Here is a 269560-nt window from a genome sequence, read left to right as displayed (position 1 = left end):
TGCCGAGAGAGAGAGAGAGAGAGAGAGAGAGAGATGGGGAGAATTTTTTTTTTATGTCCGCCAGAAATGATTTCAGGGTTAAATTTCCACTTGACATCATTCCTTCGGACATGCGCACTCTAAAAATGCAGATCCTTCAGCACAAAAAACGTTACATGGTCCATCAAGGCATTTCGGCGGACGCAAAAAAACGGATCCAACGGATGGCCATCCGTCAAGATCCGCCGGTAATGCAAATCAATGGGGAAAAAAACGGATCCGCCAAAAAAACGGCGGATTTTGACTGATGGTCAAAAACGGAAGCGTGAAACAAGCCTAACAGAGATGGACATATATGTTCATTCACCACATTAAACTAAGCGGCCTTTGCTATTTTTTCTGTGGTGAATGAACATATACGTGTATAATAAATAGACACTTTCTCTGCATATGAAATTCTCTCATGAATGCGACTGATTTCTTTCTACTTGATACATTGGAGTAATCCAGCCCAGCCTGCACCACCGTTGCTCACGCTACTTTATGTTTTCCAGACAAATGGGATATTTAGATCAAAATACAACCCCTAAGGCTTGTCAAGACACCTGTTCCTCGAGAGAATGAGACCACCCAGGTAATAAAGACATTTATTGTATATAGTATGTATGTATATAATATCCCAGGTTGGAGTGATCACCTCAGCATCCCCTCACCCTATGACATTTCTGCTTATTCTTGTTAAACAAGTTTTGTTTAGTGTTTTTTATTATGGATTTTTTCCCAAACTCGATCACTTGTGCTAATTGTTCGAGCTCCTAGTGTTAGTTCAAGGTTTAAGAAGTGCCATTAAAATTACTTGAGGATATTAGTATTTAACCCAATAGCAAAAAAAAAACAGAATGAAAGGCATGGAAAGAGATATAGGAGCCGTGTGGCTATCCGTGCACCAGCAAAAAAAAAAAAAGAAAAAAAAAAGCCTTCTATATCTGGTGATAAATGCGAGAGGACACACGTTTCCATGCCCTGATGATGGTTTGTATGACCTAGGACGAGAAATCTGCCTTCCTCAGGACAGCAGAAAAGAAAAAAAATCAACTACTCTCATGGAGATTTGAAAAAAATGTGTGAACATGCAAATCCCCTTAAAAACAAACAGTTTATTAGGATAATTACTAAAAAACACCTTCCCAGTGAAAAACTGGCAAATGCCAAAAATAGAAAAAAAAAAAGACCTGGTCTAAAGTGCTGCACAGCCCTATACTAAGGCTTAGCTGATACCTTCCTGGCTGTGGAGGATGGCACCCTAATAGTACGATATTGGCGCCCCCACTCAACGAGGACTATCCCTCGCTTCCCTAGTAATCCCCTAGATCACAGAAGGGAAAACAATTCTCAGATAGTGCAGAGACGAAAAATCATAATGCCCTAGGACTAGTGCAGACCAGACACAAATACCAAAATATAACGATAAAAATGCATATTAACCATATCATGATATCATGTGACCTAAAATATCCTTCAGAGGCATGATAAACAGCTGATCCCACATGGGGGGATAGATACAGTCAGATATACTGAATTAACAATAAATGGTCACTTATGTCTATGGAGAACCCTCCTGATATTGTTGCTGCTTCTTGCCTGATACCACGATGATGGCATTTGCCAGTTTTTCACTGGGAAGGTGTTTTTTAGTAATTATCCTAATAAACTGTGTTTTTAAGGGGATTCCTCAGGACTGCAGCCTCAACGGCTACGTCACTAAATTGAGAAACTGAGAATTCTGATGGAAGAGGGGATCTTGAGAGAGTAGATCTGGTCGGTCTGGGCGTTTCCAAGATACACCAGTGATCAGATTGAACAACTCTGCATACCAGGCTCTTCTGGCCCAGTCTGGAGCCACTAGAATGACGGGAACTCCTTCCGTCTTGAAGAGTCTGGGGATTAGAGGAAGAGGTGGAAAAAGGTAGATAAGTCGAAACAGACCAGGAAATGATCAAGGCGTTTTAACCTACTGCCAGTGTGTCGCGAGACCTTGTGATTCATCAGACGCCTTCAGATTAACATCTGGAGTGCCATATTTTTTATCAAATACAGATGCGTTTAGAAACCACTCGCCCAAGAAGAGGCTCTGGCGGCTTAGGAAGTTGGCTGCCCAGTTATGCACATCGAGAATATGTACCAATGATATTGCTGGTAAAAACCGCAAGACCCAATTTAGAATCTGTGAAACCTCTATCACGATGGATCTGCTGCATGTCTAACCCTGGTGGTTTATATAAGCCATGGTCGTGAGGTTTCAAACTGAAAGAGAAGCGGTCAGTCCGCTAGAAGGTCTTGCCACTGGAGGACAGAGAGGTAGATGGCTCTGATCTTCAGAAGGCTGATGGTATAGTAGGCTTCACAAGAGTTCCAGCTAACTTTGACTGTGATGAAGACCGCTCCCCATCCGAGCATTCTGGCATCCGTTGTGACAGCCTGCCAATGAAGGGGAACAAAATGATCTCCCCAGCCGAATGGAGGGGCAGAGATTCCACCATGCCAGAGACTGCCTCACCAGACAGGGCACAAGTACAGGATGATCCAGAGAAGAGTTCCTTTTGGCCCAAGCTGACAAGATGGCCAGCTTGAGAGGCCGGGAACGGAACTGCACAAAAGGAACGACTTCCATTGCAGCAATCATCTTCACTAGCACGCTCATGCAGAGACGAAGAGAGCATGGATATGGACAACAGAGAATGAATCCCACATCCTGGATGTCTACAGACCAGAGAAGCTCCAGGGTTTCCACAGAGGCAATCACCGATCAGAGATTCCATTCGGAAATGATGTCGGTGCACCTGCCGATTTAGTAGCTGGAGATCCAGAGTCGACCGGAGAGAGCCATCCTTCTTTGGGACCACACAAAACATTTGAATAGAAACCAGAGAAGCGTTCTTGAGAGGGAACTATGACGCCTGCCTGGAGAAGAGAGTCAATTGCTTGAAAAATGCCGGGAACCTGTCACGTGATCCTCAGAGGACACGACATGAAAACTGTCTGAATAGGAGAGAACAACATTCTATCTACCTGACCCTGACTGGGAGTTCTGTGGAAACTGTTTGGGTAAGAATACAAGGACAGAACAATGGAAAGGACACCATTGTAGGCATTTACTACAGGCCGCCTGTGCAAGCTGAAGCTATGGATGAACTCTTTATGCATCAAATGGCCAAGTTCTCCAAAAAATATGACATAGTTGTCATGGGAGATTTCAACTATCCAGACATTTGTTGGGAATCTCTCTCAGGCAAAACTAACAGGTCAAGGAAATTCTTATCCTCTCTTGCTGACAACTTTATATTCCAAAAGGTAAGGGAGAAAACAAGGGGAACTGCTACCTTGGATCTAATCCTTATAAACAGGGAGGAAATGGTTGAGGAGGTAAAAGTGGCTGGGACCCTAGGAGGTAGCGACCATGCTATTTTAGAATTTTGGATAACTAGAGGCGGAAGACCTGTGAAGACTAAGACGTCAAGGTTAGATTTCAGAAAGGCAGATTTTAAGGGATTCAGAAAGAGAATTGGAGGGATCCAATGGCTGGATATCCTTAAAGACAAAAATGTCCAGGAAGGATGGGAAATCTTGAAAAATGAAATTCTCAAAGCACAGTTGTTAACAATTCCGAAAAGAGGGAAGAATAGGAAGCAGTTAAGGAAACCAGGATGGATGAACACAGAACTTAAGCACATGCTAAAAAGGAAGAAAAAAATGTTTATAAAATGGAAAGAGGGAGGCATATCTAAAGAAGAATATAATGCTGTCTGCAGAACCTGCAGGGCACAAATCAGATTATCTAAAGCTGAAAATGAATTGAGGCTTGCAAGAGATGTCAAAAGCAATAATAAAGGATTTTGGGGATATGTCAAAAGTAAAAGAAAAGTCAAAGATGCTATAGGATTTTTACAGGATGAAAATGATGAAATGGTAAGACAGGATGTTGAGAAGGCTGAACTTTTAAATTCCTATTTTGCATCTGTTTTCTCTCAGAAAGGAAATGTAACATCAACTGTTATTCACTGTCCTATTAAGGGAATAGAAGAATCCAGGATATCTATAAACAGAAAGATAGTGAGGAAACACTTAGCTAGCCTAAATGAATTCAAGTCTCCAGGTCCAGATGAATTACACCCCAGAGTACTGAAGGAGATAGCAGAAGAAATTTTTGAACCCCTCTCTATAATCTTTGAAAATTCTTGGAGAACAGGAGAAGTACCAGAAGACTGGAGAAGAGCAAATGTTGTTCCTATCTTCAAAAAGGGGAAGAAGGTGGACCCAGGTAACTATAGGCCGGTGAGTCTGACTTCTATACCAGGAAAGATCTTTGAACAAATTATTAAACAACATGTATGTCAATACCTGGATAAGAATGAAGTGATTAAACAGAGTCAGCATGGGTTTGTAACTAATAAGTCATGTCAGACTAACTTAATTTCCTTCTATGACGGTATCACTGATTGGTTGGATCAAGGAAATGCTGTAGATATAGTATATCTTGACTTCAGCAAAGCATTTGACAAAGTCTCTCATACAATCCTTATTGAAAAAATGATTAAGTATGGAATGGACAAGGCAACTGTTAGGTGGATTCATAACTGGCTTAGTGATCGGACCCAAAGAGTGGTCGTAAATGGCTGCACATCCAGTTGGAAGAATGTCTCAAGTGGGGTACCACAGGGCTCTGTCCTGGGCCCTGTATTGTTCAACATCTTTATCAACGATTTAGATGAAGGAATTGAGGGTAAACTGATTAAATTTGCTGATGACACAAAGCTAGGAGGGATAGCTTATACTAGAGAAGAGAGAGAGAGGATTCAAAAAGATTTAAATAAACTGGAGAAGTGGGCAGCAACTAACAGAATGGTTTTTAACAGGGAGAAATGCAAAGTACTACATCTGGGCAATAAAAATGGAAAAAGCATATATAGAATGGGAGGAATAGGGCTAAGTGACAGCACATGTGAAAAAGATTTGGGTATAATAATAGATCACAGACTGAATATGAGTCAACAGTGTTATGCAGCAGCAAAAAAGGCAAATGCAATTCTAGGATGTATTAACAGAAGCATACAGTCTAGATCACGTGAAGTCATTATTTCCCTCTACTCCTCTTTGGTCAGACCTCATCTGGAATATTGTGTCCAGTTTTGGGCACCACATTTTAAAAAAGACATCAATAAACTGGAGCAAGTTCAGAAAAGAGCGACCAGAATGGTGACCGGTCTGCAAACCCTGTCTTATGAGGAAAGGTTGCATGATTTGGGAATGTTTAGTTTGCAAAAGAGAAGACTGAGAGGAGACTTAATAGCTGTCTACAAATATCTAAAGGGCTGTCACATTGTAGAAGGATCAACTTTATTCTCATTTGCACAAGGAAAGACTAGAAGCAATGGGATGAAACTGAATGGGAGGAGACACAGATTAGATATTAGAAAAAACTTTTTGACAGTTAGAGTGATCAATGAGTGAAACAGGCTGCCACGAGAAGTGGTGAGTTCTCCTTCAATGGAAGTCTTCAAACAGAGGCTGGACAGACATCTGACTGGGATGATTTAGCGAATCCTGCTTTGAGCAGGGGGTTGGACCAGATGGCCCAGGAGGTCCCTTCCAACTCTACGATTCTATGATTCTATGACCCAGGTGTCGTCTATTAAGGTGAGCCATGTGGTCCTGGTAAAGAGGAAGATGGCCGCCCACCCCTAGAGGATTCCCAGGTAGGTGTGACCTGCCACGCAGAAGAGAACCTAAGGGCTGCTCTGCAAAAACCTCTGGTGTCCAATCCAATAGAGTGCCAAAGTGGAACGGGTTTGAAGGAAGGTTTCCTCCTCTCACTGGCTCGTGGACCAGTCAGATTGGGAAAGAGATCCCAGAGGAAGAGAAATGGCGAAAGCGATGAAACTGAAGAGAGACGTCTGGTAAATGGATGCTTGGGCTAGGGTACTCCTACCACTAGTGGCGACCGAAATGAGCTGATCCAACTTAGACCCAAAAAGACATGAACCCTGAAAAGGTAAATTGGTAAGAGACTTTTTGGATGCCGGATCCGCATTGCAGACCTTGAGCCAAAGAATTTTGCGTATAATTGTAACATTACTGATATAGTGTACGGAACAGCTGGGGGCGTTGAGAGAAGCAGCAAGTAAATAATTACCTGTGTGGGCAATCTGGTGCGCTAAATCCGCCAATTCGTCTGGTGAGGCTGCAGACAGACTAAATACCACACCGAAGGAGCTTTGCCCAGACAGAGACCGAGTTGCCTACCAAGGTGGAAGCCATCAGGAAGTGACAGAACCGACTTGGTAGACGGGCATGAATCTGGCTGATCCACGGCCGGAGTTTCAGTCCATTTTCTGAGATGACCAGGAGAGAAAGGATATAGGATATCCAACAGTTTTCTGCCCGGGAAGCGCTTTTCCGGGTGTTCCCAATAAAGGGAATCTGTCATCCCTTTTTTCGAATATGAGCTGCCGGCACCGACATCAGGGGCTTATCTACAGCATTCTACAGCTTCGGCGCAGGCGCACTGCTCTGTTGAGGATAAAGCTGAAAACTGCAGTGCGCAGGTGTCTGACCTCTCCTGGCGCTCAACAGGGCACAGCAGTGCACCTGCGCAGGAGCCACGAAAGAGGAAAGTAGAGGACGGCATTGTATGAAGATGGGAGGCACCGGATCGGACAGCGACACCCATCTGACCGGACCGCCCCCTGGTGAGTATAATCTTTTTTCTTAGCTTTCAGGTTACATCGGGGGCTTATCTACAGCATTATAGAATGCTGTAGATAAGCCCCTGATGTCGGAGCCGGCAGCTCATATTCGAAAAAAGGGGTGACAGATTCCCTTTAATATTGAGAGTCTGATTGATGGCAGATATGAGGCTGTGGGGTTTTGGTCCTTAACAGGATCAGAGTTCAACTGAGAATCAAAATTGGACCCCAGAGCGACCTCAGGAGAGAAGTGTGACACTGAGGGCATCCTGGAGGATGTAGAGGTGGAAGGGGAGCAAGTTGATGACCTAGAGAGACCACTTCTTGAACTTTATCGTTGTCCTGTCATGCCAAGGTTGAGACACGAGTGCCTGCGGGTGTACTCCCATCCCGGGCAGCAGGGGGCTCCTGTGAGTCTTGAATGGTTGAAAGAGAGCAGTCTAAGTAGGGCTGCTAACTTTTTACACAGGACAAAGACATAATAGTGGGGGAGGGGAGTGAGTCTCCCTTGCTCAGGGCATATCAAGGGACCTGGGACTGAAGAAGACTGCTGAGGGGAGTTATGCCTAGTGCCAGAAAAATAAAAAAAAGGAGAGGACCAGCCTACCCTGTGTTCTGAGAGATGTACCCCAGTCTGTGGCTACTGCGTGCTTGATGAGAGGGAAACTGGTCCTGCAGGAAAGTGCACGGTGCTGAGGAGAACTTGTCCTGATGCAATGCAACAGAGCTGAAGAGAATGAAGGGGAGGAGATTAGATCAAGCACGCTGAAGGAAAAAAGCCTGTGCTATGGAAAGAGAAGTGCTCCCATAGGAGGAAATGCACACAAAAAAAAATGCTTTTTTGCGCTGTTTGGCTGATGCGCAAAAGGGGGGAGAAAAGAAACTGGAAAGGGGTGGTGCTAAAATAATTAGCCGAGCGCTCCCATAGTCCAGGGTTCACATACGGGAGCCCTTACACGCTGGGGCACAGCCAGAAGTGGAGGCCTGAGAAGCCGTGCAGTAGATTCATTAAGGGTCTCAGCGATGCAAGGGGAAAATTGTTGAAACATGTAGCTGCACACCATGCCACCGTAGAGAAAACTGAAGGAGGTGGTACCTGTCTGGACGATCCAGAGGACGGTACCAGGAGCCCTTAAGGTGAGGGGGGGTCACTGCAAACAAAACTGGGTGTCCTCCTCCCCACACGGTCGTGGGTCCAGACGACCGTGTGGGAAGGAGGACACCCAGTTTTTACTTGCGTTAGCAAGTATGCGTTATTTCCTGACGCACCCTCTAACGCTGCTTGCAGCGTTTTTGGGTGTGCTGTCATTAACACACAGTCATAGAAATGTATGGGCTAACGCATGGTAACGCTGGGTACCGAAGTGCTACCATGCGTTAACGCATACCGTTAGCGCTATGGCGCTAAAGATAACAAAAATGACATTAGCGCTAGAGCATCCGTTTAACGGATCCGTTAAACGGATGCCCTAACGCAATGTGAACCTAGCCTAACTTTTTTTGCCTAGTGCCAGCCTCCTAGGGACAGACGCATACACCCATGGTTACCCATGTCCCTTAATGAAGCAATAAAGAAAAATATTTTTTAATTCTGTGCTGCTCTATAAAAACCCTTACAGACATACGATGTATTAATATTTCATATGTCTGCTACCTGTATTTGATGCAAGCTCAGGAGCCAAGCCTGCATCTTCACCAGCAGATGACAGCTGCGTTATTCAACCATCAATCTCTAACAGCCAGGACAGGTTAATCTAGGACAGCTGCATTTACAGTGTGCACTGTTTTAACTGCCCATTGGCACCCCCACAACATAACTTATCAGGGTGCTGATGGACTGCCATGACAGCCAGGGGTCTGCTGAAGACACATGTTCCTGATAGGACGGTGCTCCTAAGAGGGCCAGCTCATGGCGGGCCTTTATAGGAGACCACAATTTCTGCTATATATAGCAATATTGCTGCGTACAGTAACAAGCAATCAGGCGCTTGCACATTTAATTTCTTTTTTGTGTTTTTCAGCTGCTGCTGTTTGTTATACGGTATTTTCATGGCCATAGCTATGTTAAACAGTAAGGCTGTGTGCACACACTGCGGATTGTGGTGCGGATTCATCCGTGCGGATTTTGTAAAATCCGCAGGTGAAACCGCAGGTCAAAAGACCTGCGGTTTTACCTGCGGATTGCTCTGTGGTTTTGCCCTGCGGTTTTTCATCTCCTCAATGGAGGAGATGGCAAACCGCAGCAGAAACCGCAGAAAGAATTGACATGTCAATTCTTTCTGCGGATTGAAAACTGCAGATAATCCGCACGGAAAATTCAGCACCGTCTGCACTGCGGTTTTTGGTTCCCATAGGGAATCGTGGTACTGTACACCGCAGCAAAAACTGCTGCGGGTCCGCAGTGGCCAAATCCGCTGCGGAACCGCAGCAAAATCCGCAGCGTGTGCACACAGCCTTACAGCTCTTGAAAAAAGGTGAGGAAGAAAAATGAAAGCGCAAAAGTGAAAATAAAGTGCCATGTAGGGAAGTGGTTTTAAACAATCAAATATGATCATTAAGACAAGGCTACAAACTAAACAGTCATACAAAATGTTTATAATGTCCCTTAACACCATCTACAGACAAAGCGGTTATTAAAAACCAAAAGGTGCACAGGGTGAAAATTTGCTAGAAAAAAAAATCTGCAGTAATTCTGCAACATGACACCTTTATATTTATTCTCTCATATATTGCAATTTGTTTGACATGACCTTCATGAGGGACACATTTCAGCAAAACCATATAACATACAAACATATCCACAGAAATAAAACCGTACAGTGGGTGAAAGTCCGGCCAGCATGCAGATCAGCAGCGTCTTACAGCGAGAGCAGCTAGCCCTCGTTTCATTGTTAAAAGCCGCACACTTATGTAGCAGAACGGCGATAATCTGGAATCAGCTAGCCAACAAATGAGAAACACTGGATACTGTGTATATATTCACAAACAAGTAATTTAAAGAACTTAGCCTCTCATTACGATCATTCATCTCACCAAAAACTAAACATCCATAAGAAAAGAAAGGCCGTATGTTTGCTACATAAGGACACTAGCTGTAATAGAAGAATGTTACCATTAGATCCATGTAAGGCTGTCTCAGGAATAAGTGTGAGCGCGACTGAGGACGCACCATCTCGCACTCTACAACTGGAGCCAGTGACGAGCACTAGTGATGATCCAGTCATACAGGTTATAGGATGCTATGTAAATACCACACACAGAAGATGGGCTGACTCACACAGAGGTCAGAGCCCCAACATAGTGTTTAGGCAGCATACAGAGCACACACTCATCCTGGGAATATTTAGATTTCACCCTTTCTTGTACTATGACAATCTCACATTTTTCCACCCTTTGATCTTCCTAGCTCTGCACACGTTAAAGGGAATCTGTCACCTTTTTTTTGACTATCAGCTGCCGGCATTGACATCAGGGGCTCATCTACAGCATTCTGTAATGCTGTAGATAAGCCCCCCCGATGTAACCTGAAAGAAGAAGAAAAAAAAAAAAAAAAGTTAGATTATACTCACCGGAGGGGGCGGTCCGGTCCGATGGGTGTCAAGGTCCGGTCCGGCGCCTCCCATCTTCATACGATGCAGTCCTCTTCTTCCCTTCCTGTAGTGGCTCCGGCGCAGGCGCACTGCTCTGCCCTGTTGAGGGCAGAGCAGAGTCCTGCAGTGCGCAGGCGTCGGGAGAGGTCCGGCGACTGCGCACTGCAGTATTCTGCTCTGCCCTCAAAATGGCAGAGCAGTGCGCCTGCGCAGGAGCTACTTCAGGAAGGGAAGAATAGGACGGCATCGTATGAAGATGGGAGGCGTTGGACCGGACCACGACACCCATCGGACTGGACCGCCCCCTCCGGTGAGTATAATCTAACGTGTTTTTCTTATCTTTCAGGTTACATCGGGGGCTTATCTACAGCATAACAGAATGCGGTAGATAAGCCCCTGATGTCAATGCCGGCAGCTGATAGTCAAAAAAAAAAAGGGTGACAGATTCCCTTTAAGTATTTTGTGCTCTTCAGTTGTGGTAACAGCAGAGGCTTCTTATGTCCACCATACTTGCCAGCACAGCCTTCTGAATATCCAGAACCAAGGTTTTCATACACCACCACTTAGACTGGCAACAGCAGCCACAGAGGTTGTCGTTATGACATGCCTGCTGCAGTCGATCATCAATGGTCTCGGGTGATGCAGACTGAGATGGTACAAGGTCCTGTAATGGGGAACAGGGGTAACTTAGCAGTTGTGGCGACATCTCAAGACTGGGGGAGGGCATGTAATGTGCAGCTTGTTTCCTACAGCTGCAATCCAAATGGGATGACAAAATGAATTCCTGGACAAACCTTTTAAGAAAATCTGGAATCCTTGAAGTTGAAGAAAAATTGCTAGAAATTTTATTTTAAGTATGTTTTCAGCAATTTTTCTACAAAAAGTGCAAATTCTAAATACCCCTAAAAAATATTGCTTAAAGCATTAAAATAAAAAAAAAACGCAACACAAAAAGGTATATAAAATTCACTCACATTAGGGAATAAATAACCGTTACAAAAGCAGGTAATACCAGGTGGCACTGCGATTACCCAACCGATGGATACTATATGCTAGTACTGCCTAGCTGCATGGGCTGGCACCCTAAATTCATTAGCGAAAATGGTGCTCCTGCTAAATGATCCCACTCAAGCTAACATGTGCAAACGACAGCTCTGTGAGGAGACAACATAACTTTACTTGTGTCTGTAATGAAACCAGGTTCAACTCTGCTGTACTGTTAGTTATAATAAGGCACAGCTCTGCAGGAATACCAACAGCAGTGTGAGAGGACAAGCGCTCCTGTAAATGCCTGCAATGAGAAAGCTCAGTTCGGCTGTGCAGAGTGGAGTGTGATTATAAGAGCCTCTGCCACAGGTTTATTTTTCCTGCCAAGCACCATCCTCTTGAGTTTGATATAGAAATTCTAATCACCCCACATTATTAAAAAAATAGAACGCTGAAAAAAAAAAAAAAATGGTATCTCTAAAATCAGTAAAAATCTGATTAATCAAAATATAAAATTAAATAACCAGACCTAGGCAATGTTTTTCTGCCACTGCAGCCCCTCAAAAATTGCAATAGGAAGCAATCAAAATGTTGTAACTACTGACCAATATAGTATAAAAATGTTAGCTAGCAAGAAAAAAAAAAAAAAAAGCCCTCACAGCTTCATTGACTAAAAAATGAAACCGCTCAAGTCATGACAATTTTTTAAACAAGATTTCCAAATTTCTTTTAGCTCATTAAAATGCAAAACCAAAAAATGAAAATGTGTGGCATATTAGTAGTAGGATTCTCTAGGTCAGCACAATTACAAAGTCATATTTACAGCACAAAAAAGAAAATCCAAAAGAAATAAATTGGGGAATTGTGTTTTGTGCAATTTCACCAATTCACAATCTTTTCCCCATTTCCTAGCATATTGAATGGTAAAACGAATGGTCTAATTTAAAACATCAAACTTCTCACAAAAACAATAGCTCGTACAGCTATGTGAACGGAATAATAAAGTTATGGCTCTTGCAAGTATCCTCTTAATATATTGCAGTCATCATGTTATATACCACTGTATACTTACAATTGCTCATTTTTCCTTTCCACTAGGCCAGTTCTCTTTTCTATGTAGAAACAAGAAGTCTCTTGTCCCTGCCTTGATCATTCCCCTCTTCAACTCCTGACCCAGCTGCTCCCTCTGCTAGGAACTTTTGCAGTGACTCACGCAGGGAAAAGACTTCCTATTTCTACATAGAGCTTAAAAGGATTCAGCTAGTCAGTTATCAAGTGAGGTCATAGACCTAATGGAAAAGAGAAGAATTAACTGGGTAGTAGTGCAAAATGAGTACACAGTGCTATATATAGGACATCTGCAATATATTTAAAAGGATAAAAATTTTGATGGGAGTGTCTCTTTAAAGGGAACCTGTCACCAGGTTTGGCCGATAAGAGTTATGGCAACGGCCTTTCAGGGATTATATATAGCATTCTATAACGCTGTACAGTGGGGACAGAAAGTATTCAGACCCCTTTAAATTTTTCACTCTGTTTCATTGCAGCCATTTGGCAAATTCAAATTTTTTCTCATTACTGTTCACTCTGCACCCCATCTTGACTGGGAAAAAAAAAAAAAAAAAAAAAAAAAACACATGTAGAAAGTTTTGCAAAATTATAAAAAAAAAAAACCCTGTCCAATGAAGGAGTAGAACCGTCTCAAGGAGGATCACAAAAAAATGGACAGCATGTGACTTAAATATGAGTGTCTGAGCAAAGAGTCTGAGCAAAGAGGCAAACTCTCATCAAAAAATTTTTAAGTGGTCTGAATACTTTCCGTACCCACTGTACATCGGCCCCCAATCCGACCTGTAAGAGAAGAAAAATAGCTTTTATTGTACTCCCCTGGGGGAGTTGTCTGATCTGATGGGTGTCGCTGGTCTTGGTCCGGCACTTCCCATCTTCTTGCGCTGCCATCCTTCTTGGTTCGTATGGATGACGCATCCCTGCATCACCCACACAGGCTCCGCTCCTGCGCTAGTTTACTCATCTGCCCTGTTGAGGGCAGAGCAAATTCCTGCAGTCCACAGGCACTGGGCCTCTCTGACCTTTCCCGGCGCCTGCGCACTGCAGTACTTACTTTACTCTGCCCTCAAACCTGGCAGATAAGCACGCCTGCGCGATTCCAGGGGAGCCTGTGTGGATGATGCAGAGACGCGTCACCCACACGAACCAAGCAGGAAGATGGTGATCGTAAGAAGATGGGAGGCACTGGACCAAGACCAGCAACACCCATCGGACCGGGCCGCCCATCCCAGGTGAGTATAATAAAAGCTATTTTTCGTCTCTTACAGATCGGATCAGGGGCTTTTACTTCAGCATTATAGAATGCTGTAGATAAGTCCTGAAAGGTGGTGGCTATACATTATCGGCCAAACCTGGTGACCGATACCAAAAAACAAACAAAAAAAAAAAAAAACCAAGACTGAAAATCTTGTTGTCAGGAAGGGATTAAAGAAAAAAAATAAAAGCAACCCAAATCTTGTGAAGCAAAACCAATTTTCCCTGCTCTAACACACCTCTCCCCATCCTTTATATAGCTGATGCTCCGGAGATCCTCCTGATCTTGCAAACAATAAGTAGCCTTAAGGTACTGTCACACTTAGCGATGTACCAGTGATCCCGACCAGCGATATGACGTGGTCAGGATCGCTGGTACATCGCTAAGTGGTCGCTAGTGAGCTGCCACACAGGCAGATCTCACCAGCGACATTGCTGGGGACGGGGGTCGCTACTTACCTGTTACACTAGGCGATCCTGCGTCCTCCCTCCCGCGTCCACGCTCGTCTCTCCACAGGAAGCGCTGCAGGAAGGTGACGACGAGAAACGGTCCAGGACGTTCTCGCGCGATCAGCGATAACCAGCGGGGGAGCCGGTCGTAGGTAAGTATCAGACACAGCGATATCGCTAGCAATATCGCTATAACGTCACAAGTTATAGCAATATTGCTAGCGATATCGCTTAGTGTGACAGTACCTTTAGAGTTCACATACCATCACCACTGGCATCATAGCTCCCATGGATGAGCAGACCACAGTAGCAGTAAGATCCAATTCATTACTCTATTTGTGCCTTTTTTAAGGCTTTTATATGCGCCCTCGAAATTCATGAATCGTGTGTGCCATTTTGAGAAACTTGTAGACAAAAATAGGCAACTAATAGACAAAAAAAAAAAAAAGGAAAGTGACTTAAAAGACCTCCCAAATGTAGTAAATTTGGTAGCAATTTAAAACCAGTATTCGGAACAGATTTTTTAAATTAGATACACTTTAAATGTTTAATAAATGAAAAAGAGAAAAAAAAAAATGCAAAAGAAAAAAAGAAAAACTATGCATCCTTTTCCTAAGACAATACTACATCTGCTTGACAGACTGACTACAAATTATACTCCCACATAGGTAGACATCTTTCATTGATAAATGTCAACAAAATTCAGCATCTCTGAAAATGTAAAGTACCTCACATGCCAGGGGCACGCAGAGTGAGAGATTCCAGTGTATTAACACTTCACACACTAAAGATTCTGGCACATTTCGTATGATTTTTGTTGTGCCTTACTCGGACTTGCTGTAAAACTGCACTACTACTTCACGCATGGTTTTGCTGCACAGTTCTAAATCGAACTGCACACTACTACATTTTAAAACAGATCTTATAACAAACAAACTCCACAATTGGATGTGTTTAACCCCTAAATGACCAGAGCTTTTTTCGGTTTTGCGTTTTTGCTTTTCGCTCCCCTTCTTTCCAGAGCCATAACTTTTTATTTTTCCGTCAATATGGCCATGTGAGGGCTTATTTTTTGCGGGACGAGTTGTATTTTTTAACGACACCATTGGTTTCACCATGTCGTGTAACAGAAAACGGGGAAAAAAATTCCAAGTGTGGTGAAATTGCAAAAGTGCAATCCCATACTTGTTTTTTGTTTGGCTTTTTTGCTAGGTTCACTAAATGCTAAAACTGACCTCCCATTATGATTCTCCAGGTCATTATGAGTTCATAGATACCAAACATGTCTAGGTTCCCGTTTTTCTAAGTGGTGACATTTTTTCCCCCAAAGATTGCATAAAAAAAAAGAAGCACAATTTTCCGAGACCCGTAGCGTCTCCATTTTCGTGATCTCGGGTTGGGTGACAGCCTATTTTTTGCATGCAGAGCTGACTTTAAAGGATACCATTTATGTGCGGATACGATCTTTTCGATTTTTTCTTCCCACTACGCCGTTTAGCGATCGAGTTAGTCTTTTATTGATAGAGCGATTATGAATGCGGCGATACCTAACATATGTATGTGATTTATTTTATTGTTTTATTTTGAAAGGGGGATGATTTAAACTTTTATATTCATATTTTTTAAAACTTTTCTTTTTTTAAATTTTGGCATGCTTCAATAGCCTCCAAGGGAGGCTAGAAGCATCCACAACTCGATCGGCTCTGCTACATATAGGCGATGAGCAGATCACCTATATCTAGCAGAATTACAGGATTGCTATGAGCACCGGCCACTGGGTAGCGCTCATAGAAATGCTTCATCAACAACCATAGAGGTCTCTATGTGACCTCAGGTTGTTATGGCAATGCATTGCTGACCCCAATTAAGTGATGTGGGTCAGCGATGCGCTCATTTCTGGCCGCACGGCCAGAAGCTCTAGTTAAAGTTCGCTGTGACTGCCGGAGCCCACCTCAAAGCCAGGGATACCGACCGCTGCCGCAATAGTACGTCAGCGGGCGTTAAGGGGTTTAACTTTTATGTTTATTTTTTCATATTTTAAAAACTTTTTTTTTTTTTTTTTTTTTTTTTACTTTTGGCATGCTTCAATAGTCTCCATGGGAGGCTGGAAGCTGCCATAGTTTGATCGGCTCTGCTACATAGAGGCTATGCTCAGATCGTCCACTATGTAGCAGAATGACAGCATTGCTATAAGCGCCGACCACAGGGTGGCACTCACAGCAATCCGGCATCAACAACCAAAAAAGTCTCTCTGGTTGTTATACCAACGCACTGATGACCCCCGATCACGTGACGGGGGTCAGTGGTGCGCGTATTTCCAGCACAGTGGCCGGGTTATTTAAATGCCTCTGTCAGCGACATTTAAGTAGTTAATAGGCGCGAGTGGATCGTGATTCCACTCGTGCCTATTGTGGGAATGTCAGCTATGCTAAACAGCGGGGGATACTGCCAGCTGACATACTATTATGTCAGCTGGCAGTAAGGGGTTAAAGAAAAAAATTGCTCTTGTACTGAGATAATCTTATAAATGTGCCCCTGCTTGTACTGTGATTATCACAGCTGACACCCGGCACAATGTGTCAGGGGCGGTCACGGACCGCCCCTGACACGTTAACCCCTTGTACACCGCGATCAAACACGATCGTGGTGTACCGGGGTTAAAGGGAAGCGTCGGCAGGGAGGGGGCTCCCTCCGTGCTTCCCTGAGCCCCCCACGGCAGCGCAATGTGCAGCGCTGCTGCAGGGGGCTCTTTCCCTACAGGCCCCCGGATCCAAGATGGCGACGGGGACCTTCGGGGGCCTGTAGGGAGACGACTTCCTCACTGCCTGCAAAGCGCAGGCATGAGGAAGTCTGCAGCAGTGCTTGTGACAGATTGCTGATCTGTCACAGTGATCTGTGATGTGACATTTCAGCGATTGTCACAGGACAGTGATGTCCCACCTGGGACAATGTAATAAAGTTTAAAAAAAAAAAAAAAAGTAAAAATTAAAAAAAAAAAAAAAAAAAAAAAATTCCCCAATAAATTCATTTTTTGAAAAAAAACAAAAACAATGAAAGTACTCATTTGGTATCGCCGCGTCCGTAACGACCTGCCCTATAAAACTGTCCCATTAGTTAACCCCTTTAGCGAACCCCTTAAAAAATAAAGAAAAAACGGAGCAAAAAAATAGGTATTAGACCTACCGGTAATGATGTTTCCAGGAGTCCATCCTGACAGCACTATGGAGGACGTCCTCCTCCTCCTTACAGGGACAGGAAAGCACACGAGAGGTTAAAAGGCCATGTCCCACCCCCTTTCCCTCAGTGATTTGACAAGTACCACAAGGTGGATGATGCTAGTAACGGTTTAATGAAACAGTCATATTACAGCATATGACATAGCATAATACAACATAGTATAACATAACAGGGAGGGAACTACCCGTGCTGTCAGGATGGACTCCTGGAAACATCATTACCGGTAGGTCTAATACCTATTTTCCAGGACGTCCACCTGACAGCACTATGGAGAGTACCAAAGCACCTCCTCAGGGTGGGATTACTGCTTGGAGAACTTTTCTCCCGAATGCGGTTTGTTGGCCAGCTAACACATTTGATCAACTGACGCCCCTGCCCGCTCGGCCCATGAGGCCGATACCGCCCTTGTAGAGTGGGCTTTTAAGGAATCAGGCGGGCTGGCGCCTTCAGCCTGGTAGGCGTCCGAGATTACTGAGGTAATCCAACGCGCTATGGACGCCTTAGAGGCCTTCTTCCCTTTATTCCTACCACCAAAGAGAACGAACAGGTTCGGGTCGATACGCCAACTATTGGTGGCCTCTAGGTATTCTATAACTGCGCGCCTCACGTCTAGCGAGTGGAGCCGCCGCTCCTTCTCATTTCGGGGATTATCACAGAAAGAGGGTAACACTACCTCCTGGTTCAGGTTTCTTGTGGAGGCTACCTTCGGGGTAAATGCCGGGTCTAACCTAAGGATTATACTATCCTCTCTTATCTGGAGGTATGGATCCTTAGTGGATAGGGCCTGGATCTCCCCTATTCTTTTGGCCGTGGTAATGGCTACTAGAAAGGCCGTTTTACGAGTGAGAGCACGGATGGGTATCTTCTCACTAAGGGCGAAAGTGTCCGAGCAGAGGAACCGAAGTACCAGGCCCAGGTCCCATGGCGGGGTGAGCTGCCTAATCGTGGGACGCAGGCGTTGTGTGGCTTTTATAAACCTTATCACCCAGGGATGTGCAGCTAACTGATAATCAAAGAAGGCGCTCAAAGCTGAAACCTGGACTTTTAGAGTGCTGGGCTTGAGGCCTTTATTAAAGCCTGCCTACAGGAACCCTAGTATGTTAGGGAGATCCGGGGTACCTGCCACGAGCTCGGACCTGCCACCCTCCAGACAGAATCTCCTCCATATCTTCCGATAGATTGCCGACGTCACCGGCTTCCTGCTGGCCTGTAGGGTGGATATGACCTGCTCCGACAATCCTTTTGCCTTCAGGATGTCCCTCTCAGGATCCAAGCCGATAGATGGAGTCTTGCTGGGTCCGGGTGGTGGATCGGGCCCTGGTGGATGATGTTCTTCCACAAGGGCAGCTCGACTGGATCTTCTACTGCCATGGCTCCCAGAAGGGAAAACCAGCTTCTCCTCGGCCAGTATGGCACTATCAATATCACTCTTGCGTGGTCCTCGCGTATCTTTCTGAGCACTGCCGGTATGAGGGCCAGTGGTGGGAACGCATAAGAGAGGGATTCTCCCCAAGTCTGACTCAGGGCGTCTACGCCCTCTGGATGGTCCATCGGATTTAAGGAGTAGAATCTGGGAACCTTCGCGTTCTTGCGGCTTGCGAAGAGATCTATACTGGGGTTCCCCCAGCGCTGACAAAGCTGGTTGAAGATCTCTATGTTCAGTTCCCACTCTGTCGGGTGGATTTGTTGTCTGCTCAGGTAGTCCGCCACTTCGTTTTGGGAACCTTCTAGATGTACCGCGGTCACGGATCGAACTGTCCGTTCTGCCCACGTGAATATCTTTTCCGCCAGTGCCTGAAGTGGTTGATGTCTGGTTCCTCCTTGGTGTTTCAGGAATGCCACCGTCGTCGTATTGTCGGATAAAATGCGGACATGACGACTCTTTAGTACCGACCGGTTTCTCCGCAACGCTTCCCAGACCGCGAAGAGCTCCTTGAAATTGGAGGATCTGGCCTTGATGCTTGCTGGCCACTTCCCCTGGAAGATCTTCCCTTCTATGTGGGCTCCCCATCCCCACGCACTTGCGTCTGTGGTGACTACCACGTATGGAGAGGTTGTCCAATGCACGCCCACCTGAAGATTCCTGGCCTGTAACCACCAGCGAAGGGACACCTTTACTCGTCCTGAGAGTCTTAGGGGTTTGTCTAGCGACGCCTGACTCCTGTCCCACCTCGCGAGAATTTCTCTTTGTAACAACCGCGAGTGGAATTGGGCCCAACGGACACACTGGATGCAGGCTGTCATAAGGCCCAGGACCTCCATTGCTTCCCTTATGGAGCATTGACGCTTCAACAGACCTCTGGTTCTGGCCTGAATGGACTTCTGCTTCTGCTCGGGTAGCCAGGATATTCTGTCGGCTGAGTCTAGGAGGACTCCCAGGAATACCTTTCTGGTGTTTGGAGTGAGGTCCGACTTCTCCCAGTTGATCACCCAGCCCAGGAACTCCAACACAGTAGTTGTTCGGATCCTGTCTCGGATGAGCGCTTCCTTGGATCTTGCCACCAGTAAGAAGTCGTCCAGGTACGGCACAATCACAATACCCTGATCTCTCAGGTAGGCCACCACCTCTAGGTTTATGATGGTGCGGGCCTCTCCGGATTTTTTTGTAATTACAAACAGGGAAGAGTAGTGACCTTTCCCTCTTTCTGATGGTGAAACTGGTATTATGACCCCTGAGTCTAGCATGTCCTGAAGATCCGACCACATTGCGGAGTCCTCCTGGACGACAGTGGGGGCAATATATCTGTCGGGGGGAGGAGAATAGAGCTCTATCCTGTAACCCTCTCTGATGGTTCTGAGAACCCACTGATTGTTGGTGACTCGCGACCAGTTTGCTGCAAAGTGACGAAGTCTCCCCCCAATGCCTATGGCGTCATTGTCTCCTCGACCTAGATGTTGATGCAAAAGGGGGATCTCTGCTCTTCCCACTTTGGCTGAAGGAGCCTCTGTAGGAGCTTCTATTAGACCTCGCCCGGCCCCTAAACTCTGACTGTCCTCTGAAGAAGGAGCCTCTCCGAAAGGACTGGGACCGTCTGGGCTTTTCTTCCGGGAATCCCTTATTCTTATCAGACACCAGCTCAAGGATATTATCCAGGGCTGGACCAAACACCCTCAGACCCGAGAAAGGGATGGCACATAACTTGGCCTTAGAAGGGTTATCTCCCGACCAGGATCTAAGCCAGACTGCTCGCCGGGCCGCATTAGAGAGGGAGCTGTTTCTGGCCGCGAACCTAACTGATTCCGCCGACGTATCCGACAGGAACGCCGTGGCTGATTTCAAAAGAGGAAGAGATGCTAGAATCTCTGACCTCGGGGTCTTGTTGGTTAGGTTTTCCTCCAACTGCCCCAACCACAGGAACATAGACCTGGCCACCGAGGTGGCTGCTATGTTGGCTCTAATCAGGGCCGCCGACGTCTCCCATGTTCTTTTTAACAAGACGTCCGCCTTTCTATCCATTGGGTCTCGAAGACCGGACGAGTCCTCGGCTGGGATAGCCGATTTCTTCGTAACCTTGGCAACCGGGACGTCGATCTTAGGGACCTCTTCCCACGCCCGAGTTTCCTCGGGATCGAAGGGCAGTCTATTTTTAAAGTTTCGGGAGAGTGTCAAGCGACGCTCTGCTTCCTTCCACTCCTCCTGGATCATTGCTTTGATGTGCTCGCTCACAGGGAACACCACCTGTTTGCGGGACACCAGTCCTCCAAACATTAAGTCCTGTCTGGACTGTGGCTTAGGGACTTCTTCCATCTGCATGGTATTTCTGACCGCGTGTACCAGCTCGTCCGTATCCTCCAGTCTGAACAGGTACTTTCTGTTCTGTTCCTGACTATCCCCCAGGATCTCGCCTTCTTCCTCCTGATCTGAGCTCCGGTAATCGGATTCCTCGCTAGGGCTCGCCTCTGATACTGGGACTGGTTCCCACCTCGGACGCTTACGACCTGGCCCAGGGCTGGGGGATCGACGCCGGGACGTAGAGGCCTGAATCTCTTCCCTTATCAGCGACCTCATTTCGGAAAGCAGAGATGGCTGTTCCTCGCCTATGACCCTGGAGGTACAGGGACCGCATAGGGTCTTGCTATAGGTGTCTGGCAGCTTTACTCTGCACACCGGACATCTGACTGATTTGGCGGTAGCTTTCGCCGGGTCCTTTCCCGAGGGGGACTCAGCCGGGGTTCCCTTTTCCTAATAATATAAGGGGCACCTCATCAGATCTGGGCTGTGGGGACGAGTGGGGAGGGTGGTCTGCGCTATGCGCACTTACCCCTCCACCAGATGCAGTGTTGCCTTCCATCCCCTGGCGTCCGATGCAGTCACACAGCCTGGAACCGCCTGAGCCGACTCTGGAGAAGGCTTTGGACCAGGAGCGCGCGCGCCCTGGATTTGAAACCGGCGTCTGACGTCACCGGATGTGACGCTGGTAAGCCGCGCCTCCACTTCCTGCCGGGCACCTGCGCGCGACCGCGCTCGGCGCGAGCCCTCCGGCTTCCACTGCCCAGCGTCAGCGTCGTTCTGCGGGCTCGGCCCGCCGCCCCGCTTCTGTCAGTGCCCGCATGGCCAGCCGCCTGCGGGGAGCCGACCTGTCCTGGAGCCGAGAGCCCCCCCACCGGGAGGAACGGCTCCCTCCAGGAGCGCCGTCCTGCTCCTGGCCTTTGGAACCGAGGGACTCCCCACCGGGAAGTTTCGGCTCCGGGACCTCTTGACAGGGGAAGGATTGGACCGGCCGCACGATCCCCTGGGTCCCTCCGGTAAGCTCTCGCATGTCCCTCCGTGCAGGGACAGGAAAAACACTGAGGGAAAGGGGGTGGGACATGGCCTTTTAACCTCTCGTGTGCTTTCCTGTCCCTGTAAGGAGGAGGAGGACGTCCTCCATAGTGCTGTCAGGTGGACGTCCTGGAAATAATGATTTATCATACCACCGAACAAAAAGTGCAATAACGCTCGATCAAAAGACGCATATAAATATCCACGGTACCGCTGAAAACGTCAGCTTGTCCCGCAAAAAACGAGCCGCCATACAGCGTCATCCGCAAAAAAATAAAAAAGTTATAGCTCGCAGAATAAAGCGATGCAAAAATAATTATTTTTTATATAAAATTGTTTTCATTGCATAAAACCGCCAAAACATAAAAAAAGACCTAAATGAGGTATCGCTGTAACCGTACTGACCCGAAGAATAAAACCGCTTTATCAATTTTACCGCATGCGGAACAGTGTAAACGCACCCCCCAAAAGAAATTCATGAAACGCTGGTTTTTGTTCATTCTGCGTCCCAAAAATCGAAATAAAAAGTGATCAAAAAATGTCACGTGCCCGAAAATGGTACCAATAAAAACGTCAACTCGCCCCGCAAAGATAAGACCTCACATGACTCGGTGGGTCAAAATACGGAAAAATTATAGCTCTCAATATGTGGTGATGCAAAAACTATTTTTACAATAAAAAGCGTCTTTTAGCGTGCGACATCTGCCAAACATTTAAACCTCCATAAATAGTAAATCAAACCCCCCGTTATCACCCCCTTAGTTAGGGAAAAATAATAAAATAAAAAAAATGTATTTATTTCCATTTTCCCATTAGGGATAGGGATAGGGTTAGGGCTGAGATTAGGGTTAGGGTTGGAGTTATAATTGGGGGTGTTTCCACTGTTTGGGCACATCAGGTGCTCTCCAAATGCAACATGGCGTCTGATCTCAATTCCAGCCAATTCTGCGTTGAAAAAGTCAAATGGTGCTCCTTCCCTTCCAAGCTCTGCCATGCACCCAAACAGTGTTTTACCCCCACATATGGGGTATCAGCCTACTCAGGACAAATTGCAAAACAACTTTTGGGGTCCAATTTCTCCTGTTACCCTTAGGAAAATAAAAAATTGGGGGCAAAAATATCATTTGTGGAAAAAAATGATTTTTTTATTTTCACGCCCAGGTGTTATAAACTTCTGTGAAGCACTTGGGGGTTCAAAGTGCTCACCACACATCTAGATAAGTTCCGTGGGGGGTCTAGTTTCCAAAATGGGGTCACTTGTGGGGAGTTTCAATAGTTTAGGTACATCAGGGGCTCTCCAAACGCACATGACACCCGCAGACCAATCCATCAAAGTCTGCATTCCAAAACATCACTACTTCCCTTCCGAGCCCCAACGTGTCCCCATACAGTAGTTTTCTCCCACATATGAGGTATCAGGGTACTCAGGACAAATTGGACAACTTTTGGGGTCCAATTTCTCCTGTTACCCTTGGGAAAATAAAAAAAATTGGAGACTAATTGATCATGTTTGTGGACAAAATACGATTTTTTTGTTTTCATGCCTGGGCATTATAAACTTCTGTGAAGCTCTTGGGCGTTCAAAGTGCTCACCACACATCTAGATAAGTTCCTTAGGGGGTCTAGTTTCCAAAATGGGGTCATTTGTGGGGGGTTTCCACTGTTTAGGTACATTAGGGGCTCTCCAAAGGCAACATGACACCTGCAGACCATTCCATCAAAGTCTGCATTCCAAAACGTCACTACTTCCCTTCCGAGCCCCGACGTGTGCCATACAGTAGTTTTCTCCCACATATGGGGTGTCAGCGTACTCAGGACAAATTGAACAACTTTTGGGGTCCAATTTCTCCTTGTACCCTTGGGAAAATAAAAAAATTGGTGACTAAAAGATCATGTTTGTGGAAAAAATATGATTTTTTTATTTTCACGCCCGGGCGTTATAAACTTCTGTGAAGGACTGGGGGGGGTCAAAGTGCTCGTTCCTTGGGGGGGGATCTAGTTTCCAAAATGGTGGCATTTGTGGGGGGTTTCCACTGTTTTGGTACATCAGGGGTTTTCCAATCGCGACATGGTGTCCGATCTCAATTCCAGCCAAAAACGTCAAATGGCGCTGCTTCCCTTGCAAGCTCTGCCATGCGCCCAAATAGTCATTTACACCCACATATGGGGTATCAGCGTACTCAGGACAAATTGCACAATAACCTTTAGGGTCCTGTTACCCTTGGAAAAATAAAAATTGGGGGTGAAAAGATCATTTTTGTGGAAAAAATATGATTTTTTAATTGTACCGCTGTACGTTATAAACTTATGTGAAGCCCTTGTGGGTTCAAAGTTCTCATCACATATCTAGATAAGTTCCTTGGGGGGTCTAGTTTCCAAAATGGGGGTCACTTGTGGGGGGTTTCCACTGTTTAGGTACATCAGGGGCTCTCCAAACGCGACATGGCGTCCGATCTGAATTCCAGCCAATTTTGCATTGAAAAAGTCAAACGGTTTGAGGTCAGTTTTTAGAATGGTGTCACTTTTGGGTATTTTCTATCATATAGACCCCTCAAAGTGGCTTCAAATGTGATATAGTCGGTAAAAATAAATGGTGTTGCAAAAATGAGAAATCGCTGGTCAATTTTTAACCCTTATAACTTCCTAACAAAAAAAAAATTTTGGTTCCAAAATTGTGCTGATGTAAAGTAAACATGTGGGAAATGTTATTAAGTTTTTTGTGTGCCGTATCGCTGTGATTTAAGGGCATAAAAATTCAAAGTTGGAAAATTGCGAAATTTTCAAAATTTGCCAAATTTCCGTTTTTTTCACAAATAAACGCAAGTTATATGAATGAAATTTTACCACTAACATGAAGTACAATATGTCACGAGAAAACAATGTCAGAATCACCGGGATCCATGGAAGCGTTTCAGAGTTATAACCTCATAAAGGGACAGTGGTCAGAATTGTAAAAATTGGCCCGGTCATGAACGTGCAAACCACCCTTGGGGTTTAAGGGGTTAAAAACAGGCAGTGAAGTGTTTTACTCACAGAAAGAATCATATGTGATCTTGTGCTGTCCTATCTGTATAATTCTTTGCTCCCCCCACCTGCCCAGGAGTTGTGGTATGATCAGATATGGCCATTAACACAGTACGCAGCAGGGGCACATTTATAAAGATTATTTCAGCACAGGAACAGTTTTCACATGCAATTGTCGAGTTTATGTTTATTCCAAGATCTGTTGATTAACCCCTTTCCAACATCAAGGAAATAAATGTATGCCGATATCGGACTCCGGAGCCCACATCTTTTCCGGCATGTCAGCTGTTTTGAACAGACCCCCAAAGTTGTTGTGCAATTTTTCCTGAGTACGCTGATACCCCATATGTTGGGGTAAACCACTGTTTGGGCACACATCGGGGCTTGGAAGGGAGGGAGCACCGTTTGACTTTTTGAACGCAAAATTCGCTGGAATCACTGGTGGCACCATGTCGCGTTTGGAGATCCCCTGATGTGCCTAAACAGTGGAAACCCCCCAATTCTAACTCCAACCCTAACCCTAACTGGAAAATGGAAATAAATACATTTTAATTTTATTATTTTTCCCTAACTAAGGGGGTGATAACAGGGGGTTTGATTTACTGTTTATGGCAGGTTTTTTATGTTTGGCAGCTGTCACACGCTAAAAGACGCTTTTTATTGTAAAACGTTTTTGCATCACCACATTTTGAGAGCTATAATTTTTCCATATTTTGACCCACAGAGCCATGTGAGGTCTTATTTTTTGCGGGCCGAGTTGACGTTTTTTTATTGGTACCATTTTTAGACACGTGACATTTTTTGATCGCTTTGTATTCCGATTTTTGGGACGCAGAATGAACAAAAAACAGCATTTCAGGAATTTCCTTGGGGGGGGGCGTTTACACCGCTCCACGTGTGGTAAAATTGATAAGGCGGCCTTTTTCTTCGGGTCAGTACCACAACAGCGATTTTGCATTTATATTTTTTTAATGTTTTGGCGCTTTTATAGAATAAATACAATTTTATATAAAAAATTATTATTTTTGCATCGCTTTATTCTGTGAGCTATAACTTAATTTTTTCGCTGATGACGCTGTATCGCGACTCGTTTTTTTTTGCAGGACAAGATGATGTTTTCAGCGGTACCATGGTTATTTATATTAGTCTTTTTGATCGCGCGTTATTGCACTTTTTGTTTGGCAGTATGATGAAGCATTGTTTTTTTGCTTTGTTTTTTATTTTTTAAGGTGTTCACTAAAGGGGTTAACTAGTGGGACAGTTTTACAGGGCGGGTCGTTACGGACGCGGCGACACTAAATTTGTTGATTTTTATTGGGTTTTTTTTTTTATTTACAAAAAAAGAATTAGGGAATTTTTTTTTTTTTTTTTTTTTTTTACTTTATTTTATTGTCCCAGGTGGGGACATTACTGTAATGTGTGTCAGATCACTGATCTGACACTTTGCAGTGCAGTGTCAGATCAGCGATCTGACAGGCACTGCTGCTGGCTTTCTCAGCACCTGCTCTCCGCAGGCACTGAGGAAGCCAGCTCCCTGCAGGACCCCGAAGGTCCCTGTGGCCATCTTGGACCTGGGGTACTGCAGGGAGGAGACCCTCAGAGCAGAACGAGCACATCACGCTGCTCCCTCCCTGCGCGATTCTTCCCTGTGCCCCCGGTATACTGCGATCATGTTTGATTGCAGTGTGTCGGGGTTAATGTGCCGGGGGTGGTCCGTGACCACCCATGGCACATAGTGACGGGTGTCAGCTGTCATAATCAGCTGACACCTGGCCGCGATCAGCGGCGCATCCCCCGTGAGCGCCGCTGATCGCGGTGACGTACTATCCCGTCCCCAGTCGTACGGGCCCGGGTACCATGGACGGGATATTACGTCAGATGGCAGAAATGGGTTAAAAAAACAAGAAAAAAAAAAAAAAAAAAAAACTGTGGGATTGCACTTTTCGCAATTTCACAGCACTTGGAATTTTTTTTCCTGTTTTCCAGTACAAAACATGGTAAAACCAATTGTGCATGTCAGTTTCTGCGGGTCATACACAGTTCCACATACAAGGGATTTCTAAAAATCCCATCCACTGCTGTAACATCTGTCCTCTGCGGTTTTGATGCTGCACAAATAAGCAATTCCTGAACTGCTGATTTTTGTTCATTCTACCTTTTAAAAATCAGAACAGAAAGCGATTAAAAAAAAAAAAAATAATAATAATAAGTTATGCGCCCAAAAACGGCACCAATAAAAAAAAGTTAACATCCTTCAAAAATAACCCCTCACATGATTGTAAGCAGAAATAAAAAAAGTTTCAAACTAACTTAGCAAAATAAAATAATGCCTTTAGTGTGTGACAGTACATAAAAAAAATATAAATCTAGTATTGCTGTAATTGCACCAACCCAAAGAATTAAGTTGTCTAATCACTTATACCACAAAAGGAACGGCTTAAGAAAATACAACCAATCCCTCACCTGCTGACTTGATTAGTTCATTCTGCCTTCCAAGGCTTGCAGTAAGACTCTGCTCACATTTATCCTGCGCTCTATGCTGAACACTTACACTGGGGTTTCTGTGTAAATCTCAAATACATGATCCAGATGGAAACCTTGAAGGAAGATTCCCTATTGTGAGGCACAGAGGCATTGTGAATGCTGTCTGGCCTATGATCTGTCTAAGCATGGTCGACTACAGTTTTGTGCACTTTTGAAAAGTAGGACACCACTGAACAGAGGCCAGACGCAGTCCACAGTAACTTTGCAGCTTCATTATAGTGAATGGATCGCTCAGGGGTTTAATCTGCAGGACGGCACTTAGATTTTAGATGGAAACCCTAATATAAATGATCAGCATAGAGCATCGGACAAATGTGATCCAAAATGTTATGTAAAATGTTTCCAATAAAAGCTTCAAATCAATCCACAGAAAAAGCAAGTCCCCACTCTGGGCCGTCATCTGTTGATGGAAATTTAGGGGGCTTCCACGTTACTGGTAGTACAAATTGCTCTGGAAAAGCGAAATGGGTTCTCCCCCCCCTCTATAAAGAAATCCAGTGAATTCTGCGCTCTCAAATCCAAATGCCCCCCTCCCTTCTGAGCCCCACAATGTGCCTAAACCACATTTAGCGTCCACGTTTGGCATTTTTACAGCGATGAGAGCCCACTTCATTTACATGTAGCACCCATCTGCAATTTTCACTGATGTTTGTCTAGAAACTACGCATGATGTCAAAATTACCACTGTAGATAAAATCCCAGAGGGTTGTACTTTCAAAATAGGGGTCACTTCATCGAGGGGGGGGGGGGGGGGGGATTTTGCTCTTCTAACACTTGGGTATGGAGTCTGCAAAGGATTCTACTATAACTTCTTTCTAAGAGTCAATAGTAGTCTGTCCCTCACCGTGTGGCTAAGCAATACTGTGCAGCCATATAGGTGGTTTGGCCATGTTCAGCAGAAATTGTGATTTGTGATGTCAATATGATCACTGCACCCCTAGATGAATTCATTGAGAAGTGTAGTTTGTAAAATGGGGTCACTCAGAGGCTCTCCCAGTGGGTCATGGCACCCACAAAACATAACAGAAAAATCTGCACTATAATATGGTTCTCCCTCCCTTCAAAGATTTTCACTGTGCCAGAAAAGTAGTTCCCAATTACATGTAGGGTATTGATGCAGTAAGGAGAAATTGCACAACACACTGAGTCCATTTTTTCCTATTAGCCCTTAAAAAAATTAAAAACTTGGGGCTAGAACATTTTAGTTGTAAAGATGCCATGCTTTCTCGACCAGTGGTGTAAAATTCTGTGAGGCACATGTGGTGTCAACAATATGAATTCATTGGGGTGGTGTAGCTTGTAAGATGGGGTCCATTATATTGAGGGGGTGGGAGGATTCTCCTGTTCTGGCACCTCAGAGGCTCTGCCAATGTGACATGGTACCCATGAACCAATTCCAGCAAAATGTGAACTCCAAAATGTCACTCATTCCCTTAAGAGCTTTCCACTGTTCTTCAAAAGTAGTTTCGACCACATATGAGGTAATGGCGCACTCAAGACGAAATGAACCACAAAGTATGTTTCACAATTTCTCCCATTATCCCTTCTGAAAATTAAACAACTTGGAGGCCAAAGCAACATTTTAGAGGGTAATTTTCCATTTACTCAACCCAATATTATACAATTCTATGAATCACCTGAAGGTTAAACATGCCAACATCCCTAATTGAATGCCTTGAGGTGCAATTTCCAAAATGGGATCACTTGTGGGGGTTTCTGCTGTTTTGCAAAGTCAAATGTGGAACTGTTCAAATGTGACATGGCATCCGCAATCTATTCCAGCTAAAATTGAGCTCCAGAAGTCAGTTGGTGCTTCTTCCCTTCAGAGTTCTTTCATGTGCCTAACAGTAGTTTTCCCACCAAATATTGGGTGTGTGTACTCGGGAGAAATTACACAACAAATCGTATGGTCCATTTTCTGTTAACAATTAAAAATTTAGCGCAAAACAAGCGTTTTTTGCTGGAAAAAAAAATAATTTTTTTCAGTTTCACGGCTCAACGTTAAAAAGTTCTGTGAAGCAACTGTGGGGGTTCAGGGTGCTCCCCACACATCTAAATAAGTTCCTTGAGGGATGAAGTTTCCAAAAAGGGGTCACTTGTGGAGAGTTTGCACTGTTTAGGCACATCAGGGGTTCTGAAAACACGACATGGCATCGGCTAATGATTCCAGACAATTTTGTGAATCACAGAGCTTCTTTCCGGCCGAGCTCCCAAAAAGTAGTTTTCCCATCACATATGGGGTATCTGCAAACTCAGGAGAAATTGCACAATAAATTGTATGGTTCATTTTCTCCCGCTACCCTTGTGAAAATGCCTAATTTTGGTGCTAAAAGACCTTTTTTGTTAAGGATTTTAATTTCACTTTTTCCTTTTACATTGCTTTAATTCCTGTGAAGCACATGAAGGGTTAATAAATGTATTGAATGAGGTGTGCAGTTTTTAAAATGTTGTCACATTTTGGCATTTCCTGTCACAGACCTCTCAGTCACTTCAAATGTGATGTGGTCCCCAGAAAAATTGGTTTTGTAAATTTTGTTGAAAAATTGAGAAAATTGTATATCAACTTTTAACCCTTCTAACTAAAAAAAAAAATTGATGGTTCAAAAATGATGCTGTTGTAGACATGTGGAAAGTGTTATTTATAGTTATTGTGTGATATAATTCTCTGGTTTAAGGGCATAAAAATTAACAGTTTGAACATCACAAAATTTTCGCCAAATTTCTGATATTTTCACAAATGCAAAAAATATTAGCCTAAATTTTCCATTAAAAGTACAATGTGTCACAAAAAAAAATAAATCTCAGAACCACTGGGTTATGTTGACGTGTTCCAGTTACCACATAAAGTGACACCGGTCAGAACTGTAAAAACCTGACCTGGTTAGGCCTCTTTCACACATCAGTTTTTTGTCATCAGTCACAATCCAGCAGTTTTGGAAAAAAAACGATCCGTTGCAGATTGTGAAAAACTGATGTGACGGATCCGTTTTCTCGCTGGATCTACCTGGTAATCATAATTGGAGCATGCTCAGTTTAAGAAAACCGGAATCCGTCGCTGGATTCAGTCATTTGATGGACAGCGATGGATCCTGCGCCCATAGGCTTCTATTATAGCCAACGACAGACGGCGCTGGATCCGTCGCTGTCCGACTTTTCGACGGAGACAAAAAAACATTTTGTCCGTCTCCGCCCGACGGACACAAGATGTCTGACGGATCCAGTGAACGACCGACGAAATGTGAGGCCATCCATCGCAATCCGTTGCTAATACAAGTCTGAGAAAAAAAAATGGATCCAGCGGCATCAGTCGTTTTCTAAAAACGACGGATTGCGACTGACGGCAAAAAACTGATGTGTGAAAGAGGCCTTAGGAAGATGAAAACAGTTGGGGTTAATGAGATGACTGCTCGGTGTAAAAACTGCAATATCAGTTGCCAATTCATCTAAGCTTTCACAGCATAATTCAAGGGTCGCAAAATTTTGGTGCAACTGGGAATTATGCCTAAATTTTGCAACTTGACATCTTCATGACAGTTTCTCCTACTTCCACTAAACGACCGCCGCTCAACAAATTCATGCCCATCAGCAGACTTGCAACATCACAAATCATACTCTAGCATGGTAACAAAGGTGTTTACAGCGACTGATTCATGAAGAGGTGCTTCTTCATGACTCAAAAGCCTCAGATTCCAGCACGCCTCTTCATCAAGACCAGAGTGAAGCACGCCAGTCTTGATGAGTCAGGCCCATAATATATTAAAGGTACTCAGTGTAGTTTCCCTATTGATATGGAAAAAAAAAACAAAAAAAAAAAAAAACTAAAATCACACAAGACTCAACAGTATGACTCCCAATATGAGTAACAAATTAATTAAAATATTTGGTTTTGGAGACGTTCCATCATGTAATTTCTATTTCATTTTCTGTTCTGAGACTTCCACAATAATAAACTTCTTTATGTTTGCAACATGATTTCTGCCTAAACCGATTAATGGTTCATGCAGACACATTCCGCTTACTCCAGTTCAATGACAATTCTGCTTTGAGACAAATACATGTGTACGTAGAGAGAGAATGGTTACTAGTGATGTGCTGCTTAAAAACCTTACGTAAAAGAACAATGATTGCCAAACAGCGTAAGCCTAACACCAAGACAGTCAGGCAAAGGGATCATGGTGAAGACATAGAAAATGAATGATGACCAGCATGAGCAACACCACTCACCATCACAGTGCATGGTTCATGGTGTTAAAAGGAATATCATCAGGTTGTTGCTATCCCATCTGAGAGCAAAATAATATAGAGGCAAAAACCTTGTTTGCAGAGGTGTTACTTACTGAGCCACTTGCAGCAGATTTGAGACGATCATGTTTTTCTCTGCTGCAGATCTAGCAGTTCACCAAATGCTGAGCTCTGTATAATTCCACCCACCCAACTGACTGGCAGCTTTGTGTACACTGTGCATAGGCATAAAGCTGCCAATCAGTGGTGGGGCGGGGTTATATGCTCAGGAACATGGAGGACCACATGGCAGAAGGTTTTCTAGTCCTCTCCTGATAAAGCAGCGATTTTATCAAAACTACAAGCAGCAGCCCAGTAACTGACAGATTGCAGGATTCAAGGCCTCTGCCCTTACAGTATACCGCTCTCAGATTGTCTGGTAAAAGTCTGGGGCCAGATTCACCTTAAATAATGTCACAGCATGGCCAAAAAATGCATAACTTACTTGCTAGTTTTGCCTGTAATCCTGAGGGTCCAGGTTTCGAGGACTCAGCCTTAGAAGATCCCGGAAGGGAAAGTTTTGTTTTAGGAAGGCTGACTTTTGGGCTGAATCGAGCTGCCCAATCAAACTTTGAAGAGCTGCTGGCTTTGGCCTGTTCCTTTTCTCGGCTGCTCCTTCGAGGGCTTGGACTTGAGGCAGAGCGTGATCGTCTAGCCTTGTTCTGATCCTTCCCTTGTTTCACTCGAGCTCCTGGGGGTGCAGCAGAAGAGACCGAGGCGACAGCAGAGGAAGAGGAGGAGGAAGTAGAAGCAGAAGATGAGGAATCAGTAATGGTGCTACACCCAGCTTTGGCTGAGGTGGCTGATTTTGAAGCCAGCTTGGTAGGTTTTGGAGGTTTGTCTTCTGCACCAGTCGCTACTACGGCTGAACTGCTGCTCTTTACACTAGAGGAATTATCTGTCCTTTTCCTTTTGTGCAGCGGGGAGGTACCGGGGGCTCCACCCTTCCTGCCGTATGCTTTGCTTGTTGACGGCAATGATGTGGGTGGAGCTGAATGCTCCTGGTCAAACTGTCTCTTCTTAGGTTTATTATTTGGTCGCCGCGTCCCAGCAGTGGGATCGACGTGCTGAAGTGCTTTGGGTTTCTTAGCAGAGCTAGGGGAGTTGGTCCGGCTATAATCAGGGCTGGCGCTACGTTTTACCCCACGGGAGGTTTCTTTCTTGGGTCTCTGAATTTCTGAGGAGTTACTTCTTTCTGGATCTTCAACTTGTGGTATTAAAACAGAAGATGAGGTACAGCCCCTGAGAGGGAGAGAAAAAAAATTAAAATAGGGTGTGGAACAAAAAAATCTATATCTTAAGTTTTTTTTAATAAAAAGAAAGTGACAAAAAAGGATCAGCTAACAAAATTATAAAAACTACTAAAGGATAAAATAGAAGAAAATGCAACATACAGTAATTAAAAGAAAATCCATTACTATATTGTAAATAAAGACACCAAGAATAAAGTCCTTTATTTGAAATCAAAATGAAACTTCCATTTTTCTTTAAAAACAAAAAAGTTATACTCACCTAACACCTATTCCATTGAAGACAAGGTCTCCTGTAATAAAAAATAAAAAACTATCCCTTACCTGTCCTACGTTCTGTCCCACACTGTAATCCAGTGTTCCCCAACTCTGGTCCTCAAGAGCCACCAGCAGGTCATGTTTTCAGGATTTCCTTAGTATTGCCCAGATGATAATTGCATCACCTACACAGGCAGGAATTCCAACACCTGTGAAATACTAAGGAAATCCTGAAAACATGACCTGTCAGTGCGTCTTGAGGACTGGAATTGGGGATCACTGCTGCAATCCATGACTCGCAGCATCAGTGAGCTGTGGTGACCTCATCGAGGTTATCGCGGGTCACGGAGGCTGCGTTCCCAGCCGGGCTGAACTGTGGTGACCTAAGCATTGTGAGAAAAAGTCAGTTCACTGCAGTTCAGCCAGCCTACAAATGTAGCCTCAGTGGCCTGAGGTAACCTCAATGAGATCGCTGCTCACTGATGCTCATTCATTAGTGGTTCTTAGCCTGCACAGTCACATCTTGGCACCGGACAGGTTGAAAACTATTTATCCCCGAACATGGATTACGGCGTGGAACAGAACATCGGACAGGTGAGGGATGAGGTTTTTTTTTTTGTCAATGTGATTTTATTACAGGAGACGTTGGCTTCAATGGAATGGGTGCTAGGGGAGTAACTGAGTTTTGTTATTTTTAAATAAAAATGAAACGGTTTTGTTTTGATTTCAAATAAAGGACTTTATACTTGCTGTGTGTTTATTTACAATATAACCATAGGATTAGTAATGGATAGGCATTTTATAGACGCCTCTCCATTATTAATCTCTGGGCTTGATGTCACCAGACAATACGAAGATGACATCAACCCGACAAATAAAAAATTATTACCCCATTTGTCATAGCTAAAGGGCAAGTGTGAAGAGCCAATCAAAGCGCCAGAATTGGTACATCCATTTCTGGGTGGCTGCGGGCTGCAATTTTTAGGCTGGGGGGGTGGTCAATATCCATGGCCCCTTACCAGCCTGAGAATACCAGCCCGCAGCCACATACTTTAGCAAGGCTGGTTGTGAAAAATGGGAAGGGGGAACGCCACGCCGGTTTAATTAATTTTTTCTTTTATAATAGAAGAAAAAAAAAAAAAAAAAGAAGAAGAGTGGGTTCCCCTCTATTCTTGATAACCAGTTTTGCTAACGATGACAGCTCAGAGTTTTTGCGCCTGGCTAGTTTTCAAAAATTGCAGGAGTACACAGTTATTTTTTTTTTTTAATTTCTTTATAGTGCAGGCGGTGGCTGATGAATAATTCCATCAGCCACTTGCTTTCACTGTTATTAGCGGCAGCAGGTGTAGACTGATGGGAGCAATAGTCCCATTAGCCGCCGCCTGGTCTTGCTGTTATCAGTTGAATATAACTCAACATTTTCTGCTGATCACCGACAGAGCAGGGGAGACCGAGGACAGCGGGTCTTCGGCACTGGGAACAGAGCTAACATACCTCTGCTTCCTAAGCGCTGGTACGTGTCACACTGACGACACACGGATGTCATCAGTGTGAATGGGTGCTGAACGGTTTGTGGCCCGTGCTGCTGTACAAAAAGGACGTCAGCTTACTTTGCCCACAGACACAAGGTCCGTGAAAACACAATGACGTGCACAGACCCATTCACTTGAACGGGTCTACGTGTGTAAGGGTCTTCGGTACAAGTGAAAACCATTACCACAAGTACAGTACAGACGTGTGTAAAAGGCCTTATCAGCAGTAGATTGTACAAGTAGGATTTGTAAAGCTGCTGCTAGGTAGTTTTCATAAAACATGAGCTATGCATAACCTCGCCCCCACAATTGATTGGGCAGAAAGCAGCCAAACAGTGGTGTGGGTGGGGTTATACAGAGCTCAGCATTTAGAGAATTGCTAGATCTGCAACAGATAAAACAGGTATCAAAATGACAGCAAACAACTCAGTAAGGGTGGTTTCACATTAGCGTTTAAGGCCGCAGCGTCGGCCTGCGCACGGCCACCGCTAAGCCTCGCCCCCTGCTGCGCCTCCGCCGGTAGCTCCGCCTAGGGGCGCATGACACTGCATGTGTCCCCTAGCTTTAGCACTGGGGACGCAGGCCGTGCACAGGTATGCGTTTGGCGGCGCATGCGTCCTTTTGACGGGTGCGCCGACCAGCGCCAAATGCAACCTGTTGCAATTTGGTGCGCTCGGAGCACCGTCAAAAGGATGCATGCGCCGCCAAACGCATACCTGCGCACAGCCTGCGCCCCCAGTGCTAAAGATAGGGGACGCAGGACGCATGCAGCGTCATGTACCCGTAGGCGGAGCTACCGAAGGCCGTGCGCAGGCCGACGCTGCAGCCTTAAACGCTAATGTGAAACCACCCTAAGTGATACATTGCTTGAATCGGAACTCTGCCCCTACATTACTAGCTTTTAAGTGGGGTAGCAAAAAGCTGGTGACAGATTCCCTCTAAAGTCCCAGAATAGCCTTTTATGGCCAAAAGAGGGTTAAGAACAGAAAGAAACCCCGAAACACTTGGCAATACCTTTGAACCTTATGTACCCAATAAACAGCGAATATGCCATTGTGGTGGTCATTCCTAAAGCTGATAAGGACCCATTGAATCCGGAGTCCTACAGACCAATTTCACTCCTTACGGCAGATGTAAAGATTCTGGCGAAGGCATTGGCAAACAGACTGACCCATGTGATTGATAAAGTAATCCACCCAGATCAATCGGGATTTATGCCCAATAAATCTACAGCAATCAATTTAAGGAGGCTATATTTAAATATGCAAATTCCAGCCGAAAATGCTGGAAAGAGAGTAGTAGTGTCTTTGGATGCCCATAAGGCCTTTGATTGTGTAGAATGGAAGTACTTATGGTCGGTTTTGATGGGCCTTGGGTTTGGGCCCAAGTTTATATCGTGGGTGGGGTTGCTATACTCCTCTCCAACGGCAAAAATTAGAGTGAATAATGAATTATCTGATAGTTTCTGATTACATAGGGGTACGAGGCATGGATGCCCGTTGTCTCCGTTGCTGTTTGCCCTCGCCGTGGAACCTCTGGCCACTAAAATAAGGGATGCACAAGAGATAAAAGGATTTGTTAGCTCCTGCACCGGTGACCGACCCGAACAGAGCCCAGAATACTTACCCCACCTTCTGATGTCGGCTAGGAGGACCAGGGGGAATACGTCCGCGGGCCCCTCAGCACCCGACAGCACTCCCAGAGGCATTTCCCGCTACCTTGTAGGAGCGGGAAGAAGGAAGGCCGCGGGCGCCATGACAGGTGTGGAGACCGGAGCGCAGCAGGCCCCGCCGCCACCAGGAAGTAAGGCGCAGGCGGGAGGAGAGAAAACTGGTGAGACTGCAGCCGGAGGGGGACCCCGTGGAGTCCTCCTAATAAATCCTCTGGGGCCCAGGAGATCCGTCAATCACAGGGGCACCACGCGGACGATCCCGTGCAGATACAGGCCGGCGGATCAGATAAGAACCCCGGGGGGATGAGTGCAAAACCCCCCCGTGTCACAGAGAGGCGGCAGTGTCCCCCCAGACGTCGACATGGCCACTACAGCTGTCCCTGCAGACCCTATGATGATGGACACCGCAGCATCAGATATACAAAATAATGTAACCCGCCGACCAGACGCACTCCTGACACCGCAACACGGGAGATCATTCTCCTCCACGACAGGGTGCTCCGTGACACCCATGGGAGCTGATTTCAGCCTATTATACAATAAGATAAAAGATATCCCGACGAAGCAGGATATGGAGCAGTACATTGCTCGTCTGGAATGCTCCTATAAGGCTGAACTTTCCGTATTAAGAGATGATATCCAGCAATGTGGTGAGAAAGTGGAATCTCATGACCAGCTTATAGCCTCCCTAACCGAAAGAATGGAGGCTCAGGAAACTGCCACAGCCGCACAAGCAAGACAGTTGCAAACTCTAGCTGAAATGCTGGATGATTCCGAGAATAGGGGACGCAGAAACAATATAAGAATAAGGGGATTGCCTGAGACTATATCCCCCCAAGAGTTGAACACCACTTTGAGAGATATCTTTAACTCGGTACTAGATAGGCCTCAGGATGCCCAACTGGAACTGGATCGTGCCCACAGGTCCCTGGGCCCGCGTCCCGGCGAGCAAGATCCACCAAGAGATGTGATATGCCGGGTTCACAAGTACCAACTTAAAGATGCGATCATGGGAGCAGCCAGGAAAGCAAAATCTATGAACCACTTGGGATCTCGTATACAGCTCTTCGCAGATTTGTCCAGATGGACACTACAGAGACGCAGAGCTCTCCGCCCCCTCTTAGACGAACTACAACGACGAGGCCTTCCCTATACTTGGGGTTCGGAAGGGAGGTAGAGTGCATTGTTTGAGTCATCCTGGCGGAGTTCCGGCGTTCTCAGCTGCCTTGGATCTAACGGAGGTGGATATACCTGACTGGCCACCCCTGCCTTCATACTATGGACTTCAAGGTCTCCAAAGAGGCCAGATCCCTCAGCAGCAACGTCGTCGCAGGGGTCGGCCCAACGGTCCAGGGCACATGCATCCTGTAGACGACGAGGCTGGATAGTATGCCTTGTCCTAAATTGCAGGTGGCCCTGCGGTGTTATGTTTTGAGAGTTAACTTACAGTCTAGTAGGTTATACTGGTTTGTTGTTTAAAAGCGAAGTATTTATAATACTATCAGTGCTGTCGATATTGAAAATAGTTGAGAATTGGGGCATGTTTTACTAGCCTATAATTAGCTGTTACACGTATATTCTCTATCTGTTCAGTTCCCGTTATAAAGGGAATACGATGGTTAAATCATTGCAGGGTCGGGAACCGGGGGAGTAGGTGTCTCCAACTCCTCTTTTTGCTATACACTTAACCCCCGGAGGCGCTGGGTTGCCATCGAGGCACGCAGCTGTTATATTTTACCTCCAACAGGTATTCCTGGAGTGTGCTTACTTACACTCGTATAGTTAAAAATCCTATTTCTTTGTCTCCTTTCTCTTTTTCCTTTTTCTAACCTCTCGTCTACTTTCTTTGTTAATACCCACTCCCTTCACTAGCTCTCCCTCCCTCATCAACAACGGGCGTAGGACTCCGGAGCCGATCCATCTTGTTGGCCGTAGCCTGCATCCTTGGCCTCACGCTGCAGATACAATGTCGGGTAAGAACACTGTACAAAAGATAACACTGGGCTCTTTGAATACTAGAGGCTTTAATACTCCGCAGAAGCGGTCACATATTTTATATGGCATGCATAAGAAAAGAGAAAATATAGTAATCCTACAAGAGACACATTTTAAAGTCGGACACATCCCTAATATTCACGACAGACATTACACGACCTGGTTTCATAGTGCTAACCCGGATTCACGCTCCCGCGGGGTCTCCATAGCGCTCCATAAATCCCTCCAGCATACCATATTGGACACATTGGTTGATGCGGAGGGCAGATACGTGCTTTTGAAAATTCAAATTTTTTCAACCACATATACTATAGCGGGTTGGTACGCTCCCGGCCGGGACCAAATACGAGCTGCTAGATCTTTCCCGAAGATCGTGGCTGAGTTTGCCGAGGGGGTGGTCATACTGGGAGGTGACTTTAACATGACTCTTAACCTGACTCTAGACTCCACGGCAGCGAGGTCATATCTTTCATATCGCCAGCTATCCTCACTGAAAAGGGATCTCCAGGATTTGCGACTCACTGATGTCTGGAGACTTTGTAATCCCACTGAAAGACTACACGTTCTTTTCCACACCGCACAACTCTTATGGGATGATTGATTTCTTTCTCCTTAGCCACTGTGCATTGGCCTGGAACCCGAGACCTTCTATCGGGAGTTTTCTATGGTCGGATCATGCTCCAGTGTTTCTGGACATTAGCCCTCCTGACTCGGGGCAGCGGCAGTGGACATGGAGATTGAACGATAATCTTTTAAAAGATAATACTTGTGCGGCCGACATCAAGTCTACCATAGCGGACTTCTTACAAGACCATGCACACGACACTACTGCCATCCCTGTTAAATGGGAGGCCCTTAAATGTGTTCTCAGAGGGGTCCTCATTAAGCATGGATCTCGCTTGAAACGAATAAAAAGTAAAGAGATTACAGACTTGACAGAAAAGATATTGACGTTAGAGACGAAGCATAAAACGGACAAGGACACGGAAACGCTGATTGACTTGATCAAATACAGAGACGATCTGAAGTCCCTACTGAATGAGAAATACCGACACCACAGAAATCGCTTTAAAAGTATATTATACGGTCAAGCTAACAAATATGGACATCTACTGGCCAGGTTCTTACATCCGCGTAACCAGACTACATATATCTCTTCTCTCCAGCAAAAGGGGGGGGTCGAGCGACGTCGAACCCGACAGAAATTTTGGACATAATGAGGCATTACTATCATACATTATATAATATTGGTGGAGATTGTTCCCCTCAGTCACCTTTGGATCCTCAACCAAGCATAGAATCGTATATTCACGACACCGCTCTTCCCACACTGGCCACGGATTTAACCATCCCGTTGGATTCGGACTTTACGACAGAGGAGATTGTTGAAGTCATCCAAAACACTCCGGCTGGTAAAAGCCCGGGACCGGATGGGTTTTCCCCTCATTTCTATAAGATGTTTCAGGAACAACTTAGCCCTATTATGACGGGGGTATTTAACTCCATCACAGCTGAGTCCCCGTTTGCCCCACAGTCTTTAGAGGCTTTTATTACGGTGTTGCCAAAGCCGGGCAGGGACCCTAAATTAGTAACAAATTATCGCCCAATATCTCTCATCAATGTTGATGTAAAATTATACGCCAAAATACTGGCTAATCGTCTGGCTCCCCTCTTGCCCTCGGTAATACATTCAGATCAGGTGGGGTTTGTGCGAGGAAGGGAGGCGAGGGACGGCATAAGTAAGACTCTCAACTTGACTGCCTATGCTAAATCGAAATGTAAACCGTTGGCTGTACTGTCGATGGATGCGGAGAAAGCCTTCGACCGTGTGCACTGGGGCTTCATGTTTTCGGCCCTGCGACAGCTGGGCCTAGGGAACCGTTTTCTGCATAGGGTCGCAGCCCTATACTCTGGCCCGTCGGCCAGGGTCAAGGTAAATGGAGCAATGTCGGGCTCTATGACCATTGGGAACGGGACCAGGCAGGGATGCCCTTTGTCGCCCCTTCTCTATGCGATAGTTATGGAGCACTTAGCAGTGGCGATCAGGAAGAATCCTAGTGTACACGGTCTATGGGTGGACGAGATTCAGTATAAAGTCTCTCTTTATGCGGATGACCTCTTAGTGTATATATCCCAGCCACACATAACCCTTCCATCATTGATGGAGGAGTTTCAAAAATACGGAGGTCAGTAACTTCAAGATTAACTTTCAGAAAACTGAAGCCCTAAATATATCCCTAGGACAGGCTGAACTTATAAGACTTATGGGAAATTTCCCCTTCCGGTGGAAGACTGGGGCCATTCAATATTTGGGCATTCAAATCCCTACTGACACGACCGACTTATATAAGTTAAATTATGTGCCTTTGTTGGAGTCGACTCTGAAGCGGTTGAGGGAATACGGACGGAAGACCATCTCATGGTTTGGTAGGATGAATTCATTTAAAATGGACATTCTTCCAAGGTTCTTATATCTATTCCAGGCGGTCCCGATAGTGCCGCCGAAGACATTCTTTCAGACCATTAGATCTGCGTTAATACGCTTTGTCTGGCAGACATCTAAACCTCGTCTTAAATATTCTATTCTAACCGCCCCGAAACCCAGAGGTGGAGCGGGCCTCCCTGACCTGGAACTCTATCACAGAGCTTCCCTACTTGCACGTCTGTTTGACTGGCAGTTCGGTCATCATTCTAAACAATGGGTACAATTGGAACAGGTATCTTTCGGCGTCCCATTGCGTCATCTCCCGTGGATCAGACGAACTGAACAGGTTGCAAATGACTATAAGGGACCAACAGGTTTCTTGACTCGAGAAGTTCTACGGGTCTGGAATCGGGTTAAACATAAACAGAAACTGATCAGTAATTTGAACCCACTGTCACCGATATTTGGTAATCCGGGCTTTCCCCCAGGGTGTCACAGAGACCAATTTTTGGGTTGGCACAGGAGTTCTGACTTACGATTGGGACAGACACTAATGGACGGAAAATTTCCGACATGGGACGCCTTACGGGAAAGTTCCCAGGTAGGACATTCTCCTGGTTGGAGTATAACCAGTTGCGATCGTTTATACGGGGACGTTTGGCCGACTGTACTTCTCGCCCTCCCATGACGCGGTTGGAAGCTCTCTTACAAATGCAAGACCCTCCCTCACATTTGATTTCCTTTTTATATAAGGAACTTCACTCAGGGGATTCGGAAGGGGTTCCAAGTTACATCCGCGCATGGGAGGAAGAGATGGGATGCAAGTTCTCGAAGGAGGACCTTGATAAAGCTTTTCTTTATACACATAAAATGTCTCCGGCCGGGGGCGCTCAAGAGAAAAATTACAAGATACTGACTAGGTGGTATCTGTCCCCCGTTAGATTGAAGTCCATCTTCCCGACATTGGATGATACATGCTGGCGATGTGCAATGGAGAGAGGCACGCTATACCACATATGGTGGCAATGCCCTGCTATACGACTCTTTTGGGAGGGGGTTTTTCGGGCATACCAGGAGATCTCTGGGAAATGTGTCCTTCCCTCCCCACAAATTGCCATTTTATCAATTCTTCCGGGTTCCATATCAACACAAAAGAAGAGCCTTCTCCGGTTTTGTATTACTGCAGCAAGGATGGTGATCCCGCGCTACTGGCGTACAACGACAAAGCCAACTATAGCAGAGTGGTTATCAGAGTTTATAGACATTTTTCGTATGGAGGAGTTGATGGCTGAATTGGAGGGAGATAATTCTCGCTTGATTCGAACATGGCAGCCCTGGATAGTGTTCAGGGAGACGCCTGGACTACTTCGGTTAACTGAAAATATTTCTTAGAGACCGGCTCGGAGATCCGTAACCCATCCCTCAGTCCCCCCCTCCCCTCCCTGTGAGTTATCCTTTTCTTTCTGTTTCCTTACCCTATCTCTTTGATACTTGTAATACACCCTCACAGGTTATGGGTAAAATGTTGGCGAATCCGGTATGGCTTGGTGTATAACCATGTATAATACTGTCATCTTGTCATCTGCACCTCAAAAACACTTCTAGAATTCGACCTTTTCTTACTTTTGACTCTGCAAAAACTCTTACTGTTTCTCTTATTCATTCTCGTCTCGACTATTGTAACTCTCTTCTAATCGGTCTCCCTCTTACAAAACTCTCCCCTCTCCAATCTGTCTTGAATGCTGCAGCCAGGATCATATTCCTCACCAATCGTTACACCGATGCCTCTACCTTGTGCCAGTCATTACACTGGCTACCCATCCACTCCAGAATTCAGTATAAACTTATTACCCTCACCCACAAAGCCCTCCATGGCTCAGCACCACCCTACATCTCCTCCCTTGTTTCAGTATACCACCCTACCCGCGCCCTCCGTTCTGCTGATGACCTGAGGTTAGTATCCTCAATAGTCAGAACCTCCCACTCCCGTCTCCAAGACTTTACACGTGCCGCGCCAATTCTTTGGAATGCACTTCCCAGGTCAATACGATTAGTCCCCAGTCCCCACAATTTTAAGCGTGTCCTGAAAACGCATTTATTCAGACTGGCCTATCGCCTCAACACATTAACCTAACCTATCCCTGTGTGGCAGAGCCAAAAATTTTACCATAACCAGGTTCCCAGCATCATGTTCCCACATGCTTTATGCATCCATTAGCCCTCTGTGTCTGTACTGTTACACACTTAACATTATGGCTGGTCCATACAATCAGGGCAACTGTTACCACCCACCTTTCGTGTCTACCTCTTTCCTCATAGACTGTAAGCTTGCGAGCAGGGCCCTCACTCCTCTTGGTATTTGTTATAATCTACTGTATGTGATTATTGTTATGCTGTAATGTCTATTGTCTGTACAAATCCCCTCTGAAATGTAAAGTGCTGCGGAATATGTCGGCGCTATAAAAATAAAATTTATTATTATTATTACTGTATCTTGTACCTTATGTCTTGTTTGTTATATGTTAAAATCTTTTAACTTCTTCAATAAAAAAGATTCAACATAAAAGGATTTGTCTATGGAGTGAAGGAGGAGAGGGTGTCTTTGTATGCCGACGATATTTTGCTATTTTTGGAGGACTCAGGGGAGAATTTGGATAACGCAGTGGCATTAATTGAGGAATTCGGGGAATTTTCCGGACTCAAAATCAATTGGGACAAATCGTGCATAATGCCCATTGATGAGGTAGATGGGGATATGGAGGAGGTGGAAAGGTCAGCAAAATTGAAGGTAGTTTCAAAATTTAAATATTTGGGGATACAAAATCGCCCTTCCTTTGACTAGGTTTGAAGAACTTAATCTAAGCCCTTTGCTACAAAAAATTCGTTCCAAAATATCAGCATGGAATAAATTACATCTTTCGGTAATTGGAAGGGTGAACCTTCTAAAAATGATTGTGATGCCACAGCTGTTATATGTACTGCATAATTCTCCAATTTGGATCTCGCAGAGTAGGTTCCACAAAATTAAATCGCTGTTTGGCGAACTAATATGGGGGGGGGGTTTAAACAAACTTTGCAGAGGCCGAAGGAGGAAGGAGGATTGGCGCTTCCCAACCCCTGGGTATATTTTTTATCAGAACAATGCCAGCATATTGGAGGATGGGGGGTGGAGACGGGACAGGGACAATCGCCCAGTAGTTTGAGATATTTGTTTGGAAAATGGCCTCTGGGAGAGAGTTTAGAAGGGGGGGCAGTTTTTAAAATTAGGCTCTCTGTTTCCTACTGTTCTCCTAATTCATAAGGTATGGGAAAAGGTAAACAGATAAGGGGTGTCACGGGCCTTACCAAATACTCTCCTGTATGGGATAATATAAATTTGCAAGAATTCGGGCAAATGGAAGGATTTGGGCCCTGGAGAGAGGCAGGAATCAGAAGGATGGGACAGCTAATGGGTCAGGGAAGACTTAAGTCATTTGTGGAGCTGCAGACAGAATTCCAGTTACCGCATTACCGAGTTTTGTTAATAAAAATTTATGATTATATGTGAACTGCTTGATGTCATATGATATAATTGTTATCATTTAATAAAAATTTATCTGATTAAAAAAAAAACAGCGAATATGATTTTATAAAGCAGTTGACAGCCCCTTTTAAAAAGTGGCTTAGTGTGTCAAGGGTGGTGGTAAAGCACAAATATACTTCCTTACCAGACCAGCAGAGCTACTCCATACATGCTCTGATCAAGAGACCAAGCTGGCTTTCCTCATTTGGTAGGGAGATTGTCAAAATGTGATCTCTGCAGTCGCTCAGAAGCAGTACAAAGCAGCAGCACAGGTCACATAGATCATTTTTTGCCACCATGTTTAAATCTGACCAAATGTATACAATGAAACACCCATGTAGATTCCCTAGATGAAAAATATTTCTGCACTGAATTAAATCTAAACTATAATTTTGTTTGTGAACATCTGTCAATCTTTCACCCTCTTCCCTTCCCCATGCTTCTAGACATATAACTTGGTCACTTTATTGATCGGTAGCACAGACCTGAGTGTTTTCTCTCCATCTAGCTTAGTATGTAGAAGTAAAATTATCCAACATACACTCTTCAATAGCAGGATTGTTTATGATCTGTACATTTTTTTAAATTTAATTACAAAAGAAAGACGTAATATTGGCAAGGCTTTATGGCACCACATTTGCATTTGATATTACCTGTCAGACTTTCACCTATTGGTTTAAGAAAAGAATTGGAAACTAAAACAGACGCATAAGTAATGAATGAAAATAGGATTTCTCAAACTGCATCATGTGCCTGTAAACACAAAAGCCCAGTGGAGCAGAATCTTAAAGGCAAATCGTATACTATATTTAAGGGGATTTTCCATTACATTTCAACGTTAGTCACTTCTTTCTTGCAAAGTAAATAAAAAGTAGCATTACATACTACAACCATTCGGCACTTCAGCGTGGTCACTCCAGTGGTATCTCACAAGCCCAGCATTTTTGAAGTCGTGTCCATTTAGTCAGCTGACCACTGAGATCAATGACTGACTGCAGGATCAGGTGACAGATGGACAACAAAATGTTACTTCCAGTCCCAGCCGAGGCTTGGAGTGGCAAGTATATTCTATAACAAAACTCTACCCTTTGGCAAAGCTGAAAAGTAATGAAAACACCTTTATGTGGGTCATATGCATAAGATAGTGAGCACTTGGCCTGTATCTAAACCAACAGCTATTGCTCCTGACTGAACCATAATTCTGTCTTGTGTGTCTTTTAATGCAAGAGGGGAATATTCAGTTGTCGGAAACCTCTGGCAGTGACCTTTCCTTTACAGGACCAAAGGATCAAGCATGTTGGAATCCAATAGGTTTGATCCATTCTTCGGCAGGCAGAAGAGAGCTGTGACTGCCACCATACATAAAGATGGCCACTCCTGCTGAAATCAACAGCTACAAAACGTAAAAAGGTCTGAAATGTAAATAACGCATGAGGGAAAAAAAAAAAAAAAAAAAAATCAGCGATTACAACACACGACAGACATACAAGAAATGTTTAGTGTATTAAGCAAGGAAATAAAAGCAAGAAAAAGAAGCAAGACATGACTACTTCTAAAATAAGAAAACCTAAGCATATTTTCACTTAAGTCTTGGCAAGAAAAAAGACAGTTCTGAATCCTTTACTACATCTTGGCGTATTGCTCCACCAATAGTACTAGCAAGACATTGGACTACCAATTCTACAGTATACAATTCATAAAGTAGTTAGTAAAGTTACCTTTTAGAGCTGTGTCCCCTGGACTGGCCAGTAGCTGTATTAGACTGCACTTTGGGGGTCTTAGAAAGTGACTTTCTGCTCTCAGGAAGGCTAGGGGTCTTATGTTCTGCCTGATCTAACTGGGACCTGTTGCTGGAAAACCAAGAGAGAACTGCATCAGAGCAAACAGGACACACAGATCCCTCCTGCTATGTTCAGCATAGAAACATGACTTGGTAGTAGCTATGATAAAGCTATGGTAAACTTTTGTAACAACGTTGCAGGAAAAAAGAAAAAATTACAATCTTCCTTCAAGAAACAATTGGTCAGGATATGCCCTTGCGTTAAGAGTTAGAAGTTTTAGAGTAATCAGCAAGATCAAGATAGATATTAAGATTGTAAACCTTAATTGAGAACACCCGCAAATGAATGAGAATAGACAACATCAACAATCCAACAAAAAGTCAAACAAGAGTAATCTGCACCAAAGTACACCTGTCTGTACTTAACCAAGGCAACCAAATCACTCCACTGTGTATAAAGGCTTCTTTTTGTTGCAGAAGCTGGAGATATAATTTTGGATGAGCAGTATGTGACCTTCATAACGCACAGCAGTGAGGCTTCCTTACCTTCCTCCAGCAGTGTCCTCTTGCGGCTGGGCCCCAGCAGTGTTCCTCTGTGAACGTCGCAGTGACCCCCCTGGATTGTTATTAGGCCGGCTGGACATTGGCACCTCTCTCCTGAAGGGACATACCCTTTCTAGACACTACCATTCACTGCAAAAATAAAAACAGAATAAAAACAAATGTTTTAATATTGTTCCTCTCAAATACAGCAAACTATACAGATACAAACAAACACTGACTAAGGCCCAGTCCACACTTTGTCTTTTACATCAGTATTTATAAGCTAAAACCAGGAGAGGAAGAATCAGAGGAAAAGTATAATAGAAACACGTCACCACTTCTGTATTTATCACCCACTCCTGGTTTTAGCTAAGGCCTCTTTCACACATTCGTTTAGCGCCCCGTCAGGCGAGATCCGGCTTTTTTTTTTGTAAAACCGGATCCAGCGAAATGCAATGCCGGATCCGGTTTTTCCCCATTGACTTGTATTATCGGCGGATCGCATTGCGGTTCGTCCGTTTTTTGCCAGATCCGACTATTTGGCTCATTCCGGCGTCTGGAAAAAACGGCTACTGTAACTTTTTTTTGTCTCCGGCGAAAAAGCCGGAAGCGCCGGATCCGACGCTTCCGGCTTTTTGCCACAATGAAAGTCTATGGGCGCCGGATCCAGAAAAAGACGGATCCAGCCACCAGATCCGTTTTTTGAAGTCTGCGCATGCTCAGATCCAATTGGCCAGCCCCCAGGAAACAGATATAACCTGCTAGATGGATCCGGCAGAAAAACGGATCCGTTTCTACAGTTGTCTAAAATTTACGCCGGATCCGTTTTTTCTAAAAATAGCCGGATCCTGCCTGACGGCAAAAAAACTGATGTGTGAAAGTAGCCTTACAAATAATGATGTAAAAAACTGACCAAATACAGAACGTGTGGACATGGCCTTAAAGTCATTATAGTAGGAGACAAACATAGTGATATGGTCCAAAAGGAGAGAGAGAAGCTGCTCCAGACATTCTGCAGTTCATGGTCATGGTGCAGCATGAAGACTGGATTGTCCATGCTAATGGACCTCTGAAAGCCAGCACACAACGTTATGTTCCTCCACATATTTTGTATTTAGATTATTACGAGGCACATTTTAATTGTAAACTTTTTTAAAATCACGACACAACTGGACTAGCTGAGGACATGACTGCATGAGAGCGTTTCAGAAAGGCATCTCTGCCTGAATGAGCGCAGTGTATAAAGCAGTTCTAACACTTCTCCTGCCAGAGATTACATGATCGCCAGGAAACCTAAAGGTGCAGGACCTGCTGGTGTGAGCAGACAAGGAGCAGATCTTCAGGCCAATTTTGGCCCTTATGTTGAACCATTGTTTCCTCTAATTTTTTATGCATTCTGGGAGCCATAACTTTTTTTTTATCTTTCTCTCAAAGTAGCTATATTATGAACTAGCTGAAGAGCCCGGCGCTGCCCGGGCATAGTAACTAACTGTGGTTAGTTATAACAAATTATAATTATCCTCCATCCCATAGTCCAGTGCCCATATACCCATCATACATATCCTCCATCCCATAGGCCCGCGCCCATATACCCATCATACATATCCTCCATCCCATAGTCCCATGCCCATATACCCATCATACATATCAGGGCTGTGGAGTCGGAGTCGTGGAGTCGGAGTTAGTTTTGGTTGGAGTCGGAGTCGGTAGAAATGTACCGACTCCAGCTTTAAAAAAAATGTATTAATATTTCATAATTGAACTTTCATATGAATTTTATAAATGTTACTCAAATATATATGTTCTATCAAACTATGAACAACAGTGATAAGCAGTTCTGCTGGAGATAGAGACATTTCTTACTTCTTGTGTGTCACTGTTCTCCACTGCCCTTATCTAATCTTATACTTGGTTAACCTCATGCTGCCCCAACCCCCCTACTTACAATGTATGAAACTGAAAGTGAAAAGGTGTTGTAAATTCTTAGTAGTAAAGCTCCTCCTCTAGACTAGATCATACTAGGTGTGCGTCTTCCAAGCATCTCACAGCTGCCTGCTACTCAGAAGAGGAAGACTGTAAGAAGTATTATCCTTTCAACAAACTTTGCATCAGTTAACTGTGAGTACATGAGGAATAATAACAGTATTACTGACCACTATATCAGTTGTACGACCTGGCAATAATTTTGTACAATTGTTTTTAGGAAAAACAATTGTCATTTGGATTGTGAATGCAGAATTAAAAACCTGAGAATGTCAAAGAAGCATCACATTAAATCAGCTGTATTTGAACATTTCACCATCACTCAAGATAGAAAACATTATGTCTGTCAGTGTATGACAAATGATCCAGACGAAAACAAATGCTGTGAAGCCAAGATGAGTGCATATTCAGGCAAAGATAAAAATGCTCCTACCAGAGCTTCTAATCTAAAGAGACATTTACAGCGCTTTCATCCAGAAGTACTGAAAGCAGTGGATGAGAAAGACTGCATCCAAACCAATGAACCAGTGCCCAGCTCTTCCAGCCAAACAAAGGAGCAGAGAACTTTGCAGCCATCAGTTGCAAGATATTTTGTCAGTGACAAAGTTACTGTGACAATGACAGTAGATACATTTAAAAAACAGATCATAGAGCTTGTTGTAAAGGATAGTGTGCCTATTTCATTATTTTCACGACCAGCTTTTATGTGTCTGAATGGGGAAATGGCCCGCAAGCTTGGTGTTTCTCTGGAGAGAGAGAGTATTAGAAAATTAGTAATCGAAGAAGCTTTTAAACAAAAGGAAGAACTTATAAAAACTCTCAAGGGACGCTTTCTGTTTCTTAAAATGGATGCCTGCACACATCACAGAGTGAACTATTTTGCCATCAATGTCCGATTTGTTTGTGACAAAAATGAAATAGTTACCAAGACATTGGCAGTAAAAGACACCAAAGCTCATCACCAAGCTTTCTCCAGGTCTTGGTGGAAAAGGTTCTGCAAGACTATGAACTTAAAAAAGAGCAAGTTCTTTCTGTCGTAACTGACAATGCTTCAAATATGATAAGTACTATTAAGCTAATGAATGAGAGTAATGATGGTGACCAGCAGCTAGAAGAACATTCTGGGTCCACAGAAATGTTTGAAATAGAGGAACACAGTATTGTAACTGAGGAGCAAACTGAAGTTGCTTCAGATGAACAGCAACATGATAGCTTAGATGATCTTGTTGAAACGGTGTCAATATTTTCTTTCATTCATCACATGCGCTGTGTTGTGCATACGCTACAGCTGGCTATAAGAGACAGTCTACAAGAAGGACATGCTGCTGCACTGATTGGCAAGGTGAGAAAATTGGCTACTGTTGCCAGAACCCCTAAAGTTGACTCAATTTTGAAGAGACGTGCTGGAAAAGGGGCAATTATTGATCAAGCCACATGATGGGGCAGTACTTACTTAATGATTCAGCGCTTGGTTGAACTGAAAACCTTTCTTGTAGACATGGCTAACCCTCAACTGACGCTAAATGAAAGTCAGTGGAATCAAGTGACTGAGCTGGAAAAATTGCTAGAGCACCCATTTACAGTGACTAAAAAATTACAAGCAGAGGACTTAACTCCAGGTATTTTCTTAAAGGAGTGGAAGAACCTGATGTTTCGCCTGTCCCAAAGAGGAGGGTTAATTGCAAGTGGCATTGCTACATCAATGAAACGGAGAGAGGAGCTACTATTACAAAATAACATTCTTTTGGCAGCTGGTTATGTAGACCCAATGCATCGGATTCTTCTAGATGATCAACAGCTAAGTAAAGGAAAAGAAGCTCTGTTTGAAATAGCAGTAAGGATGAAAGGGTTGCAGAACAGTCAGGAGGAACAAGAAGAATTTGGTCGTCCTGCCACATCTTCACCCTCATCATCAACTGATGAAGAATTTAATTTCGAAAAATATTTGGATCACAAGGACCGTGCAAAGCGTTCCCGCATAGAAGAGTCATCCCCATCAAGGAACACAGCCAGTACATTTCAGAAGAATTTTTCATGTGCACTAAAAGAAATTGAGAAATTTGACCGTTCATCAAAAATAACAGTGCAACAAGCGATTCCTCTGTATCCTGACATTGTCAGAGATGTTGCCCTAGTGGTTACTGCTTTGCCACCAACACAAGTTAGTGTAGAGAGGTTGTTCTCTGCTCTCAAAATAATTAGATCAGATTTGAGGGCATCCATGAAGGAGGATCTGACAGAGGCAATACTTTTTCTGAGGACAAATTTATAGATTTCTTCTTATTAACTGCATAAAAGTGTTTATTGCATATTTACTTACAGTTTAGAAAAGTTTATAAAAGTTATTTGCTATATTCTAATTGTATTCTAATAAATGTAGTTTTTGTTCTAAGTGGTCTGATTACTTATATGATGGTGAGAAACTGAATAAGCACGATGTTTAATATTTTACAACAGTAAATTTTTTGTTATGAATTGGCCATTTATGAAGGAGTCGGAGTCGGAGTCGGAGCCGGAGTCGGAGCCTGATAAAATCCAGGAGTCGGAGTCGCAACTGTGGCTTACCGACTCCACAGCACTGATACATATTCGCCATCCCATAGTCCCATGCCCATATACCCTTCACACATCCTTCATCTCATAGTCCCGTGCCCATATACCCATCATACCTATCCTCCATCCCATAGTCCCGTGCCCATATACCCATCATACATATTCTCCATGCCATAGTCCCATGCCCATATACCCATCATACATATTCGCCATCCCATAGTCCCATGCCCATATACCCATCATACATATTCGCCATCCCATAGTCCCATGCCCATATATCCTTCACACATCCTTCATCTCATAGTCCCATGCTCATATACCCATCATACATATTCGCCATCCCATAGTCCCGTGCCCATATAACCATCACACATCCTCCATCCCATAGTCCCGTGCCCATATAACCATCATACATATCCGCCATCCCATAGTCCCGTGCCCATATACCCGTCATACATATCCTCCATCCCACAGTCCAGTGCCCATATACCCATCACACATCCTCCATCCCATAGTCAACCATTATGACATCATAATGAGCGGCGGGGCTTGCAACCTATGACGACATCAGCGTCGCCATGGCAACCATTGTGACATCATAATGAGGGGCGGGGCTTGATACGCACACACTTTCCCCCCCCCATTATGTAGACAGGGGCAAAATTGTTTGGTGAATTGGAACGCACGGGGTTAAAATTTGGCCTCACAACATAGCTTAGGACGCTCTCGGGGTCCAGACGTGTGACTGTGCCAAATTTTGTGGCTGTAGCTGCGACGGTGTGGATGCCAATCCCGGACATATACACACACACACACATACACACACTTTGAGCTTTATATATTAGATTGTCTTTTATCGAGGATAAGGTGTGTTTGTTAGGCCATGTGCTCACGATCAGGAAATAGCAGCGTTTTGGACGCGGTGCATTTTTGCTGCATCCAAAATGCTGTGTTCTAATCAAGAAGGTAGATCTGCATGTGTTCATTGAACCATCTATCATGACGGTTTTTAGATTTAGCAGAGCCACAGATGATGGCCCAGACCAGAGGTCTCAAACTGCATTCCTCAAGGGCCGCAAACAGGTCATGTTCTCAGGATTTCCTTAGCATTGAACAAGGTGCTGGAATCATTATCTGTGCAGCTGATACATTATCACCTGTGCAATACAAGGAAATCCTGAAAACATGACCTGTTTGCGGCCCTTGAGGAATGCAGTTTGAGACCTCTGGCCTAGACATTAATATCTTTTTATACAGACCCTAACACAACCGCCCCAATTAAACAGTAGACATGTCCTCAATTACAACAAGGGCTGTGGAGTTAGTCTGTGTTAAATGGATCGACTCCTAAAATATATATTGGGTACAGTAGTACAATGCAGTATGTACTAAACATTTTTTTCATAATTTGGAAAAGTTCTGAAAATGTCCTATAATGTCTGTTCTATTCTTGACCTAAAGATGAATCTGTGCTGCACTTCATGTACATGCTCAGCAGTGAGGCCGTGCTGCGGAGTCGGAGGTTTGGCTTACCGACTCCACAGTCCTCATTACGACTGGACTAATTCATACCCCTGTGTCTTTCTAGCAGCCAAACAAGCTGTTATATGACAGTCTATCACATTAATGTGTATGATCTAAGAATGGAAGTGACAATTTGTTTTCTGCCATCAGATAACAAAGTAGTTGAAACACCAAAAGTAAGTGCTGTAACCTGTACAGACGCTGTTAAAGGGAATCTGTCACCCCATTTTAGCCCTATAAGCTGCGGCCACCGCCATCAGGGGCTTATCTACAGCATTCTGTAATGCTGTAGATAAGCCCCCGATGTAACCTGATATATAAGAAAAAAGTTAGATTATACTCACCGGGGGGGGCGGAGTTGGGTGCGGTGGGTGTCGGTCCGGCGCCTCCCATCTTCATACGACGTACTGCAGTACGCAGGCGCCAGGGAAAGAGGTCCGGCACATGCACACTGCAGCACTTTATTCTGCCCTCAACAGGGCAGATATAGTACGCCTGCGCAGGAGCCGAGGGAGAAGCAAGGAGGAGGACATCATCGTATGAAGATGGGAGGCGCCGGACGGGACAGCGACACCCATCGGACCAGACCGAACGCCGGGGTGAGTATAATCTAACTTTTTTCCTCTTTCAGGTTACATCAGGGACTTATCTACAGCATTACAGAATGCTGTAGATAAGCCCCTGATGGCGGTGGCCACAGCCAATAGGCAAAAAATGGGGTGACAGATTCCCTTTAATATTTGATCCTGCAAAGGATCAATCAAAACTTGGCCACATGGGTGCATCTTGTGCCTACAGGTAACAAGGAGAATGACAGAACATGCTATCTCTATTAGAAGAGGAAAGCTGCAAGAACTCTTACACAAGCACTAGCCTTACAGATTACTTCCTACACATAACTACTATACAGGACTCTGGCCTGTACACAGTATCATCGAACATGCAGTATTCACCATCATTTATCTTTCAAACTACTTTAAACAGCAACATAAAGCATGTTAACATTTCAGAAAGAAAATATCTGGAAAAACTGTGTAATAAATCAGGGAGCACATGTTCCACACAATCTGTAAAGTTCATAGCCACCTACAGTGGAAAATAAGCTGGTGACCCCTATAACGTACAGGAGGCCACTTCAAATCTTACTATCACTAAACCTGTTGGCGCATTCAGGCCCACATCACCACAAGAGTCTACAGATACACAACCACGTCTATCCCCGCCAAGCTGACTCACGTCAGCTTCCTTTGGCAATTACACAACTCTGCCAACAATAGCAGGGACTAGTTTATACAAGGTCAGTCATGCCATAAATGTGCATATCTGTAAAGGATTTTCAGTAGGAGTGCTTTCATAACTAACACTACGGAGAAAGCAGACTAAGATCGCACTTACTGATGACTGCATTATGGCTTCAGCTACATCATGACTGTGGCTGTGTAACGTGGTGCAGCTTGTAATGGACACATCCCACTTAAAAGCACAGAGTCAACCAAAGTGCAAATCAACAAAAACTAATCAGTGATAATCATCAAGCCTCTCTTGGAAGAAAAAAAACAAAAAACAATTAGGGCAAAACAGCTTTTACTTGTCCTTGCCACTCCAGCAGCGCCTCTCCTGCAGCGGTGACGTCGCAACTAGAGCACATGGCAGCTGCAGCCAAGTGTTGTCATCATGGCATCAACGACTAGGAGGGCCAGCACAGAGACAGCGCGTACTAAAGTGGCAGGGCTAATTAAAGGTCGATTTTTTTTTTTTTTTTTATAAAGCAAGTATGTGCCCCCAAAGAGACTGGCAGGGACTACAGTATTACGGCATTTAGGATGAGAGTAAAGGATTAATTGAGAGGTGTAAAAAAAATAAATAAATAAATAAAAAAAAGAAGAAACCATCTTGTACTGAATCCAAGAAAACACCTCTAAAGGCCATTGTTTTATAAAAAAAAAAAAAAAAAAAAAAATATATATATAGTGTGAAGTTGGAAAACAGTTTTTAATGATCTAGGATTGCATGAAGTTCCAGGGATCAAGCCTAGAGCTTCATTACAGACATAACTACACATCCTATGGCGATTACCGACAGGTAAAGACAAGGATATTTAATTCAAATTACCACGCACGTCAATGGCCGCACAAAAAAATAAAACATTTTCATGAGATCCACCAGCCACAAAAACAAGAAAACAAAAACCCCACAGAACTGAAAAGTTTGCGCTTGTAAATTCAATGAATCACATCTCAGCCTTGAAACACAAGGGTCTTCGTTTCCAGCCCTGCCAGTTCCATTTTTGTTTTCCTCAAAATATTTTACTCTAACTTCTGTAGAAGGTTAAGGCTGTGTTCACACACAGCGTTTTTAGCGTTTACCGCGGTTTTCACTATAAAACTGCTAAAAATAAGGTGCACAGTCATTTCTATGCATTTTGCACTTTGTGCACATTGATGTGTTTTTTACCGCGAAAAAAGCGCATCGCGGTAAAAACCGCAGCATGCACATTAATTTTGCGGTTTTTTCCACGGTTTAGGCTTCTCCCATGCTTTTAGAAACCGCTGCGGTAAAAAACGCATCAAAAACGCATAAAAACCGCGCAAAAAACGCACAAAAACCGCCGCGGAAAAATAGGTGCGGTTTCTGGGAAGGGATTCAGGTTTTTGTGCAGAAATTTTCTGCAACGTGTGCACTTAGCTTAAGTGTACAAACATTGTACATGGGCTGCGGTTACCAAAATATAAAGATATCATTAAAAGCAGTTATATGTTGTGCAAAGTGCAGAACATGTACGGAATGGCAATCTTGCAGACTCAAGCTGAGCCCCACCGCGATCGGGCGGCAAAATCCAAGCCGATCTCAGGCGTTTATCCACTCTGATGCCGCTGTCAATAGTGACAGCGACATCGAGGAGCATTGCACAGGGAGTGAGCTCCCGGTCTGCTCCGATGGTCTTCACGGTGACCCCAGCTAAAAGACGTCTGCAGGGTCCTTCAGGGAAAGCTAAGAGCAGGAGCTGACACACATCCTCCCCTGCCTGTCAGAGGCTGCTCTGATGCACTGCAGAGTATAAGATCAGTGATCTGTTACTATAACGTGATGTTCCTTCCTGGGACAATGTGTAAGTAAAAAAAAAAAAAACACACACACCTATCTTTTACCATCATGCCACAGAACATAAAGTGCAATAAAACGATCAAAAAGACGAATGTATATAAATAGGTACCGCTGGAAACGTCATCTTGTCCCGCAAAAATACAAGACTCCTTAAAGCTGTGTCAGCGGAAAAATAAAAAAAGCTCTCAGAATAAAGCGATGGCAAAATTATTATTTCTCTGGTAAAATAGTTTGTGTAAAAGTGCAGAAACATAGATAAAAAAAAAAACCACACAAAATAAGTGTGGTATCGCTGTAATCGTATAGACCCGAAGAATAAAGCGGTCTTCTCAATTTTATCACACCCGTAACAGTATTAAAAAATAAATCTTAAAAAAAAAAAAAAAAATTCCTGATTTGCTGGTTTTTGTTCATCCTACCTCTCAAAAATTGAAATAGAAAACGCTCAAAAAATGTCATGTGCCCAAAAATGGTAGCAATAAAAACGTCAACTCGTCCCGCAAAGCCTCACCTGTGGGATGAAGTATGGAAAAATTAAAGCTTTCTAAATATGGCGAAGCTCAATAAGCGGTTTTTAGTGTGTGACAGCAGCCATACCTAAAATACCGATATAAATCTGGCATCATCGTAATTGCACCAACCAAAGAATAAAGTCGCCTAATCACTTATACCGCACAAGGAAAAGCGTAAAAAAAAATAAATAAAACCAGTTCTTCACCTGCTGTTGGCCAAAGATCGATCGCAGTAAGGCTCGGCTCACATTTAACCTGCACTCTGCGCTGAGCGCTAACATTGTGATTTTCGTGTAAATCTCTGAAATACGTGTTTCAGATGGAACCTCTGGTGTAAGAATCCCTATAATGAGGTAGATGGAGGCACTGTAGACGCCACAGGACCTGTGATCCGGCGGTGTCTGTCTTTTTAGGCGTGCATAAAAGAGCGGTCGACCACAGTTTTGTGCTCTTCTAAAAAGAAGGACAAGAGGCGAGACAGAGTCCAGAGTAACTCTGCTGCCTTATTATAGTGAATGGATCCCTCAGGCGTTTCATCTGTCACTTCACTTGGGAGACTTAGGTGGAAGCCCCAAAGTAAGTTATTGGCTTAGAGCGACGGATAAATGTGATCCTAAATGTTCTGTAAAATGTTTCCAATAAAAGCTTCAACTCAATCCACAAAAAAGCAAGATCCACTCAGGACCGTCATCTCTGTTAACAGAAAATTAGGGTCTTCCACGCTAAAGGGATCAGAATTTATGCACAGTAACCTACAGACAGTGTCAGGTTGGCACCGTTATACGGAGTAAAATGATACCTTGGTTGATGTACTGTGTATATAATTAATATGCTTGTGGTTATCCTGATATTCAAAAAAAAAAAAAAAAAAATCCATTTGAAAATGGCGCTCGCCGTGCATGCGCAGTAACAGCTATCTGCCAATAGCCATCTTGCAAATATTTACTCCTTCAAGATGGTGCCGCCTGCGCAGTAGCAGCTATCGGCGATAGCTACTGCGCAGGTTCGATTTTCATTTCATTTTTTTTTTTAAACATCTGGATAACCTCAAACATATTATATACAAAGTGCATACGCGATTATGCTGCAGTGCAGGTGCCACGGCTAGTGCCTGCAGAAGGTTTTTTTTTTTTTTTTTCTTCAATATGTGATATAGATAGATATATTATTCATTATGTAATCTAGGGGGCAGGTCAGTGAGGGATCAGGGATATGTCATCAGTCTTCATTGTGAACACTTAAGCAGAGCACCACATGATCGCTGGTGCATCGCTAAGTGGTCGCTAGTGAGCTGCCACACAGGCAGATCTCACCAGCGACACAGCAGGGGTTGGGGGGGTCGCTACTTACCTGTCAGACGAGGCGATCCCAACGTCCTCCCGCCTGCATCCACGCGTCGCTCGTCTCCACAGCAGGAAGCTGACGATGAGAAATGGTTCAGGACGTTCTCGCGCGATCAGCGATGAGCAGCGGGGGAGCCGGTCGGAGGCAAGTATCAGACATAGCGATATCGCTATAACCTCACAAAATCGGTGACTTTATAGCATATTGCTAGCGATATCGGTTAGTGTGACAGGCCCTTAAGAGAATTTGTCAGCAGGATTCCACAACACAATCATTTATATGCACAAGTAGCTCATTCACAGTAAAATCCAGCACTACCTTTATATGTGGCCTGTATGATCCTCCATTACTGAGAAACCAGCGTTTGAATGGTTATAAAAAGGATGCTTTAAAGCTATGGGGAGAGCTGAAGTCTTGGTCACTCCAGCTCTATTCCCTGCCCAGCACAGCCTCCGATTTGACTGCCATCCTCTATGCTGTGTGACTTCAGGCAAAGAGGCAGTCAGTCAGCAGGAGGTGACTATATAGACCATCATGCCCCTTAATATAGTCATATGTAAATATATTTATCCATGATGCACTATATTTTTAATTATTGCAATATTAACTACTCTAAGAGTGAAAAGTATAATGTTACCTATGATAACATACAAATATTCTGAAGTATATCTGTAATCCAGTAGAAGCAGAAGTGGGTGCAACAAAAAAAAAAAAAAAACCACCCCGAAATTGTTTACATTGCGTAGTAAAATTTCAAAAGGGAAATCGAACTTGCTTTATGGCTCATTGCAGTAAATATTTAGCAAGCCTCCCAGAAAGCTTATCCATTGCACCTTGACTTCTTAATCATATTCAGTCTGACAATTTTACAAAATGGTTGAGTCTTAGTGTAAATGACTGTAGTCCACAGAAAGCTATGTGAACAATTCTGCATCCCTGTAAAGTGACAGCGTGCCGGCAGGGCAGAGGTTAATCCCCAGCAGTATGGCCACTTTTATCCAATGCAATCAGTCAGACCCGCTGCAAGTTCACACGTGGAGCATAAATATTGGATGCAGATCGCAACGTTAAAAATAGAACAGCAGCTAGCCACAAACACCAAGGGCTTCACGGGGATTAAAGGCACAGAGTCTGCACAGAAACCAGCCACCTTTCATACATACTGACGCCTCATCTTTAGAGCTTCCTCCCCCCATGGACACATTTCTTATATTACACAAACATTTCTATATTAAACTTTTAGATTAAATAAATCCGCTAAAATCTCATACAAAAAACCCTTTAAAAAAACCGCAGAAAACAAAATGCTTGAATTGTACGGCTCAGTAGAAAACCAAATACAAAAAAAAGTGGGGAATGGCAAATAAAAAACCTATAGAAACACCAGGGTGAAGGTATCAAGTTCTCTGGTACTGTAATGCCCAAATAGATATTTATTTTTATATAGCGCTAACATATTCTGCAGCGCTTTACAGTTTTGCACACATCCCCGATGGGACTCTCAATCTAAATTCCCTATCAGTATGTCATTACAATGTGGGTGGAAACCCACGCAAACACAGGGAGAACACACAAACTCCTTGCAGACGTTATCCTTGGTGGGATTCGAACCTAGGACTCCAGCGCTGCAAGGCTGCAGTGCTATCCACTGAGCCACCATGCTGCCCCATTAGATAGATAATTTACATATATACATTTCACACCAAATACAAATCTGAAATACCTGTAAGAGAAATATACAAAATAAAAAGACCTATATGAATAAAGCTTAAAGTAGAAGCCAAATGCACGGTTCAGCTGCCCTTACAAGGTTCGTCTAGCGTCCCTCACTTCTGTATCAGGTGACATTACCTATCGATACCTATATGCAGGTTCCCCACACTAACAAGGCCAGCACAGCACCTAGTCGCACAATTAAAATGCAATATTGTATACTTCTACCTTAACTATCTCCTGTGCGTTTCACACACTTAATGGGCTCATCAGGGAGACAATAACAAGGTCTCACATGTCACGCTTCTCACCGCAGTGGTCACTAAAATGAGGTCACCTCCAGCTGATGGCACCACCTCCAAGTCAGTGGTCCTATCGCAGCCTATAGGCCTACACCTCTGTGTCTACTCCATTGCAGGACCCTGCCCGGGCTACATGGCATCACTGTCCCCATGGAGACTAAAGCCCCCGTCACACACACAGCGAGATCGCTGCTGAGTCAAAAGTTTTGTGACGCAACAGCGATCTCACCAGTGAGGTCGCTGTGTGACACTTATCAGCGACCGGCCCCCCTGCCGGGTATCGCTGATCGTGCTCGAATGGCCTGGACATTTTTTTGATCGTTGGTCTCCCGCTGGCCAGCACGCATCGCTGCGTGTGGCAGGCGGGAGACCAGCGATTAGCGAGCTGGTAACCAAGGTAAACATCGGGTTTCTAAGCACTGTGCGCCGCTTAGAAACCCGATGTTTACCTTGGTTACCAGCTCCCTGCACCAGCGCGCTGGTATCTAACGTACACAGTGGGTTTCTAAGCGACGTGCGTCGCTTGTTACTCGCCTGCCGTTGTCGTGATCGCTGCAGAGATCTGCCTGTTTGGCAGCTCACCAGCGATCATGTAGCGACACACCAGCGATCCTGACAAGTTCATATCGTTGTCGGGATCGCTGGTGAGTCGCAATGTGTGACGGGGCCCTTATACGTGTCCCAGCTTGTTCCTAAACTGCCCCCTGAAAATGTCATCTCACTGTATAAAGCTGACCATTAGGACAACTGTATCAACAAATCACCTTAGTAGTGGACATGGGATGACAAACACCTCCATATGCATCAACAGGACACAGACTAACTCAATAAGGGTATGTGTACACGCTGCGGATTCTGCTGCGGATCCGCAAGCAATGTACAGTACCATGTTAGCCAATGGGATTTCAAAACCACAGTGCCCACGCTGCGGATTTTTCCCGAGCGGATTTTCTGCGGTTTTAAATCTGTAGCATGTCAATTCTTTCTGCGGATTCCACAGCGGTTTGACACCTGTTCCATTGTCCAGGTGTCAAACCGCAGGTCACTTTACCTGCAAATCCGCGCGGAAAAATCCGCAGGTGAATCCACACTGTGTGCACTCACCCTAATTGTGAGACCGGAAAATTCACAGGTTAAGAGCTGTGAACATGCATTTAATACAAAAAAATGAGGGTGGAGGGAAGAGAAAAACCTATCTACACAAGACTCAATTTAGTTCCCAAAGTTCAATACACAACGACTCAGCGATTCTGAACGCAGCGATACCAAATATGTGTATATTTGATTTTTTTTATTGTTTTATTTTGAATGGGGCAAAAGGGGGGTGATTTGAACTTTTATATTTTTTTCTTTTTTTTAATATTTTCACACTTTTTTTTTTTTTTTAACCTTTGGCATACTTCAATAGTTTCCATGGGAGACTCGAAGCTGCCATAACCTGACTGGCTCTGCTACATACAGGCGATGATCAGATCATAGCAATCCGGCAGTGACAACCATAGAGGTCTCCAGGAGACCTCTGGTTCTCATGTCAACCCACTGGAGACCTGCGATAACGTGACGGGGTCACCGATGGGCGGATTTCCGGCTCGATGGCCAGAAGCTCGTGTTAAATGCTGCTGTCAGAGTTTGACAGTGGCATTTAACGGGTTAATAGCCACGGGTGGATCGCAATTCCACCCGCGGCTGTTCCGGGCACGTCAGCTATTCAAAACAGCTGACATGTAGCGGGAAAGATGTGGGCTCAGCACCGGAGCCCACATCAAAGGGAGAGAAGTGACATGCGCAGTACTAGGATAGCGCATGTCTAAAAGGGGTTAAATTTCCTACGATAATTCTCGCTCTATCAAACGATTAATAAGGTTATTATAATCTGAACATATACTTCAAATGTCCATCGGATAAGACCCTATTTTGTGCAAATTTTTCCCAGCTTCTTCGTTTGTCCCAGGATTGACATTTTAATTGTAATACAAGACAAATTAGGATTAACGAAAAGCTGAAAAATTAAGGTGATATGTATTTGGTGCATTTTCTGTTTAGCGTTGCTTATCCTCAGAAGGACAGCATACAAGCAATACAATAAGATCAAAGGAGTCACGTATGAAAACGAATATTGTCCATCAGCGCTGAGAAGTCGAAGTCACGGAATCGGAAGAAATATACCAACTTCCGGTATATATTAATCCAGGGCCATTTTCTGGTTTTGTGTTTTTATTTTTGCTCCCCTTCTTCCCAGAACCATAACGTTTTTATTTTTCGGTCAATATGGCCGTGTGAGGGCTTTTTTTTTTTTTTTTTTTACGGGACGAGTTGTACTTTTGAACTACACCATTGGTTTTACCATGTCGTGTACTCGAAAACAGGAAAAAAATTCTTAGTGCGGTGAAATTGCAAAAAAAAGTGCATGTCTAGGTTCTTTTTTATTTAAGTGGTGTAAGGAAAAAATACAAAATGTGAAACAAAAGAAGTGGCGCCATTTTCTGAGATCTACAGCATCTCCATTTTTTGTGATCTGGGGCAGGGTGAGGGCTTTTTTTAGCGCCAATCTGATGTTTTTATTGATACAGTTTTGATGTAGATAAGATCTTTTGATCGCCCGTTATTGCATTTTATTGCAATGTAGTGGCGATCAAAAAAATGCAATTCTGGAGTTAATTTTTTTTTACATTGACAGATAGGGAGATTCTGAATGCAGCGATACCAAACGTGTATATTTGATTTTTTAAATTGATTTGAATGGGGCGATTTGAACTATTTTTTTTTTTTTTTTTTTACACATGCTTCAATAGTCTCCATGAGAGACTAGAAGCTGCAGCACTTTGATCACCTCTGCTACACACAGGCGATGATCAGATCGCCTGTGTGTAGAAGAAATGCTCACTTGCTATGAGCGCAGACTACCGGGCGACGCTCATAGAAATCTGGTAATCACAACCACAGAGGTCTGCTGCAGACCTCTGGTTGTCACGCTAACCCATCGGTGACCTGTGATCATGTGATAGGGTCAGGTCACCAATGGGCGGAGCCAGTGACGCGCTTACAGGAAGCGCGAGTTAAATGCCGCTGTCAGAGATTGACAGCGGCATTTAGCTAGTTACCAGCCATGCGTGGATCGCGATTCCACCCGTGGTATAGATCAGCTGTCATGCGCCCGGAAATGTGCGCGCTCAGCGTCTGAGCCCCCAATCTTACAGTGGGATTCCGACATGTGCATATTATGGCTCATGCCGGAAAGGGGTTAACAGCATATAATATTTCTAATTTTCAGAGGGAAAAAAAGTATACTAATTTAAATATATTTTAGGTTCTTCAATTTAAAGAGATTTTTCACTAAAAGTTTCATGTTGAACTGGACACAATGTAATAGAGGCTGCAGAGCTGAATAACAAAAAAAAAAAAAAAAAAAGTTATGTAAAAAAGTTATGTCACTGCTCCATTGTGGAGATATTAGCAAACAAATTATTTGGCCCCTAATGAGTTACCACTTACTTGGACTTAAAAGATATCAGAGAACTTTCACTGGGGGCGTTTACTTCTTCTCCCTGTATTATGGTGACCATCATAACCTGGCAGCAACACAACAGGGAGGAAAAAAAAAAAAAAAAAAAAAAAAAAAAAAAAAACCAGGACACACCATAGCTTAGAGCAGATTTCTCAGCATGTGGGAAATATGACAGACAGCCTGATCTCCTTATTTAACCTTCTGTAAAGGGGGTTTTAAACATAGCGATATCACTAGCAATATCGCTATAACGTCACCGATTTTGTAACGTTATAGCGATATCGCTATGTGTGATACCTCTGACCGGCTCCCCCGCTATCTGTCGCTGATTGCGCGAGATCGGCCAAGCTCCATTTCTCATCGGGCGCTTTCTGCTGGGCTTCCTGTGGCGCAAACGAGCGACGTGTGGAGGCGGGAAGACGTCAGAATCGCCGCGTCTGAAAGGTAAGTATCGTCCGCTGTATCGCTGTGAGATCTGCCTGTGTGGCAGCTCACTAGCGATCATTTAGCGATGCACCAGCGATCCTGACCGGGTCGTATCGTGGTCGGATCGCTGGTGCATCGCTAAATGTAAAAGGGCCTTAAGACTAGAAATCACAGATGTGAACACCTTCCAGATAAGGCCCCTTGGGGATGGGAGAGTACAGCTCAGCTGAGTTTAGCTGCTACTCATTACAAACACTTATGTGCTTGAAGCAACTTGTAATTGCTCAACAGCGAGATCAGAGCAGTCTCATTACATTCCACAAAGGAGTAGCCCAGAACTGACTACTTGAGAGTACAAAGCTGCATGCAGACAGCAGACATTACATCTCACACAGGAGAAATCTGCTGTAAACTATAATGGGAAGTGTTGTCTGCATGTGACAGTGTCATAAAGTGGAAAGTACACACCCAGTGAAAACTGATAACCATGGGTAAATCGAAGTTGGTGTTAACTCATTAGGTACCAAATACTAATTTCAACAGGTGAAATTTAAAAAAAAACAACAACATTTTATTCCACTATAGTGTGTAGAGCTCAACATGAATAATTTAATGAAAGGTCCTCTTCAAGGTCCCCATTTAGCAAAAAACAGAGGATAACAGAAGTTAATTTGTTATCAGCTTTTTTGGACATCAATAAAGGTGTCAGGATCCAAATAGAGGAGGCTGACCTTTGACTTACAGACTACACGCTCCTGATGGCCAAAGAGTTGGCTGAATAGGATTAGAGAAGGTGAGAGGAAGGTTCATATTGTCACCAGTAATTGTTCACAATTTATATGTACATGGTCCTGGTTGACAAATCCAGGAATAGGGGAATAAAAAAAAATACAATATTATGAGGTCTTGCATTGTCTTTAGAGAGTGGTGCAAAATCAACAAGACCATGGCATGAACGATGTCAAGGGACTCCAGATCTAAGAGCTACATGGGGGTGGCAGAAGTAGGATTCACAACCGTAAGAGCAGAGATTTACGGTATATCATATGACTGAGCGCTGCTCTCTGCCAGTGAGGAGCCGAGATGGGGAGCTTATGCCATCATTTACCTATGGTGCATCTCCTATCCAGCCGTAAGTGTGAAAAGGAGAAACTGGAAGACAAATGGGAACAGCTACGCAGTAAGAACCATATATGTATATTGACAACCTAAACGCCATAAGAACGGATATCAGTCTGCACCTGCATTGTTAGGGGAATACCGCTTATCAACTAAGCAAAACAGGAATGACCGATTTAGTTTCTGCATCCCTGGCATGGATATGGAATAAGTCACGTGACAGTGCCATAGGGAAAACGTCTCTAGAGAATTTCACTTACAGAAATAGAAAGTAAAATATTATGCTTTGTTCTCCAAATTTACACTATGGGATAGAAAACTGCTTGTAATGAGATGTACTTATCATACGGTACCACAAGCAGGGACGTTGGGTGATCCCATATAGATGGGATTTATTAACACTAATGTCTAGTGGTGACATTTAACACAAGCATGATGCATGCAGGATAACGGTGGCAGCTGAGATATTATACTAAAGGGTTTTTTTTTTTTTGCTTATAGCTCAACCTAAACATATCAAAAAAATAGCGCCAAAGAAAAGTAGAGAATTTGTCCATTAAGGTTGTAGTTCTCTTCACCAAGAGAACACTAATCTCATTAGTAGTTATGGGTAACCATATGCAAAGGAAAAATAGAGCGGTAAATAGTAGGGTGCCAGCTGTCCTCTCTCTATGGTTCCTTTTGTACATAATCACTAACCAAGTTACTTTCCTATCCGATTACAACAGAAGAATTCCCAAAAAGTCTTTATAATAGCTGGAAGTTTTCAATGGAGAAGACTTGCCCTAGAACCAACATTGTCCAATTTCTTTCCCCCACCATCTACTCTTAGGAAAGATGTGCTGATGGCATTTGTGGGTTTAAAGGGGCAGCACGGTGGCTCAGTGCTGCTGGTTTGCAGCGCTGAGGGCCTGGGTCCAAATTCAATCAAGAACAACATCAGTAAAGAGTTTGTATGTCTGAGTGGGCTTTCTTAACATTCTCAGATTTCCATCCACAAGCCAAAGACATCAAAAGGCTACATGCACACGTACAGTATTTGGTCAGTATTTTACATCAATATCTGTAAGCCAAAGCCAGGAGCACGACTGTAATGTCCGATGATTTAGAATCATACAGACTGTATTGCATTTTCTTATACTGTTGTCATTGCTGTGTATAGATCTGTCCCTTTTAGAGGTCGTCTCCTCCCCCCTTGCATGTGACTCATTTCTGTAACCCCTCCTTTCTCCATCTTTGAGTCTATCTTCATCTTGGAGATGCACATTTTATACAGCTCTGTATAAGGAAAGTCTCTTTTTACCTACTGTAACTGTGCATTATGCAAGGATTCAGCTGAGAATGAGCCTTCTACTGGACTCTTCAAACGTGCTCTTTTCCAGTCGAGTTAACCTATCTGCGGACATCACTAAATGTGAGTAATGGTAAACAGACGCCATGGGATGGCAGTCGAAGCACCCAACCACTTACGGCCCCGTCACACACAGCGAGATCGCTCGCTGTTTTGTGACGTCACAGCGATCTGCCAGCGACATCGCTGTGTGTGACAAACATCAGCAACCACCCCCCACCCGAGTATCGCTGATCATGCAGGATCGTCCTGGGCCATTTTTTGATCGTTGGTCTCCCTCTGGCCAGCACGCATCGCTCCATGTGGCAGTAGGAGACCAACGATCAGCGACGCTGTACGCTGGTTTCTAAGGTAAACAGCGGGTAACTAAGAGCCGTGCGGCTCTAGGAATGGATACCCGCTGTTTACCCTGGATACCAGCTTGCTCGCTGATCCTGACCGCTGGTGAGTCTATGTGACAGGTCACCAGCGATCAGCCTAACGATGTCCCAGCGATCCCATCCACGTCGGATCGTTGGTGGGATCGCTGGGACATCGTTGTGTGTAACGGGGCCTTTACAGTTTAGCCATGGAGACAGAATAGGGACAGAGGATAAGTATAATAGAAACACGTCACCACTCCTGTATTTATCACCCATTCCTTATTTTGGCTTACAAATACTGTGATAAAAAACTCAAATACTCAACGTGTACACGTGGCTTCATGGGAAATTAACTGATATGGAATTTAGATTGTGAGCCCTAGTGGGGACAGTGATGACAAGATCTGTAAAATAGTGGAATGGCTGCATAAAAGTAAGAATAAATAGGCCCACATGTGACTCCCCAGCATTACAGATATTGCCATAGTCAAACCAGACAATGTGTCAAAATAAATAGATCATATAAATGTACAGCATTATACACATTTACATAACGTATATATATTTTTATTTTACCACTGATGCACATTTCACCCTTTGCTTTGCAATGCCACTGTTCCAACCAAAATCTGCAGTCGCTTAAGTTAACACTGTGGGTTTATCCACAGTTTACAGGTGAGATTTCTTAAGCCCCAGTCACACACAGCGATCTCGCTAGCGAGATCGCTGCTGAGTCACAAGTTTTGTGACGCAACAGCGATCTCACCAGCGAAATCGCTGTGTGTGACACTTATCAGCGACCGGCCCCCCCCCGCCGGGTATCGCTGTGGAAAGGGGTGGACTTTTTTTGGTCGCTGGTCTCCCGCTGGCCAGCACGCCTCGCTGCGTGTGGCAGGCGGGAGACCAGCGATCAGTGACCTGGAGCTTGTAACCAAGGTAAACATCGGGTTTCTAAGTGCCGCGCAGCGCTTAGAAACCCTCTGTGTACCTTAGTTACCAGCGCGCTAGTGCAGGGAGCTGGTAACCAAGGTAAACAGTGGGCTTCTAAGCGCTGTGCGGCCCTTAGAAACCCGATGTTTACCTTGGTTACCAGCTCCCTGCCTCAGCACGCTGGTAACTAAGGTACACAGCGACGCTCCCGCTCGTCGTCGCTGGTGCTGATCGCTGTTTGGCAGCTCACCAGCGATCATACAGTTGTGGCCAAAAGTATTGACACCCCTGCAATTTTGTCAGATAATACTCAGTTTCTTCCTGAAAATGATTGCAAACACAAATTATTTGGTATTATCTTCATTCAATTTGTCTTAAATGAAAAAAACACAAAAGAGAATGAAGCAAAAAGCAAAACATTGATCATTTCACACAAAACTCCAAAAATGGTCCAGACAAAAGTATTGGCACCCTCAGCCTAATACTTGGTTGCACAACCTTTAGCCAAAATAACTGCGACCAACCGCTTCCGGTAACCATCAATGAGTTTCTTACAATGCTCTGCTCGAATTTTAGACCATTCTTCTTTGGCAAACTGCTCCAGGTCCCTGATATTTGAAGGGTGCCTTCTCCAAACTGCCATTTTTAGATCTCTCCACAGGTGTTCTCTCTCTCAAACCATTTTCTAGTGCTTTTTGAAGTGTGTTTTGGGTCATTGTCCTGCTGGAAGACCCATGACCTCTGAGGGAGACCCAGCTTTCTCACACTGGGCCCTACAACTGTATAGCGACACACCAGCGATCCTGACAAGTTGATATCGTTGTCGGGATCGCTGGTGAGTCGCTATGTGTGACGGGGCCCATAAGATCTCGTCTACAATACAATTACTGTAAGGCCCCCGTCACACATAGCAACGCACCAGAGATCCCGACAACGATATGACCTTGTCAGGATCGCTGGTGCCTCGCTATATGATCGCTGGTGAGCTGCCAAACAGGCAGCTTCACCAGCGATCAGGACCAGCGACGACGCGGGTAACAAGCGCGCACGTCGCTTAGTTACCCGCTGTGTACCTTAGATACCAGCGTGCTGGAGCTGGTAACCAAGGTAAATAGCGCCACGCTTAAAAACCCGCTGTTCACCTTGGATGCCAGCACGCTGGTATCTAAGGTACCCGCTATTTACCTTGGTTACATGCTCCAGCTCGCTGATCGTTGGTCTCCCGCCTGTCACATGCAGCGATGCGTGCTGACCAGCGGGAGACCAACGATCAAAAAATGTCCAGGGCTTTCGAGGACGATCAGCGATACCCGGCGGGGGGGCGGGTCGCTGATACCTGTCACACACAGCGGTATCGCTGGCGAGATCGCTGTTGCGTCGCAAAACTTGTGACTCAGCAGCGATCTTGCTAGCGATCTCGCTGTGTGTGACGGGGGCTTTAGACGCAGTATGTATACTTGCATGGATCTGTTGTGCCTATGTCCCCCATAGGAACATATTTATTTTGGAGGAGGAGACAATGAACTTTAGTTATTTTTCCCTTTTCTACCATTGTTTTCTCCTGACAAAGGATTGGTTGTTATAATTCTATGAAAAAGTATTACTTTCTTCTAGGCTTATTCCGCATGGCAGACCTGGGGTCCTTGTATTCAGCCCCTCGCAATGCCATGGTAACCCACAGCACTAACTGGGGTTGTTGTAGTGTGAATGTGCGCAGTATTACCTTTACCTCATCTCGTCACAGCTGCACAGACATCGGCCAGTAGCATCCATAGAGCAATGGATCAAGCTCTTAGTCAGGATTTCCACTATTAGGGTATGTTCACACGTTGCGTTTTTGATGCGCTTTTCCAGCAGGGAAAGCCTGCTCTCTTGGCAGTAAAGAAGCAGGTTTTGCTGAGTGTTTGCAGCGTTTTTCTTTTTTTTTTTCCTCCAGTATACAATTGCTTTCATTGGGTGAAAAACAGTGAAAAAAAAAACGCTGAAAGTGACATGCTGCATGTTGCAAAAAAGCAAAACAGTCAGGAAAAAAAAGCAAGGTATTTGCATGGGATTTCTGAAATCTCAGGGCATGTGTCCACGATCCAGAACTGGCAGCACTTTGGACGCATCGCACATTTGCTGCGCCCAAAGCGCCGAGGTCTATTGAACGCAGGGGAATAGCATGTGTTCACTGAACCGTGCATAAGGACGCAGCGTCCAACCCGCAACGTTTACTGATCGTGGGCACATACCCTCAAAGTTTGCTGGTGCTGTGAAACGCAGCTGGAAATTTGAATTAAAACAAACAAAGACGCAATGTGCGAACATAGCCTAAAAATGGATCGCATTACAAAGATGTGAACACGGACCTAAAAAGTTCTCAGGCCATTATTTTGCTTTCCTTTAAGTTTTTTGTTTTTTTTTTTTAAATTGCACAATGTGCTGCATGTATTTAGGTTTTTCAAAAGAGGAAAGCTGAAATCACATGTTCTAAGGAAAAATAAAATACAAAAACAAGAAAACCCCCACACAACAAAAAGCTATCAAATCGCATTATGAGAGGCTTTGCTTTTATTCGCAGAAGTTTGTTTTTTAATTGGTCAGTGTTTTTGTATGGGTTTATATAAAATGACTATGTAATTTTACATTTCTTGTGAATATATAAACAAGAAATTCCAAATTTTTAAACTATCCATGATTTACACAAAAAAAAAAAAAAGTACAAAATACAAACAAAATATGCTTTAAACATTTTGGCATACTTATGATTTTTTATTATATAATATATATATTTTTATAGGGAGGGGGGGAGGGTTGGTGGTTATTTTTCTTTTACCGATGGCTCGCTCACACAAGTACTATTCTATGTTTTATAGCACTTGGAGCAATGTTATTCTATGGGTTAGGGCTGATGAAGGTTTTTTTCTCATTACCATTCGACATGAGGAGAAGAGAAAACATTTAAAGGCAGCACTCGCAACTAAAATTGGGCTGACACCTGTATGTTCGGGTCCGACGGGATTGGCGGAACAGTTACAAAAAAGTTTGGGTACCAGAACAGTATCCAGACCTGAACCCCATTCAAGTGAATAGGGGGCCCGAACATCTAGTGTTTGCCATGCTGTCATGTGCCTGACAGCACGGCAAATTCCGGCTCTATCAGTGGGGAAATCCTCCCTGGTATAGTTGGTTTTCTATTTCTGGTTTATTACAGGAGATCAAGATCTTCAGTGGATTTTGGCAAGGTTATAAGTATGATTTAAGTAAGATTATTAAAAGGAGTCTGTCATTCTTTGTGGCCTGTTATTTTTAGGATAGGGGTGAGCAATATCCATGGCCCCTTATCAGCCTGAGAATAGCTGCCCCCGCTGTGAGTTTTGCCGGGCTGGTTGTCAAAAATACAGGTGAGACCACAGAGTTTGTTTTTTTTTTCCCCCATTTACTAGCGCAGGAGCGACTGATGAATACTCCCATCAGCCGCTCCTGCTCTCACTGTTATTAGCGACAGCAGGTGTCGGATGATGGAATCAGTAGTTCCATCAGCTGACACCAGTGACCGGAGGTAAAGTTTATACCTCCGATCACAGCTGCACTCTCACGCTGTCTTTTGACAGAGTGGGAACCGTGGCTATCTGACCCGCGAGGAGGATTTCACTGCCGATCAGAAGCGGTGTTTGCCTTGCTGTCAGGCACATGACAGCGCGAGAAACACCCGGTGTTCGGGTAGCCGAACCCGAACAGTAACAGACTTCCTGGTGAAGTCCGTGTTCAGTGTCCGTGCCCGAACAGTAGGTATTCAGTACTGACAGCAAACTTTACTGTTCGGGTTCGCCCATCTCTAATCGCAACACAATTCAGATGGCCTGAGCTCATTCAAGTCTAGGGTGCGTTGAAAATATCGGACTACACTCGGAAGACATCGGAGTGCAGTCTGATTTCCACAGACTCACACAATGAAATTTTGTTCTCCATCTTCTCTGAGAAAAATCACACCACATTAACCTGACACTGATCAAACTGATTAGTCACTACCATAATCGATCAGATTCTCTCAAATGAAAGAATCTACGCCTGGGTGACCCTGGCTTTATGTTTGGCGTTTACAAATATTTGATAAATTGGTCCCCCAAGAGATGGAAAAAAACAAAACAACTAATCTGGGTCTTCTAGGACTCACAAGCTCTATTATGTGCCCAGCAGACACTGCGTGATCATGGTATTGCTGGGTCCAATAGGAGCATTGACATTGCGAACGCTTCTATTCAACGTATTTCTCCAATCATCAACTGGTTCCTTCTCCTGGGTGATGTGTTACAATAACAAAACAAAAATTCAAAAGACAGCGAGTGGTATGCAAAGGGTTAAGAGACTACAAAAACTGGCTCAAAAATGACTGTCAAGAGGCTTATTTTTTTCCTGGGCATGTACTCACAGTGCTTTTTGCAGCGTATTTTTTTTCCTCATGAAGAATGTAGAGTATTGGCAGGGGGAAAAAAAAACAAAAAAAAACACTGTACATGTGGGGTTTTTTTTATGTATTCAATTGAGAGAATGAAAAAATAAAAGAAAAACATTGAAAGAATTAACATACTACAGATAAAAGAAAAAAAAAAAGTGTGTGAATGAGATTTAAGAAATCTTGCTTGCGGTATTTTGCTGGCCCTGTAAAATGCAGGGGGGTTTTTTTCCCCCCCCCATAAAACGAAAAGACATTTGCCTTAGGGTACGTTCACATGAACGCATTTTCTGTCTTTTGTATACAAGAGTGTGTGAAGAGTATATTCTATAAAAAAACGTATTCATGTTGAGTGAGCCCCTGCCTACACAAATTGATGGGTATGCAGAAAAAAAAAAAAAGGAAAAAAAAGTAACATAAAAAGTTTTTAACCCCTTTACTCCCAAGGGTGGTTTGCACATTCATGCCTGGGCCAATTTTTACAATTCTGACCACTGTCCCTTTATAAGGTAATAACTCTGGAACGCTTCCATGGATCCCAGTGATTCTGACAATGTTTTCTCGTGACATATTGTACTTCATGTTAGTGGTAAAATTTCATTCAAATAACTTGCGTTTATTTGTGAACAAAACGGAAATTTGGCAAAAATGTTGAAAATTTTGCAACTTTGAATTTTTATGCCCTTAAATCACAGAGATATGGCACACAAAAAACTTAAGTACCATTTCCCACATGTTTACTTTACATAAGCACAATATTGGAACCAAAATTTTTTTTGTTTGGATGTTATAAGGGTTAAAAGTTGACCAGTGATTTCTCATCTTTACACCACCATTTTTTTTTTTTTTTTTTTTTTAGGGACCACATTTATTTATTTTTTTTTAGATAGCGCTAACATTCCACAGCGCTTTACAGTTTGCACACATTTTCATCACTGTCCCCTACGGGAGCTCACAATCTAAATTCCCTATCAGCATGTCTTTGGAGTGTGGGAGGAAACCCACGCAAACACGGGGAGAACATACAAACTCCTTGCAGATGTTGTCCTTGGTGGGATACGAACCCAGGACCCCAGCGTATTGTGCCTTTGCATTTGAAGTCACTTTGAGGGGTCTATATGATAGAAAAAAACCAAAAGTGACCATTCTAAAAACTGCACCACTCAAGGTGCTTAAAACCACTTTCAAGAAGTTTAATTAACCCTTCAGCTGCTTCACAGGAATTTTTTGAATGAAAAAAAAAAAAAAAAAAAAAAAAGATGAACATTTAACTTTTTTAAAAAAAAAAAAACAAAAAAACACTTCAGGTCCAATTTTTTTTTTTTTATTTTACCAAGGGTAACAGGAGAAATTGGACTGCAAAACTTATTGTGCCATTTGTCCCGAGTACGCCGATACCCCATATGTGGGGGGGTAAACCACTGTTTGGGCGCATGGCAGATCTCAGAAGGGAATGAGCGGCGTTTGACGCAAAATTGGCTGGAATTGAAAGCGGACGCCATGTCGCATTTGGAGAGCCCCTGATGTGCCTAAACAGTGAAAACCCCCCACAAGTGACCCCATTTTGGAAACTAGACCCCCCAAGGAACTTACCTAGATATGTGGTGAGCACTTTCAACCCCCAAGTGTTTCACAGAAGTTTATAACGTAGAGCCATAAAAAAAAAAAACAAAAAAAAAAAACAAAACTTTTTTCCACAAAAATTGTATTTTTGCCCCCAAATCTTTTATTTTCCCCAAGGGTAACAAGAGAAATTGGACACCAAAAGTTGTCGTGCAATTTGTCCTGAGTAGGCTGATACCCCATATGTGGGGGTAAACCATTGTTTGGACGCATGGCAGAGCTTGGAAGGGAAGGAGCACCATGTGACTTTTTCAACACAGAATTGGCTGGAATTGAGATCAGACGCCATGATGCGTTTGGAGAATCCATGATGTGCCTAATCAGTGGAAACCTCCCCAATTCTAACTCCAACCCTAACCCCCAACACACCCCTAACCCTAAGGCTGTGTGCACACGCTGCGGATTCCGCTGCGGATTAATCCGCACGGATTTTGCAAAAACCGCAGATAATCTGCAGGTCCAAAGACCTGCGGATTATCTGCGGTTTTGCCTGCGGTTTGGTCCTGCGGATTCACTATCTCCACAATGGTGGAGATAGGAACCCGCAGCGGTTTCCGCAGAAAGAATTGACATGCAATTCTTTCTGCGGATTCAAAACCGCAGCAAATCCGCGCGGTTTTTTCCGCAGCGTCGGCACAGCGTTTTTTGTTTTTCCATTCAAATGAATGGTACTGTACACCGCAGCTAAAACTGCTGCGTGTCCGCAGCGGCCAAAACCGCTGCGGAAACGCAGCGGAATCCGCAGCGTGTGCACACAGCCTAACAGGAAAATGGAAGTAAATAAAAAATTTGTAATTTTATTATTTTTCCCTAACTAAGGGGGTGAAAAATGGGGGATTTGATTTACGATTTGTGGTGGGTTTTTATGTTTGGCAGCTGTCACACGCTAAAAGACACTTTTTATTGTAAAAAATACCGTATGTACTAGTGTATAAGCCGACCAGAGTATAAGCAGACCCCCCTAATTTTGCCACAAAAAAAAAAAAAAAAACGGGAAAACTTATTAACTCACGTATAACCCTATGGTGGAAAATGCAGCAGCTAACGGTAAATTTCAAAAAATAAAAATAGATACCAAGTAAAATTAATTGAGACATCAGTAGGTTAAATGTTTTTGAATATCCATATTGAATCAGGAGCCCCATATAATGCTCCATACAGTTCATGATGGCCCCATAAGGTCCTCCATACAAAATACACCCCATATAATGCTGCAAAGGTTAATAATGCCCCCACAAGATGCTCCATAGATTATGCCCCCAAAAAATGCTCCATAGATTAAGCCCTATATGCTGCCGCTGCAGGTTATAAAAAAAAAAAAAAAATAATAATAATTATGACATACTCACCTCTCAGTCGCTGGGGGCCAGATGCCGGTGTCCTGAGCAGGCGGGGACACCGGCCAGTGTCTCCGCAGGCTCAGGGCCCCGGCACCTCAGATATTCACTTGTCCCCGGTCCACGACTGCCGCTTTGTTTTCCGGGTCCTCTGTTAGGGATGTTCAGGCAGCAGAGGACGTGGCGCGCACTAACTGTCACCACGCCCTCTGACCTGAACTAAAGGTACTGTCACACTTAGCGATGCGCCAGCGATCCCGACCAGCGATATGACGCTGTCAGGATCACTGGTGCATCGCTAAGTGGTCACTAGTGAGCTGCCACACAGGCAGATCTCACCAGCGACATCGCTGGGGACGGGGGGGGGGTGGTCGCTAATTACCTGTCACACTAGGCGATCCTGCGTCCTCCCGCCCGCGTCCACGCTCGTCTCTCCACAGGAAGCGCCGCAAGAAGCTGACGACGAGAAACGGTCCAGGACGTTCTCACGCGATCAGCGATAACCAGCGGGGAGCCGGTTGTAGGTATCACACACAGCGATATCACTAGCAATATCACTTAGTGTGACAGGCCCTACAGCGGCGCGCAGCGATGAACCGAAGAGGTGAATATTGCATATACTTAACCCCCTCCTGGAGCGGTCTCTGCAGCCCCGCTTACCCACGGTCTCAGGCTCCTTCCTTCAGCAGTCACGTGGTACGGCTCATTAAAGTCATGAATATGTGCATATTCATTACTTTATTGAGCGGTACCACGTGATCGCTGAAGGAAGGAGCCTGAGACCGTGGGAGAAGCGGGGTGCTGCAGACACGCGCTGGGGGGGTAAGTATGATCTGACACTCGTGCTCCCCCGCCGACCCCCTCGCGTATAAGCAGAGAGGGGGACTTTCAGCCCAAAAATATGAGCTGAAAAATCTCGGCTTATACGCAAGTATATACGGTAGCTTTTGCATCACCACATTTTGAGAGCTATAATTTTTCCATATTCTGTCCCACAGAATCATATTTTTTTGCAGGACAAGTTGACGTTTTTATTGGTACCATTTTCGGGCACGTGACATTTTTCGATTGCTTATTGCGATTTTTGGGACACAATGAACAAAAACAGCATTTCATGAATTTCTTTTTTTTTTGGGGGGGGGGGGGCGGGGCGTTTACACCATTCTGCATGTGGTAAAATGGTTTTATTCTACGGGAAAGTACGATTACAGCAATGCTTCATTTATATCATTTTTTATGTTTTGGCGCTTTTATACAATAAAAACAATTTTATATAAAAAATAATTATTTTTGCATCGCTTTATTCTGCGAGCTATAACTTTATTTTTTCACTGATGACGCTGTAGGGTGGCTCGTTTTTTGTGGGACAAGATGACGTTTTCAGCGGTACCATGGTTATTTATATCAGTCTTTGATCGCGCATTATTGCACTTTTTGATCGGCAGTAGGGTGATAAAGCATTGTTTTTTTGCCTTTTTTGAAGGGGTTCACTAAAGGGATTAACTAGTGGGACAGTTTTATAGGGCGGGTCGTTACGGACGCGGTGATACTAAATATGCATACTTTTATTGTTTTTTTATTTACAAATAAAAGTATTACGGAATACTTTATTAATTTTTAATAAATTTTTACAATTTTTTTTTTTTTTACTTTATTTTATTAGGTGGGGACATCACTGTAAAGTGTCAGATCGCTGATCTATCACTTTTCAGTGCACTGTGTCAGATCAGCGATCTGACAGGCACTGAGGAGGCTTCTCAGCGCTTGCTCTCAGCAGGCAATGAGAAAGCCACCTCCCTGCAGGACCCTGAAGGCCCATGCGGCCATATTGGATCCGGGGGCCTGCAGGGAGGAGGCCCTCGGAACAGCGCGATCACATCGCGCTGTTCCGAGGGGCTCAGGGAAGCACACAGGGAGCCCCCTCCCTGCCCGATTCTTCCCTGTGCCCCCGGTACACTGCGATCATGTTTGATCGCAGTGTGCCATGGGTTAATATGTCGGGGGCGGGCCGTGAACGTGCCGGGTGTCAGCTGTGATAATCAGCTGACACCCCCGTGAGCGCCACTGATCGCGTGTGACGTACTATTCCGTCCATGGTACTTAAATCCCTGGTCACATGGACGAAACAGTACATCCAATGTAAGGAAAGGGTTAACCGATTCGTTGCAAAGAACCAATTCATACAAAAATTAAGAGAGTGTGTAGTGTTCGGATGCCATCTGTCAAAGGAAAAAAAATATATATAGATCAAGCTTTTGTCATACAGAAAAAGTGCTTCATACCCTTTAATAAACCTATAAACCTAAAGGGCATGATGTCGCCGTCGCAGAGGTTTATAGTATTTTTTTGCCAATTTTTGGCATGAATATATATAAAGTTATATATATATATTTTAATGTTTACACCGGTGGCCACTTCTCGTTGTACCCGAGTCAGGCGTATCTGAGCTAAATGCTCCTGAATCACACATCACAAAAATCCCATATGGAGAAGCTGACACCATAGCTCCATCTACTCCAAACTTTTACCTCAACCCAGAACCTTACCTGCAGATAAAGTCTCACGTATGAAGGGAAAACTGTCCTTTTGTCCACAGCAGCCCACCTGAGCGCAGCTCCCGTCCTCATGTGTGGTGGGCACAACAGCCCACAGGCTGACAACTACCTCAGAGGGCCGCATCACACAAGGCCTGCTGTGCAGCCTCTACCTTGTATTCTGACCAGTACAGATACAATGGAGGCTCTAGGAAGTTTAAAAAAAAAACAAACAAAAAAAAACTTTATCCTTTATTCACTTTCAAGGAAACCATGCAGAAAACCTAGAGAAGCTAGAACTGCCACAACAGCCAATCAGCCAATCAGCCAATCAGATCACAGCTTTCACTTTCTATGCTTCAATGGAAAATTAGGACTATTTCTTTTTTATAAGCAGAAAATGCACAGACTGCACCAGATTATACAAGAGGCCTCCCAGCAGACGCAATACCCGCTGATAACAGAACAAAGCACATACAAGGCCGCACAAGTCACTCAGAAACAAGTACACACAAGTGTTTGTCTGTGCACACTCACAAAGATACCATGCACAATGTATATACAGAAAAATATTTGTGGACACGCACATAAACATACCAATGTATACAAACGTGCGTATATGTGTGTATTTATCTGGATGCATATATGTGCGAGTCAATATATAATCACACACATTTGTATGTATATATTGGTATGGGGCATACAGTAATTTTGAGCGATAACTAACTGGTGTGACTGTCACCTTGGATAAGATTTTAGTCTGGGCCTAAATAAATACACATGCCATGGACACAAACAGGATTTTGGAAAATTTGCTCCAGATAAAAAAAATAAAATCACTATGTAAATAAGAAGCCCATCACAGATTCTGGACAGAAACAGCCAGAATTAGGCCCAGTCAATAGGGTCAATCATTGGGCACATCTGCTACCCCTGCGCCTCAGAAGGTACACTACAGTCTTCTGCTTCTCTTGCTATATTATATATGAATAATCTTTGAGATAACCACCTAAAATTGCAATGAATAGTGCTCTTTCACGGGGTGGGTAACTGGAGGTCTTCTGAAAGAAGAGAGCCAGTATGTATAGTATGTGATAGAATGGAAAGCAGATCTGTTATAAGGGGGAAGTTAATTTGGGAAAATTACACTGCATGTACAGTAGGTATGGAAAGTATTCAGATCCCTTTAAATTTTTTACTCTGTTTCATTGCAGCCATCTAGTAAATTCAAAAAAGTTCATTTTTTTCTCGTTAATGCACACTCTGCACCCCATCTTGACTGAAAAAAACAGAATTGTAGAAATTTTTGCAAATGTATTAAAAATGATAAACTGAAATATCACATGGTCATAAGTATTCAGACCCTCTGCTCAGACACTCATATTTAAGTCACATGCTGTCCATTTCCTTGTGATCCTCCTTGAGATGGTTCTACTCCTTCATTGGAATCCAGCTGTGTTTAATTAAACTGATAGGACTTGATTTGTAAAGGCGCACACCTGTCTATATAAGACCTCACAGTGCATGTCAGCCCAAATGAGAATCATGAGGTCAAAGGATCTGGCCAAGGAGCTCAGAGACAGAATTGTGGCAAGGCACAGATCTGGCCAAAGTTACTAAAGAATTTCTGCAGTACTCAAGGTTCCTAAGAGCACAGTGGCCTCCATAATCCTTAAATGGAGGATGTTTGGGACCACCAGAAGTCTTCCTAGACCTGGCCGTCCAGCCAAACTGAGCAATCGTGGGAGAAGGGCCTTGGTGAGAGAGGTAAAGAACCCCAAGATCTCTGTGGCTGAGCTCCACAGATGCAGTAGGGAGATGGGAGAAAGTTCCACAAAGTCCACTATCATTGGCACCCTCCACTAGTCAGGCCTTTATGGCAGAGCAGCCTGATGGAAGCCTCTCCTCAGTGTCAGGCATATGAAAGCCCGCATAGAGTTTGCTAAAAAACACATTAAGGACTCCCAGATTATGAGAAATAAGATTCTGTGGTCTGATGAGACGAAGATAGAACTTTCTGGTGATAATTCTAAGCGGTATGGATGGAGAAAACCAGGCTCTACTCATCACCTGCCCAATACAATCCCAACAGTGAAACATGGTGGTGGCAGTATCATGCTATGGGGGCGTTTTTCAGCGCAGGAACAGGATAACTGGTTGACATTGAAGGAAACATGAATGCGGCCAAGTAGAGAGATATCCTGGATGAAAACCTCTTCCAGAGTGCTCTGGACCTCAGACTTGGCCGAAGGTTCACCTTCCAACAAGACAATGTCACACAGCTAAAATAAAGGAGTGGCTTCAGAACAACTCTGTGACCATTCCTGACTGGCCCAGCCAGAGCCCTGACCTAAACCCAATTGAGCATCTCTGGAGAGACCAGAAAATGGCTGTCCACCAACATTCACCATCCAACCTGACGGAACTGGAGAGGATCTGCAAGGAAGAATGGCAGAGGATCCCCAAATTCAGGTGTGAAAAACTTGTTGCATCATTTCCAAGAAGTCTCATGGCTGTACTAGCTCAAAAGGGTGCTTCTACTCAATACTGAGCAAAGGGTCTGAATACTTATGACCATGTGAGATTTCAGTATTTCTTTAATAAATTTGTAAAAATTTCTACATTCCTGGGTTTTTTTTTTCAGTCAAGATGGGGTGCAGAGTGTACATTAATGAGAAAAAAAAAGTGAACTTTTTTTGAATTTACCAAATGGCTGCAATGAAACAGAGTGAAAAATTTAAAAGGGGTCTGAATACTTTCCGTACCCACTGTATATGGCTCTAATCATGCATTTTATAAGTGCACATAAGTGTTACTTAGTGGACATGTGCCCCAGGTGCAAAGTTTAAGGGGATGACACCAATTGCCCTGACTGTAAGATTCTAGCTGTGACCGGCTATTGCAAACACAGGACCAGCATCCATACACGGGGAACTAGGGCCCACATGGTTCGGATGTCCATTGGTAGCATGCACACATTGACCAGGTTCAATAGCTGACCACAATCCATACAGCGAGGATGATTGCACCCAGAAAACTGCTGCAATCAGATCTTGATCTGTCCAACGAATTTTAGCTGCTTAGATCCTTTCAATGGTGACAGAGTGAAAATGTGGTGGGTTTCCAATCAGACCACCATTGGCTACGAGATTGGGGTATGCTGATGGCATTTTTACAGCTGTCATATGCTACTGAAGGGTCAAGCCCCATCTGCCATGTTTGTCCATCAATGAAGCCTTAGGCTATGTGCACACGATGTGGATTTGTTGCGTTTCAGCGTTTTTTCCTGCGTGGAAATGCTCCAGAAACGCAAAGGATTACTAACGCAAGGTTGATCAATGACAATCCAGAATTGTGTACATGATGCGGAAATTTCCGTCCTTATTGGCAGCGCTTTATTTTCCACAGCTTGTCAATTCTTTTTGCGGATCTGCAGCGTTTTTGACCCATTGAGTCTCTCAAATCTACAGCAAAAATACAGGTGTAAAAAGGTTTGCGGATTTGGTGCAAAAATGTAGCATATTTGTCAAAGGACATGATGGCAGAAGGAGGAAGAGTATGGGTGGAGAATATAGAATAGAGCCCATCTTGGCTGAATCACATCAATAATGGAGGATGCACTTGTAAATGACATCTTTATTTAGCTAACAATTCCGCATGTAAATCAGCATCAAAAATGTATAAAACCCGCGGACTTTCCACTACGTTTTCTGCCAAGGGATGCAGAAACCGCGCAGAAATTTCCGCAAGAAAATCCGCAATGGGCGCACATAGCCTTAGGATAGGCACCAAAGGAGATCAGTAATTTTACATCACACTGCAATAGTGCCTACAAGTGCTAAACTGTACAAGTCCCCAAGTAGTAGTGGGAACAAGGAAAAAATATTAAGTTTAAAAAAGAAAATCTAACAAAGAAAAATCATCAATGCACGTGTAACTTTCTAAATAATATCATAATATATCATACAAAATGCAAAAAAATACATACATTTTGGAATCCGTGTTTAAGGCCTCATTCAGAAGTCTATATGTCACAGCGCTCTATGACCGTTTCTGACAGATAGGTCACGTCCCCATTATAATCTATATAACTTGCTCCCGTCCTTGCTTTTTTGTGAAACCGCTTGACCGCTTTGATCCAAGTCATGGATCAAAATCACCCAAAACATGTCTATGGCTCAAGACAGCGCCCGGATGGCATCAACGTACAATCCGTGCGCCGTACAATGGAAAGAAGTTTGGTAGGTTTTTTTTTTTTCTCCTCCATGAGGATGAAACAATGATGGTAAAAACCTGAAACTGAGGGAAATCGGATCAAAACCATAGACCAATGGTCCGACGTGGTTTTATGTGAAAAATCATAGCTGTCTGAACGTGAGGCCTTATAGTCATGCCCTCACCCCCCCTCCCAAAAAAAGTAAACAGATCAGAGTGTCATATGAACCCAAAAATGTAAATAAAAACTACAGCTGGTACCACAAAGAAAAAAAGTCAAAATACAATTATTCACAGAAAAAAAAAGTAATAGTTCTTGGAAGACGAGGAGAAAAAGAACAAAAGAAAGTGAAGCTGGGCCATTATGTGCAGAAATGTGGAGCCGGCCAGGTGTAAACACTTCCTACTGTGCCCCATTACCATAGCTTTAATATTACATGAACACAACAAAGGGGTCATATATGATTTGGCTGATAGTAGCGGCACTGTAAGACCCCCTAATATTTTTGGCATATGCTGCTTCTGATGTAGTAGTACTCCATTCCTAATAGGACAGAATGAGGGGGGGGCAGGAGAAGACTTCAGCACTATGACCCTCCAGTCTCTGGTGGGGGGCCCCCAGGAGGATGCAGAGCTGTGTGCCCCTTCTCTGTCACTGCAGCCTCCTGCACCAGGGCCACATCACCGTCACACTGATGTCAGGGCCCTGGGTGACATGCCAAGCACACGCATGGCAGCCTGCAGGACATGCCACCCGCACCGTGACCAGACTGAAGAGCGGGCTGGGATCAGGTAGAGCACCAAATCCTGACAGAACAATAACAGGAAGCTGTATGTGACAAAGGCAGCCGCCCCCTGTATACAGCTAGTGGGGGGGTCACATCCCATAGATGGGACCACTATCATGGACGTCACATCTGTCACAGGAGGCAGCCGGCAGGCAAGGGGTTACTACCCACCACACAATGCCATGGTGATAACAAAGGTAAGGAATACCCCAAGTCCTGGCCCCCAGAATGTAAGAGGCTTGCTGGAGTAATGCCATCCTCCTGCGTGCACACTGGGGGGCGTAGTGGCCTACACAGGCCTGTATCCCCAGAGCAGGGCCCAGCCATGACCTCCTGAGTGCAGCAGGCCCCAGTGCTGGCGGTGCCATGTCCTCATGTATGGCTATTGTATGGCACTGTGTACAATGCCTGCTGCATGTGTTGTGGGGCCGTACACAGCGCGCTGCCAGAGCCGGGTGTACCTCACACCGAGACGTCTGAGCGCCTGTCAGGCCGGCGCGGGTACCTCTGTCTCCGCCGCACTCCCCACTGATGTCTCCGCTGCTCTCCGGCTCCTTCTCACCGATCAGCTGAGGACGCGAGGCCCCAGATCCCTCCGCGCACTACTTTACAGCTCTGGATCCTTCCGCAGTGCAGCACTACTTCGTTAGCCCCATAACTCGGGCCTAGCCGGGATCCCTCCGCGAACTACTTTAGAAAATAAAAAAAGATAAAAGGAAACCGCCGACCCCGGAGAGAAGTACCGGATCCCGGGAAGACTATGGCAGTGATAACGGCGGCCTTCTCACTTTCTGGGGGCTGTAATAAATACCCTGCCGTCCGCTCGCTGAAGGGATTTTTTGATTTCTCTTATAGATCGTCTTTATTTCCCGTCAGGTTCGTTGACTCACTGAACCCCTCCGCTGCGTGAATTCGCGGCTTATTTCCGCCAGGGTCACCCTTGCCGAGCGGGCGGTTACTACACAAGATGTGTCGCTCTGCGAGTTCCCCAGACGAAGTGTTATGTGTCCAGAGCTTATTGTTCGGGGATGTATGCGAGGCGGACGGATCTGCGCAGAGGCTCTCCGCCTTCGGGGCGCAGGGATCCCAACGAAGTGTAGGTGTAATCCGCCCGGTTTCCCAGGCAACCACTTCAGCGTCTCAAGATGGCGACTCTGTTGCCGGAGATTCTGTACGAGTGTAACAGCCAGGCACCGGCCCCGAGCAAAGATTTTTACCAGCTGATAATCAGCCGCAGCGAGGTCAGTGCGGGAGGCGGAGCGGGAACGGCGGGCACGCCGAGGACTAGTGTGCGTGCGCGGAGGGGCCCGAGGGATACACGGGGAGGAGGGAGAGGACGGACTACACTGATAACGCAACGCGAAGAAGTGCCCACTAAAGAGCTCTGATCCGTGCGCCCGGGCACGGAACTAAGACTAGCGGTAGCACTAGTGTCAGGGCCCAGCCCCGGCTATAGGAAGGCGGCAAAGTAATCCTGGACGAATATGCAGCATGAACAGGACCTGGTGTCAGCGGAAACTCCGCCCAGGACTGCAATGTACTTAACAAGGGGGTGGAGCCAGGCACTTACACTTAACATGGGGGTGGAGTCAGTTAAGTACACCTAACAAGGGGGCGGAGCTAGCCAGCTTCACTTATACAAGGGGGCTGAAGTCAGCTACACTTAAACAAGGGGGCGGAGCCAGTCATTTACACTTATACCATGGGGTGGAGTCAGATAATCACACTTAACAAGGGGTGGAGCCAGTCAATCACACTTGTATAAGGGGTGGAGCCAGTCAATCACACTTGTATAAGGGGTGGAGCCAGTCAATCACACTTGTATAAGGGGTGGAGCCAGTCAATCACACTTGTATAAGGGGTGGAGCCAGTCACACTTGTATTAGGGGTGGAGCCAGTCAATCACACTTGTATAAGGGGTGGAACCAGTCAATTACACTTATACAAGGGGTGGAGCCAGTCAATCACGCTTGTATAAGGGGTGAAGCCAGTCAATCCCACTTGTATAAGGGGTGGAGTCAGTCAATCATACTTGTATAAGGGGGAGGATCTGGTCACCAACACTTCCACACCTGGGTGGGTCTATATAGTTGGGCTGACCCTCAGATGTCAGTGTGATCGGCTCACTATCTCATGTGCATAGCACCTTCCTACACCCCCTGATGTCAGGGGAGGAACCGTATCCACCTGTTGTAATTCAGTGGTGCCGGAGGAGTCTGAGGGTGAGTGCACACGCTGCGGATACACCTGCGGATTTTTCTGCACAGATTTGCAGGTAAAGTGACCTGCGGTTTTCCTGCGGATTTGCCAGCGGTTTTCCCCTGTGGATTGACACCTGGACAATGGAACAGGTGCCAAACCGCAGCGAAATCTGCAGAAAGAACTGACATGCTGTGGATTTAAAACCGCAGCAAATCCGCATGGAAAAATCTGCAGCATATGCACTGCGGTTTTGAAATCCCATTGACTAACATTCCGCAGCGTGTGTACATACCTTGACATTGGCTACCACAGAACACAGGGACTGAGCCTTAGGCCGGAGTCACACTAGAGAGAAATACGGACGAGTGCTATGCGAGAAAAAAAATCGCCTAGCACTCGGACCAATGTTACCCTATGGGGCAGCTCGCATCATGCATTTTTTTCCTCGCACGTACTATAAGTTCGGGGTGAAATCACAGCATGCTGCAGTTTGCACCGTATCTCGGCTAAGACACGCCAATGCAAGTCTATGGGTGCGAGAAAAAAAACGGATTACACACGGACTATGCTTGTGACTTGCGAGAAATAGGCACCGGTGTCCTTCAGAAAAGCCGGCAATTCAGTGCTCTATACTGTAAAATCACACTGACAGGTTAATAAAGGATAGAATATATGTATACACATAGTATAGGTAAATACTGTGTATATATATGTATGTATGTATATATATATATATATATATATATACTGCTCAAAAAAATAAAGGGAACACCCATTTGCAACAGGCTGCTTGTGTTCCCTTTATTTCTTTGAGCAATGTATATATACACGTCATTGACATATTTTATATTTCATAGAGATTTAGATAGCAGAATAGGTGATAATTCAATTGTCAGCATCTGTAAAATCATTACAGAACCCGACAGGATATGAGACATGGGGTTTACATACAGTAAACCATTGCATATCAGTTAGATTTATATATTTCCCTCACTACTAATGTTAGTAGTGTGTGTGTGTGTGTGTGTGTTGTGTAAAATTTTGGCGTTTTAGATGTTAATTAAAGTATTAATCCGCACAATTTTCTCCACCAGAGAGGTAAAGCCAATGACTGAGGGCAGATATTAACAGCCTAGAGAGGGACCATGGTTATTGGCCCCCCCAGCTAAAAAAAAAAAATCTGCCCCCAGCCACACCAGAAAAGGCACATCTGTAAGATGCACCAATTCCGGCACTTACCCGCTTTCTTCACATTGCCCTGTAGAACTTTTGAATGAACTCTTGTATGCTCAGATTCTGATCTCGTCTCCCGAGATCTCAGGACGAGATCTGAATCTGAGCATGCGTGGGCTCCGGCGGCCATTTTCCCGGAGGCCACCACATTGCAGCAATGGAGCTGCCTGGGCGTCCGGGCTTTGGGGAAATGCCGGAGGAGCCCCGACGCTGGACAGAGAGCCTCCGCAGCCGCCCCCCAGCACAGCGCCCCCACACTGAACAAAGATGAGCCGCCGCCAACCCCCAGCACAGAGCCGCCACACTGCTGAAGGAGGAGCCGCCGCACCGCTGCCACCAATGAGGTAAAAGGGGGATGATAACACCATTTACACCCTCCCTTGTTCATCGGGACCACTCCCCCCATATGCACTCGTCGTATAAGACGACACCCGGCGTATAAGACGACCCCCGACTTTTAAGCAGATGTTCAGGGGTTAAAAAGTCATCTTAAACGCCGAAAAATACGGTATATGTGTGTCTCACTGACATATATATAGATATAAATATAGAGAGAGAGACTGTATATATGTTTTCACGAATATTTGAGGCCATGGATCCATTATATGTCCATTTTGCATGCCAGTGAGAAAATCTCGCCGTACAGATGCCACGTGTATGCTTAGATTTGAGAAAATCGCATCCTCGCATTGCACACGGATGACATACGGATTACTGTTCAGGGAACATTTCTGCGATTCTCTTCCTTGAAAAATGGACCGTATTTTTATACGCTGTGTGTGACTCCAGCCTTACTGTGTATGGAGGAGTCCGGAGAGGTAGCTGTCGCCCCAACAATTATTCAGCAGACAGCTCTGATCTTTATGGCCAGCTTAACAATCCTACCATTAGGGGTACGATCTCATGGGGAATTTGCACAGTGATAATGTTACAGGGAAATAACCATAGCAATCCACAATAACTTTCACAGCAAAAACTGACATTTCAAATCCACAGCACAGACCGATGTAGGCGTGATCCTCCGCAGCGTGTGCCTCAGATTTGTAAAATTAGATTTCCAAAAATCTCTTCCTCTAATGCTGACGCTGTCATTGCAGTTCATCCGGCCCAAGAACAAGTCTTAAGGCTTCCTGCACATACGAATTTTTCAGCAAAATCACAGAGAATTTGATGAAAAATCCACATATTTGCTGGAGATTTTGTTTAGTTTCCAAAAACTTCAATATATGCATTGTAATTTATAAAGTCTGTAAAAAAAAAAAGGACACTCTGCAAATAAGAAAACCCACATCAGATTTGCTGCAGGAAAATACGTGTCAAATCTGAAAATAATGTGCAAGTAGCTTATCTGAATGTATTTATTTTTATCACTCATATAGCGCCATAAATTCCACAGCGCTTTATAGACATTATCATCTCTGTCCCCATTGGGGCTCACAATCTAGATTCCCTATCAGTATGTCGTTGGAGTGTGGGAGGAAACCGGAGAACATACAAACTCCTTGCAGATGTTGCCCTTGGTGGGATTTGAATCAAGGACCCCAGCGCTATGAGGCTGCTGCGCTAACCACCATGTTGCCATAATTTACATGTATAATCTACTCATAGAATATAGGTGAGAAATGTCTGATCACCGGGTGCCCACCGATCGCTAGAATGGAGATAGTTGATTGGGGATTGATGAAAATATTCAGCAATGGCGTTTGGTCTTCTCCATCAGACCTAACTATGAGGCTGTGTTGGACAAATGTACAAAAAAATCGTCCAATTTTTATCCTGAAAGTTTGGCTGATTTTTATCCGCGTGTCTGTATTTTACTTCTGTGTGGCATCAGGATTTAAAGATCAACATTATAAAATGCACATGATCAAATACAGTTTCCTCGATTGATAATGGCAATGTATTCTGTTAAAATCTCATGCAATACAGATGATCCATATGGGGTTCAATATTTTTTGCATATCCATAGACTTGGACAGGCGGGTCTAATCTGAAATGTGGAAGAGAATAATCCGTGCTTCAATTTTTATTTTAAATGGACACTTGGTCACCTGAGCAGCCCTAATGAATCACATTGGTCAGTGTGCTGTCTAATTTTTCCACTGTCGGCATGTCCGTATAATGCAAGCCAACCATATGGGACCACTCCAGTGGGAATTTTTTTTAACTGATTCCTAAAATAAGGGTGCTTTTATATTGTGTCTCGGTATCTGTTTACTGGCCCCATTGGGGCTTAAGTACCCCCACAAAACGGGATTCAAACATACAGTATGTGCTGACTAGGTCATAGACTATAATGGTGCCGACAGAGCGAACGCGCCCTCTGCCGTGCATCATTATCAGCCACTTACTGGAGGCAGACACCCAGATGTAGTAGACTGCGTCTGACTGTCGTCCTCCAGTAGGTGTACATGCCCAAAAATGCATGGCAGAGGGCACATTCGCTTTATCTGCACCATTATAGTCTATGGGGGGGGGTTCAGACGTAAGCTCCAAGGGGGTCAACAAACAAGTGCTGAAACGCAATATGAAAGCATTCCAATGTGTGTCCAATGTTTCCCGACCATTCAACCCTGGGTAAAAAATATTTTACCTCGAGTCACGCCTGGCCGGTGATCAAAAAACAGCTTACCGATGGCTTTATGGCAGATAATCTAACATATAGCCATTCTAACCCCCTGAATATAAAATTAAGCCCCTGTGCCACCCCTGAATTATAAATACACCAAGGTGCCCTCATGAATCTAAACTTAAGTTACGGTGCCCCCTAAATATGATTACACTGCGCCCATTAATGTAAAATTAAGTCACAGCTGAATAAAAAAAAAAAAAAAAATGTAGCCACGTGACCCCTGAAACCAAAATTAAGATACTGTGCCCCTGACTAAAAAAATGAACATATTGCGACCATTGGAATACAAAAAACCAACCCTTGATCGGGAGTGTGACCGTCCTTTGTGCGCTGCCATGGCCACGTTCAGCTGCACATCAGACCATTGAGTATATCAGTGCTCCTGACTCACGTCCTGTGCTGCGCTCACTTAATGGCGTCTTTTTTTTCTCCTTCCTTCGTTTTCAGAAGTTTCCTCTTCCTCTTTAGTTTTCACCATGAGCTTTCGGTGAGTTTTTGAGGCTGCGTATTTTGACTGTGTCAAACAACTGTACCAAAGTGGATGGGATACAGTTCGTCGATAGCAATGCACTTTAGAAAATTTTTGCCAGATCATCTCGGCATATGGGCTTCAAAATGCTCGTACCATATCGACTTGTGCTTGATCCAATCAACATTAGGCCACGTGCACACACATCGAGTTTTTGGTGACTTTTTTACCTCAGTATTTGGTCAGTATTTTACCTCAGTATTTGTAAGCCAAAACCAGGAGTGGGTGATAAATCCAGAAGTGGTGACGTGTTTCTATTACACTGTTCCTCTGAAAATGTTTCATTGTCCGTCCACTCCAGACAGCGGACGCCAAAATTATGACGGATCTGTCAAAAAACGGATGACCATCCGTCGCAATCCGTTCGTTACTAATGTAAGTGTGTGGGGAAAAAAAACAGATTCCGCCACAAAAAATGGCGGATCCATTTTTTTCTAAAAACCGCGGATTTTGACTGACGTCAAACTGAAGTGTGAAAGCGGCCTTAGGCTACGTTCTCACATTAAGTATTTGTTTTGCTTCTGATGTTTCTCCCTAACCTTTAATAAAAGGGGCAGAAGGCTCAGACAGCCGAAACGAAGTTTCCCTTATCGCTAGGATACAGTGAAGGTCCAACGTCTGAGACCCGCACTGATTCTGAAACTGCGCTGGTGTCCTGGATCATCCTCTTCATTGTTTTTCTTTCTGTACGGTCTGTTTTCCTTGTCCACAGGGAACTGCAGCCTGTCCCCATTCAGGTGATGGCATATCATAGCAATATTCCATCACTTTATGAAATGGGAAAACTACCTTTAAGGGGTTTTCCAGGACTTTAATAGTGATGATCTATCCTTAGGACTGATCATCAATGTTGGATCAGTGGAGGTTCGAACCTGCTGATCAGCTGAATGAAGGTGCTGTAGCGCCGTACGTTGTTAAGTAGCCATGAATAGTACTGCAAGCTCTCTCCCATTCCCTTGAACCCCCGCAGATATGACATCAATGATCTATTTTAATGATAGGTGATCAGTAAAAGTCCCAGAAACCCCGAAGACAACAAAGGACACTGAGCTCCCTATCGCACGATGTATTTGAGCACATATTCCCAGGTCCATACCCGCTCTTCTTTACTTTCCGCCTCTCTTTCTCATGACCCCACAACAGTGACGTCATGTTCCAGCTGAGAATACCTCCATAACATGGCATCCAAAGGCACATGCAACACTTCTGTTCCTGACTGATTCCGTATAAAAACACCTTTTTATGCGTTATTATAAAAAGGGAGACATATGGAAGAAGACTATGGTATCTAAAAAGGGAGACATATGGAAGAAGACTATGGTATCCAAAAAGGGAGACATATGGAAGAAGACTATGGTATCTAAAAAGGGAGACATATGGAAGAAGACTATGGTATCTAAAAAGGGAGACATATGGAAGAAGACTATGGTATCTAAAAAGGGAGACATATGGAAGAAGACTATGGTATCTAAAAAGGGAGACATATGGAAGAAGACTATGGTATCTAAAAAGGGAGTCATATGGAAGAAGACTATGGTATCTAAAAAGGGAGTCATATGGAAGAAGACTATGGTATCTAAAAAGGGAGACATATGGAAGAAGACTATGGTATCTAAAAAGGGAGACATATGGAAGAAGACTATGGTATCTAAAAAGGGAGGCATATGGAAGAAGACTATGGTATCTAAAAAGGGAGACATATGGAAGAAGACTATGGTATCTAAAAAGGGAGACATATGGAAGAAGACTATGGTATCTAAAAAGGGAGACATTTGGATGAAGATTACAATATCTAAAAAGGGAGGCATATGGAAGAAAAAACGAGAGAAACCAACATGTGGTGTGTATTTTCTGTGATCAACTGAATAAAGAATTTCACAATTTGTACATATTGGTGATCCCTGGTGCATAGTATGTCTATTTCTCTCGTTTTTACATATATCTTTTGACATATTCCAGGCTTGTATCCCATTGTTTATATGGATCTGATGGTGCCCTCCACCCCCTCTTTTCCCAGGCATATGGAAGAAAACTACGGTGTCTAAAAAGGGAGGCATATGGAAGAAGACTGCGGTTCTATCCACTTCTATTGGTACTCCATTCTGGCTCCATACAATTTGTATCTTGTACAGAGCTGTAATCGGGCCATGTGCATGAGAAATTCATGGTAAATATGCCGACATCCAGGTTTTTTTTGCATGTAAGAAAAAGTGGACCATTTTTTGTCATTGTGCCAGACTTAATTTTCATCTATCTTAGATCTCTCTGTTTACGGTATTTTACTTGAATCCTCCAATAAGAAATATACGGTACATTTCCAAGCTTATCCTACCTACCATATTAAACAATAAAAGACAAAGCGCACTCACATGAAATGCAGATGGCATCCTGGTGATTTCTAATTTTTTTTCACCAACAGATTGATTGAAATGGGTGAGTTACACACATGAAAAAGCGTGTATTTTCCTGACATTTCCAATATGCGCAGATATCCGCAGTATATATTTACATACTGTAGAAGGGGGCCCCAACCTCTGGCTCGAGAGATCATGATGTGTGGCTCGCAGGCCTGTGATGTGTGACTGGCAGGCCCGTGATGTGCGGCTCGAAGGCCCGTGATGTGTGGCTCGCAGGCCCGTGATGTGTGGCTCCCAGGCCCGTGATGTGTGGCTCCCAGGCCCGTGATGTACGGCTCAAAGGCCCGTGATGTGCGGCTCCCAGGCCCGTGATGTGCGTCTCGCAGGCCCGTGATGTGCGGCTCGCAGGCCCGTGATGTGCGGCTCGCAGGCCCGTGATGTGCGGCTCCCAGGCCCGTGATGTGCGGCTCGCAGGCCCGTGATGTGCGGCTCGCAGGCCCGTGATGTGCGGCTCCCAGGCCCGTGATGTGCGGCTCGCAGGCCCGTGATTTGCGGCTCGCAGGCCCGTGATGTGCGGCTCGCAGGCCCGTGATGTGCGGCTCCCAGGCCCGTGATGTGTGGCTCGCAGGCCCGTGATATGCGGCTCGCAGGCCCGTGATGTGCGGCTCGCAGGCCCGTGATGTGTGGCTCCCAGGCCCGTGATGTGCGGCTCAAAGGCCCGTGATGTGCGGCTCCCAGGCCCGTGATGTGCGGCTCCCAGGCCCGTGATGTGTGGCTCGCAGGCCCGTGATGTGCGGCTCGCAGGCCCGTGATGTGCGGCTCGCAGGCCCGTGATGTGCGGCTCCCAGGCCCGTGATGTGTGGCTCAAAGGCCCGTGATGTGCGGCTCCCAGGCCCGTGATGTGCGGCTCCCAGGCCCGTGATGTGCGGCTCGCAGGCCCGTGATGTGCGGCTCGCAGGCCCGTGATTTGCGGCTCGCAGGCCCGTGATGTGCGGCTCCCAGGCCCATGATGTGCGGCTCCCAGGCCCGTGATGTGTGGCTCGCAGGCCCGTGATGTGCGGCTCGCAGGCCCGTGATGTGCGGATCGCAGGCCCGTGATGTGTGGCTCCCAGGCCCGTGATGTGTGGCTCAAAGGCCCGTGATGTGCGGCTCCCAGGCCCGTGATGTGCGGCTCCCAGGCCCGTGATGTGCGGCTCGCAGGCCCGTGATGTGCGGCTCGCAGGCCCGTGATGTGCGGCTCGCAGGCCCGTGATGTGCGGCTCCCAGGCCTGTGATGTGCGGCTCCCAGGCCCGTGATGTGCGGCTCCCAGGCCCGTGATGTGCGGCTCCCAGGCCCGTGATGTGCGGCTCGCAGGCCCGTGATGTGCGGCTCGCAGGCCCGTGATTTGCGGCTCGCAGGCCCGTGATGTGCGGCTCGCAGGCCCGTGATTTGCGGCTCGCAGGCCCGTGATGTGCGGCTCGCAGGCCCGTGATGTGCGGCTCCCAGGCCCGTGATGTGCGGCTCGCAGGCCCGTGATGTGCGGCTCGCAGGCCCGTGATGTGCGGCTCGCAGGCCCGTGATGTGCGGCTCGCAGGCCCGTGATGTGCGGCTCGCAGGCCCGTGATGTGCGGCTCGCAGGCCCGTGATGTGCGGCTCGAAGGCCCGTGATTTGCAGCTCGAAGGCCCGTGATATATACTGGGGACTGGGCACACTGGATGTCACTACTTTGAGGGGAACTGGAGCAGGATACCGCTACACAATGAAAGTGAAAACATCACTGTGACAAGGCCGGTTTTTGATCACCATCATGCATCAAATTCGCCCATACAATTCTATGGGCCGGTGGAAATCACAGACAGCCCACGCTGACATCTGTGTACAATCCATGTGCAGTCCATGATTAACAGTGTAATGGATAAGAGAAGATTTGTCATTTCTTTTTTTCAGCCATGAAAAATTACTGATGAAACCCTGATGGTAAAAATTGACACCGACCAAATACTGATGAACAGCGGTTCGCGCTTCTACATATGACAGAAATCAGAGACGCCCGTATGAGGCTTAGAAGTGAAAAAAAAAAAACACATTTGCATTACCACGTGTGGTATTTTTAACATATAAAACACAGCAGAGGTCTATGGTGGCAAGATCTCCTCTTGCCTTACAGGGGCTGTTGTATTCCATAATAATAAACCATCTCCCCAGAGCCCTAACACAGCATATCAATAAACGTAAGGCTCTGACGCCATGTGGCTGAGACAAGATTGTTCGTCCTCATCTGCCTCCTGATTTTCATTTCCTGCTGTTGACATAACATAAGGAAATGAAGGGAATGGAGAAGTCAGAAGTAACTGCCATCGGTGGCTCCGGCCCTCGTGTCTATCCACTTTTTACCTCTGTTCTTCATACCTGCACACATAACATTTCTCCCCGGGAGACAGTGAGGGCTCATTACCAGTGCGGATTCCTAATCCTAAATGTCAAATCTGAGCAGTTTCTCTATTTCTCTCACTGACAGCACAGTGTGGCGGGTATGACACCAATGTAATTCAGGGAATCAATAGAAAAGAGTTTTGAAGGTCAAAGGTACAAATGCCCAAAAAGTGGATGACACAGGTGTATGACAATGTTTGAGATGCACTTCTATACAATGTACTGTGAGGTGAAGCTGGACCTTACACGGGGTGAGAATCACTCGAACCATCTTTCACAATCACTGCCCAGTGTATACATGTCCATCGTATATCGCTAGCATGTAAGAAAATCGGGGGCGGCAAATGATCACTCTCTTTTTGACTACTTAAGTACATAAATGAAAATACATGAGCGCTGACTGACATCTTATACAGGAGTTTATAGCTGACAGATTATTTTTTGTTGTAAGAGTACACACATGCAGGGTGCCACATAGTGGTTTGCCTTCAGCTACCGTGTGGCCGAGGGGCACAAGCAGGGCCGGACTGGCCATCTGGCAATTCTGGCAAATGCCAGAAGGGCCTGTTTGGTTGTGGGCTGCCTTGTGTGCTACGTTGTTAACAGAATCGGTGTTCTCAAGACACTCATACTGTTAAGAGTTGTGATGGAACACAGAGTCACTGACTCAGTCACTTGCTTTCCTCCATCCAGGGTAATACTAGTAGTAATATATCTCACCTGGTGCTTGGGGATGGGGACAGCATGGGCCTATGTGATTTCAAATTCCAGGGTTAAATTTCAGCCCCAGTCAGTACCTGGGCACAAGACAGGGACTACATGGTGGCTTTGGCCATGACACCGGTCACGCGTCCAGAGATCGTGCTACGTTTCAGCACAGTGTAAAGGCCCCGTCTCACTAAGCAATCTCGGTAGCGAGATCGCTGCTGAGTCACAACTTTTGTGACGTAACAGCGATCTCACCAGCGAGATTGCTGTGTGTGACAGCGATCAGCGAGCGGCCCCCCTGCCGGTATCGCTGATCGCTGCAAGAAATCTCTGGACATTTCTTTGGTCGCTGGTCTCCCGCTGGCCAGCACGCATCGCTGTGTGTGACAGGCGGGAGACCAGCGATCAGGTGTAAAAAATAATAAAAAAAATAAAAAATATAGTTATTCTCACCTTCCGACGTCCCGTTCAGCCATCCTGCCTCTCTCCACGCTCCGGTCCCAGTAATCCTTTGCATGAATGACCGCGAGACTTTGTTATCCCGCGAGACCGTGACATCTCGCGGTCATTCGTGCAAAGGATCACTGGGACCGGAGCGTGGAGAGAGGCAGGATGGCTGAACGGGACGTCGGAAGGTGAGAATAACTATATTTTTTATTTTGATACTATTTTCTACAGCGATAGCCAGCGATGCCGGGCGCTCGGCATCGCTGTGCTGATCGCTGGTGGAGCTGTCTGTGTGACAGCTCACCAGCGATCACATAGCGACTTACCAGCGATCCTGACACCTTCATATCGGTGTCGGGATCGCTGGTGAGTCGCTTAGTGAGACGGGGCCTTTAGTAAATGGCTTGCAATCGGAGATAAGTGAACCTGAACATAAATGTTCGGGGTTCGTACCGTACGAACAGTAAGGCCGGGATCACACTGGCGATTTAAACGGCCGAGTTTCGCATGGTAATACACGGCGCTGCCGCCGGGACTCAGGAGCGGGGCGTGCAGCTCCATTTATTGCTATGCGGCCGCATGCCCCGCTCCTGAGTCCCGGCGGCAGCGCCGTGTATTTCCATGCGAAACTCGGCCGTTTAAATCGCCAGTGTGACTCCGGCCTTAGTGTCTGGTGCCAAACGCCGAACCCGGACATCTCCCGGAAGTCCATGGCAATGTTTGGAGTTCCAGGGGAAGTCCGTTGCAGAGAGAAAGTTTGGGTTGCCATTGTTTTCAATGGAGTTCGGGTTCTGTTTCAATTTCGGGTACCCAAACTGAACTTTGAAATAAAGTTTGGGTTGGGTACCAGAACCTGTTCTTACACGGGTCATTCATCCTTTGTCTCAATGCCATTCGCAAGGTACTTGTGACAGTGACAAGAAATGAGCAAAAAAAGTCAGCACCAGTTAGAATCCTTGCGACTTGAGGGTCGCCATGTTGTCCCTTCACTTGTGGTGTATGAGGAGACATTGGCAATAGTGAACCTGTGTCATCCTCCTATCCAGAGAGCTGGTTATTAAGAAAGTAGGGGGTCTGGTGGTCTGATGTCACATGAGTAACAATACCATGCCTTATTCTCACTATAAGGTTATTATTCGGTGGTGGAAGATCTCCCTCAGAAGTGAATTTCGGGAAGCAAGACCTGGAGAACTTAGGGAATCTCATGAGGACTTTCTGGATGACTCAACAGTGCACGGTAAGTGGGCTCGCATCGCAGGAGGATGGCTAGTGTCACATACCTTCTGCCAGAGAAACTTTACAGCAGCTTTGCGGAGTGTCTTGATGCTTGTTGGGTAGGTGGGATATCTTCTTCTACACCCAGTGTAGGGTTGGGAAATGTCTTCTTCCCTCGCAGCCTGTGGATTATGTCTCCTAAGATGGTCTATGTGCAGCTCGGTGCCTCGGATTCATATTCCGCTTTCATGGAAGTAGTAAAGACAACTTCCTTGATTTTTTTTTTTTCTTCAGACTAAACTCCCCATCGTTCCTCCCACAGCTAACTCCACCCCGGCAAACCCTCCACTGAGAGAGCACGCTGCCCTCATAGCCACAAAACCACAGGAAAAACCATGGGAGCATTGCCAGAAGTGCCTCCTCTCCTGTGTGGCACCAAGAGAAGCCCGTACTCCGGTAACTCGCCGCAGAGGAATGAGTGACTGTATATATATATCTATATATATACAGGTCTGGCAAAAATTAAGAGACCGCTTCCAAATGTTCAGTTTCTCTGATTTTCTCTTTATAGGTATAGTTTTTTGAGTAAAATGTAAATTGTTCTTTTAGTCTATAAACTTCTGACAACACGTCTCCGAATTTCCAAGCAATACATTTTGTAATTTTTTTCTGACAAAGAAAAATGGCCTAAATTAAAAAAAAAAAAAATGCAGAGTACTTTCAGACCTCAAATAATGCTAAGAAAACAAGTTCATAATCATTTAGAAACAACAATACTAATGTTTTAACTCAGGAAGAGTTCAGAAATCAATATTTTGTGGAATAACCATGATTTTTAATCACAGCTTTCATGCGTCTTGGCTGCTTTCCACCAGTCTTTCATACTGCTTTTGGGTGACCTTATGCCACTCTTGGTACAAAAATTTAAGTAGCTCTTCTTTGTTTGATGGCTTGTGACTATCCATCATCCTCCTGATTACACTCCAGAGGTTTTCAATGGGGTTCAGCTCTGGAGAATGGGCTGCCCATGACAGGGTTTTGATGTGGTGGTCTCTTAATTTTTGCCAAAGCTGTGTATATATATATTTATATTTATTACATATACAGGGTGGGCCATTTATATGGATACACCTAAATAAAATGGTAATGTTGGTGATATCAACTTCCTGTTTATGGCACATTAGTATGTGGGAGGGGGAAACTTTTCAAGATGGGTGGTGACCATTGTGGCCATTTTGAAGTCGGCCATTTTGGATCCAACTTTATTTTTTTCAATGGGAAGAGGGTCATGGCTGAAATGAACAAAGAGTGAAAAATTTAAAGGGGTCTGAATACTTTCCGTACCCACTGTGAGTGTGTGTGTGTGTATGTATGTGTATATATATATATATATATTAGCTGAAGAGCCTGGTGCTGCCCAGGCATAGTAACTAACTGTGTTAGTTATATGTCTCAGAGCTAGTAGCCTTTTCTTGCCACTCTCCTTTCCTTATTTTACATCGGGTTTATAACTAGAACTATACAGGAACAGCAACCTTACATGTTGGATCCTTAATACATCTATTGAACTCATAAGTCCATGTATTGCTGTAAGGATAATAAACCGAATCAACAAGTGAGCAGAACATTTTTGTTTTTATATCCATTTGGCGATATATATCTCAAAATGACACTACATATCTAATTAACCTGCAACTACTACTAACACACTGTCATGCACATTTATGCAGTACTAGCTGAAGAGCCCGGCACTGCCCGGGCATAGTAACTAACTGTGGTTAGTTTATAGCAAATTATAATTATCCTCCATCCCATAGTCCCGTGCCCATATACCCATCATACATATCCACGATCCCATAGGCCCATGCCCATATACCCATCATGCATATCCTCCATCCCATAGTCCCATGCCCATATACCCATCATACATAATCACCAGCCCATATACCCATCACACATCCTCCATCCCATAGTCCCATGCCCATATACCCATCATACATCCTCCATCCCATAGTCCCGTGCCCATATACCCATCATACATATCCGCCATCCCATAGTCCCGTGCCCATAAACCCGTCATACATATCCTCCATCCCATAGTCCAGTGCCCATATACCCGTCATACATATCCTCCATCCCATAGTCCAGTGCCCATATACCCATCACACATCCTCCATCCCATAGTCCCGTGCCCATATACCCATCATACATATCCACGATCCCGTAGGCCCGTGCCCATATACCCATCATGCATATCCTCCATCCCATAGTCCCATGCCCATATACCCATCATACATCCTCCATCCCATAGTCCCATGCCCATATACCCATCATACATAATCACCATCCCATAGTCGAGTGCCCATATACCCATCACACATCCTCCATCCCATAGTCCCATGCCCATATACCCATCATACATCCTCCATCCCATAGTCCCATGCCCATATACCCATCATACATATTCTCCATCCCATAGTCCCATGCCCATATACCCATCATACATCCTCCATCCCATAGTCCCATGCCCATATACCCATCATGCATATCCTCCATCCCATAGTCCCATGCCCATATACCCATCATACATCCTCCATCCCATAGTCCCATGCCCATATACCCATCATACATAATCACCATCCCATAGTCGAGTGCCCATATACCCATCACACATCCTTCATCTCATAGTCCCATGCCCATATACCCATCATACATATCTTCCATCCCATAGTCCCGTGCCCATATACCCATCATACATACTGTATCCGCCATCCCATAGTCCCGTGCCCATATACCCGTCATACATATCCTCCATCCCATAGTCCAGTGCCCATATACCCGTCATACATATCCTCCATCCAATAGTCCAGTGCCCATATACCCATCACACATCCTCCATCCCATAGTCCCGTGCCCATATACCCATCATACATATCCTCCATCCCATAGTCCAGTGCCCATATACCCATCACACATCCTCCATCCCATAGTCCCGTGCCCATTTACCCGTCATACATATCCTCCATCCCATAGTCCAGTGCCCATATACCCATCACACATCCTCCATCCCATAGTCAACCATTATGACATCATAATGAGCGGCAGGGCTTGCAACCTAAGATTACATCAGCGTCGCCATGGCAACCATTATGACATCATAATGAGGGGCGGGGCTTGATACACACACACTTTTTCCCCATTATGTAGATAGGGGCAAAATTGTTTGGTGAATTGGAACGCGCGGGGTTAAAATTTCGCCTCACAACATAGCCTAGGACGCTCTCGGGGTCCAGACGTGTGACTGTGGCAAATTTTGTGGCTGTAGCTGCGACGGTGCGGATGCCAATCCCGGACATACACACACACACACACATACATACGTACATACACACCCACATTGAGCTTTATATATTAGATATATATATATTTCTTGGGAAATTCTCAATAAGCTTGATGTGTCACATGACCCTCTTCTTATTGGAAAAAATAAAGTTGGATCCAAAATGGCCACCTTCAAAATGGCCGCCATGGTCACCACCCATCTTGAAAAGTTTCCCCCCACCATATACTAATGTGCCACAAGCAGGAAGTTGATATCACCAACCATTCCCATTTTATTTAGGTGTATCCATATTAATGGCCCACGCTGTATATACAGTCATGGCTGAATGTGTTGGCACCCTTAAAATTGTTCCAGAAAATGAAGTATTTCTCCCAGAAAATGATTGAAATTACACATGTTTTGTTAAACACATGTTTATTTTCTTTGTGTGTATTTGAACAACATAAAAAATGAGAATAAAGGCAAATTGGACACCATTTCATACAAAACCCCAAAAATGGGCTGGTCAATATTGTTGGCACCCAACTTAATGTTTGGTTGCACACCCTTTGGAATAAATAACTGTAATTAATATCTTTCTATAACAACGAACAAGCTTCTTACACCTCAACTGGAATCTTTGACCTCTCTATTTTTTGCAATCTGCTCCAGGTCTCTCATATTTGAAGGGTGCCTTCTCCGACGGCAATTTTAATCTCTTCCTGACATTTGCAGAATATATACTTCATGGTTGGGAAGCATAGAAAGCTGAATAAATGTGATCCCAAACGTAATGTAAAATGTTCCCAATAAAATCGCATTCACATATTTGGCATTTTTGTAGTGATGAGAACCCTCCTAATTTACTGGTGCATATCTCCAGAAGCCTGAGCTGGGCACCACAACGTATTGGTGACTACAACGTACTGAGCAGTCCAACGGCAGTTTGCAATTTTCACGCAGCAACATCCACTGCTGCTTGTTTCTGCAAAAAACATGGAGTCAAAATCGTCACTACACCTGTAACTAAAGTCTCAAAGGGGTATAATTTCCAAAATGGGGTCACTTGAGGAGGGATTCTGCTCTTCTAGCACTTAGGGACTTTGTATAAGGGTCCACAAAATATTGTAGGAAAATCTGCGCTCCAGGAGGCAAATAGCGAACCATCCCTCCCGAGTCTAGCCGGATGGTTAAGCAGTACTGTACAGGCACATATGGGGTATTTCTACATTCAGCAGAAATTGTGGGACAAATGTTGGTGCCATTTTTACCTATTTCCAGTGTGAAAATGCAAAATCTGGAGCTAAAACTAAATTTTGGTGGCAAAAATGTTTTTTCTTCCCTGCCCAATGGTATAAATGTTAGGGTCGGCGGAACGCACCAGATATAAATAATGGAAGGCGCGTTCGCCGCCCGGGGTCCACCGTGAGGTAGATGACAAGACCGCTGCTGGACAATGGCAGATACGCTAGAAGTGCGAAACAGCGCTCGGGTTAACGTCACCCGAGAGCCTGAGAGCGGACTCTGTTTAGTCACAGAGACGCCAAAGTATGAACTAGACGTAAAGGCTGAACCTGTTAGCTGCACAGGTCAGCCGGCGTGTGGCGTCGCAGCTGCGAACACCAAAAGCTGCTACTACTGCAGCGCGGCCGTAACTGAAGCCGCTAAGCGACGATGCCGGAGGAGCCGGGCACCGACGGACGCTAGTGTAGGTGAGGAAGGCTCAGTGGCGTGTAGCCTGCCACAATCTGGAGCTGACTAACCCAACATACTGTCACCATTCGTAATATCCGAGGGAAGGGGTTTCATAATAAGTCAGACACCAGTCCATGCATCCATCACCATACACACACAGCATAATATGCTACACTAGCGCATGGCCGAGCCGCCATGCAGGCTTTTTATAGCCATGCGCTTCCGGGACCTTCCAGTACTATAGGAAGGACCAATCAGATCCGACATAGGACCTTCACATGTGACCCCTGCTCTCCACTGAGAGGACAAGTTGCGGGCATGCCCAGTCGCACGGCGCGAGGACTTAGCCTCTAGAGCAGTTCCCTGCAAAGCAGGTTGCGTTATCATTGCTGCACCAGAGGTGGCAGCAACATCCAGGCTCACAGAACGAGTCTGCGGGGAATGCCTGGTTCGCCGAGATTGCTGAGCAGGAGTCCGAGCGGTCGGAGGAGAATGGGAGACCGCAGGATGTCTGGCTCTGGATTCCTGCAGTGCAGTGCCAGGAATCTGACGCCTAACATTACCCCCCCTCCTAGGGCCCCCCCCTGCTGAGCCTCACTGCGCTCAAAGGCCGCGATCAGGAGCGGTGCGTGAATATTTTCCACCGGCTCCCAGGTCCGAGCCTCGGGCCCATGACCCTTCCAGTCCACCAAATAATATTTTTTGCCACGGACAAACCTGCGCCCCACGATGGCGTTAACCTCAAACTCATCAGACGATAAGTCTGATGACCCGGCAGATGACTCAGAAAACCGGACCATGTGAACTGGTTTGAGGAGGGACACATGGAACACGTCCGAAATGGCCAAATGTGGAGGTAGAGCCAGGCGGTAGACCACCGAGCTAAGTCGCTCGAGGACCTTGAATGGTCCAATGTATCGCGGTGCGAACTTGGGAGACTCAACCCGCAGTTTAATGTTTCGGGTGGAGAGCCATACCATGTCGCCAGGGGAGAAGCTTGGCGCAGGCCGCCGATGCATGTCGGCGGACGCCCTCATCCTTTCTTTAGATGCCCGGATAGCATCCTGAGTGCGATCCCAAATGTCCCGGGCCTCCACTGCCCAGTCTGCCACCCTGGAGTCAGTGGAGGACACTGGCATCGGGACAGGGACACGTGGATGTTGGCCATAGTTTAGGAGAAAGGGCGTCTGACCAGTGGAATCAGCCACCGCATTGTTTAGGGCAAATTCTGCCCAAGGTAGCAAGGATGCCCAGTCATCCTGCCTGGCAGAGACAAAATGTCGTAAATAGGTGACCAAGGTCTGATTGGCTCTCTCGACCAAGCCATTCGTCTCGGGATGGTAAGCGGAGGATAGATTTAGCTCGATGCTGAGTAAACTGCAGAGCTCCCTCCAAAACCGAGACGCAAACTGGGGACCACGGTCACTCACGATTTTGTCCGGCATGCCATGTAGACGGAATACGTGTTTAATGAACAAGGTGGCCAGACCTCGAGCGGAAGGCAGGCGTGCGAGTGGCACCAGATGCACCATTTTGGAAAAATGGTCGGTGACCACCCAGATGACCGTACTGCCACCAGACTTGGGCAGGCCAACTATGAAGTCCATGCCAACCATCTCCCATGGTCTATCCGCCACTGGCAGGGGAAACAACAGCCCCGCCGGCCTCTGTCTAGAGGGTCTGTTCCGAGCACACGAAACACATGCCTGCACGTACTCCTTGACATCTCGAGCCATATGTGGCCACCAATATGACCTTGCCAGGAGTTCGGCGGTCCGTTTTTTACCAAAATGGCCACCCACTCTGGAGGCATGTGCCCAGGCGAGGACCTCCGGCCGTAGCTGAGGAGGCACCAAGGTCTTGCCCGGTGGTACCGACTCGAGCGCAACTGGAGCCACGGTCGTAAAACTCTCCGGCGGGAGAATTAACCGAGGCTCAGCTTCTCCTTCCTCCGCTGAGACCACTGAACGTGAGAGAGCATCCGCACAGACGTTCTTCTCTCCAGAGAGGTAGTGGAGGGTGAAGCGGAATCGTGAGAAGAAGAGCGACCACCTGGCCTGACGGGAATTCAGGCGTTGGGCCGTCTGTAGATAGACCAGGTTTTTATGGTCCATATATACCAGAAAGGGAAACCGGGCTCCCTCCAGGAGATGTCTCCATTCAGAAAAAGCCAACTTCATGGCTGGCAGCTCCCTGTCGCCGATGGAGTAATTTTTCTCCGCCGGTGAGAAGGTCTTGGAATAGAAGAAGCAGGGGTGCTTCCGACCTTGAGCATCCTTTTGATAAAGGACTGCTCCTGCACCGACGGAAGAAGCGTCTACCTCAATTATAAACGGCTTATCCACATCGGGACGATGTAATATGGGAGCGCCAGCAAAATGTGATTTTATAGCCGAGAAGGCCTTGGAGACATGTTCTGACCAAGCATTGGAGTTAGCTCCTTTCTTGGTGAGAGCAACCAAAGGAGCCACCAGTGTGGAAAAGTGTGGTATGAACTGGCGGTAGTAATTCACGAACCCCAAAAAGCGCTGCACCGCTTTGAGGGAATGGGGTTCCTGCCAGTCCATAACCGCTTGTAGTTTGGCCGGATCCATGGCCAGCCCCTGGGCCGAGATGATATAGCCCAGGAACGGCAAGGACTCCTGCTCAAACTGGCACTTCTCCAGCTTGGCAAATAACGAGTTCGCCCGCAGACGGTCAAAGACCCTGCAGACGTCTCTCCGGTGGGTGGTCAAATCTGGCGAAAAGATGAGTATGTCATCCAGATAGACCACCACCGAGGTAGAGAGCATGTCGCGGAAGACGTCGTTGACAAAATCTTGGAAGACAGCTGGGGCATTACAAAGGCCAAAGGGCATAACCAGGTATTCGTAATGGCCATCCCTGGTATTAAAAGCTGTCTTCCATTCGTCTCCTTCGCGAATGCGGATCAGGTTGTATGCACCCCGCAGATCTAGTTTAGTAAAGATCCGGGCCCCCCGCAACCTGTCAAATAACTCCGAGATCAACGGTAGGGGGTATTTGTTTTTAACCGTGATAGCATTGAGACCTCGGTAGTCGATGCAGGGGCGTAGCTCTCCGTTCTTCTTCTGTACGAAGAAGAACCCGGCACCAGCCGGTGACACCGATTTTCTGATGAAACCCCTAGCCAGGTTCTCCCGGATATACTGGGACATAGCCTCCGTCTCAGGGAGTGATAAAGGGTAAACACAGCCTCGGGGAGGCTCTGTGCCTGGCAGGAGATCAATCGGGCAATCATAGGAACGGTGCGGTGGGAGCGTCTCCGCAGACTTCTTAGAGAAGACGTCCGCGTAATGGTGGTAGGGTTTGGGGAGCGAGGAGAGATCCGCAGGCACTTCTGTGGAAGCCACCTGAACGCTGCCCCTCAGGCACCTTCCCTCACAGTCCTTGCCCCAGCCCAGTATCCTCCCTGAAGCCCAGTCAATATGCGGGGAGTGGCAACGAAGCCAGGGAACTCCGAGGAGCACCTGATCGATGCCATTGGGCATAATTAGCAGGGACAGAGTCTCCCGATGTGAGGGTGAAATAGAGAGTCCGAGTGGGGCTGTCTGATGGGTCACCTGAGATGGTAACGGTGCCCCATTTACCACCCTGATGGTCAGAGGTTGGGGGAGTATCACCAGAGGGATAGCGTGTCTCTGGGCAAAAGTCGAGGACATAAAGTTCCCCTCGGCCCCGGAATCCAGGGTGACCTCTGCCTCCCAGGAGGAGGACCCACTATCTAATGTACCCCGGAACACCGGTTTGGGTGAAAAGGGTCCCACCTTGGATTGCCCACCACCTACGGCCACTGAACGTGGTCGTCTTTTCGGCCGCTGAGGGCATGTGCCAGCCGAGTGGCCCAACTGTCGGCACTGATAACAGCGCACAGAGGTTCGCATCGGACGCAACTTAGTGCCGGTGCGAGACACCTCCATAGGCTCAGAGGAGAGGTGCTCCTGTGCGGGAAATTTCAGTGGCTCAGAAAAGGTGGGAGCCAAATTAACCCTACGTTTGGATTGCGCTCGTTCCAACCCGCGCTCCGTGTAGCGGAGATCAATGCGGGTGGAAACGGCGATCAACTCCTCCAAACTGGTGGGAATCTCCCTAGTAGCTAGAGCATCTTTTACGTGCTCAGCCAGGCCTCTCCAAAACACCGGGACCAACACTTTGTCCGGCCACTCTAACTCGGAAGCCAGTGTCCGAAACTGGACAGCATGATGGCTAACCGAAAGTGACCCTTGTGTTAAAGATAACAGTTGGAGAGCCGTATCGTGGGTGACCCGTGGTCCCAAGAAGACTTGCTTCAGAGCCGCGAGGAACTGAGCAGCCCCCTGTACCACGGGATCACCACGTTCCCACAATGGCGTGGCCCACTGTAATGCCCGGCCAGACAACAGAGAGACAATAAATCCCACCTTAGCACGCTCCGTAGGGAACCGTGCAGCCAGCAACTCCAGCTGGATGGAGCACTGACTAACGAATCCCCTACAGGAGGCACTATCACCCGAAAACTTATCGGGGAGCGGGAGGCGAGACATTGTCGGCAGGGGCAAAAGTGTGGGCGCACGTGAGACAGCCTCAGCGACTGTCTGAGCAGCAGCTAGCGCAGCATTCGCAGCTGAGTTGGTGCTCTCAATAGCCGCCAACCTGCTCTCCAGCTGCCGAATGTAGCGCTGCAGCTGCTGCACGTCTGCCATTGCCAGCCAGACCCTGGCGCTAGTGTAATGTTAGGGTCGGCGGAACGCACCAGATATAAATAATGGAAGGCGCGTTCGCCGCCCGGGGTCCACCGTGCGGTAGATGACAAGACCGCTGCTGGACAATGGCAGATACGCTAGAAGTGCGAAACAGCGCTCGGGTTAACGTCACCCGAGAGCCTGAGAGCGGACTCTGTTTAGTCACAGACGCCAAAGTATGAACTAGACGTAAAGGCTGAACCTGTTAGCTGCACAGGTCAGCCGGCGTGTGGCGTCGCAGCTGCGAACACCAAAAGCTGCTACTACTGCAGCGCGGCCGTAACTGAAGCCGCTAAGCGACGATGCCGGAGGAGCCGGGCACCGACGGACGCTAGTGTAGGTGAGGAAGGCTCAGTGGCGTGTAGCCTGCCACAATCTGGAGCTGACTAACCCAACATACTGTCACCATTCGTAATATCCGAGGGAAGGGGTTTCATAATAAGTCAGACACCAGTCCATGCATCCATCACCATACACACACAGCATAATATGCTACACTAGCGCATGGCCGAGCTGCCATGCAGGCTTTTTATAGCCATGCGCTTCCGGGACCTTCCAGTACTATAGGAAGGACCAATCAGATCCGACATAGGACCTTCACATGTGACCCCTGCTCTCCACTGAGAGGACAAGTTGCGGGCATGCCCAGTCGCACGGCGCGAGGACTTAGCCTCTAGAGCAGTTCCCTGCAAAGCAGGTTGCGTTATCATTGCTGCACCAGAGGTGGCAGCAACATCCAGGCTCACAGAACGAGTCTGCGGGGAATGCCTGGTTTGCCGAGATTGCTGAGCAGGAGTCCGAGCGGTCGGAGGAGAATGGGAGACCGCAGGATGTCTGGCTCTGGATTCCTGCAGTGCAGTGCCAGGAATCCGACGCCTAACATAAAATTATGTGACACACCTGTGGTGTCAATTTAATCACTACAACCCTAGAGGAGTTAATTGAGAGGTTTAGTTTGTAAAATGGGATCACTTATGGGGGTGTTTCTGCTGTTCTGGCACCTCAGAGGCTTTGCTCTTTCCCTGCTGAGCTTTGCACTGTGCCTCAAAAGTGTCACGATTCCTCTGCTCAGAGTGTCTGGGACTCTGTGATGGACATCTCTGTGCATCTCCTGTGCTGTGACGTGCTGAGCTGTCGGTGCTTTGATCGACAGCTCGGTTGACCTATCTGACTGAAAGGTGCAGAGATTTCCATAGGTGCTCCATGTTCTTGGTAATTGCCCTGCTATTTAGGTGAGCTCTCCCTGTACCCTGTGCTGTCAGTTCTGATCTTTGGCTGCTGACCTTTGGACCGTGTTCAGACTACTCTTTTGTTATTGCCCCTTTGCATCTGATATTGTGCTGTTAACCTTTGGACCGTGTTCAGACTACCCATTTGAAATTGCCCCTTTTTCTTATCTGCTATTTCTCTAGCATTCTGACCCTGGCATGTGACCTGACTAGCGACTTCGTATTTTCCCTTGGTTTACTGCGTGATCTTTTGGTATTGACCCCGGAACGTCTGACTGTGCTTATACACAGCCTAGCCGTGGGTTGTGACTAGCGTCACATGGGCTAAGGCTAGTTTCACACTAGCGTTTTCTGGAGCTGCGGAGGGATGCGCACGGCCTCCGTGAAGCGCCGCCCACGGCCGCACCTCCTCCGGTCAGCTCCGCCTATGGGCGTATGACGCTGCATGCGACCTGCGTACCCTATCTTTAGCATTGTGTACGCAGGCCGTGCGCAGGTATGCGTTTGACGGTGCATGCGTCCTTTTGAAAATTCAACACGGTGCATTTGGCGCAGGTCGGCGCACCGTCAAAAGGACTCATGCATCGGCAAATGCATACCTGCGCACGGCCTGTGTACCCAATGCTAAAGATAGGGTACTCAGGTCACATGCAGCGTCATGCGCCCATAGGCGGAGCTGACCAGAGGAGCCGCAGCCATGGGTGGAGCTTCACGGCGGCCGTGCGCATCCCTCCACAGCTCCAGGAAACGCTAGTGTGAAACTAGCCTAAAACATTTTTGTGGGAAAAATAATTTCTCATTTTCACAGATCAGCATTGTAAAATTCTGTGAAGCACCTCTGTGTTCAATGTGCTCACCACACACCTAGATAAATTCCTTGAAGGGTCTAATTTACAAAATGGGGTCGCTTGTGGGGGGATTTCCACTGTTTAAGCACATCAGGAGCTCTCCAAACTCTTCTTCCTCACGTACGGGGTATCGGTTTACTCAGGAGAAATTGCACAACAGATTTTGGGGTCCATTTTCTCATGTTACCCTTGTGAAAATGAAAAAAAAAATTGGGTCTTAAACCATTTCTGTTGGAAAAATGTGATTTTTTTTTTCATGGCTCTATGTTATAACCTTCTGTGAAGGATCTGGGGGTTCAAAGTGCTCACCACACATCTAGATATATTCCTTGAGGAGTTTAGTTTACAAAATGGTGTCACTTGTGTGGGGTTTCCACTGTTTACGCACATCAGGGGTCTCCAAATGTGACATTGCATACGCTAATTATTCCAGCAAATTTAGCATTCTAAAAGTCAAATGGCACTCCTTCCCTTCCGAGCCCTGCTGTGTGCCCAAACAGTAATTTTACCCCACATATGGGGCAGCAGCGTACTCGAGAGAAATTGCACAACAAATGTGTCACGATTCCTCCTCTCTTATTGCTATGCTGTCCTATGGAAACTGTCTGACTGAGGTGTCAGTGATTTGACTGACAGCTCAGCTGTCCAATCGGTGACTGGGAGATACGGGACTTTCTCCAGGTGTTCGGTGTTCTAGAGATTGCCCAAGCTATTTATCTGAGCTGTCTGCCCCTGATCCCTGCCAGATGTAGTTTGTGCTTCCTCTTTATCCTGGTCTAGTATCCAAAATGGGGTCACTTGTGGGAGGTTTACACTGTTTAGGCACATCACAGGCTTTCCAAACGCGGTAAAATTTTGCATTCGAAAAGTCAAATGACGCTCTTTCCCTTCCGAGCCCTGCTATGCGCCAAATCAGTATTTTTCCCTCCACAAATGGGATATCGGCGCGCTCAGGAAAAATTGCACAACAAATTTTGGGGTCCATTTTCTCCTGTTATCCTTGTGAAAATAAAAAAATGGTTCTAACGTAAAATTTTTATGAAAAAAGTTAAATGTTGTTGATTTTTTCCTTGCACATTCCTTTAATTCATGTGAAGCACCTGAATTGTTAATAAACATCTTGACTGTGGTTTTGAGCACCTTGAGGGGTGCAGATTTTAGGATGGTGACACTTTTCGGTATTTTCTGTTATATAGACCCCTCAAAGTCACTTCAAATATCCCTCAAAAAAGGTTTTGTAAATGTTGGAAAAAATAGAAATTACTGGTCAACTTTTAACCCTTCTAACTTCCTAACAAAATAAAATTGTGTTTAAAAAATTGTGCTGATGTAAATGTTGGTATGTGGTAAATGTTATTTATTAACTATTTTGTGTGACATAACTCTGTGTTTTAAGGGCATAAAAATTAAGGTTTGAAAATTGCAAAATTTTCACCAAATTTCAGTTTTGTTTTATTTCCACAAAGATTTGTTGATCAATTTCTCCTGAGCACACCAATACCTCATATAATGTGGGGGGAAAAGTATTGTTTGGGCACATGGCAGCCTCAGAAGGCGGGGAGCCCAGTTTGACGTTTTGAATGCAAAATTTGGTGGGAACAATAGTGAACATCATATCCCTTTTGGAGAGCCCCTGATGTGCCTAAACAGAGGAATCCTCCCACAAATATCCTCATTTTTGAAACCACATTCCTTGAGGGGTTTATCTTGATGTGCGATGAGCACCTTGAACCTCAAGGTGCTTCACAGAAATTTATAACGTTTAGCTGTGAAAATGAAAATTCACCTACCGTATTTCCCACAAATATTTTAGCTCCAATTTTTTATTTTCACAAAGGTAACAGGAGAAATTGCACCCTAGAAATTGTTGTGCAATTTCTCTCATGAGTACGCCGATACCCCCTATGTGCTGGAAAACTACTGTTTTTGGGCACACGACAGGGCTCAGAAAGGAAGGAGTGACATTCTGGAACGCAGATGCCATGTTTGGAGAGCCTCTGGTGTGCCTAAACAGTAGAAAACCCCCACAAGTGACCCCGTTTTGAAAACTAAAAATTCCTCAAGGAATTTATCTAGATGTTTGTTGAGCAGCTTCACATAATTTTACAACATTGATCTGTGAAAATGAAGAAAACATTTTACTCCCACAAAACTGTTTGGGCCCCAAATGTTTTCATTTTCACAAGGATAGCAGGAGAAAATGGACCCCAAAATATGTTGTGCAATTTCTCCTGACTACTTTTGAGGCACAGTGCAAAGCTCAGAAGGGAAAAGGTGCAATATTGTTCAGATTTTGCTGGACTGGTTGAGAGTGTCATGGCATATTGGCAGAGCCCCTGAGGTGCCAGAATAGCAGAAACCCCCCAGAAGTTACCCTATTTTACAAACTACACCTCTCAATGAATTTGTCTAAGGGTGTAGTGATCATATTGACACCACAGGTGGGTCACAGAATTTGTTACCATTGGGCAATGAAGAAAGAATAAATTACATTATTACAACTACATTGTTGTTTTAGTCTCAAGTTTTTAATTTTTCTAAGGGCTAATAGAAATAAATGGACCCGTTTGTTGTAAAAACGTCTCCTGAGTGCGACAAAACCTTACATGTAAACGGGAAATACTTTTCAGGCACATTTATAGTGCAGATTTTACGGTTATGGTGTGCGGGTGCCCTGACCCACTGGGAGCGCCTCTGAGGTGCCGGAACAGCAGAACTGACTTCTCATGGTTGACCCCATTTTACAAACTACACCTCTTGATGAATAGATCTAGGATTGCATTGATTATATTGACACCACAGGTGTGTCCCAGAATTTTATTTATTTTACCATTGGGCAGTGAAGAAAAATTACATTTTTACCACAAAAATTATGTTTTAGCCCCAGATTTTTCATTTTCACAAGGAGAAATGGGTAAAAATGGCACCAAAATTTGTCCCACAAATTCTGCTTAATGTAGAAATACCCCATTTGTGGCTGTTCAGTACTACCGTATATACTCGAGTATAAGCCGACCCGAGTATAAGCCGACCCCCCTAATTTTGCCACAAAAAACTGGGAGAACTTATTGACTCGAGTATAAGCCTAGGGTGGGAAATGCTCCATAGATTATTCCCCCATATGGTGTCCCCATAAGAAGCTCCATAGATTGTTCCCCCATATGCTGCCCCCCATAAGAAGCTCAATAGATTGTTCCCCCATATGCTGACCCCAGAAGAAGCTCCAGATTATTCCCCCATATGCTGCCCCCATAAGAAGCTCTATAGATTGTTCCCATATGCTGCCCCCATGCTGCTGCTGCTGCTGCTGCATGTAAAAATAAAAAAAATGACATACTCACCTCTCCGTCGCTGGGTGTCAGGTGCCGGTGTCACTGCTGGCACCTGAGATACTCACGTGTCCTGCGTCCATGGCTGCTCAACGCTATCTGCCACGTCATCAGTCAGTGACGTTCAGACTGCAGGGGGCGCGGCGCGCACTAACCACGTCACCGCACCCTCTGCTGTCTGAAGTCACTGACCGATGACAGCAGCAAGCAGCCATGGACGCAGGACAGGTGAGTATCGCTATACTTACCCGTCCTGACGCTGTGTCTTGAGCCCCCAGCTTCTCCGCACTCTCTCTTCCTGCCTTCAGCGGTCACGTGGTGCCGCTCATTAAAACTCATGAATATGCGCATATTCATGAGTTTTAATGAGCGGCACCACGTGACCGCTGAAGGCAGGAAGAGAGAGCACGGGGAGAAGCTGGGGGCTCAAGACACAGCGCCAGGACGGGTAAGTATGACCTGACACCCCTGCCCCCCCTCCCCCTCTGACCCCCTTTGTTTATGACTCGAATATAAGACGAGAGGGGGACTTTCAGCCCAAGTTTTTGGGCTGAAAATCTCGGCTTATATTCGAGTATATACGGTACTTAGCCACACAGTGAGACTCGGGAGGGACGGAGCGCTGTTTGCCTCCTGGAAACCAGATTTCCCTAGAATACGTTTGTAGACTCCATATTCAGGGCCTCTAAATGCTAGAAGAGCAGAATCCCTCTTCAAATAACCCCATTTTGGAAATTATACCCCTTTGGGAATTTATCTACAGGTATAGTGAAGATTTTTACTCCATGGGTGTTTTCGAGAAGCAGGAAGCAGTGGATGTTGCAGAGTGAAAATTGCAAACTGCCATTGTAGTGACCAGTATGTTATAGTGATCAGTACATACCGTACATTATGCCCAGTTCGTGCTTCTGGAGACACTCACCAGTAAATTAGGCGATCTCTCATCACTAGAAAATTTCCAAACAAGTGTACGCTAAATCTGGTTTAGGCACACTGGGGCTCAGAAAAGAGAGGAGCACTTGAATTTGGGAGTGCAGAATTCGCTGGATTTCTTTTGGGGTGCGAGGAGCCATATCTCTTTTCCAGAGCCTTTATGCAACCAGAAATGTGGAAGCCCCCTATATTTCCATTAACAGGTGACGGAACTGAGTGGTTACTTGCTATTTTTGTGGATTGAGTTGAAGCTTTTATTGGAAACATTTTACATAATGCATGAGATCCCATTTATCCTGCACTCTACGCTGAGCACTTACTCTGGGGTTTCCATCTAAATCCAAGTGACACGATTTCTGATGAAACCCCAATTTACTATAATAAGACATCAGAGTTACTCTGGACTTCTTCTGGCTGTTTTCTTCTTTTCAGAAATGTACAAAAAACTGTGGCTGACTGCGCTTTTATGCATGCCTATGCATGACACCACCGGATCACAGGCTAGACGGTCTTCACAGTGCCTCCATCTGCCTCATTATATGGAATCTTTTTCTGGGTGTGCCATGTGAATTATGTATTTGAGAGATTTATACAGAAACCCCCATGTAAGCACTCAGTGTACAGGATAAATGTGAGCCAAGCCGTACTGCGATGTTTGGGAGGCAGAATGAAAAAATCAACAGCAGGTGAAGAATTGGTTTTATTTATTTTTTACTCCATGCTTCGTGCAGTATAAGTAATTAGATGACTTTAGACCAGATTTATATTTTTTTTTATGTTTGGCTGCTGTCACACTCTAAAAAACGCTTTTTATTGCAAAAACTAGTTTTCCATCGCCATATTTCAATACCTATAATTTTTACATATTTCTGCCGACAGAGTCATGTAACGGCTTGTTCTTTTGCGGGATGTTTTTATTGGGACTATTTTCGGTCTCAATGTGTTTTGATCGCTTTCTATTCTGATTTTTGGGAGTCAGAATTAACAAAAAACAGCAATTTAGGAATAGTTTTTTTTTTTTTTTTTGCTGTTCCATGTGTGGCAAAATTGATAAGACAGCTTTATTCTTCAGGTCAGTACAATTACAGTGATACCACATTTATATAGTTTTTACACAATAAAACTATTTATAGGAAAAACTATTAGTTTTGCATTGCTTCATTCTGAGAGCTATAACTTTTATTTTTCCGCTGAAGAAGCTGTATGCCGGATATTTTTTTCCGGGAAAGATAACGCTTTCAGCGATACCATTTTTATTTACATTCGTCTTTTTGATCGCGTTTTATTCCACTTTTTGTTCGGCGATGCGATGAAAAGCACCTTTTTTTCTCTTTTTTATTTGTTTGCTTACAGTGTTCACTGAAGAGGTTAACTAGTGGGACAGATATATGGGACAGGTCATCACAGATGCGGCGATACCAAAACGTGTACTTTTTTTTCACATAGAAATTTATCTGTATTATATATATATATACACTCACTGGCCACTTTATTAGGTACACCTGTCCAACTGTGTGTTAAGACTTAATTTCTAATCAGCCAATCACATGGCGGCAACTCAGTGCATTTAGGCATGTAGACATGGTCAAGACAATCTCCTGCAGTTCAAACCGAGCATCAGTATGGGGAAGAAAGGTGATTTGAGTGCCTTTGAACGTGGCATGATTGTTGGTGCCAGAAGGGCTGGTCTGAGAATTTCAGAAACTGCTGATCTACTGGGATTTTCACGCACAACCATCTCTAGGGTTTACAGAGAATGGTCCGAAAAAGAAAAAAAATCCAGTGAGCGGCAGTTCTGTGGCCGGAAATGCCATGTTGATGCCAGAGGTCAGAGGAGAATGGGCAGACTGGTTCGAGCTGATAGAAAGGCAACAGTGACTCAAATTGCCACCCGTTACAACCAAGGTAGGCAGAAGAGCATCTCTGAACGCACAGTGCGTCGAACTTTGAGGCAGATGGGCTACAGCAGCAGAAGACCAGACTGGGTACCACTCCTCTCAGCTAAGAACAGGAAACTGAGGCTACAATTTGCACAAGCTCATCGAAATTGGACAGTAGAAGATTGGAAAAACGTTGCCTGGTCTGATGAGTCTCGATTTCTGCTGCGACATTCGGATGGTAGGGTCAGAATTTGGCGTAAACAACATGAAAGCATGGATCCATCCTGCCTTGTATCAACGGTTCAGGCTGGTGGTGGTGGTGTCATGGTGTGGGGAATTTTTTCTGGGCACTCTTTGGGCCCCTTGGTAACAATTGAGCATCGTTGCAACGCCACAGCCTACCTGAGTATTGTTGCTGACCATGTCCATCCCTTTATGACCACAATGTACCCAACATCTGATGGCTACTTTCAGCAGGATAATGCGCCATGTCATAAAGCTCGAATCATCTCAGATTGGTTTCTTGAACATGACAATGAGTTTACTGTACTCAAATGGCCTCCTCAGTCACCAGATCTCAATCCAATAGAGCATCTTTGGGATGTGGTGGAACGGGAGATTCGCATCAGGGATGTGCAGCCGACAAATCTGCGCCAACTGTGTGATGCCATCATGTCAATATGGTCCAAAATCTCTGAGGAATGCTTCCAGCACCTTGTTGAATCTCTGCCACGAAGAATTGAGGCAGTTCTGAAGGCAAAAGGGGGTCCAACCCCTTACTAGCATGGTGTACCTAATAAAGTGGCCAGTGAGTGTATATATATATATATATATATATATACACACACACATACACACACATACATACATACAGGGTAGGCCATTTTTATGGATACACCTAAATAAAATGGGAATGGTTGGTGATATCAACTTCCTGTTTGTGGCACATTAGTATATGGGAGGGGGAAATGTTTCAAGATGGGTGGTGACCATGGCGGCCATTTTGAAGTCAGCCATTTTCAATCCAACTTTATTTTTTCAATGGGAAGAGGGTCATGTGACACATCAAACTTAGTGAAAATTTTTTCAAGAAAAACAATGGTGTGCTTGGTTTTAACGTAGCTTTATTCTTTCATAAGTTATTTACAAGTTTATGACCACTTATAAAATGTGTTCAAAGTGCTGCCCATTGTGTTGGATTGTCAATGCAACCCTCTTCTCCCACTCTTGACACACTGATAGCATATCACCAACGATTCCCATTTTATTTAGATGTATCCATATAAATGGCCCACCCTGTATGTATGTATGTATATATATATATATATATATACACACACACACACACACATATATACATACATACAGGTGCTTCTTCCAAAATTAAAATATCATCAAAAAGTGAAATTATTTCAGTTCTTCAATACAGAAATGAAAAAAATGAAACTCATATTATATAGATTCATTACAGAGTGATCTGTTTTAAGTGTTTATTTCTGTTAATGTTAATGATTATGGCTTACAGCCAATGAAAACCCCAAAGTCATTATCTCAGTAAGTTACAAATAATTAACAAAAACACCTGCAAAGTCCCTTAGTCTGTTTCAGTAGGCTCCACAATCATGGAGAAGACTGCTGACTTGACAGTTGTCCAGAAGGCAGTCATTGACACACTCCACAAGGAGGGAAAGCCACAAAAGGTAATTTGTTGTGAGTTCATTTTTCCCTTCATCATTGAGGTCTGATGAACTCCCTCCTCTGGTGAAGGAAGGTAGTGAGACTGATTACCAAACACATGGGCAGCTAGATGATGACTGGGTGGCTGGAATTGAGGACTGGATATAAGGCTGCTGACGCCCTTCTTCCTGGCTGGTGATTTTCCTGCTGGATTCTTGGAGACCAGTCTGATTCCTGCATCTCAAAGCTAAGTTTTTCTGCTCTGCTTTCTTCAGTTTTGTTTTTGTTTTGCCTTGTTTTTTGGGAGTTCTGCCATCCCCGGCCGGGGGTGAGCGGAATTCCATTTTTGTCTCTGATCTGTTGATCTTTTGCTCTGTCTTCAGAATATACCTGAGTGCTGATATAGTCTTTGAAGCCTAGCGACTTCAGGGCCTGTTTTTCCTATCAGTCGGTTGGCTCATTTTGATAGGGTTTTTGCGGATGGCAGACAGCAGCTTTCCTATCCTGTCCTATGTAGTTAGCTTGGGCCCCATCATTTGCTCAACCTATCTTTCTATCTGTGTTAGTGTTTTCATCTTGCTTCACCGTCATTATATGTTGGGGGCTGCCTATTGCTTTGGGGTCTGCTCTGGGGCAGTTTAGTTTTTCCCCTTTCTGTCTTTAGGCTATGTAGCTCTCCCGCTGTGATCGAGGGGTCTAGGGCACCGTAGGAACCCCCCACGGCTACTGCTAGTTGTTGTGGATAGGTTCAGGGGTCTGCAATCCGATAGCTGCCAACCTCTCTGGTTTTTCTGGACTTAGCTGGTATTTTGTTTTTTCCTCCTTCAGTGACTCATCATAAAAGTAATTGCTAAAGAAGCTGGCTGTTCATAGAGTGCTGTATCCAAGTATATTAATGGAAGTAAAATGTGTGGTAGAAAAAGGTGCACAAGCAACCGGGATAACCGCAGCGTTGAAAGGATTGTTAAGAGAAGGCCATTTAAAAATTTGGGGGAGAATCACAAGGAGTGAACTGCTGCTGGTGTCATTGCTTCAAGAGCCACCACACACAGACGTATCCAGGACATGGGCTACAAGTGTCGCATTCCTTGTGTAAAGCCACTTGTGACCAATAGACAAGGCCAGAAGTGTCTTATCTGGGCCAAGGAGAAAAAGAACTGGGCTGTTGCTCAGTGGTCAGAGGTGTTGTTTTCAGGTGAAATTAAATTTTTTGAGAAATCAAGGTCCCAGAGTCTGGAGGAAGAGTGGAGAGGCCACAATCCAAGCTGCTTGAGGTCTAGTGTGAAGTTTCCACAATCAGTGATGGTTTGGGGAGCCATGTCATCTGCTGGTGTAGGTCCACTGCGTTTTATCAAGACCAAAGTCAGCGCAGCCGTCTAACAGGAAAATGTAGAGCACTTCATGCTTTCCTCTGCTGACAAGCTTTATGGAGATGGAAATTTCATTCTCCAGCAGGACTTGGCACCTGTCACACTGCCAAAAGTACCAATACCTGGTTTACACACAACAGTATCACTGTGCTTGATTGGCCAGCAGACTCGCCTGACCTTAACCCCATAGAGCAGGGTTCCCCAACTCCAGTCCTCAAGGCCCACCAACAGATCATGTTTTCAGGATTTCCTTTGTATTGCACAGGTGAAGCAATTATCACATGAGCAATACTAAGGAAATTCTGAAAACATGATCTGTTGGTGGGCCTTGAGGACTGGAGTTGGGGAACCCTGCCATAGAGAATCTATGGGGTATTGTCAAGAGGAAGATGAGAGACACCAGAAACAACAATGCACACGAGCTGAAGGCTGCTATCAAAGCATAAGGCTGTGTGCACATGCTGCGGAATCTGCTGCGGATTCATCCGCGCGGATTTTGCAAAATCCGCAGGTCAAAAGACCTGAGGTTTATCTGCGGATTAGCCTGCAGTTTTGCCCTGTGGTTTATCATCTTCACAATGGAGGAGATGGCAAACCATTGCGGAATCCGCAGAAAGAATTGACATGCAATTCTTTCTGCGGATTTGAAACCGCAGCAAAAACCGCGCAGAAAATTCTGCAGCATCTGCACAGCAGTTTTTGATTTCCATAGGTTAGTATGCTACTGTACACCGCAGCAAAAACTGCTGCGGATCCGCAGGGCCAAATCCGCTTCGGATCCGCAGCAGAATCCGCAGCGTGTGGACACAGCCTAACTCCTCAGCAGTGCCACAGGCTGATGACCTCCATGCCACGCCGCATTGATGCAGTAATTGATGCATAAGGAGCCCGGACCAAGTATTGAGTGCATTTACTGAACATACCTTTCAGTAGACCAACATTTCAGATTTTAAAATCATTTTTCAAGCTGGTGTTATAAAGTATTCTAATTTACTGAGATAATGACTTTTGGGCTTTCATTGGCTGTAAGCCATAATCATCAACATTAACAGAAATAAACACGTGAAATAGATCACTCTGTGTGTAATGACTCTATATAATATGAGTTTCACTTTTTGCATTGAGGAACGGAAATAAATTAACTTTTTGATGATATTCTAATTTTGTGAGAAAACACCTGTATGTGTATGTATGTATGTATTTTTTTTTCCTTACTTTATCCCACTATGGGACTTTCACTTTTTGCAGCCAGATCGCAGTTATAATCCATTGCAATGCACAAGTATTGCAATGGATTATAACTGTCATAGTAATTATAACTGTCACCATGGCAACAATTGGACCTCCATGATGACGTTATGGGGGCCGAGCGGAGTGTAGAGGGTCTCCCTCCGCACGCTTGCTAAATCCTGTGATCACAGTTTTTAGGGGGTTAAAGTGTCGGGAACACTGAGCTGTCTTAATTAATCAGCTGACACTCGGTGGCGATCATGCGCCCACGGCTCATGTGCCCGCAAAATCAGCTGGACGTAATCAGTACATCTAAAGTAGGTAAGTACCAGCCGACCAAGATGTATTGAGTATGTCCAAGGTCGTGAAGAAGATAAGACGCTCAAAAGCCTGAACATATGAACAGTGAGTCGTTTTTACTTAGAAATGCATATGTTAATTCTTTTAAGCTTTTAACGATTTTTCAAATGTGTTTCGGAGCCGAATTCACTTTAAAAGAAATCATGTGCCTAAATCCTTAGAACGTGTGCACACAATGTCTTTTTCAGGTGGCTTCTGCTTGGAACTCTGCTGAAAAAGTGCTAAATTTACCCCATAAGTAATGAATATATGCACAGCAATATCAGGACAAGTTGCCGTGTATATGTTCTGGCTCTTTTTCCACTTCTTTTAACTGCTTTTGGCTTTAAAAACAGTGAAGCGCCTAAAAGATGTGACCTGACCATTCTTGAGGCAGCTTCTGCATGGACGCTGACACCATCTTATATTTTAAATAATAATTTAAAACAAGTCGGCAATGACAAAGCTGCCACATAAATGAAGCAAAAGAGGTCAGAGAAGACGGGACAGGAATGCCAGCATTTTCCTACACTGGTCATACACATATTCAGGGTGAGTGAACACGCTGCGGATACACCTGCGGATTTTTCCACGCAGATTTGCAGGTAAACCCTCAGGTAAAGTGACCTGCGGTTTTCCTGCGGATTTGCCAGTGGTTTTCCCCTGCGGACTGACACCTGGACAATGGAACAGGTGTCAAACCGCTGCAGAATCTGCAGAAAGAATTGACATGCTGCGGATTTAAAACCGCAGCAAATCCGCGCGGAAAAATTCGCAGCATGTGCACTGCAGATTTGAAATCCCATTGGACAACATTGTACTGTACATTGCGGAACTGCTGCGGATCAGCAGGGCCAAATCCGCTGCGGATCTGCAGCAGAATCCGCAGCGTGTGCACATACCCTAAGGCTATGTGCACACGGTGCTGATTCTGCTGTGGAATTTTCCACGCAGATTTTGCTAAATCTGCAGTTAAAATGACCTGCGTTTCACCTGCAGTTTTAGTGCAGATTTAGTGCAGTTTTTGTGCGGATTGAAAATTTCAGCAAAACTGCACAAAAGAAGCGACATGCTGCTTCTTTAAGGCTATGTGCACACGCTGTGGTTTTTGCTGCGGTTCCGCTGCGGTTTTGGCCCTGCGGAACCGCAGCAGTTCCGCAGACATGGTACAGTACCATGTAACCCTATGGGTTTTCAAAACCGCAGTGCTCACGCTGCGGTTTTTTCCACGCGGTTTTGCTGTGTTTTTTTTCCACAGCATGTCAATTGTTTCTGCGGATTCCGCTGCGGTTTCACACCTTTAACATAGTAGAGGTGTGAAACCGCAGGGCAAAACCACAGGCCAAACCGCAGCAAAACCGCAGGTCACTTTACCTGCGGTTCCGCAGGAAAAAACCCGCAGGTGAATCTGCAGTGTGTGCACATAGCCTAAATGCTACTGTACATCACGTGCAGTTCTGCAGGGCCAAATCTGCTGCAGAACTGCACAGAATCTGCACCGTGTGCACATACCCTAAGTGTCAATAGGAATTCTCTACTTCATGTGATTTGTGGCAACACAACACGCAGGATTCATGTTAATAGGTGATGACCTATCCGGTGACTGCATTGGCCAATCACTGGCCACAATAGTGACATTCTGACCAGCAACTTGTCACCACCGTCAGCAGTAATTGAGGTGTTTTAAGTGCAAAGCTTTTGGGATTGACTGAACCAATCACCATCTCCATCTGCTGCACTTCTCTATCTCTCGCACCAATGGTCCCTTTAGTTTTTTTGGCAAGGGGGTGGGGGCAGGTGACACTTTATTTCAGATAGACACTTGATCCTTGTGAACAAACAGTTGTCTGAACCAGCTCATAAACTTTAATTGGACTGTGTGCTATCTATTTTATACTCCAATGTAAAAAAGAAATGAGCGAAGCCTGTGGCTGACTTTTCACGGTCTGTGTGTGGACCACAACTTCCTGACCAACTGGGGGACTCCCGACCTGATCTAACAGACAGCAACAAAGATATATGTAAGGCTATCATTTCAGACCAGGAAACCTGAGGCGGTCTGGAAATTGCAAAACATGAAACAAAATAAATACTCTCAGGCTGGTTTCACATTAGCGCTTTTTAAGCGCACGCACGGCCGGGGGTAGCTCCGCCCCCGAGCCGGCTCTCTGCCCGGCGTGCCCGCCCCTTGCTTGTAGCGCCGCCTCCTAGCGGACAGCGGCGCCTGCGATCGGCGCACCCTATCTTTAGCATAGGGTGCGCAGATCGTGCGCAGGCCGTGCGCTAGTTGCGCTTTGACCTGCGCTGCGCACTTTTGACGGTGCGCCGTGCGCGCCAAAATCGAACTTTTCGGATTTTGGCGCGCACGGCGCACCGTCAAAAGTGCGCAGCGCAGGTCAAAGCGCAACTAGCGCACGGCCTGCGCACGATCTGCGCACCCTATGCTAAAGATAGGGTGCGCCGATCGCAGGCGCCGCTGTCCGCTAGGAGGCGGCGCTACAAGCAAGGGGCGGGCACGCCGGGCAGAGAGCCAGCTCGGGGGCGGAGCTACCCCCGGCCGTGCGTGTGCTTAAAAAGCGCTAATGTGAAACCAGCCTAAGAGACTTGTTCTGTAACATTCTCCAGGAATAGTTTACTTGCTGATCTCAGAATAAACCTATAGGTGGCGATAGGGAGCAAAGTTCCCCGGATTTTTCTTTTCAGCTCTTATTCATGAGGAAATCTGGGGGCTTTTTAGTAATATTTTTTAATCCCCATCTATATTTAGCATCAGAGCTCACATACGTATATAGCGTCCATCTGGGCCATGTATGACACACCTGTATGGAGTTCCCCACTGCTGCCATGTGACACATACTGATGCTGAAAAAGATAAATTTCAGCTCACCTCTTGTAAGTTCGTAAGAATTATTGAAAAGCTCTGAGCGCGGACACGTCTCTGCCAGGACGTATAATGACTCCAAGAAAAGGAAGAAAGGTCCAGCTCCAGTCTAGCTCCAGTCTAAGAGCATTTGTGCTCGAAACGCGTACAGAGACCTGGAGAATATCCCCATGCGGTGAACTTTGTTGCCGTTACTTGATCACAAGCAGCCATGAATGTATTTTAAACATGATACAATAAAATCCTGGATTTTAAATTTCTGGAGCTGGACCTTTCTTCCTTTTCTTGGACACATACTGATGGCTTGGTAAGCTGCAGGATTACCTTCCCTGTGTTACTATTCACGCCACAATCATCTGATGGGTTTTCCTGGAGGAAACAAAATTGCTAAATGACCACGATGTGAATAAATCCTAAAAACAAACTAAAAAAAAATATATATCAATGCATTTCAGCTACATTAGTTATTAACAAGTGTTTTTTTTTTTTTACATTTCTGGCACCTGGGAATACACTCTTCAAATGGCTACCATAAGGCAACATTGGGCTTGTCCGGGCCTGTACACCTGCTTGTGCAGGCTTGTCTGGTAAATGATCACTATTCGTGACGTTTTCTGAACCGGTGTTTCCGTTCTGTAGACTGGAGGTTTGACGTTGTATCGTTCTAACGCGAGGTGGACACTTCTGTGTCTTCTACCCTGTTACAGAGATAAGGGATTCTCCTTTTTACTCTACAGCTCAGATTGGAATAATCTTTGGCGCGAAAACCCTCAAGCACGTGACCAACCTCTGCCGCGGGCAGTACGATTTCCTGGAGCGCCTTCCCGAGTCCTTGATATTGTATATCCTGACTTTCCTGGACTTAGAGGACATCGCTCTGCTCTCCCAAGTGTCTCATACTTTTCAAAAGGTAAATCTATTAGTAACTTAGTACATGTGCACGGAGTAATACACATCAGAAATAACTGACATGTAATTGCTCCAGAATCTGATCACGATATCCAGGGTAGTGCCTCGGGTTTTTCTTTGGACTTGTAGCTTGACCTGGCACAAATAGGGTTTCGGGCATAATTAGTATTTGGCTACATTCACACCTCCATATATATTTTTATATGGGTGTGTAAAATATATCGGCATGTGTGTTGCCCCCATTTTTTTCTGATTTGTTTTTAAGCACTGCAGAAGTAGACTGTCTTAAAGGGAAACTGTCACCAGGTTTTAGCCATTTAATCTGAGAGCAGCACAATGTAGGGACGGATAGCCTGATTCCAGTGATGTGTCACTTACTGGGCTGTGTGCTGTAGTTTTAGTATAATCAGTGTTTTGTCTGCAGATTATCACTAGAGGACTAGGTGTCTCATGCAGACCAGTCTAGCTAATCTGTGTGACTGCACCCCCATCCCTCCACTGATTAGCAGCTTGATGACAATGCAAAGTGTACACAGGAAGCTGAAAATTAGTGGTGTGGGCAGGGTTATACACACCTCAGCATTTACTATATCCACAGCAGAGAAATGTTATCAAAACTACACCAAGCAGTCTAGTAAGTGACACATCACTGGAATCAGGATCGCTGCATAACTGCATAAGAAAAACTTGCTGACAGATTCCTTTTCGCTTTTTTGATCCATTTACTCACTGAAACACTGATGGAAAACTGAACTGAAAAAGAATGTTTTTGGTTTGTTAGTTATATTTAATGGGAACTTGTCACCATGTTTTCCCTATATAAAGTGTATCTACCATTGTGCAGTCTTTAAAGAGGACCTGTCATTTGCTCCAAAAAATTCAAATACCTTGGAAAAATCCTTGAGCTTTCCTGTTTCTGACACTTTTTTTCATTTTGCACTGTGTCACTCCATTTTGGAGATATTCACAGGTTTTGCATTTGGAGCGCAGTATGAGAAATCGCTGCTTTGCAGTCCAACTGCTCGAGTCTTCTCCTTGGGTGTGCACTTTCTCCCCTTTTTCCTAGATGCTGTCAATTACAGATCAGCAGCTAATCCAGCTGTCTATAAGGCATGTTCACACTTTCAGTATTCTACATCAATATTTATAAGCCAAAATCAAAAGTGAGTGAAAAATACAGACGTCGTGACATAGTTATATTATATTTTTCCTCTGATTCTTCCTCTCCTGATTTTGACTTAAAAACACTGATGTAAAATACTGAACATGTGAACATGGCTTAGGCCGGGGTCACACTAACCGACGCAAAATACGGTCCATAGTTTACATGCGTAATACGGATGAATGACCCCTAAACAGTGCTCCGTATGTCATCCGTAATCAAGGTGTGGTCGCGTATTTTGCGCATGTCTGCATCTGTATGGCGAGATTTTCTCGCCGCCTTGCAAAATGGACATATAATGGAGCCCTATGACAGCGTTTCTAACAGAAACGAAATAAGAGATATAGACACATAGAATGCATATATATATATATATATATATATATATATATATATATATATATACACACACACACACACAAGTCATTGAGACAAACATATATATATATATTAAAAAAAACAAAAAAAGCATTTCATTTCATGTTTTTTTTATATGTCTCTGACTAATAATTAGATGAGGGTTTGTGTGCAAAATTTGGGAGTTGTAGTTGTTATTTTAAGGGGTTAATTCGTTGTTAAAAAATGCGTGGGCTTCCCATTGCCCTGTAGCGGTGGCGAATGGGTTAATCTATCAAAGGGTTAATGTCACCTTACAATCGAATGGTGACATTAACCCTTTGTTAGATTAACCCACACACCACCAATATAGGGCAATGGGAAGCCCACGCATTTTTAAACAACGAATTAACCCCTTAAAATAACAACTACAACTCCCAAATTTTGCACACAAATCCTCATCTAATTATTAGTCAGGGACATATAAAAAAAAAAGAAATGAAATGCTTTACTGAATGTAAACCATGTGTCATTTCATGTCGGGTTGGGGAATGATTTGATAGAAGCCGGCAATTTAATTAGCGGCTATTCTGCTATGAAGAACTCTGGGAAATATAAATATATATATATATATATATATATATATATATGTTTGTCACAATGACATGTATGTATATATATATGTGCATTCTATGTGTCTATATCTATTCTTTCATTTCTTTGTTAAACCTGTCAGTGTGATTTTACTGTATAGCGCACTGAATTGCCGGCTTTGCTAAAAGACACCGGGTGCGTATTTCTCGCAAGTCACATTTGTGGTCCGTGTGTAATCCGTATTTTTAGCGCACCCATAGACTTGCATTGGCATACTACGGGCGTAGTACGCTGACAATCGCAGCATGCTGCGATTGGCACGGACCGTAGAATACGCCCGAGAAATATACGGCTGTTGGGAGCTGCCCCACAGAGAATCATTTGTCTGTGTGTAATGCGTGCTTTTAATGCCTCTCACTCGGCCGTATTCCTCTCTAGTGTGTCACCGGCCTTATTATCAAACACTGATGATCTGCAAATCTAGCGCGTGCACGACGCTTATTCCGGCAGCGTCACTGCGTCTCTGAAGCCGGGTGTACGCGTCCCGTTTTCAGAGACACACACTGTGCATGACCAGGAGCCATCTTCTAAACTTCCAGTCATGCACAATGCGCGCCTCTGAAGATGGGAAGCGTACACCCGACTTCAGAAACCCAGTGACGCTGCCGGAATGAGTGGCGCGCTTGCACTAAATTTGCATAAGCAGTGATGATGCCACTCGTACATTTTATGTTATCATGCCTACAGGGGCGTGATAACATGAAAAGAGGGCTGACTACTTTGCGGCAACTAACGCCCGATCGACTAGTCAAAGTGCTCATTAGCATAGGAAACGGGCATTATAAATGCTTTTTTTTTTTAAAGCTCATTTGACCAGAAAAATGTTACAGAGCTGGTTAAGGAGGGAGTTTAATCACACAAAGCTGAATGCTGCTGGATTGGAGGGCATGGGTGACCTGACAGGTTCCCTTTAACTTTACCCCTTAATGACCATCAATACGTCTTTTAACTGACCTGAGGTTAGTTTCACACTAGCGTTCTCGGGCGCAGCGCAGGGCCACCGCTTAGCTCCGGCCGCGCCCCCTCCGGTAAGCTCATCCTAGGATCGCATGACGCTGCATGCGATTAGCGTACCATATATTTAGCATTGGGTATGCTGGTCATGCGCTGGTATGATTTTGCTGGCTCTGCGCCCTTTTGGCGCTGCGCCCAGCGCACAAAATGCAACACAGCGCGTTTTTTGTGCGCTGGGCGCAGTGCCAGCAGAATCATACCAGCGCACGGTCAGCATACACAACGCTAAATATACGGTAAGCTGATCGCATGCAGCGTCATGCAATCCTAGGAGGAGCTGACCGGAGGGGGCGTGGCCGGGGGAGGAGCTAAGCGGCGGCCTTGTCCTGCGCCCAAGAACTCTAGTGTGAAACTAGCCTGAGATATAAGAGAATAACATCCCCATACAGGTGACAATCCAGCAGCTGTCGGCTGTACACTATAGCTGACAACTTGCTGCATCAGCCACGATCAGTGTTGTCACCGTCCGTATCTGTTTAACCACTTAGATGCTGTTGTCAATAATGACTATATCATATAAATGTTTAAAAGAGTGTGGGGGCTACCTCTTTATGCCCATCGGCACCCTGAGGTTATGATTGTGTGGTCCTGATGTTTGCCATGGCAATTCACGAGCAAATCGCGGCCTTAAAGTTTGCCGTATATAGAGGCTTGTTCAGAAGTCAGCGACATTTAGGTGGTAAAAATCAACCTTTTCATTCCTGTCATGCCACTTTGTAATAATTCCTGAAAAGCACCTGAAGGGTTAATAAACTACATGACAGCAGTTTTCAGTATGTCAGGGGTGCTGTTTTTAAAATAGTATAACTTTTCCAAAATTTAGGACCCCTAAAGTCACTTCAGACCTGGTTAAGTCCTGTAGTGCAGCGCTTACTGCTTGTGTTGAGGGACACTCGCTTGGGATTAACGTAGACAGGCACATTTTTTGCTCACATAAACAGTCTATGAGGTTTATTTTACACAGCATAAACCAAAGGGTAGGCCCTGTTGTACGTGACAGGCCTACCACCATCCATAATATTTCAACAAATGGCTTTTCCTTGCAGTCCTTAAACACGGTGGACCTCTGTTCAGTGACCATGGGCGACCGCACGTCAACAGTTCCTTAACGTTCATAGAACAATACAAGCACCAACAGTCTATGAAGGTACCTTACAGGAGCTCCTGCTCCAGACGCCGACTCCTTTTTAGTTCTCTCTCTCCCAGGGAAGCTGCCTTGCTGGGATCACCGTCCTTGTGACCAGGGCACTCCTGACAGTACAGACCCACAGAAGGTCGGTAGCTCCCCCAACGCAGGACCTTCACAGACTCTGCTCACACATGGCCTCATCGGGTGCTATTCAGGACGTCCGTCCCCCCATGGTCCGTCCAACACACAGGTCTCACTGGGTGCTCTTCAGGAATCCGATCCTACGGCCAGGACCTCCCAACACACCAGCCGCACCGGGTGCTATTCAGGGATCCGATCCTACGGCCAGGACCTCCCAACACACCGGCCTCCAGGTCCAACGTTTCACCATGCGCTCTTCAGGAAGTTAGCAACTGCCAAAATACCGGCCTTCCAGGACCTTCCACTCTGACCACTTAGTCACATTTTATATCCCAAACCACCCCCATATGTGGGCGGTGTATGTGTGGCTAGCCAATCCCACCCAGCTCTCCGTCTAGCCCTATAAGTCCCCCCTTATAGGTAAATAAACTCATGGACTACAAGTCCCAGCACAACAACATCATTTTTGGGCTTACAGCACAGAGGACCTCTGCAACACGTACCGGCCATTTGCAATCATGCTGGTCACTGTTTCACCATCACAATCAAAGAAGCACGCACAAGCATATCCTGAGGAGCACATACAGCGCACCCTAGCTGTAACAGGGGTCACCGCATCACAAACCCCCCTCTGTTCAAACATGTGGGGTTGAACATTTGTCAAACACCAGGGGCCTCGAGACCGGGTACCCATGTCACCTTGTCCTACAAGTCAAGAAGACCGTCTCAGTCTGTTTTGGGCGTCATTCAGCATTATACCTTTGTTAGGCCTTCTCCACCCCCAGCGGTCAGTATATCGGCCTTGGGCTTCAGCCCTTGAGTCACCATCTGTCACCATTCCCAAGGGTGCCCCTTCACGTGACCTTTCTCTCCATGGCCACCTCCCACGGTTGTTGCAGTCATAAGCCCCACGTCCAGTCGATCCTACTGGCTGATCGGAGTCTGCCCCTTTATCACTACATGCACTACCGGGTCTCCCGCCTAAGTCACTCAGCCCTGAGCTAACTGATTCGACATTACTTCTACCTCTTTCATCAGGACTCTTTCTGTAATCTCTCTGCTGGCCATTTCTCCTATGGTCTTTATTGCCCATAGAGCAGTTCTTCCATATGTCTCTATGTCTTCTGTTAGCTTCATCTTGAGGACCTTCAGTCTTTAGCGAACCTCTTCACCTCTCTGTCCCGTGAGATGAAGGTGGCGGCCATTTGTTTCCCATTTCCTGCAGCTCTTTATTGATCTGCTCTCCTTCAAGCCTTAGCTGCTCGATTCCTATTATGTACGCCACGCGATACCCCAGGAGCATCCGGATATTCCCAAGACTATGGATCCGACAACAAGGAATGGAGCCATCCCATCGTCACCCACGACCTGGGCGTCGTCATCAGCCGGAATCTTCAGTCTCTTCACATAGGATCTATTCACAATCTCCTGCATCACTTTCCCAAGTCTTCCGATGACTTTCCCCATCAAATTTCTGGGTACCAGAACGATGTCTTCCGCAAAGCCCAGCCGATTTTGAGCTCTCGCGAGCTTCCTTATTCCTCCTGTGAATAGTGGAACCCACATATTTCAAGTTAAATTATTGCATTGCAATTTAATTTGAGTTTCACACATTTATTTCATAGAGATGTATATATATGTTTCTTAGATCTTTGTTTGACTGGTAAACCACACCAATTCATCTCCAGCTCTACCTACCGCAATAAAACCCCAGGCAATACAATCTTGCCTGACGTCACCTCCCGTTGACGTCACTGAGGCTGCGAGGAGTCCCCGGCTGATCTGTGAATGAACTAATGACCGTGGGAAAAAAGTCAGAAACTTTCCCACGGTAATTAGATCATCTACAGGCAGCCATTGAGGCTGCGCAGAGCTGAAACAATTCATTTAGTAGTAGTTTACAGTGGGGCTGGTCGCATTAGCACCGGTCCTCATTGTAAACTATTTAACCCCTTCTGATGGATTGCAGCGTGGGACATGACTAAACGGCGGAGAGGTAAGGATATTGGTGATTTTTTTATGGGTTTTTTTTGCAGGTCATGTTTTTTTTTGGATTACCAGACTAAGGCCTCTTTCACACATCAGGTTTTCGCCGTCAGGCGCGATCCGGCGCTTTTGACAGAAACCGGATCCGGCGAAATGCAATGCCGGATCCGGTTTCCCCCCATTGACTTGCATTTGCGCCGGATGGCCATGCGTTTCATCCGGTTATCGCCGGATCCGGCAATGTGTCGCAATGTGTCGCGATCCGGCGTCTGGAAAAAACGTCTACTGTAACGTTTTTTGTCTCCGGCGAAAAAGCCGGACACGCCGGATCCGGCGCGTCCGGCTTTTTCACACAATGAAAGCCTATGAGCGCCGCAATGCGCCGGATCCGGTTTTTTGGTCTGAGCATGCTCAGTAGCTCTGCCCACAAGACATATATAAAAGCAAGACAGTGGGACCCACAGCCACACCCAACATGCCACCCAAGACAAAAACCAGGCGCAGGAGAAGGCAGGAGACCACTGCAGCACCATCCGCACCACCACCACCCCAAATGGAGCAGCAAATAGAACATGTTGAGGAGGGGAGGCCAGCAGCAGAGGAGAGACGGTAATTATCAAATAACCCATTCCTCCAAACTAGGGCTATTGAATATCAAGATATTCATTGGCCCTTTGTTTCTCTTTATTCAACAGCCGCCCAATAGATGCAGCAGCAGCAGCAGCAGCAATGGCAGCAGCTTCAACACCACCCACAGGCATGGAGTATGGCCACCAGGAAGACAGCACATCATCTTCTGGGAGCCCTCCCTCGCATCGTCAGCGTTTGACGGTAAGTTTTTATTTCCAAAATCCATCTTCTCTGTAATATATGTCTATTCATGGCCTTTTATTTCAAAACAGGAATCACAAGATGAAGAGGAGCTCCCAGAAGAAGAAGGAAGGGGTGGACAGACACCTGGAGTGGGCTCACAATTGGTAAGTTTTTTGCATCAAACGCAGAAACACAACATCACACTACACACAACACATAGAAAACAATGTTCTGCAGACCACACACAGCAAACAAATGCCTACATCCAAAGACATAACATTTTTTGTTTTCTTCTCTAGTCTTCCCAATCTGGTGCTTGGCCAAGAGGTGCTCGCAGTGCCTCCCAGGGTCGTCGGCGACAGCAACGCGGCGGTCACCAGCGTGTAAGTATAAATATTTTTGCTTTGTTTTTTTGCACTTTTTATTTCATTTCTTTTGTGGAGGCTAATTATGTTATTTTTGTCTTTTTCTTTAACAGCCTTCACAGCGTGCTCCCGACTCTGACGTTGAGGATGGAGGGATTGATATGGACCGCCTCATCGATCTTGTCAGAGAAAGGGAGCCGCTCTGGAATATGGCTGACCGCCGCCACGCTGACCTGATCGTTACCCGACGACTCTGGGAGGAAATCTGTTCGCTCCTTGTGGGCCGCTGGGAGGACCTCGATGTTCGGGCCCAGATTACAGAGCGTAAGTATATACAGTACCGGTTGCTTGATGTAAACCAGTGTTTCCCGAACTCCAGTCCTCGTGGTCCCCACGGATCATGTGTTCAGGATTTCTATTTACTATGGAAATCCTGAAAACATGACCCCTGGGGACCATGAGGACTGGAGTTTGGGAAACACTGATGTTGTATACTAACCACTCCTTTCTCGTTTCAGGGAACAGAATTGTGAATCGGTGGCGGTCTGTGAGGGATCGTTTCAAGAAGGAGTTCAATAAAGAGATGCGGGCCCCGAGTGGATCTGGAGGACGCAGGAGCAAGTACAAGTACGCAGAAGCCCTGTCGTTCCTCCGGGAAACAATGGTCACCAGAAGGTAAATATTACACACCACATGTGAAAAAAAATGTTAGATGTAAATTTTTTTTTCAGCCAGGGCCATACCATGTCAGTATTTTAATTGTTTTTTTTTCTCTTTATTCCACAGCACGGTGAGCAGCACTCGGGAGCCTGCACGATTGGACCCTTCTGAGGCGATCCCTGAGGAGACCGGCACCGAGGGACACTTCGACCGCCCCAGTACATCTGCACCTTCCCAGCCTTCCCACACATTCGACCCATCTGTCCCATCCACCAGCACAGGAGCATCGTGGCCGCCTACATTACATGAAGCTGCTGGTGAGGAGATCGCTTTCCCTTTACCCCACCCTTCTGCCCCTGCCACCTCTAGTACACCTGCGGGTACTGGGCGGCAGCGGCAGAGGGGTCAGGAAAAGACTTATGCGCCAGAGTTCTTGCATCTGAATGCATCTTTCCAGAACTGTCTAAAAGTCTTGTCAGAGCAAATCTCCGCAGGCTATCAGCAGATCAACTCCAGCATTCTGGAGGTGAAGACACTTCTGCAAACCATGCATTCAGAAGCAAGATCTTCGCCAAACCACACCTTTTTCAGGTCTGTTGTGGAGCGCATGGAAACTCTCTCTCCTGCCCAGCAGATGCATGTAATGCATTCATGCCACGCTGCTCTCCAGCAAGTTACCTCCCAACCTCCTCCTCCTCCTCCCACCACAGTAGTTCCTCCACCTGCACCCCCTCCAGCCACTTTCCATCCTCCCCCTCCTATTACATCTACACCCCCTCCAGCCACTTTCCATCCTCCCCCTCCTATTACATCTACACCCCCTCCAGCCACTTTCCATCCTCCCCCTCCTATTACATACCATCCACCTCCAGCCACTTTCCATCCTCCCCCTCCTATTACATACCATCCACCTCCCCAGCACCATCCACCTCCCCAGCACCAGCCACCTCCCCAGCACCAGCCACCTCCCCAGCACCAGCCACCTCCCCAGCACCAGCCACCTCCCCAGCACCAGCCACCTCCCCAGCACCAGCCACCTCCCCAGCACCAGCCACCTCCCCAGCACCAGCCACCTCCCCAGCACCAGCAACCTCACCAGTACCAGCAACCTCACCAGTACCAACAACCTCCACAGTACCTGCAAACTCCCCAGTACCAGCAACCTCCCCAGTACCAGACATCTCCCCACTTCCAGCAACCTGCCCCGTACCAGACATCTCCCCACTTCCAGCAACCTGCCCCGTACCAGACATCTCCCCACTTCCAGCAACCTGCCTCGTACCAGACATCTCCCCACTTCCAGCAACCTGCCCCGTACCAGACATCTCCCCACTTCCAGCAACCTGCCCCGTACCAAACTCCTTCCCCATACAACTTGCCATCAACATCATCTGCTCCTACAGTCCCTGCCCAACCCTCCACTCCACCACCCACCACCTCTTCTGCTTCCCACATGTCCACCCATTCTGTAGTTTTTTCCACACCTTCACCTCTAACTGTTCCTTCCCCACAACGATCCCAGTCCTCTCTCCACACTCCCAGTGTCGAAGTGTCCCGCAGCCCCTACAGCAGTATTTCCACCACACACTACACAGAATTATAATGTGTGTTTTTAAATAAAAATGACCAGTTTTATGGTTTCAGTTTTATAGTTTCAAAGTTTTATTAAACAAGTTTATTAAAATTTTAAAAAAGTTTACTAAAAAAAACATTTTTCAATAAAAGTTAAATTATTTTACACTGGTTGTCTGTCATTTCTTTCTGCGGCGAAAAAGGTTAAATACAGGGTATTTAAAAGGTGAAATGGTATTCAAAACTAGGTATATAACTGTGGGTAAATTTTAGCTTTTTGCCACAGTTGTGTTCCTGGTTGTGTTTGAAGCAAAGTATTTCACCTAAAAAGTTGTGTTTATTGTTGGTGATTTCCTAACAATGTACACAACTTTTGTTAAAAGGTGAAATACTTTGCATAAAACACAACCAGGTACACACCTGTGGCCTAAAGCTAAAAATAGAGACCATGACAAGATAGCCAACTTTGGTTGGCAAAGGTATATACTGTTGGTACAGAAGGTACACAAGTTTGGGGCACAAATCTTTCACACTCTGTCATCCTGCCAGTGTACTCTGCCTTGAGATGACATAAAGTATAGTGCAAAATTGTCCCTCATTACTGAAACCGTCACAGAACTTCTAGTGGTAATGTCATGGTAATCTTGCAAGGTGGTTTCTTCAGAGGTGTCCTCAATGGAAATGGGTTCCTTGCATATAACAAAATTGTGGAGTACCACGCACGCTTTGATCACCTCGTCCACAGTTTCTGTCTTGAGGTTGATCGCAGTCAATAGGACCCGCCATTTGGCTGTCAGAATACCAAAGGTACATTCAACCATTCTTCTTGCTCTTGTGAGGCGGTAATTAAAAATGCGTTTTGGTCTTGTCAATCCTCTGCTAGAGTACGGTTTCAAAAGGTGTTCTGACAGCTGGAAGGCTTCATCCCCTACACAGACAAATGGCATAGGTGGACCAGATGTTTGCGGCAGCGGTCTAGGTGGTGGGAACTGGAAGGTGTTTCCATACAGTTTACGCCCCATGGCAGACAGTTTGAAAACTTGAGAGTCATTGGAGCGGCCATAGGCCCCAATATCAACCGCAATAAATTTGTATTCCGCGTCAGCGATGGCCATGAGGACAATTGAAAAATATTTCTTGTAATTGAAATATTCCGATCCCGATCCAGCTGGCTTTACAATGCGGATATGTTTCCCGTCCACAGCGCCCAAGCAGTTTGGAAACTGACATATCTGTTGAAACTTGTCAGCAATTTCAATCCACCTCTCTGTTGTGGGCTCTGGTAAAAACTCTTCAGCTAAGGAGTCCCACAGTGCACGGCATGTGTACTTCACAATTCCAGATATGGTGGAAATCCCGAGTCTGTACTGGAAATGCAGTGACGAAAGTGATTCTCCAGTTGCAAGAAATCTGTGGGGAATTAACAAACAATAAATTAGTTTTAAATCACAGCATTATACCAAAACTGACCTAACACTTGGAGATACAAACTACCACCAACAAGATTGCAGTGAAAGTGTGCTCTGATGCGATCATATCCAATAAATGTGGCTTACCTTAAAGTCACCATCAGACGCTCTGCGGGTGAAACGGAGAAGCGGCAATAGGTGTCCGCTTTTCTTATGAGGTGTGCAATGCGCTCCACCAAGTAATCAAAATTCTCCATTTTCATCCTAACATATCCAAAAAATTTATCCGGGTTTCGTCGAAGGTCCATGCATAGTGTAGAATAGACCCCACGCGTCATTCTCTTGGCTGTGATGGGGTGGATCCACAAACGTCGTCTACGATGCCTGATGCGCTGCTGTCTCGCTCTCTCCTTCTCCAGAACAATCACCCTCAAACGATTTGCCTCCGCTGTAAAATCCGCCAAATTCTTCAAAATATTTCCAATGACAACATCCATCTTTGCCAGTAAACTTGCTCTTCTCTCCAACCTGCACTTTCTCCTCTACAACCTGTCAAAGAAGGGCTGTAGGAACATGCTATATATAGTTTTCCAGTAGCCAATCCCGTTCGGAAGGCCACAAGGGTCAATTTTAAAAACCGGATCCGGCGTAATCCGTCGAAAAACGGATGAACCGGATGAGACGGATCCGGTTTTGTCTGTCAAGAAAAAGACGGATCCGGCAGAAAACCGGATCCGTCACATCCGGTTTTACTAAACATTTGCCGGATCCGGCGTTCCGGCACGACGCCGGATCGCGCCTGACGCCGAAAACCTGATGTGTGAAAGTAGCCTAATAAAAATTTGTCAAAAACTTGGGGTATTTATTTCATTAAATGACTTTTTAATTAATGTCTGTGTGTTGTTTTTAACCCTTTCTTAGTATAGGGTTAATAATGGATCGGTGTCTTATTGACACCTCTCCATTATTAATCGGCTTAATGTCACCTTACAATCGAATGGTGACATTAACCCTTTGTTATATTAACCCATTCGCCACCGCTACAGGGCAATGGGAATATAGAGGATAAGTGCCAGAATTGGCACATCTTATAGATGCGCCATTTCTGGGGTGTCTGGGGGCAGATTTTTGTAGCGGGGGGGACAAAAACAATGGTCCCTTTCATGGCTATTAAAATCTGCCCTCACTCACCTGCTTAACCTCTCTGGTTGACAAATTACAGCGGAAGCCCACGCATTTTTTTACAACGAATTAACCCATTAAAATAACAACTACACCTCCAAAATTTTGCACACAAAACCTCATCTAATTATTAGTCAGGGACATATAAAAAAACATGAAATGAAGTGGTTTACTGAATGTAAACCTTGTGTCATTTCATGTCGGGTTGGGGAATGATTTGACAGAAGCCGGCAATTGAATTAGCAGCTATTCTGCTATGAAGAACTCTGTGAAATATAAATATATATATATGTTTGTCACAATTACATGTATGTATGTATGTATGTATGTATATATATATTTATGAATTCTATGTGTATATATCTACTCTTTCGTTTCTTTATTAAACCTGTCAGTGTGAGTTTACTGTATCGCGCACTGAATTGCCGGCTTTTCTAAAAGACACCGGGTGCGTATTTCTCGCAAGTCACATGTGTGGTCCGTGTGTAATGCGTATTTTTAGCGCATCCATAGACTTTCATTGGCGTATTACGGGCGTAGTTTGCTGACAATCGCAGCATGCTGCGATTGGCACGGACCGTAGAATACGGACGAGAAATATACGGCTGTTGGGAGCTGCCCCATAGAGAATCATTGGTCCGTGTGTAATGAGTGCTTTTAACGCCTCTCACTCCTCCGTATTCCTCTCTAGTGTGACCCCGGCCTAATAGAGAATCTCATTCTATTAAACACCGTTTAAATAAACGTAGTTATCCTACACGGACAAATAACAGAGCTGTAAATATAACTAACCGTAAAACAAGAGACTCACTTATGAAGTCAGATTCTTTATCTCCGCGCAAAAATAATCAGATAGATCGTCCCACCTTGGTACTCACTTACATTGCTCACTATAAAACTATTTGCAACATCATAAATAAAAATTTGCATATACTTCGAAAGGATAGTATTATGGATAGTTTATTGACAAATGTGGTTAAAATTGTTTCCAGTAGGGCACCCACTCTGGGCAATTTTTTGTCCCCTAGTCTATATAACGCTAAAAATTCTAAAATGAGTAACTGGTTATCAGCAATGGGCTAACACAAATGTGGTAAATTCCCTTGCAAACCATGTCCTTTTTCCTCAAAAATTACGGATTTCTATAATTCTACTAATAATAAAAACTATAAAATTAAGGAGTTTTTAAATTGCAATTCTAATCATGTAGTCTATATAATAAAATGCAATAAGTGTATCTTGAAATATGTGGGTTCCACTATTCGCAAACTAAAAGAAAGAGTATGAGAACACCTTTATGATATAGCACAGCTTCAGGGTGGAGATAGGGAAAAACTTTTGCATGACAGGGAAGCACTGTGGATCTATGGCCGGGGTCACACTAAGGCTGGAGTCACACTAACCTGCGCAAAATACGGTCCGTAGTTTACAGGCGTAATACGGATGAATGACCCCTAAACAGTGCTCCGTATGTCATCCGTAAGCAAGGTGTGGTTGCGTATTTTGCGCATGTCTGCATCCGTATGTAATCCATATGGCGAGATTCTCTCGCCGCCTTGCAAAATGGACATATAATGGAGCCCTATGACAGGGTTTCTAACAGAAGCGAAATAATAAATCTAGACACATAGAATACATATATATATATATATATATATATATATATATACTGTGTGTGTGTATATATATATATATATATATATATATACACATACACACAAGACATTGAGATAAATATATATATATATTTCACAGAGTTCTTCATAGCAGAATAGCCGCTAATTAAATTGCCAGCTTCTGTCAAATAATTCCCCAACCCGACATGAAATGACACATGGTTTACATTCAGTAAAGCATTTCATTTCATGTTTTTTTTATTTTTTTATATGTCCTTGACTAATAATTAGATGCAGGTTTGTGTGCAAAATTTGGGAGTTGTAGTTGTTATTTTAAGGGGTTAATTCTTTGTTCAAAAATGCGTGGGCTTCCCATTGCCCTGTAGCGGTGGCGAATGGGTTAATCTATCAAAGGGTTAATGTCACCTTACAATCGAATGGTGACATTAACCCTTTGTTAGATTAACCCACTCGCCACCAATATAGGGCAATGGGAAGCCCACGCATTTTTTACCAAAGAATTAACCCCTTCACTACCAAGGGTGGTTTGCACGTTAACTCCCGGGCCAATTTTTACAATTCTGACCACTGTCCCTTTATGAGGTCATAACTCTGGAACGCTTCAACGGATCTAGGCGATTCTGACACTGTTTTCTCGTGACATATTGTACTTCACTTTAATGATAAAATTTCTTCGCTATAACTTGCGTTTATTTAGGAAAAAAACGGAAATATGGCGAAAATTTAGAATATTTTGCGATTTTCAAACTTTGAATTTTTATGACCTTAAACCAGAGAGTTACATGACAGAAAATAGTTAATAAATAACATTTCCCACATGTCTACTTTACATCAGCACAAGTTTGGAAACAAAATTTTTTTTTTTTAGGAAGTTATAAGGGTTAAAAGTTGACCAGCGATTTCTCATTTTTACAACAAAATTTACAAAACCATTTTTTTTAGGGACCACCTCACATTTGAAGTCACTTTGAGGGGTCTATATGGCAGAAAATACCCAAAAGTGACACCATTATAAAAACTTCACCCCTCAAGCTACTCAAAACTACATTCTAGAAGATTATTAACCATTCAAGTGCTTCACAGGAGCAGAAGCAACATGGAAGGAAAAAAATAACATTTAACTTTTTAGTCACAAAAATGATCTGTTAGCAACAATTTTTTAATTTTCCCAAGGGTAACAGGAGAAATTGGACCCCAAAAGTTGTTGTCCAATTTGTCCTGAGTACGCTGATACCCTATATGTGGGGGGGGACCACTGTTTGGGCGCACGGCAGGGCTCGGAAGAGAAGCAGCGCCGTTTGACTTTTTCAACCTAAAATTGGCTGGAATTGAGATTGGACGCCATGTTGCGTTTGACGAGCCCCCAATGTGCCCAAACAGTGGAAATCCCCCACAAGTGACCCCATTTTGGAAACTAGACCCCCTAAGGAACTTATCTAGATGTGTGGTGAGCACCTTGAACCCCCTAGGGCTTCACAGGAGTTTATAACGCCCGGGCGTAAAAATAAAAAATCATATTTTTTCCACAAACATGATCGTTTACTCCCCAATTTTTTATTCTCCCAAAGTTAGCAGGAGAAATTGGACCCCAAAAGTTGTCCAATTTGTCCTGAGTACGCTGATACTCTATATCTGGGGGGACCACTGTTTGGGCGCACGGCAGGGCTCGGAAGGGAAGCAGCGCCGCTTGACTTTTTCAACCTAAAATTGGCTGGAATTGAGATTGGACGCCATGTTGCGTTTGACGAGCCCCCAATGTGCCCAAACAGTGGAAACCCCCCACAAGTGACCCCATTTTGGAAACTAGACCCCCTAAGGAACTTATCTAGATGTGTGGTGAGCACCTTGAACCCCCTAGGGCTTCACAGGAGTTTATAATGCCCGGGCGTGAAAATAAAAAATCATATTTTTTCCACAAACATGATCGTTTAGTCCCCAATTTTTTATTTTCCCAAAGGTAGCAGGAGAAATTGGACCCCAAAAGTTGTTGTCCAATTTGTCCTGAGTAGGCTGATACTCTATATGTGGGGGGACCACTGTTTGGGCGCACGGCAGGGCTCGGAAGGGAAGCAGCGCCGCTTGACTTTTTCAATCTAAAATTGGCTGGAATTGAGATTGGACGCCATGTTGCGTTTGACGAGCCCCCAATGTGCCCAAACAGTGGAAACCCCCCACAAGTGACCCCATTTTGGAAACTAGACCCCCTAAGGAACTTATCTAGATATGTGGTGAGAACTTTGAACCCCCAAGTGTTTCACTAAAGTTTATACTGCCCAGGCGTGAAAATAATAAATCCTATTTTGTGCCCACAAAAATGATCGTTTAGTCCCCAATTTTTAATTTTCCCAAGCATAACAGGAGAAATTGGACCCCAAAAGTTGTTTTCCAATTTGTCCTGAGTACGCTGGTGCCCCATATATGGGGGAAACTTCTGTTTGGGCACACGTCGGGGCTCAGAAGGGAAGAAGTGACGCTTTGGAATGCAGACTTTGATGGAATGGTCTCTCGGGCGTCATGTTCCGTTTGCAGAGCCCCTGATGTGGTTAAACAGTAGAAACCCCCCACAAGTGACCCCATTTTGGAAACTAGACCCCCTAAGGAACTTATCTAGATATGTGGTGAGAACTTTGAACCCCCAAGTGTTTCACTAAAGTTTATACTGCCCAGGCGTGAAAATAAAAAATCCTATTTTGTGCCCACAAAAATGATCGTTTAGGCTAGTTTCACACTAGCGTTTTGGAGCGCAGCTACGGCCTGCGCACGGCATGCGCCCTGCGTCCCCTATCTTTATCACAGGGGGCGCAGGCCGTGCGCAGTATGTGTTTGGCGGCGCATGCGCCTTTTTGATGGTGCGCCGACGCAACCAAAATGCGCAGGTCGGCGCGCCGCCAAACGCATACTGCGCACGGCCTGCGCCCCCTGTGATAAAGATAGGGGACGCAGGGCGCATGCAGCGTCATGCGCCGGTGGGCGGAGCTACCAGCGGGGGCGCGGCAGGGGCCGGGGCTTAGCGGCGGCCGTGCGCAGGCCGTCGCTGCTCTCCAAAACGCTAGTGTGAAACTAGCCTTAGTCCCCAATTTTCAATTTTCCCAAGCGTAACAGGAGAAATTGGACCCCAAAAGTTGTTGTCCAATTTGTCCTGAGTACGCTGGTACCCCATATGTGGGAAAAAACTGTTTAGGCACACGTCAGGGTCGGAAGGGAGTGACGTTTTGAAATGCAGACTTAGATGGAATGGTCTGCGGGCGTCATTTTCCATTTGCAGAGCCCCTGATGTGCCTAAACAGTAAAAAAAAACCACAAGTGACATTGATTTGGAAACTAGACCCCCAAGGAACTTATCTAGATGTGCCCCAACTAATCTAATGTTTCCAGTAACGAAATTTAGTAGTGCATTGAGGTGTGGTAAAATTTGAAGCAATCCTTCATACACAGGCCAGGTTTTTCGGGGCAGGTGTCGCATTGATAAATGGTGTCCTTGCGTATTCCGTTTTTGTAACACACTCGACACCTTTTTTGCGATTTACCTCTTTTTCCAGTTTGCGGGACCTGGAATGCTGACCTGGTACAATACGAGCACCTTCCGTTCCAAACATCAGGGCCTTAACCACTACCTCCTGAAACTGAAGGTACGACGTATCGCTGGGGCATGCACATTGTGACAATAGGAATGCGTTGAGCATTGCCAATTGGACGATGTGCACGGCCAGCTTTTTGTACCACGCCTTGGCCTTTCTGAAAGCATTGTACGGTTGAAGGAGTTGATCGGAGCGATCAACGCCCCCCATGTTTTTATTGTACCCCAGCACACATTCAGGTTTGCTGACCTGTGCCGAGGTACCCCGTACAGTGCTGAGGGCGCTGCCATCACCGTGTGTGGTGGTCAAGAGAAAGACATCCCTCTTGTCCTTGTACTTGACCACCAGCAGGTGGTCGCTACATTGGGCCCTGCTCTCACCTTTTCGGAGCATCTGCCCAAGTATCGTCTTCGGGAGGCCTCTCTGATTTTTGCGGACAGTACCGCAAGCTGCGGTACCTCGCGCAAAGAGGGCTTTGTAGAGTGGGACACTGGTATAAAAGTTATCAGTGTAGAGGTGATAACCTTTATCCAGCAGTGGGTGCACCAAATCCCACACAATTTTCCCACTCACTCCCAGGTCAGGAGGACACTCAGGGGGTTCAATCCTGGTGTCCTTTCCTTCGTACACTCTAAACCTGTGGGTGTACCCTGAGGTACTCTCACACAGCTTATAGAGTTTGATTCCGTACCTGGCCCTCTTACTGGGCAGGTATTGACGGAATCCGAGCCTGCCCTTAAAATGGACCAAGGACTCGCCCACGCAGATGTTCCTTTGGAGCACGTACACTTCAGCAAACTTTTTGTTGAAGTGTTCAATGACCGGCCGAACTTTGAACAGACGGTCAAAGTTGGGGTCATCTCGTGCGAGACACTGTGCATTATCGTTATAATGCAGAAACTTGAGGATGGCCTGAAAACGCGCCCGGACCATGACCATTCGGAACACTGGAGTGTTGTATAAAATATCAACACTCCAATATTGCGAAATTTCAGGCTTCTTCAGGATACCCATGTGGAGGACCAGGCCCCAAAACTTCGTCATTTCAACTGCGTCCACAGGAGACCAGTTAGTATAGGATGAAAGCGGGTTTTGCTCCAAAAATTGCCGAGCGTACAAATTAGTTTGCTCCACCATGTGGTTAACAAAATCCTCAGAGAAAAAGACTTTTAAAAAGTCAATTTCTGTGAGGCCGGTGGTGTCAAATTTGATTCCTGATTCTGCCACAAAATCAGGAATCAGTGGCTCGTAATTTTCGGGGGGCGAGGTCCACACAGGGTTTGCTGAATCAGCTGCGGGCATGGTGGGCGCTGCCTCATCTTCTGTCCTGGAGCGTCTGCGTGGCGGTTCCGCAGGACCCGAGGAGGAAGATGAGGAGGTTGGGGAAGAGGAAGAGGATGAAGAATCTGAAAAATAAAGAAAAGTCGGATCGTCATCCTCGCTATCAGTGTCGGAGGCAAGGTAAGAATATGCCTCCTCCATTGAATAGCGCTGTTGGGAGGAATGTGATGGGCGGGACATTTTTTTGTGTAAATATGGTGCTTGGGTGTACTTTATTTATAACTGTGTATGTGGTGGGGGGCTAGTGATTGGTGCACACTATCCTGTAAGAAAAAGCTAAACGGAAATGTGGAAAAAAGTCTAAAACAGCAGGACCTAGATATGGCAAGTGAACGGCGTCACTTACCAAAATTTAGTGGCTGCTGGATGTGTGCACAGGGGTGGCTCAAAGGGGGGGGAGGTGAAAAAGAAAAATGGAAAACAGCCGGCACGAACTTTGATTAGTGAATTGCGTCACTTATCAAAATTCAGCGGCTGCTAAATGTGCACACGGAAACGGCACAAAGGGGGGTAAAAAGAGGGGGCTGGGGGGATTGGGGTGGATGAATAGAGATCGAAAGGGATCAACAGTTAGGGTTGTAGTTAGGTGGCACAAAAAGGGGAGAAAAAAATTTAAAACGGCAGGCAGGTGGCGCAAAAGTGGGGTGGGGGATGGGGGGATTGGGGTGGATGAAGAGAGATTGGGCAGGGGTCAATTAGGGTTGTAGTTAGGTGGCACAAGGGGGGGAGAAAAAAATGAAAAACGGGATGTGTGTGCGAAGGAAAAAAAGCGAGCACGAGTGTTGATCGGTGAACTGCGTCACTGATCAACGCTCGGTGGCTGCGCACGGAGGTGGCACAAAAGTGGGGTGGAGGGGGGTAAAAATAGGGGGAAGGGGATGGGGGATTGGGGTGGATGAAGAAAGATTGAGCTGGGGTCAGATAGTGTTGTAGTTAGGTGACACAAGGGGGGGAGAAACAAATGAAAAACGGGATGTGTGTGCGGAGTAAAAAAAAGCGAGCACAAGTGTTGATCGGTGAACTGCGTCACCGATCAACGCTCGGCGGCTGCACACGGAGGCGGTGCAAAAGGGGGGTGAAGGGGGTAAAAGGGGGGTGAGGGGGTAAAAGGGGGGGTGGACAGGGGGTGGGGGGATGAAGATAGGTGGGGGGTGAAGATAGATTGGGCAGGGGATCAGGGATCAATTAACACTTACAGTTGTAGTGTTCTTTCTTTCTTCTGCAGGGATTGTGATGCTACAAGCTGTAGCACCACAATACCCAGCACAGGAGCTCTTGCTGCGTCTGACCTCTCTGCAGGAATCCTCAGCTAGAGTGAGGACCCCTGCAGACAGGTTAGACAGGTCAGGGGCAGGTCACAGAGCGGTCACATCGCTGCTGTGACCTGTCATTGGTGGAGTCGAATGATTACATCGATCCCACCAATCCCTGATCTGCCTGGTGACCATGGTAACTGCCTAGGATCGGAGCTCACAGCTCTGATTCCTAGGCAGGTCATGGCCAGGTCATCAGCAGGGCACAGAGCGGTCACATGGTGACCGCAGCTGTGCCCTGTGGCTGGCGCGATCGCCGATCTAATCGATCACGCCAACCACTTCCTGCAGGCCCTGCTGGGCCTGTCCTAGGCTCCGGCCTAGGATTGGTGCTTTTACAGCACCGATCCGGGCCGGTACCGGCAGGGCACAGCGGCGATATTGCGCCGCTGTGCGTTGCGATTGGCGCGATCGATTAGATCGGCGATCGCGCCAATCTGGGGGCTTTTCTCCGGTGCCTGGCGTTGATCGGTACTTGATCCTAGCCTAGGATCCTGTTGTTTCAGCCAATCTGATTGGCTGAAACAAAGAGAAGTGCTGTGATTGGTTGTTCTGAATTGAACAGCCAATCACAGCTCAGAGAGGGGCGGGCCAGGGCGGAGACTGCCCGGGATGCCGAGGCCATCTATCCTGAGGTAAGATGGCATCGGCATTTTAATGCGATCACCGCGACTTAAGTCGCGATGTCGCATTAAAGGGCATGACGTAATATTCCGTCCATGGTAATTAGGTCCATGGTCACATGGACGGAATATTACGTCAATTGTAGGTAAGGGGTTAACCCCTTAAAATAACAACTACAACTCCCAAATTTTGCAAAAAATCCCTCATCTAATTATTAGTCAAGGACATATAAAAAAACATGAAATGAAATGCTTTACTGAATGTAAACCATGTGTCATTTCATGTCGGGTTGGGGAATGATTTGATAGAAGCCGGCAATTTAATTAGCGGCTATTCTGCTATGAAGAACTCTGTGAAATATATATATATATATTTATATATTTTTTTCCATTCTACATGACGGCACCACGAGAGAGGGGATCCGCCCCACGAGGACAGGAAACCTTCAAGATAAAAGGGGCGGCTCCTCTCTCCGCATCAGTTGGTTTCCTGTCCTCGACGGGGAACCCTCAAGATGAAAGCCTCTTGAAGATTTTGAAGAAAGAAGAGGATGCCTGGACCCGGGTCGGGTGATTAATGACAGGCATGGATTTGCTACACCCGACGCCGGGTACCGGTAGTCGCCTCGGGGGCCATATATGCCTATGTCCCCCCTGAGCGAAGGCATGGCCACAGCCGATAGGGCAGATGCCCAGGCGAAGCGGGGTACCTTGGCGGTGGACCCTCCAAGATGACAGCACACAAAGAAGGTCCAGGGAGGCCACTTGCAGTGTTCCCTCCCTGTCGACATATAGTGGCCATGCAGCCCAGGAGACACATCGGTGCCCGGGCAGAGAAAAATGCTCCTCGGAGGCCACAGACAGTGTACCCTCCCTGTTGAAGACCAGACACCGGACCCCGCAGCGAAAAGGATACCTGCAGTCAGTGGTGGCCAGGCAATCGGGCAGGTAAGGGGTGTCTGGGGGCCCCGAAGCAAGTAGGGCCCAGGCGCTCACCCGACCCAGGTTCGTATGGCCGCACCGGGAGGCGCGCGCGTTGGGAGCGCGCATGACGGCCGATGAACCGGAAGTGGTTGCGTGCGACCCGGAAGTAGAGCGACGCGCCGCGGGGCCTGCGAGAGGCAGAAGGTGTGCACGGTCCCGGGGGGCACGCAGAGGCATGGGGCACGCACGTGCGCGCGCGTGTCCACACAGACACTAGCGGGGCAGGTGCGGGACCAGGTGGTCCAAAAAAAAAAAAAAAAAAAAAAAAAAGAGGTGCTAGTTAAGATCGCCAGAAAAGGCGAGCAGGCGTCACAACACCAATTTTGAGTTGGAGGTGACTACTCGCAGCCATAGGCAGCATAATGGAGAGCCCTTCGCCAGAGCATGTGCAACCGCGCCAGGAAGCAAAGGAGAGGCGGTCGTGCTCAGAGGAGAAAGCAAAGACACGCCGCAGCAGTAGTGTGAGCCACTCGGGCAGCGCACGGGTGGATCGTCACCGCAGGAAAGAGGGGTCCATAGTCTCGTTGGGAGACAGTGAAAGGACCAGTCAGCCTCCAGATCCGGTACCCGTTCTGTGAAGCGCCCGAGTGGTGAGTGAACTTCAAGAAAGTCCAGTAATCTAATGTCTGTTCTCTTTCTCTTTTCTCCTCTCTTCCCTCTCCTCCTCCTCTTACATACATTGGCGGGGTGGAGTATAGGAGGTCCCTAAGAAATGTAGGGGAAAGTCTAAAAATAAAGAATGTGCTTTATGTAAAAGTCCCGTAGAAGCAGCCTGGAACAAAAAGTTATGCCAGGAGTGCATTAACAAGACCATAGCGGAGGAGACACCCTCATTTTCGGATAGTCTGAGGTCCATAATTCAGACAGAAGTTTCCAAGTCAGTAAGAGCATTACAATCTGTAGATACAGAGAGGAAAACTAGGAGATCAAGCCCTTCAGGGGTCTCTCAACAAGACTCTACAGGGTCAGAAGACGACTCAAATAAGACGCAGTATTCAGGAAGTAGCTCGGACGGGGAAGATACGTTCCCAGTAGAAACTACAGATGAACTCATTAAAGCAGTTAGATCTACCATGGGGCTAGTAGAAGAGCGAGCAAAAAAGACAGTCCAAGAACTCATGTTCAGTGGACTGCAAAAGAAAAAACGTAAGACCTTCCCTGTTAATGAGCAACTGAAAGCACTCATAAAACGCGAATGGGAAAAACCAGAAAGGAAGTCCCAGATAACGAATTCCCTGAAGAGGAGATACCCCTTTGAGGAAGAGGCATCCTCATCCTGGGATAGGGCCCCCAAAATTGATGTAGCGATATCAAAGGTTAGGGCAGCACGGTGGCTCAGTGGTCCTGGGTCCTGGGTTCGAATCCCACCAAGGACATCTGCAAGGAGTTTGTATGTGGGTTTCCTCCGGGTACTCCGGTTTCCTCCCACACTCTAAAGACATACTGATAGGGAATTTAGATTGTGAGCCTCATCGGGGACAGTGATGAAAATGTGTGCAAACTGTAAAGCGCTGCGGAATATGTTAGCGCTATATAAAAATAAAGATTATTATTATTAAAGGTCGCCAGAAAATCTTCCGTACCCTTTGAGGACCTGGGGTTTCTAAAAGAACCGCTGGACCGGAAGGCGGACAATTGCCTTAAGGCAGCCTGGGAAACCTCGGCTGGGGCACTAAGACCCGCCATCGCAGCCACTTGTGTGGCTAGGTCCCTGAAGATATGGACAGACAACTTGGAGGATCAATTAGAACAAGGAGTTCCCAGAGAGACGATTCTGGAAGCATTACCGGCTATTAGAGCGGCGGCAGACTTTCTCGCAGAGGCGTCAGCAGATTCGGCCAGGCTAGCGTCAAAGTCAGCAGCCTTAACCAATGTAGGACGGCGTGCGGTATGGCTCAAATGCTGGCCGGGGGACACTCAGGCAAAAATGAAACTTTGCTCTCTACCATGTGAAGGAAATTTCTTATTCGGTCCGGCATTGGATGAAGTGTTGGAAAAAGCGAGTGATACAAAAAAGAATTTTCCGAAACAACCATTTCAAGCCTTTCGGCGCTCCTTTCAGAGGGGCCGAAAATTCAGAAGACAACAATTTAAAGATTGTGACAGAAACAATTCTGACAGACGATACAGAGGAGGGAGAGGCTTCTATTTCAGTAAGCCCCCAAGAGAAGCCAAAAAACCCGCCCAGTGACGGTCCTTCTCAGGTGGGGGGAAGGCTCTCTCACTTCCTCCCAGCCTGGGAAAGGATCTCATCCAGCACCTGGATCCGACAGATAGTAGGGTCAGGTCTGGAGTTAAAATTCCACCACTGGCCACCACAAAAATTCATTCAAACTCCGGTACAATCATCTCAAGAAAGACAAAAGAGCTTGGAAGAGGAGGTATTATCACTTATACAAAAACTCGTACTAGAAGAAGTTCCAGAAAAAGAAAAGAAGGAAGGCTTTTACTCCCCCCTATTTCTGATAAAGAAACCAGACGATTCCTGGAGGACGATTATAAATCTGAAAGGCCTCAACAAGTATCTAGTAGTCCCATCATTCAAGATGGAGACGATAAGATCTACAGTGAAACTCCTCTTCCCTCGGTGTTACATGTCGGTCCTGGATCTCAAGGATGCTTACTATCATGTCCCGATCCGGCAGCAAGACCGGAAATATCTCAGGGTGGCAGTCCAGATAAAATCTCAGTGGCATCACTTTCAGTACAAGGCTCTGCCCTTTGGGGTAGCAACAGCCCCCCGGGTCTTCACGAAATTAATTGCGGAGGTCACGGCACATCTCAGAGAAAAAGATGCTCTAGTAATACCATATCTGGACGACTTCTTGATAGTGGGGAAAGATTTCTCTCACTGTCAGGAACGAGTCAAGATAGTGATAGAGACTCTTCAGACTCTGGGTTGGCAACTGAACCTCAAAAAATCCAGGTTGGAGCCAACAATGGTCCAGAATTTTTTTGGCCTAACAATAGACTCGGTAATACAGGAATGTCGCCTCCCAAAGGAGAAAGAAGAGAAAATCAAAAATCTAATCAGGACAACATTAGGAAAGCCAACAATGACTCTGAGGAAAGCCATGTCAGTGTTGGGGTCCCTAACCTCCTGCATACCAGCGGTAAAATGGGCTCAATTTCACACAAGGGAACTTCAGTGGTGTGTGTTACAAATCGATCTGACGCTTCAAGGGCAGTTAGAACAGAAGCTCACCATCCCGGATCCTGTACTCCAGTCACTAAGATGGTGGTTACAGATAGAGTCCTCTCCGAGGGGAGTACCCTGGACATATACAGCCTCCAGAGTAGTCACGACAGATGCCAGTCCCTGGGGCTGGGGAGCCCATCTAGACACCCTATGGCTCCAAGATCCTTGGGCTCAGGAGGAAAAAGATCTATCCTCAAACGAGTGGGAGCTACTAGCCATCGAAAGAGCGCTGGAAGGATTGCTGACACACCTGAGAGGACATCATGTGAGAGTCCTATCGGACAATCGTACAGCAGTTGCATACGTGAACCATCAGGGGGGCACCCGTTCTCGGGCATTAATGGAAATAGCAAGAAGAATCCTGACTCTGGCGGAACATCAGTTTCTCTCATTATCGGCCCTGCATATCCGAGGCGTGGACAACCTGAAGGCGGACTTTCTGAGCAGAAACCGCTTAAAGCAAGGCGAATGGTGCCTAAAAGAGTCCATTTTTCAACAAATTGTGCAGAGGTGGGGAAAACCCATAATAGATCTCTTCGCCTCAAAAACCAACAGAAAAGTTCAAAAATTCTGCTCCCTAAGGCCAGCAGACATGCCACTGGCGGTAGACGCCTTCAGGATAAAATGGACATCAGGTCTCCTGTACGCCTTCCCTCCGATATGCCACATTCCATTAGTCCTGAAGAAGATCAGGGAGGACCAAGCCAGAGTAATTATGATAGCTCCCTTTTGGCCAAAAAGGCCGTGGTTCTATTGGCTAAGAGTGATGTCAGTGACAGACCCATGGGTGCTCCCAGAGGACCACGACCTCCTAACACAGGGTCCCTTCAATCACCCTCCGAATTCCAGGCTGCATTTGACAGCCTGGAATTTGAAAGGTCACTGTTAGAGAAGAAAGGTTTTTCAGCAAGGTTGATTTCCACCCTAATCAGTAGCAGAAAGCCAGTGACTACAAAAATATACGGGAGAATATGGAGAAAATTTTTGTCCACCTCAGGCCCAATACAGGAGGGGGAAGTACCTGTGAGGGCAGTGCTAGAGTTTCTACAAAGGGGTTTAGACTTGGGTTTAGCGGTCAGCACCCTGAAAGTACACGTCTCAGCCCTGGCAGCATTATTCAACTATGACCTGGCAAACGATAGATGTGTCGCCAGATTTATTCGGGCCTGTACTAGAGCTGACTCTGTCCCATCTCCTAAACCTCCTCCCTGGGATCTAAATTTAGTCCTATCATCTCTAACGAAAAGCCCATTTGAACCAATAAACGCAACATCAGATAAAGTGTTAACTTTAAAAACAGCCTTGTTAGTGGCACTCACATCGGCACGTAGGGTTGGGGACTTACACGCACTATCAGCAGACCCGCCATACACTCAGGTTATGGATGATAGAGTCGTGTTAAGATTAGATCCAGCATACCTCCCTAAGGTAGTGTCGTAATTCCACAGAGCTCAGGAAATAATCTTGCCATCCTTTTGTCCTAACCCCGGTAACAAAAAGGAAGAGAGATTACATTGCTTAGACGTTAGGAGATGTATCCTACAGTATTTAGAGGTGACAAAACCATGGAGGAAACAGAGGGCCTTATTTGTCTCATATCAGGGGGCAAGGAAAGGCCTTAAAGCCTCTAAGCAAACTATAGCTAGATGGGTGAGAGAGGCCATCATACTAGCATATAGTAGTGCAGGCAGGGCTGTTCCAGAGGGCCTAAAAGCCCACTCCACGAGGGCCATGGCAACGTCCTGGGCGGAGAGAGCGGACGCCTCCATCGACCAAATCTGTAAGGCGGCCACTTGGTCCTCTCCATCTACCTTTTTCAGACATTACAGATTAGACCTATCTGCTGCCTCTGATCTCACATTTGGGAGAAGAGTGTTACAGGCAGTGATCCCCCCCTAAAGAGAATACAAATCTCTGTAACTCTCTCGTGGTGCCGTCATGTAGAATGGAAAAACACGGGTATTACATACCTGGTAATGTGTTTTTTCATGACACATGACGGCACCCTTATATTCCCGCCCTATTTGATCACGTCATTAGTTGGGTGTTTTGTTAGTATTATACACTCCCTTGGTGTTGGAAATTTAGCAGTATAAAATATGTATTATTTATGTGTCCACTAACCTGCGGAGTTCCTCTCGTGCTCTGTAAAACAACTGATGCGGAGAGAGGAGCCGCCCCTTTTATCTTGAAGGTTTCCTGTCCTCATGGGGCGGATCCCCTCTCTCGTGGTGCCGTCATGTGTCATGAAAAAACACATTACCAGGTATGTAATACCCGTGTATCTCAATGTCTTGTGTGTGTGTGTGTGTATGTATGTATGTGTGTATATATATATATATACAGTATATATATGTGCATTCTATGTGTCTATATCTATTCTTTCTTTCTTTCTTAAACCTGTCAGTGTGAGTTTACTGTATAGCGCACTGAATTGCCGGCTTTTCTAAAAGACACCGGGTGTGTATTTCTCGCAAGTCACATGTGTGGTCCGTGTGTAATCTGTATTTTTTGCGCACTCATAGACTTGCATTGGCGTATTACGGCCGTAGTACGTTGACAATCGCAGCATGCTGCGATTGGCACGGACCGTAGAATACGGATGAGAAATATACGGCTTGTGCGAGGGACCCCATAGAGAATCATTGGTCCGTGTGTAATGCGTGCTTTTCACGCCTCTCACTCGGCCGTATTCCTCTCCAGTGTGACCCCGGCCTATCTCCTAGACACACGTGTACCAACAGGATTAAGGCTAAGTGCACACGCAGCAGAAAATTTCTGCTGGAAAACCTGACTCCCATAGCAGAAAACGCGTGGTTTTATGCATTTTTTTTCAGTGCGTTTTCAAAACGCATAGAAATAGCCAGAAATGCGGAAAAATCTGCGAAATTAATGAGCATGCTGCGTTTACCGCGGTGCGTTTTTTTCGCTGTAAAAAAACGCATCAGTATGCACAAAAAGTGCAAAATGCATAGAAATTAATGGGAAGCTTATTTTTAGCGGTTTTATTGGAAAAAACGCTATAAATACCGCTAAAAAACGCTGTGTGAACACAGCCTAAACGTAAGAAGAGAGTTCATGCTACGTTATTAATTGTTTTTTCTTTTTTTCTTGTGAAATGTGAAATTCTTATAATTATTTAGGTTTTTTTTGTGTGTTTGTTTTTTCATGATTTTTATGTTTATTCTTTTAATTAATGAATCCTGTTCATCTGCTTGAAATTCTGCCCTGTTGTTTCTTGAGGTTAATCTGAGCTTAAGAACACATGGTGTTCGAAATGCGTCCAGGTCCTCCTTGGGCAATTTTTGTTTGGTAATCCTGGCTGGGTATACCATCACGATGAATATAGCAGCCATGTCATTGTGTTATTGAAAATACTAAATATTTTTGGATTTTACCCTCGGAGCTGGACTTCCTTTCCTTCTAAAGCACTTATTCACAATTTGCCATGTATTTTTCTGTGGGCGTTTTTAAAGAATTTCACCATAAAATACCTGATGGGTTGATTATTTAATTGTTATAAAAGATGTTATTCATGTTTTATAAGGGAAGTATTTTTAATGTGGTTTTATTATATTTATTTCCATCATACTCCTTTTATGCCTAGTAAGCCCTTTAAATTGAGACTTATTAACTATTAGTCCTCCACAGTAATAGGAATAACCCGATGGTGCTGCGGTGAGAAAATTGGATGAGTAACCTAGACCCTGTTTTTTTTAATTTTTTTCTCTATTCTGTCTCCACTCAGAGAAATAGTAGTTCTACAGAGCATTAACTCCTCTCCTCTTTCTGGACTGTCTTTGGGACCCCAGTAAAATAAATACTGGTATAGTTATTTTTTCTTTAAGTTTGTTAATATTCCTCTCAGAAAATTTTGTATATAACCAATCATTCCTTTGTCCTAAAGAAATCATCCTCTGACATGATTTGCTATCCTCAGGTGGTGTTAATAACGCTGCTGAAGGAGTGATTTTTTTTTTTTTATGTGACTTATACTAGCACTGGTCACTGTATAATTTGACTCTGTGCTGGAGTTTTTAACAGCCATGTGGTATTTGATCCTGAAGGTGTATGCAATATTGCAGGTGTGGAGCACATTGTCCTTCCCACTCTGCCACTGAGCTTTCGCAGATGACTGATTCCCCCTTTTTTTTCCCCTTTATTCTAATTCATCATTAAATAGGAATAATAAGCCAAACCTAAGTTTTTAAAAAAAATATATATTCTATATTTTTTATTAATAAAACATTTATTTTTAATTGATTAAAATTTAGATCCTTACAATTTAATTTTTAACGGTTTATTTTCAACATATGTCTCTTCCACATCGGATACTCATGCAGGAACTTGTTAGTATAGCCGTGTGGTCTAAGTGTCAGGCAGCAGATCTGGAGGAAGCTGAGGCATATCTTTAGGAGTTCATGTCCGAGATTTGCTTCTCTTGCTCAGTATATATGTGTTTTTTAACCCCTTAAGCCCCAAGGGTGGTTTGCACGTTCATGACCGGGCCAATTTTTACAATTCTGACCACTGTCCCTTTATGAGGTTATAACTCTGAAACGCTTCCATGGATCCCGGTGATTCTGACATTGTTTTCTTGTGACATATTGTACTTCATGTTAGTGGTAAAATTTCATTCATATAACTTGCGTTTATTTGTGAAAAAAACGGAAATTTGGCGAAAATTTTGAAAATTTCACAATTTTCCAAATTTGAATTTTTATGCCCTTAAATCACAGAGATACGGCACACAAAAATCTTAATAAATAACATTTCCCACATGTTTACTTTACATCAGCACAATTTTGGAACCAACATTTTTTTGTTAGGAAGTTATAAGGGTTAAAAATTGGCCAGCGATTTCTCATTTTTGCAACACCATTTTATTTTTACGGACATATCACATTTGAAGCCACTTTGAGGGGTCTATATGATAGAAAATACCCAAAAGTGACACCATTCTAAAAACTGCACCCCTTAAGGTGCTCAAAACCACATTCAAGAAGTTTATTAACCCTTTAGGTGCGTCACAGGAATTTTTTGAATATTTAAAAAAAATGAACATTTAACTTTTTTTTCACCAAAAAAATACTTCAGGTTCAATTTTTTTTATTTTACCAAGGGTAACAGAAGAAATTGGACTGCAAAAGTTATTGTGCAATTTGTCCTGAGTACGCTGATACCTGATATGTGGGAGGGAACGACTGTTTCGGCGCATGGCAGACCTCAGAAGGGAAGGAGCGCCGTTTGACTTTTTCAATGCAAAATTGGCTGGAATTCAGATCGGACGCCATGTCGCGTTTGGAGAGCCCCTGATATACCTAAACAGTGGAAACCCCCCACAAGTGACCCCATTTTGGAAACTAGACCCCCCCAAGGAACTTATCTAGATATGTGGTGAGAACTTTGAACCCACAAGGGCTTCACAGAAGTTTATAACGTACAGCGGTACAATTAAAAAATCATATTTTTTTCCACAAAAATGATCTTTTCACCCCCAATTTTTATTTTTCCAAGGATAACAGGATCATAAAAGTTATTGTGCAATTTGTCTTGAGTACGCTGATACCCCATATGTGGGTGTAAATGACTATTTGGGCGCATGGCAAAGCTCAGAAGGGAAGCAGCGCCATTTGACGTTTTTGGCTGGAATTGATATCGGACACCATGTCGCGATTGGAAAACCCCTGATGTACCAAAACAGTGGAAACCCCCCACAAATGACACCATTTTGGAAACTAGACCCCCCAAGGAACTTATCTAGATGTGTTGTGAGCACTTTGAACCCCCCCAGTGCTTCACAGAAGTTTATAACGCCCGGGCGTGAAAATAAAAAAATCGTATTTTTTCCACAAACATGATCTTTTAGTCACCAATTTTTTTATTTTCCCAAGGGTACAAGGAGAAATTGGACCCCAAAAGTTGTTGTCCAATTTGTCCTGAGTACGCTGATACCTCATATGTGGGAGAAAACTACTGTATGGGCACATGTCGGGGCTCGGAAGGGAAGTAGTGACGTTTTGGAATGCAGACTTTGATGGATTGGTCTGCGGGTGTCATGTGCGTTTGGAGAGCCCCTGATGTTCCTAAACTATTGAAACTCCCCACAAGTGACCCCATTTTGGAAACTAGACCCCCCACGGAACTTATCTAGATGTGTGGAGAGCACTTTGAACACCTAAGTGCTTCATAGAAGTTTATAACGCCTGGGCGTGAAAATAAAAAAAATCATTTTTTTCCACAAAAATGATATTTTTGCCCCCAATTTTTTATTTTCCTAAGGGTAACAGGAGAAATTGGACCCCAAAAGTTGTTTTGCAATTTATCCTGAGTATGCTGATACCCTATATGTGGGGGTAAACCACTGTTTGGGCGCATGGCAGAGCTTGGAAGGTAAGGAGCACCATTTGACATTTTCAACGCAGAATTGGCTGGAATTGAGATCAGATGCCATGTTGCATTTGGAGACCCCTGATGTGCCCAAACAGTGGAAATCCCCCAATTATAACTCCAACCCTAACCCCAACACACCCCTAACCCTAATCTCAACCCTAACCCTAGCCCTAATGGGAAAATGGAAATAAATACTTTTTTTTTATTTTATTATTTTTCCCTAACTAAGGGGGTGATAACGGGGGGTTTGATTTACTATTTATGGTGGTTTTTATGTTTCGCAGCTGTCACACGCTAAAAGACGCTTTTTATTGTAAAAAAAGTTTTTGCATCACCACATTTTGAGAGCTATAATTTTTCCATATTTTGACCCACCGAGTCATGTGAGGTCTTATTCTTTGCGGGACAAGTTCACGTTTTTATTTGTACCATTTTCGGGCACATGACATTTTTTGATCGCTTTTTATTCCAATTTTTGGGACGCAGAATGAACAAAAACCAGCGTTTCATGAATTTCTTTTGGGGGGGTGCGTTTACACCGTTTCGCGTGCGGTAAAATTGATAAAGTGGTTTTATTCTTCGGGTCAGTACGGTTACAGCGATACCTCATTTAGGTCTTTTTTTATGTTTTGGCGGTTTTATGCAATGAAAACTATTTTATATAAAAAATAATTATTTTTGCATGGCTTTATTCTGCGAGCTATAACTTTCTTATTTTTTTGCGGATGACGCCGTATGGCAGCTTGTTTTTTGCGGGACAAGCTGACGTTTTCAGCGGTACCATGGACATTTATATGCGTCTTTTTGATCGCATGTTATTGCACTTTTTGTTCGGTGTTATGATAATGAATCATTATTTTTTGCTTTGTTTTTTATTTTTATTTTTTAAGGGGTTCACTAAAGGGGTTAACTAATGGGACAGTTTTATAGGGCGGGTTGTTACGGACGCGGCGATACCAAATATGTGTACTTTTTTTTTTTTTTTTTTTGATTTTTCAAAAAAAGAATTTATTGGGGAATATTTTTTTTTTTTTTTACTAATTTATTTAGCGCTTTTTTTTTTTTTTTTTATTATTTTTTTTTTTTTAATTATTTTTACACTTTTTATTTTTTTTTTAACTTTACTACATTGTCCCAGGGGGGGACATCACTGTCCTGTGACAGATCGCTGATCTGTCACATCACAGATCACTGATGTTTCATTGTTTCCTTTTGTTCAACAACCTGTGAAATTAAAATAGACATGTCAATATAAGAACAGCTTCTGACTATTACTATGAATTTTTATACTGTCTGCTAACTATGAACTTTGACATGTGTCATCTGACTGTTTGGAGCTCATTTTTTTTTAAATCTGTGCGTACTTAATGCACCACCTATGTATGCTTCATGTGGTATTTCCTGAAGAAGAGGTTGCAAAAACCTTGAAACGCGTAGAATAAACCACTGTCAAACTTTATTAACCTTCTGGAATTTCATCATTTGGGCAGCGCGGACGAAATCCACGTATTCCTTTGCAGAGTTCACTTTGCCACGTTGACAGATGACCTCTGAGCTCAGAGACTGAGCTCAGAGACTTCCTTCTACAGCTCATGCACTCTGTGTTCAGCTGTTTGGCTCAGGGCCTGTTCTTGTTCGACATGCACTTTCATTGTCTTTAATTCGGCCTATAAATCTGCCACCTTGTGCTACTCCAGCGACAACTCTTTAGCGAGGTCTTGGAACTCCTGTGTTTCCTTCTCTCCAAGCAGGGTCTTGAATGCCGAGAGCTCAGATTCTGAGGCACCTGATCCAACTGCGCGGCATTGGCGACTTCCATACTCGCCACCTTCCAACTCTCCTTCGCCAGCTGTTGTCAGACCTCTTTGCGCTCTTTCTCCAATCTTTGTACATTCGCTTCTACCTAGCGAAAACTGTCGACTCGCTCTTTCCTCGTGCACATTTCCTTGGTCAGCTTGTCAACTTGATCGTCTAGCGGTTGAATTGGACAGCTTCTCCTACAGGCTCTCTATTTTATCTTGGAGTGGTTCTCCAACTGCGATTCCAGCTGTTAGAGCCCTACCACCACACTGGGACAGTTTTACATTTCCCACGTCCTCGGCTACTTCAGTGCTGAGTTTTGTCAAGGATAAAGTGACCTCTTTCTCAAGGACATTAACTTTGTTGGCACCTGTCCCTATCTCCTTTTTATAAAGAGAGCACTGCACTCAGGAATAGTTTGGTTGTTGGTGCTCAAGTCGGGTATCCAACCCATCAATCAAAAATGACAAAAATCTTGGCACTCAATATGTGAAATATTCAGACACTTTTATTTTGTGCATCCAGACAGAAAGGTTTAAACGTTTTCGGTCCAGCATAGGACCTTCATCAGAAAAATCTCGTTTACACAGGGCAGCCAGACCACAGACCAGGGCTTCACCAGCGCAATTCAATTCTAGAGGTTGTATACCCACTGCTATCAGCGCTGTCTTCACTCCTTATTTTAGTGACCCTAGAGGTCCCTTTTCTGAAGCCCTACGCTGTACAGCTGCCTGTTCTAATTTTGGACGGCTCAGTCCACATACGCTTTCCAGACGACAGCCATTTAACTTTTCCACTGGCCATCCAGACTCTCTACTTTGTCCTTCTTTTGGCTACCATTGCAAGGATTTATTTATTTCAGTAAACGAGATTTTTCTGATGAAGGTCCTATGCTGGACCGAAAACGTTTAAACCTTTCTGTCTGGATGCATAAAATAAAAGTGTCTGAATATTTCACATATTGAGTGCCAAGATTTTTGTCATTCCTATCTCCTTTTTATTTATCTTCTCAGATGGTGCCATTTGTTCAGCCGCTTTTCGCCCTTTACGTCTCTGGCGATGGGAGGAAGACTTGCCATTTATACCCGAGTCAGTCTTACTGCACTCTTTTCCGCTATCGTCACCATCTGAATGGGATTCACCACCACCCAATCGGTCATACAGGAACCAGCAGTCCCCATTTCTAACGGTGTCAGACCTCATTCCTGGAGCTTCCCTGTCTTCAGCAATCACACCTTTAGTCACCTCTGCCAAGTCCCAGAGTTGGTCCGACCTGTCAGTTTTGGGAGGTGATACTGCCACTGTCGTGTCAATAAGTTGGCCCCGTCCACCATTTTCCTGGGTCATACGTTCTGGTATGGCTATCACCTTCATCCTGACTTCACCTTGTGGAGCACTGTCGCTCCGCTGTGTCAGGGCTTCTGTCAGCACAACATTGTACTCGGCTCTAGTGGTTGCTACTGGCAATAACACGTCACAGTAACCCCTGCAGTCTGTGTCACACCCCACAGTATGGTGAACTCCCAAGCTGCTCACTATCTGGGTGTCAGCTCCGCTCTTTTTAACTACCACATCATTATAAGTCACTCTGTGGTACACGTCAGGTGACATCAGGTACGTACGTTTCCTCCGGTCACCCCTACGTCTGACCTGTGAATTTTGGAAGGTATTCGCGCCTTAAGGTACGCAACCCCGTCAGCCGAGAGCCCTCTATCCTCCTGCTTTAGAGAAGCTCCCCTCTCCCACAAGTCGGAGAACAGCCCAGAGTCCCGGCCTATTATGACTGTACAGGTTAAGTTTCGGACTGTAGCGACATCATGAAGTGTAATGTCCCTGACCATCTCTAGGAACACCCTGGCCACTGGATAGTCCTTAGTGCCCCCATGGATGCAGGTGACCCCGACCTTCCTATCAGGTATTTCAAATCCCTCGGGTGCAACCCGTATTAGAGTCACCGGGCTCCCAGAATCGACCAGTCCGCACATTTCTTTCTCATTCATCCACAAGGCACACCAACGTAGACTCTTGCCGGGTGGGTAATTCATATAGCAGACTGGACACATATAGTACACTTGCCCCTAGCAACAGTTTGTCTGCACCACCCTTTTAACTTCAGGATGCGCCGTCCCTTTTGGGCCATTATAGCCTTTAAGGCCACCACCCCCTTTTGGGACTCTGCCCCCTTTTGGGCAGCTCCTCCTTTTTGCATACTGCCCCTTTTATGACTCCACCCCTTTTTGGCACCCATCGCTGTTTGGGTTCCCACCCCCTTTTGGGCAATCAGGCTGGGTTGGGTTACCGCCCTCTTTTTGGACAGTACCCCACTCTGGGTTACACCCCGTGGAATCTCCCACGGCCTTCTTAGGACCCAGATCGCACAGTACACTTATGCCTCTCTGGGCTTGTACTCGCCCTTTAAGAGTTTGTACGTGCCCTTTAAGTAATTGTACGCTCTGGACCTCTGGTGTCCTCTCACAATACCTCACCAGCTCCTGCCTGCACAAACCGTCGGCACCTCCGGCTGCCAATTACAATCCGCTACTGCTGCCACTGCAGCTCCTGCTGCTGCAGAAGCTCTTGCTGCAACTGCAGCTGCAGCTCTCGCTGCCGCAAGGCCCTGCATGGCTCTGCACCGCAGAGTTTGTGGACCTGCCAATCCACAGCAAGTTTTGTAACCTCGCCGAGTTACTGCCAGATGCCAGCAATCTTCGTGGCCTTGCCGAGCCACCGCAACCTGTCTTGGAAAAGAAAACTTTGTGACCCCGCCGAGCCACAGCAATCACCTCCACACGTGCTTTCTGGACCGTTGCCTGCATTCTCCACCATATGTAGTGTAGCGCTTACTGCTTGTGTTGGGGACACTCGCTTGGCACGGGATTAACGTAGACAGGCACGGTTTTTGCTCACATAAACAGTCTATGAGGCTTATTTTATATAGCATAAACCACACTGTAGACCCTGTTGCACGTCACAGGCCTTCCACCGTCCATAATATTTCAACGTGGTTTTTCCTTGCAGTCCCTAAACACGTTGGACCTCTCTGTCCAGTGACCGTGGGCGACCGCACATCAAACAGTTCCTTAACGTTCATAGAACAATACAAGCACCAACAGTCTATGGAGGTGCCTTACAGGAGCTCCTGCTCCAGACGCGAACTCCTTGTCAGTTCTCTCTCTCCCGGGGAAGCTGCCTTGCTGGGATCACCGTACTTGTGACCAGGGCACTCCTTACAGTCCAGACCCACAGAAGGTCGGTAGCTCCCCCAACACAAGGCCGTCACAGACTCTGCTCACACATGGCCTCACCAGGTGCTATTCAGGATGTCCCCCCCCCTGGGACTGTCCAACACACAGGCCTCACCGGGTGCTATACAGGGATCCAATCCTACGGCCAGGACCTCCCAATACACCGGCCTCACCAGGTGCTATTCAGGGATCCGATCCTTCGGCCAGGACCTCCCAACACACTGGCCTCCAGTTCCAAGGCCTCACCATGCGCTCTTCGGGAAGTTAGCAACTCCCATCACACCGGCCTTCCAGGACCTTCCACTCAGGTTCAAAACACAACCATGTGACCAGACCTCAGTCACATTATATATCCCAAACTACCCCCATATGTGGGCAGTGTATGTGTGGCTAGCCGATCCCACCCAGCTCTCCGACTAGCCTTATAAAGCCCCCCTTATAGGTAATGTCAGGGTTAGGGTTTGTTGACGTTTGGCCGCACACGATTATAACATGTGCAGGGGGGCTTATCCTAGTTATCCCACCACTGTCACAATGTGATAAAAACAGCAAGCTAGTCTTGCCCTAACAATTTACCGCAGGTGCTTATTGAAGTTATCCCACTGCTCTGCGCTAATTGTCACGAACTGCAGGGATTTATGTACACTGTGTTCCAAATTATTATGCAAAACATATTTCCTCATATTTTCTCTACATTACCTATATGATTTGCAGTCATTGTTATTTTCCAGTCATCTACTATTCTAGTATATTTGCAATGTTTTTGAACAAACTGCCTATGAAAACAGTATATTTTTAAAAATAAGAAACACTCAAAATGCATGTTCCAAATTATTATGCACAGCAGAGTTTTCAACCTTTTTATTTTTATTTTGAACAAAAAAATGGTCAATTGTGAAATTATAAGCATTATCAGCTCATTACAAAATGAAATCAAACAGTTTTCAAGTCAAAACTTTATTCTAGGTGATGTTACATTTGCACATAGGACCCCTTGTTCGAAAGAAGCTTCTGAACTCTCTCGTCCATTGAATTTGTCAGTTTTTGGATAGTTTGTGCTTCAATTGTTTTGCATGTGGACAGAATACCCTCCCAGAGCTGTTGCTAAGATGTGAACTGCCTCCCGCCATCATAGACACTCCTTTTGATGATGCTCCAGAGGTTCTCAATGGGGTTGAGGTCAGGGGAAGATGGTGGCCACACCATAAGTTTGTCCTCTTTTATGCCCATAGCAGCCAGAGATGCAGATGTGTTATTTGCAGCATGAGACGGTGCATTATCATGCATGAAAATGATATTGCTGCGGAAAGCACGGTTCTTCCTCTTGAACCATGGCAGGAAGTGCTGTTTTAGAAACTCCACATAGATTATGGAGTTCATCTTTACCCCTTCAGGGATCCTAAAGTGGCCGACAATTTCTCTCCCCGTGATTCCAGTACAAAACATTACTCCACCTCCTCCTTGTTGGCGCCTTAGCCGTGTTTTCATGGGGTGTCCATCAACCAGCCATCCTCCACTCCATCCATCTGGACCATCGAGCGTTGCACGGCCCTCATCGGTGAACAAAACAGCTTGGAAGTCAGTCTTCATGTATCGTTTGGCCCACTGGAGCCGTTTCTGCTTGTGTGCAGTGGATAGAGGTGGTCGACAGGATGGCTTACGCACAGCTGCAAACCTCTGAAGGACCCTGCATCTTGTTGTTCAGGGGACGTTGGAGGCACCAGCAGCTTCAAAAACTTGTCTGCTTCTATGACAAGGCATTTTTGCAGCTGCTCTTTTAACCTGACGCAATTGCCTGTTGGAAAGAGTCCTCAATTTTTCCTTATCAGCACGCACACGTGTGTGCTGGGAATCAGCTACATACTTCTTGATTGTGCGATGATCACGATGAAGTGTCTTGGCAATGTTGATTATAGTCATGCCTTGACCTAAATACTCCACAATTTGTTGCTTCTCAGCAGCCGACACATCCTTTTTCTTTCCCATTTTGGCAAAAAATGTAGGCTGCTTAATAATGTGGAACAGCCTTCTTAAGTAGTCTTGCCTTTATTTGGACACACCTGCCAAACTAATTTGCACAGGTATCTGCAATTGCTTTCAGTGATATAAAGAGCCCTGACACACATCACCATCAATGAGTTTAAATGACAAACAAAAAAATTCTAACTTTATCACTCCTAAACTCTTTTTGCATAATAATTTGGAACACAGTATATATCGCACTTTTTAGTTTGGAACTCGCAGCTCTCGGCGCCCACCTTACCCTCAGGTCAGTCAGAGAACTGCACCTGGGATAATTAGTCACCCGACGGGCTACTTGTTGTGCACTGGCTATTAGGCACGCTGCAACGAGGGAATTATAAATGCTTTGGCCACAGCCACACAATCAGCTTATAAAACCCCTTCTGTCACTGCCAGGTAGCCCACCTAGCCAAAACGCACTTCGCTGCCACCAGCTTCATAAAAAAGTGTAAAGTGTAATGTGTCACGAAAAAACAATTTCAAAATCACTGGAATTTGTTCAACTGTTCCAGAGTTATTACTACATAAAGTGACAGTGGTCAGATTTTTAAAATTTGGCCCTGTCACCAGGGCTGTGGAGTCGGAGTCGATATAAAATGGACCGACTCCGACTCCTAAAATATATAATAAATTGGGTACAGTAGTACAATGCAGAATATGCTGAATATTTTTTCATAGGAATTTGGGAAAGTTATGAAATGTCCTATAAATGACTGTTCTATTCCTGATCTAAGGCTACATTCACACACAGCGTTTTTCCTGCATTTTTTGAGGATACGTTTTTCAGTTGCAAAAGCAGATCAGCTTTTTAAAAAACCGCATCACCTGAAAGGTTTTTGAGCTCATAGATAATGTTTTCAATAGCAAAAGCAGATTAGAAATCTGCTCTATCTATATATCCATTTATCCATATCTGCCTATCCATATCATATCTGTACCAAAAAGAATGAAAGCCGGATAGCACACAGACTAACACTCCTTTTTTTTAGCACCAGTCAGGTACACCTCATAGCTGCCCAAAAGGACGCCCAGGACAGGCATTGCTCGTCTTCAGTAACATCAACTGATAGTTGGAATAAATAGACTGCATTCATCACCACATCTTCTTAAGGTGCAGGCTTTATTTTCAAGTGTAGGGGTGTGAAGTATGACGTTCTGCAGCAGCTGGGGTGTGCAGTATGAAATTCTGCAGAACAGTATGAGGTTCTGCCCCCCCCCCAGGTTTGATCCTGGCTACGCCCATAGTGTGAATGTAGCCTGAGGATCAAGGCTTTATCTTAGCTGAGATAAGTCATAGAGTGTGTGTGTGTGTGTATATATATATATATATATATATATATATATACACACACACAGTAGAGACCAAAAGTTTGGACACACATTCTCAATCAAAGCGTTTTCTTTATTTTCATGACTATGAGAATTGTAGATTCACTCTGAAGGCATCAAAACTATGAAATAACACATGTGGAATTATATAATTAACAAAAAAAGTGTGAAACAACTGAAAATACTGTATGTCTTATATTCTAGGTTCTTCAAAGTGGCCATCTTTTGCTTTGATTTCTGCTTTGCACACTCTTGGCATTCTCTTGATGAGCTTCAAGAGGTAGTCACCGGAAATGGTTTTCACTTCACTGGTGTGCCCTGTCAGGTTTAATAAGTGGGATTTCTTGCCTTATAAATGAGATTGGGACCATCAGTTGTGTTGTGCAGAAGTCTGGTGGATACACAGGTGATAGTCCTACTGAATAGACTGTTAGAATTTGTATTATGGCAAGAAAAAAGCAGCTGAGTAAAGAAAAACGAGTGGCCATCATTACGTTAAGAAATGAAGGTTAGTCAGTCCGAAAAATTGGGAAAACTTTGAAAGTGTCCCCAAGTGCAGTGGCAAAAACCATCAAGCGCTACAAAGAAACTGGCTCACATGAGGACCGCCCCAGGAAAGGAAGACCAAGAGTCACCTCTGCTGCGGAGGATAAGTTCATCCGAGTCACCAGCCTCAGAAATCGCAGGTTAGCAGCAGCTCAGAATAGAGACCAGGTCAATGCCACACAGAGTTCTAGCGGCAGACACATCTCTACAACAACTGTTAAGAGGAGACTTTGTGCAGCAGGCCTTCATGGTAAAATAGCTGCTAGGAAATCACTGCAAAGACAGACAGCAAGCAGAAGAGACTTGTTTGGGCTAAGGAACACAAGGAATGGACATTAGACCAGTGGAAATCTGTGCTTTGGTCTGATGAGTCCAAATTTGAGATCTTTGGTTCCATCCACCATGTCTTTGTGCGACGCAGAAAAGGTGAACGGATGGACTCTACATGCCTGCTTCCCACCGTGAAGCATGGAGGAGGAGGTGTGATGGTGTGGGGGTGCTTTGCTGGTGACACTGTTGGGGATTTATTCAAAATTGAAGGCATACTGAACCAGCATGACTACCACAGCATCTTGCAGCGGCATGCTATTCCATCCGGTTTGCGTTTAGTTGGACCATCATTTATTTTTCAACAGGACAATGGCCTCAAACACACCTCCAGGCTGTGTAAGGGCTATTTGACCAAGAAGGAGAGTGATGGGGTGCTACGCCAGATGACCTGGCCTCCACAGTCACCAGACCTGAACCCAATCGAGATGGTTTGGGGTGAGCTGGACCTCAGAGTGAAGGCAAAAGGGCCAACAAGTGCTAAGCATCTCTGGGAACTCCTTCAAGACTGTTGGAAGACCATTTCCGGTGACTACCTCTTGAAGCTCATCAAGAGAATGCCAAGAGTGTGCAAAGCAGTAGTCAAAGCAAAAGGTGGCTACTTTGAGGAATCTAGAATATAAGACATATTTTCAGTTGTTTCACACTTTAATTATATAATTCCACATGTGTTAATTCATAGTTTTGATGCCTTCAGAATGAATCTACAATTTTCATAGTCATGAAAATAAAGAAAACTCTTTGAATGAGAAGGTGTGTCCAAACTTTGGTCTGTACCGTATACATGTACATGTATACAGTGTATTACATATTTACAATTTATTACAGTTTTTTGTGTTCTAAAGTTGTATTCCAATAAATAGATATTATGTTCTATCTAAATATCTTGATTATTGGATCATAGAAATGATTAAGTGTCTGATGTTCACATTGTACTACAATAAATTTTTCACTTAAATATAAGCAATATATGTGGGAGTCGGAGTCGTGGAGTCGGAGTTGGAGTCCGTTTAAGGGAAATTGAGGAGTCGGAGTCGCAGGTTTGGCTTACCGACTCCACAGCCCTGCCTGTCACTAAGGAGTTAATATCTTTTAGCAAGTGATAGGCCCTATTTAATAGCATTCCTGCAACCCCTTCATAAGATTACAGCTGCCCCGCATATCTAAGAAAATGTCTTTTATAATTGTTTCTTTTCATGCACTAATCAGCCAGGAATCAATATCCTCTGTAATTTCGTGCCACCACACGTCCTATTGTCTTCCATGTTCGGAATCTTTAGACAGAATTTGAAGACCCATCTCTTTAAGGAATCCTACAGCCTGGAATGACCCGCTGTCACCGCATTACCACTGGAGCTGCCGCAATCCACCAACCTATTGTCACACTTCCCTGTTACACTGTGGACTGTGAGCCCACAAGTCTAGGGCCATCTCCAATCTGTACCTGCCTGTCACTGTTATTTTGTTCATTGTAATTTATAGCTGTATTTTGTCATAGATACATGGCTGATCCTGGGACTGGTGACTTTTTGTCAGCAAAGACAATTGCTAGCAGTGTTGAAGAGAGGGGACTCCGTAGCCCTTAAAGGGAATCTGTCAGTAGGTTTTTGCTACCTCATCTGAGAGCAACCTGATGTAGGCGAAAAGACACTGAATTCAAAGATATATCACTTAGATTACTGGGTGCAGCCGTTCTCACACAATAAGATTTAGCAATACAGCAGAGCTGAGGAAGCTGCCCACGCCCACACCAGACTCTCTATATACAATGTCCAAAGACAGGTGCCTATCACAGGAGAGGACGTGAGAGACTAGCATGCATGCCGCTGCTGTTTGCCAGCAATGATAAGCTCCCGGTGCTAAAACAATCACTGCAAGCAAAGAAAACCAATGAGCTTGATAAGAGGGGCATCACTGAAATCTGTGTTTTAACCTCGACAGCATGCTGTCTTCAGATTACATAGCAAAAACCTGCTGATAGAATCCCTTCCAACCCTTTTCACATGTGCAGCACCATTGAATTAATGGTTCTATAAAAAGAAATAATAACATTATCAGTGCCGAGGGGTGCATTGGGCATTTCCGGACTGTGCTTGGCGCCTCCTCTGTCCCCATAATCGCCATCTCTATAGCCGTGATTGTCATGGATGACGTCATCCACCTAGTTTGTTCAACTCTCGTAACTGCACAGTAGGGAACTACAGCTGCATAGGTGCAAAGGGCTGAATGGATGACATTAGCCATGTCAGTCAAGGCAGGAAAGATAGTGATTGCAGGAACAGAGGAGGCACCAAGCATACTCTGGAGACGCCCATCGGACCGTTCAGAGCTGATAGGCATATGGAGAAGAACAATCATAAAAGTAATTTTCATAGGTATGCGGGGGAGCTGTGATCTTGTGAAGGGGTTGCTGGAGTGCCATCAAAGGGAGTCTGTTAGCAGGTTTGTGCTATGTATTAGATGGCAGCATGAGGTAGGGGCTGAGATACTGATTTCAGCTATGTGTCACTTATTAGGCTGCGTGCTGTTGTTTCCATACAAGGAATGTATTATCACTGCCTGGTCTACAGCTCCCATGAGCCTGGATCCGACCACAACCCCTCCTGTGATACACAGTTCTTTGTCAATAGACCATGTACACAGAGAGCTGTGGTGTTGGCGGGGGCAGCTTTCTGAGCTCTGCTACATGCTACATCTAAAAACTGATTGTGTCACAACTGCTGCACCCAGTATTCTAAGTGACACATCACTGGAATCCGGGTCTCTTTTGCTACACTATGCTGCTCTTAGATGAGGTGGTGAAAACAAACTGGTGACAGATTCTCTTTGAAGACAGCACAAGGTTGATGGAAACCGTTTATATATGGAAAACCTGGTGTAAAGTTCCCTGTAACAGATCCCAATAGACTGTAATGGCCGAGTCTGATCTGCAGAATGGATGAGAATAGGACATGCTCAGATTCTCCCGGACCGGACACGGACATGCTATTAAAACGGATGTCCAGTATTTGTGGATCAATTCCATTTTTGGTTCCTTTTGCTGAATGTTAAAAAAAAAATGGACACACGCGGATGTGTACAAGGGATGTGTGAATATATTATGACCCACTTCTGGAAGTGACATGTCTTTGGAATATGTGATGGGCGAGACCATGTGAATTTACTTTATTTTAAACTGGTTTTCAAAGAATACAAAAAACAACAACAAATGTAATCAAGTTAAAAATCAACAAAAAAGATTGACTATAGCCATCCTTGCCTCCCCCAGTAATAGAAAAAGTTGTGCCCACGTCATCACTGGTTGGTGCGGGTTATATTATATATCTGATACATGGCATTAGAGATAACTCTGATCCTGGCTGTTTAATCATTTAAATGTTGTGATCAAGGCACGACTGCCAGGTACTGATCACTTCCTATGACATTTGGGGACATAACAATGGCTGCTTGGTCTGCAAAGGAACAGATTCTTTTTTTCTAACAAATTCCTTTCTTTTACATAAATTAAAGGGAATTTTTCAGTGGATTTTTGCTATGTAATCTGAGGGCAGCATGAGGTAGGGGCCGAGACTCTGAATTCAGCGATATGTCACTTATTAGGCTGGGTGCTGTTGTTTCCATACAATAATTGTTTTATCAGCAGGAGATTCACTTCCAGACTATATCCATGTGCATCCTTGTCTAATCACACCCCCAGCACTGATTAGCACTTTAATGTCAATATACAGGGGCTTCTAAAAAAAATTTGAATATCATCAAAAAGTTAATTTATTTCCGTTCTTCAATACTGTGAGACCGTGACCGGTGTTGTGGTGAATCGCCGGTATGTGTCGCAGAGGAGGAGGTCCTCTGCGCTGTAAGCCTGAAATGTTGCTCTGGGACCTGTAGTTCCACGAGCTTTGTTTAGCTTGTAAGGGGCTGGGCTTACAGGGTTGTCTGGAGAAATTAGTGGGACTGGCCAAGTATTGAGTGCATTTACTGAACATACATTTCAGTAGGCCAACGTTTCGGATTTTAAAATCACTTTTCAAGCTGGTGTTATAAAGTATTCTAATTTACTGAGATAATGACTTTTGGGTTTTCATTGGCTGTAAGCCATAATCATCAACATTAACAGAAATAAACACGTGAAATAGGTCACTCTGTGTGTAATGACTCTATATGAGTTTCACTTTTTGGACTGAAGAACTGAAATAAATTAACTTTTTGATGATATTCTAATTTTGTGAGCAGCATCTGTACAATGTACCCAGAAAGCTGCCAATCAGTGGTGTTGACGGAGAAGGCTAAGCTCAGCTACATGCAACATGTAAAAAACTCAGGTTGTATGACAACTTCTGTACCCAGTAAAGTAAGTGATGCATCGCTGGAATCAGGGTCTCTTTCTCTACATTATACTGCTATCAGATGAGGTGGCAAAAACCTGATGACAAATTCCCTTTAAATAATTGGAATTACCGCATCGATGGTGACCTGTACTATAAAAAGCGCACTTGATTTATTGCTCAACAGGGTTAACCCCTTTCTGACCTTAGACGTACTATTCCATGTTCCCTGGGACTTAATGCCCATGGACGGAATAGTACATCATCAGCGATCAGACCGCTCCCGGCAAATTAACCCCCGGCACACTGTGATCAAACATGATCGCAGTGTTCCGGTGGCATAGGGAAGCATCGGGTAGGGAGGGGGCTCCCTGCGTGCTTCCCTGAGACCCTCAGAACAGCGCGATGTGATCGCATTGTTCCGAGGGCCTCCTACCTGCAGGCCCCCGGAACTAAGATGGCAGCAGGGGCCTTCGGGGTCCTGCAGGGAGGTGGCTTCTCAGTGCCTGCTGAGAGCAGACATCGGCAAGCCTCCTACACTGCCTATCAGATCGCTGATCTGACACAGTGCTCTGCAAAGGGTCAGAGCAGCGATCTGAAATAATACAGTGATGTCCCACCCTGGGACAATGTAAAAAAAGTAAAAAAAATTAGCGTTTAAAAATAATTAAAAAGAAATCCTAAATAAAGAAAAAAAAATATTCCCCAATAAATAAATTTATTTATGTAAAAAAAAAACAATAAAAGTACGCATATTTAGTATCGCTGCATCCGTAACTACCCGCCCTATAAAACTGTCCCACTAGTTAACTTCTTTAGTGAACCCCTTAAAAAAAGGCAAAATACAATGCTTTATCATCATACCGTTGAACAAAAAGTAGTATAACATGCAATCAAAAAGACGCATATAAATATCCATGGTACCGCTGAAAACGTCATCTTGTCCCGCAAAAAGCGAGGTGCCATACAGCATCAGAGAAAAAATACAAAAGTCATAGCTCTCAGAATAAAGCGATGCAAAAATAATTATTTTTTTATATAAAATTGTTTTTATTGTATAAAAGCACCAAAACATATATAAATGAGGTATCGCTGTAATCGTACTGACCCGAAGAATAAAACCACTTTATCAATTTTACTGCACGCGGAACGGTGTAAACGCACCCCCCAAAAGAAATTCATGAAATGCTGGTATTTGTTCATTCTACCTCCCAAAAATCGTAATAAAAAGTGATCAAAAAAGTCACGTGCCCGAAAATGGTACCAATCAAAACGTCAACTTGTCCCGCAAAAAATAAGACCTCACATGACTCAGTGGGTCAAAATATGGAAAAATTATAGCTCTCAAAATGCGGTGATGCAAAAACTATTTTTTTGCAATCAAAAAGCATCTTTTAGCATGTGACAGCTGCCAAACAAAAATCCGCTATAAATAGTAAATCAAACCCCCATTTATCACCCCCTTAGTTAGGCAAAAATAATAAAATAAAAAAAATGCATTTATTTCCATTTTCCTATTAGGGTTAGGGTTGGAATTAGAATTGGGGGGTTTCCACTGTTTAGGCTCATCAGGGGCTCTCCAAACGCGACTTGGCGTCTGATCTCAATTCCAGCCAATTCTGCATTGAAAAATTCAAAAAGTGCTCCTTCTCTTCCGAGCTCTGCCATGCGCCAAAACAGTGGTTTACCCTGTTGTGAACTCCCTTGATCTGGCTTCTGAGTCGGAGCTCCCTCTGGTGGTTACTGCGGGTAGTGGAGCTGGCCGGGTTGATAGAAGTCTGCCACCTGACGGCGATGATTGGAAGTCAGGGGTTACTGACTGGGAGTATTTAAGTGAGCAGGCTTCCCTCAGTTGTTGCTGGTGATTTGTTTCTTCCTGTGCATTTTGAGGTCTGCTGTCTCCTGCCTAATCCTGCATTTTTCAGTTAAGTTCATTTGCTAATCCTTTGCATCTGATCTGATTTTGCCTTTTTCTGCTTTCTGCTTTGCTGTGAGGATTTAGCGTGCTCCCTGCTGGTGCAGTGCTGGACTCCACTCCATATGTTACAGCTTGTGTCAGTTTGTTCAGTCCCCTGTTATATTAGTCTATTTTGCTTTGCTGCCAGGTCACACCAGAATGCTGATATAGTGGGGGAAAGGTCGTGAGTGTTTTTGTACATCAGATGTGTTGGATTTTTTAGGGTTTTTGCGTGATTGCAGACAGTGTTTTTCCTGTCCTTTTCTGTCTAGACAGTTTGGGCCCTATCATTTGCTCAGTCTATTTTCTGCCTGTGTTTGTGCCTCATCTTGTCTCACCGACAATATATGTCGGGGGCTATCTATTCCTTTGGGGTTCTACTCCGGGGCAGTTTAGATTTCACCTTTCTTGCTTTAGACTTAGTTAGCTCTCCAGCTGTGCCGAGGCATCTAGGGCATCGTAGGTACGCCCCACGGCTACTGCTAGTTGTGTTGTTAGGATTAAGGGTCTGCAATCCGCTAAGTTACCAAACTTTCTGGTTTCCTGGTGGGCTAGCCTATTCCTGCCATCCTCCTCAGTGACCTATTCATAACATTACCCCCACATATGAGGTATCAGCGTACTCAGAACAAATTGCACAATAACTCTTGGGGTCCAATTTCTTCTATTAACCTTTGGAAAATAAAAAATCGGGGGAGAAAATATCATTTTTGCTGATATATCTGGGCCTATTCTTATGTTCTCCAGCAGATGGAGCCACACTCCACTCAGTGCACACTGGATTTCTCGCAGTGTTTCCAGCTCTTGTACATTCCCTGATTCTAGGTTACTCAGGTACAGGAGAGATATACAGTGCCTTGCGAAAGTATTCGGCCCTCTGGAACTTTTCAACCTTTTCCCACATATCATGCTTCAAGCATAAAGATACCAAATGTAAATTTTTGGTGAAGAATCAGCAACAAGTGGGACACAATTGTGAAGTTGAACGAAATTTATTAGTTATTTTAAATTTTTTTGGAAATTCATAAACTGAAAAGTGGGGCGTGCAATATTATTCGGCCCCTTTACTTTCAGTGCAGCAAACTTACTCCAGAAGTTTATTGTGGATCTCTGAATGATCCAATGTTGTCCTAAATGACTAATGATGATAAATATAATTCACCTGTGTGTAATCAAGTCTCCGTATAAATGCACCTGCTCTGTGATAGGTCTCAGGGTTCTGTTTGAAGCACAGAGAGCATCATGAAGACCAAGGAAAACAGGCAGGTCCGTGATACTGTTGTGGAGAAGTTTAAGCCGGATTTGGATACAAAATGATTTCCAAAACTTTAAACATCCCAAGGAGCACTGTACAAGCGATCATATTGAAATGGAAGGAGTATCATACCACTGCAAATCTACCAAGACCCGGCCGTCCCTCTAAACTTTCACCTCAAACAAGGAGAAGACTGATCAGAGATGCTGCCAAGAGGACCATGATCACTCTGGATGAACTGCAGAGATCTACAGCTGAGGTGGGACAGTCTGACAACAATCAGTCGGACACTGCACAAATCTGGCCTTTATGGTAGAGTGCCAAAAAGAAAGCCATTTCTCAAAGATATCCATAAAAAATGTTGTTTAAAGTTTGCAACAAGCCACCTGGGAGACACACACCAAACATGTGGAAGAAGGTGCTCTGGTCAGATGAAACCAAAATCAAACTTTTTGGCAACAATGCCAAACGATATGTTTGACATAAAGGCAACACAGCTCATCACCCTGAACACACCATCCCCAATGTCAAACATGGTGGTGGCAGCATCATGGTTTGGGCCTGCTTTTCTTCAGCAGGGATAGATGGTTAAAATTGATGGGAAGATGGATGGAGCCAAATACAGGACCATTCTTGAAGAAAACCTGTTGGAGTCTGCAAAAGACCTGAGACTGGGACGGAGATTTGTCTTCGAACAAGACAATGATCCCAAACATAAAGCTAAATCTACAATGGAATGGTTCACAAATAAACGTATCCAGGTGTTAGAATGGCCAAGTCAAAGTCCAGACCTGAATCCAATCGAGAATCTGTGGAAAGAGCTGAAAACTGCTGTTCACAAACGATCTCCATCAAACCTCACTGAGCTCGAGCTGTTTGCCAAGGAAGAATGGGCAAGAATTTCAGTCTCTCGATGTACAAAACAGACATACCCCAGGCGACTTGCAACTGTAATCGCAGCAAAATTTTAAATAACCAATAAATTGCGTTCAACTTTACAAAAATGTCCCACTTGTTGTTGATTCTTCACCAAAAATTTATATTTGGTATCTTTATGTTTGAAGCATGATATGTGGGAAAAGGTTGAAAAGTTCCAGGGCGCCGAATACTTTCGCAAGGCACTGTATATAGTGGGTACAGAAAGTATTCAGACTCCTTTAAATTTTTCACTTTGTTTTATTGCAGCCACTTGGTAAATTCAAAAAAGTTCATTTTTTCTCATTAATGTGCACTCTGCGCCCCATCTTGATGGAAAAAAACAGAAATGTAGATATTTTTGCAAATTTATTTAAAAAGAAAAACTGAAATATCTCATGGTCATAAGTATTCAGACCCTTTTCTCAGACACTCATATTTAAGTCACATGCTGTCCATTTCCTTGTGATCCTCCTTGAGATGATTCTACTCCTTCATTGGAGGCTGTGTTTAATTAAACTGATAGGACTTGATTTGTGAAGGCACACACCTGTCAATATAGACCTCACAGCTCACAGTGCATGTCAGACCGAATGAGATCAAAGGAATTGAACTCCCAGACTATGAGAAATAAGATTCCCTGGTCTGATGAGACGAAAATAGAACTTTTTGGTGATAATTGTAAGCGGTATGTGTAGAGAAAACCAGGCACTGCTCATCACCTGCCCAATAAAATCCCAACAATGAAACATGGTGGTGGCAGCATCATGCCATGGGGGTGTTTTTCAGCTGCAGGGACAGGACGACTGGTTGCAATTGAAGGAAATATGAATGTGGCCAAGTACAGAGATATCCTGGATAAAAACCTCTTCCAGAGTGCTCTGGACCTCAGACTTGGCCGAAGGTTCACCTTCCAACAAGACAATGACCCTAAGCACACAGCTAACATAACAAAGGAGTGGCTTCAGAACAACTCTGTGACCATTCTTGACTGGCCCAGCCAGAGCCCTGACCTAAACCAAATTGAGCATCTCCAGAGATACCTGAAAATGGCTGTCCACCAACGCTCCCCATCCAACCTGACGGAACTGGAGAGGATCTGCAAGGAAGAATGGCAGAGGATCCCCAAATCCAGGTGTGAAAAACTTGTTGCATCATTCCCAAGACGACTCATGGCTGTACTAGCTCAAAAGGGTGCTTCTACTCAATACTGAGCAAAGGGTCTAAATATTTATGACCATGTGATATTTCAGTTTTTCTTTAATAAATTTGCAAAAATGTCTACATTTCTGTTTTTTTTCAGTCAAGATCGGATGCAGTGTGTAGACTAATGAGAAAAAATGAACTTTTTTTTGAATTTACCAAATGGCTGCAATGAAACAGTGAAAAATTTAAAGGGATCTGAATACTTTCTGTACCCATTGTATATCTTTGTACCGTGTTAGCCAGTAGATAGAAAAGTATTTGGAATTGAGAGTCCTCAGTGGTTGATACCTTTTAGTGGCTAACTGAAAAGATGGTAAAAAAATTGCAAACTTTCGAGACTACTCTGGTCTCTTCATCAGGCATCGACTAATACAAAATCTGAAGAATCACATTTTTATACACAACACAGCACAGAACTGTCATTATGGGAGAGTGATAAACAGTTGTGTCCATAAATATTGGAACAGTTCATAGATTAGGAGTGAAAGTGTTATTGTCCTCTGATTGGGGTCTGATTCTGTGTTGTGATGCCCCCACAAAGTCTGAAGAGCAAATTCCTTAATTGATCTAATAAGACATAAATCCATGCGACACATTCATTCCTGCACAGAGAGTGTCAAAGGTTGTCATAAATTTCAGGTCCTTGTTGCTGTGATCAGGCATACAAAAATGTTTGGCCACAGATAGATCCATTAATGGATCAATGGATCTACCTGTGGCCAAACATTTTTTTTTCTTAGTGCAGGAATTAATGTGTCGCATGGATTTATGTCTTTTAACATCAATTAAGGAATTTGCTCTTTAGACCTTGTGAGGTTATCACAGCACAGAACCAGACCCCAATCAGAGGACAATAAAACATTCACACTCCTTATCTAGGAACTGTTCCAATATTTATGGACACAACTGTTTATTACTCTCCTATAATGACAGTTCTGTGCTGTGTATAAATATGCGATTCTTTAGATTTTGTATTGGTCTATATGCCTGATGAAAAGACCTGGGTAGTCTTGAAAGCTTGCGATTTATCATCTTTTCAGTTAGCCATTAAAAGATATCAACCACTGAGGACTCTCAATTCCAAATATTTTTCTAGGTTACTCAGGGTACTTTGATGACCGAGTTGTTGCTTTGACCTTTATTGCACCAGCTGAGACACATTCATCAGCAGGCAGCAGTATCCCCACAAAAGAATGCATAGGTTGGCAACAATTATTGGCTCAGAAGATTCATTCATATCCTACAATGGCTGAGAACACATAAAGGCACGTGGCATGCTGCTGGTCCGACACTGAGGAGTCTGTGGAGGTAGATGACGAAGATGTGCCACATACACACACTAGACACATGACACAGTCACACACAGATATGCGGAGCACCAATATCCTCCCTGCAGGTATGCGGAGCACCAATAACCTCCATGAAGGTATGCAGAGCATCAATAACCTCCATGAAGGTATATGGAGCACCAGTAACCTCCATGCAGGTACACGGAGCTCCAATAACCTCCATGAAGGTATGCAGAGCTCCAATAACCTCCATGCAGGTATGCGGAGCTCCAATAACCCCCATGAAGGTATGCGGCGCGCCAATAACCTCCATGAAGGTATGCGGAGCACCAATAACCTCCATGCAGGTACGTGGAGCACCACTAGCCTCCATGGAGGTATGCGGAGCACCATTAACCTCCATGCAGGTATGCGGAGCACCATTAACCTCCATGCAGGTATGTGGAGCACCAATAACCTCCATGCAGGTACGTGGAGCACCACTAGCCTCCATGCAGGTATGCGGAGCACCAATAACCTCCATGCAGGTATGTGGAGCACCAATAACCTCCATGCAGGTATGCGGAGCACCAATAACCTCCATGCAGGTACGTGGAGCACCACTAGCCTCCATGCAGGTATGCGGAGCACCAATAAGCTCCATGCAAGTATGTGGAGCACCAATAACCTCCATGCAGGTACGTAGAGCACCACTAGCCTCCATGCAGGTATGCGGAGCACCAATAACCTCCATGCAGGTATGCGGAGCTCCAATAACCTCCATGCAGGTATGCGGAGAATCAATAACCTCCATGCAGAAATGGAAATGAACCTAGGACTGCAGTACTCAGTTTTGTGCTTTACATCATGTGGTGCTCATCTCTTGACAAAGCTTTATTTTTGGAAGTGACCTGAACAAATGTTCATTTTCCCATCTTACCATTTCCCTTTTGTAGATCTGCAGTTCAGAGCAGCTCTGGGAACACATTGTGGAGCAGTCGTGCGATCGGGTCACTCCAGAAATGAGGTCTCTCGCACAGGAACTGGGCTGGAAACAGTTCTTCTTCACCAACAAGCTACAACTTCAGCTCCAGCTGCGGAGGCGAAGGAAGAGACAAGAAATTTAGGATATATTCTTCACTAACAGGATGCACCTTTGGCAAAGAGGAGAATTATGGCTGCAGACCTTAGAGCTGTAAATAACAAGTCATGTGAATCTGATCCGATCGTCTTCTAGTCTTACTCACAGACCGTGTACTAGTTACTACCAGTTATGGTCGCTACAGCTGGACCAGATCAGCCATTTCCACCTTCCCTAATTGACATTATACTGCATGGACACATGAGCCTCTAGTGTCTCTCAGGGGTGTACTCACATATGGCAGATTTCTTACAGAAAATGCTTGTGATTTTCCCATTCATTAAAGTAGGATGGATCTTCACGCCCGGTATACTTTAGGTAAATGTGTCCATCATTGACATTTCTGCTACAAATCTGCTACAGAAATATACACACGTGGTCAAAATTGTTGTTACCCCTCATTTAATGACAGAAAAACCCACAATGGTCACAGAAATAACTTGAATCTGACAAAAGAAATAAAAAATCTATGAAAATGAGCAAATGAAAGTCAGACATTGCTTTTCAACCATGCTTCCACAGAATTAAAAAAAAATAAAACTCATGAAATAGGCCTGGACAGAAATGATGGTACCCCTGAAAATAATGTGACAAAAGGGACATGTTAAATCACGGTGTGTCCACTAATTGGCATCACAGGTGTCTACAATCTTAGAATCAGTGAGTGGCCTGTATAGAGGCTACAGATACTCACTGTGCTGTTTGATGACATGGTGTGTATCACACTCATCATGGACCATAGGAAGCGAAGGAAAGAGTGGTCTCAGGAGATTAGAAAGAAAATTATAGACAAACATGTTAAAGGTAAGAGTTATAAGACCATCTCCAAGCAGCTTGATGTTCCTGTGACTACAGTTGCACATATTATTCAGAAATTTAAGCTCCATGGCACTGTAGCCAACCTCCCTGGACGTGACCGCAAGTGGAAAACTGATGACAAATCAAAGAGACAGATAATACGAATGGTAACAAAAGAGCCCAGAGAAACTTCTAAAGAGATTAAAGGTGAACTTCAAGCTCAAGGAACATCAGTGTCAGATCGCACCATCCATTGTATGACCCAAAGTGGACTTCATGGGAGACGACCAAGGAGGACACCATTGCTGAAAAAAAATCATAAAAAAGCCAGACTGGAATTTGCCAAACTACATGTTGACAAGCCACAAAGCTTCTGGGAGAATGCCCTATGTACAGATGAGTCAAAAATGGCACTTTTTGGTAAGGCACATCAGCTCTATGTTCACAGACGGAAAAATTAAGCATATCAAGAAAAGAACACTGTCCCTACTGTGAAGCATGGAGAAGGTTCTGTTATGTTCTGGGGATGCTTTGCTGCATCTGGCACAGGGTGTCTAGAATCTGTGCAGGGTGCAATGAAATCTCAAGACTATCAAGGGATTCTAGAAAGAAATGTGCTGCCCAGTGTCAGAAAGCTTGGTGTCAGTCACAGATCATGTGTCTTGCAACAGAATAATGACCCAAAACACACAGCTGAAAATACCCAAGAAAGACTAAGAGGAAAACATTTGACTATTCTGAAGTGGCCTTCTATGAGCCCTGACCTATAAATTCTATTGAGCATCTTTGGAAAGAGCTGAAACCTGCCATCTGGAAAAGGCAACCTTCAAACACGAGACAACTGGAGCAGTTTGCTCTTGAGGAGTGGCCCAAAATACATGTCGAGAGGTGCAGAAGTCTCATTGACAGTTACATGAATCATTTGATTGCAGTGATTGCCTGAAAAGGTTGTGCAACAAAATATTAAGTTAGGCCTGGACATAAATGATGGTACCCTTATTTCATGAGTTTTATTTTTTTTTTTTAAATTCTGTGGAAGCATGGTTGAAAAGCAATGTTTAACTTTCATTTGTTAATTTTCATAGATTTTTTATTTATTATTACTTTTGTCAGAGTCAAGTTATTTCTGTGACCATTGTGGGTTTTTCTGTCCTTAAACAAGGGGAACCAACAATTTTGACTATGTGTGTATATAAACAAGAGCACAAGTCATACTAGGAAAAAAAAACATATAATGTATTCACCAGGCTTCTCAAGAAAAATACTCTACAAGTGACTTGGCCACAATATAACAATAGTTCAGTGTCTCAGTCAATATTAATTGCTTTTCAAGGGGTTGTCCTCTTGCAGAAAAATTTGGGCTATACGGTGTGGTAGTCATATCAAATCAAACCGAGTATTTCTTGTACTTCTTTGTCCAGCGCCGCCAACAGAGCTGCAGCCACTCACTGAGGTTATCGGCTCTGCCCGTGTAGACAGGATGACCCACTGAGCTCACTTATGCGACAAACCACAAAGACAGCGGCAGAGAGATATCTGGAGAGGAGGGCACAGTTTATAGCCCAAAGTTTTCAGGAAGGGAGCAACCACTTTAAGTTTTGCAACCTTGTGCCAAAATTTCACATAACGTAATGATTTTTTTTTGCATTATTTGTTACTTGTGAATCTGTCATGCCAATGTGAGGAACTAAATAAAATGTACTTGGCCAAATGTTCCATTTGTATTTATTGCATTATGGGGTCTGAGGATACAGTGCGTTTGATCACTTAGACCAGGGGTGGGTAACATTTTTTCTGCCAAGGGCCATTTGGATATTTATACCATCCTTCGGGGGCCATACAACCTCCGCCCACAAATTACATCCTGACTCTGGCACTGGTGTCAGGACGCCAAAAGGGTGAAGTGTACCAGCGCATGGCCAGCATACCCAACGCTAAATATAGGGTACGCTGATCGCATGCAGCGTCATGCAATCATAGGAGGAGCTGACCGGAGGAGGCGTGGCCGGGGGAAGAGCTTAGTGACGGCCGTGCGCTGCGCCCGGTAGTGCTAGTGTGAAACTAGCCTTAAAGAAGTTGTCCAGAATTTGTATTTTGATGACGTGTTCATAGGATAGATAAGTAATATCGAATTTGTGCGGGTCAGACACCCAGCAACCCACCGATCAGCTGATTGCAGCTCTTGTGGTGACTGGATGTGCACAGTGTATAAAGGTGGTACAGTACATCTCCATACAATGTAAAATGGGTGTTCTCAGGTCCTGCAATTCAGCTCCATTATGGAAATTCCTCAATGAAAAGGACTTATCAAATATGCACTTAAAGAGATTGCCACTAGAAGGTGTTTGACTAACCCTTGCATGCTTGATAAACTATGACAAATAACAAACTAGGATTTAAACAACTTGATACAGGAATAAAATATTATTTTACAAGACTTATTCCTTCCAAAGACATACTAAGAACCAGGGGGCACTCATTACTTGTGGAAAAAAGGAGATTCCTGCAGCTAAATAGGAAAGGGCCGGCTACAAGTTTTTGTGGGCTCACAAAGTCTCAATGGGCTCCTTTAACACATACCACAATTCATGATGCACAGATACGGCAGAGATCTGTACCTATATGTACAGTTGTGGCCAAAATTATTGACACCCCTGCAATTTTGTCAGATAATACTCAGTTTCTTCCTGAAACTGATTGCAAACACAAATTCTTTGGTATTATTATCTTCATTTAATTTGTCTTAAATGAAAAAAACACAAAAGAGAATAAAGCAAAAAGCAAAACAGTGATCATTTCACACAAAACTCCAAAAATGGGCCAGACAAAAGTATTGGCACCCTCTGCCTAATACTTGGTTGCACAACCTTTAGCCAAAATAACTGCGACCAACTGCTTCCGGTAACCATCAATGAGTTTCTTACAACGCTCTGCTGGAATTTTAGACCATTCTTCTTTGGCAAACTGCTCCAGGTCCCTGATATTAGAAGGGTGCCTTCTCCAAACTGCCATTTTTAGATCTCTCCACAGGTGTTCTATGGGATTCAGGTCTGGACTCATTGCTGGCCGCCTTAGAAGTCTCCAGTGCTTTCTCTCAAACCATTTTCAAGTGCTTTTTGAAGTATGTTTTGGGTCATTGTCCTGCTGGAAGACCCATGACCTCTGAGGGAGACCCAGCTTTCTCACACTGGGCCCTACATTATGCTGCAAAATTTGTTGGTAGTCTTCAGACTTCATAATGCCATGCACATGGTCAAGCAGTCCAGTGCCAGAGGCAGCAAAGCAACACTAAAACATCAGGGAACCTCCGCCATGTTTGACTGTAGGGACCGTGTTTTTTTCTTTGCCTCTTTTTTTTCTCCTGTAAACTCTATGTTGATGCCTTTGCCCAAAAAGCTCTACTTTTGTCTCATCTGACCAGAGAACATTCTTCCAAATCGTTTTAGGCTTTTTCAGGTAAGTTTTGGCAAACTCCAGCCTGGCTTTTTTATGTCTCGGGGTAAGAAGTGGGGTCTTCCTGGGTCTCCTACCATACAGTCCCTTTTCATTCAGATGCCGACGGATAGTACGGGTTTACACTGTTGTACCCTCGGACTGCAGGGCAGCTTGAACTTGTTTGGATGTTAGTCGAGGTTCTTTATCCAACATCCGCACAATCTTGCGTTGAAATCTCTTGTCAATTTTTCTTTTCCGTCCACATCTAGGGAGGTTAGCCACAGTGCCATGGGCTTTAAACTTCTTGATGACACTGCGCACGGTAGACACAGGAACATTCAGGTCTTTGGAGATGGACTTGTAGCCTTGAGATTGCTCATGCTTCCTCACAATTTGGTTTCTCAAGTCCTCAGACAGTTCTTTGGTCTTCTTTCTTTTCTCCGTGCTCAATGTGGTACATACAAGGACACAGGACAGAGGTTGAGTCAACTTTAATCCATGTCAACTGGCTGCAAGTGTGATTTAGTTATTGCCAACACCTGTTAGGTGCCACAGGTAAGTTACAGGTGCTGTTAATTACACAAATTAGAGAAGCATCACATGATTTTTCGAACAGTGCCAATACTTTTGTCCACCCTCTTTTTTATGTTTGGTGTAGAATTATATCCAATTTGGCTTTAGGACATTTCTTTTTGTGTTTTTTCATTTAAGACAAATGAAGATAATAATACCAAAGAATTTGTGTTTGCAATCATTTTCAGGAAGAAACTGAGTATTATCTGTCAAAATTGCAGAGGTGTCAATACTTTTGGCCACAACTGTATAATACAATGCCAAAGATTTCACTTATTTCTTACATTACATGAATGATATCTATTGTAAATTCTACAATAGCTCAGAAACCGCCAAATCATCACAGCTCACAGTGCGTGTCCTAGGAGGCTTTAAAAGTCTGCAGTCAGAGTGACTGCAGACTTTTCATTTTAGACTGAACAGTATAGGCCTCAATACAATATTATGGGCCCATATAGTGCTTCATACAGGATTAGGGGCACCACATAGTTCTCCATATGGTATATTGGGCACCATATATTGCTCCATACAGTATAATGAGTCCCATATATTGCTCTGTACAGAATAATGGACCCCTTATAATGTGCCATACAGAAGCATGGACCCCATATATTGCTCCATACAGAATGGACCTCATATAATGCTTTATACAGAATGGTCCCCATATAATGCTCCATAGAGTATAATGGACCCCATATAATCCTCCACATAGTATAATGGACAACATATAATGCTCCATACAGAAAAATGGGCCTCATATAATGCTCTATACAGAATAATATTTCCCATATATTGCTCCATACAGAATGGACCGCATCAGGGGCAGACATAGCACATGTGCAGCCAGAGGCTCCAGGGGCCCCTGCAGGGCAGCTAATAATGAGGGAAATCTGGCCTGTTTATCCGGCTCCAGGGGGCCCCTGGCCAGATTGCCCTCATGTGCGGTGGCAGGGAGAGATCCCTGCAGCTCCCTGCCTACAGGAGAAAATGGCAGAGGAGGTGCAGCGATCCGTCCTGCTTGCTTCCTGTCTCACACAGCAGTCAGCGGCGCGGCTGGATGACATCATTATTCAGCGACACGGCCGCTGTGCCAGTGAGAGGAAGCTGCCGGTGAGGGAGAGAGTGCAGAGAGGAGTGAGGTGCTGTCTGCTGTGTGTATAGAGATGAGTGGTGGTGTGTGTGTGCTTGTGTGCATAGCGCTGTGGGGGAACGTGCAGAGAGGAGAATGGTGCTGTATGTGTGTAGCTGGGGAGAGGGCAATGATGGGGTGATGGGGGAGAAGGCAATGATGGGGTTGATGGAGAGGGCAATGATGGATGTGGTAGAAAGGGAAATAATGGAGGGGTGGGGGAGGAGGAAATGATGGAGATAATGGAATGGGCAATGATGGTGGTGATGGGGGAGAAGGGAATGATGGAGGTGGTGAAAAGGACAATGATGGTGGTCAAAATGGCAAATATGTGGTGGTGGGGAGGAGGAAATGATGGAGGTGGTGGAATGGGCAATGATGGAGTGGTGGAGGAAAATTCAATGATGTGCTGGTGGAAAGGGCAATGATGGGGATGGTGGGGAGGAGGAAATGATGGAGGTGGTGGAATGGGCAATGATGGGGGTGGTGGGGAAGAAGGCATTGATGGTGGCTGTGGAAAGGACAATGATGGGGGTGGTGGGGAAGATGGCAATGATGGGTTGGTGGGGGAGAGGGCAATGATGGGGGTGGTAGGAGAGAAAGCAATGATGGAGGTGGTGGAAAAGACAATGATGGAGTGGTGGAATGGGCAATGATGGTGGTGGTGGAAAGGACAATGATCGTCGTGGTGGAACGGGCGGTAATGGGGGTGCTGGGGAGGAGGAAATTATGGAGGTGGTTGAATGGAAATGATAGAGGTGATGGGAGAGAAGGGAATGACAGAGGTGGTGAAAAGGACAATGATGTTGGTGGTCGACATGGTAATAATAGGGTGGCAAAGATGGTGCTGGTGGAAAGGGCAATTATGGGGATGGTGGGGGAGGAGGAAATGATGGAGGTGGTGGGGAAAAGGCAATGATGGTGGCAGTGGAAAGGACAATGATGGGGGTGGTGGGGAAGGCAATGATGAGGTGGTGGGGGAGAGGACTATGGTGGGGGTGATGGGGAGAAAGCAATGATGGAGGTGGTGGAATGGGCAATGATGGTGGTGGAAAGGACAATGATGGTCATGGTGGAAAGGGCAGTTATGGGGGTGCTGGGGGAGGAGGAAATGATGGAGGAGGTGGAATGGGAAATTATGGGGGTGGTGGGGGAAAAGGTAATGATGGGGGTGATAGGGGAAAAGGAAATGATGGAGGTGGTGGAATGGGCAATGATGGAGGTGGTGGAATGGACAATAATGGGGTGGTGGGGAGAAAGCAATGATAGAAGTAGTGGAAAGGGCAATGATGGGGGTGTTGGGGGAGAGGGCAATGATGGGGATGGTGAGGAAGAAGGCAATGATGGTGGCAGTGGAAAGGACAATGATGACGGTGGTGGGGAAGAAGGCAATGATGGGGTGGTGGGGGAGAGGGCAATAATGGGGGTGGTAGGGGAGAAAGCAATGATGGAGGTGGTGAAATGGGCAATGATGGTGGTGGTGGAAAGGACAATGATGGTCGTGGTGGAAAGGGCAGTAATGGGGGTGCTGGGGAGGAGGAAATGATGGAGGTGGTGGAATGGGAAATTATAGGGGTAATGGGAAAGAAGGGAATGATGGAGGTGGTGAAAAGGACAATGATGTTGGTGGTCGAAACGGCAAGAATATGGTGGTGGGGAGGAGGAAATGATGGAGGTGGTGGAATGGGCAATGATGGGATGGTGGAGGAAAAGGCAATGATGGTGCTGGTGGAAAGGGCAATGATCGGGATGGTGGGGGAGGAGGTAATGATGGAGATGATGGAATGGGCAATGATGGGGTGGTGGGGAAGAAGGCATTGATGGTGGCTGTGGAAAGGACAATGATGGCGGTGGTGGGGAAGAAGGCAATGATGGGGTGGTGGGGGAGAAAGCAATGATGGAGGTGGTGGAAAGGACAATGATGGGGGTGGTGGAGGAGAAAGCAATGATGGAGGTGGTGGAATGGCAATGATGGTGGTGGTGGAAAGGACAATGATGGGGTGTTGGGGAGAAAGAAATAATAGAGGTGGTGGAAAGGGCAATGATGAGGGTGAAGGCAATGATGGGGGTGGGGAGAGGAAAATGAGCGGTGTGAGGGATTTGGAAGGGAGGAAGGGGATTTTTAATGGATTTAGGAACGGGGAGGTGGAGGAAGACGTTATTATCGCTTATCATGTTTAACACAGTCCCATTGTATATAGTGTACTCACTTATTATGTATAGAACAGTCCCTTAGTATATAGTGGACTCTCTTATTATGTATAGAGCCATCCCTCAGTATATAGTGTAGTCACTTTTTATGTATAAAACAGTCCAAAAGTATATAGTGTACTCACTTGTGTCTAACACAGTCCCTTAGTATATAGTGTACTAACTTATTATGTATAACACCATCCTTAGTAACATAGTTTCCTCTTTTATCATGTATAATACTGTCCGTTATTACAAACCATCCTCTCTAATTATATATGGTGCCATCTCTTATTATATAGCTTCATCTGGCTGTTATGTACAGTGCTGTCTCTTACATGGTGTATTCTTGGCATTTTTGTTATTCGACTAACTGAAAAAAACCTTATTAAAATATAACTTTTGTTAAGTACAAAAATAGCAATATAAAATTGCACAGATGTCCCCTATTATAAAGCCTAGTAAAAAACGGGCTATTGTATTGCTGGAAAGAGATAAGGTATAACAGTTAAACCAAATCTAACCAGCTAAATCTGCCAATCGAATCATATGGTCAGAAAAACCTGAATAATAGCAGTTAAAAACTGCACAATACTATTATAGCCCAAAAACCTCAAAAAAATGGAAAAAAAAAAGGGGAAATGGACATAAAGAAGATGTATAAATATTGATAATACGTGCTACCATCTGATAACAATTTCACTCAGCCGATGTGAAGAAGAGAGTGACCTGGCCCTATACAGAATGACTATCTGAACACCTACCTAGGTGCGGAGGTTGGCACCCTAAGAAATACGAGAAATAGTGCAGTTAGTGTGCAGTGACAGGGGAGGATTTTCTTGTGTGCAGCAGCTCTGGTTATTAGGCTGCCTGATAGCTGTATTGCTGTGTGTACACTGCTGTGCAGACTGCTTTTTACACAGCACTAATACTTTTAGTCTTTTTTTCTGCACAGTTACCGACCATTCATTTTTTCCCACACCGTATAGAGCTGTACGCTCCTCACACACTACCGTGTACCGACTGGTATCACGGCCAAATACATGCTGATTATCTGTGTGTGATTTAGGAAATAAATACGGAGATTTAAATTTTCCCCTACACCGTATACAGCTGTACGCTCCTCATACAGTACCGTATATCTGTTGTTTGTATTACGGTCAAATACATACTGAGTGAGAGTCTGTGTGACTCCGGAAATAAATACGGAGATTTAAATTTTCCCCTACACCGTATACAGCTGTACGCTCCTCATACAGTACCGTATATCTGTTGTTTGTATTACGGTCAAATACATACTGAGTTAGAGTCTGTGTGACTCTGGAAATATATACGGAGATTTAAATTTTTCCCTTTACCATATACAGCTTTACGCTTCTGATACTGTACTGTATATCTGCTGTTTGTATTACGGTGAAATCCATACTGAGAGAGCATCTGTGTGTGACTCCGTAAATAAATACGGAGATTTACATTTTCCCTACACCGTATACAGCTGTATGCTCCTCATACAGTACCGTATATCTGCCGTTTGTATTACAGTCAAATCCATACTAGGTGAGCGTCTGTGTGTGACTCTGGAAATAAATACGGAGATTTAAATTTTCCCCTACACCGTATACAGCTGTACGCTCCTCATACAGTACTGTATATCTGCTGTTTGTATTACGGTCAAATCCATACTGAGTGAGCGTCTGTGTGTGACTCCGGAAATATATACGGAGATTTAAATTTTTCCCTACACCATATACAGCTGTACGCTCCTCATACAGTACCATATATCTGCTGGTATTTTTGGTACATTTTCCCAAACATGAGGAAGCATGGTGGAAGAGGCCGAGGACGTGTTTAGGGGGGCCAGCTGGTACTGATGGTGGTGGTGGTGCATCTGCTGGTAGTGCCAAAAGCACAATAGCACCTAAGGCAGGAGGTGTTGAGCCTGCATCATCGTCTGGCTCCAGAAGGCCTGGAATGCTCCTTTTTCTGGGAGTAGGTAAACCGCTTTGAAAGCCGGAGCATCAGGAACAGGTTTTAGCTTACATTGTCTCCAGCTCTATCGCTTCCTATTCTGAGGTTTCAAAAACTGCAAGCACTGAGTCGTCAGTGGAGGCTCCTGGTCAGGAACAACACCTTTCCTTGTGTCCTTCACCCCCACCAAAAGTGAAGGATGCGGCAGGCCACACTTCAGATTACTCCCTGGAGCTCTTTTCACATACCATGCCTAAGTTATCAAGTGAAATCCTGAATTCCCCAGTCCAAGATGAATATGACATGGAGTGCACTGATGCACAGCCAGTGCTATATGATTCTGCTGGTACATTCACCCAGAGCACTGCATTGCCCTCGCAGTCTACTGAGCCAGATTCTGACCCTGATGAAACTCAGGTGCCCCTACCTGCATACTATACCACCTTACACGGTGACACAGAGGAAGGTGCAGATCAAATTGAAGAGGAGGTGATGGATGACCCAGTTGTTGACCCGGATTGGCATCCATTGTGGGAAGAGAGTGCCGCTGGCAATAGCTCAGGAGAGGAGGAGAATCTGCAGCAGGCATCAACATCGCAGCTGCGGTTATCTGGCAGGCCCGTAGCAGTCCAAAAATGTGTTAAAAAAACAAAAAGAGTTGCAGGACAGCTTGGCCAGACGGTCAAGTTAGCACAGCGTGCAAGCCGTGAAAATTTTTCCCATAGTAGGAAGAGTGCAGTGTGGCACTTTTTTGACCAAAATCCTATTGATGAGGCAAAGGTTATCTGTAAGAAGTGCGGAAGGACCTTTAGCCGAGGGAAAAATCTCCAAAATTTGAATACCAGTTGCATGCTTAGACATGTAAACACCATGAACTTGCAAGCGTGGACAGACTAGAAAACCTCAGGTAGCACACGTGCACATGCTCCGACTGAAGGTAGCCAGAAACGCTACATCGCTTCCCCCACGGTAAGCCCACTGGTTAGCACACCACCAGCAAGAAATGTTCAGGTGTCGTCGCAAGTCCAAAGCAGTCAGGGAATCACAATGTTTTTCCAACGAAAGACTGCATCTAGACCATCACCACCACCACCACCACCATCACCATCACCAACCCCCTTTCAGTTCGCCATGTCCACCGCTAGTTCCAACATATGCAGCTCTCAAGTCCAGCTCACCCTAGCAGAGACTCTGAGTAGGACAAGAAAGTACTCATCCTCTCATCCGCATACACTGGCTTTGAATGCCTACATTGCCAAGCTGATCTCATTAGAGATGATGCCCTTCCGTTTGGTTGAAAGCGCAGCTTTCCGAGAGCTCATGGCCTACGCTGTCCCACGCTATGACATACCCAATCGGCACTTCTTTTCTAGAAAAGCCATCCCTGCCCTCCACCTTTATGTGAAAGACCGCATTGTCCATGCACTCAAACAATTAGTGAGTGGAAAGGTGCACCTCACAACAGATGCATGGGCCAGTAGGCATGGCCAGGGCCGTTACGTGTCCATCACTGCACACTGGGTGAATGTGGTGGATGCAGGGTCCACAGGGGACAGCGGCGGTGGGACAGTGCTGCCTAGCCCACGGTATAGGTGAGACCAGGTCAGCTTACGCTGAGTCGACTTTTTCTTTAGAGTGGACCCTCTGGATCGTGGCACCTACCAATCGAGGGCGAGCTGACCTTGTGAGGAACCACCCCCTATACAGGGAGTGTCAGGGGCAAGACCAAGGGGGTGAGCCACCACGACTGCTGGCACCGGACGGCCGGCTCAGATAGACACTAGGAACGAGTGTCTGACGACAAGGACGTGCAGGAAACAAGACAGGACAAGACGTAAGTTCAAGGTATCTTCATTAAGACAAATTCAGGTTAACATTCAGTGCAAAACGTGATAACAAGCAAACAAGGTGCGTGCGTGGCACGCCAAGGTCCATGGAATAGTACATGCTAGAAGGCATGTCTGGTTACCGGCAAGGACACGATGACATCGGTCTTCGGACAGCTGGCAGGGATCAGGGCATCAGGCTGTAGACTTAATGCTTACGATCTCTGGCAGGGATGGCAGGCTCCGGGAATCCAGCAGGTAAACCAGGGTACAAGCAAGGAGGCACGACGGATCTCCAGGCATGGTGCGTGTTACGCAACACACAGAGGTCCAAGGCAAGATTCCAGGCAGGGTGCGTGCTAGAGGCACACCAGGGTCCAGGGCAAGGTGCAAGGCAAGGTGCGTGTGTAGGGGACACGCCAGGTTCAAAGTGCGAAACACGGTGCGTGTGTAGGGAACACGCCAAGGCATAAGGGACAAGGCAGAGTCCTGTGCGTGCAGAGGGGCACGTCAGGATCAGGGTTCAAGGCAGAGTCCTGCGCGTGCAGAGGGGCACGCCAGGGTCAGGGTTCAAGGTAGAGTCCTGCGCATGCAGAGAGACACTCCAGGGTCGGGTTCAAGGCAGAGTCCTGCGCGTGCAGAGGGGCGCGCCAGGGTCAGGGTTTAAGACAGAGTCCTGCGCGTGCAGAGGGCACGCCAGGGTCAGTGTTAAAAAGCAGAGTCCTGCGCATGCAGAGGACACGCCAGGGTCAGTGTTAAAAGCAGAGTCCTGCGCGTGCAGAGGACACGCCAGGGACAGAGTACAGGCTAGGACCTGTGCATGCGAGAGGGCACAACAGGGTACATGGCAAGACCTGTGTGTACTTTTACAGAAGCATGGGGAGGTATGCCACGGGGCAGGCGAGGGCCTGCGCGTGCTAAGAGAAGCACGGAGAGCACAGTGCAGAGACAGCGTAGGTGCAAGGAAGCACAGAGAGCATGGCTGGGGCATTGGCTAGCTGGACGGGCAAGACAAACAGGCGGGCAAGACTCCAGCGAACCCGACTGGGGCATAGCAGGCGACACAGCTGTGACTGACCGACGAGCACGGCTGAGGCACAAGCAGGCGGGCACGGCTGAGGCACAAGCAGGAGGCTAGGAAGGCCAGGCGCATGCAAAGGACACACAGAGAAACAAGGCAAGGCTAGACAGAGTACGGAACATGGAGCGGAACGTAGGCAGAAACACAGAGCCAGGTCAGAGCGAGAACAGAGCTAGCAGCGGAGCGTAGGCCGAAGCCCAGAGCCGGGTCAAGGGAGAACCTTGAGACTAGCGTAGAAATGTGCAAGAGAGCACAAAAGATAAGAGAGGAGGAATGGTGCGTGTGCCAGGGGGCACTACAGAGCACCATAGGTAAGAGAGGCGGAATGGTGTGTGTGCCAGGAGGCACAACAGAGCACCATAGGTAAGAGCAAGGAAGAACTTAGGCAAGACATAGCGAAACAGGCTAATGCAGAGAACAGCGGAAGTACTACAAGGTTCAGAATAGCAAAGGCCAGACATGGCGAAACAGGCAAGGCAGAGAACAGAGGAAGGACTTCAAGTCAAAGAATAGCTAAGGCGAGACATAGCAAAACAGGCTAAGGCAGAGAACAGCGGAAGTACCACAAGGCAAAGTAAGGCAAGGACAAACATGGCACGAGAGACAACACAAGACATGGCACGAGACAAGAGACAGAGTACAAGCACAGAGCGTGTGCAGAGACGCACTACAGAGCAGAGTGCAGGGGCACAGAATACAGAGAGCGACCAAGCAGCCATGCAGGGAAGCAACACAATACTCAGGCCACGACCATAGGAAGGGGCGGTCTGATATAGCACCATAGCACCTGCACTTCCGGGTGAGGATCAGGGAAGGACTTCCAGTTCAGATCCTCCAGGATCATAGAGAGCGTTGCTAGATCAGACTGGGCTGAACCATAGAGAAGGTCACATGATCAGGGGTTCCAGGATTACATAGAGGATTGCAGAATCAGAGCAGAGACGGATGGTTACCTAGCAATGGCGTGCAGCCATGAGGTAAGGCACGCGTGCACACCGCTCCAGGCATCTTGCAGCACGAGACATAACGGGTATGAGAATTCAGTGCACGTGCACACTGCTCCAGGAGTCATAGAATCATAGAATCGTAGAGTTGGAAGGGACCTCCTGGGCCACCTGGTCCAACCCCCTGCTCAAAGCAGGATTCGCTAAATCATCTCAGTCAGATGTCTGTCCAGCCTCTGTTTGAAGACTTCCATTGAAGGAGAACTCACCACTTCTCGTGGCAGCTTGTTCCACTCATTGATCACTCTAACTGTCAAAAAGTTTTTTCTAATATCTAATCTGTGTCTCCTCCCATTCAGTTTTATCCCATTGCTTCTAGTCTTTCCTTGTGCAAATGAGAATAAAGTTGATCCTTCTACAATGTGACAGCCCTTTAGATATTTGTAGACAGCTATTAAGTCTCCTCTCAGTCTTCTCGTTTGCAAACTAAACATTCCCAAATCCTGCAACCTTTCCTCATAAGACAGGGTTTGCAGACAGGTCACCATTCTGGTCGCTTTTTTCTGAACTTGCTCCAGTTTGTTGATGTCTTTTTTAAAATGTGGTGCCCAAAACTGGACACAATATTTCAGATGAGGTCTGACCAAAGAGGAGTAGAGGGAAATAATGACTTCACGTGATCTAGACTGTATGCTTCTGTTAATACATCCTAGAATTGCATTTGCCTTTTTTGCTGCTGCATCACACTTTTGACTCATATTCAGTCTGTGATCTATTAGTATACCCAAGTCTTTTTCACATGTGCTGTTGCTTAGCCCTATTCCTCCCATTCTGTATATGCTTTTTTCATTTTTATTGCCAAGATGTAGTACTTTGCATTTTTCCCTGTTAAAAACCATTCTGTTAGTTGCTGCCCACTTCTCCAGTTTATTTATACCTTTTTTAATCCTCTCTCTCTCTTCTCTAGTATTAGCTATCCCTCCTAGCTTTGTGTCATCAGCAAATTTCATCAGGTTACCCTCAATTCCTTCATCTAAATCGTTGATAAAGATGTTGAACAATACAGGGCCCAGGACAGAGCCCTGTGGTACCCCACTTGAGACATTCTTCCAACTGGATGTGCAGCCATTTACGATCACTCTTTGGGTCCGATCACTAAGCCAGTTATGAATCCACCTAACAGTTGCCTTGTCCATTCCATACTTAGTCATTTTTTCAATAAGGATTGTATGAGATACTTTGTCAAATGCTTTGCTGAAGTCAAGATATACTATATCTACAGCATTTCCTTGATCCACCCAATCAGTGATTCCGTCATAGAAGGAAATTAAGTTAGTCTGACATGACTTATTAGTTACAAACCCATGCTGACTCTGTTTAATCACTTCATTCTTATCCAGGTACTGACATACATGTTGTTTAATAATTTGTTCAAAGATCTTTCCTGGTATAGAAGTCAGACTCACCGGCCTATAGTTGCCTGGGTCCACCTTCTTCCCCTTTTTGAAGATAGGAACAACATTTGCTCTTCTCCAGTTTTCTGGGACTTCTCCTGTTCTCCAAGAATTTTCAAAGATTATGGAGAGGGGTTCAAAAATTTCTTCTGCTATCTCCTTCAGTACTCTGGAGTCATGCGGCATAACAGACATGGCGGGCATGACAGGCATAATGGACATGACAGGCATAACGGACATGGCGGGCATGACAATAGGCAACAGTTGGCTGTAGGCATTCGACCCTCCGCCTCCTCCTCCTCCAGAAGCGAAAGCTCGTCGCCAGAGCGCAGTCACACGAGCACTCCATCCACAGCTGCCAGTGTTGCACATGAGGTGTCCCACTGTCGAACAGCTAATGGTAAGCATCAGCAGGCTGTTTTAAAGATGATATCTTTGGGCGACAACAGACACACCGTGGAGGTACTGGCCGACTACTTGCAGCGAGAAACTTAGTCATGGCTGGGCAGTCTACATGTTGAGCCAGGCAAGATAGTCAGTGATAACGGATGTAATTTTCTGGCGGCCATAGCCCTGGCAAAACTCAGACACATACCTTGCCTGGCTCACACCTTGAACCTGGTGGTGCAGTGCTTCATAAATAATTATCCGGAGTTACCAACCTTGCTCCATAAGGTGCGAAGACTGTGCTCGCACATCCGTCGCTCGCCCGTAGACTCCAGTCGTATGCAGAGGCTGCAGCAATCGCTCCACCTACCCAAGCACTGCCTAATCATAGATGTTGCAACAAGGTGGAACTCCACCATGCACATGGCTGAGAGGCTGTGCGAACAGAGGCAGGCTGTAATGCATTTGTGGGAGGATACAGGCAGTTTGAGGGCAGACATCGAGTTGTCGGGTGTGCAGTGATCAAAGCTGAAAGACCTCTGTAAAGTCCTTCAGTGTTTTGAGGAATGCACACGGCTGGTAAGCGCAAACGACGCCATCATAAGCATGAGCATCCCACTTATGCGTCTGCTCATGCAAACTTTGACGCACATTAAGGATCAGGTGTCCGCAGCGGAGGAGGAGGAGGGAAGCCTTGATGACAGTCAGGTATTGTCTGCTCAGGTAACTGTCCTAGACGAGGTGGAGGAAGAAGAGGAAGAGGAGGAGGATGAGGGGAATGATTATTTTGGGGAGGAGGATGCTTCTCAGGGGGCAAGAGAAAATATTTGCTTGCTAAGGTCAGGTACAGGTTTCTGCGTGACTGGAGGATGTGGATTTGGCAGAAAGTGCTCCTCCACCCACCACTGGCAGTGCATCATTGACACCTGGAACATTGGCCCACATATGTGATTATCTCTTGCGGATCCTAAAAAGGGACTAGTTGGCAAGCATCCTCGATCCACGCTATAAAGGCAAATTACAGGACATCATGCCACAGGAGAACCTAGAGCTAATATTGGCGAACAAACAAGCAACTCTAGTAAACCATTTGTTAGAGGCATTCCCAGCACACAGCAGCGGTGCAGGTTCTACTACGAGCCGTACTGGGCAACATGGAAGAGGTGTTCGTGGTGCACACAGCCGAAGTGGCGTTGGAGACAGTGGTTTCATGACCATGTTGTGGACTGATTTCTCGAGTACCGCTCACATGACTGGTAATACTGAATCGATTGCAACAGACAGGAGACAGCAGTTGTCAACTTTGGTTCAAAATTACCTCTCCTCCCCTATCGATGTTCTCCCTCACAGTTCATTCCCCTTTGACTACTGGGCCTGTAAACTGGACACCTGGCCTGAATTGGCACAATATGCCTTACAGGAGCTCGCTTGCCCTGCTGGTAGTGTGCTATTAGAAAGAGTTTTCAGTGCTGCTGGATCAATCCTGACAGAAAGAAGGACCCGACTGTCGACCCAAAATGTAGATGATCTCACTTTCATTAAAATGAACCATGCCTGGGTTTCAAAGGATTTTGTACCACCTTTCCCTGATGACACATAGGTTGCCAGCAAAATGGCTCGCTTTGTCCTCCTCTTCCTCCGACTTCTCCAATTCCTCCATTTGCAGCTGCTGAACGTCCAGCCTACACTTTAACATATGCCAGTTTTTCCACCTCCCTGACTGGGCTGTACCCCCCCACAACTTTAGCCAAATAACCCCCAGTTTTCAATGCATTACTATTATTATAAAGTAAATTAAGGTTGACAAGCTTAAGTAATAAGAATTGATGGCAAGTCGCTCATCTCTAGTCGTTGCCGTTGAAATGGGCACTGTAGGTGTGTTTTCAGTCCTCCACTCACTGCCGACTTTTATTCCCCATTGACTTGCATTGGGGTCGGGTTTCGGTCGGAACCCTTGCCGATAGTCGGCCGATTTCATTCGACTCGACTTTTGGTAAAGTCGGGTGGTCCAAAACCCGACTCGACCCTCCCGGAGGCAAAGTCGCTCATCTCTGCTCTCTATGACTCAGCACCACCCTACATCTCCTCCCTCATCTCAGCCTACCACCCTACCCATGCCCTCCGTTCTGCTAATGACCTGAGGTTAACATCCTCATTAATCATATTATCGTAGCAAATCGAAACCGAGGACGGTGAAATGCGTGTCGGGGCTTTAGGACATCTCACGGGCCTCTCTGCAGCCAGCCGGGATCATGTTGCAAGGTATTTAGCCTTATACACTATAGTCTGGTTGGCATCATTGTTTTGTACTTCTTGGGGCTTTACATATAGAGACTTATTGGGCCGGTATACAAATCCTCCAGTATCCTTTTTATCTGCTTGACATAGAAGCATATATGACTTACATATGGGCTACTGGACTATCTGTATTTGTGCCCTAAACATAGGCTCTGGCATTAATACTTTGAGTATGTCAGGAATATAGCCATATGACCAGTCAGTTTGTACCCTGGAACCCCAAATTTGGGACTCGAAGCATGCTTAGAAAATACTGCCTAGGATAAATTGGCTGTTTACCTACTATGTGATCTTTGTCTGCTATGTTAGACTCACTTTATGCAGGTCCTGAGTTATTACTATTATAGCACTTTTGAATTTGAACCTTTTGCTACTAGTATCATGATCTCGTGCAGAACTTGGCCCTGAGACGTTTATTCTGTCTGGCACCATATTTGTCATCTATGTACTTTGCTGTTATCTTCTAGTTGCTATGTTTTATCTACCTCATCATAATGCACTTTGTATGTCTCTATAAAATGTATATATGTGTAATAAAATTGACATTATTTGACTAAATCCTCTCTACGTTTTGTGATGATTCTGTCCACCCCTCAGTCACTGCACTATCTATTATATTATGAGTAATGCTATGACTTTTCTAGCTGGATATTGGGGTTTGTTATTGTTTTGGTTGTAGTATCCTCATTAATCAGAACCTCCCACTCCCGTCTCCAAGACTATACACGTGCTGCGCCAATTCTTTGGAATGCACTTCCCAGGTCAATACGATTAGTCCCCAATCCCTACAATTTTAAGCGTGCCCTAAAAACGCATTTCTTCAGACTGGCCTACTGCCTCAACACATTAACCTAACTATCCATGTGTGGCACAGTCATAAGTTTTACCATAACCAGGTTCCCCCGCATCATGTTCCCACATGTTTTAAGCATCTATTAGCCCTCTGTGTCTGTACTGTTACACACTTAACATTATGGCTGGTCCGAACAATGAAGGCAATTGTTACCAATTGTTCCTCTTTTTTCCTCATAGATTGTAAACTTGCGAGCAGAGCCCTCATTCCTCTTGGTATCTGTTATGATTTATGTGATTATTGTTATGCTACAAGTCTCCTCTGTAATGTAAAGTGCTGCGGAATATGTCGGCGCTATAGAAATAAAATTATTATTATTATTCCACTTCTCTCTGACGTGCTGTTTTCACACGATCATCACCACACAGGGTCTGACTTGAACAGCTCCTGTCCTCCCCAGCCCCCTCCTTAAGTCCACAGGTAGTCAGACAGGTTGTGGCGGTTTTCAGGCCTCCCAGACCTGACAAAGGTGTCTTGGGGATTAAGGCACTACAGGAGGTTCATCAAGAGGCATAGATACAGTCAGGCTGCAGACAGTAAAGGTACTGTCACACTAAGCGATATCGCTAGCAATATCGCTATAACTTGTGACGTTATAGCGATATTGCTAGCGACATCGCTATGTCAGATACTTACCTATGACCCGCTCCCCTGCTGGTTATCGCTGATCGCGCGAGAACGTCCAGGACTGTTTCTCGTTGTCAGCTTCCTGCGGCGTTTCCTGTGGAGAGACGAGCGACGAGCGTGGAGCCGGGCGGGAGGATGCAGGATCGCCTAGTGTGACAGGTGAGTAGCGACCCCCTTTCCCCAGCTTTGTCGCTGGTGAGATATGCCTGTGTGGCAGCTCACTAGCGACCACTTAGCGATGTTCCAGCGATCCTGACAGCGTCATATCGCTGGTCGGGATCGCTGGTACATCGCTAAGTGTGACAGTACCTTTAGTGAGCTAATTCAATTATCAGACTTTTGGAAGGAAATTGAGACTCTAGACAATATGGGGATTACACGGAATGATACAGGGCAACAAGAGAACACTATGAAAATCCGTAAAATATAAATAGACACAAAATGATACCCACATAACATATCACACCATCACAACCTCTCCCCCCTCATAATAAGTGAGCACGCCATGAGGTCTACACAGACCTCTCGCCTGCTCACTTTAGTCCACATTGCTCAATCGTTTATAGTTCCTTGTACAGTGGCAGGGGTAGGTCGGCCTGGGGAGCCTATGGTTCTTGTTGTCGAGACAGTCCATTGGCGTTCTGGTGTTGGCTTCCCCGCTTGTATTGGATGGAGAAGCTGTAGGGTTGTAAGGGCAAGCCCCACCACATCTTCCATTGTCCCCGATACGCGGTTCAGCCATGTGAGGGGGTTGTGGTCTGTAACAATTGTAAAATCTCTGCCATACAAGTATGGCTGCAATTTTTTTAGCGCCAATACGATGGCAAGGCACTCCTTTTCAATAGTGGCATAGGCAACTTCCCGATCCAGTAGTTTCCGACTGGCAAAAGCAACAGGATGTTCTTCTCTGGCGGCGTTCACTTGGCTACAGTTGTGGCCAAAAGTATTGACACCCTGCAATTATGTCAGATAATACTCAGTTTCTTCCTGAAAATGATTGCAAACACAAATTCTTTGGTATTATTATCTTCATTTAATTTGTCTTAAATGAAAAAACACAAAAAGAATTGTCCTAAAGCCAAATTGGATATAATTCCACACCAAACATAAAAAAGAGGGTGGACAAAAGTATTGGCACTGTTCGAAAAATCATGTGATGCTTCTCTAATTTGTGTAATTAACAGCACCTGTAACTTACCTGTGGCACCTAACAGGTGTTGGCAATAACTAAATCACAATTGCAGCCAGTTGACATGGATTAAAGTTGACTCAACCTCTGTCCTGTGTCCTTGTGTGTACCACATTGAGAATGGAGAAAAGAAAGAAGACCAAAGAACTGTCTGAGGACTTGAGAAACCAAATTGTGAGGAAGCATGAGCAATCTCAAGGCTACAAGTCCATCTCCAAACACCTGAATTTTCCTGTGTCTACCGTGTGCAGTGTCATCAAGAAGTTTAAAGCCCATGGCACTGTGGCTATCCTCCCTAGATGTGGACGGAAAAGAAAAATTGACAAGAGATTTCAACACAAGATTGTGCGGATGTTGGATAAAGAACCTCGACTAATATCCAAACAAGTTCAAGCTGCCCTGCAGTCCGAGGGTACAACAGTGTCAACCCGTACTATCCGTCGGCGTCTGAATGAAAAGGGACTGTATGGTAGGACACCCAGGAAGACCCCCACTTCTTACCCCGAGACATAAAAAAGCCAGGCTGGAGTTTGCCAAAACTTACCTGAAAAAGCTTAAAATGTTTTGGAAGAATGTTCTCTGGTCAGATGAGACAAAAGTAGAGCTTTTTGGGCAAAGGCATCAGCATAGAGTTTACAGGAGAAAAAAAGGGGCATTCAAAGAAAAGAACACGGTCCCTACAGTCAAACATGGCGTAGTTTCCCTGATGTTTTGGGGATGCTTTGCTGCCTGTGGCACTGGACTCCTTGACCGTGTGCATGGCATTATGAAGTCTGAGGACTACCAACAAATTTTGCAGCATAATGTAGGGCCCAGTGTGAGAAAGCTGGGTCTCCCTCAGAGGTCATGGGTCTTCCAGCAGGACAATGACCCAAAAGACACTTCAAAAAGCACTAGAAAATGGTTTGAGAGAAAGCACTGGAGACTTCTAAGGTGGCCAGCAATGAGTCCAGACCTGAATCCCATAGAACACCTGTGGAGAGATCTAAAAATGGCAGTTTGGAGAAGGCACCCTTCAAATATCAGGGACCTGTAGCAGTTTGCCAAAGAAGAATGGTCTAAAATTCCAGCAGAGCATTGTAAGAAACTCATTGATGGTTATCGGAAGCGGTTGGTCGCAGTTATTTTGGCTAAAGGTTGTGCAACCAAGTATTAGGCTGAGGGTGCCAATACTTTTGTCTGGCCCATTTTTGGAGTTTTGTGTGAAATGATCAATGTTTTGCTTTTTGCTTCATTCTCTTTTGTGTTTTTTCATTTAAGACAAATTAAATGAAGATAATAATACCAAAGAATTTGTGTTTGCAATCATTTTCAGGAAGAAACTGAGTATTATCTGACAGAATTGCAGGGGTGTCAATACTTTTGGCCACAGCTGTAAGTACTGCCCCAATCCCGAAGGTGGATGCAACAGTCTGCACGAGGAACCCGTGCTTATAACCAGGGGCAACCAAGACAGGAGCAGTGATGAGGGCGTCACATTCCTAGGCATGTTCTTGCCGGTCAGGTCGGTTAGAGACTTGGCCAAGGTGCTGAAATTAGAAACGAATTTTCGATAGTAATCAGCAGTTCCTAAAAATGCAAGTACCTGCTTTTTAGTCCGGAGTCTACACCAGTTGCTAATGGCTTCCACCTTGGCAGGCTCAGGCCTTAGGGTCCCACCCCCTACTCTATGCCCAAGGTACTGCACATCAGCCATCCCTATTTGGCATTTATCAGGGCGAATGGCCAGTCCTGCAGTAAGGATACAGTCTAGCACTATGCCCAAGTGTTTAAGATGTTCCTCCCAGGTTATGCTAAAAATGGCAATGTCATCCAAGTAAGCACAGGCAAAGTCCTGACATTGTTCTAACAGTCGATCTACCAGTCTCTGGAAAGTAGCGGGGGCAGTTTTCATCCCAAAGGGCATTCCCAGGAGCTCAAAAAGCCCAAATGGAGTAATGAAGGCAGAGCGCTCCCAAGCGTCCTCCAATAGGGGTATCTGTCAGTACCCCTTGCTCAAGTCTAACGTGGTCACAAATTGGGCACTGGCCAGACGATCCAATAGATCATCAATCCTGGGCATGGGGTAAGCATCACTCTTGGTGGCATAATTTAATCGTCTGTAATTAACGCAGAATCGTGTTGTACCATCCTTCTTGGGGACCAGGACGACAGGAGAGGTCCAAGAACCTCTTGAGAGTAGTCTTCCCCGGCTTTGAGGAGAAAGCAGCAGCTCTCGGCCTTAGTATGGAGAAAATATTGTCCTTTTGTATATCCGATAAATGGGAGCCCTGGGGCACTTGTTCCAGTGATCCTCCCGCTTGGGTGACCTGGAGAAGATCAGGGAGACACTTGTCATCGGCAGTATCACTATGGGTTTGGCAGACGGCTAGAACAGGCAGAGATCGGTCGTGATATTCTTTCAGCATTTTAATGTGGATGATTTTCTGTCGTCGACCACTAGAGTCCAGGGCAATAACGTAGTTAGCGTCATTAATTTTCTTGACAACCTGATAAGGACCTTCCCACACTGCTTGAAGCTTGTTGGCAGGGGAAGCAGTAATCATGAGCGCTTGTTGTCCTTCCATAAATTCCCAGGTCCTGGCATTATGGTCATAGGAGGTTATTTGTCTGGACTGGGCCATTCGCTGATGTTCTTTAACCAAGGTAGCTAACTGGGCGAGACGGTCTGTGAACTCTAGAACATAGGGAACGATGGGCATTTTGGTATCTGAGATGTCTCCATCCAAATGTTCTTTCAGAAGAGTGAGAGGCCCATGGACCTTCCGCTAAACAGTAGTTCGAAGGGAGAGAACCCTGTGGACTCTTGGGGATCCTCCCGATAGGCGAAGGGGAGATGTGGCAGGTATTTTTCCCAGTCTTTTTCAACATCAGCAAAAGCCCTCAGCATATTTTTTAGGGTTCCATTAAAGCGCTCACATAGTCCCGTTGGTCTGCGGGTGAAATGGAGTGGTGCGAATGGCTCGAACACCACAGGTATGCCATAGGGACTGGACCAGATCTGACATGAACTGAGTGCCTTGATCCGATAATATTTCACTAGGAAACCCTACCCGGGTAAAGATGGTAACAAGGGCCTCGGCTACCTTTACTGCTGTAATACTGGACAAGGCCACAGCTTCAGGATACCGAGTGGCATAGTCCACCACTGTCAGGATATATTTTTTCCCCGACCGGCTGGGGTGGGCCAGAGGACCTATGATGTCGACAGCGACACGTTGAAATGGTTCTTCAATTATGGGCAGGGATTGCAGGGGTACCTTATGTCGAGCTCCTGGATGGCGCGTTTGCTGGTACACATCGCAGGTGCGGCAATAATAGGCTACTGACTACGAGATGCCAGGCCAGTAAAAACTTTGAGTGAGTCTCTTTTCAGTCCTTTTCCTCCCTTGATGTCCAGCCAAGGGGATGTCATGGGCCAGTTGGACTAGCTGTGCCCTGTACTTCTGAGGGACAATGAGTTGCCTGGTCGTTGCGTCAGGGTTGTCCTTGTCTCTGACCTTTGTTACACGATAATACAGTCCGTTTTTTCGAGTGAAGCCATCCCCATTATCTCCCATGTGCCCAGTTTCTGCCCTTCGTCTAAGGGCTGCTAAGGTAGTGTCACCCTCTATTTCTCTCCTAAACTCCTCTCTATCCCAGGACTCTCCCAATGTAGTAGCAGCAAACGTATTGCTTACCGACTCTGATGCGGTTCGTGGTGGTTGCTCCCCGGTGAGGTCCGGATGACGTAGAGCTTGAAGGGCCTGTAGTCGGGTGACTGCTCCCACAAATTGGCACTGTAACTCCCCAATGTTGTTCCCAAGGAGGATATCTGCAGGAAGTTCTCCCATAACTCCAATCCAACTCAGTTTTTCTCCACAACCATAATCCAAATGCACAGATGCTCGCTGTATATATTTGCGGGCACCCCCCGCCAGGACAATGGGAATTCCCGGACCCTGGTCAATTGCCTCGGGTCGAACCACACGGGGGTCAGCAATAGTCAGGAATGCCCCCGTGTCTCTAAATCCTGACTCTTTGTATCCATCAATTAAGACATTCTGCAGGTGGTGTTGCCATTGCTCTGGGTAGCTAAAGGACAAAGGCCGGAGTCCGTACACTCCAGGAGGGGTAGCTATGGTGCCGTGGTCGGTGGTCCACTCTGGTGAGGATGGTGGTAGCGCTTCCTCAGGCAGGATGGAGTGCACAAGATGCACTGGACGAGGTGGGGCTGTATGGGGCTCCCTCCGAATCCTTGAGGGACAGCCAAACTGCAAATGTCCAGGTTGCCCACACCCAAAACATCTTCTCTCTGTGATACCCTCAGGTCGTGGTCGGAACTGTTGGGGCCCAGGATTGTGAGGCATGATTGTCATCGGCTTGCGACTAGGTGGAAGGGCAGAGATAATCGGAGGGGGACGGGGCACGGGAGCAGGCCGTGGTTCATTGTCCAGATGCCTCCTCCATTGCGGTCGGATAGTAAGGGCTTCATCGGATAGGGCTGCAACTCTATCCACGGTACATGGCATGCACTCCCGGACCCATTTCCATACCTCTGCGGGGCACTTGGCAAGAAATTGTTCTATAAGGAACGTCTGTATAACTTCTTCCACAGTAAAGGCGTTTTCTGCTTCCAGCCATCTCCGACATGCCTGGGACATCTTATGTGCATACATCCTAAACGATCCCCCTGTGGTGCATGGGAGGTCTCGGCGCTATATGAGTCTGGGGTGATAGCATGGTAATCCAGGATAGTCTGCTTTACAGTGTTATAATCCCGATTCCGCTGTGAGTCAAAGGTTCGGTAAGCCTCCACCATACTTCCGTTCAGGAGTCCAACTAACAAACGCATCCAGCCAGAGTAGGGCACCTCCATCACAGCACACTGCTGCTCAAAGTCCTTGAAGAACCCCTCCACATCTCCAGAAGCCTCATCAAATGGCTTAAACTGTGTCCGGGTGATCCGTACAGGCTCCCGGATCGTTGGGTTTACACTACACATTGCATTACTCCATCTTTCAAGCTCCATTGCGTCTTGTCTCCGCTGTGTCCGGCGGGCAGCCTCTTCCTTATACTCCTGAGAGACACTGGGGCACAGAACCGCCATCTCTTCTTCGTACCACACCAACCACTGGCTTTTTGGGGTGGGGATCCTTGTCTCCAGTGCTTGTCATTCAGACATCTGGGAGGAGGTGGCCGGGCTAGCACCCACCAGTAGGTCAATTAAGGCTTCTTTACTCAGTCCCTAGTAGTTCAGGCCCAGGTCTCTGGCTCTCTCCTGTAAACTGGATGCAGTCCAATTTCTGTACTCACTCTGCGGGTGATTCTCCATTGGGTTACACTCTGTTGATCCCACTGCTGTCACCAGTTGTCACGGCGTCCTTCTCCCATACCACACAATCAACAGAGCTAGGGAAGTGTGAACAATCCCAAGACCTTTATTATAGGCAAAAATAAAAGGTCCATACATAAACAATCCACCACACTGAGGATACAATAATCCAGAACACGAATGCACTTCAGTAACAGGATGAATGTCCAAGGAGATGAGAGTCCAATAATCCAGCAGACAGAAGATAAAATGGGTCCATATGCTTCCCCTTCTTTCGGACGTGCTGTCTTCACACGATCATCACCACACAGGGTCTGACTTGAACAGCTCCTGTCCTCCCCAGCCCCCTCCTTATGTCCACGGGTAGTCAGACAGGTTGTGGCGGTTTTCAGGCCTCCCAGACCTGACAAAGGTGCCTTGGGGATTAAGGCACTACAGGGGGTTCATCAAGAGGCATAGATACAGTCAGGCTGCAGACAGTACATGAGCTAATTCAATTATCAGACTTTTGGAAGGTAATTGAGACTCTAGACAATATGGGGAATACACGGAATGATACAGGGCAACAAGAAAACACTATGGAAATCCGTAAAATATAAATAAACACAAAATGATACCCACATAGCATATCACACCATCACAACAGCTCTTTAAAAAAGGGCTGGCTGACTATTTCAATGCACATAATATTATGGGTTATAGATTATTTAATGACAAAATGTACAATTGATGGAGAAAGGTTAAACTTGATGGACCTAGATCTTTTTTCAACCTATGAAACTATATTATAGGAGAAAGCTATTGGGCCCTTGTGAGAAGGGTAAGGGTATTTTTGTACAGTAGAGTTTTTCCCAATGTAAATTTGCATGAATTTTGGTGATAACAGTAATTTGTTCCCATACTTAAAAAAAGATTTGTAGACAGAATTGGGAAGTTTTTCAGCGAGAATGAATAGTGCAGTAGACAAAAAGTGACTGATTTGTGGGTTGTGAGTGCGGTAAAAGGAAGCATGGTCTTTTGGGGAAGGGTATGGCCTAATAGGTGAATAGAGAACTCTAGGAGACAAGAAGAAGCTGCATCATCTACATTCTGTGCAAAATTATTAGGCAATTTGTATTTATGATGATTATTTTTATTACCGGGCAAGTATAAGTCGGTCAATCCAAAAGTTAATAAACCTGAAACCTGCATATTTAAGAAAGTAAAAGCGAGGTTTTGTTTTTTCTTAGATTATAATTATTGGGCAACTAAAAGAAAAATTTAAACTGTTTAAAACGACCCACAGCCAGCGAGCTCTGGAGTCAAGCCATGAAAACACTCCATCCCCCTTCTACGAGGGGCCAATCCCAACCAGTGTCTTCATTCCTCAAAGGCTCTTTTAACCGCCGTAAGCTCACAGACACCAACATCATAGTTGAATTTGCCTTGAGAGAATTTCTGTGAGTAAAAATGCACAGGCATCAATCATATGTCCTATGCGGTGGGAGAACTTCACACTCAGTCTCAGAGAACACATCATCAAAGTCCTAAATGAATTCTGGAAGGTGAAACCTCACCGAAGCCGACTTTGATAAACAATCAGAAAAACAAGTCATCCCAAGACTTAAGGCCCTTTTATATTTAGCGATGCACCAGCGATCCCGACCACGATACGACCCGGTCAGGATCGCTGGTGCATCGCTAAATGATCGCTAGTGAGCTGCCACACAGGCAGATCTCACAGCGATGCAGCAGCGATACAGCGGACGATACTTACCTTTCAGACGCGGCGATCCTGACGTCCTCCCGCCCGCCTCCACGCGTCGCTCGTCGGCGCCACAGGAGGCCCAGTAGGAAGCGCCCGACGAGAAATGGAGCTGCGCGATCTCGCGCGATCAACGACAGACAGCGGGGGGGAGCCGGTCGGAGGTAAGTATCACACATAGCGATATCGCTAGCGATATCGCTGCTACGTCACCAAATCGGTGATGCTTTAGCGATATCGCTAGCGATATCGCTATGTGTAAAACCCCCTTTAAACTCCTGCGTCTTCCAATTAATAGAACGATTAACTAACCAAGGTAAGCCTAACAATATTTTTTGCAGGTGAAGAAGGAAACACCAAAAATGATCGAGGGTGGGGAGTGTTGTAGTTTGTGGGCTAGTGGGGTTTGTGTGGCAGGGCTGCTTTTTTGTCCCAGTCCGGCCCTGAAAATGACCCACAGCCAGCGAGCTGTGGAATCGAGCCATGACAGCACTCCCCCTTCCATGAGGGGCCACCTCCAACCAGTATCTTCATTCCTCAAAGGCTCTTTTAACTGCCATAAGCTCACAGTCACCAACATCATAGTTGAATTTGTCTTGAGAGAATTTCTGTGAGCAAAAATGCACAGGGATCAATCATATGTCCTATGCGGTGGGAGAACTTCACACTCAGTCTCAGAGAACACATCATCAAAGTCCTGAATGAATTTGTCACGTCGCCGTCAGAATCGGGGACTGGTGTTCCGGCCTCAGCCACTGGGAGGCGCCGGACTGTCACGTCACCATCAGACTCGGGGCTGCTGTTCCTGCCTTGGCCACTGGGAAACACCGGACTGCTTCAACTGGTGGTGTCGGCAATAGGAGGGCTACTGTCATGATCCAATTCTTGGAGCCGTGTCAGCTTCTGGATTAACGCATGTAAACCTTTTTTTTTTTTACTTTCAAGCCTTTGACTTAAGGATAGTTTTGCCCCCGGTGGCCACGGATGTCAGTGCATCCTAATAGTTGCTTTGGCTACCTTTTGCCCCCGGTGGCCACAAGTGTCATTGCACTTGATGTTTTCTTTGCTTTGCCTTTTGCCCCCGGTGTCACTGGGGTTATAGCAGCTTTTGGCCCCTGATCATTTGACCATTCCCTTTTCCTATATAGGGTCACATGGTTTATGAGCAGGTGTTGGTGATAGCATCTTTTTGGGATTCCAACCACGGTGAAGGGAGCAGCTGGCTGAGGTGTGAAACCACTGCCGAAACCTGGTGAAGTTAGCAGCTGGCTTGAAGGTTGGAGCCACTGCTGAAACTGGTGTTGAACTATGTCTGCCCGGTGTCCACAGCAGAGTGAGATGGTGAAGGTGGCAGCTGGCTCTGAGGTGTCGAGCCACTGCGAAAAGTTAATCCGGTGATGCACTCTGCTGCCTGGTGCTGCAGCAGAGCAACATAAGTGTTTTTGGTGTTTCCCCTGTTTGTATTTTTCCCTGGTGTGTATTAGCACAGCAGTGGGGCCAGTGCCTGCACCACCCAGCTCCCTAGCTAGGGATAGGTGTAGGGTGTGCTAGGGTGACAGGTATCCAGCTTGGCGACAGATGAGGAGCCTGTATAGGGAACGTTAGGAGTGTGAGGGACACTGACTCAGGGGAGTGCAGAAGGTCTCCACGTACCCGTTCCCTATCGCAGGGCCCACCGTTGTAACTGTTTCCCCTTCCCCCGTGACTTGTTTCAGTTACCGGCCTGCAGGTCGTGTCACACAGGACAGTTACACGTGCCAGTTTTGTTGTTTTAGTTACCGACCTGCGGGTCGTGTCACACAGGACGGGTCCACGTGACAGCTATGTCCTCATGTGGGTCCGCTTCTTTGACGCATGCCTCTGTTGTTGGGCATCGCCGTGGTTCTCCCATGGGTGATGGTGGTGACAGAGAAGGGGCTCCTGCGCAGGCATCTGGTGGGTGCAGACTCCGCTCATCTGTCAGAGGTGAAGGGTTTGGTGCATCGCCATCTGGCCTGGTTCTGGGGTGGTCCAGATGAGGTCATCAGACTATGAGCCTGTGAGGGATAGCCTTATCCTTCAAATACTTTGGGGCCTGTCCTGCAGGCCGCCAGATATAGTCTTGGTTTCCCCAGTGTGTTAGTGTTGTATTTGCTATTCTTAACTCTGACCTTAGCCTGGATTTTTGACTCTGCTTCCGCCTGCCGACTTTGTACCTCTGCTGCTCTCCCGGTGACTCTGACCTTGGCCTGGATTTTGACTCTGCTTTAGCCTGCTGACTTTGTACCTCTGTTGCTCTCCCGGTGACTCTGACCTTGGCCTGGATTTTGACTCTGCTTCAGCCTGCTGATTTTGTACCTCTACTGCCCGCCTGGTTTTGACATGGACTCCTGACTACGATTTCGGTCCCGTTTATTAATCCCTTTCTGGCGACCGTCCTGCTCTGGTCCGCTGCTCTTATAGGCAGCTACCTCTTGGGCTCTGCTGTAATTCCAGATCCCTGTATAGGGGTAAAGGATCTCAGGGTTTCTCGGGGTGCTGTCTTACTCGCAGCTCAGACTCGCACCAGATGGACGTCACACAATTATGGAACTAACCAGCTAACCAACCAAGGTAAGCCAAACACTATTTTTGCAGGCAAAGAAGGAAACACCATAAATTAATTGATTCAGTGTGTAGTACCCCTACTTTCATACTTACATCCTTCATTGACCTTTGAGATAACATGGCTTTGAGAAAGAGAATTATCAAATGCTGACACTTGAATGGGAAGACCAAGAATAGAGACATTATAACCACAGTTTACAGAGAAATCCAAATCGATCCGATCCTGAATCCACACATGCAGGTGTAAAAATAAAACCAGTTTTAGTCTCCAGGTATACCCGAAAAAAAACCTGATGCTTGTACCAGAGATAATTTCAGACTCTGTAACTTCACACTGAAGGTTTTTTTTTCCTTTTAGAAATTCCTTAATATACTTACCGTATTTTTCGGATTATAAGACACACTTTTTCCCCTCAAATTTGAGGGTAGGGAGGCTGGGATTAGGGGGCGTTTGGAGGTGCGACACTGCGGGTGTTCGGTGGTGCGGGGGCTCCGCCGACATTTTGTGAAAGCCCGAAGCCCCCGCACCTCCATGGTTTACATTGCAGTGGACTCCGGGAAAATGGCTGCCAGGGGCAGCGAATGCACAGATGGAGATCTCGGCACCGAGATCTCGGGAGATGAGATCTCAGCGCCAAGATATCCATCTTCGGCACGGTGGCTTAGTGGTTAGCACTGCAGTCTTTCAGCGCTGGGTTCCTGGGCTCAAATCCCACCAAGGACAACATCTCCAAGGAGTTAGCATGTTCTCTCCATGTTTGTGTGGGTTTCCTCTGGGTACTCTAGTTTCGTCCCACACTCCAAAGACATACTGATAGGGAATTTAGATTGTGAGCCCCATCGGGGACAGTGCCGATAATGTCTGTAAAGCGCTGTGGAATTAATGGCGGAACTGCCGCACCACCGAACACCCTTTCTCAGAGTCTGGGGTCCGCAGCATCGCCCCACTCCTGCCTCTGCCAGGAGTGACCCTGGGACCCCGCTTCACTGCAGCCACCTCCCTCGGTCAGCAATAAGACACATGGATTGTAAGAAGCACCACCATTTTATTAAAAAAAGTTTTTTTCCCTATTTTTCTCCTCAAAATTTGGGGTGCGTCTTATAATCAGGAGAGTCTTATAAACCGCAAAATACGGTAATATATTGAAACATGATGTGACTTGAAGGACTACAATATAAATGAGAACAAGCAAGTGCTCGTGTACCGTACCTTCTCTAGGGTCCCTGCAAGCACCAATTTACATGGATTCACCAGTCTCACGTGATCAAGGAGACGCCACTAAAACACCTTTTAATTTGTCTCAATCTCTCAGACATCTGTCTAAACATATAGCTAGGGTTATAGCCTTCTCTGAAGACTGAGGACAGGAAATGTAAGGCTGTGTACCCATGTAAGCGTTTTTTTAATAGTTTTTCTAAGCGTTTTTCCCGTTAAAAACGCTTCAAAATCGCATACAAGAAGCATCCCATTCATTTTAATGAATTGTGCACTTTTTGTGCACATTGATGTGGTTTTTACCGCAAAAAAACGCATCGCGGTAAAAAAATGCAGCATGCTCATTAATTTCGCGGAAATAGCCACATTTCTAACTATATTCTATGAGCAGGAGGATGCTCCTGTAAAAAACGCATAAAAAAGCGCAAGAAAAGCGCAAAAATTGAGGTAAAAACCATGAAAAAAACACCGTGTTTTTCCTGGGAAGGAGTCTGTTTTTTCTGCATACATGGGTACTTAGCCTAAGTCATCCTGTCCTTAATCTGGTTTGACAGTCTCTGGCAGAACTGTCTCCGGAGAGCAGGGTTGTTCCAAGAGGTCTCCACAGCCCAACGTCTGAACTCAGAGCAGCAATTCTTGGTTCTACAACCTCCCTGAATCAGTCTACAGTTCTTAGATTCGGCTACAATGACCCTGTCAGGGTGGTCATAAATGAGACCAAGAGCCAGGAGAAATGCCTCTACAGAGACCAACACAAGAGAATCATCAGGCTAAGGCTGCCATCACACTAGAGAGAAATACGGACGAGTGCTATGTGAGAAAGAAATCGCATACCACTAGGACCAATGTTAATCTATGGGGCAGCTCCCATCATCCTTTTTTTGTCGGCCGTATTTACGTGCGAGAGAAATCGCACCATGCTGCGATTTGCATTTGTATTACGGTCAAGATTCGCCAATTCAAATCTATGGGTGCGAGAAAAAAACGGATTACACACGGACCATACGTGTTACTTGCGAGAAATACGCAAGACTTCTCCAGGTGACAGGAAATTGAATCATCCATTATCAGGAAGCTTTGGCATGCTAATTAGCTTGGGAAGCTCAACAAAAATCCAGGAAGCACGCCTCCACGGAGTCCACCATCATGTCAACATATATCAATGTTGAGGTGCTCATAGTTCTGGAGCAAGAGAGGCAAGAACTATGGGATAAGAGGGACGCCCATTATGCCGACTAGGCCTGAAAGGAGGCAGTATGGTGGAGTATATGTGTCCAGATGTTCCCTGACTGAGGACAAACCTCATGAGGCCCAGCAGCAAATCAGTAAGCACAATCCTTTAATAATATTATTGAGGAAAGTAACGCGTGTTACCATCAGAACACAAAATCAGAATATGTGATGTTTTTGGTAGACTATGTGGCATATTTCTGAGTTAAAACTTGCTAAGTATCAGGCCGCATGAGACTTTAAACTACATTTTAGATTCTAAAAACATATTTTCAATTTCCAAATTTTTTGGTATGTTACGTTGCAGTGAATGATGTCACGAGACGCTGGCGCAGCATCAGGGACCAGTACCGGCAAGAACGTCAGCAATGGGCCAGGAGTTGGGATTCAGCACCGATGAAAAGGAAGTACATATACTTCGATAGGCTTTCTTTTCTAGCTCACGTTCTGGATCTGAGACCGTAAATGCATGCATCACACCACATTTTACACATGCTGTTAGGGTCACATCTAATTTTTTTTTTCACATAAAAACAGCACTCAGTCACACCTAACTGAGAAGGTGACAGCCTCTGACTCTGAGGTCCTTGTCGATCCATTCGGGGAAGGTGAAGAGGTGGCTGGCCTATCTACTGCACCTTCCAGCTGCATTCACCCACTACCACCACCAGCATTGGCATTAGCACAACAGGAGGAACATCCAGAGGAGGACCAGGGAAACAGCAGCAGCCCTACCGTGCCTCTAGAGACCTCACCCCAGGCTGCCGTCATCCCACGCCGTGCATGACGCAGGAGAGACATTACAGCCTCTGACAAGAGGAGGCATATTGATACCTGGGTCTTAAACGATTTGGCCAGGGTTGCCCACGATGATGGTGAGGAAGCCTATGCCCACAGCCTGGCCTGGTACCTCTGTCCAATACCCCGGGAGGTCAGGTTGCGTGCTCTAGGAGCTATTCAGATATTAATTGATGCCTGCACACCCCCAATAACCCCAACATGGTATTTGAATTTTTGGAACAGTGGCAGCTGTTCAAAAGTAATCAGCTTCAAATGCCGCCAATAACACAAGTGCAGGCACAATCAGCATCTGAGCCACCTCCTCCCCGGGTGCCAAAAACACAGCCAAATCCCCACCAACCCTACATTGGCCTACGCAGGGCCAAATGTCAGCCTATAATGCACTTGCCCAATATAGCCACTTGATCAGATCCACTGTTTGAGGCTGGTCCCAATATGAGTATGGTCGACATGTCCATACTGGGGGTTATGAACCATGTGGGTACCCAAATACCCAGGAGTATCCACTGCAGTATCCATCCTCCAATTTATTTCCTCCACTACAGGATCCTGGCCAAATCCACTATCCTGGGGCTGAATATGTAAACCCACAGGGTGAGGTACAAGTTGTGCCTCAAACGCAGCAAACAGCTCAAGTTTCCCTCCCGTCATCACCACCCCCAACCTACCATAACTTATAATTTATTTATTTTTTTACTTAAAAAATTTGATTGTAATTTTTTTGGTTTTCTTATGCTAATTTTTTATGTGTTTGTTGGCCCAGTTGGATTGGCCAAAAAAGCCATATGCTAATAATATGGTTTTTGGTTTTGAAACTCACTATGTTTGGATTAAAAACAGTTAAAACTGTATGACATATGTCTGATTTAATGACGATATTGGTCATCTTCTGATTTACACAGTTTATACATTATAAGGGAAACACAAAACATACCGTATTTTCCGGCGTATAAGACGACTGGGCGTATAAGACGACCCCCCAACTTTTCCAGTTAAAACAGAAAATCTTCTTAAAAGTCGGGGGTCTTCTTATATGCCGCATGTCATTTTATATGCTGGGTGCGGAGCAATCTGCATATGGTGGGGGAGTGGTCCCAATGACGAAGGGAGGGTGTAAGTGGAGTTATCATCCCCCTTTTACCGCATTGGTGGCAGCGGTGATATCTGCGGGTCTCTATGCTGGGGGTCGGCGGCTCCTCCTTCAGCAGTGTGGCGGCTCTTTGCTGGGGTCGGTGGCGGCTCCTCTTTGTGCAGCACTCGGCATATAAGAAGACACCCGGCGTATAAGACGATCCCCGACTTTTAAGAAGATTTTCATGGGTTAAAAGGTCATCTTATATGCCAGAAAATACGGTACTTCAAACATAAACATGATTTTAAATTCATCACATAATTCAAATTTACAACATAGAAACAACATTATCTTGCCATGGAGTAGCTCCCTCTGGTGAAACAAAATAATTTGTCCACACATCCAGCACTTTTAATGTAGTCCAGAGGGCTGTCGATGGGGAGGTATCACATGTGTAATAGGCCTCACAACATTTGACAACACAGCTTCATCACCATCATATGAGGAGCAGTTATGGATTCTGGTGAAGTTCTGAAGGATCACACAGGCTTTAATCACCTCATTTACATTGGATTCACTAAGCTGAGTGGCTGACTGCAGGACCAGCCATTTTCAAAAAGAATGGGATATAGGGGAAGCACTTACCATACTAGATGTGGTGCAGATTAAGCCCGGGCACGCTTGCCAAGGGCGAGACGTTCACAGCAGCCAGAACAGAGAGCTCCCCCGTCGTGGGGGATAAAGTTGCTCCAGACTGGAGAGCATTGGGAATGGCATCAGCTCAACGGGATTGTCCCCAGGAAGAATTCGGGGTCTGAGACCAGGATGGGAGCTGATGGCACATAGTGAATTGATGGGACCCAAATGGTCCGTAGAGACGGCAGAGAAAGTGTAGGAAATGCTGACCTGTGTAAACTGTACACTGGATGTGATGGATATCTTACTACATAGTAAAGTTTACTCGTTGGAACAAAGACTGACTTCACGGGACCGGAATTCCAACAACTACAGTGAGTATCTATCTCTTCATGTACAAGGTGCCAGGGTGCTCACTGACTGTTCCTGAACTCACCCACGACTACCACCCTGTGCCACCTTGTTACATGCCCACCCGGATCTTGGGCTTAGAGGATAAACTTCACCATGTGAGCCCACTGTATGTAACAGTATGGTACTTAGATTGTGAACCCCAATGGGGACAGTGATGACAATGTCTATAAAGTGCTGCAGAATATAATAATGCTTTATAAGTAAGTAAACATAAGATCATTTTCATAGGAGTGTTACTAGACAAAATTCTGAGTGGGTCCACTCCCTTGGATGGTCTCAGGATCCTTCACTAAGCTTCTAGCTGCTGATTTGTAACCACATCAACATCAAAGGAAAGCTGAACCTTCATGTGACCATTAGGGAATATGCAGACGATTAGGAGTTGGCAGCGCTTTGGATGTAGTGCATGTCCGCTGCGTCCAAAGCGCTGCCATCTATTGAATTCAGGTGAATCCGCATGTGATCACTGAACTGTGCGGATTCATTGCATCCAATACATTATATGGGTAAAATTTCTCTTGCGAAGACTTTGTCGAGGTAGCTATTTAGGGAGGGCTAAATTAACCCTTCACGGTTGAGCCAGTGATTTCCAAATTATTCCAGTGTTGCTAGCAACTCAAATGACCACACGGAGACGGGGGTCTCTGTACGGGAGGATCGAGGCAGATCACTAAGCCCCTTTATTTTAGTCACATCTTTTATAATCTTTTGCTTAATTATGCAAGGTTCTCAAGTACCAATAGCATCATTTCACTTTATAAGCCAATAATATTGCAAGAAAACCGGAAACTACATATATGTCCGTACGTAGATAGTGTAGAAAGTAGTATAATGGCATATTCTTCAGAGTTTAACATTCCCACCTCCCTTATCTTTGCACCTGATGAGAACAATCTGGTTTCATGACAGCCCATGCCAATTACAAAAATTTATCTTACAACAACAAAACTAAGAAGCGAAACCTTACAAAGAAATGGAGAAGTGAAGCTTAAGCTCTGATTTTAGTATTAACCCTTCACAACTTCATCTCCAGAAGAGAAATTGACATGCAGCAATCTGGAAAGACGCGCTGTATGTCCGTATCTGCAGGTGAGCCGCGAACATCTCCGGATGTATAGTGGGCATGGGATTTCTTGAAATCCCATCCACTATGCTGTAACATCTGGATGCTGTGGGTTGGACATTGCACAAGTACGCAGCGTCCAACCCACAGCATATACCAATCATATGCACATACCCTTAATCAACTGAGAGAAGTTCAGTAAAAGAGTTACAAATTCTCCCTCAGAGGGAGCTCACTGATGGGTCTTCAGTTTATTCATTCAACTGTCAGCAATAGACAGTGCAACACAGATGGCATACGGTGCCAAATCTTTATTGAAACTGGTGTGGCACCCCTGAGGGTTCAGTCACCACAGAGGTACTGCACCTCCTCCTGAAGTGTAGTATCCCTCTTCCCAGGTAAGATGGTAACACCTGACCAGACTCCAGCACCTACATCCAGCACAGACACCTTAGAACAGCAGAGCACCATTTATGGCAGCTGCTTTGGTTCATAAAGGGTGCTGGGTGGTGGGTGGAGCATAGAAACACTAGAGGGGAAAGCTGACAGGAAGTTAGTTCAGTTCCCCACAGGGGGAAGCAGGGAGAGGACCTCTCTGCAGAGTCTCACCTACAGGAAGAAGGGAAAGGACATAGAAGCAGCAGCCTCCTGTGAGCTGGAGCTGTTTGCAAGGAAAGAGAAGGAAAGAAGGATCAGTTGTTCAGAAGGAAGATAGATAAGCTTGGAACGTGAGGAGGAGAGAGACTGGGGACGAGGGCTAGTGCAGAGCCCTTCTCTAAGTTAATTGCGCCAAGGCTGGGCGCCGGAATCCGAGGCTGTGTGTGATACTAATGATCCTACAGCAGAAACCGTAGGAATAGAAGTGAGACCACTTTATTCCCACTTAAGACTCGAAGACACAGTGGCAACGTGTATGTGAGCCGGGACATGATGGTATGGGGTCCCCGAAGCAGGCTACAGCCGCCTGTCATACGAGTGGAGTTTAAGTAACATCAAGAAGGAGGAACTTGAGTGTAATTCAGAACTACAAGTACTTCAAATTAGCGCTAGAAAGGAGACGTTCAGAAAAGGCACATTTGGAAGGGAGTGCTGGAAGGGTTAATCCATCTGCCTGGGAGTTGGCTGAGTCCCTGACCTGGAAGCTGCAGCACTGAAGCGGGCACCTCTCTGTGCCAGAAACGTGAGTAAAAGAATTTGAACTGCACTCAGCTGTGTCATTGCCTTCTTTCTGCGCCAACCTACTCAGCACTGCTACATCTCTGTGCGTAACACTACACCACCTACCTCAACACCTACTACTACTGCCCTGGGACTACAGCTCTACCTGTGGAGAGCTAGTACATCTTTGCTGTGCCCCACCATATGTCCTCGAGGATCTGCACCTTAGCGTCGGCTTAACACCTTCATTGCCGAGTACCACAGGTGGCGTCACGAACTACCTATAAACTTTATTCCATTCTACCTATTTTACATGGACACCCAGGGGCACGGACTGGGTCACTGCCACCGTGACACATCCCTTTGAGACATCGGCCCGATACCGAGTGATCCCCACTACCACCTGCCCTGGGGGTGATCCACTTACATGAAAACATAATTTTTAACCCAAAATACATGTATTTTAGTAAAACGAATAAATATTGCCCTCTGAAGTATCAATTTCCTTTGACCAATATTTTTCCCAATATTGGATTCACTGATATGGCCAATACAAGGACTACTAGTATGACGTGGGCTCAGGTGCTGAGCATATATCCTACCTGAAAGATGCTGAGCTCCAATAACTGCTGCCCAAATATTCCACTGTCATTCTTTGTCCAGGTGGCACACAATTCCAATAGCCTATCGGCCTCTCACCTCCTGCTGTACGATAGCAAGGACAATGAGTCTCTATGGAAGCCAGGGGCCTGCTAAAGGCACCCGTGTCTGCCATTATGGTTTTATTGTGAAGACCAATCTGGGGCTGGGCTTCATAGCAGACTGAGATGTATAAAATATAATAAAATAATACACTATAGGAGTATTTGGCATAAGCGATGAGGCGATCACAGGTTCAGCTCCCCTATGGGGATTAAAAAATAAAGTAAGAAAAATAAATATTTGAAAAATATTAAAACAACACTATAATACAAGTCACCCCCTTTTCCCTTGTTAATAACAACTTTAAAAATAAATATATTTTCTATCCTTGAGTCCTTAAAAGTCCAATCTAGCAAATATAAATTTTTTCACATGAACGGTACATGTTGTTAACAGAAAAAAAATCGAAACGCCAGAATTGTAATATTTCAATTGCAGCAACTCTGCAAAAAATGCAATAACAAGCTATGAAAAAGTTGAAACTACCCTCAAAATGGTATCAATAAAAATGTCAGCTCATAAAGCTAAAAACAAAGCTCTGACAGCTCAAAGGAAAAAATACTAAAGTTCTGGGCAGAGGAGACAAATCATGGGGCCCATAGCAGAAGTCATATTTGCCCCTGCCACCATGCACAAAAAAAGATATTTAAAATATCTTATTCAGTGGGATAACAGAAGAGCCTACACCACAATCCTGCAGCCCTTACAAAGTAATTTTACCCCGATTGAAGCACCTTAGTGTTTCTACTCACTAAGATAACCTATTCATGGCCCCTATGTATGATGTCAATACATGCTCCCCCCAAACTTAGTAAGATACCCCCGCAGTGATTTCCTCCACAGATTGTTGTATACAATTTGTTGTGAATACCTCTACCTTCCCCTTTGGCGTTCTTTCGTGTTCCTTTTCTGCCTCTTTACTGTGTACCCATTTTCCCTTTGTATTTTATCCTGTGTGTCTATTGATTGATTGTACCTTAGTTTCCCCTTGTCTGTCCAGCTAGTGTTACCCTTTTACTCCTGCCCCTTTCCTCTCTGGGGGGAGTTGAGTAGGATTTTCTAATAGCACAGAGAGGCACGTGGCCATGGCATCTCCACCTTCGGGGTAACCCTGGGGTTAGGGATAAACTAGATTATGAGACAATATAGAGTCCCTCCTCTCCATCTTTCCTATGGTCAACATGACAGTAGGCCCAGACACAGCTCTCTAAACAATGATACCCCTCACACAGCCCTCCATATAGTATGATGGCCCCCAATAAGCCCTCCAAATAGTATGATGGTCCCCAAGTAGCATGACAGCCCCACTTAGTACTACAAATAGTATTATGGCCCTACAAGTACTCATTGATTAAAAAAATACTCACCTCTCCCAGTTCCCCCACTGCTTTGGTCTCTGCAAAGTTTGGTATGGATTCAGTTAAAAGTCATCAGAGCCGGCGCTGGGATAGAGACCCCCTTGACTCTAGGGCCCTATGGCGACCGCGTTACCTGCTGCTATTAGTAGTACACCATCGGTTACAGGTCTCAATAACTGGCAACACAAATCATTTTTTTTGCTATTTTCTAATTTTTTTCAATAATTACATAAAAAAACATAGAAGCTTGGTATTGCCGTAATTGTACTCACCTGGAGAGTGATGTTGTGAGGTCATTTTTATCAAACAAAGGAAATCAATCCATTGGGGGGGGGGGGGGTTCGGAATTCCACCAAATTTTTTTTCCGGTTCTCCAGTAAGTTGTATGGCAAAATGGAAGTTGTCATTCAAAACTGCAACTTGTCCCACAAAAAACAAGCCCTCATACGTGTTGCTGATGGAAAAATAAAAAGTGGCTCTTAGAAGGGGAGGGAAAACTGAAAATGCAAAAAAGAAAAACTAAAGGAAAGGAAGTCATGGCAGAGACAAATATTAAGGCTGTGTGCACACGCTGCGGATTTTGCTGCGGTTCCGCAGCGGTTTTGGCCGCTGCGGACCCGCAGCAGTTTTTGCTGCGGTGTACTGTACCATGATTCCGTATGGGAATCAAAAACCGCAGTGCAGACAGTGCGGAATTTTCCGCGCGGATTATCTGCGGTTTTCAATCCGCAGAACGAATTGACATGTCAATTCTTTCTTCGCATTTCCCTTGCGGTTTGCCATCTCCTCCATTGAGGAGGTGAAAAACCGCAGGGGAAAACCGCAGAGCAATCCGCAGGTAAAACCGCAGGTATTTTGACCTGCGGATTCTACAAAATCCGCGCGGATGAATCCACACCTAATCCGCAGCGTGTGCACACAGCCTTAAACATTTCTTCTGCTAAAAGCTCAACCTCTATGTTTTTACATAGGACAAAAATCACAGACGTCTGAATGAGGTTTTAAGAAGATAAATCAGTCTAGATCTTTAGGAGGGCAATTTCACCATCTCCTTCTGCTAAATCTGCACTAAGCATGTGTCCCCACTGACGAGCCCACCCAAGGTGTCCACAGGGAATCGGCCACATAGGAAGAATTCTGCCAGGTCCAGTTGTAATACATACTATGATGGATGTGAGATAACTGAGGAATATAGACACATGTATGTCATGTAGTATGACAGATGTGTTTTTTTTATTTTTGTTCTCAGGTATTTGTATGTTTTAGCTTCTATTATTTATTTTATTTTCACATATTTTCAATTATTTATATAACCTAATCATTTTCCTGACATTTCTATTATATTAAACACGAAACCAGTTACCAAAAGCAACAAACGATGTACTAGTCCAAAGTCTGAAAAATATATTCACTTTATTGATTAAAAATTGCAATTAACACAGGTGAACAAGTGGGTGAATTCATAAAATGACATCATAATTGTGCATGTCTGCTATCACAAAGGGGCACACATCACCTCAAATGGATACCTAACCATAAAGCCATATAGAGCATCGCAAGTAGGAATTCAGGCATTCAAGTGTTTATATGTTGCCATTAATCTCAAAATTGTCAAAATGTATCTTTTGGTCTTGCCTTCATCAGGGAGCAGATGGGATATTACTATTCCCCATTCTCTGCCTCATTCACCAGTTGGCAGCAAACATGGCGGCCCGGGTGCTCTGATGTCACAATGCTATGCTCAGGATTAGGATTATGATGTCATAATGGCATCATGGAATGTGCTGAGGGTATGTAATGTCTGAGCACTGTGACATCAGCGCCATTTGTAGAGTTGATGCTTTTGCTGACACTTCACGTTGGTTGTGGAAGAGCGAACTAGTTTGTGTTACACATCTGGTGATTACTTCCATTGCTACTTTTTGATCTTTGATCAGAGCACAATAACACCGGTGCCACCGGAGAGCTTAGTCCTCCAATATTCTATCAGCCAGCTTCAGGTAATTCAGTCATGAGCGCCCGAGAGCTGCGTCAGCTGATTGCCGACAATGAGGCATGGCTGCGCCGACCAGAAAATCAAGGTAAGTGATATTTGGGGGAGACAGACAATTTTCCCACCCTATAGGGCTTTCTTGGGAGGAAATCTACCTGGGGTATGATGGAACACATATCAGGACAGACAGTTTAGATTTACTAAAGTCCAAAAAAGGCAATTCTTTCTAGGATTCCCTTCTCCCTAAACACCACAGTAGCAGATGGACCCATCACTATAGTCCAAAAGTGTTTGCTAAAATTGGGAAAAATTCTGATAAATTCTCATTTGTTTATAGGTCAGGCCATAACTGTCCATAGGTTGAGGTCTCATCAAAGAGATCAGGGAAGTCTTTCTACCAGTTATGGACGTCAGAGAGACAGCAATGCTGTCACTGAGAGGACAGGGAGACGGGCCCGAGATCCTCCAAGGCGTAGGGGAGAAGAAGAGAGAAGAGAAAGAAGCCGCTCTCCCCTAAGACCAGTCCCTGTGGAGCCCTCCAGAACATCAGGAGAGAGCAGCAGGGATGGCGACCATCAAGCAAGTGGATCTGCAGCCAGCCATGAATTTGAATTTCGGCAGCCAAATCCCGTCACACCCAGCCGCAGACCCAGGGAGGTTCCAGCTACAAGCAGATATCCTGTAGACCGTAGCCGTGTAGAACGTCTGCTTAACATCCTGCATGAGCTGCAGGGATTGGTTACAATGACACCACCACTGCCACAGGTGGAGCCACCTGCACAAAATCAAGCTATGCCAGGGAGACAACAGGCTCGGAATGGCAGGAGAGCACTGCAAATTGCAAACCTCCCAACAAGGGATATAGCACCACAGGAGGAGGCCCAGTCATGTGTCATCTGTATGACCGAATATGAGATCGGAGAGCAAGTCACAGTCCTTCCATGTGACCACAGCTTCCATCAGAGCTGTATTTTTAGATGGCTCCGCTCCAACCCTCTGTGCCCCCTGTGCCGTAACCACTGCTTCCAATGAAGCACCATGTTCATGGTGCAGAAAGTGAAAGAGACCATACTGAATTCCTGCCCACGTAAGGGAGTTGTACATACATTAACACTATGTTCATTTGAAGACTGTTTAAAAAAAATCACCTTTATCTTCCTGCTGTTCTGGTCTCTCTTTAGTTCACTGTCAGCTTTGATCAACATCTCACCAAGCATGAAGGGTTGTGGACATGAACATGCCCAAAATTGCGAATGGTAAGTTACCTCATTCCCTCTTCTCTCTCCGCCCAATGATATGTATATTACATGTAATATAGAATTAATCATTCTCTCCTTTCTATAGACGAAGAACCAAGTCTGGAGATAATAACTTGGTGTCTTCTCATTTCAGATATCTGCAGAAGTTACAGATCATTTCCATAATGTCCACAGATTCCTCATCTCTTCATAGAGTCACTATTCCATCATGTGCATTGATGCTGATAACAGCTGCAGCCCCAGACTATGATATCGTCATATATTACATTTATTACAGAATATTCCTAAAATAAATAATATTTACCATCTCTATATCTGGTTGTGACTTTACTATATAGAATGATGTTACGTAACATTAGGAGCAGGGATTTACTATCAGTTGGTGTAGGGGTAGCGTTTAAAAGATAAAGGGGAAGTCCAGTACTTTTATATTAATAGCCTATCCTTAGGATAGGTCATTAATATCAGATTGATGGGAGAGTGTCTGGTTGTGAATTTTTACTGTACAAATTGTTGCATATCTTTAGGAGTACATAATGATAAGTGAGGGCAGTATCTATCATTGGTTAGTGTAGGGGTAATGACCACAGTTAAAGGGGTTACGTACTTTATATTGATGGCCTATCCTTAGGATAGGCCAGAAACATCAGATAAAATTTGGTGCAACAGCTGTTCCCCTAGTCCCCTTCCTGGGGTAAAGTGCCCCATCCTAATCCCATTCCTCAAGTAATTTGTCCCATCCTGGTCCCCTTCCTCAGGTAATATGCCCCATCCTGGTCCCCTTCCTGGCGTAATGTACCACATCTTGGGCCCCTTCCTGGGTAATAAGCCCTGTTCTGTTCCACTATAACACGTTAAAAAGAAAAATTTCTTACCACCTCCCCTATTCCTATGATGCGCGGTGTCCTCTTTTTAGCGGGCTCAGGTGCTGGCAGCTGACATCGTTATGTCTGCCATGATGTATGACATCACTGCCATGTGCTCCAGTTACAGGCACGACGATATTAGCTGCCAGCCTCGGCTAGTGGTATGTATTGCAGTTTAGGGAGCTGGCAGGTCACCTGTGCCGCAATACATTTGAGCTGATTGTGCGTTTTTGGACCTACATCCAGCTGTAATATTCACTGGCCCCGTCCACCTCCGGGCAACGATGCAGTTGTACCGACGATATGTCAGCCCTCTAACAGTGTCAAAGAAGAGGGAGGAAGCTGAGCATTTACTTTGGGGTTTTCATCTAAATCTCCGAGTGACGTGATTCAGATGAAACACCTGAGGGATCCTGTTATGAATGAGTCACCGAGGAGGAAAGACAAAAACAAGCTAAGCCACAGAAAACCAGAGAGGTTGGTAACTAAGCGGATTGCAGACCCCTGATCCTATCCACACAAATAGCAGTAGCCGTGGAGCGTACCTACGATGATCCTAGACGCCTCGTCACAGCCGGAGAACTAAATAAGCCTAAAGCAAGAAAAGGGGAAATCTAAACTGCCCCAGAGCAGACCCCAAAGCAATAGACAGCCCCCAAACATGTATTGTCAGTGAGACAAGATGAAAACACAAACACAGATAGAAAAATAGGCTGAGCAAACGATGGGGCCCACACTAACTAGAAAGGACAGGAAAGGAAAGATGCTGTCTGCAATCACGCACAAAACCCTGCCAAAAAATGTCCAACACTTTCTGATAACGAAAACCCTGAAGTTGCTAGACTTCAATTCCCTATATCAGCACTCTGGTATATTCTGAAGTCAGAGCAAAAAGAGACCAATCTGATCAGGGACAAAAAGCAAACTGGCATAAACAGAGAAATAAGAATGGAAATTCAGCACAGCCCCAGCAGGGGCTAGCTGACCACAAAAACTGAGTAAACCAGACCAAATCACATGAGAAAAAATAGAAGAGCACACTTAGCTTGAGAAGGCAGGAACAGAACTGGAAACCAGAAACTCAGGGCAGGAAAAAAAGTACCAGCACAAAATTAGGCAGTTGGCTGTCTTAAATCCAGCCAGAAACTCCTGATGTCCACTCACAGTCCTCCTCCTCAGGTGGCAGGTCTCTGCCATTTAGATTAGCTTCATTACCTACTGTCACCACTAGAGGGAGCCTGAATGGAGAACTCACGACTCCTCTGTCAACACAGCCAGCTCCACCACCCTCACCAGAAGCCAGAGGTAAACTAGAAAATGAGTTCACAACAGGATCCATCTAATATATAAAGCTCAAAGTGTGTATGTATGTATGTATGTATGTATGTATGTGTGTGTGTATGTCTGGGATAGGCATCCGCACCGTCGCAGCTACAGCCACAAAATTTGGCACAGTCACACGTCTGGACCCCGAGAGCGTACTAAGCTATGTTGTGAGGCGAAATTTTAACCCCGCGCATTCCAATTCACCAAACAATTTTGCCCCTATCTACATACTGGGAAAAAGTGTGTGCACGTCAAGCGCCGCCCCTCATTATGATGTCATAATTCCCCTATCTACATAATGGGGAAACAGTGTGTGCGTATCAAGCCCCGCCCCTCATTATGATGTTACAATGGTTGCCATGGCGACGCTGATGTCATCAAGACCCGCCGCTCATTATGATGTCATAATGGTTGACTATGGGATGGAGGATGTGTGATGGGTATATGGGCACTGGACTGTGGGATGGAGGATATGTATGACAGGTATATGGGCACGGGACTATGGGATGGTGGATACGTATGACGGGTAAATGGGCACAGGACTATGGGATGGAGGATGTGTGATGTTTATATGGGCACTGGACTATGGGATGGAGGATATGTATGATGGGTATATGGGCATGGGACTATGAGATGAAGGATATGTGATGGGTATATGGGCACTCGACTATGGGATGGCGAATATGTATGATGGGTATATGGGCATGGGACTATGGGATGGAGAATATGTATGATGGGTATATGGGCATGGGACTATGGGATGGAGAATATGTATGATGGGTATATGGGCACGGGCCTATGGGATGGAGGATATGTATGATGGGTATATGGGCACGGGCCTATGGGATCGTGGATATGTATGATGGGTATATGGGCACGGGACTGTGGGATGGAGGATAATTATAATTTGTTATAACTAACCACAGTTAGTTACTATGCCCGGGCAGCGCCGGGCTCTTCAGCTAGTTTACTATAATGACCAACAAGAGTTTTGAGAGCTATTGGGGATTAGAATGTCAGGAGCAGTGCTGGCACCGCTCTTGGTAATGGGAGTCAGCTTTCAGAATCAGGTGATCGCAGCCCCTGTGCGGGAAAAATCGCCAAGAATTATCCATACCTCCAAGGTTGGTAAGTACCTACTGACCTGGATGTTTGTGTCACGATCCATTTTTGGATCCGTGGCAGGTTCAAACATTTTTCCTTTTAGGCCATCGGGTTTTAATGTCACCCCCCCGCAGGCGTAATTGCATTACTGCTGGGTTAGCTGATGTGTGGTGACCACTCCCACATCCTTTAAAAGGTCAGCTGTTTCATCAGCTGACCGTCGGTGTTAACTCATTCTGCAGCGACCGAGCTGGAAACAGGAGCTTCCTGGGTGCAGTGGTGCTTCAGCTTTAATCGTGGTATCTGGTGTCTTAATCCTGCTGTGCGGTGCTTTGCAGCAGAAAGCTAAGTGTTATATCTTTGCTACCTCGTCCCTTCAGTGTCTGTCCTTTCCCTGTGTTTCTCACCTGCAGTGGTGCGGCTAGCGCTCGTCACCAGCCAGTGCACTAGCTATGCCAGTTTTAGGTGACATTTTAGGGACGAGGTATCCTGAAGTAGGCAGGGGCAAGGACCTGCATAGGGTGTTAGGTTATAACAGGGACAGGCTCAGGTTGGAGCTCTGGAGGTGACCGACCCTGATTCCCAATTGTCAGGGCCTCCCTCTCCCCTATTCTATCGGCATTGTATTTTTGCGCCATTTGGTGACCGACCAATCGTGGGGTCTTGTCACACCGCTTCGGTCACATCGTGACAGTATGGATATGTCCAAGGTCATGAAGGGGTTAAATGTGTATCAGATGTAATTTTGTATTAAATCAATTTTGTAGGAAATTTATGTGATAGTACGATATGTAGTATGATTTGGTGTTGATTTCGTATAATTTTTATATGGGATTATATTAAATGTACTAAATAATGGCAATGCTCTATGGTTATAACACATGTGCCTTAAACTACAACATAGTGGCGCGCATGGTCAAATGGTGGAATTGCGATGTTTCTTGTTATTCATGTTCTGGGCATGCGCTGTGTGACTTTTGGTAAGCCAAAAGCGGGGCTGACATGTTTGTATATGCGTTCTCAAACTGTGAATGGTGAGGAGCGTCACAAATATTGCTCACTGTGTGCACATGAGATCATTTTCTTCAATTAAGATGCACTGTATCTGCACTATTGCCTTTAATATTCAATATATGTTCTTTGAGATACTAATAATGGAGCACATGTGAGTTGCTTGCAAAATGCACTTTTTGCACATAAGTACTTTCAAATAATGGACTGTGACTTCATTGAAACACCTACTCATATATTAATTGAATAACATTGCACTGCTAGAAAAAGTTCTACACTTGGAACGAAACATTGCCTTGCCGTGATGGGTCAATAAATCAATTAAAAATTGGACTATGGAGTGCTGCCTCTATCTATCTATCTATCTATCTATCTATCTATCTATCTATCTATCTATCTATCCAGGGCTGGCTCCAGGTTTTCGTGGGCCCCGGGCGAAAGAGTCTCAATGGGCTCCTTTAAGTCCATGTGCAAACATGCGGAATTCCCTGCGGATTTTATGTGTTTTTGCTGCAAAAACGCATAAAATAAGCAACCCATTGAATTCAATGGCATTCAGCACATGATGTGCTCATGCTGCATATTTTTCCGCGGCAGAATCGCATCGTGGAAAAATATGCAGCATGCTCATTCTTTTTGCGGAATTGCTGGAATTCCACACGTGTACACACAGCCTAACACATACCACGATTCATGATGCACAGATACGGCAGAGAAATATAGGTATACTACAATGCCAAAGATTTCACTTCTTACATTATGCATGAGTGATATCTATTGTAAATTCTACAATCCTCCTTACAGTATTATGTGCACCACATAGTGCTCCATACAGAATAATGGACCCCATATAACGCTCCATACAGAATAATGAATCCCATATATTGCTCCATGCAGTATTATGGGCACCATATACTGCTCCATACAGAATAATGAGCCCCATATAATGCTCCATACAGTATAATGAGCCCCATATAATGCTCCATACAGTATATAATATACCCCATATATTGCTCCATACAGTATGAGCCCCATAAATTGCTTCATACTGTATAATGGGTCCCAGATAATGCTCCATAAAGAATAATGAGCTCCATATATTGCTCCATACATATTTGGTCCCATATAATGTTCCATACAGTATAGGATGGACCCCATAGAGTATGACCCCATATAATGCTCCACACAGAATAATGAGCCCTATCTATTGTTCCATACAGAATAATGAGCCCCATATATTGCTCCATACAGTAATATGGGCACCACATAGTGCTCCATACAGAATAATGAACCCCATATTTTGCTCCATACAGAACAATGGGCCCCATATAATGCTCCTTACAGTATAGTGATCCCATTTATTGCTCAATACAGAATAAGCCCCATATATTTCTCCATACAGAATAATAAGCCCCATATATTGCTCCATACAGAATAATAAGCCCCATATATTCTCCATACAGAATAATAAGCCACATATATTGCTCCATACAGAATAATAAGCCGCATATATTCTCCATACAGAATAATAAGCCCCATATATTGCTCAATATAGAATAGTAAGCCCCATACATTGCTCCATAGAGAATAATGATCCCCATTTATTGCTCAATACAGAATAATGAGCCCCATATTTTGTTCCATACAGAATAATGGGCCTCATATAAGGCTCCTTACAGTATAATGATCCCCATTTATTGCTCAATACAGAATAATAAGCCCCATATAATGCTCAATACAGAATAATAAGCCCCATATGTTGCTCAATACAGAATAATAAGCCCCATATATTGCTCAATACAGAATAATAAGCCCCATATATTGCTTCATAAAGAATAATAAGCCCCATATATTGCTCCATAGAGAATAATGAGCCCAATATATTGCTCCATACAGAATAATGTGCCCCATGTATTTCTACACACAGAATAATGTGCCCCATATAATACTCTATACAGTATAATAAGCTACATATATTGTTCCATGCAGATTAATGGGGCCCATTTATTGCTCCATACAGAATAATGTGTCCCATATATTGCTCCATACAGAATAATAAGCCACACAATAATAAGCCACAGAATAATGAGCCCATATAATGCTCCAAACAGAATAATAAGCCACATACTGTATATTGTTCCATACAGAAAAATAAGCCACATATATTGCTCCATACAGAATAATGAGCCCCATATATTGCTCCATACAAAATAATGGGCCCCACATAATGCTCCATACAGTATAATAAGCCACGTATATCGCACCATACAAAATAATAAGCCTAATACATTGCTCCATACAGTATTATGGGCACCACACAGTACTCCATACAGAATAATGAGCCCCATATATTGCTGCATACAGAATAATGAGCCCCATATATTGCTTTCTACAGTATTATGGGCACCACATAGTGCTACATACAGAATAGTGAGCCCCATGTATTGTTTCATACAGAATAATGAGACCCATATTTTGCTCCATGCAAAAAAATTGGCCCCATATAATGCTCCATACAGTATTATGAGCCCCATTTATTGCTCAATACAGAATAATGAGCCTCATATAATGCTCCATACAGATTCATAAGCCCCATATATTGCTCAATACAGAATAATGAGCCCCATATTTTGCTCCATAGAGAACTATGTGCCCCATGTATTGCTCCATACAGAATAAAGAGCCCCATATAATCCTCCATACAGAATAATGTGCCCCATGTATTGCTCCATACAGAATAATGAGCCCCATATAATGCTCCATACAGTATAATAAGCCTCATATATTGCTACATCCAGAATAATAATCCCCATTTATTGCTCCATACAGTATTATATGTACCACATAGTACTCCATACAGAATAATGAGCCCCATATATTGCTCCATGCAGTATTCTGGGCACCACATAGTGCTCCATACAGAATAATGAGCCCATATATTGTTGCATACAGAATAATGAGCCCCATATATTGCTCACCAAAGTATTATGGGCACTACATAGTGCTCCATACAGAATAATGAGACGCATATATTGCTCCGTACAGAATAATGGTCCCCATATATGGTTCTATACAGTATATAATAGACCCCATACATTGCTGCATACAGTATGAGCCCCATATGTTGCTTCACACTGTATAATGGGTCCCATATAATGCTCTGTAAAGAATAATGAGCCCCATATATTGCATATATTAGTCCATACACAATTGGTCTCATATAATGTTCCATACAGTATATGATGGGTCCAGTATTTTGCTCATATATAATGGGCTCTGCTGTGAGTTCATTCTTTGGTTCACCAGTTGTGAGTTCACCTTCCAGACTCCCTCTGGTGGTAACAGGAGGTAGAGAGGCTGATTTGATCGGTGGAGATTTGCCACCTGAGAATGAGCATGACGATTGAATCTCAGGAGTCTCAGATTGGATTTAAGACAGCCGACGCCCTATTCAGTTGTTGGTGATTTCTTCTGGCTTGTCAGCTCTTGGTTTTCAGCTCTGTTCCAGTCATCTAAAGCTAAGTTTTTCTGTTAATGTTCACACTTGGTTTTGTTGGTCTATTCAGTTTTTGGTGTGGCCACCCTGCTGGGGGCTGTGCTGAATTTCCACTCTTATTTATCAGTATTTTGCCAATTGGCTTTTTGTCCCTTACTAGTTCGATCTCTTTTTGCTCTGTCTCAGAATATTTCAGAGTGCTGATATAGTGGGAGAAGTCTAGTCACTTCAGGGTTAATTTTGCTATCAGAAATGTTGGACATGATTTTTGTAGGGTTTTTTGCAGGTTGCAGACAGTGTCTCTCCTTTCCTTTCCTGTCTAGTTTGTTTGGGCCCCATCATTTGCTCAGCCGATTTAACTGCCTGTGTTTGTGCCTTCATCTTTTTTCACCGTCAATACATTTGTGGGGGCTATCTATTCCTTTGGGGTCTGCTAGTTGTTGTGGTAAGATCAGGGATCTGCAATCTGCATAGTTACCAACCTCTCTGGTTTTCTGTGACTTAGCTTGTTTTGTTTTTTCTCCTCGGTGACCCATTCATAACAGGGCCCCATATACTGCTTGATACAGTATAGGATGGGACCCATAGAGTATAATGAGTTCCATATATTGCTTCATACAGTATAATGGGCCCATATAATGCTCTGTACAATATATGATGGGCCCCATATATTGTTCCATACAGTTACCTGTAGATACTTCTGCTTCTAGTTCTTCCATCTTGTTGGTCAGGCTTCGGGCATTTGCGAGTATGCAGTTTAGAGGATTTTGTTTTGTTCCAATCTCCTCCCTGTGGATTGTTTTAGAAATTTTTTTACCTCCCTTCCGAGTATGTTGCCTTGGGTCTTCTTTGCCGCCCCTCATATCCTTCATCAGTATATTTTCTGGCTTTATTTTCGAGTCTAACGTTTTTCTTCCGGTACCCTCTTCTTCTAGTTTAATGCCCTCCTGATGAGTGTAGTGAGTCTTCTGGCGAATGTGTGTTTCTCAAGTTTGTTGAGTTGTAGTCCGTCTCTTGCGAGGAGCCCGTTGTTCAGGTTTCATACTGTGGTCCAGGAATCCGAATCCTTGTTGTCTGCACCATCGCCTTAGCCAGTTGTTCGCATCAAGGATCCTGTTCCATCTCCTGGTGCCATGCCTGTCTACTGGAAGGATAGAAGAATAAACTACCTGTGCATCCAGTTCCTTTACTTTCTTCCCCAACTCTTCAAAGTCCTTGCAGATTGTCGGTAGGTCCTTCCTTGCCGTGTCATTGGTGCCAACATGTATCAGAAGAAATCTGCTGATTTGTAACCAACTCACCATCAACATCAAAGGAAAGCTGTACCTTCATGTGACCATTAAGGAATGTGCAGACGATTAGGAATTGGCAGCGCTTTGGATGTATTGCATGTCTGCTGCGTCCAAAGAGCTGCCATCTATTGAATTCAAGTGAATCCGCAGGTGATCACTGAACCGTGCAGATTCACTGCATCCAATACATTATATGGGTGAAATTTCTCTTGCGGAGACTTCGTCTCCACAAGAGAAATTGACATGCAGCGTTCTGCAAAGTACGCAGTGTTCAAACCACAGCATTTACCGATCATATGCACATGCCCTTAATCAATCTGAGAGAAGTTCAGTAAAAGAGTTACAAACCTCAGAGGGAGCTCACTGATGGGTCTTCAGTTTACTCATTCAGCAGTCAGCAGTAGAAAGTGCAACACAGATAGCAAACGATGCCAAATCTTTATTGAAACCTGCATGAAAACATAATTTTTAGCCCAAAATACATGTATTTTAGTAAAAAGAAACCACTGCCCTCTGAAGTATCAATTTCCTTCCAAATGCCAGCCTATAATGCACTTGCCCAATACAGCCACTTGATCAGATCCACTGTTTGAGGCTGGTCCCAATATGAGTATGGTCGACATGGCCATACTGGGGGTTATGAACCACGTGGGTACCCAAATACCCAGGAGTATCCACTGCAGTATCCCTCCTCCAATTTCTTTCCTCCACTACAGGATCCTGGCCAAATCCACTATCCTGGGGCTGAATATGTAAACCCACAGGGTGAGGTACAAGTTGTGCCTCAAACGCAGCAAACAGCTCAAGTTTCCCTCCCGTCATCACCACCCCCAACCTACCATAACTTATAATTTATTTATTTTTTTACTTAAAAAATTTGATTGTAATTTTTTTGGTTTTCTTATGCTAATTTTTTATGTGTTTGTCGGCCCAGTTGGATTGGCCAAAAAAGCCATATGCTAATAATATGGTTTTTGGTTTTGAAACTCACTATGTTTGGATTAAAAACAGTTAAAACTGTATGACATATGTCTGATTTAATGACGATATTGGTCATCTTCTGATTTACACAGTTTATACATTATAAGGGAAACACAACACATACCGTATTTTCCGGCGTATAAGACGACTGGGCGTATAAGACGACCCCCCAACTTTTCCAGTTAAAACAGAAAATCTTCTTAAAAGTCGGGGGTCTTCTTATATGCCGCATGTCATTTTATATGCTGGGTGCGGAGCAATCTGCATATGGTGGGGGAGTGGTCCCAATGACGAAGGGAGGGTGTAAGTGGAGTTATCATCCCCCTTTTACCGCATTGGTGGCAGCGGTGATATCTGCGGGTCTCTATGCTGGGGGTCGGCGGCTCCTCCTTCAGCAGTGTGGCGGCTCTTTGCTGGGGTCGGTGGCGGCTCCTCTTTGTGCAGCACTCGGCATATAAGAAGACACCCGGCGTATAAGACGATCCCCGACTTTTAAGAAGATTTTCATGGGTTAAAAGGTCATCTTATATGCCAGAAAATACGGTACTTCAAACATAAACATGATTTTAAATTCATCACATAATTCAAATTTACAACATAGAAACAACATTATCTTGCCATGGAGTAGCTCCCTCTGGTGAAACAAAATAATTTGTCCACACATCCAGCACTTTTAATGTAGTCCAGAGGGCTGTCGATGGGGAGGTATCACATGTGTAATAGGCCTCACAACATTTGACAACACAGCTTCATCACCATCATATGAGGAGCAGTTATGGATTCTGGTGAAGTTGTGAAGGATCACACAGGCTTTAATCACCTCATTTACATTGGATTCACTAAGCTGAGTGGCTGACTGCAGGACCAGCCATTTTCAAAAAGAATGGGATATAGGGGAAGCACTTACCATACTAGATGTGGTGCAGATTAAGCCCGGGCACGCTTGCCAAGGGCGAGACGTTCACAGCAGCCAGAACAGAGAGCTCCCCCGTCGTGGGGGATAAAGTTGCTCCAGACTGGAGAGCATTGGGAATGGCATCAGCTCAACGGGATTGTCCCCAGGAAGAATTCGGGGTCTGAGACCAGGATGGGAGCTGATGGCACATAGTGAATTGATGGGACCCAAATGGTCCGTAGAGACGGCAGAGAAAGTGTAGGAAATGCTGACCTGTGTAAACTGTACACTGGATGTGATGGATATCTTACTACATAGTAAAGTTTACTCGTTGGAACAAAGACTGACTTCACGGGACCGGAATTCCAACAACTACAGTGAGTATCTATCTCTTCATGTACAAGGTGCCAGGGTGCTCACTGACTGTTCCTGAACTCACCCACGACTACCACCCTGTGCCACCTTGTTACATGCCCACCCGGATCTTGGGCTTAGAGGATAAACTTCACCATGTGAGCCCACTGTATGTAACAGTATGGTACTTAGATTGTGAACCCCAATGGGGACAGTGATGACAATGTCTATAAAGTGCTGCAGAATATAATAATGCTTTATAAGTAAGTAAACATAAGATCATTTTCATAGGAGTGTTACTAGACAAAATTCTGAGTGGGTCCACTCCCTTGGATGGTCTCAGGATCCTTCACTAAGCTTCTAGCTGCTGATTTGTAACCACATCAACATCAAAGGAAAGCTGAACCTTCATGTGACCATTAGGGAATATGCAGACGATTAGGAGTTGGCAGCGCTTTGGATGTAGTGCATGTCCGCTGCGTCCAAAGCGCTGCCATCTATTGAATTCAGGTGAATCCGCATGTGATCACTGAACTGTGCGGATTCATTGCATCCAATACATTATATGGGTAAAATTTCTCTTGCGAAGACTTTGTCGAGGTAGCTATTTAGGGAGGGCTAAATTAACCCTTCACGGTTGAGCCAGTGATTTCCAAATTATTCCAGTGTTGCTAGCAACTCAAATGACCACACGGAGACGGGGGTCTCTGTACGGGAGGATCGAGGCAGATCACTAAGCCCCTTTATTTTAGTCATATCTTTTATAATCTTTTGCTTAATTATGCAAGGTTCTCAAGTACCAATAGCATCATTTCACTTTATAAGCCAATAATATTGCAAGAAAACCGGAAACTACATATATGTCCGTACGTAGATAGCGTAGAAAGTAGTATAATGGCATATTCTTCAGAGTTTAACATTCCCACCTCCCTTATCTTTGCACCTGATGAGAACAATCTGGTTTCATGACAGCCCATGCCAATTACAAAAATTTATCTTACAACAACAAAACTAAGAAGCGAAACCTTACAAAGAAATGGAGAAGTGAAGCTTAAGCTCTGATTTTAGTATTAACCCTTCACAACTTCGTCTCCAGAAGAGAAATTGACATGCAGCAATCTGGAAAGACGCGCTGTATGTCCGTATCTGCAGGTGAGCCGCGAACATCTCCGGATGTATAGTGGGCATGGGATTTCTTGAAATCCCATCCACTATGCTGTAACATCTGGATGCTGTGGGTTGGACATTGCACAAGTACGCAGCGTCCAACCCACAGCATATACCAATCATATGCACATACCCTTAATCAACTGAGAGAAGTTCAGTAAAAGAGTTACAAATTCTCCCTCAGAGGGAGCTCACTGATGGGTCTTCAGTTTATTCATTCAACTGTCAGCAATAGACAGTGCAACACAGATGGCATACGGTGCCAAATCTTTATTGAAACTGGTGTGGCACCCCTGAGGGTTCAGTCACCACAGAGGTACTGCACCTCCTCCTGAAGTGTAGTATCCCTCTTCCCAGGTAAGATGGTAACACCTGACCAGACTCCAGCACCTACATCCAGCACAGACACCTTAGAACAGCAGAGCACCATTTATGGCAGCTGCTTTGGTTCATAAAGGGTGCTGGGTGGTGGGTGGAGCATAGAAACACTAGAGGGGAAAGCTGACAGGAAGTTAGTTCAGTTCCCCACAGGGGGAAGCAGGGAGAGGACCTCTCTGCAGAGTCTCACCTACAGGAAGAAGGGAAAGGACATAGAAGCAGCAGCCTCCTGTGAGCTGGAGCTGTTTGCAAGGAAAGAGAAGGAAAGAAGGATCAGTTGTTCAGAAGGAAGATAGATAAGCTTGGAACGTGAGGAGGAGAGAGACTGGGGACGAGGGCTAGTGCAGAGCCCTTCCATAAGTTAATTGCGCCAAGGCTGGGCGCCGGAATCCGAGGCTGTGTGTGATACTAATGATCCTACAGCAGAAACCGTAGGAATAGAAGTGAGACCACTTTATTCCCACTTAAGACTCGAAGACACAGTGGCAACGTGTATGTGAGCCGGGACATGATGGTATGGGGTCCCCGAAGCAGGCTACAGCCGCCTGTCATACGAGTGGAGTTTAAGTAACATCAAGAAGGAGGAACTTGAGTGTAATTCAGAACTACAAGTACTTCAAATTAGCGCTAGAAAGGAGACGTTCAGAAAAGGCACATTTGGAAGGGAGTGCTGGAAGGGTTAATCCATCTGCCTGGGAGTTGGCTGAGTCCCTGACCTGGAAGCTGCAGCACTGAAGCGGGCACCTCTCTGTGCCAGAAACGTGAGTAAAAGAATTTGAACTGCACTCAGCTGTGTCATTGCCTTCTTTCTGCGCCAACCTACTCAGCACTGCTACATCTCTGTGCGTAACACTACACCACCTACCTCAACACCTACTACTACTGCCCTGGGACTACAGCTCTACCTGTGGAGAGCTAGTACATCTTTGCTGTGCCCCACCATATGTCCTCGAGGATCTGCACCTTAGCGTCGGCTTAACACCTTCATTGCCGAGTACCACAGGTGGCGTCACGAACTACCTATAAACTTTATTCCATTCTACCTATTTTACATGGACACCCAGGGGCACGGACTGGGTCACTGCCACCGTGACACATCCCTTTGAGACATCAGCCCGATACCGAGTGATCCCCACTACCACCTGCCCTGGGGGTGATCCACTTACATGAAAACATAATTTTTAACCCAAAATACATGTATTTTAGTAAAACGAATAAATATTGCCCTCTGAAGTATCAATTTCCTTTGACCAATATTTTTCCCAATATTGGATTCACTGATATGGCCAATACAAGGACTACTAGTATGACGTGGGCTCAGGTGCTGAGCATATATCCTACCTGAAAGATGCTGAGCTCCAATAACTGCTGCCCAAATATTCCACTGTCATTCTTTGTCCAGGTGGCACACAATTCCAATAGCCTATCGGCCTCTCACCTCCTGCTGTACGATAGCAAGGACAATGAGTCTCTATGGAAGCCAGGGGCCTGCTAAAGGCACCCGTGTCTGCCATTATGGTTTTATTGTGAAGACCAATCTGGGGCTGGGCTTCATAGCAGACTGAGATGTATAAAATATAATAAAATAATACACTATAGGAGTATTTGGCATAAGCGATGAGGCGATCACAGGTTCAGCTCCCCTATGGGGATTAAAAAATAAAGTAAGAAAAATAAATATTTGAAAAATATTAAAACAACACTATAATACAAGTCACCCCCTTTTCCCTTGTTAATAACAACTTTAAAAATAAATATATTTTCTATCCTTGAGTCCTTAAAAGTCCAATCTAGCAAATATAAATTTTTTCACATGAACGGTACATGTTGTTAACAGAAAAAAATCGAAACGCCAGAATTGTAATATTTCAATTGCAGCAACTCTGCAAAAAATGCAATAACAAGCTATGAAAAAGTTGAAACTACCCTCAAAATGGTATCAATAAAAATGTCAGCTCATAAAGCTAAAAACAAAACTCTGACAGCTCAAAGGAAAAAATACTAAAGTTCTGGGCAGAGGAGACAAATCATGGGGCCCATAGCAGAAGTCATATTTGCCCCTGCCACCATGCACAAAAAAAGATATTTAAAATATCTTATTCAGTGGGATAACAGAAGAGCCTACACCACAATCCTGCAGCCCTTACAAAGTAATTTTACCCCGATTGAAGCACCTTAGTGTTTCTACTCACTAAGATAACCTATTCATGGCCCCTATGTATGATGTCAATACATGCTCCCCCCAAACTTAGTAAGATACCCCCGCAGTGATTTCCTCCACAGATTGTTGTATACAATTTGTTGTGAATACCTCTACCTTCCCCTTTGGCGTTCTTTCGTGTTCCTTTTCTGCCTCTTTACTGTGTACCCATTTTCCCTTTGTATTTTATCCTGTGTGTCTATTGATTGATTGTACCTTAGTTTCCCCTTGTCTGTCCAGCTAGTGTTACCCTTTTACTCCTGCCCCTTTCCTCTCTGGGGGGAGTTGAGTAGGATTTTCTAATAGCACAGAGAGGCACGTGGCCATGGCATCTCCACCTTCGGGGTAACCCTGGGGTTAGGGATAAACTAGATTATGAGACAATATAGAGTCCCTCCTCTCCATCTTTCCTATGGTCAACATGACAGTAGGCCCAGACACAGCTCTCTAAACAATGATACCCCTCACACAGCCCTCCATATAGTATGATGGCCCCCAATAAGCCCTCCAAATAGTATGATGGTCCCCAAGTAGCATGACAGCCCCACTTAGTACTACAAATAGTATTATGGCCCTACAAGTACTCATTGATTAAAAAAATACTCACCTCTCCCAGTTCCCCCACTGCTTTGGTCTCTGCAAAGTTTGGTATGGATTCAGTTAAAAGTCATCAGAGCCGGCGCTGGGATAGAGACCCCCTTGACTCTAGGGCCCTATGGCGACCGCGTTACCTGCTGCTATTAGTAGTACACCATCGGTTACAGGTCTCAATAACTGGCAACACAAATCATTTTTTTTGCTATTTTCTAATTTTTTTCAATAATTACATAAAAAAACATAGAAGCTTGGTATTGCCGTAATTGTACTCACCTGGAGAGTGATGTTGTGAGGTCATTTTTATCAAACAAAGGAAATCAATCCATTGGGGGGGGGGGGGGTTCGGAATTCCACCAAATTTTTTTTCCGGTTCTCCAGTAAGTTGTATGGCAAAATGGAAGTTGTCATTCAAAACTGCAACTTGTCCCACAAAAAACAAGCCCTCATACGTGTTGCTGATGGAAAAATAAAAAGTGGCTCTTAGAAGGGGAGGGAAAACTGAAAATGCAAAAAAGAAAAACTAAAGGAAAGGAAGTCATGGCAGAGACAAATATTAAGGCTGTGTGCACACGCTGCGGATTTTGCTGCGGTTCCGCAGCGGTTTTGGCCGCTGCGGACCCGCAGCAGTTTTTGCTGCGGTGTACTGTACCATGATTCCGTATGGGAATCAAAAACCGCAGTGCAGACAGTGCGGAATTTTCCGCGCGGATTATCTGCGGTTTTCAATCCGCAGAACGAATTGACATGTCAATTCTTTCTTCGCATTTCCCTTGCGGTTTGCCATCTCCTCCATTGAGGAGGTGAAAAACCGCAGGGGAAAACCGCAGAGCAATCCGCAGGTAAAACCGCAGGTATTTTGACCTGCGGATTCTACAAAATCCGCGCGGATGAATCCACACCTAATCCGCAGCGTGTGCACACAGCCTTAAACATTTCTTCTGCTAAAAGCTCAACCTCTATGTTTTTACATAGGACAAAAATCACAGACGTCTGAATGAGGTTTTAAGAAGATAAATCAGTCTAGATCTTTAGGAGGGCAATTTCACCATCTCCTTCTGCTAAATCTGCACTAAGCATGTGTCCCCACTGACGAGCCCACCCAAGGTGTCCACAGGGAATCGGCCACATAGGAAGAATTCTGCCAGGTCCAGTTGTAATACATACTATGATGGATGTGAGATAACTGAGTAATATAGACACATGTATGTCATGTAGTATGACAGATGTGTTTTTTTTATTTTTTTTCTCAGGTATTTGTATGTTTTAGCTTCTATTATTTATTTTATTTTCACATATTTTCAATTATTTATATAACCTAATCATTTTCCTGACATTTCTATTATATTAAACACGAAACCAGTTACCAAAAGCAACAAACGATGTACTAGTCCAAAGTCTGAAAAATATATTCACTTTATTGATTAAAAATTGCAATTAACACAGGTGAACAAGTGGGTGAATTCATAAAATGACATCATAATTGTGCATGTCTGCTATCACAAAGGGGCACACATCACCTCAAATGGATACCTAACCATAAAGCCATATAGAGCATCGCAAGTAGGAATTCAGGCATTCAAGTGTTTATATGTTGCCATTAATCTCAAAATTGTCAAAATGTATCTTTTGGTCTTGCCTTCATCAGGGGGCAGATGGGATATTACTATTCCCCATTCTCTGCCTCATTCACCAGTTGGCAGCAAACATGGCGGCCCGGGTGCTCTGATGTCACAATGCTATGCTCAGGATTAGGATTATGATGTCATAATGGCATCATGGAATGTGCTGAGGGTATGTAATGTCTGAGCACTGTGACATCAGCGCCATTTGTAGAGTTGATGCTTTTGCTGACACTTCACGTTGGTTGTGGAAGAGCGAACTAGTTTGTGTTACACATCTGGTGATTACTTCCATTGCTACTTTTTGATCTTTGATCAGAGCACAATAACACCGGTGCCACCGGAGAGCTTAGTCCTCCAATATTCTATCAGCCAGCTTCAGGTAATTCAGTCATGAGCGCCCGAGAGCTGCGTCAGCTGATTGCCGACAATGAGGCATGGCTGCGCCGACCAGAAAATCAAGGTAAGTGATATTTGGGGGAGACAGACAATTTTCCCACCCTATAGGGCTTTCTTGGGAGGAAATCTACCTGGGGTATGATGGAACACATATCAGGACAGACAGTTTAGATTTACTAAAGTCCAAAAAAGGCAATTCTTTCTAGGATTCCCTTCTCCCTAAACACCACAGTAGCAGATGGACCCATCACTATAGTCCAAAAGTGTTTGCTAAAATTGGGAAAAATTCTGATAAATTCTCATTTGTTTATAGGTCAGGCCATAACTGTCCATAGGTTGAGGTCTCATCAAAGAGATCAGGGAAGTCTTTCTACCAGTTATGGACGTCAGAGAGACAGCAATGCTGTCACTGAGAGGACAGGGAGACGGGCCCGAGATCCTCCAAGGCGTAGGGGAGAAGAAGAGAGAAGAGAAAGAAGCCGCTCTCCCCTAAGACCAGTCCCTGTGGAGCCCTCCAGAACATCAGGAGAGAGCAGCAGGGATGGCGACCATCAAGCAAGTGGATCTGCAGCCAGCCATGAATTTGAATTTCGGCAGCCAAATCCCGTCACACCCAGCCGCAGACCCAGGGAGGTTCCAGCTACAAGCAGATATCCTGTAGACCGTAGCCGTGTAGAACGTCTGCTTAACATCCTGCATGAGCTGCAGGGATTGGTTACAATGACACCACCACTGCCACAGGTGGAGCCACCTGCACAAAATCAAGCTATGCCAGGGAGACAACAGGCTCGGAATGGCAGGAGAGCACTGCAAATTGCAAACCTCCCAACAAGGGATATAGCACCACAGGAGGAGGCCCAGTCATGTGTCATCTGTATGACCGAATATGAGATCGGAGAGCAAGTCACAGTCCTTCCATGTGACCACAGCTTCCATCAGAGCTGTATTTTTAGATGGCTCCGCTCCAACCCTCTGTGCCCCCTGTGCCGTAACCACTGCTTCCAATGAAGCACCATGTTCATGGTGCAGAAAGTGAAAGAGACCATACTGAATTCCTGCCCACGTAAGGGAGTTGTACATACATTAACACTATGTTCATTTGAAGACTGTTTAAAAAAAATCACCTTTATCTTCCTGCTGTTCTGGTCTCTCTTTAGTTCACTGTCAGCTTTGATCAACATCTCACCAAGCATGAAGGGTTGTGGACATGAACATGCCCAAAATTGCGAATGGTAAGTTACCTCATTCCCTCTTCTCTCTCCGCCCAATGATATGTATATTACATGTAATATAGAATTAATCATTCTCTCCTTTCTATAGACGAAGAACCAAGTCTGGAGATAATAACTTGGTGTCTTCTCATTTCAGATATCTGCAGAAGTTACAGATCATTTCCATAATGTCCACAGATTCCTCATCTCTTCATAGAGTCACTATTCCATCATGTGCATTGATGCTGATAACAGCTGCAGCCCCAGACTATGATATCGTCATATATTACATTTATTACAGAATATTCCTAAAATAAATAATATTTACCATCTCTATATCTGGTTGTGACTTTACTATATAGAATGATGTTACGTAACATTAGGAGCAGGGATTTACTATCAGTTGGTGTAGGGGTAGCGTTTAAAAGATAAAGGGGATGTCCAGTACTTTTATATTAATAGCCTATCCTTAGGATAGGTCATTAATATCAGATTGATGGGAGAGTGTCTGGTTGTGAATTTTTACTGTACAAATTGTTGCATATCTTTAGGAGTACATAATGATAAGTGAGGGCAGTATCTATCATTGGTTAGTGTAGGGGTAATGACCACAGTTAAAGGGGTTACGTACTTTATATTGATGGCCTATCCTTAGGATAGGCCAGAAACATCAGATAAAATTTGGTGCAACAGCTGTTCCCCTAGTCCCCTTCCTGGGGTAAAGTGCCCCATCCTAATCCCATTCCTCAAGTAATTTGTCCCATCCTGGTCCCCTTCCTCAGGTAATATGCCCCATCCTGGTCCCCTTCCTGGCGTAATGTACCACATCTTGGGCCCCTTCCTGGGTAATAAGCCCTGTTCTGTTCCACTATAACACGTTAAAAAGAAAAATTTCTTACCACCTCCCCTATTCCTATGATGCGCGGTGTCCTCTTTTTAGCGGGCTCAGGTGCTGGCAGCTGACATCGTTATGTCTGCCATGATGTATGACATCACTGCCATGTGCTCCAGTTACAGGCACGACGATATTAGCTGCCAGCCTCGGCTAGTGGTATGTATTGCAGTTTAGGGAGCTGGCAGGTCACCTGTGCCGCAATACATTTGAGCTGATTGTGCGTTTTTGGACCTACATCCAGCTGTAATATTCACTGGCCCCGTCCACCTCCGGGCAACGATGCAGTTGTACCGACGATATGTCAGCCCTCTAACAGTGTCAAAGAAGAGGGAGGAAGCTGAGCATTTACTTTGGGGTTTTCATCTAAATCTCCGAGTGACGTGATTCAGATGAAACACCTGAGGGATCCTGTTATGAATGAGTCACCGAGGAGGAAAGACAAAAACAAGCTAAGCCACAGAAAACCAGAGAGGTTGGTAACTAAGCGGATTGCAGACCCCTGATCCTATCCACACAAATAGCAGTAGCCGTGGAGCGTACCTACGATGATCCTAGACGCCTCGTCACAGCCGGAGAACTAAATAAGCCTAAAGCAAGAAAAGGGGAAATCTAAACTGCCCCAGAGCAGACCCCAAAGCAATAGACAGCCCCCAAACATGTATTGTCAGTGAGACAAGATGAAAACACAAACACAGATAGAAAAATAGGCTGAGCAAACGATGGGGCCCACACTAACTAGAAAGGACAGGAAAGGAAAGATGCTGTCTGCAATCACGCACAAAACCCTGCCAAAAAATGTCCAACACTTTCTGATAACGAAAACCCTGAAGTTGCTAGACTTCAATTCCCTATATCAGCACTCTGGTATATTCTGAAGTCAGAGCAAAAAGAGACCAATCTGATCAGGGACAAAAAGCAAACTGGCATAAACAGAGAAATAAGAATGGAAATTCAGCACAGCCCCAGCAGGGGCTAGCTGACCACAAAAACTGAGTAAACCAGACCAAATCACATGAGAAAAAATAGAAGAGCACACTTAGCTTGAGAAGGCAGGAACAGAACTGGAAACCAGAAACTCAGGGCAGGAAAAAAAGTACCAGCACAAAATTAGGCAGTTGGCTGTCTTAAATCCAGCCAGAAACTCCTGATGTCCACTCACAGTCCTCCTCCTCAGGTGGCAGGTCTCTGCCATTTAGATTAGCTTCATTACCTACTGTCACCACTAGAGGGAGCCTGAATGGAGAACTCACGACTCCTCTGTCAACACAGCCAGCTCCACCACCCTCACCAGAAGCCAGAGGTAAACTAGAAAATGAGTTCACAACAGGATCCATCTAATATATAAAGCTCAAAGTGTGTATGTATGTATGTATGTATGTATGTATGTGTGTGTGTATGTCTGGGATAGGCATCCGCACCGTCGCAGCTACAGCCACAAAATTTGGCACAGTCACACGTCTGGACCCCGAGAGCGTACTAAGCTATGTTGTGAGGCGAAATTTTAACCCCGCGCATTCCAATTCACCAAACAATTTTGCCCCTATCTACATACTGGGAAAAAGTGTGTGCACGTCAAGCGCCGCCCCTCATTATGATGTCATAATTCCCCTATCTACATAATGGGGAAACAGTGTGTGCGTATCAAGCCCCGCCCCTCATTATGATGTTACAATGGTTGCCATGGCGACGCTGATGTCATCAAGACCCGCCGCTCATTATGATGTCATAATGGTTGACTATGGGATGGAGGATGTGTGATGGGTATATGGGCACTGGACTGTGGGATGGAGGATATGTATGACAGGTATATGGGCACGGGACTATGGGATGGTGGATACGTATGACGGGTAAATGGGCACAGGACTATGGGATGGAGGATGTGTGATGTTTATATGGGCACTGGACTATGGGATGGAGGATATGTATGATGGGTATATGGGCATGGGACTATGAGATGAAGGATATGTGATGGGTATATGGGCACTCGACTATGGGATGGCGAATATGTATGATGGGTATATGGGCATGGGACTATGGGATGGAGAATATGTATGATGGGTATATGGGCATGGGACTATGGGATGGAGAATATGTATGATGGGTATATGGGCACGGGCCTATGGGATGGAGGATATGTATGATGGGTATATGGGCACGGGCCTATGGGATCGTGGATATGTATGATGGGTATATGGGCACGGGACTGTGGGATGGAGGATAATTATAATTTGTTATAACTAACCACAGTTAGTTACTATGCCCGGGCAGCGCCGGGCTCTTCAGCTAGTTTACTATAATGACCAACAAGAGTTTTGAGAGCTATTGGGGATTAGAATGTCAGGAGCAGTGCTGGCACCGCTCTTGGTAATGGGAGTCAGCTTTCAGAATCAGGTGATCGCAGCCCCTGTGCGGGAAAAATCGCCAAGAATTATCCATACCTCCAAGGTTGGTAAGTACCTACTGACCTGGATGTTTGTGTCACGATCCATTTTTGGATCCGTGGCAGGTTCAAACATTTTTCCTTTTAGGCCATCGGGTTTTAATGTCACCCCCCCGCAGGCGTAATTGCATTACTGCTGGGTTAGCTGATGTGTGGTGACCACTCCCACATCCTTTAAAAGGTCAGCTGTTTCATCAGCTGACCGTCGGTGTTAACTCATTCTGCAGCGACCGAGCTGGAAACAGGAGCTTCCTGGGTGCAGTGGTGCTTCAGCTTTAATCGTGGTATCTGGTGTCTTAATCCTGCTGTGCGGTGCTTTGCAGCAGAAAGCTAAGTGTTATATCTTTGCTACCTCGTCCCTTCAGTGTCTGTCCTTTCCCTGTGTTTCTCACCTGCAGTGGTGCGGCTAGCGCTCGTCACCAGCCAGTGCACTAGCTATGCCAGTTTTAGGTGACATTTTAGGGACGAGGTATCCTGAAGTAGGCAGGGGCAAGGACCTGCATAGGGTGTTAGGTTATAACAGGGACAGGCTCAGGTTGGAGCTCTGGAGGTGACCGACCCTGATTCCCAATTGTCAGGGCCTCCCTCTCCCCTATTCTATCGGCATTGTATTTTTGCGCCATTTGGTGACCGACCAATCGTGGGGTCTTGTCACACCGCTTCGGTCACATCGTGACAGTATGGATATGTCCAAGGTCATGAAGGGGTTAAATGTGTATCAGATGTAATTTTGTATTAAATCAATTTTGTAGGAAATTTATGTGATAGTACGATATGTAGTATGATTTGGTGTTGATTTCGTATAATTTTTATATGGGATTATATTAAATGTACTAAATAATGGCAATGCTCTATGGTTATAACACATGTGCCTTAAACTACAACATAGTGGCGCGCATGGTCAAATGGTGGAATTGCGATGTTTCTTGTTATTCATGTTCTGGGCATGCGCTGTGTGACTTTTGGTAAGCCAAAAGCGGGGCTGACATGTTTGTATATGCGTTCTCAAACTGTGAATGGTGAGGAGCGTCACAAATATTGCTCACTGTGTGCACATGAGATCATTTTCTTCAATTAAGATGCACTGTATCTGCACTATTGCCTTTAATATTCAATATATGTTCTTTGAGATACTAATAATGGAGCACATGTGAGTTGCTTGCAAAATGCACTTTTTGCACATAAGTACTTTCAAATAATGGACTGTGACTTCATTGAAACACCTACTCATATATTAATTGAATAACATTGCACTGCTAGAAAAAGTTCTACACTTGGAACGAAACATTGCCTTGCCGTGATGGGTCAATAAATCAATTAAAAATTGGACTATGGAGTGCTGCCTCTATCTATCTATCTATCTATCTATCTATCTATCCAGGGCTGGCTCCAGGTTTTCGTGGGCCCCGGGCGAAAGAGTCTCAATGGGCTCCTTTAAGTCCATGTGCAAACATGCGGAATTCCCTGCGGATTTTATGTGTTTTTGCTGCAAAAACGCATAAAATAAGCAACCCATTGAATTCAATGGCATTCAGCACATGATGTGCTCATGCTGCATATTTTTCCGCGGCAGAATCGCATCGTGGAAAAATATGCAGTATGCTCATTCTTTTTGCGGAATTGCTGGAATTCCACACGTGTACACACAGCCTAACACATACCACGATTCATGATGCACAGATACGGCAGAGAAATATAGGTATACTACAATGCCAAAGATTTCACTTCTTACATTATGCATGAGTGATATCTATTGTAAATTCTACAATCCTCCTTACAGTATTATGTGCACCACATAGTGCTCCATACAGAATAATGGACCCCATATAACGCTCCATATAGAATAATGAATCCCATATATTGCTCCATGCAGTATTATGGGCACCATATACTGCTCCATACAGAATAATGAGCCCCATATAATGCTCCATACAGTATAATGAGCCCCATATAATGCTCCATACAGTATATAATATACCCCATATATTGCTCCATACAGTATGAGCCCCATAAATTGCTTCATACTGTATAATGGGTCCCAGATAATGCTCCATAAAGAATAATGAGCTCCATATATTGCTCCATACATATTTGGTCCCATATAATGTTCCATACAGTATAGGATGGACCCCATAGAGTATGACCCCATATAATGCTCCACACAGAATAATGAGCCCTATCTATTGTTCCATACAGAATAATGAGCCCCATATATTGCTCCATACAGTAATATGGGCACCACATAGTGCTCCATACAGAATAATGAAGCCCATATTTTGCTCCATACAGAACAATGGGCCCCATATAATGCTCCTTACAGTATAGTGATCCCATTTATTGCTCAATACAGAATAAGCCCCATATATTTCTCCATACAGAATAATAAGCCCCATATATTGCTCCATACAGAATAATAAGCCCCATATATTCTCCATACAGAATAATAAGCCACATATATTGCTCCATACAGAATAATAAGCCGCATATATTCTCCATACAGAATAATAAGCCCCATATATTGCTCAATATAGAATAGTAAGCCCCATACATTGCTCCATAGAGAATAATGATCCCCATTTATTGCTCAATACAGAATAATGAGCCCCATATTTTGTTCCATACAGAATAATGGGCCTCATATAAGGCTCCTTACAGTATAATGCTCCCCATTTATTGCTCAATACAGAATAATAAGCCCCATATAATGCTCAATACAGAATAATAAGCCCCATATGTTGCTCAATACAGAATAATAAGCCCCATATATTGCTCAATACAGAATAATAAGCCCCATATATTGCTTCATAAAGAATAATAAGCCCCATATATTGCTCCATAGAGAATAATGAGCCCAATATATTGCTCCATACAGAATAATGTGCCCCATGTATTTCTACACACAGAATAATGTGCCCCATATAATACTCTATACAGTATAATAAGCTACATATATTGTTCCATGCAGATTAATGGGGCCCATTTATTGCTCCATACAGAATAATGTGTCCCATATATTGCTCCATACAGAATAATAAGCCACACAATAATAAGCCACAGAATAATGAGCCCATATAATGCTCCAAACAGAATAATAAGCCACATACTGTATATTGTTCCATACAGAAAAATAAGCCACATATATTGCTCCATACAGAATAATGAGCCCCATATATTGCTCCATACAAAATAATGGGCCCCACATAATGCTCCATACAGTATAATAAGCCACGTATATCGCACCATACAAAATAATAAGCCTAATACATTGCTCCATACAGTATTATGGGCACCACACAGTACTCCATACAGAATAATGAGCCCCATATATTGCTGCATACAGAATAATGAGCCCCATATATTGCTTTCTACAGTATTATGGGCACCACATAGTGCTACATACAGAATAGTGAGCCCCATGTATTGTTTCATACAGAATAATGAGACCCATATTTTGCTCCATGCAAAAAAATTGGCCCCATATAATGCTCCATACAGTATTATGAGCCCCATTTATTGCTCAATACAGAATAATGAGCCTCATATAATGCTCCATACAGATTCATAAGCCCCATATATTGCTCAATACAGAATAATGAGCCCCATATTTTGCTCCATAGAGAACTATGTGCCCCATGTATTGCTCCATACAGAATAAAGAGCCCCATATAATCCTCCATACAGAATAATGTGCCCCATGTATTGCTCCATACAGAATAATGAGCCCCATATAATGCTCCATACAGTATAATAAGCCTCATATATTGCTACATCCAGAATAATAATCCCCATTTATTGCTCCATACAGTATTATATGTACCACATAGTACTCCATACAGAATAATGAGCCCCATATATTGCTCCATGCAGTATTCTGGGCACCACATAGTGCTCCATACAGAATAATGAGCCCATATATTGTTGCATACAGAATAATGAGCCCCATATATTGCTCACCAAAGTATTATGGGCACTACATAGTGCTCCATACAGAATAATGAGACGCATATATTGCTCCGTACAGAATAATGGTCCCCATATATGGTTCTATACAGTATATAATAGACCCCATACATTGCTGCATACAGTATGAGCCCCATATGTTGCTTCACACTGTATAATGGGTCCCATATAATGCTCTGTAAAGAATAATGAGCCCCATATATTGCATATATTAGTCCATACACAATTGGTCCCATATAATGTTCCATACAGTATATGATGGGTCCAGTATTTTGCTCATATATAATGGGCTCTGCTGTGAGTTCATTCTTTGGTTCACCAGTTGTGAGTTCACCTTCCAGACTCCCTCTGGTGGTAACAGGAGGTAGAGAGGCTGATTTGATCGGTGGAGATTTGCCACCTGAGAATGAGCATGACGATTGAATCTCAGGAGTCTCAGATTGGATTTAAGACAGCCGACGCCCTATTCAGTTGTTGGTGATTTCTTCTGGCTTGTCAGCTCTTGGTTTTCAGCTCTGTTCCAGTCATCTAAAGCTAAGTTTTTCTGTTAATGTTCACACTTGGTTTTGTTGGTCTATTCAGTTTTTGGTGTGGCCACCCTGCTGGGGGCTGTGCTGAATTTCCACTCTTATTTATCAGTATTTTGCCAATTGGCTTTTTGTCCCTTACTAGTTCGATCTCTTTTTGCTCTGTCTCAGAATATTTCAGAGTGCTGATATAGTGGGAGAAGTCTAGTCACTTCAGGGTTAATTTTGCTATCAGAAATGTTGGACATGATTTTTGTAGGGTTTTTTGCAGGTTGCAGACAGTGTCTCTCCTTTCCTTTCCTGTCTAGTTTGTTTGGGCCCCATCATTTGCTCAGCCGATTTAACTGCCTGTGTTTGTGCCTTCATCTTTTTTCACCGTCAATACATTTGTGGGGGCTATCTATTCCTTTGGGGTCTGCTAGTTGTTGTGGTAAGATCAGGGATCTGCAATCTGCATAGTTACCAACCTCTCTGGTTTTCTGTGACTTAGCTTGTTTTGTTTTTTCTCCTCGGTGACCCATTCATAACAGGGCCCCATATACTGCTTGATACAGTATAGGATGGGACCCATAGAGTATAATGAGCTCCATATATTGCTTCATACAGTATAATGGGCCCATATAATGCTCTGTACAATATATGATGGGCCCCATATATTGTTCCATACAGTTACCTGTAGATACTTCTGCTTCTAGTTCTTCCATCTTGTTGGTCAGGCTTCGGGCATTTGCGAGTATGCAGTTTAGAGGATTTTGTTTTGTTCCAATCTCCTCCCTGTGGATTGTTTTAGAAATTTTTTTACCTCCCTTCCGAGTATGTTGCCTTGGGTCTTCTTTGCCGCCCCTCATATCCTTCATCAGTATATTTTCTGGCTTTATTTTCGAGTCTAACGTTTTTCTTCCGGTACCCTCTTCTTCTAGTTTAATGCCCTCCTGATGAGTGTAGTGAGTCTTCTGGCGAATGTGTGTTTCTCAAGTTTGTTGAGTTGTAGTCCGTCTCTTGCGAGGAGCCCGTTGTTCAGGTTTCATACTGTGGTCCAGGAATCCGAATCCTTGTTGTCTGCACCATCGCCTTAGCCAGTTGTTCGCATCAAGGATCCTGTTCCATCTCCTGGTGCCATGCCTGTCTACTGGAAGGATAGAAGAATAAACTACCTGTGCATCCAGTTCCTTTACTTTCTTCCCCAACTCTTCAAAGTCCTTGCAGATTGTCGGTAGGTCCTTCCTTGCCGTGTCATTGGTGCCAACATGTATCAGAAGAAATCTGCTGATTTGTAACCAACTCACCATCAACATCAAAGGAAAGCTGTACCTTCATGTGACCATTAAGGAATGTGCAGACGATTAGGAATTGGCAGCGCTTTGGATGTATTGCATGTCTGCTGCGTCCAAAGAGCTGCCATCTATTGAATTCAAGTGAATCCGCAGGTGATCACTGAACCGTGCAGATTCACTGCATCCAATACATTATATGGGTGAAATTTCTCTTGCGGAGACTTCGTCTCCACAAGAGAAATTGACATGCAGCGTTCTGCAAAGTACGCAGTGTTCAAACCACAGCATTTACCGATCATATGCACATGCCCTTAATCAATCTGAGAGAAGTTCAGTAAAAGAGTTACAAACCTCAGAGGGAGCTCACTGATGGGTCTTCAGTTTACTCATTCAGCAGTCAGCAGTAGAAAGTGCAACACAGATAGCAAACGATGCCAAATCTTTATTGAAACCTGCATGAAAACATAATTTTTAGCCCAAAATACATGTATTTTAGTAAAAAGAAACCACTGCCCTCTGAAGTATCAATTTCCTTCCAAATGCCAGCCTATAATGCACTTGCCCAATACAGCCACTTGATCAGATCCACTGTTTGAGGCTGGTCCCAATATGAGTATGGTTGACATGGCCATACTGGGGGTTATGAACCACGTGGGTACCCAAATACCCAGGAGTATCCACTGCAGTATCCCTCCTCCAATTTCTTTCCTCCACTACAGGATCCTGGCCAAATCCACTATCCTGGGGCTGAATATGTAAACCCACAGGGTGAGGTACAAGTTGTGCCTCAAACGCAGCAAACAGCTCAAGTTTCCCTCCCGCCATCACCACCCCCAACCTACCATAACTTATAATTTATTTATTTTTTTACTTAAAACTTTTGATTGTAATTTTTTTGGATTTCTTATGCTAATTTTTTATGTGTTTGTCGGCCCAGTTGGATTGGCCAAAAAAGCCATATGCTAATAATATGGTTTTTGGTTTTGAAAATCACTATGTTTGGATTAAAAACAGTTAAAACTAATGACGATATTGGCCATCTTCTGATTTACACAGTTTATACATTATAAGGGAAACACAACACATACCGTATTTTCCGGCGTATAAGACGACTGGGCGTATAAGACGACATCCCAACTTTTCCAGTTAAAACAGAAAATCTTCTTAAAAGTCGGGGGTCTTCTTATATGCCGCATGTCATCTTATATGCCGGGTGCGGAGAAATCTGCATATGGTGGGGGAGTGGTCCCAATGACGAAGGGAGGGTGTAAGTGGAGTTATCATCCCCCTTTTACCTCATTGGTGGCAGCGGTGATATCTGCGGGTCTCTATGCTGGGGTCGGCGGCTCCTCCTTCAGCAGTGTGGCGGCTCTTTGCTGGGGGTGGGTGGCGGCTCCTCTTTGTGCAGCACTCGGCATATAAGAAGACACCCGGCGTATAAGAGGATCCCCGACTTTTAAGAAGATTTTCATGGGTTAAAAGGTCATCTTATATGCCAGAAAATACGGTACTTCAAACATAAACATGATTTTAAATTCACCACATAATTCAAATTTACAACATAGAAACAACATTATCTTGCCATGGAGTAGCTCCCTCTGGTGAAACAAAATAATTTGTCAACACATCCAGCACTTTTAATGTAGTCCAGGGGGCTGTCGATGGGGAGGTATCACATGTGTAATAGGCCTCACAACATTTGACAACACAGCTTCACCACCATCATATGAGGAGCAGTTATGGATTCTGGTGAAGTTGTGAAGGATCACACAGGCTTTAATCACCTCATTTACGTTGGATTCACTAAGCTGAGTGGCTTACTGCAGGACCAGCCATTTTCAAAAAGAATGGGATATAGGGGAAGCACTTACCATACTAGATGTGGTGCAGATTAAGCCCGGGCACGCTTGCCAAGGGCGAGACGTTCACAGCAGCCAGAACAGAGAGTTCCCCGGTCGTGGGGGATAAAGTTGCTCCAGACTGGAGAGCATTGGGAATGGCATCAGCTCAACGGGATTGTCCCCAGGAAGAATTTGGGGTCTGAGACCAGGATGGGAGCTGATGACACATAGTGAATTGATGGGACCCAAATGGTCCGTAGAGACGGCAGAGAAAGTGTAGGAAATGCTGACCTGTGTAAACTGTACACTGGATGTGATGGATATCTTACTACTTAGTAAAGTTTACTCGTTGGAACAAAGACTGACTTTGCTGTGGTTCACGGGACCGGAATTCCAACAACTACAGTGAGTATCTATCTCTTCATGTACAAGGTGCCAGGGTGCTCACTGACTGTTCCTTAGTGAACTCACCCACGACTACCACCCTGTGCCACCTTGTTACGTGCCCACCCGGACCTTGGGCTTAGAGGATAAACTTCACCATGTGAGCCCACTGTATGTAACAGTATGGTACTTAGATTGTGAACCCCAATGGGGACAGTGATGACAATGTCTATAAAGTGCTGCAGAATATAATAATGCTTTATAAGTAAACATAAGCTCATTTTCATAGGAGTGTTACTAGACAAAATTCTGAGACTCGAAGACACAGTGGCAACGTGTATGTGAGCCGGGACATGATGGTATGGACATGATGGTATGGGGTCCCCGAAGCAGGCTACAGCCGCCTGTCATACGAGTGGAGTTTAAGTAACATCAAGAAGGAGGAACTTGAGTGTAATTCAGAACTAAAAGTACTTCAGATTAGCGCTAGAAAGGAGACGTTCAGAAAAGGCACATTTGGAAGGGAGTGCTGGAAGGGTTAATCCATCTGTCTGGGAGTTGGCTGAGTCCCTGACCTGGAAGCTGCAGCACTGAAGCGGGCACCTCTCTGTGCCAAAAACGCGAGTAAAAGAATTTGAACTGCACTCAGCTGTGTTATTGCCTTCTTTCTGCGCCAACCTACTCAGCACTGCTACATCTCTGTGACTAACACTACACCACCTACCTCAACACCTGCTACTACTGCCCTGGGACTACAGCTCTACCTGTGGAGCTAGTACATCTTTGCTGTGCCCCACCACATGTCCTCGAGGATCTGCACCGCAGCGTCAGCTTAACACCTTCATTGCCGAGTACCATAGGTGGCGTCACGAACTACCTATAAACTTTATTCCATTCCACCTATTTTACATGGACACCCAGGGGCACGGACTGGGTCACTGCCACCGTGACACATCCCTTTGAGACATCGGCCCGATACCCAGTGATCCCCACTACCACCTGTAAGAAAAAAGAGTCCTGATTAGGAGAGGTGGAAGAGCCGGGAAGAAGGTCCGAGACGATCTATTATCAAGCTGAGGTCGAAGTTTATTCAGAGATACACGGCAAAACAGAACAGATAGTCAGAGAAGTTGAAATATGCGGGCAAAAACAGGAATTCAGACGGTCAGAGATTCGCTAGGAAGTCTGGCGATGATAAGGCTCTGTGCCCTGGCCATGGTGAGGCACAGCGGCATGATGGCGATGGAATGGCCCCGAGCAACAGTAACAGGGGCTTTTATACATTATGCAAACAAGCTGTATACATATTATAGTAAACGGCGTATATGGTTACATCATATCTTTTTGGACAAAGGAAAAAGTAACACAATATTACATCAGTAATTAACTTTTTACCAGACCACATTAAGAAACACATAAATCCAATATTATCTCTAACTACTGTCATTAATCTTATTACTGCTCTTAGACTAAACCCATAAATTCATACATTTGACAATTGCAGAAGTCTGTTTCCTACTAACACTATCCTGAAATCACATATTCACCATATATTCGTTGGTTTTATTTTCTCATTGCCCAGAGGCTGATCCAATTTACCTGTATGCACATCTACTAAATTGGTTAATGGGCATGATCTCATTTTACATCCTCCATCTGCTTTTACAGAGTACATCATATTACACTGTGTTCCAAATTATTATGCAAATTGGATTTAAGTGTCATAAAGATGTAATTTTTTGTTTTTCAAATAAACTCATAGATGCTATTGTGTATCAGGGCTCTTTGGATCACTGAAATCAATCTCAAACGCCTGTGATAATTAGTTTACCAGGTGAGCCCAATTAAAGGAAAACTACTTAAGAATGATGTTCCACATTATTAAGCAGGGCACAGGTTTCAAGGAATTTAGGAAAGAAAAATGATCTCTCTGCTGCTGAAAAGCATCAAATAGTGCAATGCCTTGGTCAAGAGATGAAAACATTAGATATTTCCTAAAAACTTAAACGTGATCATCGTACTGTTAAGAGATTTGTGGTTGATTCTGAGCACAGACATGTTTGTGCTGATAAAGGCAGAATGAGGAAGGTTTCTGCCAGGCAAGTTCATCGGATTAAGAGAGCAGCTGCTAAAAAGCCATTACAAACCAGCAAACAGATATTTAAAGCTGCTGGTGCCTCTGGAGTCCCTCGAACCTCAAGGTGTAGGATCCTTCAAAGGCATGCTGTGGTGCATAAACCTACTATTCGGCCACTCCTAAACAGTGTTCACAAGCAGAAATGGTTGCAGTGGGCCCAGACATACATGAAGACTAATTTTCAAACAGTCTTGTTTACTGATGAGTGTCGAGCAACCCTGGATGGTCCAGATGGATGGAGTAGTGGATGGTTGGTGTATGGCCACTATGTCCCAACAAGGCTGCGACGTCAGCAAGGAGGTGGAGGAGTCATGTTTTGGGCCGGAATCATGGAGAAACAGCTGGTAGGGCTCTTTAAGGTATCTGAAGGTGTGAAAATGACCTCTGCAAAGTATATAGAGTTTCTGACTGACAGCTGTCTTCCATGGTATAAAAAGCAGAAATGTGCCTTCAGGAGCAAAATCCTCTTCATGCATGACACTGCACCATCTCATGCTGCAAAGAATACCTCTGAGTCATTGACTGCTATGGGCATAAAAGGAGATAAACTCATGGTTTGGCCACCATCTTTCCCTGACCTCAACCCTATAGAGAACCTTTGGAGTATCATCAAACAAAAGATCTATGAGGGTGGAAGGTAGTTCACATCAAAACAGCAGCTCTGGGAGGCTATTCTGACTTCATGCAAGGAAATATAAGCAGAAACTCTCCAAAAAACTCACAAGTTCGATGGATGCAAGAATTGTGAAGGTGATATCAAAGAAGAGTTCCTATGTTGACATGTAACTTGGCCTGTTAGGATGTTTTGGAGTTAAATAGCTTTTTTGTTCGGTGAATGTGACCTCCTAATGCAGCAAATTCCACAAATGAGCATTTTCAGTTCTTTAAAACATATTAAATTTTTAGAAATTCTACTGTGCATAATAATTTGGAACAGTGCAATTTGAGTTTTTAGTCATTTTGGAGATTATACTGTTATCATTGGGAGGTTTCTTCAATAAAATTCGATGTATACTCTAACGGGTGATGACTTTTATTAGACTGACTGTCATTTGTACCGACTATTTAGGAAAATCAGAGAAAAATATAATTTGCATAATAATTTGGAACACAGTGTATTTCTATTGTAAAAGTTGAATATATTCTTTCCTAACTTTCCTAAGATGGCTGCCTCGTTGCTCATGGCAGCTCAGCGTATTATGGCTGACCATTCTCTTACAAATCCCCCTCTTGTACTCTGTCCAGAGTACAACATACAGTACTGTAATATTCATGGGTGAATTATTGAAAATAAGAATATTGAGGTAATTCAGCGCTTTTGTCATATCGGACACTTTTCGCACCAGGGTGTCCGGCAGACAGCGGTAATACCCCATCCTACCATGGTTCTCAGCGGCGCTGGTTGATCTTCTGATCCAGCTTGGATTGGGTTAACCAGGTTGTCATTCTGGCTGAGGGCTTAGCCACGCCCTCTGTCTTTAAATTGCCCTGTGTGACTATGGGCGTTGCCGACTATAGCTCTTGCCTTGTGCTAAGCGATACCGGTCAGGAGTGGTGGTCTAAGGAGCATACGGTTTCTGGTGTAGTATATTCCGTTGTTGCCATTTTGCCTCCCTGTGTTGTATTTTTTGGTTGCCCTTGCACATTACTGTATTCCCCTGTGTGCACGCGATGTGGTGCATTTCCGTTATCCCTGTCCATACTTATTTGTGGGGTCTTGTGTTTGGTCCCCTCACTGGGTGGAGGGTGGTGGGTTCAGCTTAGGGCTGGACAGGAGACAGGGACAGGGTGGAGGCCCAGGCAGGCACACCTTCAGTGTAAACCCTGGGTTGAGGGACAGACAGGGTTTCCCCTAATCTGAGGGACACCGCAGGGGCCCCGGGGTTTCAGCCTAAAGTTACCTAGGCTTCCCATGGCATTATAGTCGGCCCAAAAAGAAGAGAAGAAAAAAAAAAAAAAAGGAATTATTTACCATGGATCCTATAGTCTCCATAACCAAGCAGCTGGAGGCTCTGTCCATACAGGTCACTGAACTGAGGGGGGCGGTCCTTTATCAAGGCCTGTCAGTTCCTGCTGTGCAAACTGAGGCAGCAGTCAGGGCAGCTGAACCCAAGTTACCTCTCCCTGAACGATTTTCTGGTGATTGCTGTAAGTTCGTTGTATTTCGTGAATCCTGCAAATTGTATTTTCGCATGCGTCCACTCTCCTCAGGAAATGAGGCTCAGCGTGTGGGCTTGGTAGCTTCCTTGCTGGGTGGTGACCCGCAAGCATGGGCCTTTTCACTACCTTCTGATTCAACTGCATTTGAGTCCGTAGACCTTTTTTTTTCTGCTCTGGGTTTAATCTATGAGGATCCTGACAGACTGGCGTTAGCAGAATCTAAAATACGCTCTCTACTCCAGGGTGAGCGACTGGCGGAGGATTATTGTATGGAATTTTGTTGCTGGGCTGTGGACACGCAATGGAATGACCCTGCACTAAGGAGTCAATTTTTGCAAGGGGTTTCTGAAAGGGTTAAACAAGCTCTGCTAATGTATGAGATTCTCGCTTCTCTGGAGGCTGCTATGGTGCTTGTAGTACGCATTGATCGCCGCTTTCGTCAGAGGTCGCAGGAGACATTGCCTGTGGGGGGAGGGGCAGTCTCTGGTGAGGTTGCCTCGGGTGAATCCATGCAACCTATGCAGATCGCTGGTATATCACATACACATAATAACAAGCATAAATGTCCCTTGCCCAGAAAGCAAGGGGTCTGTTTTTTTGTGGCAAAAAAGGACATTTTATTAATGCTTGCCCCCAGGTACCTAAGAAAGACGTGCCGGCGGAAAACTGCTAGGCTCAGAGGGTTTGGAGGAGTCTAGTCTGAGCCTTTGCATATTCTCCGTGGTGGTCTCCCAGTGTATGCTCCCTGCCAAGGTAGTTATCGGGGGCCAAGAGCTGTCGATTACTGTATTTGTAGATAGTGGTTCAGCCGCTAATCTCATTGATGAAAAGTTTGCGCGTACTGCGGGATTTAAGGTGGAGACGCTGCCTAATCCTATCCGGGTGGTTACCATCAATGCCTCCCCTCTCTCACAAGGGGAGATTAAAGAGTTTGTGGCTGATGTAAAACTCCACATTGGGGTCCTACACTCTGAGTGGGTAACATGTAAGGTGCTCAGTGATTTACCTGCTCAGTTAGTTCTGGGGTTTCCATGGTTGTCTATGCACAATCCGGTGATTGATTGGAAAACCCAAGACATAATTCAGTGGAGCAGATACTGCCAGGAGAGTTGTCTGGCCACGTGTATCTCCGCTGTGACTCCCAGCATTCCGGAGCCACTGCTGAACTTTGCTGATGTATTTTCTGAAAGATGTTGTTCAGAGCTGCCACCGCACCGACCCTATGACTGTGCTATTAGGTTAAAACCGGGGGCCAAGTTACCAAAAGCCAGGATGTTTAATATCTCAGGTCCTGAGAGGCAAGCTCTCAAAGAATACATTGCAGAAAGTCTAAGCAAAGGGCACATCAGGCCTTCATCATCTCCATTGGCGGCGGGGTTCTTCTTTGTCAAGAAGAAAGATGGCGGATTACGCCCGTGTCTGGATTTCAGGGAACTCAACCAGATTACGGTTCGTGACCCCTATCCTATGCCACTGATACCCTATTTGTTCAACCAGGTGTCTGGTGCCAAATGGTTTTCTAAGCTTGACCTCAGGGGGCGTACAATCTCATAAGAGTCCATCAAGGGGATGAATGGAAGACAGCATTTAATTCCCCTGAGGGTCATTTTGAGAATTTGGTGATGCCATTTGGATTGACGGGCGCGCCAGCAGTATTTCAACATTTCATAAATGATGTCTTTTCTCATCTCTTGGGGAAATTTATTATATACCTTGATGACATTCTTATTTACTCACGCGACCGTGATGCACACATAGAGCATGTTAGGCAGGTGTTGCATTTGCTCAGGGAAAACAAGCTCTATGCCAAGCTTGAGAAATGTGTATTTGTCGTCCAAGAATTACCTTTTTTGGGTTATGTAATTTCCGCCTCAGGGTTTAAAATGGACACCGCTAAGGTGCAAGTGGTGCTGCAGTGGGATCGGCCTGATAATCTCAAGGCGCTTCAGCGATTCCTGGGCTTTTCCAACTATTATAGGAAATTTATTAAGAATTTTTCTATGATTGCTAAGCCGCTCACCCACATGACTAAAAAAGGTACCAATTTTTCTGACTGGTCTGAGGCTGCTTTGCGCGCGTTTGAATTCCTCAAAAACAGTTTTGCTTCAGCTCCCATCCTGGTTCAGCCTGATGTCTCCCTACCATTTACCGTAGAGGTGGATGCATCTGAGGTTGGAGTGGGGGCGGTACTGTCTCAGGGTCCATCCTTGGGCGAATTGCATCTGTGTGCCTACTTCTCCAAGAAACTGTCGCCGGCCAAGCGTAATTACGATATTGGTAACAGGGAATTGTTGGCCATCAAGTTGGCATTTGAGGAATGGCGACACTTCTTGGAGGGGGCTGTCCATCAGATTACTGTTATAACAGACCATAAGAATCTGCTTTATTTAGAGTCTGCTAAACGCCTGTCCCCCAGACAGGCTCGCTGGGCGTTATTCTTCACCCGGTTCAATTTTTTTGTGACATACCGACCAGGTTCTAAGAATACTAAGGCGGACGCCTTGTCCAGATGTTTTCCGGGTGGAGAGCCACGTGAGGATCCGGTGCCTATCCTCCAAAAGGGAGTTGTGGTCTCGGCTCTCACGACAGAGGTTGAGGCAGAGATTGCTGATGCTCAGGAGGAGGTACCGCCGGATCTGCCTCCTAATAAATCATTTGTGCCACTATACCTACGCTTAAAAGTGTTAGGGGAACATCACGATACTGTCCTGGCGGGTCACCCAGGAGTTAAGGGCACTCTGGAACTTGTATCGCGTCGTTTTTGGTGGCCCAAAATCCGACAGGACGTGGCCTCATATGTGTCAGCCTGTACCACGTGCGCAGGGGCCAAGACACCACGCTCCCGTCCTGCTGCCACATTGCATCCTCTCCTTGTGCCCAGTAAGCCATGGACTGAGATTTCCATGGATTTCATTACAGATTTGCCCTCCTCGGCTGGGAACACGGTCATTCTGGTAATAGTTGATCGGTTCTCTAAAATGTCGCATTTCGTTGCTTTGCCATCTTTGCCCAATGCAAAGACCCTTGCTCAGGTATTTATTCGCGAGGTGGTCAGACTTCATGGTGTCCCATCTGACATTGTATCTGATAGAGGTACACAATTTGTGGCAAAATTTTGGAGAGCTTTTTGTTCACGCCTAGGGATTAAATTGTCTCATTCATCGGCTTTCCATCCTCAGTCGAATGGGCAGACTGAGCGTATGAACCAAAACCTGGAACAATACTTACGCTGTTTTGTTTCTGACAATCAGGAAGAGTGGTCGGCATTTCTTCCTCTGGCTGAATTCGCGATAAACAATCATTATCAGGAATCGTCTGGGGAATCTCCTTTCTTTTGTGTTTATGGTCAACATCCCCAATTCTGTACCTTGCGCCAAGGGAGCTCTGCGGGCGTCCCTGAGGAGGACCAGTTGGGAGCACAATTGTCATCCGTTTGGAGGAGAGTAAAGCAGCGCTTGCTGAATGTAGGTTCTAGGTATAAACGTGTGGCTGACGGTAGACGTGTGCCTGGTCCGGACCTGTGTGTGGGTGATTGGGTGTAGTTGTCTACTAGGAACATCAAACTCAAAATACCATCGCTTAAGTTGTGGCCCAGGTTCATTGGTCCATTTAGGATCTCCGCAATTATCAACCCTGTGGCATTTCGTTTAGAGTTACCTGCCGTATACAAGATACATAATGTGTTTCACAAGGCGTTACTTAAGAAAGTCGTGGGTGCTGTTGATGTTTCTCCCGTGCCACCACCTCCCGTCTTGGTGGATGGCACGTTGGAGTTTGAGGTGTCCAAGGTGGTTGACTCTCGGGTAGTGCGTCGCACTCTACAGCACCTGGTCCACTGGCGTGGCTATGGTCCTGAGGAGACGACTTGGGTGCCGGCCTCGGACATACATGCGGACTGACTGATTACAGTGTTTCATCGCCGCCATCCGGACAAGCCGGGTCCTCGACATTGTGAGGTTCCTGGGGTCCCTCGTAGAAGGCGGGGTACTGTCATGTCGGACACTGTTCGCACCAGGGTGTCCGGCAGACAGCGGTAATACCCCATCCTACCATGGTTCTCAGCGGCGCTGGTTGATCTTCTGATCCAGCTTGGATTGGGTTAACCAGGTTGTCATTCTGGCTGAGGGCTTAGCCACGCCCTCTGTCTTTAAATTGCCCTGTGTGACTATGGGCGTTGCCGACTATAGCTCTTGCCTTGTGCTAAGCGATACCGGTCTGGAGTGGTGGTCTAAGGAGCATACGGTTGCTGGTGTAGTATATTCCATTGTTGCCATTTTGTCTCCCTGTGTTGTATTATTTGGTTGCCCTTGCACATTACTGTATTCCCCTGTGTGTACGCGGTGTGGTGCATTTCCGTTATCCCTGTCCATACTTATTTGTGGGGTCTGGTGTTTGGTCTCCTCACTGGGTGGATGGTGGTGGGTTCAGCTTAGGGCTGGACAGGAGACAGGGACAGGGTGGAGGCCCAGGCAGGCACACCTTCAGTGTAAACCCTGGGTTGAGGGACAGACAGGGTTTCCCCTAGTCTGAGGAACACCGCAGGGGCCCCGGGAAATCAGCCTAAAGTTACCTAGGCTTCCCATGACAGCTTTATGCACGTGTGTGTGTGTGTGTGTGTAAGAGTCCCTAAAAATAGCACAAACACATAATAAAAAAAATAATTCAAATAGTCCCGAAAAAATAAGTTGCACAATAGTTAAGTCTTTTGGTCTTTTTCTTCTAATGTTTGGCTTCTGGATTTTACTGATCTTCTCCCCCTCTCACACTATTAGAGTCCCACTGTATAGTGTGAAGCATCTTCTCCCGATCATCCAATAAATCCATGGTCCTAGGAGTCGAATATGAAAATCTTCGGCTGACCTGGAGAAAATAGAAAAAAAAAGTGGAGTATCAGTCCTTACCAGAAATCTCAGTAAGATAATTAAGAAGTCTACACTGATCAATATGAACAATTTTAACACCTTTGTAGCTTGAAATTTGAGCAAAGACTTAATCATTGTTGTTGGGATGTAAGGCACTAGCCTGTCCCCTTCAATGGGCAGGGACTTAAGGGGATTGAACAGAGATGAGTCTCCATCCTTCTCTTGTGCCTTTTCGAGATCCTGAAGGATAAAAAACAAGGGGGGGGCTCGTCCTGGATTTTTTAGTGACTGCAGCGATGACTTCTTGGGGATATTTGTCATCGCCCGTGAGTGCAGCTTCCTTGGCTGCGTGGTCTACATATGCATTGCCAAGGATGTGGGGATCAGGAATCAACCTCTGGTGCCCTTTAATTTTACAGAAAGACCATAAATTTGGGGATACTTGACCCTGCTGCTCAATTTGTTTTAGAATGTCTGCATGCTGCAAGGGCTTGTTCTGTGAATCAACCATCCCCCTCAGGGCCCATACATTGAGATACAGGGTGAGGGCTGAAACAACACTGAAAATATTCATTGGCTCTGTACACACAAGAATGACCTGTAGAGCTGCTTCAAATTCAGCTCTTTGAGCAGAAAAATGACCTGGGAGTTTATACTGCAGCAGCAATGGCTTAGCTGGAAGCCACACAGCGAAGCCGGTGACATAATGCCCCTCATGCCAATATCAAGCTCCGTTGATATAGGCACAAGAAATTCCTTCTTGGAAATCTGTTCGGAAGGGGGAGGGAGTGACATTAGCCTGTTCAATTTGACAATCGTGACTTTTTCCTGCATATTGCATCATCTGAGCTAAGTGATATTTCTCACCCACTTCAACTTGTAAGTCTCTAGTCTCAAAATCAATGATCCATTGGGCCATTCTCTGTGAATTAATACCTGAAGCTTTTCCTTTCAGCAAAGTTTTTAAAGTGACATTCGGGGTTTGTAAAATTAAAGGAGCAAATCCCACTATATGCCTCACTTGATTCATAGTCCAGTGCACGCCCAGTAAGTGCTTCATGCACAAAGTGAATCCTTTCTCCACGGGTGTAAGCAACCTAGAGTAATAACCTAGGGCATACAACTGACTAGACACTTCTGGGCTTTCTTTGGGCCATTTTTGTAGAAGCACAGAAGAAATAGAGACATCACCGGTATGAGTCTGAATGTAAAAAGGCTGGGAAGGGTCAGGGTTAACCAATGAGGCAGCTGCCGTAAGGGCGCGCTTCAATCCCTCAAAAGCCTGTAAAGCGGCTCACTCCACATTGACAGGTGCAAAATCATCATTAACATCTTTCAATAAATCATACAGTGGTTTAGCCAGACAAGCAAAATCTTCAATAAATTCTCTGGAAAAGTTGATAAGACCCAAAAATTTTCTGAGCTCAGTGATATTGGTTGGTATGGGAACAGCCTGAATAGCTTTAACCCTATCATGCATGGGTTTCTTTCCTTCTGCTGAGACAGACACACCCAGAAATTTAACCTCAGATTTCATCAATTGTACTTTGTCTAGACTCATTTTGAGTCCTGCATTTTGTAAAGCCTGACAAACATTTTTAAGGGTCTCTTTGTGTTCACATTCATCAACAGTTTGAATCAATAGATCATCCACATAATGTAAGACTTTGTCTCCATAGCCAAGGGGTTCTAACACTTGAGCCAATGCCTGATGGAAATACACAAGAGAACTGTGAAATCCTATGGGCAACTGCGTGAACAAGTATTGCACATTCTCAAAAGTGAATGCGAAGCGGAGGGCAGATTCAGGTGTTAGGGGTACTGAGAAAAAGCCATTTGCAATGTCCAAACAAGAAAACACGTTATAATCACTCCTCAGCTGTGACATAACTTCAGGGACAGATACCACAAGGTGAGCAGCTGAGGGAGTGTACTTATTTACAAGTCTCAGGTCTACTACCATTCGAAAACTGCCATCTTCCTTTTTTACAGGTAGAATAGCACTGTTACATGGGAAATTACCTTTCACAACAACACCTTGCTTTTCCAACTCACTGACTGCAACCCTTGTATAAGGGATTGCGTCCTCAGGAATACGGTACTGACGCTAGAAAGGTGGCAGTTTTTCACCATCAATTTTAACCTGACTTTGCATTAACCCACAATCAGTTTTCTTTGAGATCCACAATTCAGGGAACCTTTTCTTCAATACATTTTTCAGAGCATCATTGTCAGTATTTTCAACATTTTCATTAGCACCTAATCCGAAGCTAGCAATGGGTAATTTGTGACTCCCCTCATCCTCCTCCACAGGTACAATTACAGAACAGATAGTGGCTTCTTTGTTCCGCCACAGAACTTTGTTACATAAATCAACAATAATTCCCATTGCTCCTAAAACATCAGTACCCAAAATAGTGGACCGTAACTGTGGGTTTACCAAAAAAGTGCATCGAAGACCCCTTTGCTCCGATCCCCCTGTGTCCTGAAATCTCAGGTTCACTGGACAACTTTTTACTGTCTCAGGCAGTCCAGGGGGTGACTGCAATTTGTGTCTTGTTACTGAAACTGAGGCTCCTGTATCGATGAGGATGTCTTCCCAAGGCAGCCCCTCTATTCTCCCTCTGACATAAGGTCTACCGTCCCTGCCCAGGGAAAGGGCGGCAAGGAGGGTAAGGGGAACAGGAGGAGCACTCCATCAATCAGTGTTACCTGCCGTGGGAAGCCCGAAAAATCCATCATCCCCATCTGGACACCGCTTCCGTCCAACAGCTGCCACCTCCGCCCCAAAGAGATCCTTAGTCAGGGTCCGGTCCTCATGTTCCTGTAGCTCCTTAATCAGCGGAGCATAGGGACGAGGAGGAGTGACCCCTCCCTGAATAGCATGGACCTCCGGGCGTGGATGAGTGAAAGCTATTGTGGAAGGAGCAGGAGCAGAAGGCTCCAGTGAGACTGGGTTAACCATTTGAAGACCGTTGTACTGCTGATACTGCCTAGGGTCATTCACTGCTGAATACGGAGGTCTAACTCTGAAAGGTGGTCTAGAGAACTCCCGGGGCTGTTGGGGGTTAAATGGTGCCCGGGGTTCTCGGGGTACAATCCCTGTCACAAGGTTGGGACACAAACGTCTAACATGTCCTAGATGTCCACAAAAAAATAACACAAGGGGGGACCTCTCATGGGATCCCGTGGGGGCTCTGCCGAAAGGGACCTGCCCATTCTCGGCAGCTGGCCGTACCCCCCGGAACTCCTGGCCTCCCTGAATCAGCAGATACACCCCGAGGTGAATGGTACGCAAAAACATTAGACTCATCACCCTTCACCTCGGATTGCATCGTCCTAACAAAACACTCCCTTACTTTCCTCCCAATTAGGCAACATTTTTTTAATAAATTTAAGATGGACCAGGGACACTTGGCCTGGGTTTTTTTTCTCTTGGGGTTGAAGCAGCATCACACCTAACCTAGGGTCTGCATGTGCTGGAGCTGTCGGGACAATATATCTTTCCTCAACTGTGTCTGCATAAGCTGGAGCTGTTGGGACACTATATCTTGTTATGTACTACTTCACTCATTCTCCTAACTCTCTTCTCCAGTCTACAACTGTATTTACATGAGCACTGTGTCTCGAAGCTGCAGTGTCCATCTGTGACATAACTGCTCTCAGCTGCTGATGCTGCTCGCACCCCTCCTCTCTGTGCTTCCGTGCTAGCTCCAGCATCTCACTCAGCTTTTCTAATCTCTTCCTATACTCTGCCCCTCCCCGGGTGATCATGTTAACATATTGTTGTGTAAGCTTCCTATCAAGAGCCTGATCAAAAGTTATGACTGTCTTACACAAAGCCGCTACTTGGCTATAAGCTTACCCTAGCGAATTTTTTCTATCTAGTTCCCTGTTCTCTGTGGTAAACCAACGCATACAATTTAACCACGTAGTTTCCACATTAACCCCCTCCTGCTGGGGTGTGCCAGCATATTTCTCTGCCTGCTTCCGTAACCACTCCATATTTACAGTGGTCTACAAGGACGAATTTTACTCTGTTCTAGTAGCAACAAATGCAATTTAAGCAAAGTTAGATACTCACACCTCTCGAATGGAAGACCTCCTGCAGGCTGGGTCGACCAAAAATATCAAAAGAGGTGCAGCCGTGATTCCAACCTCCCTCGTTACGCTTGCCAAGCGTCTCCCCACGCCCTTTTAAAGCTTCTTGCTACCTGGCACAACAAATTCTCACGTCCTTGTAGATAGCTTCTTCTTAGTTACTCATCTTTATATAGTCTTTTTCTTTGTCCGTGGTTTTCTTATAAAAAAAATCGGGCAGGTGGTTTCAGAGCGATCACGAGAGGTTCTCCTTTAGGCTGGCTTCCTTTGACCGGTTTAAAGTATGGCCATACGCGTTTTTTCTTCACTCTTCCAACCTCCAAGCCCTCGTCTACAGCTTCTTCCACAAAGGTTCTTCGGGAGGCCACTCTCCGGAGCTGCTCCTCCTGGCTGGCTTGCCACTTGTTAGAAAAAAGAGTCCTGATTAGGAGAGCTGGAAGAGCCGGGAAGAAGGTCCGAGACGATCTATTATCAAGCTGAGGTCGAAGTTTATTCAGAGATACACGGCAAAACAGAACAGATAGTCAGAGAAGTTGAAATATGCGGGCAAAAACAGAAATTCAGACGGTCAGAGATTCGCTAGGAAGTCTGGCGATGATAAGGCTCTGTGTCCTGGCCCTGGTGAGGCACAGAGGCATGATGGCGATGGAATGGCCCCAAGCAACAGTAACAGGGGCTTTTATACATTATGCAAACAAGCTGTATACATATTATAGCAAAGGGCATTTATGGTTACATCATATCTTTTTGGACAAAGGAAAAAGTAACACAATATTACATCAGTAATTAACTTTTTACCAGACCACATTAAGAAACACATAAATCCAATATTATCTCTAACTACTGTCAATAATCTTTTTACTGCTCTTAGACTAAACCCATAAATTCATACATTTGACAATTGCAGAAGTCTGTTTCCTACTAACACTATCCTGAATTCACATATTCACCATATATTCGTTGGTTTTATTTTCTCATTGCCCTGAGGCTGATCCAATTTACCTGTATGCACATCTACTAAATTGGTTAATGGGCATGATCTCATTTTACATCCTCCATCTGCTTTTACAGAGTACATCATATTATTTCTATTGTAAAAGTTGAATATATTCTTTCCTAACTTTCCTAAGATGGCTGCCTCGTTGCTCATGGCAGCTCAGCGTATTATGGCTGACCATTCTCTTACACCACCTGCACTGGGGGTGATCCACTTTCATGAAAACATAATTTTTAACACAAAATACATGTATTTTAGTAAAACGAATAATTATTGCCCTCTGAAGTATCAATTTCCTTTAACCAATATTTTTCCCAATATTGGATTCACTGATATGGCCAATACAAGGACTACTAGTATGACGTGGGCTCAGGTGCTGAGCATATATCCTACCTGAAAGATGCTGAGCTCCAATAACTGCTGCCCAAAAATTCCGCTGTCATTCTTTGTCCAGGTGGCACACAATTCCAATAGCCTATCGGCCTCTCACCTCCTGCTGTATGATACCAAGGACAATGAGTCTCTATGGAAGCCAGGGGCCTGCTAAAGGCACCCGTGTCTGCCATTATGGTTTTATTGTGAAGACCAATCTGGGGCTGGGCTTCATAGCAGACTGAGATGTATAAAATATAATAAAATAATACACTATAGGAGTATTTGGCATAAGCGATGAGGCGATCACAGGTTCAGCTCCCCTATGGGGATTAAAAAATAAAGTAAGAAAAATAAATATTTAAAATATTAAAACAACACTATAATACAAGTCACCCCATTTTCCCTTGTTAATAACAACTTTAAAAATAAATATATTTTCTATCCTTGAGTCCTTAAAAGTCCAATCTAACAAATATAAATTATTTCACATGAACGGTAAATGTTGTTAACAGAAAAAAATCGAAACGCCAGAATTGTGATATTTCAACTGCAGCAACTCTGCAAAAAATGCAATAACAAGCTATGAAAAAGTTGAAACTACCCTCAAAATGGTATCAATAAAAATGTCAGCACACAAAGCTAAAAACAAAGCTCTGACAGCTCAAAGGAAAAAATACTAAAGTTCTGGGCAGAGGTGACAAATCATGGGGCCCATAGCAGAAGTCATATTTGCCCCTGCCACCATGCACAAAAAAAGATATTTAAAATATCTTATTCAGTGGGATGACAGAAGAGCCTACACCACAATCCTGCAGCCCTTACAAAGTAATTTTACCCCGATTGAAGCACCTTAGTGTTTCTACTCACTAAGAACCTCTTCATGGCCCCTATGTATGATGTCAATACATGCTCCCCCCAAACTTAGTAAGATATCCCCGCAGTGATTTCCTCCACAGTACCCTCCACATGCACATTAGGATGACCCTCCTATACCCAATGCAAAGTATGATACCCCCCCACAGTGACCCCAACACAGTGTGACGGCCCCTAGTCCCCTACACACAGTATGATGGTGTCATGAATGTGCCGCATACTGCTGGGACCTGTGGTACATCTGAGATTAGAAGATTGCAGTGTTTAGCTGAACACAGATCCTCTTTAAATATACACGGCCATCCACGAGTTCACAGGTTTTCTTGTGGCATGGAAAGTGTTTAGGGTTCCTCGTGGTCTATTGGCTGTGCTGCTTATTGGAATCACACCCGTCCATTATATAAACCTGTGTCTTCCCTCCATGTGAGCAATAGAATCTTCATTCCATTCCTGGCATCATTGGAGAAGGTGTTGTGGAGAGTTGCTCTAGTTGTCTTGAGATTGTTGTATACGATTTATTGTGAATACCTCTACCTTCCCCTTTGGCGTTCTTTCATGTTCCTTTTCTGCCTCTTTACTGTGTACCCATTTTCCCTTTGTATTTTATCCTGTGTGTCTATTGATTGATTGTACCTTAGTTTCCCCTTGTCTGTCCAGCTAGTGTTACCCTTTTGCTCCTGCCCCTTTCCTCTCTGGGGGGGGGAGTTGAGTAGGATTTTCTAATAGCACAGAGAGGCATGTGGCCATGGCATCTCCACCTTCGGGGTAACCCTGGGGTTAGGGATAAACTAGATTATGAGACAATATAGAGTCCCTCCTCTCCATCTTTCCTATGGTCAACATGACAGTAGGCCCAGACACAGCCCTCTAAACAATGATACCCCTCACACAGCCCTCCATATAGTATGATGGCCCCCCAATAAGCCCTCCAAATAGTATGATGGTCCCCAAGTAGCATGACAGCCCCACTTAGTACTACAAATATTATTATGGCCCTACAAGTACTCATTGATTAAAAAAAATACTCACCTCTCCCAGTTCCCCCACTGCTTTGGTCTCTGCAAAGTCTGGTATGGATACAGTTGAAAGTCATCAGAGCCGGCGCTGGGATAGAGACCCCCTTGACTCTAGGGCCCTATGGCGACCGCGTTATCTGCTGCTATTAGTAGTACACCATCGGTTACAGGTCTCAATAACTGGCAACACAAATAATTTTTTTGCTATTTTCTAATTTTTTTCAATAATTACATAAAAAAAACTATAGAAGCTTGGTATTGCCGTAATCGTACTCACCTGGAGAGTGATGTTGTGAGGTCATTTTTACCAAACAAAGGAAATCAATCCATTGGGGGGGGGTTTCGGAATTCCACCAAATTTTTTTTCCGGTTCTCCAGTAAGTTGTATGGCAAAATGGAAGTTGTCATTCAAAACTGCAACTTGTCCCACAAAAAACAAGCCCTCGTACGTGTTGCTGATGGAAAAATAAAAAAGGTGATGGAAAAATAAAACGTTGTGGCTCTTAGAAGGGGAGGGAAAACTGAAAATGCAAAAAAGAAAAATTAAAGGAAAGAAAGTCATGGCAGAGACAAATATTTAAACATTTCTTCTGCTAAAAGCTCAACCTCTATGTTTTTACAAAGGACAAAAATCACAGACGTCTGAATGAGGTTTTAAGAAGATAAATCAGTCTAGATCTTTAGGAGGGCAATTTCACCATCTCCTTCTGCTAAATCTGCACTAAGCATGTGTCCCACTGACGAGCCCATCCGAGGTGTCCACAGGGAATCGGCCACATAGGAAGAATTCTGCCAGGTCCAGTTGTAATACATACTATGATGGATGTGAGATAACTGAGTAATATAGACACATGTATATCATGTAGTATGACAGATGTGTTTTTTTATTTTTTTTTCTCAGGTATTTGTATGTTTTAGCTTCTATTATTTATTTTATTTTCACATATTTTCAATTATTTATATAACCTAATCATTTTCCTGACATTTCTATTATATTAAACATGAAACCAGTTACCAAAAGCAACAAACGATGTACTAGTCCAAAGTCTGAAAAATATATTCACTTTATTGATTAAAAATTGCAATTAACACAGGTGAACAAGTGGGGGAATTCATAAAATGACATCATAATTGTGCATGTCTGCTATCACAAAGGGGCACACATCACCTCAAATGGATACCTAACCATAAAGCCATATAGAGCATCGCAAGTAGGAATTCAGGCATTCAAGTGTTTATATGTTGCCATTAATCTCAAAATTGTCAAAATGTATCTTTCGGTCTTGCCTTCATCAGGGGGCAGATGGGATATTACTATTCCCCATTCTCTGCCTCATTCACCAGTTGGCAGCAAACATGGCGGCCCGAGTGCTCTGATGTCACAATGTTATGCTCAGGATTAGGATTATGATGTCATAATGGCATCATAGCATGTGCTGAGGGTATGTAATGTCTGAGCACTGTGACATCAGTGCCATTTGTAGAGTTGATGCTTTTGCTGACACTTCATGTTGGTTGTGGAAGAGCGAACTAGTTTGTGTTAAACATCTGGTGATTACTTCCATTGCTACTTTTTGATCTTTGATCAGAGCACAATAACACCGGTGCCACCGGAGAGCTCAGTCCTCCAATATTCTATCAGCTAGCTTCAGGTAATTCAGTCATGAGCGCCCGAGAGCTGCGTCAGCTGATTGCCGACAATGAGGCATGGCTGCGCCGACCAGAAAATCAAGGTAAGTGATATTTGGGGGAGACAGACAATTTTCCCACCCTATAGGGCTTTCTTGGGAGGAAATCTACCTGGGGTATGATGAACCACATATCAGGACAGACAGTTTAGATTTACTAAAGTCCAAAAAAGGCAATTCTTTCTAGGATTCCCCTCTCCCTAAACACCACAGTAGCAGATGGACCCATCACTATAGTCCAAAAGTGTTTGCTAAAATTGGGAATAATTCTGATAAATTCTCATTTGTTTATAGGTCAGGCCATAACTGTCCATAGGTTGAGGTCTCATCAAAGAGATCAGGGAAGTCCTTCTACCAGTTATGGACGTCAGAGAGACAGCAATGCTGTCACTGAGAGGACAGGGAGACGGGCCCGAGATCCTCCAAGGCGTAGGGGAGAAGAAGAGAGAAGAGAAAGAAGCCGCTCTCCCCTAAGACCAGTCCCTGTGGAGCCCTCCAGAACATCAGGAGAGAGCAGCAGGGATGGCGACCATGAAGCAAGTGGATCTGCAGCCAGCCCTGAATTTGAATTCAGGCAGCCAAATCCCGTCACACCCAGCCGCAGACCCAGGGAGGTTCCAGCTACAAGCAGATATCCTGTAGACCGTAGCCGTGTAGAACGTCTACTTAACATCCTGCATGAGCTGCAGGGATTGGTTACAATGACACCACCACTGCCACAGGTGGAGCCACCTGCACAAAATCAAGCTATGCCAGGGAGACAACAGGCTCGGAATGGCAGGAGAGCACTGCAAATTGCAAACCTCCCAACAAGGGATATAGCACCACAGGAGGAGGCCCAGTCATGTGTCATCTGTATGACCGAATATGAGATCGGAGAGCAGGTCACAGTCCTTCCATGTGACCACAGCTTCCATCAGAGCTGTATTTCTAGATGGCTCCGCACCAACCCTCTGTGCCCCCTGTGCCGTAACCATTACTTCCAATGAAGCACCATGTTCATGGTGCAGACAGTGGAAGAGACCATACTGAATTCCTGCCCAGGTAAGGGAGCCGTACATACGTTAACACTATGTTCATTTGAAGACTGTTTGAAAAAAATCACCTTTATCTTTCCGCTGTTCTGGTCTCTCTTTAGTTCACTGTCAGCTTTGATCAACATCTCACCAAGCATGAAGGGATGTGGACATGAACATGCCCAAAATTGCGAATGGTAAGTTACCTCATTCCCTCTTCTCTCTCCGCCCAATGATATGTATATTACATGTAATATAGAATTAATCATTCTCTCCTTTCTATAGACGAAGAACTAAGTCTGGAGATAATAACTTGGTGTCTTCTCATTTCAGATATCTGCAGAAGTTACAGATCATTTCCATAATGTCCACAGATTCCTCATCTCTTCATAGAGTCACTATTCCATCATGTGCAGTGATGCTGATATCAGCTGCAGCCCCAGACTATGATATCGTCATATATTACATTTATTACAAAATATTCCTAAAATAAATAATATTTACCATCTCTATATCTGGTTGTGACTTTACTATATAGAATGATGTTACGTAACATTAGGAGCAGGGATTTACTATTAGTTGGTGTAGGGGTAGCGTTTAAAAGATAAAGGGGATGTCCAGTACTTTTATATTAATAGCCTATCCTTAGGATAGGTCATTAATATCAGATTGATGGGAGAGTGTCTGGTTGTGACTTTTTACTGTACAAATTGTTGCATATCTTTAGGAATACATAATGATAAGTGAGGGCAGTATCTATCATTAGTTAGTGTAGGGGTAATGACCACAGTTAAAGGGGTTATGTACTTTTTATTGATGGCCTATCCCTAGGATAGGCCAGAAACAGATAAAATTTGGTGCAACACAAAGTGATCAGCTGTTCCCCTAGTCCCCTTCCTGGGGTAAAGTGCCCCATCCTAATCCCATTCCTCAAGTAATTTGTCCCATCCTGGTCCCCTTCCTCAGGTAATATGCCCAATCCTGGTCCCCTTCCTGGCGTAATGTACCACATCTTGGGCCCCTTCCTGGGTAATAAGCCCTGTTCTGTTCCACTATAACACGTTAAAAAGAAAAATTTCTTACCACCTCCCCCATTCCTATGATGCGCGGTGTCCTCTTTTTAGCGGGCTCAGGTGCTGGCAGCTGACATCGTTATGTCCGCCATGATGTATGACATCACTGCCTTGTGCTCCAGTTACAGGCACGGCGATATTACCGTATTTTTCGGACTATAAGACGCACCGGACCATAAGACGCACCCCAATTTTCAGTAGG

The 269560-nt window shown here is 44.9% G+C and overlaps 2 protein-coding genes across 8 annotated transcripts; one reads left to right on the top strand and one right to left on the bottom strand.

The window, feature by feature from the left end:
- Positions 1 to 26448: 26448 nt before the first annotated feature.
- LOC141091189 (E3 ubiquitin-protein ligase TRIP12-like) lies at positions 26449 to 96601 on the bottom strand. Of its 6 annotated transcripts, none has more exons than XM_073576624.1 (5): positions 96403 to 96601; positions 46940 to 47086; positions 46332 to 46463; positions 32365 to 33161; positions 26449 to 29882 (listed from the first exon to the last, which is right to left on the bottom strand). In XM_073576624.1, exons 2-5 carry the CDS (start codon positions 47035 to 47037, stop codon positions 29764 to 29766), a joined length of 1146 nt encoding a protein of 381 aa, XP_073432725.1. In that variant the 5' UTR covers positions 47038 to 47086; positions 96403 to 96601; the 3' UTR covers positions 26449 to 29763. The 6 variants fall into 6 exon arrangements, with proteins under 6 accessions (XP_073432725.1, XP_073432724.1, XP_073432726.1 ...); XM_073576623.1 differs by lacking the exon at positions 96403 to 96601 and adding an exon at positions 83062 to 83741; XM_073576625.1 differs by lacking the exon at positions 96403 to 96601 and adding an exon at positions 83412 to 83741.
- FBXO36 (F-box protein 36) lies at positions 82535 to 175992 on the top strand. Of its 2 annotated transcripts, none has more exons than XM_073576630.1 (4): positions 82535 to 82797; positions 96251 to 96359; positions 122547 to 122719; positions 175361 to 175992. In XM_073576630.1, the coding sequence occupies exons 1-4, from the start codon at positions 82717 to 82719 to the stop codon at positions 175529 to 175531; spliced, it is 534 nt and encodes a 177-aa protein (XP_073432731.1). In that variant the 5' UTR covers positions 82535 to 82716; the 3' UTR covers positions 175532 to 175992. The 2 variants fall into 2 exon arrangements, with proteins under 2 accessions (XP_073432731.1, XP_073432730.1); XM_073576629.1 differs by lacking the exon at positions 82535 to 82797 and adding an exon at positions 83629 to 83841.
- The last annotated feature ends 93568 nt before the right edge of the window (positions 175993 to 269560 follow it).

The sequence above is a fragment of the Dendrobates tinctorius genome, unplaced genomic scaffold (genome assembly GCF_039654945.1).
Source record: "Dendrobates tinctorius isolate UK_male_01 unplaced genomic scaffold, ASM3965494v1 ptg000049l, whole genome shotgun sequence".
NCBI lineage: Eukaryota > Metazoa > Chordata > Amphibia > Anura > Dendrobatidae > Dendrobates > Dendrobates tinctorius.
This window is presented reverse-complemented; position numbering and strand designations above follow the sequence as displayed.

Excerpts from the sequence above, each read along its gene's own strand:
- LOC141091189 (XM_073576624.1), bottom strand. The coding sequence starts at position 47,037 with ATGTCCAGCCGGCCTAATAACAATCCAGGGGGGTCACTGCGACGTTCA. Across the intron at positions 33,162-46,331 it reads AGGGGACACAGCTCTAAAAG|GGGCTGTACCTCATCTTCTG; the intron begins GTAACTTTACTA and ends TCTCCCTCTCAG. Across the intron at positions 29,883-32,364 it reads ATTACAGGCAAAACTAGCAA|ATACCCCATATGTGATGGGA; the intron begins GTAAGTTATGCA and ends CTGAGTTTGCAG.
- FBXO36 (XM_073576629.1), top strand. The coding sequence starts at position 83,746 with ATGGCGACTCTGTTGCCGGAGATTCTGTACGAGTGTAACAGCCAGGCA. Across the intron at positions 96,360-122,546 it reads GGATGACTCAACAGTGCACG|CTCAGATTGGAATAATCTTT; the intron begins GTAAGTGGGCTC and ends TTTACTCTACAG. Across the intron at positions 122,720-175,360 it reads TGTCTCATACTTTTCAAAAG|ATCTGCAGTTCAGAGCAGCT; the intron begins GTAAATCTATTA and ends TCCCTTTTGTAG.